Source organism: Leuresthes tenuis, unplaced genomic scaffold (assembly GCF_036924035.1).
Source record: "Leuresthes tenuis unplaced genomic scaffold, fLeuTen1.0.hap1 SCAF_4, whole genome shotgun sequence".
Classification (NCBI taxonomy): Eukaryota; Metazoa; Chordata; class Actinopteri; order Atheriniformes; family Atherinopsidae; genus Leuresthes; species Leuresthes tenuis.
Window position 1 is genome coordinate 26225806 of NW_027325358.1, and position 247961 is coordinate 26473766.

At 40.4% G+C, this 247961-nt stretch overlaps 7 protein-coding genes across 8 annotated transcripts in view; 2 read left to right on the top strand and 5 right to left on the bottom strand.

Annotated features, from left to right (window-relative positions):
• Positions 1 to 8815, bottom strand: part of gga3a (golgi associated, gamma adaptin ear containing, ARF binding protein 3a) — a 13214-nt gene extending 4399 nt beyond the window's left edge. The window contains exons 1-14 of the mRNA XM_072383455.1: positions 8749 to 8815; positions 8110 to 8194; positions 7895 to 7970; positions 7715 to 7813; positions 7462 to 7585; positions 7236 to 7339; positions 6001 to 6081; positions 5765 to 5902; positions 4362 to 4443; positions 4125 to 4250; positions 1545 to 1757; positions 1380 to 1450; positions 899 to 1290; positions 1 to 198 (exon numbers count right to left, since the gene is read on the bottom strand). The exon at positions 1 to 198 is cut by the window's left edge and continues 11 nt beyond it. Coding sequence (XP_072239556.1) covers positions 1 to 198; positions 899 to 1290; positions 1380 to 1450; positions 1545 to 1757; positions 4125 to 4250; positions 4362 to 4443; positions 5765 to 5902; positions 6001 to 6081; positions 7236 to 7339; positions 7462 to 7585; positions 7715 to 7813; positions 7895 to 7970; positions 8110 to 8194; positions 8749 to 8785 — 1826 coding nt within the window. The 5' untranslated portion in view covers positions 8786 to 8815. The remainder of the gene's footprint in view (positions 199 to 898; positions 1291 to 1379; positions 1451 to 1544; positions 1758 to 4124; positions 4251 to 4361; positions 4444 to 5764; positions 5903 to 6000; positions 6082 to 7235; positions 7340 to 7461; positions 7586 to 7714; positions 7814 to 7894; positions 7971 to 8109; positions 8195 to 8748) is intronic.
• A 21940-nt stretch (positions 8816 to 30755) lies between these two features.
• On the top strand, positions 30756 to 33086 carry mchr1a (melanin-concentrating hormone receptor 1a). Its single transcript, XM_072383871.1, has 2 exons — positions 30756 to 30949; positions 32060 to 33086. The coding sequence occupies exons 1-2, from the start codon at positions 30898 to 30900 to the stop codon at positions 33076 to 33078; spliced, it is 1071 nt and encodes a 356-aa protein (XP_072239972.1). The 5' UTR covers positions 30756 to 30897; the 3' UTR covers positions 33079 to 33086.
• Positions 33087 to 59088: 26002 nt separating this feature from the next.
• On the bottom strand, positions 59089 to 169394 carry usp43a (ubiquitin specific peptidase 43a). Its single transcript, XM_072383456.1, has 16 exons — positions 168324 to 169394; positions 156826 to 156981; positions 128898 to 129001; positions 120373 to 120465; positions 113239 to 113374; positions 110903 to 111047; positions 100356 to 100524; positions 97354 to 97465; positions 92959 to 93062; positions 89830 to 89907; positions 89555 to 89684; positions 84043 to 84162; positions 79048 to 79294; positions 75699 to 75857; positions 64686 to 64847; positions 59089 to 64588 (listed from the first exon to the last, which is right to left on the bottom strand). Exons 1-16 carry the CDS (start codon positions 168933 to 168935, stop codon positions 63459 to 63461), a joined length of 3657 nt encoding a protein of 1218 aa, XP_072239557.1. The 5' UTR covers positions 168936 to 169394; the 3' UTR covers positions 59089 to 63458.
• Positions 169395 to 171884: 2490 nt separating this feature from the next.
• Positions 171885 to 187202, bottom strand: cfap52 (cilia and flagella associated protein 52). 2 transcript variants are annotated; one of them, XM_072383873.1, is made up of 14 exons: positions 187083 to 187202; positions 186561 to 186760; positions 186314 to 186450; positions 186095 to 186223; positions 185783 to 185882; positions 184415 to 184531; positions 183684 to 183784; positions 183375 to 183545; positions 182353 to 182501; positions 182037 to 182182; positions 180271 to 180422; positions 178173 to 178275; positions 173319 to 173430; positions 171885 to 172248 (listed from the first exon to the last, which is right to left on the bottom strand). In XM_072383873.1, exons 1-14 carry the CDS (start codon positions 187141 to 187143, stop codon positions 172067 to 172069), a joined length of 1860 nt encoding a protein of 619 aa, XP_072239974.1. In that variant the 5' UTR covers positions 187144 to 187202; the 3' UTR covers positions 171885 to 172066. The 2 variants fall into 2 exon arrangements, with proteins under 2 accessions (XP_072239974.1, XP_072239973.1); XM_072383872.1 differs by lacking the exon at positions 187083 to 187202 and having other exon boundaries at positions 186561 to 186634.
• Positions 187203 to 188464: 1262 nt separating this feature from the next.
• On the bottom strand, positions 188465 to 192960 carry LOC140305107 (uncharacterized). The gene is made up of 3 exons (XM_072383874.1): positions 192793 to 192960; positions 190515 to 190572; positions 188465 to 190421 (listed from the first exon to the last, which is right to left on the bottom strand). Exons 2-3 carry the CDS (start codon positions 190561 to 190563, stop codon positions 189301 to 189303), a joined length of 1170 nt encoding a protein of 389 aa, XP_072239975.1. The 5' UTR covers positions 190564 to 190572; positions 192793 to 192960; the 3' UTR covers positions 188465 to 189300.
• A 1076-nt stretch (positions 192961 to 194036) lies between these two features.
• Positions 194037 to 199494, bottom strand: LOC140304720 (TBC1 domain family member 24-like). The gene is made up of 11 exons (XM_072383472.1): positions 199212 to 199494; positions 198834 to 199048; positions 198453 to 198714; positions 198189 to 198302; positions 196886 to 197302; positions 196531 to 196770; positions 196206 to 196361; positions 195318 to 195381; positions 195073 to 195171; positions 194607 to 194883; positions 194037 to 194408 (listed from the first exon to the last, which is right to left on the bottom strand). The coding sequence occupies exons 1-11, from the start codon at positions 199409 to 199411 to the stop codon at positions 194233 to 194235; spliced, it is 2220 nt and encodes a 739-aa protein (XP_072239573.1). The 5' UTR covers positions 199412 to 199494; the 3' UTR covers positions 194037 to 194232.
• Positions 199495 to 204334: 4840 nt separating this feature from the next.
• On the top strand, positions 204335 to 247057 carry stx8 (syntaxin 8). The gene is made up of 8 exons (XM_072383457.1): positions 204335 to 204431; positions 205144 to 205243; positions 205324 to 205418; positions 205677 to 205787; positions 208445 to 208578; positions 210088 to 210180; positions 235450 to 235551; positions 246316 to 247057. Exons 1-8 carry the CDS (start codon positions 204415 to 204417, stop codon positions 246378 to 246380), a joined length of 717 nt encoding a protein of 238 aa, XP_072239558.1. The 5' UTR covers positions 204335 to 204414; the 3' UTR covers positions 246381 to 247057.
• Positions 247058 to 247961: the final 904 nt, after the last annotated feature.

Here is a 247961-nt window from a genome sequence, read left to right on the forward strand (position 1 = left end):
GCCTCCAAAGGGACAAACACGTGAGTCAGGGACTCCTCTTTCCCTCTGCCTGGACTGGCTTGGCTCAGAGGGAGAATCGGGGACAGAGAGCGTAACAGAGCGCCGTCATCTACCTTGCTCTTGGTAGTTGAAGGAGTAGACAATCCTTGCATCCCTGTTGCGATCAGTGAGGCAGATGAGGTGGAGGTGCCAACAAGACTGGAAGAGAGTAGCAGGAGTATTCAGAACCTCACTTTTTTAAGACTGTATACAAGAATTGGAAGCAGCCACTGTGACATCATCAGCTGGTTTGTCAACTGCAGTTTTAACTCCTTGGCAGGCCTTGGACAAAAATATCCTTGAAGCTTATTATCTATTAATGGAATCCAAACTGATTAGAAGGAGTGAATCTGACTTGTGGGATAAATTCAATGGCTCATTTCACGAGAGGAGACGTTTTGGACACAGCTCTGAGCATCCTCCAGCAGTATTGCACTTGTAGGACACTTCTAGCTCTTCCACTAGTGTCTTAAAATGTGACTCCTGATAAAGATAACATGATCTACGCTGTATTGTGAAGTCTACTTTTACCACACGGCACAAATAATGTTGCTGAATGACAATGAACCAGACAGAGCTTTTAAAGAGACTGTAGGTTCACTCAAGCATCACTTTCTAATCAAGGGTTGAGGAAGATCTTCCACCATCTATTTAGAGAGTACTGCTTCACACGCACTTAAAATATCATACGGTGAAAGAAAGAAAAAAATCCCTGTTGAGCACCCGTAGAAGACAAAAACAGGCACCATTTACTGAGATTTGACCAAAATAGAGGCCAGAGAGCAATAATTTATACGTGACAGATATATGGAGGAGCCCAGTCTACTCACTTTTATCCCAGAGCACATGTATTACTCACTCATTACTGCCAAGGTCCAACATGGCAAGGTCTTGTAAAGTGTGACTGAGAGAGGATGATGGCGAGTGGAGTACTCCGAGTAAAGTGGGCACCTGCTGCGAGGTAGCTGAAGGAATCATGCTGAACGACTGAGGAAGAGCAGCCGGGGCCTTGGTGGTCGGGGCTGAACTGAGGGGTTGTGGGAATATGACTGACATTGTAGAACCAGATGCTGTAGACACTGGAGGCGTGGGAAAGACAGGGTCAGGGAAACTTAAGGCATTTGTAGAAGTTCTGGTGGGATCAACTGAGGCTATCGTTGTAGGGAGGGCATTAAGAAAGAGGGAAGGAGTTGAGAGGGTAGGAACTGTAGGCATACTGGAGTCAAAAACACCCAAATCTTGACTGGAACCCTGAAATGCATGGCCATAAAGTACACAGTTATTTTTCATTAAGATAGAACATCAACTGTATATGAATGTATTGGTATTAATTTCCACACCTGTAAATATGGAATATTCCTCTGGTTTCTTTGTGTTGAGTCACTAAGTGCAGGGCCAGGTTCATTGTGGCCTGTAAATGGACACAAATATGTCACAGAAACATAAAGAGATCTTCAAAAAAAATAAATAAATAAAAGGATTAAACTACATAACACGCCTTATACCTAAAGACAGCAGCTCTTCATCCAGCAGTGACATTGCTGCAGAGGGTGCGCTAACGCTCTCAGATAGAGTGTCGGAGGCTACCAAGCCACAAAGCAGGTCAGCTGGAAAAGGCAGAGAAGATGCTGGAGGTTCCGGCTTGGGTTGAGAGGGGCTCTGGATGTCAAGGCCCACCAGATCGATGAGAATCTCTGATTGGTTTGTGCTTCCAGCACCTATCAGACACAGAAAAACATCTGCACTTAACAAATAGGTGCCAAATGTACTCGTCTCCATCCACCTGTCATGCAAAGTTTAAAGACCTGCAGCAACGCATTCATTTTAGCTGACTGCTCAAAGCTAAGGGCAACAAGAGAGCAGATAACCCCGAAGTGAGTCTTAAAAAAAAAATAACACATTCACCAAACACAGGAAGCAATGAAACTGATAGGAGACCTAAACCGTGGAGAAAGACATGCAAGGGATCCATTTTTACAGTTTGTGTACGGATTGGCAGTGCACACTCTCAGTCCTGTCTCCTAGGACTCCTGTGGCGCAGTCATTAAAAACTCATGACAATCAAAAATCGGTGTTCACCGCAGAATCCAGAATAGTCAGATGGCGTCTCTTTCAGTTTCTGCACTCTGCAGTGCTGTGGTCAGGGAAAAGGAGTGATACCAGCACCCCAAGGATAACGCTGCCTCTGGCAGTGGGGGAAGGAGCGGATCACCTCATCCAACATTCAAAAATCCTGCTTATACACACCAATATGGTTGTTAAAGGGATACTAGAATATATTACTTTTGACTTTGTTTGGCTTTAAAGACAGGGCATATTAGAAAGGGAAACACGACAGAGGTGCAGCATTGGGATTCAACATTTCAATAGTTACTTAAAACCACTCCTAACACACCTTCCACAGAAATTGAACTCGACATCCTGTTTTTGATAAAGCATTATAATAAAAAGGATGTGCACAGTCAGTACTGTACAAATCCAACAATAAATTCAGATTCCAGAGGCAAAAGCATTTGTAGAGTGCAAATGAACCCGGGCATGATTCCACAGCTTGAGCATGCCATCTCAGGTCCAGATCTGGTTTACCCTTGTTTGGTATGAGTTAAATGCAACAGCAAATAGTACCAAAAGCAGATGAAGTGAACTGCTATCGAGGCCACAAGAACAATATTGCTTTTGTTTCCACAGGAACCTGCATACGCAGACAGATATCGTCACTCCTTTGCGTCATAGATGAGTGCATGCGAGTGTGTTAATTGTCCTTATTGTCTGTGCAGCACAAGTTAAAGCCCATCTGTCAACACACTGCGTTCTGTGGCGATGTCACCGGAGTTCTCCATTGCAGTCGTCTATTTCTAATTAATACATTCTTGCTTTTAGGACATAAGACTGATGAAAATATTCATTTTTCAGACACCTACATGGTTGCCACATCTGTTGTTTTATGACTACATGGACCTCAAACATACTGGAATATTACTGCATGTTATGTTTTTACAAGAAACAGGAGATTTTTAGTACCACTCTAAACATCAGGTGGAGTAAATGTACCATACAGTGGAATTTAAAATAAACCAAAATAGTTGATTCCTCATCTGAAGAACAATTTAAGTTTCCTTAATGATGGGAAAAATGGATTGTAAATATTTTCTGCAAAATCAATGATTCATTGATTCAAATTCAATGAGATTCATTTCTGAGCCTGTTTGGGAGGAGATCTTGCTGTTGTAAAAGCATTGAAAAAAGAAAAAGAAAACTGGTAAAGCACCAGAGAAGAAAAGCTACTGAGGGACAGGAGCTGGGATGTACTTGCATGAGGAAGGTATGAAAACTCATTTTGCTTGAAAATGAAGTGACGCAGGGCAGCTGCGCCCAGAGCGCCATCGTGTGGCCACCATCGTGTGGCCACCATCGTGTGGCCACCATCGCTGGCCACCATCGCTGGCCACCATCGTGTGGCCACCATTGTGTGGCCACCATCGTGTGGCCACCATCGTGTGGCCACCATCGCTGGCCACCATCGTGTGGCCACCATCGCTGGCCACCATCGTGTGGCCACCATCGCTGGCCACCATCGTGTGGCCACCATCGCTGGCCACCATCGTGTGGCCACCATCGTGTGGCCACCATCGTGTGGCCACCATCGCTGGCCACCATCGTGTGGCCACCATCGTGTGGCCACCATCGCTGGCCACCATCGTGTGGCCACCATCGTGTGGCCACCATCGCTGGCCACCATCGTGTGGCCACCATCGTGTGGCCACCATCGTGTGGCCACCATCGCTGGCCACCATCGTGTGGCCACCATCGCTGGCCACCATCGCTGGCGTGGTAATGATTGAAAATAATAGGGGCAGCTAATTTGATGCCAGTGTGATGTGTCCCTTCACCTGTTTGAGTTGTGATGCAGATCTTTACTCTGCAGAAAAATACTGCTTTAATAATGTCATAAGCAATGAAATGTGATCAAACATCAGGTGAGAAACTTTAATGACATGAGAATGAGGACCAGGCATTGGATTTGTACACATGTATCACCCATACCTGGAAGCACCCTAAGACTAACCAAGCCATTCTAACTTTACCTCGTGTGACTGGGCTCTGCGTTTCTGCTGCTACTTCAGCATCTCCGTTGATGGCGTGCCCTTCCACAATCTTCTTATAAGAATTGATGACATGGGAGAGGTCATCACTGGCCTGCAAGATGTCACCTAAAATGTGCATTTTTAAATCGAATTACATTTGAAATGCCTTTTTCATGAGGCAAAAACAGCAGGAGCAAGTAATCAGTGTGAACAGCATCGAACTACAGGTTTTCTTACCCAAGCTGCTGTCATCATCCTCAGTCTCAGTAGCCAGCTTAAACACCGTCTGCCTAAGCTTGTCACAATCACTGTACAATTCCTGAAATGAAAATTCTTCGTATAAATCTCAGAGAGAAACTGTTACATAACAGGACACAGAGAAATGTGGATCTCTGGCATGAATGCAGGATTTGAATTTATCAGGAGATCAATTTCAGCTTTTCACAGAAAATGTCTTCGAAATAGCTTTGATAAAAAGGAGTTGTTCTGAAACATATTTAACACAGACACCAGTTAAAACTCGGAGTTCTGGGAGGGGGGGGCGTCTTTAACCTAAAATAACTTTGGCGTGCCGCGCCAGAAAAATGATTGTTGTTTGTGTATTTCTGTCCAACTTTTCAGTCTCAGTCATATCACGTTGAATCTCCTCCACGGCTTCTAAAATCTGTTAACTTTAAGTAAAAAAGCTATAAGGAATGATTGAGAAAAGTTCGAATGGTCCGTAAATGATTTTCATTGTCAGACATTCGCCTGCTTCAAACAGCTGGGAGAACAGCGTGCACGTGGGGGAGAGAGCACTGTTCTTGAAAAGCCAGCAGTGATTCGGTGATGCATACGGGAATGTTAATTATTTCAGTTATACTCTAAATCACAAACAAAAACACCCACAACCAGTTAAAAAAAAAAAAGTGCAACTTAAACAAGATTTTGGGTTAATTCTGCTGCCCTGTGTAGGCAGCTGGCCCACACAGCAGCGATTAGATGTTTCACACTTCAACAGACTAATTAGCCTAATCTACCCTGGATCTTAGACCTCAGTTGAAATGCAAAAGACCCAGAGTTTAAAAGGGATCTTTTAGCTCCTTGAGAGTTTTGTACTGGATGCCTTTATAAAAAGAAAAGGACCAATTAGTCACGATGTACATTTTTTTTCCATTTCATTTAATCTAATTTCATTCCACTCTTTCACATGAAGCTAAATTAAACTGTACCGGGAAATGCTTTGGGATTGTATGCGTTTCCAGAAAGGTCAATGACCACGGAAAAAAATATGTCTATCAATGCAAAAAGGTCGTTTGAGTCTTATCAGTGGGTTTACATGATGAGATTAACTCGATTATAGCTATAGTTGGTTTATGCTCCTTATCTGAACAAGAGTAATTATCCTTGGATATATGGCGGAAAAAACCTTCGAGCATGTGCAGAACGCTCGATCCGATCCACTGTCGTCTTCAGGCACGTTCAGTGGGCATTTGGATCAAGTTATCTCGGGATCTTCATTCAATCGCAAGTAACCCGATCCGATTCAATTTCTTGTTAGATTAAGGTGTCTACATGAACTGAATAACTCAACCTTATTGTAATTTAGCCATTAATCTGATCCGATGGCCCGTATGTAACCACACTGAGAGAAAACGGACCTTAATGAGCTCCTTATCTTCTTCGGTGGAGTCATCTGGGCTGAAGTGAGCAAGCATCTCATTAAGGAGTTTGACGCTGTTGTTGACCGCCTCCAGTGTGCTTTGTTGCTTTGCAGCTCTCTGCACTCTCACCTCATCCTGAAACACATAAAACAAGGTGGCATTTTTTGACTGAACTCCAACCAAAGGCAGCGATTTGAAAACCTGGGAAATTTGTTCTGGCTTTACTGACACACCTCCTTGACCATGTTCTTGATGAGTCGATTCGCCTCCTGCAGATCTTCAGGCTTTTTGCTCTTCAAAAGCTCTGATAATCTCTTTAAAAAGAAGAGAGAAAAAAAGAAAAAACCTATTAGCGACCTAAAACCCCAATATATTTTCCTCAGACCAACAGTATTTTCAAACAGCCAGCAGTAAATCCATTCCAGCTCCCACGCTCATAAGAAACACAAACTTAATCCATTCATCAGATGTCGTCAACCCAAAGAAAACACCGGACCGTGACCTGTTTTCGTGTGCAGCAACCAATGAGTTTGTGAAACTGTATAACAGATGCACAGAAATTTAGCCGGAACTCAACCACATTTGACCTTTTAAAGTTTGAAACAAACTCCTCTGATCAAAACTTTTAAACTTTTAGAGCACAGAAAGTATCAGCTTCAGCTGAGTATTCATAAAGTTGGCCGAATTCAACGCACAATCAGCGTATAGATTGCACAAAATGGGCCTACATTACAACAGCTACAGTTCAGCTGTGTAAATGAAAAGTAGAAAAGAACCATTTATCTGTCCTCCACCAAAGCAAATCACCCCTTCTTAAATGCCTCAAAGGTCTGTGAGAGGACATTGCAGTTTGACCAAAGCCTGGGTGACGCTGACTGAATATCTCGCATGTTGAGGGCTGTGAATGAGATGCAATAAAAAATCTGATAAAGGTTGGTGTTGTAAGACGTTCTATCAGTTAGTCAATATAATAATAAAAGTGAATAGTTCATTTTCCAGCCAGCATTGTAAGTTATTACTCTGCACGCCGTTTGAAACAAAATAAACAACTATTTATAGGTTCTCCAGCTTAGACAGACTGTGTACGTATACAATTGATTTAAAGATCAGCCCGCAGCTTAAGAGTAATCAGCTCTGAAGTCTTGGTCGTTGCAAACCTCGCCTTGCCACCGTAAACTTTCTGTTAATCTTTTACTTAGTTCTATCTTAAATGAGGCCCGTTACTGATGTGTTGAACTATAAATAAATGAGTTATTGAATTTATATGAGCATCAAACTGAACTACACAGAATCCCCCTTTGTGTCGCACACTTCATTGCAATACAATATTCTCTCTAATGTTTATTTCAACGGACGCTCCGCCAATAAAACTGTTCATCTCAACATTTGTATCCATCCGTGATAGGACAAGTGCTACAAGTGAGCTCGAGGGTCCCCACAATAACATCACAAAGAATAGTTCCTTTACCTTGCTCTTTCTCTCGTCATCAAACACAGGATTCTTGGGCCGTGTAGAAGGTGATGGTATCAATGTGGCATCTACAGAGATTTCTGGGTCAACTGAGACAATACCTAAAAGGAAATAACAAAAAAAAAAGTAGCTGATACACAGTTTCAGGGCTTCATGGTAACAAAATGAGCAGAAATAGCAGAGATCACTTCACAGTGGTACCTGCGAGCACACTGTGACTCACCCTGTGATTTCAGCATCTGATACGCCTCACAAATCTTTGCTTCATCTGGAAGAGACACTGTCCATGTGTACAAAATCTCTATCACTTTCTTCTTCACTTTTTCTGACACTTTGTCTCCAAGGTACTGGAAAAACAAGAAAAGAAAAAGACAAAAAAAAAATAAGGAGTACAAGCCCAGCTCACAATAACTCAGTGAATCACTTCAGATAATAAGATCTTCGTTACACGGGCTTAGAATGTTTCTGTTACTTACTTTGGGTGAAACCACCTTAATTAACTCATTTAGGAATTTAAACTTCCCAACTTCGCTGTGAAACCTGCGCCCGCAGTTCTTCATACACGCCTCCAGAACCTTCCAAAGCAAAACAAACAATCATTTTCACGCCTCTGGACATCGGAATGAGAACCGCAGTGAAATGACTAAGCTACGGACCGTCAACGCTTGCATCGCCTCCCATTCCTGAGGGGACTGGATCTTGTGTGCCAACAGTCTGACGGATATTTGTGGACTGGAAAATATCAAAAGAAAGGACGCAATACAAATGTTCATCAACAGAGGCAACATGAAGCCCAGTGCATTTACCACAGCACATGATCGTTTTGATTTGAGGTTATAGGACATAGTGGGGTTGTTTAATGTGGACATACCCTTCTAGCTCCTTATTTATTTGATCACAGAATCCCATTATATACTCCCAGTCTTCCTGTCTGTTGGAGGGATTGGTGGCTTTGTCTGAAAGAGAGAAGATGCAACCTCAAATGAGCATTCGAGCGCAAATTTCACGTGAAAAGTCCTAATGTATGTCCTTGAAAATGTAACGAGGGGAGAAGCTTTGTGATTCACAAACGATAAAGATTTATGTGAACGCACTAATATCAGGCTTATTTCAGTGGCATTTTTCTCCTGCCGAACAACAAGAGCCAGTTTGTTATGAATGTTTGAACTTTGAGAGGTTTGGTGCTTGTACAACTACAACGGAAATGTTAAACCCTACAGCACGTCGCAATAAGAATGAGTCTATCGCTTATTTACACGCATGCGGAATATATGACCGAGACACGCGTAAATTGTATGTCAAAGTTGCTTTGGGTTTTTTAAATCCCCATGTTCCCTTTAGCTGTGTTAGCCTCCTCTAACAACACAGAACACTTAGCGCTCCAAAAATCATATATAGCAATGTCACGTAAGCCCAACAAAGATTGAAGATATATACAGCAACACAGCATTTACCAGCACACCTGTAACGTGAGTAAGTGACGTTAAATAAGTGTTGAGTATGTACTCACTAAGCCAAGACTCCAATGACTCTCCATCATCCGCCATATTTGTGCTCTCAAAGCGAAACAACGCGTGACTCGTGCTGCATTCACGTGCCTCCAGACAAATAGGAGGAAAAAAGCACACGAAACATTTTTTTTAATCAGAAACTGATGAGGAATAAACAAAGTTAAGATTTGCATTAGTCGGAATTTCTCATAACATAAGCATGGTATATTATTGCTTATATAATAATTGGAATAATTGGTGGAGGAAGGTGTTATATTTCTAGAAAAACATATTAAAAAAGAAATTAACATAAAAAATTTGATTGAATCAAAGTTTAATTAAATAATAGTTTATTCATCATGAAATGGGAAATTGCAAAAATACTGTTTTTAGCAATTCTAAAAAAAAAAAAAGTCACTGTGCAGTTATTGTCATTGGCTGAAATGCCCTCTTTTAACAGTCTTTGTCACAGTGAAGCTGAGGAAGCCTCTGTCTGAACTCACTGTATTGTTTGGTGATAAAGAAGCCAACCCTCTTTATCAGTCTTTCCTTTCCAGGTGTTAAACTCCAAACGAATTGCGTTTTTGGGATCCTGAACATGCCCCAAACATGACTTGTGAAATGTCATAGAACAGTCATAGAACATGTCAAGTCCAATATCAAATCCTTTTGGACCCATGATCTAAACCCAATAGGAATCCAGCCATTTTGGTTCAAACACTTAAAACCAAAATCATTTTTATGTTTAGCACATGTTACATTTGAACAAACTCATCCTACAGATATCATAAAGGTCTGAAAATTGCTCAGAATAGTCTTCAGACATGTGTGATTAAACATTACTAAAAGCTTGACTTTTCTTCAATGGGAATGAGTGTCATACTTAGATTTTTCACCCAGAAACCGGAAGTTGACATATCTCCTACATTTTACATGCACTCATGCAACAAATGTCCCACACAATCGCACTCAGCTCCTCAACATCCTGTCATTGCCATACGGCCACCCACTGGCAACAGAAAGTCACATGTTTTGATCTTGGACTTATTACTCTGACATTGTTCACCAGACCCACTACAAATGTAGTAAGAAGAGAAGTTAATGGCACTTCCTCTAAAAAACTGACATTTTACGAAAGGGTGTGTCCGTGGTGACATGGCAAATTTTGATGTCATAATGACCACAAAAATCATTACAAATATCTCATATATGATCTGACAGGCCCCAAATTCACAGGGTGTTATCTCAAACTTAAAGCTTAAGCCTTTCATGACAGTACTTCATTAACATTGAGAATTTTCACTGAACTAATACATGGAACGGAATACATGGCTCAACAGAGCTCGGACTCTTTGTCAGCCTGGCAACAGTGCTGAAAAGAAACCTGGGATTATTCTTATTCTCTTCTATCAATGATGAATAATAAGCAGTTCTAGCTTTACGAAGGGCTTTCTTATAGGTTATTAAACTATCTTTCCAGACTAATTGAGACTCTTCTAAATTAGAGGAACGCCACTGTCTCTCCAGCTTTCTTGCAGTCTGCTTTAACGCACGCAGCTGTGAATTATACCAAGGAGCCCACCTCTTCTGACCGATTACCTTCCTTTTCAGAGGGGCAACATTGTCCAGTGTTGTATGCATTGAAACTATAGTGCTGTCAACAAGAGAATCAAGTTCTACTGGAGTAAAATTTAGGTAGCCGTTCTCTGTCATATCTGCACCTGGCAGTGAAGAAAAGGATGATGAAATCAACTCTTTAAAACTGCTTACAGCATTCTCTGACAGATACCTTCTATATGTAAAATTCTTCTCAGAAGCTGTATAGTCAAGTAATGTAAATTCAAAAAATGGTCAGATAAGATTTTGAGGGAACACAGTGACATGTTCACTCTCAATGCCATAAGTCAGCACAAGATCAAGGGTATAATTAAAGCAGTGAGTAGGTCTGTGAACACTTATCCAAACAAAGCAATTTACTCAGAGTGCAGGCGTGGCTATTGTTCCAAATAGTTGGAGGATGAGTAAAGACAGCTTAATAGATGGTTCTGCAGACACACTTTCTGCTTTTAAAGTTAATTGAACAGTACTTTAGTCATGGCAATGAGGAAATTAAGACATTTATCACAAGACTGGGAATGAATTAAGGCTAAAAACCTTTCATTGTCACAAAATGTGATGCTATTTCTGACTGAACCCTGCCTTTTCTAATGTACAAGCTCTGGCAGCTGCCAACCCCCCCCCCCGATGTATTTTATACTTTCTTCATGTATTATAGCATTACAGCATGTCCCTTACTCTCAGGATCCCTCTTGTACCTCATGTCTTTTCTCCCTTTGTTGTGACTCTCACGCTGTTTTTCTTTCATCACTTCTTGTCACCTGCCTCCAAAAAGTCAAAGCCAGCAGCCAACCTCCCAGAATCTGACCCCTTTTTTTTCTTTTCATTTTTATCTTCACGCTGTTATCTGGCTCAAAAGGTTGGGGAAAAAGTTGACTGCTTTCTTCTTGTGTACTTGCTGTGAAGAAGTGCCCTACAAATAAAATTTACTTTAATGGAAAATGACAATTTGAAAGACTTAAGCCTGAAATCTAGATTCAAAGCATGTCATTTTCTTCTTAAAGGGTAAAACCATAGATAAAATATTACATCTTGAACTGCTTTCTAGTAACCAAAAGCAATGCTGTTATTTTTTTATCTGGCTACGTAAGTACAGATTTATCATTTTTGTTTGTGAGTTTGTCAGTTGAAACAAATCCAATGACAGTATGGGAGACTTAAGTTTCAAAAGAGTAAGCAAACTGCATACATTTTTTTCAATAAGCAAATCGGCCAAAAGAGAAAAAAAAAACAATGCAGGAGGCAGCTTTTGAAATTCATACAGTAAATGAAATCTTGATATTTCCATATATTGGTTTCTTATGATTTCTTTTTCCTGCTCTGTTATTACACCCACTGAGGAAACTGACTAAAAAGTCAAAGATTACTGATGAGGCTCTCAGCCTCAGACATGTTGCTTTAAAGGTGGCAGGTGAGAAAATGCTCTTTTCTCAGAATACAAAATGTATGGGGAGGGCAATTCAGTCACTGCTTTCTTGGCTGTCACTGTGTGGGGAATGTCTAAGAATCTTTTTTCACAGAGGTAATTATGACCATGACATGATCGAAGTCAGCCACAGAAAGCTTTATTAGATCTTGTCTGGTGGCACACATTGTTTTCTGTTTAGTTTTCAGAGGCAGACATTGATCCAAGTTGCCACGAGAGCCATGTTGACTGAAATGGGGATGAAACTGTGTAACAAAGGCATATGTACTTTGGGGCTCCACGTAATTTCATCCTGACTGGAGATCTTAAAGGCAGTGCAACTGGACACATTTTTATGTTGGTTGTCCTCTGTTAAGAGCACAGCCGACTGCAAAGTATTTCTCTCAAATTGTTGTGAGGTGATTGAGGTCAAATGTAGGCAATGCTGCGTTGGCATAAAGAGACCAGAGGGCCAGGCTGTATCTGTCACTAAAATGATCCACTAACTGAAGAGTTCTCTCAGATGCTTCTTGACTGTTATCTTCATATTGTTGTAAGAAGGACTATTCTATGGCCAGTCACAATGTTTTCCTTTCTGCAAACAATTAGCTTTTAAGAATCAGAATCAAAAGTCTTTATTGTCTTGTACAAGGATGCTTTGACGTTTTCAGAGCAGTGACTTCCTGCTTGTGGGAAAAACTAGTGGGCTTCTCTAGCTATTAAAGTATTGAGCTTTAAATGGTGAGTTACCCCATGATAAACTGCCGTATTTTGGCAAATATTTTTGTATTTTACAGCTGGTTTTCAGGGCTTTGTAGCAGTATTTACCTTTTTTTTTTTTTTTTTTTAATATTACACTGTACTAGTAAGCTGTTTTCATAATAAATTAGTCATTTTTTGCAATTGTTCCCTATTACATGTACTTCTCAAAATGACAGTTTTTGTAAATCTGACGTAAAATGTACAGTATATGTTAATTAAGGGACAACCGAGGAAACTCAGGGCCAGCCCTCGATTAGTCCGCGGCTGGTTGTTGTAGAAAATCTGACTACCACCTCAGGTCACCACCCTGGTCTCTGCCCCCTCTGCGACTGAGACTCCAGTAAGGACACAGTGGCCAAGTAGAAAAAGCCAGACTATGCTTGACTTTTTGAAACAGCAGGCTGAGAGAGGAACAGATGGAGAGAGAGAGGCACAAGAAACAAATAAACATTGTCAATAATAAACATTTTCAAATCAAACCTGTTCTTGATGTGAGCTTTGTTAACATCAAAAGTCACTTTTTTCTTCATTTTATTAACTTTATATGCATATATATGTTTGATCTATTATACTTAGTTAGAATACTTTTGTATTATCAATAACAAGTAAAGCAAAAGAAATGGGAGCTGAAATTAATAAAACTTGTGGTAGTAATAAAAAAAAAAAGAATAAAAAAAAAGTATTACATTCTTTTAACCCTACAGGAGAATGAAATTTGCCTTTTAGTAAACATGTTGGCCTGTATGTCTAAATGAACATGAGACATTTGGTGGGAGATTCTTTTCCTTTTCCGGCCCTACAGGAGCTTGCAGGGCAGCAAGCCTGGCACAGATGTGGTTGCCTGTGGTGTGGTGGCCAGTCCTCCACTTTACTCGGTCCATCATCTTTACTCGGTTCGGCCTCCTCCATCTCCTCTTCCTGCAGGATGTCATCTGCTGTCAAACAGATATTCCAGAGGATGTAGCGAGTTCCTGTTTCTCAACAAGTATCCTTTGAAAGGTGTTACAGTGTTTGTTGTCCCCTTTTCTGTCCACTCAAACCCCAGCTGGTCAAGGCAGATGGCCACCCTTCCTGAGTCTGGTTTCTTCCTGTTAAAAGGGAGACATTTCGTACAGTCGCCTCATGCACTCTCAGGACGGGAGATTGGATGAAAGAGAAGTTTCAGTTCAATCTGTTGGTTTCCTTAGCTAGGAAATAGTTTTTTGAATTGGTTCTGTATGTATGAATCAAACTAATTTAGAATTTAATCAACTGGATTTGATTGGATTATGATTACAGTGACTTGGACTCTAATTGGCTTGAATTGGACTGCATCACTGAAGTGCCTTGAGATGACATTCGCTGTAATTCGGCACTTTATAAATAAACTGAACTATGAAAAAAACTTTACACTTGAATAAAACAAAAACCTGACTGTGAAAAAAACACAAGGACAAACCTGACTTGACATCAGGAACTGTGGCATTGATGACGGTGAGGATCTGGCACTGAACATGAAGAAAAAAAAAAAACCCCTGGAAACTAAACACTGAGCGGAAGTGATTGGTGAGTGAGTGCAGCTGAGGGGAGAAACACAGGTGACGTGGATGAAGCTGATGGAAGGGCAAGAGAAACTAAGGAAAACATCGCAAAACTAAAGAATAAACAGAAACCCAAAACATGATAAACTTATAGACATGACATATGTAAGACAGAACTATATAGACTAAAATACAATCAAAAATGACCAATTAAAATGACGAGGTGAGTATTCAGTTGTATTTAAACAAAAATCTATCATCACTTCCAATATTCCTTCCCAGCTAGACTCTAAAATGAACTTAGTAGTCAACATTTATAGGAAGCTAGTGAAAGTTAGTTTCATGTATTAATCACAACTAATTCCGTATGATGATGAATCATACTGACCCACTTCTTTCTCCTCCCTTAGCATTGAGGGAAGCGTACCGAGACCGACAGATTAGCCATCAGTAAACAGCTCTCCTTCCTCTGCATCATTACTCTTCCATGATGATCCACCTCTGTGGTGCAGCTTCCTCCTTGACTTCATAGTAAAGAATACTGACAACTACGACCAGATTCATTTTAAATGTTTATTTCTTGTTTTTGCTATCACTTACTGAAAACAAACTATTAACATGAATAATTCCAATTTTTTTCCATTGTTTTTCCTGCCAATGGTCACTTTAAAAGCACTCATATCACTACAAGGGATATAGACATTATTAATATGAGTAGTAATGTGTCTAAAATGTAAACACAACCAGACAGAGCATTGCTGAATATTTTTTTTTTGACAATATCAAGATAGAGATAAAGGTGAAGTAGCATAACAGCCGAGTTTAGCTTTGACATAATCAAGCTGCTGTTTCAAATGCAGAATAACTGCACTGTGTCCTTGTGTCGTCGGGAGAACGTACTTCCAACCCCAACTTGCCAAGTACGGCTCTGAGAAATGGTCATGCATTCATACAATAGCCATTAGCCAATAACAAACAAAAACTAAAAGTTAATAATATTAACAGAAATATGTTTTGTCTGAATGTAGACTACTGATTCCCCAAGTGCCTTTGTGGGCTAAGCAACCCAGTTATTACTTTTTTATTTTAACCTTTATCATATTCTTTTTTTCTTTTTAAATTTTTGGTGGTCATGGAAAAACAACTAAAAACGGATAGATAAATAAGCATTTCTTGACCTTATTGAGGTGATGTTTTTACTTGGGGGGGCTTACAAATTGGCACTATCTTAAGCAATAAAAAAGTGACTAATTATACTTTATATAGTGAAAGTTACTAGCAGTCTTAAAATGTCTGTCAGTCCAGCGCACTTCAGAGCCAAAATACTGTGACATTTACATAAGGACCATAATCTTCATGAAAGCTTTTTACTGCATATTATAAAAAACGCACATTTCAAATAAACACACACATATCTGCATACTTATAGTATATAAGTACTTATAGAATATGCACAGTGGCAAAAACTTAAGTCTAACTAATTTTTCTGCTCTTTCAGAACTGCAGTTATGCATTCTGGAAGCAACCAGATGGCTCCCCACATCTAATCCACAAAACTCTGTAACTTAAAAGCCCATCTCTGTTAGCTCTCCTGATTTGTATTGGTGCCATCGCAAACCTATGATGTGTAGTCTTTGAACTTCACCTCCTGGTAGTTCCTCCCCGATACTTTCTTCCATGCTCCCGCCACCAATGTCTGTTTATAATTCCTGTCAGATTAAGTTTAAGATTTGATTTATCGTCATGCATACAGTCATACACATAAAATTTGTCCTCCGCTTCTAACCCATCCAGGTTGGCACCTGTTGACACACATGCACAGGGTCACACACTCATAGAGACAGATGCCATACACTGGACTGGTGGGCAGCCATTCACAGCACCCAGGGAGCATGGGGGTACGGTGCCTTGCACCCTGCAGGGAGCCTTGTTGAGCTGAAAGTCAGTTTTCAGTATAATGAAGGTAACTTTATTTCAACTTGGCAAGATCACCACGGTAACGGCCTATGTTCAGAGTTTAAGTCCCCTGAGAAAAGCATCAGAGTTTCACAGATTTTTGTCCTGATGGTATTCCATTAAGGAAAATCAGACTGAAACAGCATTTCAATCTCTTCAGAGAGAATGCTAAAAGTTTATGTCTGACATTGTCAAGATCGGTGGGAAAAGGTAGGACCCAGATGCAGTTCTCTTTAGTTCAAAAAGGTTTATTCCAAAACATGAACCGGGAGCAAAGTCAAAAGCAAAGCGCGGCAGAGCCGGATTTCAAAAATACTTAAACATGAAGCAAAACAAGGCTATGACTGCGAATAAACAAAGAAACAGGACTATGGATAAATACTATGATTTAAGACAAAACAAGACTATGAATAAACAAGACTGTGACAAGGCAAACTATGAGGCAGGTAACCAGACTTATCTTTAGTGTGAAGCATGGAGGGATAGTGAGGATTCTGCGATGACTGAAAGTAAACCAGGAAGCTAAATACTGTGAGGGGAGTGATCAGTGACATGAGGTGCAGCTGTGAACAATTAGACAGGTGACGTGAGTGAACTGAACGTGACAGGGGAAAAACATGACTAGAACATAACATGGTTAAACAAACTGTGACATAACAATACAAACTAATAGTGCAGACTGTGACAGACATAGTTACAAAATCACATTTAACACGTGTCAGATTGATATATAACTTAAGAGACAAAAAATGGACAATTCTGCCATCATTTTAAAGGTCAGTTAGTGTACCACATTTAGAAATTTAATCAGCTACATCTTTTCAGTGGTTGATCTATAAAATATTTAACTTAACATGGATTGTAATTTTCCCTTTTGACCAGAACTCAGTGTTGAATTGACAAATTTGCACTATAGATTCTTCTTCTTCTTTCTGTCCTCTCCCTTTTTCAGGGATCGCCACAGCGAGTCCATCTCACATCATTGATTTGGCACATGTCTTATACTGCATACATTTAAGTTTCACCAAGTGAACTCTAAGCTGTTGAAACAACTCAGATAGCAATTCCACAACAGCTGCCTTGAATTAAAATCACTACTGAAACTAAAGGTGTTAGTAAGCATGTCTTGAAGACAAGGGGCCAAATTGGAGCTGACACATTGGACTCTGTATGCTTGTCACAAAGCCTTTGCAGTCACAGTGGATTCATCTGAAATATGAAATCTGAGCCTCCATCCAGACAGAATATCTTTGTATATCTCTACGTCTGCAACTGTCACTATGAGACTGAAAGAGAAAAAAACAGAAGACAACTTTTTACAATAAATTAATGGAGTGACCGCAGGTTCAGGTCACTTTTACCTGCCAATACACAGCATAGAAATGTGAAGAATTTCATATTTTATAAAAATACACTAGGCTCTTCAGCGTGGGGGTATTTTCTGAAAGCCTCCACCTGAAAAACATCCTCAACTACTTATCTTGTTGAACTCGATACTGAATGTGCTGTGCTTGGAGACATCTAAAAGACTGCCTCTGCTGCTTCCAAAACCTGTATTTCATATGTTGTCATATGGGACATAACAGAGTCATATCTAATATAAACATAAACAGAATAGTTACTTGCAGCTATCCAAGTGCCATTGTCTCTGACATCACAAAATTACTACCTGAGGTACTGGCAAAACATGTGAACCTCTCCCAAACATCGACAGGAGGTCAAACAAATTCAGCCGGCTGCTTCAGTTGAACACATGGTTGTCCAAAGTTTGTGAGTCCAGAGGACTGCATTTCATTGAGAACTTTAATCTTTTCTGGCAGAGAGATGATCTGTTCAAAGGAAAAGGACCACACGTGAACAGAGGTGGAGTGAGACAACTGACAGATAATCTCCTCCACGCTCTGAGGCATCAGAATGGGTCAGGGCCAGAACCGGGTCCTGTGCTGCTGCCGAGAGAGAAGAGGAGCGAGAGAAGAGCTCCTGCCTCGCCACCTAAGGGCCCAGCAAAGGATTCAACCACTGCAGCCACAGCAGCACCTCCAGCATCCTGAACACAGGATTCAGCAGCTCCTCCATCGCCTTCACCACAGGCTCTCACCACAGGCCTGGGACCCACCTGCTGCATCTTCACCCTCCAGTGAAGTTTAACTATCGTTCTCTTCTCCACCGTCACTCATGAGACTTCCTGATCACCTTGAAAGCTTGGTGAAATCAGGGATTGAAATGGTTCCTCTCAAGCCAAACATGGCAAGATCAAGAATTCTATCCTCAAAGAAGCATCGAGCCCCTCTCCCTCCTCAGCCTAGTCCACCGACCAAAGCCCCCCCCAGCTTGGCCCTCACCATCGGTGCCCACAGCTGTTATTTCTAACAGCGTCAATGCCGATGTCTGGGACGCTAAGGGCCTCTGTGTTGGCAAACACCATCTCAACCAGAGGTCCGGGGAAGGAGTGAAGAGAGGGACAGACAGACTGTCCAATCAGAGAAATCTTATCCATATCCCTTGCAAAAACACAGCGTGCAGTTCAACTCTCACTAATCTCAAGCACGCAGTACTCAATATCAGATCTTTAAGTATCAAATCATTCTTAATCGATAGTTTTATTTCCTCTCATAATCTTGATTTTATGTTTTTAACTGAGACATGGCTCGATAAAAACACAGCTAATGCAGTCCTGATTTAGTCTAGTCCACCTCACTTTAATTTTGTGTCTGAAACACGAGAAAACCAGAGGGGTGGGGGTGTTCAGGGACAATATACCCACCCACAAATTGTCATTTGGGGTTTTTTCGTCATTTGAGTATGTGCCATTCAAAATGGGGATAAAAAAATCTTCCATACTTTATATCACCATGCCAGGGACACAGTTTATGCAAATGATTAGGTTTGAGAACACCCCGTGTTCTAATGTTGATGATCTGTTGAACTCTTACACATCAAGTCTCTTAAATGTTTTGGATATCACTGCTCCTGGCAAGGTTAGAATGGTTAAAGGGGAGATCCGGTATTTATTAAACCTGGACCTTTTTTCTGGCATTAAATACGTTTATCTACTCTGACCACTCTCATCACTGTGGATGAAGTGGTCCCAGTAGAGTGCCTGTGTAGAAATCCTACCGTTAGCTCTCCTATAGCCGCAAGTAGCCACATAACAACACCTATGAGCTAACAGAGCTATAGTACACGTTCGTTCATTCATTCGGCTTAAAGTATTGGTGAAATAAAGACAGATAATGCCTTATTTAGAGGCTGCATCGTCGAAGCCCGTTCTCTCCGTTATATATACGCTGATCGTAACAACTCTCGTGTCCTGTTTGCTACAGTAAACAGATTAACAAACCCTCCAGTTCCACTGCCTTTAGAACTGATTTTTACATCTAAGTGTAATGAGTTTGTGATATTCTTGAATTACAAAGTTCAAGGTATTAAAAATGCAATAATTTCCACAACACAAATACCTACTCTGCAGCCAGCCAGACACCTAGAGCTGACACATTTCTCACCTGTCACTGTCTATGTTTCTCACCTGTCACAGTCAAAGAGCTCATCTGCAGTCTGACTTCATCAATGTGCTGCCTTGATGAGTTGCCCACTAGATTTCTAAAGTCTGTGTTGAGCAGTTTGTTACCACAACGCGCTCATCTAGTCTCACTTCAGACTGGAACATTTCCAAAGGCCTTAAAAACTGCTGTCATTAAGCCTATTCTAAAGAAGAGCAATCTTGAGACTGCAGTACTGAACAACTACCGGCCCATATCAAATCTGCCATACTTAGGCAAAGTTCTAGAAAAAGTTGTATACCAACATCTTACTATCTCCTGTCTAACAATGCTTTTGATACTTTCCAATCAGGCTTTAGGCCCCACCACAGCTCTGATCAAGGTGACAAACGATATCCGCCTGAACACAGACGCAGGCAAAGTCTCAGTATTAGTTCTGCTGGACCTGAGTGCTGCCTTTGACACAGTTGACCATGCAATCTTATTACAGAGGTTAGAAGACTGGGTGGGAATCTCTGGTAGCGCTTTAAACTGGTTCAAGTCCTATCTCAAGGACAGGAAATATTTTATGGAAATTGGTAATTGTGTCTCTGATAAAATGGCTCTGACCTGTGGAGTTCCCCAGGGGTCCATCCCAGGACCCCTATTGTTCAATCTGTACATGCTTCCATTAGGCCAGCTAATACGCAGCTATACTGTATCCTACCACAACTATGCAAATGACACTCAGATCTACGGGTCACTGATGGCAGGAGAACATGGGCCTGTAGATACATTGTGTCACTGCATCAAACAGATCAGTGTGTGGGTGCAAAACAAATTTCTCCTGCTAAACTCAGACAAAACTGAAATGATTGTCAGTGGCCAACAGAAACAAAGACAAAGTGTTATCAGTCACCTTGAGACTCTCTCTCTAAAACCTAATAATCAAGTTAGAAATCTAGGGGTAATATTGGACTCAGACCTGAACTTTAACAGCCACATAAAATCAATAGCATCAGCAGATTTTTACCATCTAAAAAACATCGCAACAATCAAAGGAAGTGTCTAAACCAGACTTGGAAAGACTAATCCATGCATTTGTCTCCAGCAGGTTAGACTACTGGAACGGCCTGCTCACTGGGCTCTCTAAACGGGCTGTAACACAGCTGCAGTACATCCAGAATGCTGCTTCTCGAGTCCTGACAGGAACCAGGGAATATGACCACATTAGTCTCTGCACTGGCTTCCTGTTGCTCAGAGAACAGACTTTAAAACAGCTCTGCTTGTGTACAAGTCTCTTCATGGTCTAGTGCCAAAGTAGAGCCATATGAACCAACTCGGACTCTGAGAACCTCTGGGAGGGGTCTCCTGCTGTTGCCCAGAGTCAGGACTAAACAAGATGAGGCTGCGTTTCAGTTTTATGCCCCTAAAATCTTGAACAGTCTTCCAGAAGATGTGAGACCTACCTCAACTTTGACAATGTTTAAATCCAGGCTGAAAACAGTTCTATTTAGCTGTACAAATGAAAAGCTGAAAGTATTATCTGCACTCTTCGCTTTTAATTTAATTAGTTATTATTTTCTATGTTTTATGGAATTATTTTTACCAGATGATTTTTACCAGGAATGGAATGGAATTATTTGCCTTCTTGTGGTTTTATGTAGCTGTAAAGCAGTTTGAATTGCCTTGTGTACGAATCGGGCTCTTCAAATAAACTTGCCTTGCCTTGTCATACTTGCCATTTCTCAAAGTTTTTTTTGATTGTGTGTTGTCGAAGCATCCTCATTGCGACTGGAGTAGTGCACTTTCAGGTCCACCCACAGCTGGAAATATAGATATATCATGTAGTTTTTTGCTGGCCATAAAACAGGAAGAACTCTTTCAATAAGCAAGTTTCCTTCTCCACTGGACTACATGCAATGCAACACCTCAAGCAAAGCAAGCAGAACATAACCAGGCAACTAGGCAGTAGCAGCGGTCTGACAGCTACAGCTGCCCTAAAAAGGACGTGACCAGCTGCTGCTACTTATTGAGCCAGGTCATTTTATAGTCAAGCAGTGACAAAGATCTGTCATGGACTGTTAAAAACATTGCAAATTAACAATAATACATTACCTAAGTTTTTCTTTTGAATTTGATTTGAGTGGAAAAAAAACAAAAGTGGAATTTAAGGTAAAGGTGTAAAACTAAAAGCCAAAATATTTTGCAGATTTGCTGATTTTGCAAAAAAAAAAGAACTTGTAATTAAGCACAAAAACTTTCATCCCAGTGAGTTATCATAGATAATAGAATAGATAATAGATAATATTCTGTAATCAAAGATATACATTTTTAAAACATGCATTTAACACCCTCAAAGAGGCACTCAGGTTCGTTATACTCAAGAATACCGGAGACTTGTTTTATCCGTCAATATCATTTTATTAAAAAAAAAACAATCTAATAAACGAAAAATAAATAAATTAAAACTAAATAAGACAAACCACAAGGTACAAGACAACACAGTGCACTGTAAGAAGATGTTGCCACCAGAAGGGCCCAACCATCACAACAGCAAGTTCTCAGCTTCTAAATAGAATGAACATTAGATGTTAATAAAGTAGCCCTGTAATGAAGCCTTCCAAAAATCTAGCAGTGAGTAAGCTTTGGAGATGATGCTAGCTCTGATTGAATGCTGACTGACTGACAGTTAGCTTGATCACAAGCCAGAAAACATGAAAAAAATAAGCCAGAAACATGGAAAAGCACCTTTTAAGTTGTTAAGAGACCTAAACCATGTTGAGTTTTGTTACATTGCTAGCCCAAAAATCTTTTTTTTTCGCACTTTTTTTAATTTTTTCTCAGTAACAGTCAGCTGTTTGTAGCCAATTATCAAGTGCAAATGAAGGCAATACTTACTCACTTGATCCACAAGGATCCACTGAACAAACCACTTTAAAGCGGTTAAAAGTTCACTCATTAAAGTGTAATGATATTCTAATCATGTCTATGATATATTTTTTATGATTAGGCTGCTTTGTCACAAATCCCTCTTAGTATGGGCTTCATAATAAAAAAAATACACCTTGGAGGAGACATATTGCAACTTTCTTTGTAAAAGTTGGCAAAATTTCCTTTTTAAAATATGTGAGATGTGCTTTCATCAACATGTCACTTAGATTACGCACAACAGCTGTCTTCTTACCTAAATGAAAGGAGACTTCTCTGATCAACCTGTTCAAGGGGTGGAGAAGTAAGCATGCTCCAACTCCACTTCTTAATCTTGCCCCTTCTTCCTGGGGGTGAGCCTTTGTCAAAAAAATCCTCTTAAAATTAGGCTCAGAGTCGCTGGAGACAATTAACACAAAACGTTTATTCTTTGTCTCAAGGAGACAAGTCCGCACAACCTATCTGGAAGCTGACTCAGAGTTGTCTGAGTTAAAAGAAATTATACTATTGCTATAAATGTTTCTCACTAGCCACACAATGTTATGAGAACGAAAAGATAGGAGGAAGCCTCCGCCATCACATAGTACAGCTTTTTCTCATAGTATAGCTTCATGATTTTTCTAACAGCCTTTCTTTAGACCAAGGGCTTCTCCCTACCATGGAACCGAAGACCAAGAGTGGGCAAACATATCAGTTTAAACTGGAATCAGACTCTAAACAAGAAGGAACTTCAACCATCAAGGCTTCAAAGGGACAATGATGAATGGTTAGTTTTTGTTTTTTCGTAGGTGGGCTGAGGAGGTGCCGTCATGCTTCTATCGAACTGACTGCATGACCTGAGTTCATATCATACACAGTGTTTTAGCATGTTACCTTTCATCAAAACCTGGGCCTCTGCGGTATAATTTAATGGAACAAATGCAAACATAATGAAGCTAGTCCTCCAGTCACACAAATAACACTCAGGCTATATGGATGTAAAGATATAATTACACAATTTATCCCACTAGGGAGATTGTTTTTAACTCTAACACTGACTTATCAGTTCCAGCAAGCAGGACACAGCATGTATCATGCCTTGTATGAATGCATGTGGACAATTTATTTAATTTTTTAAACATTATCTTAATATCAATAAATAATTGCACTTGGAGACCTACATTTTCAAACTAAACTACACGTGCAAAAACAGCAGTATGGCATTCAATGCAACAGACAAGTGTGGCCAGAGGATTGCACACAGATAAAGTTGCACAGTGATGTCACTGTTCAGTTTAGAAAGCATTCATTTATCAAAGTAATGGTATAACAACAATGTCAACGTTTGAGAGGTTACATCATGTTCACTACCTAAGCTGTCAGCGTTTCAATTTGCCAGGGTAATTGAAAAAAAACTTTGCAAAATCATTTCTCAAATACTTACAATTGTCTTGAATTTGAGGCACAGTTTCTTCACCAGAGTCCAGTGTTGAACTGGTCGAAGTTGGTGAAAAATTTTGATGATGATGAGACACACACCTACACACACACATAGTCTTCTTGCTAGAATGTTATCTAGAAATAAACAGTTTATCTACTGGGATCCATCCTCTGAGACAGGGGTTGATGTGAGATGCATACCTATTCAATGGAGCTGAAAACAACATTTCTGTGAGAGGCTTCAGCGTTGAAGCAGGTGAAATGTGATTGGATGGGGTTCAGAGCTCGAGGTCAAACAGAGGAGGCAAAGTGAACTTGACAAGTGACATAAATTTCCACTGAAAATCTGAACGGGTTGCTCTTTGAGTTATTTCCAATCCTAGATGTTTACATCAGTTTTTCAGGTCATAGCACTATGGTACTGTGGCATATCGGGGATGGAAGCCTTCAAACAGCCTATGTGTAGATGACAGAGGTAGAACTCTGCTGACACAGACTTGGTCGAACACAGAAACTTTTATTTTCAATCAGGTCCATATTAGAATTACTGAATGATGCATGGAGTATGGAGAGATCTTTCAAGCCCGAATGCCTGTGTAAACTCTGCCTCACTGTGGGTGTGTTTTTCATTAAGTAGGGTAGAATCTTCCTGTTTATGGTGACCTTGAAGATGCTGCATGTTCCCAACAGGCACAAAGCCCGGATATAGTTTGTACTTATCTATTGATCCTCTTCTGAACACACTAACTGGCGAATGTGTGTTATTCTCAAGATGTTTTATTTTAGCCTGAAAGTCCCCTACACAGCTGGTAGTTATTGGACACTACACACTTATATGTGCTCTCAAGAACAGAAAGAAATATTTTTCATTGTGTCTTATTATTATGTTTTCATATGTCCCCTTTAACAAAGTAGCGCTTTGGACATGAAGGGCCAAATGGACAGATGCTGGCGTACTCTCAGCTCCCCTGTCTGCATGTGCTTTATGTGTGTAATTGTTAGAATTATTCTCCACATCGCCTGTGTTCGAGGCTATGGAACAAAACCTACATCACTGTAAAGAACATTCAGCAGAGATGTTTTCACAATTTTCACAGGGCAGTTGTTTCATTAATGCACAAAATAATGGAAAAGAAACCCACAGAGAAGAGATTAGTTATCGAAGAGCAATAATGGGGATTGTTCCAGTCCTTTTAATACCAGTACTATAATGTGAATAAATGTAGAGAGGCATTATTTCTAAATGTCACTCTAAATTAAAAGAGCTCTCAGCCCATCTCTCTATGTGGATTTTGTATTTCCCTCTCATGGTGCGGAGCATATGAGCTGAAAACCATAAAACACACTCTTTAGTTAAAAAAGTACAACAATTCAAGGATTAGACTTCAAAGTTCTCTGTCTGATTGAAAAATAGAGACTTGAGCCATTCAAAAGTCTCACTTTTGGTTTTGGCTGTGTTTCCTAAAGTTGCATATTAACGAGCCATTTTAATCAGTGATACGCAAACCTTATCAACAATCAGCTATTGAGTTGTACATAGTAAAAAGCACTTCTACTATAAAAGCTACCATAACTCTGAAAAATAATTGTAAAGAAGGTAAGAAAATTTGTGCAAGGGATGGCTGCCACAGAGCTGCATCACTGATACCGAAGTGTGGATTTACTGTAGCCAACACAGGCTGAATATAAAAAATGCCAGTATTCATAAAATAGTAACCTTCACATCAGGATTATGTGCACTACATACAAGCTTGCAGGTATTTGCTAACAATTGAATATTTGTATAGATCTGTAGTTACCATCCTTTTTCTTGAAGCCCATCTATCCATTAAAAAAAACTGATTCAACTGAAAATATTTCTATACTGAATAAGATAAATGGAGATGTGCTCTTTCGATAATTCTTTTACTTACTACAATTCCATGAACTTCACAAACACTTGGGCACATGACGACAACCTCTGTGTGTACTGGCATTATTTTTATCCACTTCCTCTACACATACTGTGGATAATTCTGTGAATGCCTTATATTTGTTCCTTTACTAATCTAATTTTGACAAAAAATGCAGTGCAAATGTGCATCACATGTGATAACCACATGTGACATCGATCATCGTTTAGTATTCTTACTTTAATGTTGTGCTGTTACTTGTGCACCAGTCTCTTGTCTTATGCATCACAAGGTCATGACAAAAACGTTTGCTTCTTTTCAGGCCTTACCGTTTCAGCTCTTTTCGATACGTGGGACTGCAAGATGAGGACTGAAATTCGGACAAAAGACAGCCAGGCACATGTAGAAACAGCAAGCTTTAAGTATCAGACTTCCAAAAGAACAAAAGACAACAAGCTGTAACGAATATCCTACCACAAGACTCCAGGAAAACAAGCGTGCTAAAGTCTAACAACAAAGTGTAAATTCAAAAGAATGAATGACAAAAACAGTTGGGGGCAAAACACATATATGATATATAAATATTTTTACACTTTCATAAATTAATAATAACATGTGTTGTATCAATTCACTTGATTTTTAAATTTTTTGTCCTGATACGTAAAGCCGTGTAAAATCAAAAGATTATATGTTGGGGTTTTTTCTAATTCACGTCTGTAACCATCAGCATCTGATGGTTACATCTGATGTGCATCACAAGCAGTGCTGCTTCAGAACCCACATTTTATTGTTAGCTCAAGCTGCTAACACATTTTTGAAGTTCGAGTTGTTTTAGATGGCTAAACTTTGCTCTTCTTCAGTCCCTATTCTTTGCATTTGTTAGCTTAGTTTCCCCATCAGAACTCTTCCCTGCTTCTCCAAACTGAGAGTAACTCTAACAGCTTTCTGCTGCAGATGATGCACTGAAGTACTTAAACAAACTCCACTTGAAAAAAGAAAGTGAATATACGTGTACAGAACATGTCAAAATTGTCACTGATTGCCATGTTCTGTGCTTGTCCCGACCTGATTCCTGCTCCACATGCCTTGATACTAATCATATCCATCTGTGCCTTGCCATAACTCTCATGCTTCTCGCCTGCCTCTCTCTGTATTTAAGCCTCCTCTTGTCATCCCGCCAGTGCCAGACTGTCTATTGCCGTTTGCTCAGCTTTGCCACAGCCTTTGAACGACACAGTGTTTTCACCTCATTACTCACATCCACTGCTCTGGTTTTACTACAGAGCCAGAGGACGAGACCCAGGAATCCAGCTTGCAAACTACCCGTTGTTGGAAATAAAATTGTTAAGACTTTTTATTCTGTGTGTGGTGTAACTCGAGGTCGAGGTCACAGGTTATTGAAGTGCTTTTATTACTGACAGAAGCGCTGCTATTGTACAATAGAGTAATAGGTTTGTATTTAATAGCATCTGTAGCTGTAACTTTACCAGAACATCTGTTCATCCCAGGTTGTGGGTTTACATCTACCACAGCTCCTGAGCATTACTTCTCAGTCTCTTTTTTTTTACAGTCAGTAAAACCAAAACCTCTATCCCTCTGAAAAATTACTGACTGACATCCCATCACTCAGACACTTACTTGTGCCTTTCATTAAATGAGTGCCCTAATTCCAAAGACGGAATTGGATGGATTCCAAGAAATTAAATGAAAATTAATGTTGTAAATATGCCGTGACTCATGTCCCTTTAGACTTTTTTAAAGCATGTAAACTAGAATTAATGAGTATTTCTCACTTAGTATGTGGGTAGGGTTTTGTGTGTTTGTGTTGTATGCATGTTCCCAGCTTTCCTTTAGGCATTTTCCAACTAAAATGAGTGCTGAGCTCCCTCGAATCCTCCAATAAGTCTTTGAAGCAAACAATAGCAATGACTCAAGCCTTTAGTTTTGCATATAGGGCTTCCAAAGAGTTGAATGGAGTCTTTGAATAGATGGTATGTAACATCAGATTGAGCGACCTTCATATGAGATGAAGAACAACTCTGTGCCAGCTTCCTGATAAGTTGTGTGGACTTGTCTCTTTCTTACAAGAAAAAAAAATGTTTTGTGTTAATCGTATCCAGCGACTTGAGCCAAACTGTCAAGTCAGGCAAAGAACAGACTTCTCCTCCTGGGGTCTAGTGTATAAACAGAAAATGTAATACACAACAAAAATAACAATATATTAATGATACCATAATAATTATTAAATAATCCTAATAACAAGTTTTGTGTTGCATAAACTGTAACGCACATGATAGTGCGTGTAAGGTGGTGCGACTGTGTTTAGCAGGGTTAAAACAATGGTAACAATTCACATTCTCACACCACGGTTCCATTCTAAATAGGGGTACAAAAAATATTTTGATCCAGAATCCAGTCTTAACATTAAAATCCGAATGCAATTCATATCTCTTGGTCAGATATATTGTGTCATAGACTTATCCACGGACAGATTCTACCAATATATTGGTTTGAATAGCGTTTTGCTGCGGATCCAACACAGAGTCAAAGCAAGATTCCTGCCTCAATGACAGTAAAATGATGGAGTTGGTACACCACAACACCTGGATGTGACAAAAGAGCAGAGTCTCACACCATTCTATCAGCATATCAGCTGTACTGCCTGCCTATCATTGTTGGTGAGGTAAACACAAACATGCCTCATAACCAATGATGACATGTTTTTTGCACCATGAGATCTAACATCTGGAAATCATTTAGATTTGACATAGATAGATATTTCATATCTTGACTGGTTTAGAAGCTGTGAAGAAGCTGAGTTCAGAACAACACTCAGCATTCTCAACAACTTCCCACACATAAGCACATACTGAGACTTTCTCTGCCCAATGTTCAAAGAACATAAATTGATAGACCTTCAGAAACTACATTAACCATGTCACTACTGAAACTGTGATTAGTCCATATTCATCTCCTCTCTGTGTGGAGGTGGAAGTGCATCTGGCCAGCCATTAAAACAGGAAGCCACATTAGCATTTTGGTTTGACAAATGCAGAGGGCAGTTTGTATCTTATCTTACCATTTTGTTTACTTAATACTAGTTTTCACGGAACAATGGCGAATATGTTGCTGCTTTAGCAGAGATAGGCTCACTCTGTGCTTAATGATCTGGCTGTGCTCTCCATGGAGACAAAGCTTGTAATAGACAATTCTGACTTTGAAAAGAGGTGAAAAAGATAAAGAGCAAAATTTTTGTACACAGCTGTTTTCTTGAATGAACACTTGAGATTTTCAAAAGAATGTGCAGACAGTTTGGTTCAGCCTTTTTCCACAATTACTCTCACAGCCAGAAAAGAAGACAGGGGGTGGGGCCACTGATGACAACACATGTATCTGAGCGTAATCACAATAGTGAGGAACGGGTGGAAAGCTGCAAATGGGTCAGCAGAAAGAAGAATTAGCTGCAGCTCTGATGCTCCAGAGATTTTTCGAGGGGATGGGATCTAGAGCGAATGTTGTGTTCACACATGCCACCACTCCTGAAAAATCTCTTGGACATTTTAGGACTCCAGAGCATTGAAAAACATTGCATTGAAAATGGCTCGAGTCAACAAAAGATGTTTGCAAGACATTTGATTTCTTTTGTCCTCAGCTGTGTTAGTTTAAGTTGTTCATAGAGGAATTAAAGTATGTATTTATTCATTAATTTATTTTTCATACACGCTTTCACTATATTTATTATATTATATATATATATATATTTCTATAGAATAGTTGCCAAAAGAATGTCAAAATCACAAAGCAGAGAACAGTCTTAAAATATCATTCAAAGAGGAACTGTAAAACAAGACCTTTTAAAGCATGAGCTGTGTGTACAATAACTTAATCTCTTTAATCGGTTCCTCGAATGCTTTTGCAGCCTTTAGGCAGCAAAGAACCCAGTCCTCTGCTGAGAATGACTATGAAACTGAAAATTAGTCATGAGGACTCTGACTGCTGAGAGGAGAGAAAGGAGACCAGTTTAAACTATATGTGGTTAAAACACAAACAAGGTGCACAGATGGATGATTGATGAAATTCATAAGCTTCTCATGTTTACACTAAAGATTCCAAAGACAATAGATTACTGTTATGTTCCCCAGAATACAGTAGTCAAACCCAATTAGTTTCATTAATTCATTTCATGTTAAAAATTTCAGTGCGCTTTAATATAATATTTAAATATCAGATCAAAAACCATAACATCTCAAACACCACACTTGAAAGTTAGCACCACCTCACAGCAAGAGGGTTCCAGGTTCAAATCCCAGCTGGGGCCTTTCTGAGTGGAGTTTGCATGTTCTCCCTGTGTATGCGTGGCTTATCTCTGGGTACTCCAGCTCCAGGTTAAATTCTGAGTCTGAGCTTGTGGTGGTCTCATTTGTCAGCCTGGCAACCTGTCCAGGGTGACCCCAATGACAGCTGGGATAGGCTCCAGCCCTCCTTGTGACCCTAACATTGATTAAGAGGGTATAGAAAACGGATGGATGGGGCAACAAGGCCATCTAGTGGTGAGGAGTCTATTGCCAGCTGTTTCTACATCCAGTCAGAACCTGTATTCCAACCTGCTGTTGCATTGCTGAATTTGACATAACCTTCTAATGCGATTTTTTTAAGTGCTAAAATAATTTTTAGCCCAAAAAAGGTATATAATACAATCTATGTCATTTTTTTGTGCACAACAAATAACTTAACATCACGCCACATAGTTCAACTGGAATGCTTTAAAGTTCAGCCTTTTTTATTTGCTTGATATTGGATGCAGTCTTTGCATATCACCCACATAACAAACATGCTCCGGGCGAACACCATAGAAACACATACTGAACTGCACACACGCGCTCGTGGGTCACCTGCAGGCTCTTCATAATTTCATCTGGATTTCCACCAGTTTGACTGACACCTCCAAGCCTCGGAGTGAAGATGTTGTCAGAAGCTGAGCCGCGCACAGATGGGCTGCTTCATTACTTCCGAGGACGCAGAGCGCGCCGAGGTGCTGTGTGGGTGTGTGTGATAGCACGAATTTAGTTCTCTGAGATAAAACACCTGGAATCAGAACAAGACGGGACTTCTGTAAGAGACTCTTTCACTTCAAGTTTACCTGGATATCAGACAGACTAAAAGTAGTAGTAACTTTGGACTATAACCCATGGATTTATTTACCGATGCGAATTTTTCCATTGCAGCTAATTCAACCACACGTAAGTTGAGCATCGCGGGACCGATCATAACATGCACACACGCATCCAACATTAATGTCACAAAGTCCTAAAGGGTGCAGCAACCACTGTCGTCATTATTTCTCCTGTTTCAATCGTTCTTCTGTATTGCACAAATGTAGGGATCTTTCAGCTGAGTCGGGTGCATATTTACTAATGCTGCTTATTTGAAAAATAATGATCTAAAATAATAATCTAAATAACTAACTAACTAAATAAATAAATAAGAATAATAATGAAAACACGAGAAAAGAAAGAAAAAAGAAAAGCGACTGAGATTTTTCAAGATATTCATGTTTTTGGTTGTGACTTTGCTTCATATTCAAAGCAAATTCTTAAAATCGCATGATTTTAGAAGTTTTTATAACCAGAATCTGCATTTTGCTTCATTAGAAGAGCCATGAACACAAACACATACCAATCAGTAATGACCACATTACAACTCACCGATATACAGCAAGTGAGATAAAAACATCTGCCTGTGTACTGCTACTACTGCTAATATTGATAATAATAACAGCAACAACAATCATAATAAAAACAATAATGAAAATAATAACAATAACGATGATAATAATAAATGACTTTATGTCAAGAAGAAGAGCAGTCGTCTGCCAATTGGAGGGCAGTAGGTTCAATTCCTGGCTTTTCTGAACCACAGGTTGAGGAGTCTTTGAGAAAAACACTGATCCCCACATTTTCTCAGATGTGTCCATCATTGTGTTAAAGTGTGGTATTGCTGTGTGGTATCTATAGATACCGCACATCAATGTCAATGTCAATGTCATCAATGTCAATTGATGACAGATTTACATCAATGTCAATGTCCATTGAGTGCTTTATATTATGACATCCTGTATTTCACCTACGTTTACATTGACTGTTTTGTGCTTGTATTCCCTTTTGATGCTGCCAATATCAAATGTAACATATATGAATAAAAATGTACTCCAATTAAACACGAAGATTTAATACAATGTACAACACATTGTGATATAATTAATTATTTTTTTCCTATAACGATTTAATAATGCAAGAATTACTTCTTGTATTTCTAGAACTGACTGCGACTTCCTCTTGTTTTTGTTGCAGCTGAAACTCGGGCCCTTCACTGCGGTGCCAGCCTCCCGGTGATCTTTGGCATTATCTGTTTTCTGGGTATCATAGGGAACTGTATAGTCATGTACACCATTCTGAAGAAGACCAAATGTCGCACCAAGCAAACGGTTCCAGACATCTTCATCTTAAATTTGTCAATTGTTGATCTCCTGTTTCTTCTTGGGATGCCATTCCTCATCCACCAGTTGCTGGGCAATGGTACCTGGCACTTTGGGGCTGCTATGTGTACGGTCATCACTGCGCTTGACTCCAATAGCCAAATTGTCAGTACTTACATCCTCACTGCAATGACCTTTGACCGTTACTTGGCTACAGTCCATCCTATCCGCTTCAACTATGTCCGTACACCCTATGTGGCTGCGGTGGCCATCGGACTGGTGTGGGGTCTGTCTTTACTCACCATCATCCCTGTGTGGATGTATGCAGGTCTGATGCCTCTCCCAGATGGACTGGTTGCCTGTGCTCTCCTTCTGCCTGATCCGGTCACTGATACATATTGGTTTACCCTTTACCAGTTTTTCTTGGCCTTTGCTATACCCTTAGCCATTATCTGCCTGGTATTCTTCAAGATCCTCCAACATATGTCCACCAGTGTGGCACCGCTGCCTCCACGAAGTCTGAGGGTACGCACTAAGAAGGTGACCCGGATGGCAGTGGCCATCTGTCTGGCTTTCTTCATCTGTTGGGCTCCTTACTACATCCTCCAACTTATCCACCTTGGGGTGCAAAATCCTAGTCGGGCTTTCTCCTACGCCTATAATGTTGCCATTAGCATGGGCTACGCCAACAGCTGCATCAATCCCTTCCTTTACATCATCCTCAGTGAAACCTTCAAGAGGCAGTTTCTTAGGGCTGTGCGCCCACTTAATCAAAAGTTCCGTGTGAACCCAAGCATGACGGACGGCGGCAGTGTGAGCGTGAGGATGATGCCTGAAGGAGCACATCAGGAGCCAACCTGCAGGGAGATGCTGCCATCCAATGTGGCCTCATAGTGAACCAATTCATAAGAATAAATGGATAACAATCCAAATTATTCTAACTTTCTACCAGAGATGCAGGCTAATGAGCATATACTCAAAAATGAACAGTTTCATTGTTTTACAATGTCTCTGATTTACAGCTTTAACCAGCTCCTTACTGGGCTCAGTCCACTCGTTTCAAAGCTGTAAAGCTTACCATGTATTGGGATCAACCTATTTACCATGAATGCTCAAATCATCACAAAGTGCTTAATTGATCTGAGTTTCCACTTAAATGGCCATTGCACCAATGTTTAAGGCTTAAAACCCCTTAAAACAGAATAAAATTAAAATCTTGCCTCATGGGCAGCAGATGGTCACGATCATTTGGACATAACTGCGACATAATAATTCACTGTACATTGAGTCCATGAATTTCAGGATTCAGGCTCCTTTAGTCTAAATCGTCTCTCCTGTGGTCTCTCTTGTAAGGTTGACCTAGTACTTACTACCAATCATATCTTCGCATGGACTCGGATGAGGCTGGGCACACTTTATTACAGCTGGAGAGATATATGTTCCTGGAAATTATGAATCTTGTTTGAGAAACAATCACTTATTGTATTTCAAGAATATGTGTGTGGAGCATTTTCCTCCAAATATTCTCATCATCAGATCAAGATGTTTTCAGTCGAGTGTCAGGAAGCTGCTTTTCAGCTATAGTTCATGTTTCCGCTGTCAACACAATCCTGTAAATAGCAGCTGGAGGGTGGAGATGATTTCTTTTCTTTTTCTTCTTGTGACGCGTGCAGAGTTATAAATGTTGAAAAAATAATGATGCAAACGTTCCGCCCACCAACACTATATGACTATAGATGGACAGCAGAATATGTGTTATTGTGCACAGTGTTAAAACTAAAAGGATCGCATTTACAAGTTTTTTCTTTTCAGCAGCTGCTCTTTGTTAATTTCTGTTTGTATATCTTGTTAATATGGATCGGCGTTTGTGTTTGCTTCTTTGTCAGTTTAAGGAAATTGTAAAACATTTGGGAATAAACAAGATTTGAAGGGATGTTAAGCCATATTTTTGTTGAGAAGCATCTTCTCTTCAACTATTGAAGAGGAGAAAAACAAGTGATTTACAATGCACTTATCAACATAATCTCGTTTCCCTTTGCAGGATTTTATTGATTCCCTTCTGAATGTCCTGGTAGTCCAGGAAAAATGCTTGTAGATATGAGGTACCTTACTGAGCAAGTGTAAAATAACAAAGCTGTGAATTTTACTTTTAAACATCTAACATCTAAAAATGATCACCTGGGCTTTTGAAAGAACACAGTGAATCGTTTAACAGTGAGATCTTAGACACTGTCAGTATCGAGTTATATGTCAGTCGTTGGAAGAGTTTCAAGTCATACCTCCAAATGAGTGTTATTTCCCATTGAGGTGCTGCTAATGTGTCTTATTTAATTATGTACTATTTTGAAGTTAGATAATTTATATGCTTGGTTAGGATTATTCCTATGAATACATGTTCAATAAAAATAAAACAGAGGGTTTTTTAGCCTTGTTCAGTCTGTCTCACTTGTCTGGATTTCAGCCACATGGTTTATATATGTTGTACAGTGAAGATTTATATTAAAATGTCAAAATGGACAATTCTTAGGGTGTTTTTGTGTTTCTTATGGTTTCACTGAAAGCACATGACAATGTTTATTAAGGCTCACGGTCTTGGTCTTTTCACGTTTTTCAGGAAATGAAAAATCTTAACGAGTCAACACAGGAATGGAATATAATACTTAACTCTCAGCTTTTTTATCATGATGGATTAATGAGGCATGAAGAAAGAAAAGAGACTTCACCACTCAGCTGGCCTTCTTTTCATGTTATTTCATCTCTCACTTTACTTTGTATGAGATAATTAAAACTCTAACATATGCGTTGAACTGAAGCTGATTTGTTGCACGGTGCCAGTCTGGTGTTCTACTCTGATACTGTGTTACTGCAGCAGGGAAGGTTGCAGCATCAAGACTGAAGTCCTAGAATCTAAAATAGAGCAATTAACATTACCATTTGAGGTACAAAACTTGTTTCCAAAAGTTGAGTTTTCTGAAAATGAAAAACACCTGTATTTTTGTATTATCATTAACTAAGTAAAATCTTTAATTCTCAGACCCAAGCACAAAGGAAATGATTTGTAGTCTCTTCACTGACCAGCTTCATTGTATTTAGATCATTTCAATAAAACTAAAAGTGGATGCCAACAACACTTTCAAAAAATTTTGGGAGAGGCAAAGAAAGACAGAAGGGTTGATAGAATACACCAGTAACACCATTCTGGAAGAGTCAAAAATAAGCAGATTAGTTTGTTATTTAAGTAAGGGTGTCAGGATTGGATATATAAAGAGCATCCAACAAAGCATCTGTCAAGCAAGGATGGGTTGTGTCTAACCACTTTGTGCCAAACTCTTTCAATCATTCATAAGTTTAAAAAAAACATATGTTGCAAAGACCGTTGGTCCATAGCAAAAAGGTCAAGGGAGAAAACCACTTAGCAGCTTGCAACAGGAGGGCTTCATCATCACAGTGTGTGTCTGCCTGCAGTCCAGATCTCTCCTCTTTTGAGAATTACGTAAACCATCACTGCAGCACAAACAAGAGGAAGCAACCCAGGATGGCTGCAGCCAATCCATACTGTTGTCAGGCAAGAGGCAGGGTACACACAGTCCATCACAAGGCCACACAGAGACAAATAAGACAAAGAACCACGGACACTTACACTCCTACGGTCAATTTAGAATAATCAATTAACCTAACATGCATGCGTTTGGATTAAGGGAGGAAGCTGGAGTACCTGGAGAGAACCCATGCATGCATGGGGAGAACATAGTCCACACAGAAAGGCCCCAGCTGTGATTATAACCAGGAACCTTCTCACCATGAAGCCAAGGCGCTATCCACCACACCACCAAACAGTCGTATGGACCGTCATGAAGAGGAGAACCAGACAACAACAATTACATACTACTGAGCAGATGGAATGTTGTACTGAGCAAGAATGAATACAGATTCCTCTGAGAAACTTCAAGAATTAGCATCCTCACTTCCTAAATCAATTGAATAGTGTAATTAAAAGAAAGTCTGACATAAGACAATAGTAATGCCTGTGTTCCAACTTTTTCTGTGAGTGTTTTTGCATCAAATTCTAGATTTTTAAAAAAATTTTTATTTCAGTTATGTTGGTTGATGAACCAATGAAAGTCGTACGTGGTGTGGTTAAGGTTCAAACAAAAAAACAATCAAGAGATTAGAGTTTTTGTTGCATTTTAGAAGATTTCCCACAAGTAGCAGCTTGCTATTTGACTAGGCTTGGAACAGGGACATACACCATCAAAAGGCTGAACTTACCTCGTAACACAGAACACGACAGATGAAAGGCATTTTGTCACTGAAGCTCAGATATGTTGGTGTTATGCTGACCTCAGATCAGCAACAAAGAGTCTTTTTGATGCTCAATTTCAAATTAGAAAAGCACTTTGAAAGTGTTTCAGCATTTTTGAGAATTGTTTGGTGGCTGTTGGTCTGAACACTTCTGACAGCCAAAATTCTTATAATTTAAATCCAAATTGTAATATTATTATTATTACAAAAAATATGAACATTCATCACTGAGCAGTGCAGCGAAGTTGTCATGTGCTGTCATTTTACTCACAGTGTGAGACAAAAGCCATTAGAAACTCTGAGCTTAGCTGTGACATAAAGATCCCACAGGTCCTACATGTCAAACACTTAAAGTGATGAAACAAGAAAAAAGAAGATAAGATTAGATGCATGAATATTAGCAAGATTATCAGATAATTCTTATATGAAGTGAAGATTATGAGAAATAACATTACATTTAGTATTCATGACCAGTCTCCTCACTCCACCTCTGATGATGAATACTAATTAGAATAAAAAGTTACTTTTCATTAACTTTGTTATTTATCATTTAAAGCGAGCATTTCTGGGGCACATAGGTTTGAAGCAGCTGCCTCATCCAGTCTTCATGTGTTAAAGAGTAATTTACTGATTAAGCCTGGGGAAGAGATGTTTTGGAGCACTGGCAGAGACAGATGTTGTCTTTTTAAAAAAGATAAATCGTAAAGTCAGGAAAAGTTCACAGATCCGAAAAAAGTACTGAGAAATACACAGAGATGTTGAGAAATAAAGCAACAGGGATGTTGCCAAAGGATGCAAGCAGAAGCTTTGGCAGCAGGGCCGAAAAACCAGCAAGAGTGTTTTTTAGGAAAATAGCAAGAATGTCATTTGCTCTAAATATGCTTCTGTATTCTGCTTGGCCACACACAGACTTATGCATTGTGTACTATGAGTGTAAAAAATGACAATCTCTCTAGAGAATGGATTCATGATTGACAATGATGGTCATGGATGAAGAGACAAAAAGAACGTAGATAGCAGGACAGGGAGTAAAGCTGAGGTTCAATGACTGGCTTGTTTACCAGTTCATGCAACAGTTACACCGTTAAACAGATTTCAGTCTGAGATGTAGCTGCATCCATCCTTAACAAAGCTAAACCATGAGGTGATATAATGGTAAGATTCTTTACTGGAATATTCACAGCTTATGTTGTAAAGTGTTTCACACAAGCAACAAAAAAAAGATCATAAAACACATAAAATAATTTGATAACATGACAATAAGCAAATAAAAGAAATACAAGAGTTCAGTATAAAACACCATGAGTCTCAGACAGAAGTAAAAAATAGATTTATTGAGATCAAGTGAAACCTGTTTTAGACAGAAGACTCAAGTGTGTGTTTAAGAGCTATGTATTTTCTCTGTTACTTGACAACAGACTTTCCTGCCAAGCTGTGCGATCAACAACTCTGCAGGACATCACAGGCAACCTTATATTTCCTGTATGGAATCAGTTATTAGAAAAGTGCGCTGGTTTGTTGAAACAGTCATTGTATTTTCATCATAGTCTGGAACACGTACATTTTGTGATTAGTGACCACTTTAGCTTTCCGTCTTTGGCTTTTGATAATTTGTCTGAAAGTGGAGCCCCTTAAACAGCTTTCAAATAGTTTTAAGTGCTAAGTATGCTGTGAATTCATGTATGCTGCAAATCCAACTTAAAAAAATATACAATATTTATCATGTCTATGAAACATCTGTCTCACAGGCTGACAGAACTGATGCATAGTCTGGAGGAAAATTAGAGAATTAATTTGGTTTTAAGGTGATTTAAAGTGTAATGTATGTAAAGTTATTCAACCCACTGTTTGTGGTAAATAAATGCCTAGAGGAGCTATCTGTACTGACAGATGACATGCTGGCTATAAAAACTGCAACAGAGGAAAGCGATGTAACATACAATAATCAAAAAAAAAAAATCTGTTACCAGGTGTTGAAATGAGGTAAATACAACCTCAGATATTCAATTCAATTCAATTCAATTCAATTCAATTCAATTCAATTCAATTCAATTCAATTCAATTCAATTCAGTTTTATTTATATTGCGCCAAATTACAACAATTGTCATCTCAAGGCACTTAAATAATATAGTCCAATTCAAGCCAATTGGAATTCAATTCATTCATTTAAAAATAATCCAATTCATTCATATAGAGCCAATTCAAAAACAATATCCTAGCTAAGGAAACCAACAGATTGCACCGAAACTTGTCTTCAGTCCAATCTCCCGTCCTGAGCGTGCCTGTGGCGACTGTGGAAAGGAACGACTCCCTTTTAACAGGAAGAAACCTCTGGCAAAACCAGACTCAGGAAGGGTGGCCATCCGCCTTGACCAGCTGGGGTTTGAGAAGACAGAAAAGAGGGGAAAAAACACCATAGCACCATTCAAAGGACACCTGCTGAGACAGGGAAACACAAGTTAGTGACCACAATAATGTCACATGTACATAAAATCATTTGAGAAATTAAACAGGGGGAAAAGAGAGCAAAGTGAGGAAAGGTGTGACAGATGAGGTCCCCCAGCAGTCTAAGCCTATAGCAGCTTAACTATGGGATGTTTCAGGATTACCTGAGCCATCCCTAACTATAAACTTTATCAAAAAGGAAAGTTTTAAGCCTAATCTTAAAAGTGGAAAGGGTGTCTGCTTCCTGGACATTTACTGGCAGCTTATTCCACAAGAGAGGGGCCTGATAACTGAAGGTTCTGCCTCCCATTTTACTTTTAGAAACTCTGGGAACAACAAGTAAACCTGCAGTTTGGGAGCGAAGTGCTCTGTTAGGAAAATACCTTACAATGAGATATTTAAGATATGATGGAGCTCGTTCATTAAGAGCTTTACTGGTATATGTGAGTAGAAGAATGTTAAATTCTATTCTGAATTTAACAGGAAGCCAATGAAGAGAAGCTAAAACTGGAGAAACATGATCTCTGCTGTTAGTTCTCATCAGAACTCTGGCTGCAGCGTTTTGGATAAGCTGGAGACTTTTCAGAGAATATGTGGGACAGCCCAATAATAAAGACATATACATCAGAGCATGACATATTACAGTGTGTCATTATTTGACATTATTACAGACCATCACTCTCACTGAGGTGGCACAAAAACTGATGTTGCATAGGTGGTTTTTCAGTGTGTTTTTTTTTTCAATTTATTTGAATTTATTCGCTTTTTATTCTGATTTACATTTACAGACATGTGGAAGTCATCCCCTCATATATAACCGCGAATAGGAGCAGTTTCTGATGCTCTGCCTCTGCTGGTGAGTAATGAGTGCAGAAAACTTGTGGTTATCAAGTTGATGGAGAACAAGAGGCAAGACAAAGGCAACACACAATGCTAACTAAACAGAAAATACAAGAAATAAGGTTCCACAAAATAAAACAAGAACTGTAGCAGGCACTGACTAATTGTACAACAGGAGCTGTAGAACGTCAAAGAACAAAAATAATCCAACACAATCAGATCATAATGAGATATTAACCCCAGACACCATAAAACAAAACACAAACCAAACCTCAACAAAACAAAAAAAGACCATGACAGAAAGAAATGCTGCTGATTTGGGCTTGTTTTGCCGCCACAGTGACCTGCACACCATGCAGTTACTGAGTCCACCATGAACTCCTCTGTATTCCAAAGTATCCTGGAGTCAAATGTGAGACCATCTGACCAACAGCTAAAGCTTGGATCAATCAACAGGACGATAATCCCAAGCACAGCAGCAAATCTACAACAGAATGACTGAGTTCCTACACACAAACTGGTATCCATAAAGGAAGAGCATGCAACGAGAATGTCCGTAGCTCAAGCATTCTTTAGGCTATGTGCGCTTGTTTTATTTTTTTACAGCAATATAACTCTCAAACAGAAAAAGGTTAAGGTTATGATATGTGGGTTTAGATATGTTCTTGGGGTTTTAGTTTATGGGGGTTTTGTATTCCAGTTTATTCGTTATCTATTACTTTCTTGGTTTCACAAGTTACATTCACTTAATCAATCATCATTGCTTTGGTTTTTGTTCTATGGTCTAGTTTAGTTATTCTTTGTGCTTTGGTTTTATCACTGTTCTGGTATTTTGATAGCGTTTTGTTCTTCGTGGATTCTGCTTTAGTTTTCAGTCCTCTTTGTTAGTTTATTTTCTGTCTGTGTGCTGTTTAGTTTCTAGCTTTCATATCTCACTCTGTAGTAATGTGTCATACAATGCTTTATTCTGTTCATGTTTCACATGAGTTTGTATTCCTTATGTGTCCTGTTTTGTTTAGATTTGTTTGCAGTATTTGCTTTGGCTTAGTTTCCTCTGCCAATGTTTCTGGATGTCCTCCATTGTCTTGGTCTTGTCCGTAGGTTTCTGTGCATCTTTTTTCTGTTAATCACTCACCTGTTGTCACTTTATTCATCAACTCTCACAGAATTTAGAGCTATCTGGTTCTGTCAGCCATTTACTCATTTATCATGGTCTCTTTTGGCCGGTTTTGTTGTGCTTACTCTTGGATTTCCACTTTTTCTACTTCTTGGTTCAACATTAAATCTGCCTCTGGCCAGTCTGCATTTGGATTCACCTCTCTCTCCCCTACCATGGATCACAGCATTTTCTTTAATCATCATGTGTCAAGGTTTGTTAGTGGAGGCGAGGAAGGAAGACCTAAGTGCAGACACAGAGCAGGAGCCAGGAGGCATAAATGATTTGAAAACTATTTATTGCGCAGCAAAGCCGGAAAAACAGCACAAATCAAACATGGAAAAAACGAAATCATAACGTTGAATTATTAACACTAACTGACTGACTGACTGACTGACAGACTGACAGACTGACTGACCAAAAACAGAGAAAAGAAAACTGGGAGTAATATGAGGGAGAGTGACGGTGAGAAACTGGCAAATGCTGAGGACAAACCTGGAGACTAAATACTGTGGGGCGAGTGATTAGTGAATGACTGCAGCTGAGGATAAATTAACACAGTTGAAGGAAGTGGAGTTGGTGACTAGACTGGAGAGAGACTGAGGAAGTAAGTGAGGAGGTGGCAAAACTGAAGAAACAGAATGGAAAAACATCAAAATGCACAGATCGTGACATCATGCCTTTTTAGTTGTGCTGGAAACTACATCTTGATTTCCAAATGACAACATAGGCGAGTGTCTCCACGCATTCAGGCCTAAAACTGGGAGTGCAATACAGGTTAGTTCATGTGTGTTTACTTTTAATATGATTTTTAAAAAAAGAGACCCATATCTTCCATGACTTCATAAATCTGGAGAAAAGAGTATATATATATATATATATATATATATATATATATATATATGCACATTTCTGCCTTTGTGTGGACACTGTTTTATGCATCTCAGCATGACTGAAATGTAATTGTGGGACTTTTAGAGCTTTGTATCAACAAATGTCCTCAAGCTTAATGAACTGTAGCAATGTTGTAAAGAGCACAGGACAAATCCCCCCCACAACTATGTGTGAGACTCATAACATCATACAGACAACAATTAATTGGTGCAAAAAGTGGTTCTACAGGCTATTGGAGCATGAGGTGTTTTTCACACATAGCTGCTTCTGCGTTCTGACTTAGTTATCATGAAGTAAATATAAACGTCACAAAATATCTCATGTGTTTTTACTCATCTGAGGTAGGTTTTACTTAATTCTAAGTCTTAGTAAAGACCAGATTTTATTTTTTCATGTTTTCTAATCCATTCTTTAGAAGTGAAATAGGGTGTTCTTACTTTATACCATGACTGTAACGAGTTAACAGCACATAGCATGCAGGTATGGTTAGGAAGCTGCTCTCTGCTCATTCATCTTTGGTATTCTGCCTCTTTATAATCATCATATGTAGACTTCTGAAATAAATCTTTCATTGTTGCACACTTATATATTTTTTGGTTCAGCCTCCTCAGTAACCCTTGGCTGCAGACCGCAGAATGTTGGTTAGTGGGCGGGGTCAGATGAAGGGGTCTATCATCTAGACAAATGCAAGAACGACAAAGGAAGCTTACATTTAAGAAACATGAAAAATATAAATGCAACAATTGAGCTTTTTATAAAAAATAAGAAAAACAGAGGACAGAATATGTTAAGTAAAAGCACACATTTAAAAAGAAGAAGCCAGCAACAAACACTGTAAGGCTTTGTAAACATTTAATTTTTCTGGCTTTGTAAACCATTTTCCTTCAAATCAAATATTTAATTTACTCAAAACGTGCACAAATTTGCAGGATCCCTTTTCCAACACATTCTACCATCAATATTTCCTAATCAGCTGGAAACTTGAATTTGAACATGAATGGTTCATAAACATCTTCCCTGCTGCCCATTCCCTGGGTAGCTTCTGTTGCTTTAGAATCTGTGTTAGCAAGACCGCTCCTTAAAAGTTGTACTGCAGCACCACTTAGTTGCCAGCAAAGGGGTGTTTCTCCCACAGAAAGATAAAAAAAAAAAAAAAACACTATGTTGCTCTACAGGTATACCAGGGGAAATATCTTAACTGATATTCTGTTTGACTCATTTCATCTACAAGTGAAATGTGTAATGACCAACATTAAGTGTAGTCCCCCTGTATTATCCACCCTGTGTCTACTTAATATGAATGCTTGTATCAGTCTCTTTGCACCACTGACCACAGCTTCTCTCCTTCTATCCGAGTGTCAATAATGAGTGCTGGAAACTTTTTAAAAGATATATATTAGCTACATACCAGTGTGAACAGGATACAAGCATGGAGCTTTAATGGACTCAACTTAAAGCTGGTGAAAACAGAAAGAAAATTAATCAAGACAACTGGGACTGGTTTAGAGGGTAAGAGAGACATTAATATAGCAAGCTCACCTGATTGGCCACTGATCTGGCAGCCTTAACCCAGTAGCCTTAACTAATTTGGTACTAACTGCCATGCAATTTACAAAAGGTGCGTTTAAGACTTCAGAACATCACAATGACGTTTCAAAGCAGCTTCATCCCACATTGTCCCTCAATAAACCAACACAGAAAAAAAAGAAAGAAAGAATAAGAGGAATTATATCATTACTCCTTACACTGGATGCACAAATCATAGATGCTTTCAGCTGTGAGGACAGGTTGCAGCTCTTGTTTCTCTGTGTTTGCTGTGTGACCTATTCATTGATATGCTGTTATTCCTGCCTTGCTACAAATCCTGGACTGATCTTTTCCACTAAGGGCCCTCCAAAAAGCTTTTCAAATAGACCTTTTGAGCAATCCTCTGGAGGATATTTACTAAAGAAATAATATGAAAACCCGGTCCTAAATGTCAGTTGTCACTTGGATTAATCCCGTATGTAATTAACACCTCATTGTATTCCATGAAAGCATTATTTTTCCGTAAATGCAGTGCTTTTCTCGGCCGCAATGCCAAAACACTCAGGGGCGGATGGGCCTGAAGTTTGGAACTGTGGCCACAAGCAGACGATTCAGATTTGATTGGCTGGTTTAACTAAGTTTAACTATTTTCTCTCCTCTGCAAGACACTATATAAAAAACTAGGCAAAGGACACATAATTCGAAGAGAAGAGAATCAGAAGTGAGACCGTTGACACCTGAAATGTGCACATGTGAGTCCTGCGTACGAGTTACGGTGAAAACACATTAGCCTAGGAAAACTGTGTTATCTGAGGAAAGTGTGCACCTTTAGTCAAATCCAGATGATAATTATCAGCGTATTTGAAACTCAAAATTAATCAAGAAAAAAAACAAATGTATTGGAAATAGTCATTTGAACGTGTACAATCACCTGATTAAAATGAATGATAAAAAATGTTGGTGGAGTGTTTTATATGGTCTATGGCTGAGGATACTAGTTTAAGGTAAGTTCAGGTTTTGCTGCCTTTTAATCTTGCTTTCCTTTAATTTCTGTCATTTTTTAAAGCTCCAGATTTATGTTGAGTCAGTATCTACTGATTTATGAGGAAATTGGTTTTCTTCAGGCTTCTCAGTTAATTCTAACTCTTGCCCGTGTTTTGGTTGCCTATTTGCTTCCCACCTGTGTGTCCTGGATATGTTACCCAAGCACTATTTAATCTTTTTGCTCTATGTCAGAGCATCGTATCCTCCCATGTTGTTCCATCTCTGTTTTCCGCTCACTTTAGATTTCTTGGTAAGCTTTTCAAAGCCCTGAATTTCCTCATCTGTCGGTTTCCTGTGATGTTGTGCATTTGGGTTCTCGCGATACATGGCTAAAAATAGGTATACATGGAGGGATGATCAATTAAATTCAAATTGCCCATGCTTTCTCTATATTCTTGGTAGCATCTTGAAAATCCAAAGATTAAGCATGAATGAGTAGGTGAGGATTTTGGTATTTATGATATCTACTCTGAAATTCCTCCACTGACTGAAGCTGTAAAATTCATATCCAAATGTCCAATCATTTGCATTTAGATGGCTCATTCAAAAGTAATTGCCAACAAGTATTCTTATTTCAATGCAATTCTACGTTAATGTAAACTGTATTGATTTATCTATTCATTTTTTTTTTTTGCAAATAGAAAGTGACCATCTCTGATAAAACTAAGCAACTATATCAGTTCGAACCAGAGTCAGACCCTGAACAAGATGGAGCTTCCAGAGAGGTTCAAACATCAAGACTTCAACAACACATTGATGAAGGGTTAGTGCATGTAATTAAATAATTAAATAATTGTAATTGGAGACCTACATCTTTATCAGAAGCATTCCAGCAATGTAATGTCAACTCACTGAGAGCAGTAGATGCCTTTCAACATAGCAATCAGAATGAAGAGAGGGGCGGTGTTGTGCTGAGGGCTCTCAGTTAAAACATTTGTATAACAATAATGGTAATCTTTCAAAAAGTAACAGCAATAACTGCTTAGAAATTGGTGTATGTCATCTTCATAATGTAAACCATTAGCCTTAGCTAATTGAACTGGCTCAAGTTGTTAAAACAGCTTTTAAAAAGTGGTTGCACATAAACAGTTTTTTTGCTAACTCTTGCAGGGACATTGAATCAAATAGTCTGGACTCTTATATAAAGTGAGGCTTGTGGTAGATATAGGAAGCATGCTCCTCAGTACAGCTGACAAACAGAACATTTCCAAACAAAGCTGGTTTCATCGGTCCAGCAGCGTGAGCAAGGTCAGAGGGTCAGAGGCCGAGGTTTAGCAGAGGAAGGGGTGTGAACATGAGGAGTTAAAAGTGATTTTTCCATAACATGTCTCATCAGCTGATGATGACTTGATAGTAATGTGGAGATGTTCACCGGGCTGAAAATCATTCAAGTTTTGGTGAATTTTAGCTACCCTCCTTGCTCCATTTCTATATTCTCTTAAAAACCAGTAGAAATTAATAATTGCATTATTACAATGAATTTATATAAAACTCATCCTTCCAACTTAGTTGTTTGACCATCCACCATTACAAATCTTTACTAAGACATTCTCATTTTTTCTATTATTATTCATCAGTGACACGGACACATGATCAGTAAGGTTATAATCGGTTTGGCTCCAGGTTACCAGCCTCTATATCTCAGTGCAGTAAGCAGGCTCTTAACTAGTAGAGAACTATGGAGTCATAAGTAAACTTGAACTAGTGTGTGGGTCCTCCCTTCTCTGATCATCACAGACACACACTCCGTGTGTAGCGAGAGTAGCACTGGATGCTCAGGAAACAACTCTGTTGGATATATGCGCTTATGATGTTAATATTGGAGGAGAACTGGCCGACTCTCATATATATTAAATATATATATATATATATATATATCAATATTAAAAATCTACCAACCTAGTGGATGGCAGTCATCTGAAGTGCCACACAAAGTTCCGTATTTAGCCAGAGCCAGAGCTCAACAATGATTGAGACAATGATTCTATGTCTCCACTTAGGCTTGAAATGTAATTATTGCGGACTCAAAAATTTCATGGATTAATTACAGACAACAAATGATGAGGAAAACAAGGCCATTGTCTTTAAGCTGCTTTATTGTGTCCACAGATTTTTCATGAGCTACACCTTTGGTACTTTGAATTAGCTGTGGATAACCATCCTATTCATTCGGCTTGTACAATGCATTTTTAGAATGGATTATTGCATTGGATCACGTTACCTTTCCAAGCAGAACAGCACATTAGTTACATTTCAATAATTTCACCTGTATTGACTCATGCAAGCACAGCTCAATTAGAATCCCTTATCTTCGAGAAACCTGTGACAGGAGATATTCAGAGGAACACAACCTTCAAACCCAAATGAAACAATAAGACATTTAGGAGAATTGTTCCGGTAATCACCAAAACATCATAAAGTTAATGTTGTAGATTAGGGACACCTGTATACATGCAAAAACACTCATAGAAACAAGCTCCTTAACCAGAAGTATACACATTTTGTAAATAATGTCCACAGGACACAGAATATCACCACAAAAGTATTCACACAACTTTGCTTTAATTTACTCATAAATGGATGCCTTTTTGACACTAAAGCCATCACTGTTATTGACCACTTAAACACTACATTACCCAGTCATCAGTTCACACAAATATGTACACATCACCTTCTCTGTGACCTAGCTAGATCACCATGTTTAACTAATTCCTAACATAAAACGTGTTGTAGAAGAGGTTATGTGCTAAATTTTATATTAACCTGAGCTGTTAACATTGCCAACATTTCTCTGACACTTTACTCTCAGCTCAGAGAAGACATTATTATTCAAGTTTTTTTAGCCTTATGCAAATAATGCCTAACATAACATATGAGGAGTTTAGTTTGGACGGACACTCATCCAGCTTTTGATGTAGCTTTTGACGTATGTTTTTATGTTTGGTTTGCTGCCAAGTTCTTTTCACACCGCAGGACTCTTACTGATCTTAGGCTCAAGGAGATGAACAAACCCAGCTGGAGCAGTATCAATCTCGGCTTTTTCGTGTCCATATAAATTGCTCTCATCATCTGCCCTGCAGGCAGATTTTGAGTTTGTTTCCACACTTTCTACTTGTGTTTTGCACATATGACACTGAAACGTGTTGAACTCTGATCCAAAACTAAAATCTTTAAATGTGCACTAAAAAGTGTCCACAGTTTCATCGTTTTCAGTTATTCTCGTCTCATTTCTGCTGACTTAGCCTGGCTACTCTTCTTTCTTCTCATCTCAGTACCTTTAGAGAGGCCTTACATCTCGGTCAATTGGTATGTCCAAAGGCTGCTCAACCAACCACAGTAAAAGATTTTATCAAAACAGAAAAGATACAGTTATATGTACAATTAGACTATAGACTCGCCTCATCTGACTCTCAACATTGAAAATTCAAGGGTAAAAATAAAGTAAAATAGTAGCATTTAATTACTGGAAGTATATCTGCACTTGTGATAATGAATTATATCTCTGCTGTTATTATTAGGGAGGTTGCCTGTCACCACATAGATCAGTGTGGTACTGCCAAGTGGTGGTCGCTCTCAGAGGATGAGGGCCTCATTACTGAAGAAGTCATGGTTCCACAATGTCCACTCTTATCAGCCTATACAATATGATTCACTGGTAAAGATTAAACTACCCAACAAGTATTTGTAGCAGTGAAAACTCTTCAAATTTAAACATCTACAAACATCTGTATGGTAGAGGAAAAGAGCCAAAATCAACAGGAATTAGAATTTTTGTGACATGTTTTACAAAGCCTGAACATTCAGTTGGGGCATGACATTTTTTTGTCATATTTGATTGTTTTTTTTAATTTATTTTTTCAATAAAATAAAGCAACCGATTGAACAGATCTGAAGGTAAGATTGAAGCAGACCAAGTATAGCCTTGTTAACATGGCATTGGTAATTCTAATGGTGGGATCAGCTGTTGAAGGCAAAGTTGTGTGACCCAGCGTAAATGATTTTAATGATTGTGGGTGAAGAGCTTGTTTCTATGAGTGATTTGCATCTAAATAGCTGTAAATTTGTGAGCCACGCTGCAGTAAACTGCAGTTAGACTAATTGATCTGATGCTTAATGACAACAAAAGCGGCCACATGAAATAACAGTGTTGGCTTGATTAATCAGAGACAGGCTAGCTAATGCCTGAAAGTGTAAAAAAAATATTGTAATTTCACCAATTTACTGGTAAGCATGCTTCGGATGACAGAGTTTAATATTAGATTTGCCTCTGTGTTCGCTTAGTAAGACTGAGGTTTGAAAAACACCTGCAAAAAATTTATATTTCTACTTTTTATCCTCAACAAACTGTAAATGGGAGAGTGATAACTATCTCATAACACTGTCTCTGTGTTTATTGACTCTGTTTAAATGATCCACTGCTGGTTCACCTAGCTTCTTGCAGAAGAAAATAAGCTCAGCAGTTGCTATATTAATTTTCCTCACAGTAGTATTAAAAAAAATCATTAACATTAAATAGGGGGTGGGGCGTTGTGATATACCAGTGTTAATGATAACTGTCATCACTAAAAGAATGAAATACCGCCATTGTATCGATAATACTCATATGATAACATAACTTGATCTGATAGAATAAAAATATTCTTAAAAGCAGATCATTTGTAAAATTTTTAAAGTTCCTTACATCCAAATTACTTTGTTAGAATGGAAATATACTTTTCTTAATTTAGCACTGCAGTAAATTTAAGTTTTTGTCTGATAATGTGATACCATCATCATGTGAATGCTGAATGCTGTCAACCTCTCCAAAGTACTTTTTTTTTTTTAAACAACAAATACAGCCAGTATAAGGAGATCCAGGAAAAACTAAGACCACAGTCTACCATAGCAGTTAAACTTGTGTCTACAACAAATTAAACATGTTGTCAGAGAACATTTTAATCAATATATATGTGCATCTTAGCAGAAATGTTCACATAACTTTCTCAAAGAATATAGATCAGTGAGCAAATGCCATTTCTCAGAAGCAGAACTTCTAAGAATTGTTGAAGTGCCTCTAGATATAATCATTTCAAGGTGACTTGACGTATTTCAAGCCTGCAATAGAGAAGGCTACATATTAAGAGGAGACAAGCGCATAAGATGAAAGTTGTGTAAGCCAAAACACTGATAGAGGTCTTAAGAGACAGAGTAAGCAAGAAATCTTGGCACAATATTAAAAAGGTTGTAAATAAAAAAAAGACTTCAGTTATTTCACGCTTTAAATATTTGTGGTGCAGCAGATGAAGAGTTGCATTTGGAAGAGAAGAACATCGTTATTCTTTGGAGCATATCTTCTACAAACTAAATGAATTATGAGTTCAGGACCTCTCGGTCTTTTGATTAAAAGCAGCTATGACGAGGCTTACTGCTTGTAGGTCGGGAAGTAATTCTTCTTTGATTTTTTTTTTTTTTATGCTGGAAACAAGCACATGTGTGTGTTAAAAATGCATATGGCTCGTTCGGGAACAATCAACAGGATTTGAATCAGCTTGCTTGAGCCTCAATTATTCAGTATGTTTTTCACGCAGCTGCAACATCCAGGTTCAGTCATCACAAAACGTTGAATTAAAATCAGGACAGAAATGGGAATCCTCACAGAATGAAAAAGATTCAGCGAATTCTTTTATTTCAAGATGGAGAATTGGACCCAGGCAGGACCCAGATTGGACAATGATGGCCACCCACTCCACATCAGAATAATAAAGCAGATGCTCAAAGGCAGGATGATGTCACAGAAGAGACTGAGTATAGAGACAATAATCCCCAGAGCCATTAGACACTTCAGCTCTTCGAGATGGGGACATTTAATTATTCCCCTGAAATTGTGCTCTCTGTGTTTGCTTTATTATACTGGCTGTATAAGCCCTGCGACATGTACAAACCATTTTACCTATTGTCACTGCAAAATCATCATTCATGGTACAAATATTTGTCTGCTTTAAGAAGCTCAAGGTTGAATGTTTTTATGTCTTATATTAATTTACAGTTCAGCCACTTTGTGCATACACATTTTTATTGTATGCAGGGGAGACTGGGGCAAGATGAGCTAGTAGGTAAGTTGACCCACCCTCTGTATCTTGGCAACCAAGCACTTTTATTGTCAAATGACCATTCAGTTTGCGAAGCACCCATATTTTCTGCCAGGCTATAAAAATGAGAAAGAAATACTTCAAGAAATCCTGTAAAAATATGTTTTAAAAATTTAACAATTTAAAATTTTGACATATCAGATGTAATGGGTGTTATATCAATGCCAGTTTTCCAGGTCTAGAAATATCTATGTTTCATCATGGTAATTTGTCAGCATATAAAGCCTGAACTGGTAAACAAACTTTTTTTTTTCAAAATATCTGCCATTAAGAAAAGTGAGACAAGCATTGTGGGGTAAACTGAGCCAGGCTGGTGTTTGGAAAAAGTGCAAAAGGAAGGAGCAGCAATCTTGATGATGAATGATAGATGGAGCACTAAAAAGTTACTTGCATTTGTTAAAGCACTGGCTGTGACTATGACAAAAAAACTTGGCAAATCAAAACCTGATTGTAGACAGCAAAAAACCTGAGAACAAACCTGACATAGACATGCATGACCATTGCAAGGACGACAGTGAGGATCTGGCCGTGTGCAACCTGGAAACTAAATACTGAGGGTGATTAGTGATGAAGTGCAGCTGAGGGGAAAAGCACAGGTGAATAAGATTTCAAGAACCAAATTATCTTTAAATTTTCTCATCTGCTTAATTTACATTCAGTTTTTTCACATTTATATAGAACTGTGTCTCATAGATCAGTTCTGATTATCTAAATTGATCATACACGTCCTGAAGTTTGGTTAGAGGCTCTCATTTCACTTCATTCATTTTCTCTTATGTTGGAGACCACAAATGTAAATATGGCTCCTCTTACACCACTCTCCTTTAGTGCTTACAGTACCACAATACATTAGGCTACCACATTCCTATCCTTCTTGTAGGTTTAATGATGTATCTGTCTAGCCTTCTGACTTCAGGATACAGTACATATACATGTCCTTTAATATGAGCATAAAAAATTAAGTCCTCCAGACCATAATTAAATGTATTGATGGAAACTTGATGAAGTGCTGCTCAAGATAATAGTTCTGGACATATCTACTGACCCATGGGTGTCGGATCAGCCTGAGGATGAATCTTCACTCAATTTTAGATGTGCATGTTCTGCTGAATGTGGGAGAGATGCTTTGCATGCATAACGTTGAACATTTGCCCTTCGTATTTTAATGCATTCACACACAACAAAACATCTGTGCATCTGGCAGCACAGAGTTATAATAGAACAGCCTGTGTAACTATGATAAGGTGCCAAAAGAAAAAACTAAATGTTTGCACATTATATGAATTTTAGTGGACTCCAAATTGATTTTTCCTCTGGGTAGACTTCATTTCTGTCTCTTTCATCAGTTGATAAAACTCATACTTGGACATAAAAAACCTTTGTCGTTACAAATTTACTTATTCAATACAGACAACGCCACCCAACCTTCTAACTGTCCTCATCTCATTTTTATTTGCATACCTTAGCAAAGTAGTGTTCAATGTCCCTTTCACTGAAAGTGCGAAGAAACAGTGACTATTATCAAAGCAGCAAACCGAACTAGCCCACTAGCTCTCCTTCTGTATTTAAATTTATCTTAAACAAAGCAAGTTCCAAGGAAAAAAACACTTCTTAACTAAATTTCCTTCATTTTGATTAATCTTTCGTTACTACTTTTAGCATTTAATCTCCTTATCATGGTGGAAAGAGCTACATATTAAGGAAAACTGAAATCTGAGTACCATGTGACAATTTCCGATTTGATAGAACAACCCACTCTTACAAGAAAACATGTTATTGTAACTGTGGTGAAATGATCATCCAAGCACTGTTAAGGTGAAAAACACTCAGGCGGGTTTATTGATCGGTTCATTTACAAGAGAGAGCAAGACTTCAACACAGAGCACCTGTGTCAGAGTGCAGCTCTGACTTATAGTTTCAGTTCATGTCATATTATACCAAAACAGTATCAGACTATGCAAGCTAACTTCTTCTCGTCTCTTGATGAGAGGGACAGCCTTGAGGAGTGCGCAAAACAGAAGGAACAACTAAATACAGAAATGTTTTATTGGAAAAATCTTATGTCTCTAAGTCTTAAGTGATGCCTGGGAAATGGAGACCAAGTTTCACAAGTAACAAAAGAAATATTTTATTGTAACATCTTGTGCATCTAATGCCTGGGAAAGAATATCAAGTGATTTAAGCATGATGAGACACAAGCATAAGGCTAAATAAAATTTTCCATTATACTTACGTTTCCCAACATCTCCAAAATATAGTATCACAGTCTATATAGTTTGTATGACTTGAGAGGAACACCGATCCATGAGGAGTAAAGTCCGTACTATTTGTGTGTGAGGACAAAGTTGAAAATTGAAAGGACTGCGATAAAAGTTGAGTCAGATGAGTCTCTAACATGGGAGTCATGTGAGTACGTCTTTGACCGCTCCCACTTACCCCTTGCAAGCAGTTGGGATCATGTCATGCATGTACATCGTCATAAAACATCAAAGTTGGACGTCAACGTCAAGAAAAAACGTCATATTGTAGCAAGAGGTCATTTTTGTTTGTAAAAATTAGTAAAGAATACTACCGGTAATCATTGTATAGGTTTCTTACCTTTATTGTAAGGTAAACTGCAACATTTTGCATTGGTGATCATCATTTTAATTCATTTTGCTTACTGAAACCTGGCTGCAGCAGGAGGGTCATATAAGCATGAATTACATTTCACATTTCCCTTAGCGGTCTAAATTTTCCCATTCTTCAAACCACAGGCAGTAGTGGCGGCTATCTTCCAATCAGGGTTCCTGATCAGTCCTGGACCAAAGATTAGTAATGGCTCTTTAAGACAGACTCTATGTTTCTCTGACCTAAAGTGTAATCAGTCTGATTTCCCAGATTTTTTGTCTTAGTGCTGAGTTAAGATAAAATCATTGAAATGGGTGACTAACATTCATTGAAGACGCTGAAAATTGCAGCCTGAATATCATTTTCAATTCCATATTTGAGTAATTTGTCTTTTCTTAAAATCTATATAGACTTATCTGTTATGGTTTGTGGATGTTTGTTTTGTTTTGTTCCTGCCACTTAATCATTAAGATTTTAGGTTTTCTGTGTGGTTCAGGTCATGTTTGATGTCTGTTCATGTCCTGCATTTCTTTTCCTCAGTTTGTTTTCTTGCTCTCTGCTTTCCTGAATTCAGTTAGTAAATTACCACCACCTGCCCTCGGTAAGGTTTTCTAGGTATAAATGTTCTCTGTTGGCTCCGTTGCAGATCCTTTTTATTTGTTTAGCCAGATAAAATACTTTTGTTCTCTTCATTGTTTCGTTCCTCAACCATGGATCTCTCTTCATCATTCCCTTGATCCTGTTCTGAAGTTAGGCACTGAAAGGGAACAATCAACAGCATTTCCAGACAACGCTGTCTTATCTGATCATTTTGTTTTTGAGTTTACATTCCCTGACTGGACAGTATCTTAAAAGAGATGTATTTAGTTGTCTATCAGACAAACCTAATTTAGAAATAAATTCCATTATTAGAGTCACCCAAACTTTCAGCCAACACAAGTTTATTATCTTGAACTACAGCTTTAATGCAGAAACACTAAGAAATGTTGCCCCTCTGAAAAAGAAGGGAACCAGTCACAGGAGCCTGGCTCTGTGGTCTCATTCCCATCTGCAGACTTTTAAAAAAAAAGCCTTAAGGAAAATGCTGTTACATTAATTTAGAAAAACTTCACTCAGACTAAAAAGATAGTTTAATAATATACAAAAGCCCTTCACAAAGCTAAAACTCCTTGCTATTGATCATTGATTGAAGAAAACAAGAATAACCCCAGGTTTCTTTTCAGCACTGTAGTCAGGCTGACTAAGAGTCATAGTCCTGTTGAGCCATGTATTCCTTTAACTTTCCGCATAGTGATGACTTCATTAACTTCTTCAATGATAAATGCCTTGGTAGGTTTCTGCTGCTGCTAATGTAGCTAGTATAGTAACTCTAGAATAATCTGCAATACCTGATTTGTGTTTATACTCCATCAAGCTCTCTGAGCATCTAAACCACCAAACTGCATTTTAGATCCAGTGCCAAGTGGACAGTTCAAGATGGTTTTTCCCTAAAAACTTCCATATTGGATATGATCGATCAGTGTAAGTTGATAGGCTATTTACAGCATGTTTTTAAGGTTACTGTAATGAAACCTTTGCTTATAAATCCTACTCTAGTACCAAAAGTGACCTCCCATGATGCAAATGGAACCTGTCCTCATTCTGCTCCCTATACTCTCCATGCATATATAGACATTATTGCTGTCTTTGATTTGTGTTTCTCCTTTTTCCCTCCCAGCAGCTATCTCTGGCCTGGTATCATGGTGCTTGTTGTCCCCTCTATCCTGTCCTCTAAAACTCCTGATTGCTCGAGGCGGATGGACGCACTTCCTGAGTCTATCATGAGCGGTTTGATTGATGTGGGGCTTCTTCCTCCGGCCAGCCTGTGTGTGGGTATGTGCGTGGACCTGTTTGTCTCTGTTCTCTGGCTGGTTCCCTGCATGCAGCTGAGGTCCTTCATCTCATCAATCCAACAGTTAATCTTTCATGGTTGATCCCTACCAGGTTGTCGTACACGTTAAGTAGTAACATTGAGCCAATCTAGACAATGTCTAGTCTGTAAACCTTTCAGTTGATCTTGTTAACATTTGTTTTCTGTTTTCTGTTCACATCACATTACATCATGCCACCCGTCCCCAGTCTGAGTAGCCGTCTGTACGGAGGACACGTCCAACGTCTTCGTATGTCTGTCCACTCGCCCCGCTACACCAGCTAAGTGAATCTCATCTGTCAGTCTGCTTCCGGGATTCCTTGTTCCCCAGTCTCTGTCTGGAAATACCAACAAGTCTGCCCGTGTCCTGGATTTATTCTTCAATGTGCAGCTTATACTTTTTGTCATGAGATCAGGTTGGAAATCATATAATGCAGTGATGTTTTCAGACATTCCATTTCTATTACTAAATCCAATTATCTCATTTCTAGGAGATAGAAAACTAAAAAGCAAGTCTCTGTAAAATAATGACTTCTATCTGAAGATTATTTTGCTCCTCTACAAGAAAAAATCATTTAATTCGTTTGGAGCGAAATAGTGACAAAACCTCCTCCTGTCAACTGCAGTGCTGACAAAAAACAGCTTTCAATTTTCCAAAGCATGAACTGTTCCAGGAATAGATGTTATTACTATAGATGAGAAGATACACTGCCGCCTGGTTAGAATGTAGGTTTATGCTAAGTAATTTGAAGAAAATGTCATTTCAATGACATAAACCCCATGTGGGTGGATTTTGTCAGCATAATATATACTAATAGTTTATTTAAGGTTGTCACTTTGTATTAAAAAGGTCATAAGCATGCAGTTATACAGGATTTGAAAAAGGGCACCTTGCTTGTCCTTACCTGTCCTTTTAATCTAAGGTTTAACTTGTCAGGACATTGAAATGATCTGATTCCTACTGGGTCTTAAACGTAGGTAAACACCATGTCATATATACATTTCACACATGAAATACAGTATAATATTGTTTTAACAAAACTGAACAGAAATTTAGAAGCCGTGGGTGGGTGAAAACCTAAATTTAATCCCATACATTAAAATAAATACCGGTACATATCTATCGCTTTCTATCTATATGTGTGTATGTATATATTTGTACATTAATTCTTGACCTAACCTTTTACTTTTAACTCCTAACCGTAATCTTTATTTAAGATTTAAGATTAAGATTAGATTAGATTTATTGTCATGCATACAGTCATGTACACAACATTTGTCCTCTGCTTTTAACCCATGTTGTTGTTGTTTGGTTTCTGAGTCTTAGGTGAGGGCGGGGCAGGTTTTCTGGGTTGGTGTTGTCTGGGGCGGAGGCTGGATCACTCCTGCCTGTTCTTCATCTACCCTCGTCAGAACACCCTTTTTAAGGATCTGCAGGCGCTCCAGTCGTCACCAGATTATCTCACTTTCTGAGTGGTAATACGGCTCCCTCTTATCTCTTCAGAGAGAACCTTTTGTCAGTGTGACATTTTGTCTTTGTCTCCCCCAGTCTTGCTCCCGTTGCCTGATCTCAGAGCTCAGGTTGCCCGTGCCGGAATCTGCTTCACAGTTGGATCGTTTACCGCCTTCCACTACCTGCCTGCTCGCCCCACCGTGGACTCAGAGCCTCAGCATTCAGCCAGCACCCCCCTCTCCTACTTGGATTCTCATCTAACACAGTAAGGACTACCTGCATCACCACTGGATTTATCATTCCTCTCAACCAGCCTAACCGTCTTTTCCTGTACTCAGCACATTTGAGTGGCGAGAGTGGGAATTGAACCACCAACCTTCCGGTGATTGGATGACTCATTCTAACCACTGAGCAAAGCAGAGAAGAAGGTAATCCCAGGAGTAGAAAAGTAAATGAATTTAGGAGAAGGTCAGGATTTGAAAGCAAGGCAAGTTTATTTGTAGAACACAATTCGTACACAAGGCAATTCAAACTGCTTTACAACTACATAAAATTACAAGAAGGCAAATAAAATCATTCCATAAAACATAAAGAATAATCAATAATTAATTCAAATAAAAGCAAAGCGTGCAGATAAATTACTTTCAGTTTTCATATGCACAACTAAATAGAGTCATTTCAGCCTGGATTTAAACATTGTCAGAGTTGAGGCCTGTCTCACATCTTCTGGAAGACTGTTCCAGATTTTAGGAGCATAAAACTGAAACACAGCCTCACCTTGTTTAGTCCTGACTCTGGGCACCAGCAGGAGCATAGTTGAGGTAGAACACATTATACCTGCATATTAGCTGGCCTAATGGAAACATGTACAGATTGAAAAATAGGGGTCCCGGGATGGAACCCTGTGGAACCCCACAGGTCATAGATATTTGGTCAGAGACACAGTTTCAACAAAATACTTTCTGTCCTCAAGATAGGACTTGAACCAGTTTAAAGCACTACCAGAGATTCCCACCCAGTCTTCAAGGCAGCATGTCGATGAACTCAGACTGCAGATGATCTCTTCGACTGTTTTGTCAGTGACAGGTGTGAATTGTGTCAGCTCTAGGTGTCTAGCTTGCTGCAGAGTATTTATTTGTGCTGTGGAAATTATTGCGTTTTTAATGCCTTGAACTTTGTCATTAAAGAATATTGCAAACTTATTACACTTAGATGTACAAATGAGTTCTAAAGGCAGTGAAACTGGAGGGTTTGTTAATCTGTTTACTGTAGCAAACAGGAGAGTTGTTACTGCAGTTTTTGATGATTTCAGAAAAATAACTCTCCTTTGTTCTACGAAAAGTCTGGTTGAACATGCATAGTTTGTCTTTGTAAACCTCGTGAATCTGGAGTTTTGACTTGCGCCATTTCCGTTCGGCGCTCCGGCACTCCCTTTTCTGTACCCTGACCGACTCTTCTCTTCTCCATGGCGCTGTTTGCCTAATTTTAACCATTCTAACCTTGACAAGAGCAATGGTATCCAAAACATTTAAGCAACTTGATGTGTAAGAATTCAACAGATTATCAACATTAGAACACTGGGTGTTCTCAAACCTAATCATTTTCATAAACTGTGTCCCTGTTCTGTCATTAATGAGTCTTCCTCAAACCACTGCAGTTGCAACTGCTGGTGAAGAATTTCTTTTTTTTTTTTTTTTCCACACCAAGTAAACCTCCATTAAGGCATTTTTAGGTACTAGTCATTTGCAAATGTCATCAGAAGCACAATGGGAGCTGTGCTGCAGTACAATTTTTGAGCCTTTGTCTATTCCCATGCATTTTTCCATGATCGGCCGTTAAATTGAGGAGTTTCCTCACCCTAGCCAAATCTCTTTGGTTCCTAAACCCTATCAAGTTTTTTTTCTAACACCTAAAAGGACACAAAAATTAAAGTAAAAGAATGTGCTTGTCTAATCACACAGTGACTGAAATAAATGTAATAAAGTACACAAATGGGAAATGTTTTCATTGAAGAACTTAAGCGTCTCTGAAGTCTCAATAATTATTCGATTAAGAGCTTCAATTTTGGCCACCACAACATTGAGTCACTTCCACTTTGAGAAATCTGCTAAATTACCATCCATTGGCATTTTTTTTTTCCACTGTCATCCTGTAATTTAAATACATTACATGTCACCACTCTCCCACTCAAACAGAATTTATTATAGATCTGTTTTATTTATTTTTTTGACTGTGCTGCTTCTGCTGGAGCTAAAAATATAATTTATCTGAAATGCGACAGATTTGGATGGCTTTTGGTCATGTGGGGCGGTCTTATTTTTTTCATTACTTTGGGCAAAAAAATGAACGCGGCTCAGACATACAGCACAGTTGGTTTGACTGGCTGGTGGTCTATTCACATGCAGTTTGATCTGTGCCCACTGATAATGCCCCTCAAAATGAACTCTCTCAACATATACATTAACGGCAGGTACACAAACTGTATTAAAACAGCAGGAGAACTAAGTGAAAGCTTAGTTTTTTGTTTTAACAATAAAGAGAAAGTTGTAAAGTGTAATTCTTATATCATTTAAGCAGTAAAATAGACAGTCATAATCATAAATAACATCTTTTTATTTGTTGTATTGAAAAAATATATCAAATACATAATATACCATCATGTACAGAAGAGAATTCAAACAAAAACAGCAGTATAAGCATTCTTATTACATTCTTATGCAAAACAGTGGAATATACTGAGTGTCAGTTAATTTCGATACAATGAGAAATTACTCCGAATTAATGCACCCTACCGGTTAAGTAGCTGTAATTATCCTTTCTCAGAAATACAGAGTTCTGCCTGTGCCTATTCACAGGTATATACATAAGTTCGTATCAGAGACAATAGAAAAATAGCATATAAAACCCATCTTCATACCAGAAAAAAACGTTAATGTGCAAGTGCTAAGTCAGGCCCAGTAAACACTGTGTAGATGTGGAAAAACGAAGCCAGGCAGAATTTATGACCCCGTTTAAATTCTTTGACTTTTACATGAAAACATTGATGTCTCTGAGAAATAACAAAGAAGAAGAATTATTGGAAGCAAAAATGATCTATTTCATATATAAAGTTTCTATATTGGCGAGTACATGTTACAAGTTTCCCCTTCTCTTTCAAATGCAGGCCTGGGCTCTCAGCTTGTCTGACAGGATAAAGATAACGAGGGTTGATGCTTTAAAGAAAGCAAGTTTATGAAATCGTCCTAATGTCTGCACTAATCATGTTAATTAAAAAGCCACAGTTCCCTGAATGGAGCAGGACTGCAAAAAGCACTATACTGGGGACTTGTCCTCATGTGTTTTTGACTTTTTGTGCCTTTGATTAAAAATGTTACTTTGAAAACCACTTTAAAGACAGGCAAATAGCAACTGTAGTAAAAAAAAAAGAAAAAAAACCCCACAGTCGATCCCTTTTGACATTTCAAAGAGAAAACAGTGCGCAATTGAACATTTTCAGTAAAGTTCTTGTTGCTTCAGTAGCATTTGCAACTCCCCCAACTTGATAATAGATGCAAAAATAGCTAACAAATGTATAATACATCAGTGTGTCACTGATCAAATCTATGATCAAGTACAGCAAGATAACCTAAAAACCAATCATAGTCACCCTTCTCTTTAGCCAAACACTGTTAAACAATGTTTTGTTTTCATTCAAGTTGTTATTAAGCTGACTAAGCAAAAATTATGAGGATTGGAGGTCTTTATAAAACACTGATAATGACACATGAAGCAAAAGTAGCTAAAAAATGAACGAGCTTTAAAAATGTATATTTTAGAGTTAAGCTGTTCTTTCATTTGACATCGCAGCTTAACACTCATCATAATGTGGACATTTTCAAAATAAAGTTGCAACTATTAAAACAAAGTCCTCGTGTACAAGGGTAGCGAGCTGGGTTAGGAAAGCTGAAGGAATCTTAGAAATTTAGTGGAGAAAGTAGAATACCCACAAAATGCTAAACACAAAATCCCAAAAATATATGTGTATCACAATTAGATGCAACCAAACCCTCTCCTCAGAAATAAAACACTTTAAGAAACCTAAACTCAGAACAACGGTGTGTTATTATAAGCTCAACAAGAAGTACAAAGAATTTTCACATACTGAAGGACAGTACCAAGTTTCTGACAACTGTACCAAAAGTAAAACAGCAGAGTCACAGAAAAACATGTAAGTCAAAATGAATGCCCACTGAGATGGTATTGACATTGTTTGATCTTTTTCACACACAGACTACAGCTCTATAGAAGCTCCACTTTATGAATCAAAAGAATATTTGGTTACCACTTTATTACACAGGCTGATTACAATTAACTTGTATAATTGAAGGTTTTTAAATATAACTCATAGTGCTGAGATTGAGGGTGAATATCTTAAGGGTCTCACAACAGGCCTACATTGACCATAATGACGCTATTAAAAGAATGACATACAGACACGGAATTAATACTTAATGATGACAAAGTTTCCAAACTTTGTCATCATTAAGTATTAATTCCGTGATCTAAGCAATAAAATCATATAATCAACTGAATAGAGATATGGGTTTCTGTACAAGTTATTATCTCTTATTTCAAGTTAGTAGCAAAAATAAAAGTAAACAAAAGAAAAAGTTTTCCATTGCTATCATGCTAACATTGTTACATTGCTTTTGGGAATTGTGTTTGGCCCCTAGAACCCTGAGGACATGATCCGATACCAAGAAGAGCTTACTGTTAAAGTTCTGCTGTAATGATTGCAGGGAATGAACAATAGTTTAAACATAATTTAAACTAATGTTTTTTTTCTTCCAGTAACTACCCAACACACGTGTCAAACAACCATACATGTAAAGCACGTGGATGTCCGCAAGGTAAAGAGAAGTCTTAAAGCAACTACTTTTAGGTCTCTTAACTCTGTAGGGCCCAGCTTGAGGGACATAAACTACACCACAAATGTAATTTTTCTTGCCCGTGAATATAATTATTTATTTATTTATTTTTTCATTTTACATTAAATCAACTACATCTGGTGTCTCGTTGGCTGAGTTAGGTTCTAATACTGCACAAACCACATTGTTCTGGATTTAAAAAGGAACCATTTCAAATTGTGCAAGTGAAACAAATCAAACAAGAAATACAGTCAAATACAATAATGTTTAATCATCCTTTTTTTATGTATTCATTTTACTGTAAAATAATTTCTTTATGTGACATGATTTATGCTCATCACAATGAAATTAAATCACTACACAGAAAGGCAAAAGAACTGGATATGAGTCAGTGCTGTCCAGATGTCAGCGTCGCCCACTGGCCGACAATAAAGACGAACGACTGTCATCAGTGTTCAGAGGTTCTTTCTTTCAAGACGAGCTAATATTTCCATGACATATTTAAATGTAATTTTCAACATTTGATATGTTTTCTAGGTTTGATCGTGAGATTTGCAAATCACTGCATCCTCTTTATTTCGCTTTACACAGCATCCCATCAAATTTGGAACTGCGGTTGCGTCTCGCATTAGATTAGATACGATTTATTGTTAATGTTAACTCACACAATGCAAGTACTTTGACTATGCTCAGTAGTTATGCATTTAGAGTGTCAAAATCAAGAAAAAAAATGTGTGGGGTTAAAGAAAACTCCCATGAAGTGCAAGAAGAGCAATGTGCTAAAAGATTCTGAACAAACACACTTTTCTTGGCATAGGCATCAATTAATGTTGACGACCAACAGCAGTTAGCTTGTATTAACATATAAAAAAGGTAAACAAAAGGCATAAATATTAAAATGTGCCAAGTGTTTATGTTCTATTAGATTATCTAAACTTCCAATTGTATCCATTTTGGAATATTCTCTTAGAACTGGCGAGATTTTACCTGTTTTATGTTTGAATACGTTTGTCTCTGCAACAGAGAAGCTTTTTTTCCCGTCTGATATATTCTAATCAAATCCCACACAACCAACCACCAGTCGTTTTCCATAGCAGCCATTTTTTTGGGGAGTATTCACATAAATGAGGCAAATGGGGACCCCTCCACCACCACCTACCCTGCCTTCCACAGAACAGATATGGATACAAAGGTTCACACATTTTTTTTTCCACCTTCGCCCACAGCTTAATGCATCTATTGACAGTTAATACATTCAGAAAACACTGCAACTCAATCAATAATCAGAGAGGCCACAAAAAAGCCGTAAAGAAAGAACATTTATGAAAATAATTATATGTGGTTAACTGATGTAAAAAAAATTATTGTCCTAATGTCCATACTGTATCAATATTACACTTCACAGAAGACAAATGCACTTTTTTAAATTCCTGAAAGTTAAAGCACTGGATAAACAACAACCTCCTTAATAATATGGAGATAACACAGTGCTTGATTAAAAACCCATCATAAACCTCAGACACGGGATTAAAGATGAATAACTGATGTTAATCATAAGCTGCGGCCTCAACGCACCATTTTAATCAATTGGACATAATACATTCTTATATATGAACACAATCAGAGCGTCTTGATTGTAAGCAACAACCATAAGAGTTCAAAATGGAGTGATGACTTTCAACACCCATAATACATGAATAAGACACAAATCCATATGGTAAGTCTGTATTTGTGCACTTTCAGTGCTTAACAGGCAAAACTCATTGGTCTACACTGCATTTAGGTTGCTCAGGCACTTCTTTTAAGTCATTAAAAACAGAATTGAGATGGGCTCCCCTCCCCTTAAAAGACAGGCCAAATCATTTCAAATTGTATTTATTTAAATGACCCTTTGCTTAATCTCTCAACTGTATAGTGCAAAGCACTCCAGTCAATTTTCTGGGAACAAAAAGGTGCATCTCTGTGAATGAAGCTCTATTGCTTTGATATAAGAGATGGGAATTAACGTCCTCCCCATCAGGTATAAGGCTTTATGTGGATGTGTATCATATCGCTGCATCAGAAGCTGGACTCAGGTACTACCCTTTTGTGCCCCAGCGATGATGTGCTATAACGAGTCCTCTGCAGGTTGCCATTCGACTGTTTATCTGCAGTTGCGCTCCGTGATGGTGCTGTAGACATCCCATTATGATGTAAGGATGCCGTTCTACGTATGCTGTTCTCTGCTTTGGTGGGTATGTTAGAGGAGCTCTGGGAGCGTTTGATGTCAGTGGCACGTTTCACCTTCCTGTTTGCCAGCTCATCAACGTCATGGCTCGAGCCATTAGACTTGCCTCCTTCTGCTCCTGTTCTGCCTCCTCCTGCTCCGTTAGACTGTATTGCCCTTGAAAAGGTCCTTCTGTCCCCCTCCTCATCTCCTCCTTTCCGTGACTCACCCTCCGTGGACTTTTTAAGGTCCTTATCCTTCTTTCGGAAGTTGCCTTTAATAAAAGAGAGCAGACCATCATTGGTCCTGGGTACCTCTTCTTTCTTGGTCTTTGAATGTTCTTCATGTGCACTGTGGTGATCCCCGCTAGCCTTGCCCCCCTTTTGCTTCCTCAAAGTCCCATCCTGAAGGCTAGGAGTACTGTAGCTGTGATGAACTCCACTGGAGCTCTGTTTTGTCTCAGTGTCCTGTGAGGATTTGGATGAGCTTTGCCTCCTGGCATCTTTCCTTCTGGTGAGCGTGTTGCTGCTAGAGCTAGAACTGATATTAGCTGTACTCTCCTCTCTTGAGTGGCTTCCCTTATTCCGTCTCAGACTGGATGTCTTCTCTGATGGTCTCCTCTGGCCCTCTGGGACCTGCGTTAAAGACGGTTCCTCTCCAGTCTTACCCACACAACTTATACTCCCACCACTGGAAGACCGCACATTTACTGCACGGCCCTCCTTTGTGCTACGTGGTTCATTCATCAGCGTTACTATTGAATCCTTTGTGCACCGGGGTCGCCGGCCAGATTCCAAGTACTGTACCAGGTCAGGATCCTGGACCTGGGGAGGCACTTGGTCAGGTTTTCGTCTGTCCTTGGAACCAAAAGACCAGCGCAGAGGAAACACTTTGCTCAAGGTTTCTTTGGTCTTGCTGGGGGCTCTCATGCTTACACTGCGCCCCTTGAGACCCCTGACAAATGGCTTGCTCTCAAAGCCCCCTGACAATTACAAAGAAAGGGCAAGATTTTAGCTTTTATACTCAATGAAAAATGTATAGCTAAATTGTTAAGATCAATATTAGGAGTGGTCACTTACCTCTGTCCTCTTTAAAGCCATTGTCATGGAAGACTGGGGACTCTGGAGAGTCAGGCATGGATGACGGGCAGGTGGTGGAGGAGCGAGACACCAGACTGCCTCTCTTGCTGTCCTCTGACAGCCTGATTAGCCAGTGGTCTGACACTGATGAACTTGTAGAGCCTGATATTAATGATATAAACAAATGAAAGTATGTATCAATGAACAGCTATAGCAACTGCTGTTGCTATAGTATAACAACTATAACAATGCACATTCAATTCAACTGTACCAGGCATACTTATGCCTTCATTTAAAAAAAAAAAAAAAGTTTCATACAAAGTTAACTAGGCCAGCAGTCTCTAGAACTACAGCAGACTTAATATATTTTGTCACAAATTCACCTACTAAGACCTGCAAATTCCATTTTACTGCTGGAGCAGTTACTATGAACAATGAACAAACATCTCTTCAATGTATTGTGATTAATTGATCTCCCTGTGCTACAAGATCATTTCTGCGAATGCAAAAATGTGTGCATCATTTCTAGGGAACATCTTATTGTAATTAAACAGATGTATAAACACCTACCCTAAACAAGGCCCAGTGCTTCTGAGATAAATTACAGGATTAGTTTGTAACTAATAACCACAGGTGATCAAAAACATGCTGAGATGAGAAACACATTTTAGTTGTCTAAAAAAAAAAAAAAAAAAGAATTGCAACCAGTTGAATTGGGCATTTTTTTCCTACAAATGTCAATAGATACTATAACAGATTTAATTGAGAGTACGCATACAGATGGGAAGAAAAATTAGGCAGTTACAGTTCAATTCACGAAGGCAATAAAGGACTGAAATCTGATACAGAACTTGCAACATTTCCTCTGAACTGGTAATAATAAAAAAGATGTTCTGTTAATGCTGTGGATGCAGTTTCTGTTGTAGCTAGAAATTTTCACTGTCCATAAGGGATTTGCTGATTCTGTGGGCAAACATTGATGTGGTGCTGTGTGTTGTTGTGTGTGAATTATCAAAGAGGAACAGTGGCGGTTAATGAGGAAGTGTCTTCATACAGCGAACTGTATAATGTCAACTGTAAATGAGTGAAGGTGGCAATGTTATCGTGACCAGCCCGCACATTAACAGTAGTAATTAGCATCTTTTACCAGTCTTAGTTAGGTCATGTGGCTATTTTCTTGTCATTATGATGATTATTTTCAGGTAACAGATAAAGACTATACCTTGTCTGATAAAACTCTGCGTTCTTGTGGCGATAATATTTGAAAACAAATTTACAAACTACACATTTAAAATCTTATTGATACATTTTGGGTAAACACTTTATTTATTTTTATTTTTTTTAAATGAGAATCCTGTTTAGAGGTCCTGGTTGATCCAACCACACGTGAACAGTGCTAAGCACTAGTGTGAAAAACCCAAATAAGACCATTCAGATCCAATCACTAAGTCCTAGTTTGGAGGTGGTCCGTGACCGTTTTGTCTGCTGAACAAGGAACTGGGATCTGATGAGTCGAGTCCGATTTATCTATAACACGGTTGACCTTTTTAATGTACATTTTTAAAGGATTTAAATGTGACAAATGGTGTGAATCGATGCATTTGCAACACAGTTTGCATTGTATATATGACAGTGTGATGAGTTGCAAGTTAACAGAGAATCCTTTGAAATGCTGCAGACTTTGGCGGGAAATTTATAAAAAGATGACCAACTAGTTTTACATAAGAATTGTTTGCAGGTGAGTCAGAAATGGGACTGAGGTGGCAAACTGAGGCTTTACCTGTAAGGCAGGGACGATAAAGAGAATATATATTGCTTTACAATCTCTAATAAATCAACATTACATTGATGAATGAGCTGCTGTTGAAATGTTGTGCATTTCCCAATAGCTCTCACACTGAGGTAAATGTTTGGAGTATAAAAACATTGAATTAGATTTCTAGAAATCCACCACAGCTTCAACCTCCCAGATTCACAGCCTACATAGAGCAGAGGGAGAGTGGATCATTATCAAAAGCAACAAGAAAGACAAGTCTGCATTCATTTATCATCATGTTTTTTTTCCTCAAACAGTAAAATCTTGTCTGGTTAATCTGTTCCTGTGTCTTGTTCCTGAACTTTATCTCGTTTTCCTCACTTATTCACTTACATTAACCGCTGTCGCCCCCAATTTTATCATAGTAAAAACACATTTTGAATTGTTCTTTTCTTTCAATTTTATTTATAATGGCAAAAGTGTTTTTGTTAATTAGGTGTTTGTACATGATGTGGTGCTACAACAGAGGAATAGTGATGGCAGGCTGGAAACCAAAGTTAATTATATCATCCCAGTCCTGAGCTTAGAAAACCTCAGGGACAGTTGCTGAGTGCTGGCACCAAAAAAAACGTATTGGTTCATTAAAAAAGCTTCTCTCATCACTTACCAAGCCGATAGAGAATGTCTACAATTTATTACCAATATCCCCATATTTTCAACACTGCCCCCTTGTGGCAGAAGGAAGCTAAAATACGTAGTTATGCATTAAGGGGCACCACTATGCATACAAAGATCTATGCCCGAGCCCTACAATAACCACTGTATGACTTAGGTTTAAATTTGTAGTGTTATGTCATTTTCTTCCCCAGTTATTCTCATATTTGGCACTCCCCTCAACAACAATCTAGCCTGTATAAGTGTTTTGTTTGTTATTCACTTACAACACACACCAAAGCAAACGCAGGATTGAGCTTTGATTTTCTACTCTTTAGTGTGACTTAAACAACCCACTGCAAATCTGTGCATTTCATAATCTTCCCCTGATGTTTTACACCTGAAGGTTACTTTGATTGTACCAAGCTGAAGAGGGCATAAAGCAGGTTTTACAGCAACACTTAACTGGTTGCAGTGCCTTGACAATATAAACAAACAGAACCAGGTTAAGTGCATTCTGTGAAGAAGAGAGCTCTTCCCGACTTTCACAGTTGCACATAACCTGGGTCCTTATTGGCTATTTGGACAAGTAACAAATCATCCTTAAGAGGATAAGCACAGGACAGATCACAAAGATAAAGGTTAATACCCTAATGATTTGAAACATTCTGACAATTCTGAGATCCATCTCTGCATGGCCTTCACTGAACAGCCATGGCTACAACTGGAGATATTTAACTTCAATTTAGTCTGACTTTTGAATCTTTACAAACTTGCTTCTTAGTTAAAAAAAAAAAAAAGTTTACAACTGTGTTGCTGCTTTTAACATGGAATGCAGCCAGTATACCGGACTGCGATGACAACCCAATTTCCATTCAGGGATAAATAAAATCATCTATCTATCTAAAATTTATGGCTTTGCCTTGCCTGAAATGGGGTTGAATGATGTTGCAGTCACCACTGAAGCAGGATGTCTAAATTTAAATGTCAAAGTAATATGAAATGAGAAGAGGAAGATTACTATAGTGTATCTGAATTTGATTACAGCTGATGGAGGACTACATTTAATGGTACAACACGACTGCAGTTTCAGTTTTTCCATTCACACCTCATGCAGTACAGGGCCGCAGGGGCTAAAGCGCATCCCAGCTGTCAAAGCACGAGAGGGGGGTACATCCTGAAGAGCTCACCGGTCCATCACAGACCCAAACAAGACCAACGACCATGCAAACTACTCACACTTTCGATCAATAAAGAATCTCCATTTGACCTTACATGCATTTTTTCAGCCTTTGTCAGCCTATGGGAGGAAGCGTACAGAGAGAACATGCAAACGCTAAAGTGACAGGCTCCAGCTGAGGTTTGAACCAGGAATATTCTTGCTGTGCTAACCACTGCACAACAGTGCTGCTCACAATCTAAATCAAAACCCCAAATCTGGAAAAAGCTGTTATATGAAGAATCATTTGGAAATAAATCAAAGAGTGCGTGTACATGCATGATGGAGACAGGATTGCCGATAGACAGCTGTTGATGATGCGCACCAGCGCTCTTTAAAAAAAAAAAAAAAAAGGTAATCAGATCAGATTCAAATCAGAAAAAGTTGTGACAGTATGGGAAAGAAAAAAAAAGATAATTTCTGTATTTACTTTGACTTTTATTTCAGAGCAGACAGTATGAACCCAAGATGGGTAACGGTTTGGTTTGTGAGCTTTATTCAAAACAAATGCATTTATGCATAAAAAGCCCACGGCAGAGTCCTAAAAAGTTGGGATGGGGGCAACTGTGATCTGGTAATGAGTGATTAGAATAGATATTTGCTATAAAAGCAGCATCCACGAAAGAGGTCTTTGAGGACCAATGAGCTGAAGAGCAACAGATCTTGAAGAAAGACTGGAAGGGACTTCCGTATTTATTCCTCTGCAGTGCATAACATTAAAACGATGCAAGAAATCTGGAGAAATTTCAATGGATAAAGGACAAGACAGCAAGTCTTAGCCAGAGATTCTTCATCTTTAACTCCTAAGACGACAGTGCATTAAGAACTAATTTACAATTCTATGATGGCAGCATTAATGCAACAAGAACATTGAGATTTTAGAGCATTTGCTGCATTCAAGGCGACATTTTTTTTCCAGGGACCTCCATGGACCAGTTTCAACTTGTTAGCCTGTCACAACATAACACAAAGACACAACATTAGTTCCGATTGTTTTAGTTGGATCTATAACAAATAATCAGTTTGCCGGAAATAAAACTTTTATGCTGAACCCAGATTGGAACTCTTTGCACCAGCCAAGTGATTATCATGGAGCTATTAGCTTAAAACTTGTCATTTTCTTCAAGGTTTGCAGTGCGTCATTCAGAAAATTGAGGAAACTGGACAATAAGTTAGAAGAAGATACAGACTTTAAAAACTCTACAGCAAATAAACAACAACAACAAAAAATTTTTTTCGTGAAACTCCACCCATGTTGAAGATTTTCACATATTCTGACGGTGATGTTAATGTGTGGACTGAAAATACAGAATATCGCTAACTGTGCGCCACCATCTGTGTGTACATACAGATTTAAAATGAGAAATTTGAAAATGAGAAAGTTTTTTCATAAAGAGCACACCTGCATCTGTTATTACCTGTGGCAACTTTTACCTCCTCACTGAAATATGTTCAGAGGGAAAACCCTCTCATGTAGTCTTGGACCACCTACAGAAAAAACATTTGCACTGTATTTGTGATATTTGGGATATACTTATCACAGACTTTTATGCTCTGCAACTCTGAACTATCAGTCTATGTCGGTTTGTTCCAACATGAAACATCAGAAAAGCCCAAGATTACTTCACGTGCACGTCTCCATTACAGGTTTAGTGCTCTCCCATGATTCCTGAGAAGGCCACACAATGCAAAGGTATCTATCGGATCTCTGTTTATACCAGATCTGGGGATGTCCAGGGACAGGTTACTGTGAAAGTGGGTTAAGTTTCTAGTGCTGCTTTTCAACTATCTCTCTTTTTTGTGGTTTGTTAGTGGATGACTTCGGTTGTATCTTATTGATAAGAGATTTTGTCTTCCCTTCACACATATGGCCAGAAATAGGTTTTCCTTTCCCCCTTTACAAAGTCATAGAACTGAAAAAGGACTATCTAGCATCTTTAAGGTCCATGGAAAGAAAGGGGACACATTCAATACTATAAGTGTGTTTCAGTAATATAACTGAAAGGATGCTGCTATTTTTCTTCTTCTTTTAAAGACTAATTTTATGTGGGTATCATAAACTGTATATAATTGAAAGGAAGAACTTTTTGTGATGTCATTCATTTACGCCAGGCACAAATAAGTGGCGTAAATGCTTTTTTTTCGAACAGTGCCTGTAACACAGTTGGTAAAAAAAAAAAAAAAAAGTTTACCAGGAAAAGTCTTTGATCGCCTTCTTCATCTTCTTCCTGCGCACTAAAACCATCAAAGTCATCTTTTTCAGTGTCTGAATTGAACAGCCTCAGAACGTTAATTTTATTGTCTGTTACGAGGCAAATGTTTTTGGTGGCATGAAAAAAAAGGAAAAAAACATATTAGCTGCAACGTATTATAAGCCGCGGTGCTCACAGCCTGAGAAAAAAGTAGCGGCTTATAGTCCGGAATTTACGGTACTCTTTCACCAGGTTGACATTCTTCTGAATGGGAGTAAATTGAAGCGATCGATGTTTTCGAGCTCGTGCCTGGTGGCTGTCTACAGTATTGCATTTAAAATCCATTTGCATTGGCTTCATGCCCGCCAGCAGATGGCTACGTCCATGATTTATACAGCATATGTTGAAAATGGAAAATGTATTTTCGTCATTAAGTTATTTTGAGAGATTATCTCCTAATTATTCAGTCATAAACTTGTTGAAAAACAGGAAGTGAAAACTGCATTTGCCTGAATGAGTCTTAAGAAATTGCAGAGAGTCTCTTTTATATCTGTGATTTCAAAAGACTTGTTAATTTATTTATTTTTAAACAAATTCATACTCTGTACACATGATCATAACAGCAGTTGCACTGAACTGTTTGACTGCAATCTCTGCCTGCTTCACAAAGACTGATATTATAAGGCTCTGGACCTGCTTCATTGACACTGGTCAGAGAAAATGCCAAACCAGCTGGTTGCTCCCGACCTGTGACCTGAAACCTGCAGCTTCCTGCAGAGAAGTCTTTGGATGAGCACTAGCCTTATGGCTTTCTTCTATACTAAAACACTTAAAAACAGAGCTAATTATAATTGCATTATTTCCTTAGTTGGTCTTTAAAAAAAAACAAAAAACTAATTAGTCAAACCACAACTTCCTTCCCACCGCAATATTAGAAACATTAGATTTTATGTTCAAGGTTAAACTAACTCAGCTGGTGACTGAATAACCAATAATCTTTTAATGCACTCTCATCCCTGTTGTATACAAAAAAAAACAAAAAAACAATTTATCACAGATTTCTGAGCTGGTGTGTTTTCTTTTCATGCAAAGAGGAAAATCAAATTGATCAAGAATCTTTGTTAGTTTTTTTTTTCTCTGAAAAATCTTTACAAAACAGCTTTCCCTTTTAATTAAAAGTGTTGTTATTGGTACAAGGACAATAGATTTGCTGCATACCCTGGAGTATGTTTGTGAAAACTGACAAGAGGGAAACTGTGGATTGTCCATTTCAATAAGCATTAATTCTGTGCCAGTTTCTATGGTTACATACAGCATGATCCTATTGTACTGCCTTGAAGATTTGTTTATTTATTATTTTTCTCAGAAACAAAAAAAAACAGTATCAAAGTTACTAAATTTCTGCCCGTGTTTTCTCAATTAGGGTACATCGAATAATATATATACAATTAGACTCTCATCGGTCAGGAGTGTGTTGCAGCTATTCAGGTGCCTAAAGCTAACGCACCTCTCCAGCGGTTACCTGTGGAGGCGTGGTTAAATTACGCTACCCACACACCAGAAGACTTTGAAAAGACTCTGAAAGACTATCAGCTCACATCTAAAGACTAGTGTTTAGAGTTTTTAGTCCCAGACTATCCTCAGACTAAAGATTTTCAAAGACTGTGAATCTTGTAGGGTCACTATTTATAAGACTACAACTAGATTTTTTAGATTTTTTTTCCCATCATGCAATTTTTTCCCCATCATGCTCAGCAGAAGTTTTACAAAAATGGAGCAGCAGTAGCTTTTAACTACAGCTGCACTTGTCTGTGCAGTGGTTTGTAGTGAAAAACCCAACAAAAAGAAGAGAAAACGCCACAGAATATGGGCATGGCCTTGGCTATATGGACGGCAAGGTCTGTCTGTCCTACAAAGGGAACTGGAGGTGACACCAGTTGTTCCTCCTTTTGGACAGTCTGCTTGTCTCTCGTTCTTCTACGTCTGCCAACATGTTTGTTACTGACTGTCTGCTTTCCTGTTTCCAATTTTGTCAGTGCTCATCTATTGGTTGTTGATTGTGTTACTTCACTGCGACCTGCGATAATATTAAACACGTTTGATATGATCCAAGCCCAAGACTAGGGAAAGACTGGTATGAAACGCGGTCGCAGACTGCAGATTACCATTTTAAACTTAACGATCGAGATGACGGGAGCGCACCGAGACTCCAGTTAGACTCCTAAAGACTGTCAGTTGGTGTAAGCCCAGCATTACAAATGTTTGCCATTGATTTTGTGTCTTATGTGAGAAAGCAAAGTAAAAGAAACAGAACTCTTTCTGTCTTCACTGAACAAATGACTCAAAAGCCTATAGGTCTGTATCTCGTATTGGATCGATTGCACCATCTACTGGATGAAAATGAAACGCAGAACAACTTTGCGACGCGTTCATGTACGCGGGCGGAGTGGTGCGCACGGTGCAGATCAACTTCTGGCCACGTAGGATCAGAATCTGTGACCGCACGTAAGTGTGAACGCTTTACAACATTTGTCAAACAGTGACAGACCGAGGTGCACACGCTGCTTCATACGTACGCAGCTTCTTGTCACGCGTGAAATACAATCTGCACGTAACAACGCACGCACCCATAACAAAATATTCATGTGTGCGTGAGTGTGCTGCTGCGCATCTCTATGGTTGCTTTGACATCGATATCACCTGATACACACATACACAGGTGCTGAACCCAGATTGGAACAGTTAAGGCATTTAACAAGGGCAGAAATTTGGCAAACACAGGATGTAAATCAGAACATTACACAAAAAGTGCTGTGTTCCAACTTCTTTCTGAAGTGAACTGTGCTAGGTTAAGGAAGATTCGAAACTGTAGGGAGCAAAACGCTCCCTTTAAAGACGACTGGGAAGGACTAATCAACTGTTTACCTCACATAGAGATGGACAAAAGGACAATAACAAGCAAAAGCAACCTTTGATTAGAGATGGTGTCACAAAAAGTCCAACAGAAGGTATACAGAAAGCGGCAGCCTCCAATTTAGGAGAAAAATACAAGAAAGCTGAAGCTCAAGTACAAGTGACATAGCAGGAAGTTACAGGGAGACGAAGATGAACACACGGACTTTCCCAGCTCATTCTCCTTTGATCCAAAAAGGGGAAAGTATTTTAGAACATAAAGAAGCAAGAACATGTGGTCACTACTGAAAAGTCATTGTGTAGAGTTACTGCTGTGGGCAGGAATGACTTCCTATACTTTACTTTTTGTGGCAGAGCTGAGGAAGCCTCTGATTGATCATAATTAGTTGTTTGATCACTGTTATGTATCAATGTGCAGTGTCGTTCATCCAAACAGGGGACACAAAGAGTAACTGAAACCCAAAACAGATCCAACACACAGGATGTCAAAGATTTTCTGAATCACTGGCTGATCAGTGTATTTACATGTATTTACAAATCTAATAATGGTATCGGGCTCTCATACTGACATCAATCACGGATCAGATATCAGACAGATGTTAACGACCCATGTCCCGATCCACATTTAGCTCCAGACTCCATGGTTTGATGTTGTTACTGACTGTGAAATGCCTGTATAATAAATAATATTAAGCTTACAGACAGAATATTGTTGCAGAATTTGTTGTTGATACAACAATTAAATCCATTAGGTGCACATCTGTGCCACTTACACGTGTCTTAAGACATGCTTGGACTTCATATCGTACTGGAGCTCATAGCTGTGTGTGCAGCGCACCAGCTTCACGTTTATCTCACAGTGGGAGGTCGGGTCGTACTGCAGCACTTCACATTGAAATATGTTCACAATATTCAGTTCCCTCATATGTTGATAATGGGAGGACAAAATATTAGGAGCACCTTTTAAAAATAATGCAGTCCAGCGTACCACAACCAGAGAAAACTAGAACCTCTGCCAAAAAAAATGAACCCCTCTGTGGCTGTGTCAATGAAAAATACACATCATTGTCTTTGTAAAGACAAATTCTACGGCAGAGCTGTTGCTCGGGATCACAAAAAATTAGGGCTGATTGCTAAAAGATGTTTTTTTTTTTCAGAGAAAAAAAAAGGAGAATAAAATATTAACAACAAAAAAAGCAATATCTATGATGTCACATAAAAAGCATCTATGTATTACATAGCAAAAACATCCAACTCAGATCCTCTGAGGACAGATCACATGTTACTGTTATAACTGCTATACTGTTATTGAAACCACAACATAACATGTGAGTCGAGTCTCCTTGAGAGTCTGTAAAAAGAAAAAAGGAAGGGGGAGCAGTAGCAAACATGAACAATATGAGCAAACTGGTTCTCCCGCAAATAAAACATCTTCAGCTGCAAGGATATAAAATGACGGGGGGGCAGAATAGAGTAAAATATAGTTGTTTTTCTGCCGGAGGCAGCTTTTGAACGGTATAAACTGAAATGTACTTTTCCCAGCTGATTCAGAGATGCTGTCTTCCCGCATAGAAGCGCACAATGTTTTTCTTTGTGCCAATGAGGTGGAAGCCCGTACGTTAAAAGTGCAATGCTGTTAATACGTCTGCGACTAAAGTTTGTGCTAAAACTGAGATAATTGTATCATGTAGCTCTGTTACTGTGACTGGCTCAGACATTATCAGTGTTAAGATCAAAATGAGGGAATGTTCGTCTTATTGCTAGTTTTTTTTCTTTCCCCTTGTTGTGACTCAGTAGTCTGGGGAAAAAAAGAAAAGAAAAACAATACAGACATAAATGAATAAAAAATTAATTAAAGGGAATAGAAACGCACACCTTGTCTGGTAAAACTCTGCCTCCCTCTTCATGCAGAGTTGAACAAACTACTTTTTGGGTTATTATTTATTATTGCATATTTCATCAATGAAAAGGTCTAACAAGAACAGGACCAGTAAGTTTGTGACTGCGAGGTACACGATTGGTGGATTAAAACAAGGGTGGGGAATGTTAAAATGATCTTGCCAGATTCATCCACAACTCCCACGTGCCTCAGCGAAAGGATCACAACTGTGTTCTTGTTACAGAGAAAGCAAAGGCAGGAGATGTAGAAGAGGCTGCAGCTTGTGTTTTAAGTTCACATATTATTTGCCTTTTAACATCTCTATGTTCTATGACATTTGCAAAAGCTTATCCATTACACTTTTCATGCCACACGGTTCGCTTGTCCTTTGATAACATACCTCTAACAGAGCTGCTGGCTGACCATGGAGGAATGGTGTTTCGTCTCTGGTAGAAAAGGATGTAAGCTCCTCTGGTACATACTTCCTCCTCTGGCACCAGGTCTACGCTACTGTCATCATAGCTGTACCACTGGCCATCCACTGAATTCCTACAGTAAGCTGAATCAAAAAGGGGAAAGGTATAAACAAGGGACACTTTAATAAGTGCAACTTAATGACATAGTTAAAAAATGCTGAAATGAAGTAAAACAATACAATGTCCACTGATACCATTAAGAAATTCCACGAGGAGACCAAGCAATTGATCATTTTCTCCAAAAATTGTCAGTGTGCCTCTGTAACACTGAGCTCAACTGTTGTGTTCAAACAAATACATAGAAGAACTGTACATAAAACACATGGCGCTCCCCTGCAGTAACTTTAAAATTAAAACTAAGGACACAGAAGGACAGTACAACAGTACAGTAAAACAGTACAGTAAACAGTAAAAGAGAAGTTGTTCAAACACTGGAAATATCTACTATCTACATCACACAGAGCACCAATCTAACATAAAATCTTTTTTTTTTTCTTTTCCCAGAGCAGAAAAATTGTAGCTTTCTGTTTATTTGCTCCCTGACAGATGACAGCAGGAGGCTATACTCAGTGTTTATTAAAGGTAAGCGACACAGCACACCACTGTGTTCATGTTATAGAGCACAATGCTCCCACTCCAGGCTACTAAAGATTGAAACAACAAGATGCAGTCATATACACCGCTGTTCCACTGTATGGAACTGTGCACAGAGGCTGTGATGGAGATGACTGCTGCCTCCTCTTCAGTTTTCCTTTATTCTAGCCTCACAGTTGCTTTATCTATTCCAGCAAACCCCTGCAGATACAGACAGATCATGCAATCCTATTGAACATTTTTGGACTAGCAAGTATCTCATGAAAGCTAGAAGGCTGCCATAGAGGTTATGAATAATTAATTAACATTATAGACGAAAAATATTCCCCCTCAGGCAATTGGGACAATTTAAAAAAAAAAAAAAAAACAAGACTTACAGCATATAGAAATGTAGGAGGTCATTTAGGTTTGACTTCTGTAGAAATGCTCTATTTGGATGGAATGTTTACTTCATCTCAGAACTCCCAACTCCCTTCATTTTTAATCTGTCTCTGTTATTGTTTTAGATTTATTATTATTTAGTGTAAAACCCCATTTCCAAAAAAGGCTGATACGCTGTATAAGATGTGAATAAAAACAGAACGCAAAGATTTTCAATTGAAAATTAGATTTTGCAGACCATTTCCAGATAAATATAGGCCCATTTTCAATTTGAAGGCTGTACAACTTCTGAAAAGCATTGGCATTGGAAAGGTAAGTGGTACCAAAGAGTAATATCCTTCAATGTAAAACAAGACTTTCATCTAAAATTAATAAAGAGGAGAGGGCTCATCTGGCTTGTTACAAGCAATCATTTCGAAAACCTTTAGATGTGATGGTATTGGGGAGCATTAGCGCTTATGGACCTGGCAGCTGGAAAGGCACCATCAACGCTGAGGTGTATATACAGGTTTAACAGCAACAACTGCTTCCATCCAGACGACATATTGCATTTTTGGATATTTCATCAAGACATTGCTAAACCACATACTGCAACAGCATGGTTTTGTAGTAAAAGAATTCAGGTGCTGGACTGACCTGCCATCATCCCAGACCTTTCACCAGCTGAAAACAATTGTGAAACAAAATACCACAAAGACGACTCAGGACTGTTGAGCAGCCAGAAACCTACATCAGACAGCATCCCTCTCCCAAAGTTTCAGAAACAGGTCTCCTAAGATCCCAGGTGTTTACAGACTGCTCTTATAAGGAGAAGGGATGGAGCTGTTTTGGGAGTTTTTGCTGACATCAAATCCAAGATGGGATAATATTCTCCATGAAACAGTAAAATGTCTCACTTTTAACAACTGATGTGTTTTCTATGTTCTGTTTTGAACAGAATATTGTCCTATGACAATAAAATCTATGAAATCTTCATAATACTGGTATTTTCAGTGGCTGCCTGGTCGCTGTTGCCAATCACTGTCAGATGGGGTTGACCAGATGTCCTCTTTTATCCAGATATGTCCTCTTTTTCAGAGGGAAAAATTGCGTCCGTGTGGAATTTCAAAATCGTCTTGGATTTTGCTCCAATCTCAGCCTCAAATATGTTTACATTGGATTTGTGTTGCATTTCAGTCTCCATACTCTGTTATTATTATACACTGGCTCTCCTCATAGCCCTACAGCACGGATCGAGTGGAAGTGAGTGGGGGAGAGGCGAAGACAAAGTACAAGTTTTGGACAGGATCTCTCTCTTTATGTCCCACCTTCTTGCACAGTCTCCGACTATAGAAAATCGCCATCATTGGTCGATCGCCTTCCATCTTCAAACATTCAGTTGATAAGCACCATGATGAGCAGCAGTGACTGCCCTCAGCTCGAGTTTCTCTGTTTAAACAGCACATGGTGCCGCCATCCACAGCGAAAAATGTAGAGAAATGTAAATTTAAATTCACGGACGAACTACAGAAAGAAAATACCCATGTTTTCATGTTTAAGTGATGCATGGGAAGCTGAGTGTGTGACATGCACAGCAATGACCAACTTATTATTGTCTTATTTTAATCTGTGGCCATATAAAAATCAGAGTTTTTTAAAAAAAAAATATTATTGTTACTGCTTTATAAAAGGGACAAACATTGAAAAGAAAGAATTAACACTTGGTCAAAATCTTCTTAGAATTCCTTCAAAGCACCACACTGAAAGTGGATTGAATGCCACACAGTTACACTTAATTGTTGTTTTGTGTTGTAGAAATTAGCCAATATAGATTCAGTGGAAAAGTTTGAAAGTTCAGAGTAAAGTAGGCCGATTGGCCACAATGTTCTTAAAGGCCAATAAAGCTTATTATCACTCTGTAAAACCCTCGACTGAGGACACATTTGTATGCATTCATGGTGCCACATGCGATACACTACATCTCTCTACCAAGCACCCGTCGCTGAGGTGTCCTGAATCTGGTCCCTCTATGTCAGAATGAGATATATGTATAGATATATATATATATATATATATATATATCTATACATATATGTTGGGAATTTTATAAAACTACTGACTAAATGCACAAGGATACAAGGAAATAAAATATGAAGGACAGACTTAGACTTAGCAAAAAATAACTAATGTTCTCTGTGGAATTATTCAGGGTATTATCATAAAGGACTGGTCTGATCAGCTTTCAGATATGTAGTGAATGGTACAATGTTGCAAAAATATATGATACAAAGTTTTAAAAATGTATACATAGTTCCGTACCAGTATAATGTCCTCCGTGCATTCCTCCGTGATGGTTGCACACAGCGTAGAGGTCATATAGATAATCGAGGGGCAGGTTCATGTCAGCAGGCTGGTGGTGCTGGCCTGAGGGTTGTTTCCGGGAATTTGATTGCCCCAGGTGAAGATTCTTCACACTCTGGCTTCTCTTCACAACATGGGGAGCCATATCCAAACCAGTCAGGGGAAATCGTACCAGAGTTGACAGCTTGTTTCTCCGTTCACCAACCTGTTTTACAGAGCATAGTGTAAAGTTGCTTCAAAAAGTATTCAGACCGCTTGGCATTCTGCTCATTCTAATGTTAGAAATGTGATTGTTAAAAACAGTTAAGCACAGATTTATTTGACTTATTTTCCCCAGTTGAAGCTATTTCTTATAGAAAGCAAACTGACAAGTTTTCCCACCAAACTAAACCCAAACCTAAAAGTATTGAGAACTGTTAGAGAGAGAAAGGTTTCAGCTGAAGGATGAATGTCCCTGCTGATTAATGAGTATCATTACTGCTTGCAATATTCTGTTTTGGTTGCCGCATTCCACTTTTCCCGTGTTGGTGATCGACATAGTCAGACGCAGTCTCTCTTACAACTTCTCTTCGTTTGTTGTTTCTTAGCGACTTTGTCTATGTGCTTTTTTCTAAAGAGTAAATCACGTTAAATTCAAGAGCGTCATCGACAAAGAGTGGCTTTGCTCTCATTTAATAGGAGTGCCAGTAAGATGCAAGAGTTTTTCCTCCAACGTCTTTAGAGCAGCTGCAGGCTGACCACGGCTAAGAATTGTGTCTATACACGTCCTCCAGAATCATTTTACAACACAATTTCCAAAAAAGTAGGGGTGCTGTGTAAAACTTTACAGGTTTCATAAACAAAAACTTTTGCAATAGAACATAACCGTATGGAATTTGATGGCAGCAACACATCTCAAAGAGGTTGAAATGGGGGCAACAAAAGCCTGGAAAACAGATGGAACAACATCTTGCATCTAAGAAAATTTACTGGCAACAGTTTACACATAATATGATCAACAGATTAAGATTTTGATAAAATTAGAGATTGTATCTTAAATTTAATATTGGATCCCAGTGATCTGTAGGCCCTCAGGCCTGTACTAAAAACAGACATGATTCCATCATACGTAGAAAACCCTGCATGGGCACACTTCCAGATATTCACACAAGCCTACACATGTCCCATATAAAGAAAATGCTGAAATATAGAACATGAAATATTTCATCTTAATGCTGAAATACATCAGGAGAATCGCCATTTTGTTGAAAAATACAGAGAGATCATATTTTTGGAAAAATTTCCAATCCCTAGTTCAGGTAAGATTTGCTAAATTGAATCTATTGTGTGGACCAAAGAGACCAAACCAAGAAGGACAGAAGAGGCAGCATCTTAAATCACTACAGTGAGGACATCTTGTGAGAAGGATACAAATAAGTAATATGAGGCAGATTGAGTATTTCTCAGAGAATGGGTGCATTGCCCAAATGTCAGCGTGTGGAGCTGTGCATCAGAGGGTATGATGGCACTAGATCTAAACTAAAGGGATTTAGAAAGTCAAGAGGAAGTGTAAGACAAGGAATTAGTATTCGATGTAAAACCTGAGTCGGGAAATGACTCACTGATGGCTTTATAGTAAAAACAAAACAAAACCTTTCTTTTGTCATTACGTAAGACCATTCCTGAAGTCTGACAGCTAATCAAATGTAACAAAAGCAAAGGAACATAAAAAAGAAATAAAGAAATATAAGGCGTTATTTTCTCAAGGTCTTTCTAAAGTTAACTCATTTTGCAGTTTGGAAACTATCTGAAAATAATTTTCAAAATGTTCAAAATCCCATTTTCCAAGCGTGAAAATGCAGGACAGTGAGTTAATGAAACTACAAATTACAGAAGATGGTGCAGGGATCATATTCTGTATCATTACAGCTGTGCCATAATGCCAGAAAAAAAAGTGAAAACATTTTGCAACTGGAAAAAGCAACAATACTGCAGTAATGACTTCCCTCTTTAAGTATTTCTGCTCTCTGGGAATAAGCTGTCACTGCCACCGACTGTCTCCACGTGGATGGAACGCTCCTTTTGAGTGGCAGTTCAGGTAATTTTGCTAATGGTATGTTAGCTTGTTCGCTTGCTGATTAGGTGGAGATTTACATGTATATTCTCCTACTTTACTTTTCTCTTGGGGGCCTGATGTTGTAGAATAAAGGTGCAGGATGTTAAAATACTCTAAAAGAACAGGTTGGTGTTTTCAAACTTTGGACTGGTACGGTAAATATGCCCAACCAGTCAATAGATTTGGAATAGTAAGCTGGCCGCAGGGAAGCCACAGAGGGAGGTTAAGTGCCACTGATGATAGGACATAAAAACTCACAATACAGCACCTACACCCCAAGGCTCTGTGTCACCCTGTGTCCCCCTATCCAAAACGAAAAACAAACACCATCCAAGAGTCCAACAGCAAGACGGCTCCCTCGGATGAATTAATGAGAGAGTGCCTCAGTCAGCTTAAGACGGAGGGTTAAGAGGAAGAGGAGGAAGCATGGAAGACTGAGCCCTTCTACATGATGGATCTTCACAATGGCTTCTCCTAGAGGAGGTGGCCGACATCCAGAAATCCAAAGAAGTGACCACAAAAGCTCTGTTTGAAGGGCAGCACAGAGGCTCTGATCACGGTAGTGCAAACTGAATATCGAAGAAAGATGAAATATTATATATCTTCCCAGGATATTTTTCTGTCAGAGCATTTCACTTGCATCAGTCGCTGGAGTCTTTTCTTTCGCTCTGATCTTTATAAAGATGCATTTTTGGCAACAACAGCGCTTTTTTAAAGGAGGTGAAATTTCACTTCAGTCCCGTTTCTTCTGCATTTCAACTAAAGTCTAAGTTCTGCTGAAGTGCATAGCTCAACCCCAACTTTCCTAAATGGAGTCTGAGCACTGCTGCACCCATCAAAGCTGCCTACAGTATAACCAGAAAGTCTGCTTCAGCCGTGTTGACTCAAAATCTGTTCATGTTACACATCTCTACGGGTAGCGGATATGTTTGGGATAGATTCTATTAGCGCCTTAGAACATAGCTGCAGTAAAACAATCAGAGAGGAACATTTTGTTACTCTGTCTTCTTGTCACTATGGAAGCCATTATTACTGGGTGGCTCAACCAGAATCAGAAAAACTTTAATGATCCCGGAATTGCCTGATCCAACTGCATGGACAAACAGATGTATAAATGAAGATTAAACACGATATATGATAAAGAATATAAATGTATAAACAAAACTACAATAAAACCTAAAATAAACCTAAAATAATGACTATGCAGCATGAAATGCCCTGTTCTATATCATTTATAGTACAACATGTAGGTGTAGTGGAACAAAAGGTTATATGAGTCATTGTGGATGTTACACTTGTATTAACTGGCTCCCCCTCACCGAGGACCAGGCAGTGTAGAGGATTTTAGACGGCACAGAGCGCAAAAAGGAGCGTGAGCGAAGGCGCAAAGAGCATGAGGAGGATGACAAGGAACCCTCACATGACAGAGACAGAAAGATGTAGTACAATGCTAAGAATTCTCGACCACTCAGAACCAATAACTAAGTCTCATTAAAAAGGCCCTGGTATGGAGGTAATGAAACTACTCTAAACATTTCTGTTTCAAGCTCGTCATTATTGTTGACAAGTATCAAACTCAAAACAAAGTTCAAAGAAACTCCTTCTTACAAGGCCAATGGACTCGCTTAAAACTGGTCACTCGCGAGATATCTATGGGAGTCTGAGGGTAGAGAACTTTAAAAGTAATATTTTTCTTGTACTGTTTGCACATAATTCTGCTTATGTGAAGAAATATACAGCATATGCCCCATTCAATACCTGCTGTTTTGAAAGCTAAATTTTTGCAGTGTGGCAGCAGAACAACAGGATCTAAGCACCAGAGCCACAGAGGCATATGACGTGGAGAGCTTCCAAGTCTCTGTGGGACACACCAACAAAAGTGGCAGAGAACAAATGCTTGAAGATTTAGGCCAAATACCACAGTCTTTATTCATTTATTTATTTAAAAAAAAAAAAAAACTGTCAGATGGGGTTGACATCACAAGGAGGCTCTCTGAGCCTTGTGGGCATTAGTGAATCTTCCTGGAGCGTTGTGCTCTCTTCAGAGAATTCATTGGGGGTATTATTGAGAGGTTCCTGCTCCAACCCCCTCTAATCTCAGCTCACCAACCTCTGCCTGCATTATTAAGCTTCCATGTTCTTTGGAAGCTATTCTGTTCCCCAACTTTACTTTTCAGTACTCCTCTGTTGAAAACTTACATGCTGCAAACAAGCAATCAGAAGTACAGTCTGAACTGTTTTCAGTTCAAAATCTACGGACAAACGGTAACAAAAGCAAAGCTGTGCCATTACCTAGAGGTACCTGAAACCCACAACTAAAAGTAATCATTCTGAATCTATGACATCTGATGCAAAAGACTTAGGACCTAAAGCTGTCCGACTGTTCATTTCGTGCCACTTCATTGGGTGACAGCCATTACTCCTATGAGCACCTCCAAACTCTTGTCTGCCTTTCACCATATGGTCCAGTTCTCTTTTTAGGCTCATTATCTGGTTTCTTTCTTTCACAGGAAATGTCCTCACTGAGAGATCTGTGGAATTCACAGGCTCTTTAAAAAAAAAAAATCATGCAATTACCCTTTTTCCGACAAATGTTTTCACTGCTGTCACATTAGTCCAACCTTTTTGTTTTGAATGTATTCTGTAACCACACCTCTTAATGTAATATAAAGGATTATTCCAGACTTTAAATAATCCAAAGGGATGTACTGCACTCATCTTTGTTGTACACTGGATCTTTGTTTGATCAACTCTTCATAAAGGATTATTGATCAGTGCATCTTTAAAATGTGGACGTTCAAGCGGAAGATTATTTAGCGCAGCTGCCTTCACCAACAGCCACTTCAACTGTCGCCCACCTGTCGGAAGCGCTTGAGGTGGAGGATGAGGATGTCGGGCAGTGTCCACAGACTCATCTTCAACATGCCCTGCTGAAGCTGCTTACAGTGGGGACACTTCCAGGCATCATCTGGATCTAGCTGCAATCGGTAAATTGAAAAGACAAACAAATGGTTACACAAACAGAACTTAAAGTCGACATTTAACATAAGTTCATTTTATAAGTGTTTTTTTTTTTTAATTAAATGTTTTCTGGTAGAATGGCACAAGTTCATTTGTACTTGTTTACAAGCCTGAGTCAGAAATAGAATAGGATGGAAAATGCAGATGAAATGTAAAAAAAGAGAGAACACACAGTGGCTGCTGCTTTCACTTTGACTTTTGTTTTAGCCAGTATCAACCCAAACTCTTTGTCTCATCAACTTTAAAATATGTGTCCATAAACATCCACTTTTGCTCAGAAGTGTTAATAACACTGATACTAATAATCCGAAGGTTCCTTGAAAGTATTTGAGGAGCAGAAGACATACAGTTCAACAACTGAAGCATCGGAAAATCATTAGATTGTTAAAAAGCAATTTTCCTCAGAGAAAGATTGGAATGCGTTTGCATATTTCTCCCTTGACAATACAAAGTATCATCAAAGGTTAAAAAAACTCTCAATTTATAAAGCCCTTTAAAAACAGCCATGGCTGAAACAAAGTGCTGTACATGAATAACAACACGAAGTATAAGACATAAAACATAAGAACAATATTAAAACAATAAAAACAAGGCAAAAACAGAAACAGCGTCTCATGCCGGGTTAAAAGCCAGGGAGTACAAATTAGTTTTGAGACGAGTTTTAAAAATGGACAGTGAAGGGGCTTGTGTAATGTACAATGGGAGGTCGTTCCATAGTTTAGTTCTCCTTTAAATCTCCTCTGAGCTTCCATTTAGCCCTCAGTACCTCCAGGAGCAGCTGATCACCTGAGCTGAGGCCCCGGGCAGGAGTGTAAGGATGGAGCAGCTCAGAGAGGCAAGGGGGGGCAAGCCCATTTAAAGATTTAAAAACAAATAAAAGAATCTTAAAATGGACTCTAAAATGCACAGGCAGCCAGTGGAGGGACGCGAAGATAGGAGTAATGTGCTCCCTCTTACGTGTTCCAGTTAGGAACATGTAACTGAAGACATGAAGGACAAGGGCGCAGCCTGAAGTTGGACACGTGAGACCTTCCATCCCTCAATAAGGGATATATTCCTCACTGCAAGAACAGTCATTTATAGGTCAAAAGCTTTTATAACCACACGGGAAACGGCTTATGGTGGGAAAGCGCCACAATACAGCGTTACATTGACAAAAAGGGGAAACAAGCCTTATGTTAACCTGATCCTGGGGTGGCATCAACTTCTCTGGACTTGGAGGAATCTAGGAAAGATACAGTGGAAATGTGTATCGTCAGAAGAACCCGTCCAGGTCTTTTTTGGGGGGAAAAATAGACGACTGAAGAGTCCAAACCAAAGAGGAGAAGGACCGTGCATACCTGAGCGATAAAAAGTTCAAAAGTCAGGCTTTGTGATGGTACGGGGTTTTAACGGTGTCCTTGGCAAAGCTGTTTCACACTTCACTCTTTAATGAAGATCTGTGCATTTTTAACAAGAAAATTAAAAACCACATTCTGCGCATACTACACAGGTATGGCTGTAAAAGAGGAGGCTCCAGTCTCTCTGCTTGCATCTTCTCTTGATACATTTTTAAACCATTTTTGAACAAGTGGAAATGTCTGCCAGCACTTTCACTAAGAAAGGAGAGTGTTGTGTGGGAGATGGTAGGTATAATTAGTAATCATGATTATGAGTTTGAATGTATGGCATTAAGAAAGAAATAATTCCACACATTACTTGTAAACAAACACACAGTCCAGTTAAAAGAGAGCAGAAGGGAGCAGGTCATTTATATTAACATATCTATTCATAGCCGAAGGTTCATGATTAACTGAATCTTCAGAGAGAGTTATTGCTTGGGGCATAAATGCTCAGTAATGAGTAGATACACACACCTTACAACTTAGCGGATAAGCCTATTGGTTATTCTTAGCTATTATTTCCTGTTCATGTTAGTAATAAAATGACAAAATGTGTCCCCGGATAAACAAAGGACAGTCATCTTCTCCAGCCCACAGCCACACAGTTCACGTTTACATTCTGGCTGTCTTATTTGTCTCCATGGATGTCATTAGTGCGTTTTTCTTTGCTTGTGGGCTCTACTGGCCTGTATTTCAAGTTGAGAGTGGTCATGCTGCCTGTTGGCAAAGCTTTTAACTTTTAACTAGACTAAATGAAGCTTCAAATGATAGTCATTATCTTCCTCTGTACACAAACTTCAAGGCTTCCTTTATATCAGTGCCTGATCGTTATTGCCGTTGCCCTTCCTGTTAGTTCATGCTTTTGGTCTTCCTGCACCAGCAGCATTTTTGGTGTTGTTACTTAAACTAAATAAATAAATAAAATTAGGTCCTTTCAAAATGTCTCACACCTGCAAATCTGCATTTGCGTGACAATAAATTTCTATTCAATCAGAAGAAAAAGAGAGAAAAAAAATTATGCAAAAAGTGAGTAGGTCTGGGAGGTGTCAGGACATTCTAATGAAATTCTCAGACCCCTTGTAGCTATGACCTCGACTGCACTCGTTTATGTTTCCGTCCATCATTTCTCATAAGCACTTATTGCCATTTACAATCTGATGCAATATTGCAGGTTGACTCCTTCCTCTCGTCAACCCCCTGTAAATCATTCAATGAGCCTTTAGAATCTATTTTTAAAATTGGGAACTCATGTCTCGCTCTTCTCAAGTAAAGTAACTGCCTCACCTGAGACCTTGAGCAGAATGAATAAAGTACAGAGCATATAGAGCCTAAGCCTGGCACCTATGGGGACCTTTCATCTGGGATTTAAATAGGTCAGACTCAATTAAATGTGTACCCAGCAATTTCCTGGAGTCTTCTACACATATGGAACAATACAGTAGCCACCAAGAGTTTTCTCACAGTGGACAGGTTGTCACAGTGTCAATTAGTGACAATAATAATGGCAGCGTAGTACATAGCTAATTTGCATGATATTAAAGATGCTGCTTACCACAGCCATTTTTTCAACTTCAGCTGCTAAACGCTATTATAACATTTTATCACAACATCATTTTCTCATTATATCTTTAATAGTGCACAACTCAAATATGTTGGGAATGCTGTTTAAAATCTAAATAAAAACTGAAATTACAACAATTGTCATCTCAAGGCACTTAAATAATATAGTCCAATTCAAGCCAATTGGAATTCAATTCATGAATTTTTTTCATGAAACATTCCATTTCATGAAAAAAAAAAAAAAGACACCAGTAAACACCAGCTAAACTGGAATTTAATGGAAGAAACTTTGAAATGTGGCCTTGGCCAAAAAAAGAAAAAAAAAGTCAGTGGGATGTCTAGTCAAGTATCTGGTTCTAAAAAAAAAAATTGTGCATAAAGAGAGCACCTGAGAGAGAGAGTCTCTCAGAAGTAAACATGGGCAGAGCTTTAGAAAAAAAAAAAAAACAATTTCAGAACTTTGAACATTCCATCATCTACAGGACTTAATATCAAAAGATTCTGAGATTCAGGAGACATCTCTGGGCACTCCAACTCATCTGAATATCAGTATGGGATACCTGTGATCTCTGGGCCCTTTGTTACTTTGAAATCAGGCATAATTCTGTCATTGAGATCACTGCATGGGCTCAGGAACAGTTCCAGTTGGTCATTGTGAGCACAGTTCACCGTGTCATCAACATACACAGGTTATAGATGAGCGCATATGTTGGCAAGACAATGCTAAACTGCAAACTACCTCTATTACAATAGTAAAAATTTTTTAAATCAAAGTAAAAATTCCAAAAACTCCTCATATCAGGACAAGCCCAGATGAGGTGTCACATCTGCCCCACCCCTCCACTTAACTTAAACCTATGGCATAAGCAGTGGGGAAAATTTCACCCAAATTCAGATTTAGAGTAAAGCATCCATGCTTACTTAATATAAAGAAAAATAGGAGTGCCACAAAGAAAAGGTTGACAAACTACAAGATCATAAGTTTGAAGGCTGGCTCACTAGTCCTGAAAGCCTAAACATTATGTTAATCAGGTATAGCACCAAAAAGAGAGAGGTTGCAAGGTAGAGTTTGTAATTTGCAAGTAACAAAAAAAAAAGCCTGTAGGGAGGTCATAGATTGCTTGTAATTGAGCAAAAGCAGAACCAGACAAACCCCCTTCTGACCAATACCAAAGAAAAACAAAAAGAACATGTCTCGTCCATCAACTCGGGCTAACTCAGCCACTTTCTTGCCACTCGTGGATTATGGTGATGTTGTTTATATGAATGCCTCTGCTCACTCCCTACATCTACTGGATGCTGCATATCACGGATCTTTGAGATTCATAACTGGTTGTAAACCCCTTACACATCACTGCACTTTGTACTCTCTCACTGACTGGTCTTCACTTTCCATGCGCAGAAACACCCACTGGTATCTATTTATCTACAAATCCATCATTGGACTACTCCCCTCCTATTTGTCCACATACTTGACACGGAAACAGTCTGACCATAGCCTCCGGTCCTTGGATTACATCACATTTGCCATCCCCTCAGTCCGTACTGAACTTGGCAAAAAGGCGTTCTCCTATGCTGCGCCTGTAACATGGAACAGGCTCCAACAGAAGCTGAAGCTGTCCACTTTTATTTCACTAGAGGACTTCAAATTACTTGTAGGAAGGCTGGTGAGACAGTCAGTGGGGGTCTGCACATGTACTGTACTTAACTAGTTCCTTTTTTCTTTAATTTTATTATTATTAATTATCATATGTTCCTGTTTTGTTTTTGTCTCTTGTACGTTCAGTTAATCTGTAACTTTGTGTTTTGCTGCTGCCTACCTAAAACAGGTCTCTCTTGCAAATGAGACCCTGGGTCTCAACAAGATTTTACCTGTATAAATAAAGGTTAATAAAAAAAAAAAAGAAAGGATTTTGGTATACGAGAGAACAGACAGATGTTTCTCAGACACCCAGCACAGTATTTATCCGCCTTAAAATCTTGGGTAATGTTACATAGCATTAAGTCCATTTCAAGGTGACTGGCAGGTTTTTTAGCTTGCTCCCATGAGATTGTTATGGGTTTGTCTGTTCCTGCATACATGCCTTTCAGCAAATGAACCCTGAAAATGAATTTTTCTGTCATTATTGCCTCCAACAACAATAGTTGTTTAATTCGTGCAACATTTAAATAAATATTACGAGCAGCTCTTAAGGTTACCATGAATGGAAAAATATACATATATATAAATAAATCTTTTTATAATGCACAATAAAGAGATGAAAATTGTAAACAACCAATTGAGAATCAGTGAGTCACAAGGCAAACTAATTGTATAAAAGTCTAGCTCTAATTGTAATTCTAATGGCACTGGCTCCATGAGACCCCCTTTTTTCCTCTGATCCAACCCTGTTGCCTTCCGTCTCACCTGTTCTTCTTTGGTATATAGCTGGAAGCACTCGTCCAAGGTGCAGCTGTGCTGCTGAAGGTGCTGTTGCTGCTGGTTCCTCACACTCTCTGCATCCTTCACCACCTCCTCCTGGATGCTGCCAAACAAACTGAACCAAGCACAATGTGTATGGTTCTCATTCAGGTGCAAATCAAATTTTGTTTACACTGTTCAAATCAGAGCATGTTTGTGTCACCTGATGACTTCAGACTGGGACAAACTCTACTGGGAGAACAAGTGGGCACCATACTCACCATTCTTTAGAGCTGTGTTCCCACTCGATAACAAGTTTCACATGGGGAGGTCCCCCCGGGCCACAGAAATTCAACGCTCTATGATACAAGGAAGAGAAGAACCTTAATATTACTTTACAGATTCACACACTGTCATGTTGTCACAGCTGACTCAAAAACCCAAAACCAGAAAAGACAGCTGGAATTAGTTTTGCAGCACCTAATAGAGTTAGTCTGGTGACAATGAGCTTTGGATTGTGTGTGCGCGCTTCTATTTCATTCTACAATGACACACACACACACTGGCAGCAGGAATATCCAGACTGACGCTGTCCACTAATGAGATCTGGTCAAAGCACATATCTGCATGCAAACAGGAGAATACCCAATGCGATGAGGTTTCTCAGAGAGGGGGGTGTTGGCAGATTTATATCCTTGATGAGGAGAAATTTTAGATGCATTATATTCTCCTGTGTAAACACACATTACTCCCTACCTTCTAGTTCCTGCTCAGACAATGTCAGTTAAGTGCACTGTCACTGAGGGTTTTATTACCTGTGTAACGTTAAAACCTTAGATACAACTTATTGCTGTTGAGAAACTTTGAAAGACAGTTACAGCTAATATTTACATTTGTTGGTCCCTCTTTACTCTGTACGCAGTCTCCGTCTGTACAAATATTGTGACAGCTGGGTATAGAGGAACAGGAGTCATGTTCATGCTGCCATATCTAGGTGGAATAGATAATGCTGCATTCCCAATATGCCTGCTGTGTCACTGTCAGCGAACAAGGCCTGTGTTTTTTGTTGGTGATCTCCACAATGATCAAAGCAAGAAATGGTTTAAATTTCCTTCTTTTTGCATTTTGCTCCTTCCCTACGTCTTAAATTGAGTGTCCTGGTTTGGAGATGGCAGCGTGCTTTGTCCTTTGGAAAAACTTTATTCATTGTTATCAGCTGAAGTGATTAGTTGGATTTTTTTCTCCTCTTCATATCATCTGGATTTGGGGTCTTAGTCCAGTTATTACTTGCACTTTGGAAAGCTCAATCAGATGCTCCCACCCTACAGCGTGGTTGCTGGTCTTAACAGATGTTAAAAAAAGAGAACAAGATCGCGAATACAAGCGGCCGAAATGGGTTTCCTCTGCAGGGTGTCTGGGCTCTCCCTTAGAGATAGGGTGAGAAGCTCAGTCAGGGAGGGGCTCGGAGTAGAACCGCTGCTCCTCCGCATTGAGAGGAGTCAGATGAGGTGGCTCGGGCATCTGGTTAGGATGCCCCCTGGGCGCCTCCCTGGGGAGGTGTTCCGGGCACGTCCCACTGGGAGGAGACCCCGGGGGAGACCCAGGACACGTTGGAGAGACTATGTCTTTCGGCTGGCCTGGGAACGCCTCGGGGTCCCCCCGGAAGAGCTGGAGGAAGTGGCCGGGGACAGAGACGTCTGGGTTTCTCTGCTCCAGCTGCTGCCCCCGCGACCCGACCCCCGGATAAGCGGCAGATGATGGATGGATGGATGGATGGATGTATAGTATTAAAATAAGTGTGGAAGCATGTTTCAAAGGTCTATTTTTTAACAGCTAAAAGATCAGTAGAAAATTTCAAGATGGTCAAAAAGGAGAGGAAGACTAGGGCTACTGCAACAAGATACAGTGAGGTGGGGGTGGTGAAAAAGGAGGAGAAAAAGGAAAGAAGGATTTTGCTTGTCCCTTGAAGTAATGATTCACTGTTCCCTCTATAGGTCACCACTCCATTTAACAAGACAAGTCTTATAGGCTTTTACTTAGCATGGCTGAATATATCTCGTACATTGCACTTCATAGGGAACAAGTTTCACTAACTCTTCAAAGCGAGTACAGAGCATAGCCACTAGGTGTCAGGCTTACGTAGCAACACAAATCAAGGACCTCGATGATATCAATATGGCAACATATGTCAAAGGACTACGACAAACACTGAAGTTTGATAAATAATTTATGTTACTCCCTCAAACTTCCACTTTTTGTTGTTTTATTTGTCTGCGAAACATATTAAGGCTCACAGTTTATCTTGTGATCCATTTGTTTATCTCTATTAAAATGCAGCCCAGAGCAGTTGTTGGAGAGCTGCAAACCAAAATGACGTGCACCTCTTGTGTATAATAAAGGGACTTGTCAAATAAAAGCACTACCAGCCACAAACAAAGATAGTAAAGACCTGTTGGGTTGGTTTCAGGGTTTCCAACAAAGGACAAGCCTGTATGGAATTTGCCAGGTACCCTTTTGTGAATCCTAAAGTGGGACATCCAGCGCTCCTTGATCTTACCTTAAAAAACAAACAAGTCATAATCCGCGACTAAGGAACATAAAATGTATCACAGCTGACATTCTGAACTCAAAACAAAAAGGGATCTGTCCTAAATGATTGAGCTCTTCCAGCTACACTCCAATTTCAGTTGTGTGATGTCATCCTTCTGTTGCTCAGGAAGGACTTTCATGTTGAATTTTGCCTTTTAAAAAGTCCAAGAGCACAAATGCTGTAAATCAGAAGAATTTCATGTAGGCACTGATCTGTAACAGGCACACAGATTCAGATGCTGATGCGAAAGCATCAAACACAGGCTTATTGAGACAAAGAAACGCACATGAAATATACTGTCTGGTCTGAAGGACTAGGACGGTATATTTTGGAGGTCCTGACCCTCACCTCAGCTCTGGAGAGCAATATCAGTGAGCTCCTCTGCTGGACGATAACTTCATGATTCTTTTAAATCACACAGGCTTTATTTTCACACTGTCAAACAGAGCAGTCGTTCCCTCTCTTTTCATCCGTTACGTGCCTGCTGATTTCTGAAAAGACTTGCTGCTACAACACCTGTTCACCAAGGTTAAATTTGAATCAATGTCATTTCTATTGCTGCTTTCAGTTGTTTATACCATTTTTGTACATTTATGGCAGTTTGTTGCTCTTTTCACCTGAAGTTTATCATTTAAGTGACATCTTTTTCTATACCGATAGGATTTATTTCAACATCACTGCCAAACAATGTACATACCAGTTATTCAGTGTGGGCGTCTGTCAAAGATGAACTTTCTACTGCATATGTGATAAAATGTCTTTCTTACTACAGAGCTGCATGTATGTGTTTTATTGGTGTGAGTGCACGTGTGAGGCCCACCTTTCAACTGCTGGGTGGTACAGTGGCCTGCTGTCCTTTGGGGTCAGGTAGCTACAGGCTGCCGATCCTCCCACCACTCTGATCTTAAACAGGGGACCAGCATTCTGCAGGGGGACATACACACGTCAACATTCTTGTGTCCTTAAATGCTGCCGTCACTTCTCAAAGCAGCTTGTGCAGTTAAGGGTGAGTACAACCTTTACATGACATTTAACTATGTCATGAAAAATGAGGCCAGTTGCTGGACCTTTTTAAAAGAGTGAATGTTGTACCACTCCTGTTGTATTTTAGCATTTTATAATGTGCCAAATGTTTGAAGTTGGTGAGAGGTCCGAACTGCAGGCAGGTCAGCACTCGGCCTCTTCCACTATGAATGCTGTTGTAATAGATGCAGTATGTAGTTTAGCATCGTCTGGAAGAAGTGTGATTTTCAAAAAGAATTTCAAACTTTGATCCATCTGACCACAGAACAGCTTTTCCCTCAGTCCAATTTAAATGAGCTTTGGCCCACAGAAGACAGTCGTGTATCTGGGTGGTGTTCATATATGGCTTCTGTTTAACTGTGCTCACAGAGGGCAAATCCTGGAAGCGTTCCTGAGCCCACACACTCATTTCCATGCTCATTTTAATGCTCAACGGGCCAAAGTTCACAGGCGTCCAATATCGACTTTTATTGATGTTTCCTGTGCACAGAGGTTTCCAGATGTTCTGAGCGTTTAGACGGTATTAAGTGCTGCTGATAAAGGAATATTCAACCATAATTTCATGTTGAGGAACATTGTTCTGAAATCGGTCCATTATTTGTTGATTATTCGCAGTTTTTTTGCCTATTTTTAAACCTCTGTCTATTTTCCATTCTGACAGTCTCTGCTCCTCTGAGGTGCTCTTTTTCATGTCATTTACCCGTTGCTAATTACCTCAATTAGGTGCATCATGTTCCTTCAGCTGTTAATGTTAAGTTCCACTTCCTGTTCCAGCCTATTGTGGCCCTGTCCAAATCTTTTTGAGACGTGCTGCTGCCATCAAACTAATATTTTTTTTTAAATGTCTTACTTTCGGTGTTTAAAATGTTTTATTGTAATAAAACTTTAGTTTATGAGATTTGCATTTCATTGCACTTTGTTCATATTTACATTTTACACATGGACAACTTTTTTTTTTTCTTTTTCAAATTGGGGTTGTATAACAGGCCATTTTCTGGAGCTGAAAATATACAGACCTTCTCTAAAAGAATCACACACACAGTCACTCCTTGTTAATTAAACATACTGGAGCTGTTTAGCAATAAAGTAGACACTGAATGCCTACCTTACATGTGCCTTTCCACGGTTAGACCTTCCAGAACAAGGTTCATTTTGATAATTTAGAATCAATCATTCATGTGCAAAAACCAAATGATCATGTTACATATATCCAAAATCGTACAAGGAGGGATAATAAGTAAGAGCTCGGCTGACAGTAAATTCTAATACAGAAACCAGAGTCAGCATTTGGCGGAACACAACTGTTAACCTGTAACACTTTGACCATTCTGACTATTTAGGCCACTGACATTCAACTGCCGGAAGATGTGTGGCCGATGAAAATCAATACAAAAATAAATACTGAAACCATATAATTTCCATGCTCAGTAATTTGTTCAAGCAGTTAAAACTTTGAGCAACACAGAAAGGCAACGACATATGTGTCCAAAGTGGGAAAAAAATAAACAGGTTCAACCTTATAATAATAAAAAGTCTGACTGTTGCTTCGTCTCTGGAGTGAATAAGAAGATAAAATAAGTTGAAACCAGATTTTCCTTGTACCCGTGTTTTTTCACTCTGACCATGAAAAAGAAGATGAATGCAGACGTAAAGGTACAGTTTGATTTATCTACACAGAAAAGAAATGTCATTCTTCTTTTTTTTCGTTGTCATTTGGTTGTCTGGGCTTGGTACAATCATGACTAGATTTTTTCTTTGGGACATTGTAAAATAAGGAAGAATTCTGCCTTGAAGAATTCAATTATTCATGTGATTTTCTTTCTTTCTTTTTTTTATTTATTTATTTATTTTTTTAAGAAAACTGTCCGCGACGTTTGAAATGACGTCATAACCTTAGAACTTTTTCTTTGTAATGCATCATAAAGAGGTTATTTATAAGAATAATAATCAGAAACAGTAATTACATGTCAGCAAAGTGAGCATTTTAGATGATATAGTGCGCCAATTCTGCTTGGTTAGATAAAAACCATGTCGAAATGCAGAGAAACATCACGTAGAGTGTGCTCTGTGTGCTAAAAATGCTAAATAAAGCAGAATTAAGCTCACAGCGGGTCAACTGCAATCCAGCGGGCAGCGAAATAATTTAGCACAAGTTTGAGAAGTCAAAATATGTCCATGAGGTGAAAAACCAAGTAACGTATAAACCCTACGGTTCTTTAACGTGGGTTGAAAGTATCTACGGGCTATTACAAATGCCTAAAAGAAACCTCACTATAAGTGAAAGGAATAAATTTACGGAAGAATTCCATTTATCCTGTTGCAAAGACTAAGGGTGTGATTTATAAGCAAAGTTATGGAGAGTGGAGAGCAACATGAGGTTGCTAGTTTGCTTAGGGTGTGTGGCCTGCAACATTATTTGAGAATAAAAACTGTGGTTGGGGATAAAGAGAGAGACATTTGTTGGTTAATAGGAGCCCGAAGTGGCTAATTAAACAGGCATACCCTCTCGTTGTGGTTTTATGGGCTTGAATGAGCGTACACATCGAGAGCAGCCACTTGTCGCTGATGAGTAGTAGAATGGGGGGGGCTTGGTGGAGATTTTGAATGAACTGATGAGTTAAGCATCCAATTTCCCCCTCAGCTTGAAAGCGCCACCATCAATGATTTTCTACTGCTACCCTCCATGCAAAAGGAATCATTAAAAAAGTAAAAATGGTCTCATCAGAAGGCCTCACTGTTAGCTGTAAAAAAATAGGATTCATAAGAGGAAGTTGTTTTTTAATACGGCGCAAAATCAAACACTTTTTTGCACAATTTTTCTGCTCATTAATTGCCAAGCGATTTTTTTTTTTTTTTAATCTTCTGTTGAAGGTAACCGGAACCCCTCAAAAATCTCTCCTGGGTCCCAACCCTGCTCTATGGACACTAACTGCACGCTGATAAGATCTCATTATGTTTAGGTCAAAGGCAACATGTTTTAAAATACACTTCCGTACCACCATTTAGCAAACATGATACATTTTTTATCGAAATTTGTTATCGAAAGTCAAATGTTTTTCCATCTTTTCAGATTCTGAGCTGCGCCTCACCAAACAAACCTGTATGTGGCACCGTGACAACATCTGATGATAAAGCAGGAACCAAAGGAATGAAGCAAAGGAAAAAAACTAATAAATAAATAAAAAGAGAGGTGGATTTTTAAAAGACCTCTAGGTGGCACCATAACACTGAAAGTAAAGGTAAGGGAAAAGGCCCATTCGGTGAACTGAAGTTCTCACACCTGCTGCTTGTCTAAAGACCTGAAAACACATAGGCTGAATGAGAAAAAGAATGAGCTGTTGAAAATGACATTTTACTTACCAAAAGCTTCCAAAGCACCCATTTTCCAGGTCTTTCATTTTTCAGCGGAGCAGTTTTTCATAGTTTGATTTTCATAGACATTAAACTGAAACCAAGCAGCCTTGAGATAAAGCTGATCTTCTCTGCATAAAATATATAAGCAAATCAACCAAAGGGCCCTGCTGATTGCTTTTTACCATGAAGAAAAGAAAGATCAGAGCAAAGAAACATTCAACCACTTTAAAAGGTGGCCAGACGGGTTTGAGGCTCTAACTATGAAACTCAGATAGCGATCAGTAAACAACAGACTGATACTCCTCTTTCTTCTAGTCTTTGCTGCCGGATAAGGCTGCCTCAAATATTGTCTGTCACCATTGTGTTGCCCATGGCAACAGTGTGTGTAAATGTGCATGGGTGCCTATATGCGGCTGTGTACTCAGGAGTGACGAGCAGTGGTTAAGAGCTTACAATATACAGATCACTTGAATTCACTTTGAGTAACAGATGAAGCTGAGGAAGGTAGGGGAGAATTTTAACATGCAAGACTGACATCATAAAACAAGCACATCAGAGGCAGAGCAGGCACTGTATAAATACTAACTAAGGAATAACAGGAGTTCTCTGTGCACTAAGAAGTAATGACATAAATGATCCATTTAGAAATTATCCAAACAAAGATTTTTCTTGTTTTTTTTTTTCACAACAATCCTCTGCTTTGCACAGCTATTTTAATCTTCTCCGTCCAAGTCCACTGTCAGAGGCCTCAGAGTCCAAACGCCCCTGCGCTGTAAAGGTCGAGGACACAGAACAGAGTGGGTGACATGTTATTGGTTAGTGAGGGTGCTGGAAATACCTGAGCCTGAGATTCATTCTGCATTAGATAATAGAGCTTGCTGAGGATGCTCTGATGCAACTGGTCCCAGGAGATATTCCTGTCTTCAAGCATGAGAAAAGGAGGCCCAAATCTGAGGGGAGAGGACAGTATTTTGGTCTGTAACACTAAATAAAAACTATAAAATAGAATTCAACTTTGACAAGTTTGGTTAGAAAAATAATAGAAAAAAAGACAACTCAAAAATGCTCTTTTTTAAAACAAACCTCATTCTTAAAACAGTACATATTCTAAGATACAATCAAAGCTTAAACCTGAAAGTTAAATCACTGATCCATTTCAAATACGATCAACTTCAAATTTTAGCAAAACTTGATATCACTGACTTGCTCAAAAAGACTGAGAAAGGCAGAAAACAAAATTAGCAAAGTTTATCAATTATTTATGAAACACAGTTCTGGAAGACTCAAAATAAAGCAGAGCATTTGGCGGCAGGTGAGGGTGTCAGGATTGGGTATAAAAGGAGCATCCATCAAAGATGTTCCAAGCGAAGATGGGTTGTGGCTCACTAATGATCAAAAAAGAAAACATTTCTGAATATAAAACTGGAAAACACTTTCTTACACTCCCTGAATCTTTTCAGAATATTTTGCTTTGTAGGTGCTGGAAGACCAGAGTGTGTAAAGGCCAAGGAAGGAAAGCCATGTTGGATGTGCGGGATCTTTGATCTTTGATCGGCATCTTATGCAAACTATCATGGCATCATCATCAGTATAGTCGCACAAGCTCAGGAGTACCTCCGAAAACCCTTTTCATAACCTGAAGCTGTATTATCCAAAGAGGAAGCCATATGTAAACTCTATGCAGAAACGCTGCAGAGTTCTCTCAAAATGAGCTCATCTCAGATGGACAGAAACAGAGTGGACACATGGCGTGAGCTCAAATGAGGCTGCATTTAAGCTGCTTTTTTTTGGAAAATAAGTCGTTTTTCCCTGTCAAAGATGAGCAAGACCATCTGGGGCTGTTATAAGGGAAGGGTGCAAAGACCCAGCATCTGTGATGGTGTTGGGGTGTATCTGCATCTATGGCATGAATGACTTGAATGTGTGAAGGTAAAATTGATACAGACAAATGTACTGGGATTTGGCAGAGACGCGCTTCCATCAAGGCAACGTCTTTTCCCAGCAGGCTTGTGGTTATTTCAGCTGAAAAACGGCAGAGCTCATGCTGCACGAGTCTCAGAGTGTGTATGTTTGGCTGCTGAAAACGTATGGAGCATCATGAGGAGGAGAATCAGACGATGACAACCGCCGGACTGTCAGAGCAAGAATCAACACAAATTACTCCAATTTACTTCAGTTCCCAACTGATGAAAAAGCCTAATTGAAAGAAAGATGTCTGTCTTCTATGTCATCGGGTTGGTTTAGTGTGTTTGGTTGTTAAGCGTTCTGCAGCCTGATCCTCTGACAGGATTCAGCACCTGAGCAGACACGCAGCATTTCTGATGGTGTGATTACTGAGGAAAAACTGTATTTTCACTTTACTAGTTCTCAATGGACTTCTCAGACTATGGACCAAATTCTTTAGTGTAATTGGTCAATATTTGAAGTTGGACAACTTAATGAGCTGAGAGTTTGTTCGTTTTTTTTTGGTTCGTTTGTTTCGTTGTGCGATGAAGGAACGGGTCAAACGGCCGAAGTCGCTGCAGCATGCATTGTCTGCAAATTCACTGACAGCATTTTGTTCAGTAAATAAAAAAAAATTAAAAAGATGGGTACATCAGCTATCGTGCTATCCTTTTCCCGAGATCATCTTCTGCAGATAAATAGCTCCATAGACAGTGATATTAACTAAAGTAATACAAGTGAGTCCTGAAGCTTGTGAAGTGATGACGTTTCAAATGTCAGATCGTGACATTATCCAGCCTTTAGAAACGTCTGCAATCTGTTCCTGTCCAACCACCATCCACACATGGAAGTGTGTGCGAGTGCGAATACTGTGTTCACGCTTGAACACTTGGAAGTGACACTACAATATCAAGTCCCAAAGGGCACGCGATGACTGAGACCGGATCGTAGAGGAGACAAATAAATCTGTCTGCCCTTCTGTCGGTAGTAACTTTCCTTTGGTGTCAAACAATTACTGTGAGACTGCCGCCGAGACCCTGACCAGCTGCCGTCACGGACAAAGCTGAGTCAAGACCACCAGAATAACACTGCGTTTCTAAAAGTCGATATTTTTTTCATCATTAGTTTGCGAACAATGCGACAACTTCGTTTTATGACAATTAAATGGCGACAGCGGGACACCCAATAAGGCTCTGCAGGGATGAGCAACGCCATGAATATTCCTAAAAATAAAGAAAGAAAAAAACTAAAAACCAAGCAGGAACTGACAGATATGTTGCCACAACAGTTAAAACCAGTTCTTAGAATTTAGATTTAAAAAAGATAAATAGAATAATTCATCATCAACATAATCATCGTGGAAGATGTCATCATTCTGGCACCTGTGGAATGTTTTGTCCCTAAACAGCTCGACACAGTTTCCACTGCGGTGCTCAGACATGTTCTGCTGGCTGAGCAACATAACAATGCAGCTTCTCTTTGTCAGAGTAACATGGCAACCAAGAAAAGCTCATTTTGGAAGGTTAAGGGCTGTAATTTGACCACATTGCTCAACATGATCCAAGGTTTCAGAGCTTCAACAAGCCCAATAAAACCAACCTGTCTGGGAGAATTTGTACTCATGGTGTATAAACTGGTCAAAGTGAATCTATAGTTAGGTGTTGATACTAAGATAGCATTAAAGGATGGGGGGGTACAAGTATCATATCTAAGGTTGCAGACGCAGAGCATTAAAGGCAAGCTGTGTCTGAAAATGCACTCAAACAGGCTCTAAATAAAGACCTTGAAGTTAAAGTCTCTCTGCTACTGCAAACTCTCTTAAGTCCCAAGATGCTTCAGTCAACAAGATGCAAACGGAACCCATGCTAAATCTAACATTCCACACCCAAAGCTCACCTGGCAGCTTTCTGGCCAGATCCCGCTGTGTTGCACATGAGGAGGAGGACTCTCGTGGAGCTGCTCTGATTCAGGTACTCGGAGGAGAGGCGGCCAGACGGAGGTAACCTCTGAACGTCAGGCCCAGCAGTGGAGGTGTAGGGAGAGGAGGGGAGGCTGTGGTGATACCCTGAGCGGAGCAGAAGCAGCAGGGAGAGACATTTCATGAACGCTGACATTCAGACTGATGCAGTGCGTTAAAGGGTTTTACAACAATTATCAAAATGTTTCCGCTTGCCAACATGATGTTAACAGGTTTTGTGAGGAAAATACCTGCAAAGCCACTCTTTTAATGAATTGAGTGCAGTTTTTCTTTTTCATTGCAGACTAAGATTGCGAGTTGTATTTGATATAAGCAGTTAAGACGCATGAACTTCAGATTTATCCAACCTTCTATTGCAAACTGCAGCTTTGGACAGAACAGAACAGAGCAGGTGAATTAAAAAAAAAAAGTAAAATGTAAATATAAAAACTGCTGTAATCTATCCAAAAAGATCCCTTTCTTCCACCAGCCCGTCTATAAAAGCGTTGATCATTCTAAAAAATAAGTGTGTCGGGCTGATAAGTTGGACTGAAATGGACCACAGTTATGAAGCAGCTTTGGGGGCCACAGTGAAGAATGGCTACGAAATACTGACCTCTATGGTGACATGTTTACACAGTGATATGGAAAACATTTATAGAAAAATGCCCACTATGGTAAAGTTGCCCTTTGATTCTCCCGAGAGGCTGTAAAACAAAAAAAAGGGAATCTGCTACAACACAAGAAAAACTTGCCGCTGTGATTAATAATGGGTAATAGCTGGAGGGGCTACAGAAGGCACAACCCCTCGTCTCCAAGGAAACACAAACTTTGACATTATCAGAGGATTTAATTAAGCGCTGCTTGTTTGATCCCCAACATGCAATTAATCACTGCCAACTTCCAACATCTTTCCCTCTCCCTTTTTTTCCTTACACACTCACACAAAAGAAACCTGAACGCACGGATGAAAGCGAGCATGAATAGATGTAGAGCTTAAATGCAATGCCTCCACAAAAGCAAGCACACAGACTATTAAGGAACTCACACGAAAGGCCTGCGTGAAAGAAATCCTTCTTGCAAACAAAAATTCTCACTGAATTGGAATTCCAGGAAGCGAGCACATTTGGATTGGAAATGATATCTACGAAGAACCAAAATGCTGAGCAGGTTTGACCAAACTGCTACTAAATTGCAAAGAATAATCTGTCACTGTGAGGATTCAGTTCGGATCACTGTGCAGAACACTGTTGGACTGTGGTTCTGTACATCTCAGAGAGCTGTACAAAAATCTAATCACCAGGTGCTCTGAGCACTTCAAGGTCTGATTGAGTTCCAGTCTCAAACAAGACTTCCAGTAGGACGGCGAGACATACAGTTCGGAGCAAAAGTCTTCAGCCTTCCCTCGTTTCTTTAAATCTTGCCAGGATAACTGGAAATATATAGAGAATATAAGACAAAAGCAGTTCGCAGTTCTAACAAACTGAAAAGTTAATATTTAATATGAGCACCTTCATTCTTCAACACAGCCTGAACCCTCTTCGACAAGCTTTCTGTCATTCCTTCAAGTAGTCTTCAGGAATAGTTCTCTTCAGGAATAGTTCTGGATGTTGGCTGCCTTTTGTTCCGTTCTATTACGATGATCCCACACTGCTTCAATAATGTTGAGGTCTAAGCTCTTGGGAGCGATACTGTCCAATCATGTTTTTCTATCCAGGTTTGGTTTTACTGCATTGGTCGTATGTTTGGGATCACCACCAAGCTGAAAAATTATGTTGTTGCCAATCAAGCACTTTCCAGATGACATTGCATGGGGAAAAAAAAAAAAATCTAACTGTCCATTTTTTTTTTACGTGTAGTTGTAGATGCATACTGATGATAATTTGGATAAAATTTCCAATTTTTGTTCCATCCCTCCATAAGACCCATTGCCACTGATTTCTAGTCCACTTCTTGTGCCATTTGGCATAGCTCAGCCTTTTCTCCCCATTTCCCTTCCTTAAGAATGGCTTCTTGACAGCCACCCTTCCATGGAGACCATTTCTGATGAGGCTTGGGCCAACAGCAGAAGGATCAGCTGAAGGTCCAAATGCATCTCTCAAGAAAAACTCAGCAAGGCCTCCAGAAAGCCTGTAGAACTATTGGTACACAGACCTCTTTCAAAGGTTACATGAAGGTCTGGCTCCATAGAAGTAAAATATAAAACAAAGCTGTATAATTACTGCACTTATGAACTGAGACAGTGCTTCATTGTAAGCATCACAAACCAATACTGTTTGGATCCGTGGATGTAGTAAACAGCAGAAAAAGCAAAACCTCTTCAGATGGGAATGCTGTTTATTTAGTCAACCCACGTTTTCTTTACATTTGGTACTTTAACTAGTCATTTTGAAACCAGAAAGTGACATGTAGTGCATGACAAGCAGCATCACTTCACCCACAGGTCCCCAATGTGCCTGGAGAACCTCCTGCCAGACCTTCAATCTCACACCACCTACTGCCCTCAGTGAGACGGACAGATGAGAACCACAGCCTGAGGGAGGTGTTAGAGGGGTGAAAATAGGGACGAGTAAAAGAGTGTTGGGGGCAAAGGGAAAGAGCAGGGCTGTCTAATTCTAAAAAGTGATTACCACAGTGAGATATCAGGAAAACACAGATTTAGTGATCCCCCAGCATGATATTAGTATTTGTCGTTATTATCACAATGTCATGGTTTGTACGATCCTCTATGTAATCTCCTATCCCATCTCCTATGTCTGCCAAATGCATAAACATCTGTAATTAAAAGATAAAAACTGAGCCTGAAGTGACCCGAGGGAGAATGAAACAGACAGAGAGTGAGAGCATTTTGAAGAACAGGAAACCAAAGGGAGAAATATGAATATGGCCACAGACTGGAGCTGGAGTGATTAATTAAACAGCTCAGTCCTGCACAAGACACGACGCCCCCTCTGGCACTCACACTCCCCTTCCGACGCCATCCTCCATTTCTTCATTTTGTTTTTCTACTTACACCCTCCTCCCACCCTGGGACTCCACACATAATTGCCTTTTTCACTGACTGTTAGGGGGGGAACCAGCTCTTAGCTTCAACGGCAGGTAATGGGAGGGAAAAAAAAGATTGAAGTAATAATTGCCACGAGAAGAGAAGACTTCTGAGCGTCACATATCTGAAGGTTGGGTGAATGAGAGATTTTTTTTGTTGGAAGGGACGCTGTTACAACTTCTTACTGTGCATCTTATCTGTCACGACTGCAGTGTGGCTTCATGTAGACATGAAATGTTCTCTCTTTTGTAGGAACAAATCCAAATCAAAAGATCTCACGTTGAACATTTTTTTTTTTTTAAATCAGTGAAGACAGTATGTGATTACTCAATGTAGCGGTTCAGCTATTACACAAGAACATCTTAAAGATGACTGTGTTGGAAAAAGCCCCACGTTGTCTGTCACGTCTTCAGATGATGAGTGTTAAAAAGAAAAGGACTCTTGATGGGCCTCCGCAGGGATCACTTCAAGCACAAAAAGTTGAAGGAGTTGTAGTTTACACAGGGTCAATGCACATTTTCCATTTCAAAATCCTGAACTTTTCAGACGAGACAGTGTACATTTCAGGCCATTTTAGACATCCCAGTGCAAACATGTAGATATTCATCAAGTGGATTTAAAGTTTAATGGTAAACATGCGTGTTACAGTCATTCTGCTGCCAAATATTTGACAGAAGATTGTAATTCTGCGTACTGTAGCTCGTAAAAATGAATTACCACCAAAGCAGTGAGCGACACGGAAGAGCAACAACATCTTTATGGGTGCGGCCTCTCGATCTGAAAAGTGAACCAAAAGTGAAAGTGCTTTTCACCTGCATTCTTTTGAGCTGTCATGTGGGGAGCGACTGCTCTGCTGACAAAAAGATTTGATTTGTTGCCAGTTTCCTTGATGGTATTTTTGGCTGAGCGCAGCTGCCATGCAAGGTGCTGCCATCGGGGGCAACTTGGGGCAAAATTTCTTGTCCAAAGATACTTTGAAATGTGGAGAAGCCATGGCCTGAACTGCAAATCTTCAATTAGGGAGCAGTTCGTTCTACCACCTGAGGCCCAACGCTCGGTGGTGCAGATAAAGACACATGGGCACAGGTGACATCCGTGGGTTCTTGTTTAGCAAGTTAACCAAGCTCGAGGCTCCATGGTGTATGAACCAGGCGATGACACCAAGGTGGCATTCATCTTTTAAATATCTATGAAAAACACTTTTTTTCCCCATCAATTCATTCTTACAAATTCCCGATGATAGAAAACTAGTCTGGAGCACAAATGCTTCTTGATAATTTCTTTTTTTCCACCGCCAATCTCATCTATACCAGCAAAATGGGAAAAGTTCCACTTTTTTCAAGACTGAGTAGGAATTCTGCTGCAGAAGAGGCAAAAGTCTGAGGAAAGTGAGGTCTAATTTTCAAACACCTCAGTGAGTTTCATTACTGAGGTGTGAAACTGCAACAAAAACTAATTAGAACGAACACTCAGAAGGGGATAACACCTGCACAAATCCGAGGTCCTGGCGGCTGACAGCGATCTGACCGCACAATGGCCTTGATGACGACTGAACACCTGAGCTTTTTGCCAACAGCAACATTTCAGACAAAGAACTGAATACACCCGATTCTAGCCTCATCTTTCCTCTCTTCCTTTGACTTTTATCTTCCACCATCCCTCAATGACATGCCATTCAACTCCAGTCCCCTGTTTGATCTATAATAAGAAGGCACAATATTGCATCACCAGCTGCCACAACATCCGAGCTGAATCCTCATATTAAAAGAAAACAACACAAGTGAGCCACAGCGCTGCAGTAATTCCAATAAGATTTTGCACTTAGTTACATCATGTCTCAAATATTTGTCCAGCATGGGGAAATTTAGACTGCTTGTGAGGCACAACGCTGACCCTGCACTAGAACTGCACGATATCAGGAGAACATGCAGCACAGACTATCAATGATATGAGGTGCAAAGATTATCTCATAAGAATCAGCCCAATTTCAACATTAAAAGATGTAATTACAATGGTGCCCTGGACTGAATCAAATGTGTAATAAACCTCTTTGATGACCAGACCCTACCATTGTAATCCCGCTGAATTGGACGGTTTTATTGAGTCACAGCAAGTTGTCCATATCAAAGCAAAAGTAAATGTAAAAGCCGAGATCAGATTTTTTTCTAGGCTGGCACACGCCGACTGAGCAGAGTCTGCACTCGGATCTGACTGTGAAAGACGTGTGCCATTGCCTGCAGTTGCTTGTGAGGTATAAACAGATAAAATTTATCTGACAAGCAAAGTTGACACAGTTTACAATGCCCTGTGATATGACACGTTTGGATGATGTTCGAATTTTACAATAAGGAAGAGATATCGGGCAAAGGTCTGTGGAGCCTTGACTGGGAACAGCAGTAGCACAGCAGATCTGAACTCTCACGTCACGGTGAATCCCTGAATGCCAATAAAGCTAGTGCAAATCACAACAACTCAGAAGATACAACAATGGAGGCTTACTATACAACTGTAAAATATCATAAAAACCTGCAGCTTGAGTGGCAGCTGTATTGTCGTGACAGTAAAGTTGAGAAAAAAAAAAATTCTATTAATATCTGATTGAAAGGAGCTAACCAATGCCACATTTATAGAAAGGACTTGTTCTCAATGCAATCAAACCAAACACATCTTACCCCCACTGCACCATCTTACAGGTGAGAGACACACACTCCTAATAACTGCAGGTAATCAGTGGTTTTGACAGTCTGTTGATGAAATTTAACTAGTTTTCACCCATAGACAACGTGGCCTCGCACTCCCAAAAGTGTCCAGCGAAACAACGATCAATACATGCTACTGTGAACAGGCTGTTTTTATAATGCTGAAGACTCAGAGGACGCTTTTGATGCTGAAAACTAAAAAGAACTACAAACAAAGTGCAGATACAGAACAATTTGCACTTTTTTTAGGTTGAATTTCTGTTTGGTCTCTCTGTAGCATTCTTGTCTTTAATGACAGAAAAACCTCCCGTTGTTACAGTTACTGTCGTCCCGCAGAAAATCATATTCATTTCATGATCTTGCTGATGGCCTGATATTCTCATAAGATTTGCGGGAGTAAAAATACACTAAAATATTCATACCGGTTTGGGGGGGAACTGATTAACCTGCGGAGCTGAGCAGATAAATGAGAGCAGAGTGTCAGTCGTGAAATGTAGAATCCCTCTGGGCCAACAGAACAACACAGCGGCTTCAGCTCGACTCAGAACAGTAAATGTGTGTTGAGATTTGTCTCTTTCAAGTTGCAGGGGCTTGTTTGTGAAGGGAATTTTGTGCCCTCTTTCTTTCCAACACCGTGGCCTGGTCCGCATATCCTTTCTGTTTATAAGCAACCCCCACAATCCACTCAGCTCAAATTCCGGTGAAGACTCGGTCTTTACTTTTCAATTTCAAGAGGAACGAGTGAACATCACATAACTCCAGTGGGCTAAGCTTTCCCAGGCTTCAGAGTCCTGTGTGGGTCTATTTATTTGCAAATCGCCTGGTTTGTTGAAGGTGAAATAGAACGCGATCGTGGCACTTTGGACCTAATTGATATTTCAGTGTGTTTTCCATCATGAGACCTCCTGCTGCCATTTCCTCTGAATGCAGAAACTCATTACGGTACCGGGGAGCAGTGTTGATTCAGTATCCCCCAAACATTTGCAGACAAAGACCGCTACTTATAACAACTGAGGAATTCTCAGCATAGGCTGAAACGTCTCCAGCGTCACTTTAACACGCTTGCTTTAACAAAATGTTAACATTCTCTGCTCTTTTTGAAGATCCATTGATTATTCATTTTTCTGCTGTATACATATATCTGCTGATCATCTCCCTCAAGATTGAAAATGGGACTCCATTTGCCAAAACCAACAGTGAAAACCAAACACCCACGGATAGAATTCACAATGCCAAGTGTGGTGAGTCAAAAAAAGAAGCCCGGGCTAAAATATCACAAGCAGCAGATGGATCGTTTTAAAATCTTGAGTACACATTCGTGCTGGGATGCTCACACAGCTGTAGAGTCTTGTCTAACTTCCATGTTGTTCAAATCTGTTTGTTTTACAGCAGGACAGAATTTCACATCCCATCAAATAAAAATTCAGGCCAAAAGGGAAGTTGTAATGCGAGTCGGTTATTCATTACATCGCGGGACCTTGAGGCTTTCTGCACAGGCATCCATCACGGGCGGCATGTGGCTTTACTTTACACGCAAGCAGCAAAACAAACAACTTGATGGACAGCAGGAAGACTGTAGTTCTGCCTGATTCAGGTGTGCTGGAACGAATTCAAACAACGTGTTTCCACAACATACAGAAACACCTGTAAAGCCCGCGTGGGGAGATGTAAAAAGTTGCACTCAGAGTATCATTTTGTCCACATAAAAACAAGACATCTAAAAAGTTTAAGTGTTCTTTTTCAACAGTCATTTCAAGCAGTTGAGGAAATGTTCGCATTTAACCTGGAATTTGCTGGGATTGACAGTATAAAGAGAGACGGCACATCATTTGGAACTTTCATGTTCCACCCCCGCAGGCTTATATTAACAATGTTCCATTGAAAATCTTGCAAAACCAAAGGTTTTGCCACTTGGAGAACCCCTGTGTTATCTTTTAGAATGACTAATGTGTTTATTATACTAATACTGTCCACAGTGTTGGTAAGGATAGTAAAAAAAAACAACTATCCATAAAAACGACTGGAGAGGCTGGACTTTACGCAGAATCTGAGGCCCCTTCAAGGCTCCAAGTAATTGCAGCTTTACATAACCTTAGTAACATTTCAGCTCCTGCAAAGCTACTACTTTCAGTAGTCAGTAATTCAGTTGCGACATTGGTAGTTTGACCTCTGACAAAGATGTTTAACATTCTGCGTCGCAGATCAGAAGCCCTCATGAAATCAGGAAGGCTAATTCTTTCAGGTATTACCTTCCATTTCAAGCAGACCATTGTGCGCTCTCTGCAGTAATATGTGTGTGAATTCACAAGCTGTATTTTTAATTGAGAAAAGACAAAAAAATGCCATCCTAAGGACCCTCTACATGATATTGAGGTATAGCTATTGGATGGACGGATGGATGGATAATCCCACTGAATGGAGTTTAGATTTCTTTCAGCTTTTGTGATCCTGTGATTTATTCTGAGCAATTACTATTCATGATATCACATAAATCATGCGCTCACGATAATGGAAGTCACATCTACATTTACCAGAGTACACTTCAGTGTGTTTCTGCATATGTGTGTGTGTGTTCTCTCTATGGGGACTTCCTTTTTATTTATGAGGCTCAATAGTGTAATTCCAATGGATTCATTACCTACATGACATAGAAAGTCACTGAACGCACTCACATTGGGGGGACCTGCCTTCCCTTTAGGGACAGATTACCATCCAACAGCTATTAGATTTTAGAGTCAGGACTTGGTTAGCCTCAGTTTGGAGGGGAGGTCTCCAACAAATCATTGTAAGCCAAGGTAATGTCCTCTCAAATGCCTGAAACTCTCTGACGGGAGTGACGCCGCTCGCTCTCCTGATATTGTTTTCATTCTGTGAAGTGACAACAGAAATGCCTCTTTTCAAGAAAGTAAAGAGGGTTAATTTTTCATCAGCACTCGAGCACAGAATTTAATTATCATCATTCTTCTTCACAGGTAACAAAACTGCCCTCAAAAAAACTGGATGAGCAGGCCAATATTAATCACAGCTCGATACAGACTGCTACAAAAACCACTGTGATTGTTATCCACCTCAATTAAGCACCATTCAGAAATGGTCACAGAACTCATTAGAAAATGTATTCACACTGACTGCCATTATTATGTGGCATGGTGCTTCAGAGCCCAAGATACATTGTCTAAGCCCCTGTAACCTTCCTGAACCTTTCAGAAATGTCATAATTCATCAGCAAGAGATGAGCACGCATGCATATTTACCCTTTGTACAGCCACAGATCTCTGTTTGTTTTATACAACATCTTTTCAACCCCTTGTAAACAGTGTTGAAGGCCAGGTAGTCGGTGACTGCACTACAATGCAGCTGAAGCTCTTAGCAGCTGGCTGGGAGACAAACCAGCCTGTTTGTTTTTAGTCTAAGCACAGACCTCCACTCCCTTGCTGCACATCCACTATTCTATATATACACTTACAACATCCCCTCCCCTGGCCAAAGTTCAGCTGATAACATTAACAGCATAACTTATACCCATCTTGACTCAACGATCTTCTATCGTATACCATCAGCGTTACGTTGAGAAACAGGTTATCTTATCAACAATGTGGGTTCATTTGACCTGCAAGTAGTAACTTAACAACTTCTGGCAGTATATTGGCAGTTTTTTCATCTGTTTTTTCATCCATAAATATTGCAATCTAAAACACCAGAGACACTGAAAACCATGTTCTTTTGACTCATTTTTAAGTACTTTGCAATGCACATTCCCAGGCCTGAAACTGCCCTGGAGCGCCTGGAGCTCTGAGATACCCCACTTTAGAGCCTGGTTTTCTGCCCAGCTCGACACCGTTTTGCTTGACGGTACCACATCAACACTTTTGCCATGACGAATAATGTAAAAAAATAAAAGGAAAACGTCAATTTCACCATTACGAATAAAGTCAGAGGGAAAAGAAAGACACTTGTCGTTAAAGATGCAGCAGCTAGAAAAGCAACAACACTACTGAAGGAAGTGGGGAAGAAGAGAAAGTGTACGAGCAGGACATGGGACAACAAGAACCATAAGATTGGATTTTACTGCTCAGAGAAAAGCAGGATGTAGAATAAGCTTAATTTTTGATATCAGTAAGTAATAACTTAGCTTTCTTGTTCTGTCAGTGAAGTTGCCGACATGCAGCTTCAAATTCACTGAAAGAGTTTGTCTTTTTCTTTTTTTTAAATCTCCTCTTTTCTGTTACTCTTACATGCAACCCTTACACTTACATGCAACCCTACTCCCCATCTTCACCTCTTCCAGATACAAGAGGAGCCCCATCAGAAGTTGTAGCCACCTCCCCTCTCTGCTCATCCACCTCAGATACCTTTCTACGTTCACCTTTCCACTTCATCGAGATGATGCTTTGGAGTCTAATCGCCAGACAAAATTGCTGCAAATTCAACTTTTGTTACATCTTTTAATTCAATCTCACCTTATTGCACTTCATTGTGCTTCCATGCATACAGAAGCACAATGAAGTGCTGCATACAGTAGACCTCTGCTCTCAAAAGTACTACGTCTGCCTTTAGAAACATACTAATGAAACATATGGGACTGAATGAGAGTGAAACTGGTAACAAGTGTAAGTGTGAATCACTGCGAATTAAAGTTAATGGAGGAGGCCGATAAGAGACAGCTGGAAGTGAGTGATGAGTGGTCAATGGAGTGCAGAAAGTGAGTGTCTGCAGAGTTACGGCCCGTTGCCATAGTTACCTGAGTGTGGTGCAGAGCCGCCGCGACTGCAGTGAGGAGGAGCCTGGAAAGCGTAGACGACGTCGCTGTCAGCAATCGCGGTCAAGTCGTCGCTATCTGAGAAAGAACGCTGGAAACCAGTGGAGTACAGCTCTGCCAGGATGACCTGTGCACAGAGAGGAAAACATTGTTTGTTTCTCCAGTTTCAAATGATCCTCATCTCAGGTCAGTACAACTTAAGATGAATTTTCAACTTTCTGCCAGCCAAAATACTCAAAGAGGACATTCCGACATCAAAAATACATCAAAGCATCTGCTAAAATGGGTATTGTGACGTCAACAGCTAGCTTTTTCTTTCATTATTCACTATTTATTTGCTTTGTTTGTTTATCGCCCCTACCAGCATTGAAATAGAATATTTAACCTCAAGATACAGTGCATTTGTTCAAATACACTCCAGTACTAATTAATGGCCTACTAAAAAAGTAAAACTTCTAAATCTTTCAGATGCTGCTCTCTCTCTCCTCAATCGCCCCAAAAAATACAGATTAGTGTTGAGCCTTTTTACTCATCTACGAGCAATCGATGCGAGGGTAGGGCCCTGCGCCAGGCAGTAACGGTTCACTGAGCCAGAAGAGGGCATTTTTCACTCCTTCTACAATCAAATTACTCACAGTACAGTCACTTACTTACAATAAAGTACAATTCTCTCACAGTCCAAATGAATATATCATTATTTACACAAACAGGTGGACAGTTATAAATGTAACAAATAACCCTGTGTGTTTCGCAGTTTTCTGAGGTGATGTCTTATTATGTGCATGGAGATCGTCTTTTTGGATTCTCGAATGGCAGGGAGGAAACTGTCATATGGCTTCAGTTTGGTACACCCTGTACATAAAAAGCTGTGAACTCTTTGCACTCGACTCTGCCAGTTCTAGTGTACACTGGAGGGACATAAAAGTAGAACCAAACTAAGCAATAACTTTAAGTTTCCTAATCCAAACTAATGAAGTTGTTAATATCAACCAAGTCTCTCACATTACCATTTAAAAAAATTATGAGATGACTTCAGATTACTGACATCACTTAACCCAACTTTTCTTCTGCTCATAAGCAGGCAGATTTAAAAACATGTTTTCCTATCATCCAATGCAGAAATTAGAGAGTTAAGAACATCCTTGGAACAATGAGTGGCACTGATGTTATTAAGGGTGACCCGACATCCCTTTGTTCTGGGGGCAGTCCCAGTTTTTAGTGGCCCACTCCAAGAAATATCTTCCAGTTTATGGGGTGCATTAACGGTGTTGTTAAACAGATAACTGCTCTCTGTCTCTGTCTCTCACTGCTCAAACAAATCTGAAGCCTATTATGAGGACCCTCCAAGCCATTACTCTATGGTAAAATAGGTTTAAAGAACTTTTACACCCCCCCCCCAACAGGATTAAGTCTGAGCACAATGTTTTTCCCTTATAGCTTCATCTCCACAATGAAGGAAATATCTGATGCAACTTAAATTCTGACAAAGTCAACGATAGACTTCCGACCCACAGAAAAAAAAAACATTTTTCATTTCTTGGGTCATTTGATAGCCTTTTCTGCTCTACTGCTGATGTGAACCAGGCTTAGAGAACCCAGCAGCATTTATCATCTGTGTGAGGACAGGTTATGGTCACGCGCCTCTGGAACTTTTTCATTTAGCCTTTTTCCTCAAAGGTGACAGACACTCTGCTCTCTCATCCAAGTTTGTAAGTCTATGTTTCTATCAAGTCAAAGTCCTCTCATTATAAGTAATTATCTGGATTGGGAATTTAAAAACCTTCCATATGACAAAACACAAAGAGAGTCTTAATGATGATTTGTCAGCGAGTTGCCTCAGTGTTGTAACCTTGGTTTGTTACACCCACCGCATCGTAAAATGCTGTCCATGAACATTTCCTGTAAAACCACTTACACACTGTGCGTGCGTGTACAAACTGAACTCACCAAACTGAGGTGATTAACACACTTTTTGTTCCAGGGTTTTTTGTTTGCAATAAACCTTTTTGTATGATTGTCAGACCTAAAATGAGTTTGCCCAGAAAACCTTCTTATATTCAATAACAATGGCTCCATCGACGGTCACTGCGGGAAGAAAAACTCAGGCTTTTTGTTATTTTTGACGTGTTGTTTTGATCTGGAGTCCTTTGTCACCACCAACAGTCCAAATCAAAGCTACCAAACTGCATCATTTTAAGAATTTCACAATTACCATGTGTGGGGTTCAATTTTTTAAACCACTCTGTATTCACCAAACGCTCGTCATCCAACAAAACAGACACAAACAATTAACTGCAGTGTGTGTTTCCTTAATGTACCTGCTCAGGGGAGATGTTACCCTCCGTTGCTACCATAGCTCTTAGGGAGGAAATGGGACCAAAAAGAGGCACGGCGAGCCCCACCCGCAGATACCTCTGGCTCTTTGAGCTGAACACCAACGTCACACACATCGGCCTGTGGAGCAGAACAGACGGAGGAAGACATTGAGCAGAAAGCAAGTGTGTGTGTGTATGTGTGCTTGTGTGTGACGGTAAGGAGGGGCAGAAAGATTGGGAGAGTAAGACAAATGGAGAGCCAGAGCAAATTGTTCAGCAAGTCGGATTTTCCATCTGGACTTTACTACACATCCTAAACCAAACCTGGCAAACTGAGTTAGTTACACATTTGTATGCAGACACACACACACACTGTCCAGAGATGTACAAACGCAGCAGCTGTGAACTGTCAAAAGACCAAAAAGAGATTAATGTATCTGTGCAGAATTCTGGGAAACCGAAAAAAAAAACAAAAAAAACAATTTGCTGAAAAGGTGTGTTTGAGCTAAGCTGACTTCAGCTCCTGAGCATTAAAACAAAACACTTGATAGTATAGAACTGAAATCTGCCGTTTGAGCCGGTCAATGTTGCCTGTCAGGTTCACAGAAACAATTTCCTTCATAATCCGTCCATTTGTTTCCGATTCAAACCATGCAGTAATTTAACATTTTCAGATGTTCCCTTGGTGGGGTCTTCATGTCTTTTCGTGTGTTTTGATTTATGCCAGACTGGACATGTAGAACAAAACCGGTTTAAACAACAATCTGAGCACCGTCTGTGGAAGATGCAGGGATGGAAATAATTGGGCAGACAAGTTGACAAAGGGTGGAGGCATAGCAGGGAGATCCCATTTGATCAGACAGAACAGGAGGAGGATGAAGAAAAAACAGAGCAGGGAGGGGGAAAAAAAGCAAGGTCATGCCATTTAATTTGGGATGAATGTGGTGCAGTCACCGACACCTCCACTTCCTGTTTCCAATCATGCATTATTCAGGTGACTAACATGTTAGCAATCTGGAGGCTGACAAGGCAGACGGTGGAGGATCTGAGCAGCTGTTTTGTCTATGTTACTCCAAGATGAGACGCAGGAATGTGACATGAAATGGGACGAGAAGGAGCTCGGAAGGAGCAGGAAATAAAGATGTCACCCGACAAAGCAGCAGACTTTATGCTGCTTCTTAGCTCCCTGCAGTTTCAAAGCCTGATTGTCTCCATTAAACAACAACCTCTCAGCTTAAAAAAAAAACAAAAAACTCAGACACACGGAGCAGTTCAGTTGGAAAGAGCTGAAAACTGTCTTTAGAAACCATGTTGAAACTACAAGAAGCACAGAAGTGTTTCTTCATGTTGTAGCTCCAGTTCTTTGAGTGTTCATATTAGAAGTGAACATGCCATTTCATTTGTTGAAATTCATAGCCTCAGCATGAGCTAGTATGTGCATGAGAATACTTTCATGACATTGTTAAGTCGTGTAAGTGAGCATTGTTTTGTCTACCGACGAGCTGAATTTGGATTGCAGAGTGTCTGGAACGGGAGCTCCAACTTGTGAGGATTGCTCTCCTGCTACCTCTGCTTACTGCCATTGTTAGCTGGTTGGCTTTTGTTTTGACAAAAATAACGTTAAATTCTAGTGTAGTAGTGAAGAGCTGGAGGGAAGGAAAAGGAGAAAATATGAGCCTTAACTGCGACGCCGAATGAAAGCCGAAATCGACAGGGTGGTAATGTGCCAAACTTTGATCCTCCCAAAATGTTTTTTTTTTTTTTTTTTTTTTTTTTTAAATAATGTATTGAAGTAAATTCATTCTAAAACCACATATTATAAAATTAATTATGTAGTATATTCACCTTATAGTCACATATGCAGTGGATTGTGTGAGTCATATTGATAAAGATGTTTTGACTATTAAATCCATTTGTTTTGCAGTGAACAGACATTTTCAGCATTTGGTTGTTAGGAGTACAAATAGAATTATGAATCAATCTGAAAGGTTGATCCCACAGTTTTAATTTTGAAGTGAGAATTCAGGGTCTGTGCGTATAAAAGACAACTTCGGACGAAGTACAAATACAACATGGCGTCCAACAAACCGCGACAGACGTCCACTCCACAGACATCCGCTTTGGTTTCTGAGCAAATTAATCTTTCAGGCAAAAATGAACACAGTTTACTTTTTGTTCAATGTACTAAAACTGTTGCCGTGAGCCCATTTAAACCAACATTTGAAAGAGTTAGCAACTCAGCATCATACTCCATATTCATTTAGACACGATTTGTTCCAAACATGTATCATTTATATTGCACATAGAGTTTCGTATGGGAATTACTCTCGTTTCCCTTGGTATTTGTATTTTGTACCACATTATATATACTTTTGTTTTTATTATTGTGACAATGAACATAATTTGACATTCAGCAGTCATCTTTTACAGGCCCACAGGTGCTCGAACACCAGCACGAGCAAATGTGTCGTGTGTGTGCTTCATATTTTCAAGCAGGGATTTTTTTAAAATTCAAATATCAACAGGACCTTAAAGGTTTACAAGATTAGAAATTAGCCCTCCTAATACCTTAGACAAACTAAAAATAATTTCTAATTACAAATTGCAAAACTGACTTATCACTGTCAAAGTGGTCATGACTTCATTCTTAACATGACTTAATAAATAATTGAATTTTTTTTCCAAACCAGGGTTCTCTTCCACACCCTTAACTAGAGATGGGAATTGTTAAGAATTTAGCAATTCCGGTTCCATTATCGATATCGCTTATCAATTCGGTTCCTTATCGATTCTATTATCGATTCTCATACAGTTATGTCTAGTACAAATGGCTTTGGTTGCAGTAACACTTTAATTTCAAGTATGTTTTAACATTTTATCTATTTGCGCCTCATGTCATTTTTTTTCCCCCTGCCTCGATGAAAAGGGTAGCTACAGGTATGCAGGAGCCTGTCTCTGAGCTTGCCTCACTCTTGCAGTCATCGTCATCTAAATGTTAATATCAGATGGAAATTATTGATTCAATATGTCACTAACTAATTAATTCTAATTATTACAATCAACAGGACAGAAGACGCTGTGCCACAAGCCCCCCCGGGAGAGTTGCCGCCATCGCTGAGTAGCGTGTCAAAGATTTTACATTCGTGCAAAGTAATTGCATGTTGTGTGGTCAAATGGTTCAGCATGTTGAAAGTATTTCTCCCATTTGATGTGACCAAAGCCCTGCATGTGTTGCAACTGGCCCTAGTGTTGTCCTTTTTGGTGAAATATAACCAAACTTTGGAGCGCCTCGACGCTATTTAGCTTTAGCTTTTAGCTAAGGCATTTAGCTTTTTGCAGTTTCTAAACTATGCCCTACTGTCAGTTTCCTGGCCCTCCTCTGAGTGTTTGTTAGGTTTTTCTATATAGGAAGTGACTGAATAGTTCTACATCATGTTGTTGTTCATGATTATGCAAACAAGAATGTCTGACAACATACTGAAATTAAATATTAGCTTTAATAAGAAGGCTGGTGGAAAACACTTGGATACTGACATTATCTGCAGTACCCATGCCCAGATGCCATGCTGGCAGCCAAACTCTGCTGCCTCTCAGGGGTCCTCAAACTTATCAGGCATTCAGCTGGGATACTGCTGCAGCAGGACAGTGCGATGAGGCCTCTGTGTGTGTCAGTGTGGGGCCACCACAATGAATCTAACTGAATTTTCCTCTGTGCTGGGCTCAGGCAACTGCAGGGACCGACCTCTTGCTGTCAGAGAGCTCAAGCTGCAAAACAGAGTTTTGGGTTAGCTCGATGGAAGCCATGCAGAGAGGATGCAGCGCAGTGACATCTGCATGCTTGAAGATAGGAAGATTCATTACGCACTGAATGCAGAAATGTTGTGGAACTGGATGTGGCGGGCATTGCTCTGACATTGTTTTAATGCATTTCTTCACCATCTTTTTATTTGTTCATTGTTTGACTGGATGAATGGGCAGAGAGAGAAAGGACATAACGTCTGAAAAAAATCTTCACAGTTCATGGTTACCAAGACACCCCGCATCCAGCTCATGTTGAACACCAGTACAATTATTCTTGCTGGTTAGACCTCTGCTACAGCTGAAGGTGAACCGGGGCTCTGATGGGAATCACTGGGGACAAAGGGCTCCACCCATTAAGAAGAATGATGCACCGACTCAAGGGCTCTCAGAAGTGCATTACCGATTAGAGCACATGCTTTTTATGTGCCAATAAACATCTGGCAGAAGTCTGTTCATTTGAGATGAGAAAGGGGGGCCTGTTCATTAAGTTTGGGTCGCTCTCCAACATGAGAGATGCCATAGCTTTTGTGGCTTAATCTTTCAGTAAGGTCACAACAGCAGTGTTCCTGTACTCCTATACATATATCCTCTCTTCATACATGGTTTTATTACGGTACTGTTACCATGGTTACTTCACTGAGTGACATATCGTCTCAGCAACTTCGGACAGTTTTTGTCTTTTCTATCGACAGGCAGAGTAGGAGGATGCCACAGGCAGAAGCAGGGGATCGCTTGCCCTCTGAAAGAAGCCTCACACTGCCTCCACTGACTCAGCTTCATTCCACAGCACATCCTGATGCAATCACTTCCACATGTAACATACAACACACGCATACGTCCATCTGACATCAGGTAAACGTGAGTGTAGTCGCTATTTTTGTACAACCTGAATTCAATTTATGAAATTTGTGCTCCAGCAGCTTGTCTGACCAGGCAGACCAACTCCATTCATATCTTGAAGACCCATGAACCCATTTCTGGCTAACCTTTAGCACAATGTGAATAATGAAAAGTCCATCTTGAAAATACTTTGTCCTTTGGCCAACTTGGCTTTTGTCAAATAAATCCTGAACTTTTAGGAAAATGGCGGCACACAGCCGCTTCTAGTGCTCCAACTCAACACACTCGGACTAAGATCCACCCTTTGCAACTGGGTCCTGGACTTCTTAACAGACAGACGGTCTCCTCTTCCCCCCATCACCCTCAGAACCAACTCCCTCCAGGGCTGTGTGTTGAGTCCCCTCCTGTTCACCCTGCTCACACACGAGTGCTCAGCGAAACATCCGAGCTGTCTGATTATGACGTTTGCGGACAACACGGCTGTGGTTGGATGCATCATGAACAATAATGAGTCTGACTACAGGCAGGAGGTGGAACGCCTGGAGGGTTGGTGCAGAGAGAACAACCTCTGCATCAACATGAAGAAGACCAAGGAGATGATCGTGGGAGCAGACATCGGAGAGACAGCGGTGGAAGTGGTCTCCAGCTATAGGTACCTGGGTGTACACATCACTGACGACCTCGCCTGGGGACACAACACTTCCTGCCTGATTAGGAAGGCACACCACCTCTACTTCCTCAGGAGGTTGAGACACGCTGGACTTGGAAGCTCAGTCCTGACATCGTTCTATAGATGTGTGGTGGAGAGCGTCCTCTGCTCCTGCATCACCGTGTGGCACGGCAGCTGCTCTGCGGCAGAGAAGAAGGCGCTGCAGAGGGTGGTGAAAGCTGCACATAGGACTGTGGGACACAGCCTATCCACCACCAGACATTTACACCTACAGATGCAGGAAACAGGACTCCAGCATCATGAGGGACCCCACTCACCCCGCACACACACTGTTTGTCCCCCTCCCCTCAGGCAGAAGCCTGCTGAGCATTAAGAGCAGGACCAGCAGACTGGAGCATGTGGCCCCTTAGGCCCGTTTGAATTTAGTTGAGTTTCCATCCAAGCGTTATCAAACCCACCCCACCCACATTATCTTATATTATAAATATATAATAATTCTTCTTTTTTTTTTCCTAATATAATGTTAACATGTTTGAATATTCACTTGCTCACAGGTGCCATTCAAACAAGAGTATCTTTGTTACTCAGTTCACTTAGTGTTTTTTTTTTTTTATTTTTTTTTTTTGTTTTGTTTTTTTTTAAATGGCACTTCACTGCATATAAAACTTGAAAGCTATCAAATTATGTCCATATGAAGCTCAGGAGGATGAAAATAGAGAAAAATAACTACATATTAGTTGAGTTTCTACAGTCAATGGTGCCGTCTCCCCTCTGGTGGCTCAGCTGCTTCATTTAGAAGGCAAAGAAACCCCCCAAAAAACGGATAATTACTCAGATTTGTTGTTTAGAGGTTTTTACTCTCTCTGTTTGTATCTTTATCGTCAGAATATAAATATCATCTTCCTCTCTTGCTCCATGTTAGTCCCTTTCTTCATATGTCAAAGTCATACAGCCTTACAGCAGTACCTTGCTGACACGCAGCTTCTGGAACTGTTAAAAAAATGGAAACCACACTAAAAGTGTCCGGTCAGGGACTTTTGACAACCAACATTTATCACTTTGTAATGACCGCGGCTAAAAGCTGTCCGTGTTCACAGCCAGCCTGCGCAGGTGTGTGGTCAAATGTCCTCCTAAAATGTGTGCAGTTTGAGCTCTGAGGATTTATATAGCATTAGAACGTCTAGATCTATTCTATTTCACTGAGATCCGGATCTTATGTCCACAATTTCAACTGACAAGCAGAGAGACAAGTAAGGTCTCTGATCTACTGGGTAATTTGATATAATATTAAAAAAAAAATCATTATATACTGATAGTTTAACAAGTTATTACCTTAAAATAGTCCTAACACAGAGAAAAGTGTGAGCCAGCTTCTTAAAAGAGACGGATCAGAAAAATAAAATGTCCTGATTGATAAACCAGCAGTTTAGTTAACCAACATAGTATTAATGCCTCCATACCACTGACATAGAAACACGTCACATATACAGTACCAGCCAACGTTTGGACACACGCTCCCATTAGAAACTAACAGCTAGGTGTGTCCAGACTTCTGAAAAGTTAACCACAGAACAACAGCGCGTTTCTCTGGAAGAACACTAAAAAAAGGTTCTCACTGTTCTCACTTTCCAAAACGATGCAACATTGCATGAATGCAAGAAAATGTGAGCGGGAATATATAATACAGAAACAAAATGTTCGGGCGAAAGAGTCAAAATGAATCAAGGTGAGAGTACAAATATGTGCGAGTGTGCCAGAATGAATTATGGCTGGCACAGCCCCTCATGCTTTACACTGTACCACTTGTCATGTGTGTTATACATCACCTGGTGTGTCGAAGGGGAATGGGCAGAGAGATGCATAAAAATGGGTCAAAGGTGTTGCTCTGTTTAAGGCAGTGAGGGCACGTCAGTGAAGACCTGGAGAGAGGCACAGAGAGACAGAGATTTTTTTAAGTAATTACATTTCTTGTGTACAGTGGTGACTCAGCACATTAAGAAGCCAATCTGGGCTCTGGTGTGCTGCTGAGAAAAAGGGCAGCAAAGCAAGAGAAGGGTTAAAAACATGAGGTCAGTCAGTTGATACACAGTAACATAAGTAAGGTACAGGCAGCACAAAACTGATGGGTGGAGAAACGAAGGAGGGGGATAGATATTCAAAGGCACAGACAGGGGTTAAGAAAAATAGGAAAGAGAGCAAACTTGAGACTAAAATGATGGGAAGCAGACACATTTTCAGGATTGAGAGCAAACAAAGAGCTTGAGAGACAACAAAGACAGGAGAGATGAAAATGAACAGAAGGTCAGCAGCAGGAGAGTTGAATTGACAAACAATAAAAGGCAAAGCTGAAAGAGAAAATGACAGACAAGTTCTGTCAATATATTTAGCAAAACGAAGAGGAGCTGGTCAGAGTGGAGGACTGACATGAGGATAGAAACCCATCCTTTGGGCTGCTATCAGAAGAAAAAAAAATCTGTATCCAGACAAAGTTTTCAAAGGCAGATGATGACTTTCTAAAGATGTGGAGAAAGACTATGTTAAAAGCTCCAATATCTGAGAAACCGAAAACAAAACCATTGGGTTTTGATGGTTAGATTAATAAAACCAAAAGAAAAAAAACTAACTTAGAGCCCATGAAGCTGTTCTTTCAGTCTGTAATGAACAGCAGGGAGTCATACGATGCCCATCACCATCGGACAGGCTGCCACAATACAGAACACACAAGCTTGGATTGAAGGATATACAAAAGGAGAGAGGCCATGCTCTCTGTTAAGAATGGCAACACACAACTATATCTTCACAAAGTAACAAGCCGTTTACTGCTGTACTCAAGGAGAAATATTCAAAACTACATGCATCTTTCCCCTCACGGGTTCATGGTTTTCTAAAGTGTATCAAGAATGTCTCTGTGAGGAATAACACAAGGGTTGTAACAAGTGTTGTTTCAAGAAATTACAAAAAATGGAATAAAACTAATTCTAATGTTTAAGAAAAAGGGGATCAAATCTGAGGGAAATGCAGGGAAAAGTTGTATATACGGGTATATCTTCTAAAGTGGACATGGCGGGATCATTTCCAGTCATTTCATTCTCAATCATGGATACTTCTAAATAAGCTCTACACACTTCATTACTCCATATAGTGCAGTGTAATTGGCTCAGAACGAGGGAGAGCCTTCTCTTCTCTCTGAGATCGAGAGGATCTTCTGATTTGTCAAATTCTTGGAGGTTTGCCGAGGGGGCAGGCGGAGGGGATTATGGTGAATTGTGAACGCACACTAATCCAGTTGCTGGCTAGGAAGCTCAGACAACACAACCGGCAAAATCCTTTGAAAAACAAGCTACGTTTTCAAGCATGACAGAACATGGGATCAAGGGGTACGTTTCTGAGGCAGAATCAGATCCCAAACATCTAAGTGAGCAGCACGACAAACCACCACAACGAAGAATGTGGTGCAGGACAAAATCAGAAATTTTTCATTGTCTTTCTGTCTGGTCCTTCTGCAAAAATTAGTAGACTCTTTATTTAAAAAAAAAATAATTTAAAAAAATTAGCTGTCACGTGTCATGTGTATAAACGTATTAACCCAAAGTGCCGTTAGCCCACTTTAACCTTGATGTTTGTACAAATATCCATTTATATGTCTAATGCCAACACAGCACAGACATCTGAAACGGTTTCACTCACAGCTTGCATTTAAGACTTGTGCCCTTTGAGTGCTGGAACAGCTTCAACTTTGAGCTTCAGTCTTCCAATAAAGCTCGCGTCCAACTAGCTCTTGTTCCAAGATGTCGGGGTCTTAGGGGAAACTGTAATGGGTCAACACAATCAAAAACACCTTTTCTTTAAGACGAGCAAAAACAAAGCACAAGTAGATCACTTTGGCTATTAAAGTGCTTGCGATTGATGACGTGTACGCTCTCGCGCTTCTGGGTGCGCGCTCTCGCCCCTCTGGGTACGCAATGCCTTGAGAATTTTACCATAATAGGAAATACAGTGTGACTTGAGTTAAAAAAAAAAAGGGAGCTTCCATAATAATCAGTTCAGTTCTCCTGATTAAAGTTTGTACTGTGAGGCCACTGTAAGTGTACCCACTCCACGTTACAATAGGACTTTTGTTTTTGAACAGTAAAAAGGATAAAAGTAAATACAAAATGGTATTCACTTGATCACGTTGTGCACTAACTGGCCAGCACCCACTTCAAAGTAAGGTTCAAGGGAGTTTAGGGGGTGTCAGCGGGAGGGAAAGTGCTGTGTGAGGCCGAGCTGAAGGAAGCGCTGCGGGCGGCAAAGCATCAAAAGTAAAGAAGGTCAATGTTCGGCCATATTTGCAGCCACTCGGCTGTGCAGTGTGGAATGTCCAGACTAATGCCTCGGAGAGAGGTCAACATGAGCACATCCCAATTTAGCCTATTTTTTTTTTTTTTTTTCTTTAGGAAAAAGTGAAGCCCCTGCAGACATCATCTTTGAAGATCAGAAAACGTTAACAGTCCTTTATGGGGTGTCACGTCTTCAAAGGACACGCTATAAAAGTAGAGAACTTCTCAAACTGGATAATTATCAAGTTCTTGTACAGTATATGCATCACGTCCAGAAACATTAACAGAGTTAACACAAAAAAAAAAGTAGAGAGGGACAGTCTTGTCTCGTGAAATAGTGTTTTTAAATCACACAGGAAGTCATCTAGCATTTCATTAATATGCATTCTAGGTGCCACTGCATTCCGTGTCTTGTGAAGGGATGACGCCTTGCCTTGTCCTGTCCAATTGACCCAAAATATTTTTGTGTGACAATTTACAGCAAAAGAAAACTCACGAAAGGCTTAAAATGTGTAGCAATGATGTCGTGGCTGTGAAATAATGTTGAAAAGTAGAAAGCTTTGCCAGTAATAACACATTTAAACGTCATTCATTTGGGTAAAAATCTTAATCAGCTTGCAGTTAAATCAGAATTGACTACGCAGAGTCATGCAATTGAACATCTGAATAACTTGACAGCCTTAAAAAGCATTTTTAAAGATACTGACTTTGCTTTGTTAGATATTTATTGAAAAAGGGCCGTTAGGTCAGCTTCAGCAACGAAGAAAAAAAACATTAGCTGGCTTTTATGTGTTTTTCATTTGAACATCTACATCTAAATAAAAGCCAGACCAATAGGTAAAAACCTTTTCCAGCTATGTTGTTTGTCTAGATAGAGATAAAGACTGAGGCTTTCTGCGCATCTCCCAGGTCATTAAAAAATAGATGGCTCAAACTGAGAGTGACAGACGGAGGAGGGAGGCAGGTTTTGACAAAGACTCATTTAAACACTACCGCACTACAGAGTGACTCGAGCAAAAAACTCCCACATAGGCAGCTCAAACCGCAAGACAGTCCCAGCTCTAATCACAAACATTTATTCAGATCAGACAGCTCCAGTGAAATCCTCTGAGGAACATCTCCGAGAAATAAAAGGAATCGAGAGGGAAGAATGTGAGACCGAGAAAGTGATATAGACAGAAAGAGGGGAAGGCCAGAGAGCAGCACAGAAATAGACACAGACGAATGAGGAAGAAGAAGAAGAAGAATAGAGGAAGAAGAAAACAACAAATAATATAAGTCACAGCAAGCTTGCAATGGAGTGATGGCTCCTTTGTTATCCTGCATTTTGAGGCAAAGTGACTCCAAGTGGTCCCCAGTGATAAGATGGTGCAAAGGGCAGAAGAGAAAAAGAGGACAAAAAAAGGAAAAGATAAGGAGGACTCTGGACTCAGGAGACTGAAACAAGCTCACACTTAGGCCAACTATTGAGATAAGAACACATGAATATGCATATTTACACTTGAGGTGGTCCGATAAAATCCAGTGAACTGAACAAAGATCAAATTCTCTAGTGCTGGTTAACCGAGAGGGAGTCACTGGCCGTATCCTGTACGGTACTAAGCCAGTGCTAAAGAGAAATACACACAAAAGCACTTTGCTAACCTTTATTATCCTAATAAAAACACATGGATATAGTATACAATATGTAATATCTAATTTAATGGCTAACTGAAGTTTAATAACTGGGGCAACCCTAATCATCATCACTCCACCACCGTGCTTAAGAGTTGGTTTTGAAGAGTTATGCGATTTGGTTTTCACCAAATGTGATGCTCAACTCTGGTCTTGTCTGTCCAAAAGACATAACACTTCAGTTGTTTCAAGAGAAAAGAGGTTCTCATACAGTATTCATGTGCATTAGGGGTGTACAATGCTTAGTCAGTAAAATACTAAACAAATACAACTCAAGACATGAATCTGTGCCGCGTTGAACAGCTAACAGATGTTCATCTCTAGGGTCTTTAGTGGCCTCAAAGTGCTTCTCTTACAGAAAAAAATAAGTGCAAGGATACAACGGCATGTTGGCTAATAGCATCCAATATGAGACTGAACAAACGCATCATAAATGTCAGTTAATGTGTCCTTACATGCATTCTAAATGTGTGTGAGTGTCATACACATATAGTGAACTGGATCACACTCGGCTGTGCTTAGAGTATGTCTTTGTGAGGGCGTGTGTGGAGGAAGTCTTACCCTGCTCGCACTCCCAGAAAACCTAAAGACGTATGGAGAGACGGTCCTCTAGATATGGCTGGAATTGTTCACAGTGGAGGGGAGCAAAAAAAAGAGGAGGAGAGGGGACGCATCTGTGGGAGTTTGTGTGAGGTGGGAGATGGAAAAAGAAAAGTCTAAGGAGTTTTGTTTGGAATGATTTGTGTGTATGTGTATAGGGAAAGTTGTTCTGTGAAGATGCAAGAAATTCATGTGAAAACAAATCTGCAGCCACGAGTTTGGAAATGTCGCGCTAACACTCAGGTTTGCATGCAAAATATGGTGTGAAGACAGTCAGGGGAGAAGAGACAGAGGAAGAAAACAAAAGCAACATTAATTTCCATTTCTCTTCCAGAAAAATGGCTCAGTGGAAAGACTTGCTACAAGTCATTTCAGTTAGTCAGTTTGAGGGCCCCGCGGCATCACTAAGCATTAAGTCCATCATCCACGAGACAGGGAAAGGGATAATCCCATGAAAGAAAGGCTAGTTAACCCCACAGAGCAGTGGTCAATACTGTACATGTGTCAGAGCTTGACCTTTTTATCGACTGGCTAACACCCCATCCCGCTGCAAGTCAACTGTGGGCCTCTATAAAGTGGCAGACTGTGAGCAACATAATCACTTTCACCCACGGATTTTCAACACAGTTAAACACATTTATAGACTGCCAAATGAACTAAATATACAGTTTACATCACCCACAAGATTAACTTGGTTCAGTAACACCATCTACCTTACTTGTGCTTATTCTTGATGGCGAATGTTTGATAGTCTGACTTGCGCTGTTCACAATGAACAATCAATATTTAATCTGACCATATAACAATGTTACCGTGTAAGGTGGGTGACAATCAGAAAAAGTGAGAACCAATGTTAAGTTCCGTAAACTTTCGAGACTGCAGCTTCTAGTAATAGTCATGCGTCTTAATTGAAGCCTGGTTTGTAGCTTAGCTGATAACTTGTTGTTACTGTTAGGGCCAACTGCGGTGAAGATCAAGCATAGACAACATCAGTCAACCCCAGCGTGAGACTGGAGAAGCTGAGAGCAGCTCCCTCAGCAACAGGCTGATCCATCCACAGTGTCAGAAGGAGCGCCATAGAAGATTATTCATCCCCACAGCAGTCAGATTTTCCAACAATGAGACAATGTAACTGCTGTTAATTCAATCAGATATGGTTGTCTGGTCAATTGTCTACATAGTGCTCATTTCTAGCCGTCTCTCAATGATACCCTCCATCACATACCAGGTGTTTCATGTTCTACGTATAGACCATGACAGACAAGTAGACAGGTTTTATCTTGGTCTCCATTGCTTCAGTTTCACTACTCCAAGCATTTATTTTATCAATATGTTGTGTATATTGATAGGCTACCAAATATCAGTTGTTTTCTGACCACACAGCACATAATATCACTGTCATACTTCTACATATTATACATGTAAAGGGATGATGCAGGTAGTCCACCAGTTTATGTCAGCAGGTGCCATACTTATAGAAGGAGGTAGGATTTAACATGGACTTTTTATAATAATAATCATTTTTAACAAAAATAGTTTGTATAATAAAATTAAAATTATGTGTCAGAAAGCTTTTTTTGTCCGATGTGGATACACACTACTTAAACTGGTTGGCTTGTAGCTCCAAACCAAGCCATTTGAAATGGGACAATGCTGCTATCAAAGCATATATATAAAACCTGCTAAAGCACCATAAAACAAGCGCTGCTATGACACAGGAGCTAGGATGCCCTTGCATGGAGCTGGCATAATTAGAAATTTATTTATTTTTTTGTCCAGGTGCGGCGACGCTTGACAATATGACAACGTCAAGGACTTACACCAGGCGGTGGAGCGTAGGGCCCTGTTGCACAGCCAGTTGCTTCAGGTGTGGGGGAAATAAAAAGATCTGTTTGGAGTGTGTCAACTGGCACCGGTGTATTCAGGCCTTAAGGCTCTCTGCTCGGGCAGCACCTTCAGTTTTGCGGTTAAAATTTTCTTCCCTTTATGGCACAAAAACATGAAAAAAGGAAAATATGGAAACGCTGCATCCTTTTCTGGGAGTGAGCTCATTTAAAATGGACTGAAGGACACAGCATCCTCCAGGCTAAAGATGAGAGGGACGATCAAACTTGTCACGAATCAACAGCTCAGAAAACAGCGTCCATGATGGCACTGGGGTGCATGAATACATGCACATGACATGCACGACTTACACACCTGCAGAGGCTCCGTTGATGCGGAACGATAAATACGAGATTAGTTACAACATACAACGCCTTTTTCAGGGAAGGCATTACTTACGTATTTAAGCAAGACAATGCATATATAAGACAAACACAGTAACAAACCACAGTAAAGCTGTAGGGCTTACAAGGGTGCCGTATTTAAGAAGGTGATACGCATTTAGTGATCAGTTATTACCAAAATATTGTAAGTGAGTGCTGGCTGGAGCCTTGATGCAAATCTAAAGCAAACAAATCTCTGTTGCTACAGATCACTGACCAAGAGACTTAAATTTGGTCTCTTGCATTCCACTCAGTCCATACGAATAAAAAAAAAAAAGTCAATTCAACACAACACGGTACAAATTGAATTCATAACTAGTCACCCAGGCAGTCCTTTGATATATTGTGTATCATGCATTAGTGACCTCTGTTGCTCAGCAGTTGGTGTAGTCATGTTAGATCCATTAGGAAACAGTCTGAGTCTCCAGGGCTGCAGGTTATTACAAGAGTTACAAGGTTATTATAAGAGTCTGCAATGACAGATTCTCTCTCATATACTCCTTGATTATTTCACTTACATAAGCGGCTGTATCTGGATTAGATGGCTTTATTCTGTCATGTCCAAGAGTCAGTGGTCAGTAAGTCTGGGCCGAAACGATGCCAGGTTACAACTGAGGTAAAATATTTCCTACCAAGAAACAACTTACCTGCACAGCCAGTACTGATGTTTTGAAACCTATAGAAACACTGTATTTGTCAAAGTGCAGATGACAGCCTACCTCACATGATGCATAAAAGATGCACACAAACTTTAATCAGACCGTGTAGCAAAGAGATAAAATGATTCTCATCACAGCTGAATTCTGTCTCATCTACCAGTCAACATGTTTAGGCTAAGAGGCAAAAATGGTGTTTTTCTCCTCATCCCAAATTACTCATTTCAAATCATCCAACTGTGCAATCACAATATTAAAGCCTGAACAGATAAAAGCTTGCCATTTTCATCAGTATATCTCACATAACATCTAACATCACGTGTACACCATTAAGGAACCGTGTGAAGAGTGCCTTGAGTCAGTTCCATTAGAGGCTCTATTAAACTACAAAACCTGAGACTGACTTTCCACTGTGAGCGAAGCAAAGAGAGCCAGTACTAAAGGTAAATCCCCTAACCCTTCACAGGTCCGTCTGACCTATTTTTTTAAGAGTTGCAGATTCTTCTCCTCAGGGGGAGAAAATATATTCTCACCAGGGTGGAGTGGATATCCTCTTTAATGGTGTGTATTGCACTGCATTTATTCAAACGCAGCCCCAGGACATTATTTATAGTGCACAGTAAATCATTTATGTGAGATTTGGGTAGTTCTCCTGTTTTGTTTTTTTTTTGTTTTTTTTTTTTAAACCAAGACCTGTAAAAATTTATGCTTTTGGACAAGAAATCTTCAAGGCTGCATTTGAGTCGTTGTTATCCTTCACATAAATATCAAGACAGAGAATTGTGCAAAAAAGATACTTTTTCCAATATCTGACTGTTACATCTCCCCCTCTCACCTGTATTGAGCCTGGAAGTGTTCTTGGACAAAACTGTGTCGACTTCGAGGATGCTGTGTGCTGGCTGAAATGGGACTGGAAGGATTCTCCGATGAACTGGAGCCCTGCAGACAGGTGCACACACAGTAAATTAGCACTTCTGTGGACATAGTGTTGATTTGGAGAACTCAAAAATGGCAAGAAAATGCTTTTATAGACAAATGCACAAACAAAAGCAGGAATAATCTCATTAAAGAAGCGCAGCTCATCTGTGTTTGCAGTGTCTTCTGAAAATCAATGTTCGTGTCAGACAGGATTTGCGGGAAAGAAAAAAATTGGTTGTACAGTAGAACAAAATGTTAAAAAAAAACAAAAAAAAAAACACCTGCAGCTGCTGCAAATTGCCACTTTAATCACATTTAAAGCTTGCTGCTTTATAGACAGAGGATATAAAAGAGACTCAACCGCTTGTACTTTGTGTTCTATGTGCATCGGTTTAATTAAAACAATGAGATGTCTCCAAAAAGAAGGAAAAAGAATGAACAGATGCATTTACATTCGCTAAAATTAACTTCAAAATGCGATAACATGCTACGGTATGACACAGAGTTGCAGTCGTGGAGAGATGGAGGGAGAAAGAGCGGGACAGTACAGAACTTTAGCCCATCTTGCGTTGATGCCACTGAGTCAACACGGCTTATAGAACCTGCTGCATAATGTCAGAAACAAGTTCATTTATAACATTTTAGACCAAGCAGGAGGCCAGAAGGACTTCAAATAAAAGAATAAAAGGATGATGGCAATGATCTAAAAGACAGATGAGTAGAAGACGAGTGGAAGGCACCTCGACAGACTGCTGCATCTTTATCTTACACAGCTGATAAAGATGTCAGCAAAAACACAAGGCAGAAACAACAGATCTACAGGGGACATGTGATGGAGAAATAACTTGTGCTCAAGAGCAGAAATGCTCAAGAGCAGAAATGCAGCTCGGAAACTCAGGGAAAAACAAACAAACAGGCCCATTTTGCTGCGGGCCTCATATCTCTACCTGGCTTCATTTTAGATGATGCCACAGTCTCTGTTCCTTTGAAGTGGGAAGCCGAGAGTCTTTTGTTCTTGCTTTTAGCTTTGCTGTAAACATCAGATCCTACTGTTAGCTACATAGCTCACTTCAGAAATAAATTAGCTTTACTTTGTTCCACGTTTCATATCTCTTCTATCAGAGTTCTAAGTGGCGAGTCAGATGTCAAAATCCGATTTCCCATTTGTCACTGAAGGCACCATCAGTACACCTGCAGTAACGGCAGTAGCGATATCTAAAAGAAATGTGACACTACAGAGGAGTTTACCCCATTATGGAAAACTTAGGTTTACTGTAGGAAAAAGTGAATTTGATCAAAACAAAACTGAGAGTGTGATCTTCACCTTTTTTTCTGCCAATTTGTCTCAATTTCAGTCTAATCCACATCCTTTCTTTGTGCCAGATAATAAATCCTGTACTGCAGATTTGCTGAAAGAGCCAAGACACCTAACACAGGTGTGTTCAATAGTGCTGCCAACACAAACTGATCTGGACTATTAGCTGAAACAAAGAAAACGAAACAAAAACAAAAAAATGGAAGCAATGAAGTTTATGTAAACCAAAAAAGGAGGCTGAAACGGAGACCTTTAACTGTTCTCCAGATACCCCAACTGTTTACAGTCAGAGTTCTCTGGTTTTAATCGAAATGTCATATCCGTCCATCACCTGGCTGAAGAGCAGCGCTCTCCCTCGCAGAAAAAGCAACGACCAGTTCTGTTTGCCACTTTGGGATGGAAACAGAGAAACTTGTTCCGTTTATTCAGGCGACGCTTTCAAATGTTCTGGTCTGAGAAGTAATTGTGTGACGCATGCGAATTTGAATAAATTATGATCCAAGTTCAAACCCTTATGTGACATTCTCTGGGGAACCGTGTCCACAGAAATAATGACTATCCAACTTTGATGAGCCTTTTCTTTTGTTCAAACTAAATCCAATCACTGCTGCATTCACTCCGAACAATAACGCTGCTTTTGGCATCTTTGAAGACTTCTCCAAAGATGGTTCTTTCCTGAATACGCAATGAAGCAAAAGCAGAAATCCCAACAAGCTTCAAACTTCACCTGGGCCCATTCTCAGACTCGCTTCAACAACTTTGTCTATGAAGCAGATTAACACGCAACCTTAAAGTCAACTCTTTGGTCTACTGACTCATCCACAGAGTTTAAGATTCCCAGATATGACCAATGCATAATGTGAATATGGTTGCACATTATTCTGGGATACCGTTACAGCTCATACACATAATCTCACAGTGAAGTCTAATATACCATCTAATCTGTGATTAAATACTAAGTGGGACAATTCCTTTTTTTCTCGAAGTAATGACAATACACCGATGACACGCTGAACAGTTTTTCATTTCTGCTACTAGAGGATAGTGTCGGGCAACTCTGGGCACCTAAGAACTGTAATTACAATTCAGCACATGACTCGTGATGAGACGGAACCTAAAAGAGGAGTCAGTATCCTACCAGCTATTTATGGGCGAGCTGCTGACGAGGGAAAAGTAATGATGCAGTTTGGACTTTATATTCATACAGAATGTAAAATCTGTCTCTTGAAAATCTATGATTTTGGTCATGCAACTACAACCCCGCAACCCGTTTTAACCCCTACCTAAACGTCTGTGACCTATAGCAACACAGCCAGTCTGACTAATCAGTCAAGAATTGATGAGGCGTCGTCAACTCAGACTCAGAGAGGGAAGAGAAACAGCTCATCTGAGGCAGCTTTCAGAGAAAAGGATCTGCTCGTTCGTTTTTCCAGCCGTTCTTGGATCTGTGGTGTGAGCAGACTGTTTCCTACAGCCAACTTAAAGTCCAGGTAATGGATTCCATGAACCAAGCTAATCGAATAGACACTGTATGAGATTTGTGAACCTCAGAGCCATCTGGCTTGTATGTCTTGAAACTATTTAAGACAGTTGTCAAATTTTTGGAGGAGCAAAAAAAAGTTGAATTTAAACTGATATGCTTGTTTTTTTTTTCATGAACACGTAGCTATGTAGCAGTTCTAGTAATGTAAAAGTGTAAGACACTGAAATTGACTTGAACTGAAAACTTTTTAAACCCAAAGTGGAAAAAGATTCCCAGGTGTAACCCTTTCTGTTGGACCTGATGAGCAAAACAGCGACATAAAACGGTTTTGATCTTTAGTGTTGACCCCATTTTCTGTTTTTCCTCAGGAGGCCTGCTTAGCCAAAGAATGGGCTTCTTTAAGGAGGATCTGAACGAATAATGTTTATGTTTATGTTTTTAGCAGACGCTTTTATCCAAAGCGACTTACAGATAAGCAGATAGGGTAAGGGGGTCTTGCCTACTGGAGGTAATACCTTTCATGCAGGGGATTTGAACTCAGGATCTCCCACATGGAAGGTGGCAATCATACCACTACACTATCCAGCCCCAGAATAAGTAAGCTGAACGCTTCCAGCCGCAACATTTACTCCACTATGTCTTATAGAAAAAAAACTTGCTTGCGGCTACATTTAAATTCAAAATCTTGTGAGTGAAAACCAAGTTTTATTGTAATTATAAACTGCGCACCAATATTAATATGACTTGTCATTAGATACAGCATTCACAATGATTGATATGAAAAGCATTAAGTTGCCGAATGTATTCGCCTGCTGGTTGGCATGAGGCACCTATCACACAACATAGTAAGTTAGGTCAGCTCTGGCTGTTACCAAGTATGATATGCACCAGAATTTCCTAGTTTGAACACTGCTGGAAACCTTTTGGATGTGTCAAATACACAAGTCAACAAAATGCAAAAGCTGTTGTCTGGCTGGTTTCGAACATTTCAATCCTTAATCATTTTAGCAACAAAATACCTCTTTCAAAAGGGGCTGCGCCCAAACAGACTTTCTTCAATTTGTCTGGCACAAGCAACTGATGTTCACGTGCGTTATCTCGATGCTTTCCAGCCTAGACGTCATCTTGCAGTGAACCCGAGTAACAGTCAGCAGGATAAACCACATGTTTACTGCAGGGACCAGGCTTCCAGTCTTTAATATTACCAAAAGCCTGCAGCCGTGCGATGGGGCATCGTAAGTGGTGGAAAAGTCCGCTGACGTGGGGCAAGAGACACAAAGCTCTCGCCAGCACTGGCTTTCTACTCAAATCTCATCTCATATCGTTGATGCCAGCAGTTTGACCCATGTTTACTGTTTCATCAGACTACCCGTATATAAGGGCCTCACTGTCTCATCTTAAAGTCCATAGCAGTGTAAAGGTCAAAGCCAGCTGGTCAGCATGCTCCATTCAGCAGATATCTCAGCTGTAGAAATAACAGACATCTAAGAACTTAAAACAGATGTCTCCACTGCCGAGAATAAGAGTAAAAAAAGAGTAAAGAAATATAAAAGTGCAATAGCATGTTACTATCCCACACTTGGAAGACTTACAATGTACAGGGGTAAGAAAGATACAGTATACACAGCAGATATGCACAATGGGACAGACCAAGGGGAAGAGCGTTGGGTGTACTGAGCCTCCAGCATTGACGGAGTAATGAATACTACCCTAACATTGTTCCAGCTCTGCTAACATGTGCCAAAAATAGATGAGGGGGCCTGCCACTGGAATAACAAGTTAACACTATATTCAGAAGCACTAAGCTTTTCTATTGTCACATTGAGTATTATCCAAAAAACCTTCAATGCCAACAGATCTAAGCCCCATTAAGCAGCCTCCTGTTGCTGGCTGACAAAAATGAGTCGCAGCATCTCAATGCTCGTGGTGAAGTCATTTCTAAGAATGATCCTTGTTCCGCATGTTGTAGTTTACAGCACGTACCTGCATTGTTCTCTAAGTAAGCACCGTGCATGCTGAACTGCTTCGATGGAAAAAGCCAGATGACCAAGTAAAGGCAGGGTAACAAGAAATGGCACCAAACAAATCCTAAAAACTTCAAAAGTCGTGCATCCATTTTATTGTTTGAACACATTTTTGGTCTAAGAGAGCTCAGATTTCTGCTTTCTTTTTCTTTTTTTTTGGGCACATTCAACGTAGGGCCCGAGGACAACTGTTGCACACTTGCTCAGGCCAACTAAACCTCTTTTTAATAATTACATCAATGCTCTTAAATAAACTACCTTTACGCGTTGGCTGCAAGGTCATACCCACCACACTGAGCAAGTTCTTTGGGGTGTGAAAAGAACAGTGTGTTCCTCCCTTCCTCTCCGTTCAACTCTGCTTCGAATGATGAGAGGTCATACATCGCAAGCATGAGCCCAGATTGCATCACAGGAGCAGCAAACCCACATGAACTCACTGATACGAGATGTGGAAAGTGCGTTTTCTGCACACGCTCGCATGCAGAAAACCGTGAAACAGGTGTACGTGCACACTGAAAACCTGGAGGAGGCACAGTGAGAGTGGCCATTCCTGAGTTTCGATCAGCTCCTTAAATATTTGCTTTTGTCATTAGATTTTACTGCTGCAAAATGTGTGCATTTATTAGCTATAATACGTGCTATTGATAGGTCCTATTGGTATTATTTCTGGGACATAAAACAGAGCAAAATTAACAATTTATAAAAATGCCCATATCTTTCTAACAAGCACACGATCGATGTCAGTCATTGTCGGTGGCAGTGTGTGTGTGTCTGTGTTGGAGTGGGCTCACATCTAAGCTTCAGAACAAAAGCAGAAGGCCTGACAGGTTGAAGTCGCAGGGCTGCTTATTCTCACCCAGTCTAACTGATGCCTGGCATTACAACCATCACCTGTCATCACCAAGGAGCCACATGACTTTGAACTTCGCCATGGTTTGGGGCTCAGGTCTGTGTGATCAGCGAGACATTTCTCGAGTATAACCACTGGAAATCTCTTCGCCCCTGCGCCCCCTTTGTCTGCTGGTAGAAGCACAGCTTCCCTCTGGAGATCTTCACACTTCAATCCCTACATGAAAACATATGTTGGTATCAAAGCCCTGCTGATTCCCAGTAGCACGCAGTCATGCGCAATGTTTCTGAGGCACTCTGCAGAGCACTGGGGAGTGAGTGGGAGTTCGGCTCAATGTGTGAGGCTGTATAGTTGAAGGTGTGTGTGCGCGAGCACATATGTGTGTGTGGAAGGAGAGGGACTTGCAGTTTCAAAGCAAGTAAAAGTCTGAAATCGATGTAACAATGAGAAAGAAAAAGTTTTGAGCTTTAGTATACGGGCAAGTTAAGAGTGGCTTCAAAAACATGAAACAGTTGGCCTGGAGGTAAAGAGACTGAATTATAACTAAAGAGCAGATTTCAGCCAAGCCGCCACTCTGAAAAAACAATATTTATTTTTTTCTATACATTGTTTATTCAACCGTACAAGCAGAGCTGCAGAAAAACTAAAAAAATCAGAGTCTTCAGAAGCAAATAAGCAATACGGGAATAATTCAAACAAAATGGGTTAATAAAACACCTGAAGATGATACAGATTCAACGTGGACAGCAACATTTATCCACAACATGCTTGAAATGGAGAGGACTTCATTGGGATTTTTTGGTTCATTCCTCTTTTATGCCACACAGTAAAAGTGAGGAGTCATAGCTTACGTCACTCACGTAATAACCTCTGGATTTCCCCAAAATTCAGACATCTTAGAGGAAAATATTGAGCTTTGGAAAAGATTGGGTGCAAGTCCTGTAGAGCTGTCACATGACGTTCAGAGACTGAAAGATCTGCTCAAATGTGAGGAATCTTTGAATGTTTTGAACGGTTTGGTTTTATTAAACTACAGTCTGTAAATGACCACATGGAGGGATGGAGGACAGAGTTTGGCTTTGGTTTGTTCTGGTATCCAGCAGAGGGAGCTCTAGTGACAGCTTGACCTAACCCATGCCCTGGTAACCTCAGTAAAATAAGTTTACATTACAACTAAAATGGAGGACACTGGCAAGCAATGCCTTTCATAACGTTCATCACACCGACTAATCCGAGTGGCGGGAAAGTATTGTAGCTCAGCATGTGATTTGACTCCGCCCACATTATCTGTGTTTGTTGGTCTGATTGTGAGAAGCTCGCTATCAAATGATTTCCTTTGAGCCAACATGTTGACATGCATGAGTTTGCTCAGACTAACAGTAATTGTTTTTTTCCCTTGTGTCACGCAAACACGCTTTTTACTGAACAATAAAGAACTTCTGACACAACATGTGCTTCTCTTACTTTGCAGAAAATGTTTAAAATGAAAAAACAATCTAATGACATTTAACTGATGGAACGACCTATAGGCTCTTTTCTATAGAAAATGACAATGAGGGTCATTTTTCCACCATACTACTGGGACATTTTGCTGAATGTCTCTACTGGGTTTGGGGAAAAAAACACACCTGATGTTGGGAGCAAAAATAGCTGTAAAAAACTAAATTGCGCCAGGGACAGATTCACTTATCATCCCGAACCACATTTCCAATCAACTGGCTGGCTCAAGAGGCTTAACACATTCACCTTTGCTGCCAGCACCAGCTCTGAGTCATCCTTACACATTCAGAAGACAGCCTCCTCACACATGCCCAAGCATTCACACACAGGCACTCACACAATACTAAATAAGAACTCGCATACAACGACCCCGTTTCCTTTTCTTTGTGCGAATATTAACGGTTGATGACACTGCATGCTTGTACTTCCAGTCTTCTTCACTTTCTGTGTTCAGGCAGGGTCAGAATCGACTTCAGACCCAACAAAAATCACCCTCAGTTTGAGCCACAAAGCAAGAGAGACAACACTCTCTATGTTGGCAAACGAAAAGTCTGACAGCAGAATTTGACCGACACTGAAAGAAGAATGGTGAAGCATGATCCAGAAGTGGCAAATCCAGCCGGGGAATGATCTCACGCATCAATTCCGTTGGCTCAACTCATGAAGTTGTGAGGTCATTCCTGTGATGAAGCCAGGCAAACTGAGCCTTGATGGGAGCCCCAGGCAGCCTGCGGCTGCGTGCAACATCTTTGATGCAACTAACTTTTCCAAGTTAGCATGAGCAACCTTTGCATATCAACACCTCACATAAGATAAGACAACGAATCACTTAAACCTGGACATCTTAAAAGATCTAATTGTCTCCATTGGAGTTGATGTGTATGTGTATTCTATGTTTGTTTCCTGCAGCAAGATGAAGCTGATCACACTCATCCACTCAACACAACAGGAACTTGCCCAGTGTGGCCAGCGTCCAGCAACTCCCACAGTACCAAGCATCTCTGATGATTTATCTGTGCAGGGAACTTATCTGCCTGCTGTGAGTGCACAACATTTTGACATAAAGTTGCAAGCTCAGAAACTTAGCTCCAGTATCTGATGAGTGCTGCATTTCCAGCAATAATATAACAAGGAAACATAGATGTCATGAAGGCCAGTGTGGGTGTCGCAGCTTCTTCTAAAATAGAATTTTTTTTCCTTCATTCATTCCAAGTTATCACTAAAACTGTTGTTTTTCTTGTGTTTGCAGCTACCATCTTAACAGGTGCACCTTTTTATGTCTGTGTGCGTTTGTGCTCAGAAAGTTCCAAAGCTCTTGGGAATATCCATGTTGAGTCGAGGCTGCCAAACTTAAAGCTTGACGTTTTCCGTGTGCTGCAGGAAAAAGATGAAGTCTCCCGCTGTGCGTGTGAACTCGGTGAGCCACCGCTGACAAAGGTGTCGGATGCATCTCACCAAGCCAGATCCATCCGTACAGTAAATCGCATCACGTCACTTCAGTGCAGGCCAGGTTTGAACTGAACCTGAACGCTTTGTCAACAGCTGGACTGGACGTTTGTCGGAGTCTGCTCACATTCCTAATTAAGCAGCTTCTACTAGAAAATCAAGCTGCGATGTAGCAGTTTTACTGCGACGCTCAACTGACATAAATGCGTTCGTTGGCCCATGTCTGCAAAGATCTGTGTGGATGTCTGACAGTAGCCCAGACAGTAAGTCTGCGGCTGTCTGTGGACATGAATGCAGTAACCATGAACTGGAGTCAAACTCTTGTAAACTTCAACAGAGAAGCAATAAAGAACATTCTAAAAGTACAACGCATTGCATTGGGCGATTGAAATCAGTTTTTTTTTTTTAACCTCAACTAAGTAGCTTCTTATTCCTTTATCATCCATAACAGAAGACACATCCCGTATTCCTTCTGTGTCAGAGGGGTCAAAGGATTGTTTTGTGTCAAACAAATAAAACATATGAAATGATCAGAATTAGGTTAAGAACTGCCCAAAACTTGATCAGTCTCAATTGTGAACGATAGTGATCGGTGATCACTAAAATGTTTGGTGTAATCAAATCAGCTCTCAGCAATGTTTTTGACAGTGAAATTAAGAGAAACAGCAGAGTGAGTGAGACACGGACAGCGAGAAGTACAGACTAACTCACAGAGACAAAGAAAGGGAAGCATTTCGGAGCAGGGGAGGAATGAAAGAAATGCTGTCTGTGCATTAAACCAGCTGAGTCACCTCGATTCTTTCAGCTCTGGGCAGCTGCTAATTCGGCCCATTCAAAGGTGGCTTATGGTAACAAGACAAGCTGGGAAATAACGGCTGGAGCCACAGGCATTTTTTAACCCCTCTTCCTAATCTCGTCTTCTGCTCTCGTTCAGCAATCATACCCCCTTCTTCTCCTCTTTTTCTCTCTCCGTTTTACATTAATTCTCAATTCTCCAAAGTTTAAAAAAAAAAAAAAAAAAAAAAGACAGAAAAACCTGTGTCCAAGTTGTGATCTGTTTTTTTCTTGACAAAATAGTCATCCTTTGCTAAATGTTTTTTATTTTTGCGACAGATGCCAAAACCGAGTACATACAAAGTATCCCTCTCTGATCTGAGACCTGTCCCCCGAGGGTGTTGCATGCACCCACTTCATTTTATACAATGCCAAGTGCAGGCTGCCAGGCTTGCCACTCTCTGGCTGTTACTATGGTGATGTCAGCAGTGCCAAAACATAGACAGGACAGAAAAATAAGCAGCCTCAGACAAGAGGCAGCGGCAGAGCTCTGACAGCCAAATCCTGCTTGGCAGCACAGACCAGAGCCATCTCATGGTGTGTGTGTGTGTCTAATCCGCTCACTAGAAGGATTCATTCCCCAGAAAATATTGATTCAGTAAAATAAAGGAATTGATGTCACGCAGATAAAGGGAGGAGAGTTCATTAGCTTCTAAAGAGGAGGATCCCTGTAAGGGTGTTTAGTAGTTCTGTGGGCAACAGAGCTTTGTAATGGCCACTGCCAGAGCCTCTGGTGCCATCAGAGGAAAAGCAGCACAGCTGACCGGCGGCCAGCCGTCCTGGGAAAGATCACCTGCAAAAAGAACAAGCTGAGAAAATTTCAGCTGAAACATAACAAAACGGAGTAATGACACAGAATCACCAGACAAATCTCTTCAGTGGAGGAATGAGGTCTGGCTCTGGCTGATTTAAAAAGACACGTTTTCAACGATTGGTTACAAAAACTTGGAACCAATCTGGCAAATCCATTATTATCCTTCCTTGACCCGTACCTGATGGGATTTCAAACTCGATGTGGATACAAAGCAAAATCTTCAACAATTGAAAATGATGTATTGGACATAAACAGAAAGGACACGATTAAAATAAGGGATTTAAAACATTTTTGGGCCCCTGTATTAAAGGGGAACTCGGGTATTTTTAAACCTAGACCTTATTTCTATTCACCGAGAACAGTTTGGCGAAAGTTGGCGTCCTTCGGAAGCTATTTAGATAACTCGCAATCCATATAACGGTGTGAACAAGGCAAAGACGATGCAGCCTCTAAATAAGGCATCATCTGTCTTTATTTCACCAATACTTTCAGACGAATGAATGAACGAACGCGTACTATAGCTCTGTCAGCACAGGAGGGAATTCTACACAGGCACTCTACTGGGACGACTTCATCCACACACATGCCTGCAGCTGGATGTTTTTTGCCTTTGTAAACTATTCTGTGACCTTTTCCTTTAAAACGCAACATAAATTTGTTCATTTCCACTCATCTGTCAGACAGTGGTGATGGAATAAATATTAACGTGTTGAGCTGCATCTTGTCCAAAGTGATTTGGCTGCTCTTCCATCACTCTGCGGTTGAATGCAATGATTCTTATTGTCATTTCATTCTCTTCTGCAGACTGATTAGTTGCTTCAGGCTTTGAAAACATGCTGCTGCCAGACCAGCTACGGTGTAGTTTACACATCATGCTGCTGTTGTGCTTCCAGGGTGCCTTGTGCTAAATGTTTGTGGTGAAGTCAGAAGACTTGTAAACCACTCAAGTGTTTGGCCAAAGCAATAGCAGGACGTGAAATACTCCCATTGATGACTTCACCTTAGAAACTGAGCACTTTTATGTCAGAGTGAGACCTCCGCTTGCTGTTTCCACATCTCATCCTCATCATTAACTCTGGATCGTCATGTCACAGGGGCTCCTTTGACAAACGAACCGATGGCTCAAAGTGTGGCGCAGAGACAGAGGACTACAAGCTGCTCACCAGACGGACACAGACAGAAGTCTAGCCGCAGTTTTAATTGCTCCCACCTGTATTGTTATGATGACAGACCGACGTTAACTCTACAGTCTCTCACTCGCAGCACACACAGATTTCATAAGAAGTATAAAAATCTCTGGCCACATTTCCAAATCGCCCCTGGTGCGCCGCTGTAAAGTACCGTTGCACAGTCTCCAAAAACGAAAAAAAATCAGACATCCTGAAGACTTTCGAACAACGAATACATTGTTAAGTTATTTTTATGCCGTTGACAGCAGCCGCTCTGTGCTGCGTGTCCCTGTTTCAGCTGCTGGTGAGGAGAGGAGCCGTGGGTCTGTCAGCAGGGTCGGCCAAGATGGCAAAACAGATACCGAATGCAAATTAATATCAAATTAGATAAATATAATATACTAAATATTAGTATCAATCGATCACATGGATTTCTTTTTGAAAACCCTACTTGATAATGTCTTTTTTTAAACAATAGATTGACTGAACATCCATCCTCAAATGACAAATGGAGATATTTCTCATTTCAAATTAAACTGCAACAACAAATTTCAGAAAAAACGTATACAGAATAAAGAAGGTGAAAAATGGAATCACACAGTCCCAGTCCTTTAACCTTAAATTTTGAGATCTTCAACCAAAATGATCCAAAATTAACAAGAAATGAAAGGGGGGTGTTTAATTTCTTTCTCAATGAATCTCAAAAAAGGACACAGGATTAAGCCTTAGCTGGTCAACTGGATTTTTAATAACCACTTAAAATGTCCTCTGTGGATTGTTATCAGCCACTTCTTTGTGCATTTACCTTGCATGAGACGTTCCAGTTGGATTCTGGTGAATTCTGCTGCTACTGTCTGAAAGGCTCCTGGTTTGAGTCAGGAAAGGTCTGCGTCTGTCTTTTCTAAACCCTTTATCCCTCTGTGAAATCTGCCACTCTGGCACATTAGCAGTTAATCTGCAGTAAAGCCAAGAAAAAACACCAACACCCACACAGAGCCAACCTCAAAATAAAGTGTCCCACAGCCAATGCAGTAACTATCTATCTATATCTTCTGCATCTTCTTTGTGAAGACTCAAATAAATTAGCTTGATTTTTTTTTCCTGCTGTCCATTTGAGTTATACAATAACACTACAAGATTTGGACTTAAATGTTTTAGAAGTTTTTTTTCTTTTAATGATGAGGAACAATAGAAAAAAAAAGAAGAAAAACGTGACAGGAACAGGTCAGACTGCATAGCAGTGACGAGTCCTGTTCAACAGGCCTGTGGGCACCAGCAGGACACAACCACATAAGGAATAAAAGCCTGTGAAGGTGGAGGAGATGGAAATAACAATGAACAAGGAGCCTGAGTGCGAGTCTTGTTTGCTTGAGTAAGACTAACAAAAAGCATGTCCACATGTCGTTTGAGTTTCCACCAGAAAGACCAGTTCTCAATACCAAACACTGAAGACAATACATGACGATGACTGTTAAATGCCACATAAATCCCTGTGAGAATTTCAAACAGATTATCGCTGCCTTCTTGCCAGTGTCTGTGACAATATAGGCAAACAACAGCCACAAGATAACCGGATCTTTATATGAATTAATACAGAAATCCACGGGTGCTCGGGACAAATTCCACAGAGCTTATTTAACACTTTCACTCCAAACAAACGTCATTATTAAACCCGCTGTGATTTTTCAACAACCAAAGGGGATTCGCACAACAGAATGAAGGTATGCCAGTACTTGCAGAGTGCGACAACTGGGCCATCTGTACAGTGCTGAGGCTGGTCGACCAGTCAGCGAGCACATCCAGTCATAAATGTACTTATGTGTATACATCAATAACATGACCAACAACATGATTTAGATTCGTGTCTTCTTAATTTTGTTACAAATATCTATACTTTTTAGATTTAACACTTCCTTGATTAAAGTAAAATCTCAAAGAAACAAAGCCAGCCAGTCACAAAACATTTTCTCGTAAATGTAAGATTGTATTTCCTTAAATATAAAGCAGGAACCACTAATTAAAAGCCAGGGCTCTCACTATGGCCATGGGTGGAGCTGATGCGAACAAATAGAAAAGCCTTTTCAGTTTGAATTCCACTGCTAAATTCTGGGAAAATGTTCTGAAGTGGGACTTCTAAATGAGCAAAGTCATCACTTAATCATTCATGCATGGTGGGATGGACAATCACCTCCTAAATGTGCTCAAAACACCTTGTGCCTCATGTTTAAACACTACAAATACAGCGGCAAATGATAGAGCCACTAGCCGAGATGAGGCTGTGGTCGCCAGGGTAGATTTACGTTGACCAGGCAGTCAGCAGCCAGCAAAGCCGCCTCCATGTAGGCAGAGCCAGTAGGCTGCATATCCGGACATTTGGAGTGTACTTCTTAAGGTGTGTGCTTTTAATTAGAACAGTGCTTTGGCTGCAATTGAAGCCATTTTACAAATAAACATGAATACAAGTATCCAGATAGGAAAACATATGGAGAGACAAACACAGGTAGGATGACCGGGAAGATGCCACGCTGAGGTGAACTGCTGTGTCCTACACTTTATAGGTGTGGGAAATGTCTACTTCTGAACCATGACTGAGAATACGGATTAATATGGCAACATGTATCACTCTTACACTGCGATTTGTGTCGAATGTTACCCCAAACAACTTAAATAAATCAAACTTTGCCAGTGCCATGTTATGTTATGTTCACTAGCACTAGCACTCACGTTAATACCACATACAAAAGGTTGGAAACAGTTGCCAGTTCCCACGTGCCCTGAAGGCCAGATGAAAGAGTGATCCCTTCAGCTAGCTGTCACTCAGCTCCACACCCCTGTCATATGAAGCCCTGCCCCTCACGTCAGAAAAGGTTTGAGGAGTATTAAAAAAAGAAAAGAAAAAAATCTCAAACTGAATTAAAAACGTTTTGAACTGAAAACAGATTTTTTTCAAATTCAGATATTTGTTTCAAATGAACAAACATTATGACCCTGAAATGGCTCCATACCTCTATTTACTGCTTTGGAGCCCTGAAATAATGACAAAATTAGGTTAAATTTCCCTGATGCAGCAGAGCGCCAAAAGTCCAGAGCATGACTAAACCACCCAGAAACTTACAGAATATCTAAAATCTTTAGCTAGAACGATTATGTCAGAGATAAATAATAAGACAAGGTTGGGTGTGAAAGCACTCATGTTGAAACCAAACTGTGCAAAAATTATGTATTGATTAAAAATGATAAAAATTGCTTATTTTTCTTCTGAATTTTAACATCAGTGTCACATGAAATTTGTTATAGTCATTGGTAACTTTTGAAATACACATTTGCATGAAATAGTACGGATATACTTTGTAACAACCTGCAGCCTTGCATTTAAAAAGGAACCCACAGTTGCTCTGAAGGAGGCCTCTTTCATTTATGTTGGTTCATCCCCACTCAACAGTGAACAAAATGTACAGCTGAATAAAAAAAAAATTAAAAAAGAATAATAAAAAAAAAAATGTTGCAAATATATCTTTTGGGGCACCATTTACACTAAAACTGTTCAGGAGCTTATGGAGCCATTTTTCTTAATGAAAGTACATGTTGCTGCCCTACTTTTAAAGATTTATATCCTCAGGGCTTATGGGCCTGAAACTGTGGGACACAGGCAGGGTAAAGAAGTGGCAAATTGTTTAGAGACTGCTGCCCCCCCCCCCTTGCTTTAGTGAAGCATTCCTGATTTTATCACAGCTTTTGTGTGAAGTTTATTCAGAGGGGTCAAACCCAGTGTGCGATTGTGTCTTTCCTGATTTTTGGCTCATACAAAGATATCAAAATGCTAATAAGCAGAGAGCAAGTGTGTAACAAGGATGCAGGAAGTAGTAAAAAACAATGCAATGACCACGCTGCCAAAATATTAAATACCCTGTATGGTCTGTGGCTGCATACACATCATACCCTTAGGAGCTTGGCTGCTCTCCCTTGCTGAAAGTGGGACAAATCCAACAAATTCCAGCTGACAGAAACAAATAAATAGCTCCTAAAACATGAATTCAGGTTGATTTATTAAGCACCGTCAGCATTCTGTGCGTTTCCAGGGCCTTGATATCCTATCAAAGACACAGTTTTGTAATCCACAGGCAGACTTTGACTTCAGCTCCTTAAATCCATTCTCGGAAGAAAGGATTTAAATCTAAACAGAACGAAAAAGTCATCATCTGTGTATTTATTCAGCAATCTTTTGGAAAAAGCTTTTTAATGCTGAATTTTTCAGGATTAATAATGAAAGTCTTCCAGCTGTCTCACCTTTGCTAGTCTATTTGACTTTCATTCCATCCCTCTCAGTAATGTCAGAGGTTTTCCTAGCACATGTTTTTAGCCCATTTAACAAAGAGAATTCACATATTAGAAGCATATTAGAAGAAACATCCCTGTGCAGGTTGTTGCACGGCTCAGACAACAGAAGATTTCAAAAATATACCACAAGCTGTAATATTTATCAACATTAACTAACGTTAGCCTTAAGGCATAGAACATTTCTGGCAGCTTGGCAACTGCCCATGCTCAGCTCCCCTGAATCCTGGCCATCCACATCTGAACTCCAAAATATCAAAATATATCAAAATATATGATTTTTGTTACAGGAGCACCCACCAAACAATTCAGACAGTTGAAGATTAGATCTGTAAAGCCATTAGCAACATCCCATCCTATGGGCCAAACATACTAACACTGAACTGATGTTTAAGACCAGATTTCTCTCCAGAAAGGACGATAAAGCTGGTGTAGTCGGAGCCCAGCGTAATCTGAGCATGCAAGGACATTTCCGTCTTACACGTCTACTGGTGCAAAACATGTGAAGGATGGTTTTAAAATGTTCTCAAAACTCTTCCTGCTCTCACAACACCACACACTAAGAGAACCCCCCTGACAGAAGGCCAGAGGACGCAAGGTGGTTGGGGAGGATATAGAGTACCTGCTGCAGTCTCATGGGCATCAATCAATCACTTGGTTAATGTCCCTGCCACTTATGGATCTCCTCTGTGTGCCTGTCATTCACTGTGACTGTTTTACCCCCTAAGGGGACATATTGAATTTTTCATCACAACATTTCAGTCACAGCATCCCTCTTTAGGGCTGCTCGGTGGACAGTAGGGAGCCGCATCAGATCCCTCGGCTCACAAACTCTGCCCAGTCTGATTTCTACTAGCCTCCGTGTTGCTAAGTTCTCCACTCAAAAATACCTTGTAAGAGTGCTGTGAACCGGTCTTTTTCTTTTCCTCTTTTTTTGTGCGATTCATTCGTTTACCAAAACCCATGAGAAGAACTGAGATTCAGATAGGGGAGTTCAGCTCTCATCATATGTTCTCTGGAGTCAGATTATCCACCCCAATAGCTCAGAATCTTCTTTGACTGAGATGAAACCTACAGTAGTTTTTCTTTCCAGTGTAGCAACACCCGTGAAAACTAATCTTTTGCTTCATACGGGCTGTAAATATCTACTTCAAAACTACAATTGTGACTCCCTGCTGTTCTGCAAATGGCATCTCTGTCCACACACACAGATAAGAAGATGCTCAAATACAGATGTTTTCTGGCTTCAAGTCTATATTTATATCTCTATATCTAGATCTTTATTCTCATTTGTCTAAAAACCCCAACCTCTTCCTCTTTACTACTCTCAAAAACTAATGAGTAATTGTGTCAGCTGCCCTTTCCTTACTTTCTTTCTTTCTGGGCACTTCTGACTTCTCCTCACAGATCTGTGCTGACATTCTGAGAGACGCCCAACTCTCCCCACTCTCTTATAACACGTCACTTAATATCTTACACTTTTCTACTTTATTGACTCAAACAAATGTCTAAGGAGTAATGCAGCAAGGCAGAGGAAAAATCTGAAGAACAACATCAAAGGTAAATAGTGAAAATGTGCTTTCATTTTCAAGTGAGCGCATGCTGTGTTACGAGCACCACAGCAGAGGTAGGCTCTAGACTCCATCAATCCAAAGGAGAAGCAAAGAAAAACAAAAGAGCTGTCAGAGCTGGTTTCGTCGCAATAACACACAGCAGCCACAAAAGAGTTCACATTATGTCTCTACGGGAGAAGACTGTTTTAGAGAGCAGGTCAGAGTAGGACTAGAAGGAAATAACCCAAAGATATTTCATAAGGAACCGAGCTTGGGATGGACACCATTGTGGGGAAAAGTGAACTATTTAATTATCGTGAAAAAGAGAAGGTAAAATATGTACATTGAGGAGTACTTTAGAAAGCAGAGGCACACACACACACACACACACACACACACACACACTAATCCTATTAAATTGGTAGCATGGGGGGGATTAGCCAACACCGAAAAAATATAGAAACTCTCAGAAACACTATTATATAGCATGTTTTTCATGCAGAAAGAGGTTATAGCTCATGTAAGGAAGGCCACAACGGACTTTTTCTCTTTTGCAATATTAAACACCTTCTACTGCTCCTTTAACGATGACCCTCTTCAAAACAAAGACTAAGAACAAGAATTGTGAATTTCTCAAGATTTCTTGTTCCCGCCCACCGTCTGGTGAAATTTGTGGCATCTCGAAAATGACACGCACGCTTAAAATCAGGTTGCTGGGTCGAGTATGGGGTCGCAGCTGTGGCAGGGGTTGCACTGCTTTGATGTAACCTGTGTGAGAAGAGAGATGGGTGCAGAGCAGTGTAGGGGGAGAGCGACCAGATGGCAACTGAAGGTTTCATGACAGAAGAGCTTCAGCTGGATGATACATCAACTCCACCAGGGGGAAGGCAGGGAGGGAAGGAAGAGTGACCAACATTCCCCTTCAGTCCCTAAAGAATAATAGGATAACTCAGATATAAAGAAAAAAAATGGAATGCAAGAGTCACCACCCAAAAACAAAAGCTGTACTTCCTTGACACCAGTTTAGGCTACCAATCACACACAAAGTTCATCATGTGACCTCAACTATACACATGTTGTCTGGGTGAGTCAACAACCCAAATGAGACCTCAGCAACTCAAGTCACAGATGACCCCACAAAGAGGTTAAATACCTTAGATGCCCCACCAGTTAGTTAGAACTCAACAAGCATGAGCGCTCCTAAATAATCTACATTTATTTACCACATAAGACTTTTATAAGAATGGAAGCTGTGATCCGTCAAGACAAGAATTCACGTTCGCCAAAAGCTTCAGATACATCTGTAGATTAGCATAAGTTCCAAATAAAATCAGTTTTACCTGGGTAAACATTGGGTAGTTGTGTTAATCTACTAGCAAAATGATTGGCAAAAATTGGATGTTTTTATGGTAGGCAACACTACTAATCTATAAAGTTAAATGACTACTGGAAAACTGTAATATAATGATACGAGTCCTTCTTTTGCCACTGCATCACTTCGCCAAGTTTTATGAAAGTCAGATCACTGTTGCATCATTTTGGTGACAAACAGAAAAACTCCAATGATCATATCATGTGAAAAGCACATGGACGATTATAATTAATACTAATATGTAACAAGTGCAAAAGAATGAGGCCGATTTCCCATAAAGCTGTTAATTTACCGGAATGTAACTGATTGCCAATATGATTCTCAAATATCACATGTTGGATTGTTGGAGCTCAACAGTTAAAGTCAGAGCAAAAAAACTGCAGAAATTTGTATATATAATTGATAATTGTTACATGTTTGAAACTAGTTGCTTAAAACATGTTAAAAGTGTGCCTGTGTATCTGACAACGAGCTAGCCGACTTCTCTGCCCTCATCCCTGGAAGACATGTTCTCTGCATATCTAATTGTGCAGAACATGGGTCTCTTATAACAGCTGAAAAGTAAACTTGAGATGACGAAATAGATTCACTTTGTGAAGAGCAGAGCTGAAACACATCACCACACTAGGTATGGCAACGCATCAGCTCAGGAAGTCAGATTTATGCTGGGAATTCAAAGGCCTTGTTAATCATTTCATACTGCTGCTGTTATAAGACTGCCTTTCTACACGGATACTGGAGTTACACACCATGAAGAACCAGCAGCACACTGCAGTAGTCAGTGCTTTACATCCTCTTTGAGAACATAAGTAAGAAAAGTTACGAAAGTAAGTGGACATTCGGTGGATTGATTTTGTTCAGAGCCACAGTAATACAGAGTTGAGGATCATCACCAACACCAGCCTAAGTTTTTAACCTGAAAGTTTTCCAAACTTTTAATCAGAGACACAAGTACACCAATAAAATCACTGCCACAGCCAGTGAGTCTCTCCCTCCCCCCTCCTGCTGTGCCAATGCTTTTGCAGGACATGAGAATGGAAGTTCCACAATTTAACAAAGACAATAAATCAGCCCATACCTGGAAAGGGATGAAAATATCTAATATCTACAGAGTGCATTTGTGATTTCACACATAAGATGGTTGGTTCATTAAGAAATATTCCCTTTTGTTTGTTCTGTTGTGTGATTTATTTGAGCTGATCAGACCTCTTTACCACCATCTTCAAAAGAATATGGTCCAGTGTCTCAGAGGGGAGAGCACTGCTGCTTTTCCTATGGAGAAAATTATGGAGCAGTTTGATAACTCTCTCATGGTGACACTGAACCCAGTGTTGCCTCCATCAGTGTGTGATAGAGGAAAAGATGTACTGTGTGAGTGTGTGTGGATGGGTGGATGCGGCTAGTAGTGTAACAGTGCTTTGAGTGGTCAGCTAGGCAAAAACAGCCCATTTCTAAATAATGATTTTGAAACCTAATTCTAATTGGCCACCGTTTTAAATCATTCACTTTTGGCTGGGCGGTTAACACATCTGTGATGTGAAACTCATGCATATTTCTTTCTGCTTTAATCAGATTTTAGGATTAGAGTCCTCTCATGTCAGATAGTTTGTCAGATGATTTTTTTCGCCTACTGTCAAAATCAGCTTACCCTGACTGAAACCGCAGCGACTTTAGTTGGTCTGTTTAGTCGCACCCAAATATTCATAAATGAATGCAGTCGATATGTGTCACCCAAACTTAAATCTGACTAAATGTTATCAGACCCTGGAATTAGATAATCAAGGCAATTAATCACAGAACATAATAAGAGTTGGCTTGGTTGAAAGTGGTTTAAAGTTGTTTGGAATTCTCAATCAATTCAAAGCCATTCTTAATATCTGATAAATATTTCTTTTAAAAATGTAAAATATTGACAGCCTCTTCTTCTCCATCCCTAAACAACAGTACATGGTTATTTAATTACATATGACCCTTGAAATATTAGTCTTTTTGTTTATTAACACTTAATATTTTCCCATCCAAAATAGTAGTCTCTACCAACAACAATGTAGGGAGGCATGTACGACATCAGAGCATCAATGTTCTGTCGATGGACACTGATGAAGAACACACCAGCTCAAAGGTCCCATCTGCCTCCGCCTGTCACCCCACCTGTCAGCAAATTCATCTCTTTCACTGACATTTGCTTTCCACTCTCGGATGAACTTGAGTCAAAAGCTCATGGAGTGCTATCAAACTCACTATTTCTGTCCCTGTTGATAAGAGGACTTGCTCACTTTACTATAGAAACTGGCCCAACTTCAAAGCCTATGAAGTTGCCAGCAGGGCCAAGAGGTTTCTCTTTTCCTCTCTCTGCAGTAAATCCACTTGGGACAGAAAGGCCGACCACTATCGACATTTAAAATCGAACAGCGCATACATAATTCTTTGGAACTGGTGTTGCACTGGCAATCCTCCGATGACTGTCCTTAGGGGAAGACACCAGTTTTATTTAAATGTGCCTGCTCTGAATCCTACTCATGGAAAGGCCTGAGGTAAAAACTAACTGTGCGCCATGTGCTCGCTCGGTGAACAGTGACTTAGTTTGCTGGACGGTCCGCCAGTGATATCAGAGTAGTTTAGTAATTGCCTCCACATTTTGAGAACTGCTGAAGCCTGAGGGAATAATCTAATGCGCCAGTTATGAGACACCGAATATCATGTAATCAATTCCTGCATCGAGCAGGTCAAGAAATGAAAGGGAAAAAGGAAAAACTCACTTGGGGCCAAAACAATTCTTCCCTCTTGCTTTTCACTGCGCTTTTTTTTTCTTTTCTATTCAAACAACTCTTGCTCCACACAAGAGTAATAATCTAAGACGTTATTGTGTGCTAAGCCATGACTTCACTGTGGTCTTCTGTTAGCTGGTCAGAATCCTGCTGATATGGAGCCAGTGGGGCAAAAGGGAAACCAAGCCAGTTTAGCAAGGACCCATTCGAGGGAGGATTAACATTATTGAGCTGCCTTCCTGTGCATTCAGTCTTGTGTTATATAATGCTATTTAGGTAAAGCCGGTGGATTGGTCACACCATATATATGTAGCAGGTATACTGCACAAAGTCTGTGACATCAGCGGATCCCTCTGTATGCCACACCGCAAACAAATCTGTTTCTTTGCAAAGCTTTGTATCGTAATGCAAACCAGGATCAATATGTAGGCTTGCTTGTGACATCCAAGTTATCCTAGAACGCTAACTTTTTTTATTAACAAAAGACTTAAAAGGGGAATAAATTTACTAACACAACTTGTGGAAATAGTAGAATCTGATAGTCAAGAAAAGTCCATTTCTTTCAACACTCAGCACTGTCATCAATACATGTTCCACGGCTGAGCAGACAGTGATGCAGAGTCAAACCCTATTGACGACATCTAAGGGCCGAGTTACATTTTGTAATTAGCGTTTTTATATTTAACCTCCGGAAACATGTTGAAATTCTCAAGAGTAATGGGCTCCTGTTGAAACAAGAACATATTGATGCTTGTTTTCTACCGTTTATATATATTGTGTGTATGAATAGCTGCACAAGATAATACCCTTAGATTAAAACCAAATATGAGCGAGCAACTGGAGTCAGATCAATTTGTAGCTTCGGTCATGTCAGTGACACATTTATCTCTGAAGTACAAATCTATTTTATCTCCATTTTGACATAATGTGGTAACATCTAGATGTTTATCTATTGATATGGGACTCATGGTTGTGCAGGTGCTGCGACTTCCTTGCACATTCCGAAGATATACTTGGCTTCTGTGCTGTGACGAACATGTGGCCCGTCTGTTCTGTACCCTGCCTCTCACTTAATGCATGCTAGGATAGATTTTAACCCCCTTTCAAGCTTGGACATGATAAGCGGTTTACAGAATGGATGGGTGGATTTATTGATTTATTTGGATTCCCATCAGTTAGAATCAAAGCGGCAGTCCGTCTTAGTGAGTCCCTTTGCACAGACTAATACATGAGCCAACGGAGGCAGACAAAACATTAGAGCACAAGACAAGTTGCAGCCTCCGGAATGACCACACAGTTGAACCTAACTAACATGGTGTCAGATGAGCATGACATTAGGATTTACTGGAAGCTCTTTTTTTTTTAGTCAGTTATATTTGTGTGTATTTAGTAAAGCAATGAATTACTGTGTTGTCTACACATCTGTCCATGATGAATTTCATGTCCTCAGCAGAGGAAGGATGTAAAACATTTTGTTTATTTCAGTCTGTTGCAGCTTTGCAGACGTTTTAAGTGACAAAATATCATCTTGCTTGAATCATACAAAATATACGACATAAACAAGGGCTGTTTGTCTAAAAAAAAAAGTCAAAACAGTAAATCTGCAGAGAATTTTCTTTTTTTTTTTGCAAAATTAACATTTTTTGGTATTCACTGTTGAGATTCAGTCCTAATGTAAATTCTGTGAGCTGCATCATCCTTGACACTAGGCTGAAAGACCAGAAAAAACATTCAAAGTCACAGGTGCTACCTCACTCTCCCACTGTTAAACTCACCCACCACCTGCCTCCTGCACAGCTAAAAAGACTTCCATCATCTTGTAGTTGCAGTTAAAAAGGCATCTAAAGACACATCATTCTAATACCCAAATGATTTTTTGTTATTAGAACTGAATGAGAGTGTAGTCTTTGTCCACATGACTGTACACTATTCACTCTAAAGTTATTAAAACACAACAATTCTTATTCAGTAAGAGTAATGAAAACAATAAATATGATACTGAAGTTCTATCAATGGATCTCCCCAAATGTAACATGCTGGAATGTTAACACATGAAAATTCTAGATGATAACCGACTCATAGATAACTGATCCAAGTCAGTTTTGCTATCATCTGATTGATAAGATGATGAAAATAGGATTAAAAAAGGATATAAAAGGTTTTTTTCCTATTGAAAAAAAAAAAGCATACGACCAATAGAGAGAAGGCAGAGATTAATTTGGAGATTGCAATGACAGAGGAATTTTGACTCTTTAGAGATATTTAAGCTGTCCCAAGATATTTGTGAAAATATAAAATAGATTATTACAACATAATCTTTCTCTTGGATCTGTTGGAACCGTATAACTGTAGGGAGAAGAAACGCCGAGTTCAAATAGAACAGTAAACCTAGTAGTACAGAGCTGAACAATTTTTCATTTCACATTTAGTTGAATACTAAGATTACCCATCCGCCATTGCAGCTTACTTGAGCTAAAAGGAAAAAATGAGAGGCTGCTGATTGCACGTGTTGTCATGATAATTAATAGTTATTATCAATGTTTTTTTGTTTTTTTTTTGTAAGAGGTTATCACGACCTTAAAAAAAATAAAAAAATTCTCCCAATGTCTTGAGGAAAAACCCCTGCCGACACGAGCGCTAGCCTATTAGCAGGCTAACCTAACGTTAATTTGGTTAACTTAGCTGTGGAACTGTTAACATTAGTTTTGTTTACTAAAATTACAGCAGCAGAAGTAATAGATAACTTTGATGATTGGGAGAACACGTTAATGCTGTCCGCAGTGGTGACACTGTAGGCATTTCCAAACAGAGAAATTTTTGTTTAGAGAACTTTAACCCCATGTCAGCATAGCACTTTACTGCGGCAGAAAAGTGCTAGCAGGGTGCTCGAGAGTGCTTCCCACTTGCCTTCTTATTGTCAACGGATGAGCTTGTCATGACTCACTCCGACAATGCAAAGAAGTGAAAAAAATTTTAGGCGGGAAATGTAATGGAAGATTTATAACTAAAGCAATAGGGCTCCTGAAGCATCGCCGTTTGCATTATGGGGATAAAGCAGTCTTAATGAGTCCCAATCCTATGCCGTTTACTACACGTTACATAAAGTGTGCCTTTATTAGCACTGCTGTCAAAGTAATGAACCTCGGTACTGGGCAGCACAGTCGCAGTGACAGTTAAGTCTGTAACAATATTCACTTTCTAGGACTGCTTGTCCTCAGTGGGCAGAGTGGAAGCAGAGTGGAAGCAGAATAAGCAGCGCTGCCAGTAAACTCGAAGCAAACTGAGAGGAACAGGCTGATATTAACAAATGTAGTCCAACACTGGGGTTTGTCACAGTGGGGGCCGATCACAGCAGGTCGTCATATTCAGTATGCTATACTGTAAAGACCAAACAACATACAAACACACAAAATTATAAAAGACTAATTAGAAAGGTCTCAAAAAAAATCCAGGCCATTCTATGACTACGGCAACACAATAATCAGAGTTAACACAACTAGGGAACATTTCCGATTCATTCTAAAGTCATGATCTGAGACCAAGAGATCGTTCTCGTACTCATCTACCAACACATCAGAAGTAATGTGAGAAATTTAATCAAAACAAAAACTTCTTGCCAAAAGCACGAGAAAATGACACAAACAGCCTTATTGCCGATGGAAACAAAGTCCATTTGTATCAATCTATTCGAAACCGAGCATGATCAAGAGACAGGAGAAGAACAGAAAAAACACTAAAGTGCACTCCTGTCCAGTCCAGTAAATATATCTACCAAGGACAATTTTTACTTTAGTCAAGTCAAATTTATTTGTAAAGCACATTTCATGTACAAAACAATTCAAATTGCTGACATAAAATAAAAGCATTGCAGCAGGGAGTGGAAGAAGCATTAAAAATACATAAAAGAATATAAAAAGAAAGAAAAAAAATAATTAAAATGAAATTAAAATAATCAAAAACAAGCAACAGTCTAGATAAGTTAAAATATACCATGCAGATTTCATGCATAGACACATGAGAAAAGAAATGTTTTTAACCCGAATTTAAAAATGTCTACATTTGATGAAAGTTTAATCTCCACTGGCAGTTTGTTTCACTTGTTTGCAGCATAACAGCTAAATATTGCTCCTCCATGTTTAGTCTGGACTCTGGACTGGACTAGCTGAACTGAGTCCTTGGAGGAGGGGGGATGGGACGGGGAGCCCTGCGTTTCTTGGTAGATGGTGGTTGCTGGAGTCCAGGCTGGGATAGAGACATCCTTTGGAGACCTTGGGTGATGTGGAATAAAGGGTCTAGTGAGGGGGGGGGGGGGCTGGGGCTTGTTTGCCTCGCTGCTGTGTCCTTCACTCTTATCTGTACAGTCATGTTTGGGTTTGCCGTCCCAACAGCATAACGTAAGTGTGCACCAAGTAATCTGCATCCAGTTTGATTCGGATACACGCAATCAGGTCTGAAACTCTCCTTACATTTCCAAAAGATATTAAAGTTATCAATGAACTTAATCCCATGGGCGATGCATGCATTTGACAACCATGTGTTCAGGCCAAGAAGTCTGCTAAAAAGTTCAGTTTCTTTACCCACAGTAGGAATGGGGCCTGAAATGGAGACACGATGTGCTCCATAGTGACAGTCTCTCCAACAGCAGAGAAAAGTCTTTCTTCAGGATCTCAGAGCCAGTCTTCCTTCCCAGAATATCTAAAGACCCTGTGTGGACAATGATCCTCATGCCATCTGGATATGTAGACAGAATGGTCGGCAAGATATCTTATCAGTTCCCTGACTGATGTATCAGAGAAAGTTATATTTTCCGTCTTTGTCATTCTGACATACTGTGTTATAGAGTCCCCAATCAGAATGGTGTCTATTCCATTTTGTGTGGCTGGTTGTGGCATTTGGGCTTCTCCTAATATTCTGGTTAGTCCTTGGCAGAGTTTTGGGGACATTTCACTTGTTTTTCTATCACATTCATTGTCACACATTCTATTTGGAGTCAACGGATCCTATTTATTATGCAATGGGACTTCAGGTGGTGGAGTGAATGCTGGAGGTTTAGGTTTCATGCTGGGTTTCATGTTTACCTCCGTGACGGACAACATGAGACCAGGTCCTGGCTGAGGTTGATGACTTTGGTTTTGGCACCAACACTGTTCCAGTGGGAGATGTCAGTCGGACCGTCCGGTTTGGGAGCTTCACCAGATATTCCAGTGTCATTTGGACACATCCAGGGAAGTGTGTCAGCCAGGTCTGCAGCGTGAGACTCCACATCAGCTGTTATCCCGCGTAGAAAGGTCTGAGTTAGTCCTTTGGCACATGAAGGCTCCACAGCCTGCACAGGAGCTACAATAGAGTTGATACATTCCTCGTTCGCACAAATGTCTTGCAGTGTTTCAATCCTCTTCTCTCACAGAGAGTCGCTCACACTCTGTGCAGCTCACTGATATTGTAGGGTTAGGGGACATTGTTCTGTCCGATTCTCCTTGCAAACAGGAGGGCCAATACCGTTTACAAGCATACACTTAAAAGAAAAGGAATAAGAGAATAAAATTATATCCAAGACTTGTGGACAGAAGAATTATTTAAAAGCAAATAAGGCAGTAAGCAGCAGGAGGAAGCAGAGACACATCTGCACTCTTCAGAAGCAGGAAAGACTCTAGGAGGACTCTTTAGGCTCTAGGAGACTTTAAACATCAGATTTTAGATCGGACATAAAAGTAATAAACTCCACCATGATGTGTACGCGTTTCATTCCTTCTAAACATATCGCGTCTAGTCCTGGCTACGTTCCAAGTGCGAGGTTGCAAGCATGTGAGCATCCGAGCAGCATCAGAGACAAAGACGCAGGAAGGTGGCGCGGAAGTCAGCCACTTCAATGGCTTCAACGGCTGCTCACAAAGAGGGTTCAACTCTACTGCAGGTGAAAAAAACCACACTCAAGGAACTGCAACTATTCAGCATCTGATCAATTTTCAGCTCCACTTTGGGGGAATCTGTGGTTTGCAATGGAAAACAGACTCATTAACCCTTTCCTTTTCTGCACGTGTTAAAGTGATTACTTTGACTAAAATGAAAACAAGAATGCTGTCCATCAGTATTCCATGAACAAAAGAATTTCCACAGAGATCACCTCTAGTCAGATCTGCCATGGTCAACTTAACTTAATAGGATTGGTTTGGTGTAACGTGGCCGGGTGAAGGTACAGTATATTGGAAAGTATTCCAGTTTCCTCTAATAACACTACCAAATAGTTTGAGGAGACGAGAATATAGATAGAAGACTTTGTGCGTATTTGTGTTCCTTATGATGCAATTAATCTGTAAGCCAAAACGCAGATTTGATTCATAATTTTACATCAGGCAAAGAATCCACAGGAATGCAGACTCACCTTGGTGCTGGCTTTGGTCTTACTACTGCTGCTGTTGTTGTTGTCAGGGCTGGGATGGAAATCTTCGTGAACTCTGTCCAAAAGCCAGAGGAGGAACTCGAGGGCATCGTGCTGAGAGTTTCCCCGAAACTGAGAGCTGTATTTGGCCACGATGCTCTGAGGAGAGAGAAGAGGTCACAATCAGTGTCACTTTGAATGAATTAGAGGTACCTTTTCTGGCAAAAAACTTTTCAGCAATCTTTATTGTGAATGCGAATAAATACTCAAAACTACAGTCACAGTTGCTTTCATTACAGTCAGCTGACAGTTTTTCAAGGCTCAGAGACAAATCTTCAAAAAAAAAAAAAAAAAAAGATCAGTTGAACCATAAGTCTAACAAAGACATTCAACTTAATGCCATGGATGGCAAAGCCAAGTATCCAAATCTCACATTAAAAAGCTGTTGCCAGTTGATTTTCATGTGTAGCAAAACTTGCTGCAACAACAAAGAGCACAGAGGCTCGGACAACAACACACAGCACAGAGGCTCGGACAACAACACAAACAGCTGGAGAGTGACTGCGCTCCCTACTAAGAATACAATACACATCTTGCCATTTCAAGATATTACCGCATCGTTTTTTTGCCAGTTGACATTCAGTATCATATAGGATTAGATTAGGCTCGGTCATGTTTATTCATGCAATTCACAATTTAACAAGGTCCAACTTTTGGCTGCCGTGCATGACTTAACACAGGAGGACTCATATGTGAGACATGAATGAAGGATGTAATGATAGATTGTACAAACGACCAAATCTAATTATTAGAAAGCACTAATTTAGAATATAGTCAGCTCTCTTTTAAAAATGACATTTTCACTTCAATGTTATGTCCCCACATACTCAAAGCACAAACACAATTAACAACAGACTGCACAAGTGAAATTAGGACTTACTATTAATTTCTTTTCATTTTCAGAGGTGCAAAGTGCTAGTAGCCAACAACATTTTGAGAAAATTACACCATTCAAAACCTACCAGGTATTACGAGAAGAAACAGCCATGCTGTACAATTCAACCTTGAGGAACGGGGTAGAGAGTGTACCATCAGACAGAAAATGACATTAACACTACAGTAGGTGGCTACTGCTCCGTCTCTCCTTCACTCTGTGTGTGACTGATGGGATCCAGTATCTGCTCCGAACCTCATTAAAAATCACCACATTATACCTGCAGTATCCCGGGATCTAAATATAAACACAGGAGGGAGGCACCCCTCCTGCTCCATTCTATCTGACAGAGACAGGCCGCTAATGAGCTTCATCACTATGAGCGAGCGCTGACAGGGGATGAAGGGATGTGGGACAGATGGAGAGAGGGAGCTGCAGAGTAAGGGATGGGATGCTGGCGAAGTTTCAACGGGCCGCTGCTTGTTCGCCCGTCTCTCTGTCAAATCTACGCCAGAGTTGTGACAGGCCCAGAAATATGAAGTGGCAAACCACAGGCAGCAGGGTCTCACAAAGTTATCAGCTAAATTGGAGAGGTCAAGCTGCAAAGGGTGAGACAAAAGGACAATTCTCTAGAAAACAGTGACTAGACTGAGTCTAATTACAGGCGACATCAAAAGGCTTGGACTTCACGGAGCAGATCTCTCTCTCTCTCCATTTTGTGTGTCACAGCTGGTACCGTTAGTTTTGCTCATCTCTTTGATATCTGTTTTTGCGACTGTCTCTCGTGAAGTGTGCCGCACGGCCTCAAAGACGCTTTGCCGAAGCAGAGAAGTTGTAATCCCATGCATCATGTCTTTTTTATAATTGATTTCTTGCAAAGAGAGGAATGAAAGGAAGAAATCAAGGCTTTTTTCCATCTCAGCACAGACTCTTCAGCGTGTGCACGGTGAATAAGGAGTTACCATGACACACTGTGTCAGATGGGACTAATGAACACACCACATCGTGCTTCAGAAGGAAAAAAGAACAACTCTTAAAACTCACGAATCATCTACAAGAGAACTTTGATGCGGCATAATTCACTCTGATTTTTGGGATCATGGTACATTCTTAAACTTCATTTACAAAACGAGCAGTTTGCTGCTGGCGAGTGGCAGGCAGCCTCTGCATGCACACAAACACCAGAAAGAAGGATTTGATTGTCAGTTTTAATAAGAGGCACAGCAGAGGAGAGCTACTTTATTTGATAGAAGTGGCAACAGAGGTTTCTATCAAACGAGACTCTCTCTGACCGGGAGAAATGCTTAGCTGGTCACGCAGGAGTCCTCCCGGCCCCTCTTCGTGGAGGTTGGGTTGAGAACATCTTTCCTCTGTGCAGCAGTCTCTTAGCAGGGAGGGTGGGGTGTCTCTACAGCTGTCTTCTTCTTTGAGTATGGAGAAAGGCTTTCAGAAAGGGTCGTTTTGCCACGAGGCTCCATTCTCAGCCATATACCATTCACGAGGGGAATGAGTCCAACTCCAGAGGGCTGCGGGACCCTTAGCCAGAGGCAAACTGTAACCGTAGCATTTCAGTTTTTTTACTGATTGTATTTAATGTCTTTGGAGGTACACTTCCATTCAAAGGCCCCTGAATCAGTCTCGAACAATCATTTCCAAATAAATGTGTTCAAGTGACAGAGAGAGAAGATATTACATAGACACACAGCCATAACAGTGGGAAATGCCAGTGAGTGAAACAGGTTGAAATGTCAAGTTCCTCTGCACACAGCTACAGTCCTCAAATCTGTCCTGCAAACGGCTCTGGTGGGAACTTAAGTGTTTGTTGAGTAAACACTTCAGAAGTAGCCAAGGAGAGGATAAAGGTGGGAGGAAGGCTCAGCTTGAGAGAGCACAGAGATTACTTGAAGAACTATTGATCAGTCTAGGCCGATAATCTGATTCTCAGCCCACACCTTTGTTTCTTATAGTTAATGTATTCATCTAATCAGAGAATCTGCAACAATGGTATGTTGCATATGAACATTTTGAATATCAGCCATTTACTTAAGTCATAAGCAACACAATTGGTCTGAGCTGGTTTCTTTTTCTGCTTTAGCGCTGCTGTCGAACTCTTGACCTCAGGTATAACAGAAAGCATTTCACCAAAACACAATGTCATGATAGAAAGATGTGAGCATGGGCACTTTAAAGGACCCAAGTTTGTTTTTTTAACCAAGGCCTGTGTGATAGAACTGTTGAGGCTTAGCCCTAAGAATTACTCTGTTAGAGCTGGGAATAGATAATGGTTCACTGAAAAATACCATCCTTTCATGAACTCCACTAAACCTCCCGACGAAAAGAGGTTCTTATGGTTGGGGAACGACAATAATCACGATAATCACGACACGGTTTCAAGGAACTTTAAATGGTAATGTTAAAATAGTCATTCTCCAGTAACATTATGTGGAAAATCATCTTAAAATGAACTGACCAACTCAATTTGAACCAAGGACACAAGGCCTCGTTAGTCAGACGAACGACACTACAGCGTGGACGAGGGTGAGTTTTTCCACAAACTAAACACAAGATAATAAAATGACAAAAGACAGACGTGCGTCTGGGGGAGGACCCCTCAGTGGTCAGCAGAGGCAGAGCAAAATCCCCCGCACCCACACCCAGATGTCTGCTGTAGTGTTTTATCTTTCAACCTTCACTTCACCTCACACCTTCAGCACGCCCTCCCCACATCCATCCTCCCACTGTGTAAACAATGACGGATCAGAGTGCTGGCAGGGCAGGAATTTACTATAAACTTACATCCAGCAAATGACCCCCTCCTCCCAACCAAAAAAACTCACCCCGCTGTGCATCAGCCTGACAAACAGGCCTGGATGGATTCCAAAGTGAAACACAGAGAGTGACACTGACATATTATGGAGCATAACCTTAAGAGGAAGTGTTCACACTTGTTTTCCACGCACAGGTGTGGCTGGAATTGGTCTGGATACATCATCTTATTACTGGCAGCTCGCTCCATTTGCCGTGCCATTTTTCTGCAGCCTTGTGTTGCCAGATCGCTTACAGCCTCCACTTCCACCACCTCGCTCATCAATCCGTTTCTCTCCAACACACATCTTGTTCCGTCTGTTATTTTTTTCTATTCTTCTCTATCACACCAGAACCATTCCCTCCACTAATCAGTGGCACCTGAGCTCCCGTCTGCCCAGCTCCACCTGGTTAACACACACACACGTCCCTCTCAGCAGTGCAGCACCTTCCCTCACACAATCATTCTTCCACCTCAAAACACAAGCAGCCTGTGACATGTACCTGTATCAACTAGCAGACCAGATTAAACTCAAACAGTGGGAAACATGCAAGGATTTCACGACAAACATTAGTACAACCCAAGTTGAAATCAGACACATCTCTTGGCGACTCCAACAAATGCTGAAAGAAATCCTCCAATAAAGGCCGAAGCGAGCAAAGATTGCCTGTCCACAGATGTGGGATGAGAGGGGGCTGAGATACGATGGACATAATCACCTCTGAATGGTTTACAGGCCCTGGAAGGCTCCCGGGGCTCTACTGAAACTGAGAAATTGATTCTTTGAGGATTCACAGCAGAGACTGTAAATTCGCTCCCAGGTGCACAACCGACAGAGCAGAAAGCTGCAACTGTCACACCATCAAAAGCCGTGTGAGCACTCCATAAGAAGCTCCGAGACTGAGGTGAAGCCGAGTCTTTGTATGACGAAGCGATTATGGTCTCATACAGCAGAAAAGGACTGATTGAGTTCCATACATAAATCACTGGAGGGATAAGAGCCTGGTGGAGCATGGTCTCATTTTGTGGTGCCTAGTGAAATAGTGCAAACGCACTTCTCCTTGTGTTTCTTTATTGTGTGCCATCACAGCCGTGTAGCTATAGAGAACGGTTCACTGAGTCGTAAGAAAGCAGCATATGGAGAGTGTTACTGTACCAGCGAGGGGTCTCGTTTCTCTTTAAGAAGCAGGACGTATGTGGTAAAGTAAGCAATTGCTGCTTTCTGATAAGAAAAGAAAGAGAGGCTCAAAATTCTTCAAGCCTCACTTGATTGTTGCTAAACCAACAAAAAACAAAAATCTCCCATCTGCCCAACTGAAAAAGTGCAGCAGTCAGACTGAAACGAGAGGCAGACCTGCGGAGCATTTCTGAGCTGCTCAGCACTGAAGGTCCAGGTGGCGTATGTCCCCACTGCTTTACGAGCGTGCAAAGTATAAGTGGTCAGCACCGAGAGCCAGAACGGTCCTCAAAGGAGAACGGAGACAAGACAAACGAAGCATCCGCCTCTCTCGCCGTCAGACTCCTGCAGTCCGAAAACAAACATCATCTTTCTGACACAGCGAAGGCTCTGTACGTTTGTTAAAAATACAAACAAATACAAACTTAAGAAAATAGATTCACATCAATTCTGAAGCGGAATTGCAATAGCAAAATTGGAAATTCAGACTTTTAAACAGAACACCATCATTTGAAAATATCCTGCAGGTGCACATTGATAGAAGTTTAACATGTGGCTATGTGAGCCTGAAGAGGTGGAGAAGCTTACAGCGGAGCATACAGGTCATTCATAACATGATGGTTATCATAACCTGAAAGTCTGATGACAGGAAGTTGGCACGTGGAGAGCATGGCCTAAATGCACATGCACTGCGGAGGCAGCCGATGATGAATGAACAGCAAGGATTTAAGAACTTGCTGAAGAAAACCAAAAGCGCTGCTTGAGCTCTGCTCGCTGAGGAGAAACTGTAATGTAATAAAAGAAAAAAAAGGAAAAAAAGAAGTCAGTGACACAGTGATCCGGCACTGGAGAAGAGTAGAATAAATACTCTGAGGGAGGTGATGAGAAACGCTCACAGGTGTGCAGGGGAACAGAGCAGCGTGGTCATCATATGAAACAAACACAGGAAGCCAAACAAAAGGATTTCAAAATAATACAGGAAGTGAACATAAAGGGGCTTTAACACAGGATACAGTGGATGCTGTGCTCCACCTCCATACTCATTCATGATTTATGGGATGCACAACCCAACAACGGACCCGAGCCAAGCTGGGGTTTGGGCGTGCCGTCTGTTCACTCTGCGCTGAAGTTAAAACAAGTTCAACTCGGGCACGGCGCTCTCTGACTACACGTCTGGGCGTCCAGTCTGAGGTAATCTCTCTAGGATTGTAATCCTGTGGCTCTCTGCATGAGCGCTGCAATAAAAACAGATATGATGTAGCAAAGACAGAAAGAAATCCCTGCATGGCCTCAGAAGCACAACTGAAAACCACCATCGGGGAACTCTGTCCATCCCCAAGTCCACAAATCAAAGTTTTTCCATTCAAAGGAAAAAAATATATCCAGGACCAGCCAAAAACTAGCGTGTGTGTCCAAGGAGTTTTGATATGAACTGTATGACCAACATCCGCAGAGGCGATCATCTTCTCCGAGCTTAAAAAGGCCTGGAGGTGGAAAGCTGTCCTGTGGTCTTTGGAAATCGTGAAGAAACCGCGTCCTCCGTGTGAAAGATGAAAGAGTCCATCCAGTTTGTTGTCAGGGCCGCGGGGTTATGGCGAGTGATGCAGGTTTTCAAGCACATGCTGCCATCAAGGAGACTTCTGAGACTGATTCAAGTTTAAAAAAACTAAAAATTTTCATTTCAATACTCCATGTTTTCTTTACACCATTTTCACTCAAATGATACTGCGGTCTGTGGCCAGCCTTTGTGGAAACAGATGCATTATGGGTGGAAGTTAGACTGCTATGGCATGCTATATTCATATATCATATCAAACTTTGAGTGTCTGTAAGTGTCTTTAGAGGTAGAAAATACACCGCTGCAGACCTTTCTTTGTATTCATCGGGGAGTTTTATTCTGTGAAGCAAATAAGGAATGGGAGGTCATTCCATGTTCCCTCTATCTTACTGCGGCTCCTCTCTGTATCTTGTTTCGTCTTCGGTACTGTCTGAAACCATGGAAACCAGTCACAAGGCAGAGGGTTGTTCAGAGAGTCGAAATTACTGTGTCTTTATCATTTTAGCTTTTCCCAAACTGTTGAGCGCCGTGGCCACAAAACGCTCCCTGACAGAAAATATGGAGTAGCCAATCTTTGAGGACGTTCAGCTATTTCATAGGAAAACAGCCCAGAAAATATCAAATGTTGCACAAAATACCCCCCCCACACACACACACTTTTATTAGGATCATGAGGAAAAATTGATTTAATAAAAAAAAAGAAAAAAAAAACCTTTATCAAGTCTAAATAAAGAAGTCAGTTTTCAGTTCAAGACGAGTGCTCCCAGAGCTTAATGAGCTGTTATAACTGGCTGACCAAGGAAAAGGTCAAAATGATAGTGACGGTAAGGTCAAAGCAGTGTGCCTTGAAGATAGAAAACACACAACAGAGGAAATGAGAAAAATGGGCAGAAACAGGAGTCATTGTTTGTGATTAAACCCAGAAAGCAGTTGAAGGCTTTTCTGGATGTAAACCCAGCTCTAACTCCTAAACAGAGCCAAACGAGTTCACAGAGTTTACACTGAAGAGAAGCAGCCGTGGACTGAAGATTGGATAAAAGTGATGAATCCCCAATCTGCACTGGATAAGGAGATGGTGCCAGAGCTTTTGTTCGATGCAGGTCCAATGAAACATAAAGAGGACTGCCTGAGGACACAAGGTGAGCGAGGCTAATGGTCATTTTTCTGACATAATCCCCATGATATGGCGCTGATGTCAGGTAAAGAACCAGGGGAGATGGCAGTCATTACGGCTACAGGGCTTCTGAATACATTTCTCATTCCAGTAATCGAAAGAGAGTTTTGGTGATGCCGAAGTCATTTTTCAAGGTGACCGTTCGTCTCGCTGCCGAACAAGCAGCATTCAAACTATTCTTCAGAAAGGACACAACTCAATGACCCGGCCAGCCGACTGTCCGGATCTCAATCTGACTGAAAGTTCATGGTGGGAAGAGAAGGTCACACATGACGAGGCTCCATGCTGCAAAGCTGATCTGTCTGCTGCTACACGAGACCCGACTGATGAAGAATATTGTTTTTCCTTTGTGTAGTCAGTGTTTTTCATTAGTGCAGCTACAAAGAATCCAAGCTGTCATACAAGTCAGAGGAGGTGCAACAACATACCTACTGTTTTCATCATATCTGGTTTTCTTTTTCCCTACAAAATAAAAACGGCTGAGCATCTGCCGGTAGAATCAATTCCATATTTTTAGTTTCCATGACTTCTCATTTCTCCGGCTAAAGCGAACTCTGAATGAAGAAAGAGGTTCTACATATTTCAGTGCCGGCTGAAGTTGCTGCAGTGTCGTTCTGCATCTACTGCCGAGACACCGACTTCTACTGCCAGGATTCAGGACTGCGTCTCATTCCCTAAACTCCTGAACTTCATCTCAAACAGCAACAACATCAAGCCAGAGAGCGGGAAAGAAAGCAGGCCACTAACTCAACATGCACAGAACCAGCACCGATGACCAGTTTGCTTCCAGAATACAGAGATGGGCGCTGGTGTTCATCCGAGGACCGCAAGAAGTACTTTATTTTGGTAACAAGCAATGTCATCCTTCCACTCTCCATCTCTCACTCCCACCCTCTGAGTGCACACCATTACTGGCTTCTCGGCAGGGGGGATCTCCCTTTCTGAGCCAAATGCACTCGCCACAGTAAACATCCTTTCTCCCATTTCACAGAGGAGCAGGCAGACAGACATAAATCACTGTGTCCATGCAATGGGGCGTTTGGAGAAAAGGTGAACGAAGGACATGTTTTCTTTTTGTTGTTTTTTAAACTGCAGCCAGGCAATATTAGATCGCCAAGGATACAGATTTAAAGAGTTAATTAGTATTTGGGTATAACGGCTGCTCATCATGCCGTCTAAACTGCGATAAGAGTCAATTCAACCAAAGTGAATATATAAATAGTTTTCTCTGATTTCTTCATTCAAGTCCTATTTTCCATAAAACGGTTGCAAGGTTATATGAAACCTTTTTTAATTAAAACATAAATAAATACATTTTCTTTTAAAAAAAGGTCACTGAAGTGAACACTCATAGAATGTGGTCCGACCATACAGAAAAGCTCACTGACTGAAAGGACAAAAAAAAAAAACTGTTCTGCTATTCATGATTTTATGAAAAACACCGAGAAATAATTTAAAGTACAGGCTAGAAAAGTTTGTGAAAGCCTGGATTTCAAATAGCAGCAACTAACTCCATTAATGTTTGTTGCAGCCACTTCTGACAAACGAACAGAAGTCAGGAGGAATTTTGGGCTCTTCCTCCATATAAAACCAATCATCATCTTTTCTACATTAACCTAAGAGCAGTCTTTAAATTTCTCTGTTTTTACTTTCGCTTAAGGTTTTTTTTTTGTTTTTTTTTATTATTATCATTATGAATGTACTGTTCCATCAATGAGCCTTTTCCCACTTATTTTACACAAGCAAACATGATACGTCTTCTAAGCCAGCAAGGGAGGTAAGTGACAGAGGCAAGAAGAGCTATGGGCATAAGCGTGAGCCAACTCTGCAATGTGCACAAGAACAAAACGATGTGGCGCTGAGCAGGCTCTGTCAGCGTGAATTACCGAGGAGGAATGGCGACGCATTGACGACGACCAACATATGAAAATGGCTAATGATTACAGGGCACCAAGACCCCAAGGTAGCATAATACTATAGATTTTTGGTGTTTGTGTGAGATGCTTTATTTCCTAAAAATGTTTTTTTTTTTAAATAAACTGCATTATACCTAAAAGTTGTAGGTTTTGTCTCATCTGGCATCTCAGCTTTGGCAGATGCTTTAGGTTCCCTGAATATTTTTCCATTAACATTCTTTTTCAGATTTTTCGCATCATTTAAGACACATAAGTTCTGCAACTGAATAATCTCTTAGAATTTGGCATTGTGCTCTTGAAGAAGCCTTTGCAGTACTCACTCAAAGAAAGAGTCACCCAGAATACAGCATTTTGTTGTGAACTGATGCCATATTTACACATATCAGAGCTGTCACTCCAAGATCCTCTGAAAGTCAACAAATCTTACTAGGAAGAAGCCGAATTTAAAAAAAAAATTTTCTCCAGAAATCAGATTTTGACTTACAGTATGTTTTTATTAAAAGTGAGAGTGACCTCACAGTTACAATCTAATCTCCTTAAGTGGAACGCCTCCCTTTAAGTATCTTTCGAGAAAGCTGCAAATAGAGAAAACTTCAGGCCTGCACAGTGAGTAATAGTTCTCCATGTGCTTGTTCAGAGACAAGAAGAGTGCAACTGTTTGTCATGTATCCTCCTCAGCTTGTCTCCAGAATGCCTGTTTTTCTTTTGTGCACATGTTGCCGGCTCCATCAATCCAACATCACACCAGATGCAGCAAGCAGTGACTCCTCAGAAAGCCTGCGAGTTGACTGTGAGTCACTAAAACCAGATGACTACTGAGGGCCCACAAACTCTGCCTCATGACAGGCAGGAAGAATGAAGCCCTTTTTTTGTGCTAAAGGTTTTACACTTGTTGATTCAACGTTGTGACATTGACCAGGTAAAAAGGTACAGCTCCAGTTAATTCTCTACCATCGTGTGCATTTTATTGTTTGCAAATAGAGGGACGCCCGTTTCCTCTTACACCATGTAAGACAACCAGGGAATGCAGACAAACCACCTGAAGCTGAGGAACAGGTAAATCAAACTGAGATACTGCAGTTTGAGCCTAATCAGTAACCAGAAGGCATGCACACACGAAACTACCACCAAGTCATTACAACAACAAGTTAAGGCCAGAAGCAAAAGTGGAGAAAAGCTTTTATTGCCTCACATGACTAATGTTTTTATGTTCCCGTAAACTACTCCCAGGTAAGCTTTTATTGACAGAAGTACACAGGTTGAACACTGCCATAGAAACCACAGACAAGTTCACACCTTATATGTGCCAAAGTTTCATGTGAGATGTGTTAATTCTGTTAACATGTTTGCATAGCAGCACACTGGCCGCACAGGTTTCACTAAGACCACAAAAAGCCACGTTCTCTTAACCCGAACTGGACAGATTCACGTGGGAAGTATGTGTAATGACTAAACCGGAGGATGAATGGTGGCATCTCTTAATCTTGTAACGTGCTTGAGGTTAAACAGAGCCAATGGCCTCTAGTTCCTACTGGTCCTGATTCCTCTGGATAGCTGCTAAATGTAATTCACACAACGCAGCTCAAAAACAACCTAAATGCGTTTTTCTGGAGAAACTGAGAGCCAGCAGACTTATGTGCTGAGCCTTGCTACAGGCTTAGTGTGTGAATGAAATTAAATTAATGATACTTTATTCATCCCTGGAGAGATGGGGGGGGACGCACTCCTTCTACTCTACTGCCCCAAAGCTGAAGAAGCCTCTGGCTGAACACTCCATTGTTGCAGTTTGTCAAGTAATGAGATTTAAAATGCTGGTCCGTCGGCTTTTGTTTTATTGGGCTTCAAAACAGCAAGCTCTCAGGCAACTCATAATTACAACCTATGTAAATGCACACCAGTAACTTTTTTTACGTAAAAAAAAAAAAAGTGCGCTCACCTTGAACTCCACAGACAGCTGCGGCGTGTACTCCAGCGTCCACAGCGCTCGAACCAGCGACGCCAGCTGCTCCGTCACTTCTCCTCTGGCACCCTGCGGCTCTCCTGCTTTCACTTCGCCGTTCACCCTCCTGTGGCACAGATCCGACTTGTACTGCTCCAGCCCGAGGTACTCGGCCAGCAGGTCGGTGTTGCTGAGGCACTGGACCACCGCGTTCATGAAGCAGGTGTTGCCGTGGTTCTTCAGTCCCTGCACTCCGGGGGTCTTGTCGCCGTAACACCACGACAGTCTGGCTTTCACCGAGCCGTGAGAGGAGACCGTGGAGCACTTCTTCGCGGTTCCCTCTCTGAACGTGTGCGAAAAGTCGTTCTTGAAGCCACCTGACGCGCTTTGTGAGAAGCCGCCGTCGTCGTCCTCCGCGTCCGGCGGTTCCGCGTCGCCAAAGTGCGCCAAAGTCCCCAAAGTTTTGAGGATCCTTCCCATGAAATTCCCAAAAGACCGCAGCGATTTCCTCCTCGTAAACGTCCCACCTTTGTATTTCTGCTCCTTTCGCTTTTTCGTTTTGGGCTTCATCGGCTGTTTCCTTGCCTTGCTTTCCTTGCGGCCGTCCATGGCTCAAACCTCTTCACAGGAGCGAGAGGAAAATGAAATAGACTGAGCAGTGCACCTGTCTGCCAAGCCGTCTACCCCTCCTCCTCCGCTTTACTTCCCTCGATAAACCTTAACGCCGAGGAGACGCCGACTGAGTGCCATGACTGAGGCACATTATTACTGAGATTATTCCGCTGACATCTCCCAATTTTTTTGCCACCCGTCTTCGTGTTTTTGATGAGCGACTTTCCACAGGAACTACAGAGACGGAGCAGGTTCGGTAGGCTGCGCTTCCTCATCGATGGCTCTGGGCGCTGGATCTTGCGCCAGGCGGTCTGACTCTCCCAACACCGCCGTTCCTCCCTCCCTCCTCCCCCGTCTGTGGCGCTACAATCAGGTACTTGGAGGATCCCGTCTCATGCCCGTTCATCTGACAGGAATTTAATAAACCCGGATTAGATTACTGAAATTAATCACAACAGAAACGGGTGCGCGGTGAACAGTGGGGTTATTCACACTTGCTGAGGGAGCGCTCAACTTCGCACGTCTGGTTGGAAACACCGGGAAAAAGGAAGTTGTCTTTAATGAGTGTCAGCTTTAAACTGCCCCCTATAGGGCCAATTACAACATCACCTGTCTTGGTTCTTTTTTCAGAGGGTGTGAAGAATACCTCGTTGGCATTTGCCTTACGATTGTAACATCCACAAGTCTCTTTTTTTTTCTATCAACGCTCCTAAAGATCAATAGAGTGGCGGTGTGATAATGACTCTAAAGCTGCTCATCAACTTCCTACAGAACATGTACCCAATGTACTGAAACACTTGTTCACATACAGCTTTTCTAAGAAAATGTGAAAAAGGAGATTTTGCATATCAGGACAAAATAACAAATGATTCCACCGGTCCTCAGCAGGTCTTGAAAATGATGCAAACACCACCTCAGATGAGTAACAACACATGACATGTTACACTGTGGTAACGTTTAAATCAGAACCAAGCCAAAATGCAGAATCTGTGTTTGCACTTTGCTGGTCTGGAGCGTTCAGGTGGGAGTTAACACAATGCCAAGGAGGAAAGACAGCAGCAGCCATCTTAGAGGAGTAATTTTTATCTGCCCATCAATCTGGAAGAGTTATACAACCATTTCTGAAGAGTTTTGAGTCCTGCAGTCATTCTACAGTGAGACGATATTATTCACAAGCGGACAACGTTCCAGACAGTTGCAATTCTTCCCTGGAGTGGACGTCACAGCAAGTTCACTCCGAGGTCAGGCTGTGCAGTGCTCAGAGAAATGGCAAAAAAACCCCAGAGCTACTGTGCATCTCTGACTCTACGGCCTCGGTTAGCGTGAGACCTAAGTTGAGATGTTTGAAGGTAATTCACGTGACCATGTAAACTGAAAACCAAACGCAGCACATCAGCACAAACCCCTCCGACCACCTGTCAAGCACGGTGGTGGAGGGCTGATGATTTGGGCTGGTTTTGCAGCCACGGCACCTTGCCACCTTGCCATCATGATGTTAACAATCCAATGTCCAAAGTCAAATGTGAGGCCATCTGTCCGAGAGCTACAGCTTGGCCAAAGTCATGCAACGGGGCAAGAATCCCAAACATGGCAGGAAATCTACAGCAGAAGATTGTTTCACTGGAGTGGTGTGGAGGAACCTTTTTTTTTTTTGGTGGTTGGTTTATGCTTGCATATCTGTGTGTGCTTGTATGTATATACAGTAAGTGAAGCTATGGCTGTGCATGTTTATGTGCTGTATAGAATGTTGCCGGCTTTCTCCATCTCTGGAGATTGGTTTACATGTTATGAAAAGTGTTGCATGAAGGAAGGTGCCATTAAGAGAGCTGTGGATAAGGTCAATGAACTGAGGCAACGTTTTAAAGAGTGGGACTAAATTCCTCCACAAAGATGTGAGAATGATGTGCAAAAAATGATTACTTAAAGGTGCTTCTACAAGCTGTTCAATCATGGGGTGCACTTAGTTTCTGGCACTGCTCTTGGCTTAGATTCTCTGAAATAAATAATCAAAAGGTGTAACATGTCACGTGATGCTGTTAATCTGAGGTTGTATTTCTCTCATAAAGGCACTTTGGGGGAGACCAGAGGATTTTTCTTCATTACATGAACCCGACATGAAAAACCTTCAAAAGAAACAAGGTGTAGCTTCTTTTTCATTTGACTGCATATGGCTTTCATGTGCGAACGTTTGTGGATGTCATGCATAAGATCTCATCTTGCTCTAAATGGATAGAACTGAGAGGAACTATTCACATGTACCGCACACAGTGTCCACTTGTTTCGTCACACTGGACAAAATATCTCGTCTGTAACGCACCATCATTTACAGCACATCATTTCTCCTGCTGAGAAGAGGGCCAGTCCACCGTCTACATGCACATAAATGCAGCTCCTGCTGCTGCTTCACAGGAAACCCTGCAAAGCTGGTCAAATGAATCCCAATGTGCAGCTCTGCCTTTCAACAGGGTTCAAGCATATTTTGTGCAGTGTTCAATATTCTAATCATCTGAGGCTTAATTTCACAGCTCAGCAGTGCTAAAGATTGAATTTAGTGGACCAGATGTGTGGATTTATTAAAACAGATAGTGAGGTAGCCATTCAATATTTCTCTAATTTTCCTGAGGCTTTTATTCCAGCACTGTTATGGGAAAATGTTCCAGCAGCATACCAGATAAAAGCATTCTGAAGCTAATGTGATACTACGATGTGAATGCAGATACTGTGATGTTCCATGCCGTGGAGTGAAGGTTTAAACGACATAAGCTTTCCCTTTCAAAACAAAAGTGGAAAGGTATTAGCACTATACATTTTTGTTTTGAATTAAATCGATATACATGTCCAATAACTCATGGCTGGTTTAATGAAAGCCATTTGGCCATAGTTGAAGCTTAAATCCTCGTGTAAATCATTAAAATGTAAATATTGTCTGAATCCAACATAGCCAGTGTTGCTTAATCAAGTCAATTTATTATCTTTCAAATGTCGATCCATTCTGCACTAATGATGTAAAGCTGTCGAATTCAGCTAGTTCAAAGAAAATGTAAAGGAAGAAACTTTCCCAAAACAAAATAAATCAGAGAAGGAGTAAAGATCTCAGTTTCTTCCAGCCTGCAGGACCCCACACTACATCAGGAGGGGGAGGGATGAGGGAACTTCCACCGCAGAATGGCCCCGTCGGCGCTGGTGCTGACCAGGATGCGGCTGTTGGAGCAGATCTTCATGCTGGTGATGCTGCTGCCATGAGCTACGCCTACGTGGGTTACCTCACCTTCCATGAAGTCCCACACCTTAACCATCTTGTCGTCTCCGCCTGGCAGAGAAGGTGAAAAGAAATGTATATATATATTAGGGCCGGGACTTTAACACATTAATTAAGATTAATTAATTAGGCAAAATTAACGCATTTAAAAAAAATTAACGCATTTCAATCGCACTTATTTTTGCACCACGGAACATGACTCCCTGGATGAGTTTCAGGCGTGCCGATTATACTGGAGCACCAACTAACGTTCATGACTTCAGACAACAACAAACCACAGCGAACAAACATGAACGAAGAAGCTGTTGAGACCGCTTTGGTTGGTCCCGTGGAAGGGAAATTTTTAAAAAACAGACGGATGAGGTGGTCAGTAGCATAGCAGTGGGCTGTGCAGGGGCCCCATGTATAGAGGGTAGCCTCTAGTCCTCGCTGCTGTCGGCCCCGGTTCGAATCCCGCATCGAACGGCCTTTTACTGCGTGTCATTTCCCCTCTCTCTGCTTTCTGTCTCTTTTTATCTGTCCTGGTCATTAAAAGACATAAAAAAATTTTTTAAAACGGACGGATGGATGGATGGAAGCGTCGATAAAACATCGAGGACAGTTGGTTAAGTACCACCTTGAAAAAACAAACAAACAATGTTTTGTTGATTAAGCTTATGTATTCAGTTATTATTCAATGGTATACTAAAATCCATGTGAAAAAAAATTGCTTCTCGCTGTTCTCAGGTCAAATATTTTTATGCGATTAAAATGCGATTAATTAATTACAAAGCCTCTAATTAATTAGATTAATTTTTTTAATCGAGTCCTAGCTCTAATATATATACTGATGATCTGAAAGAAAACTGTGAAAATAACAACCTATAGTGTCATTAGGAGAGCGGAAAACAAAGGCTTTGAATTGATGAAACGGTTCTGAAAACTAAAAGTCACTATGAAACTATGCCTACAATTCCCAGCCTTTGCAGGAGCACAATGTCAAATGATTACTATCCGTATCATGAGCCGTGCACCAAAGAGAATTAATAGATTCGGTATGTATCTTTGCTTGGAATTTAACCCCAACGTAAAGCTGTCCAAACAGAGCACAGAAGCATCACAACAAGCAGCAGATGTGTAACCTGTCACAAAGTGTTTGCCGTCCTGTGTGATGTGCATGCCGTTGATAGCCCCAGACTGGGAACCCTCCAGCTCTCTGATGATCGAGCCATCGTAAACGTCCCAGTAAGCAACCTGAGAATCAAATGAACACAGAGATAGCCTGAAATGCAGTTGCAGGTGTCCCACGTGTATCACAGGCTTTGTTTATGGAACAAAATGAGATGTTGAAACAAACGTATGTGAAAAAATTCTGCGGAACCAAATCATACCACCCCAGATGTTCACATATGGAATCTGCATTTGTGCGTGTCATGGTGAACTGTGTTGACAGTCAATGATTTCTGGAAGCCCATGCAGTCATTTCAGTGACAGAATAATGCCCGTTTTAAATGCAGTGCCCGTAGATTTCGGGCACCCGGTATTGATTTTCAGCTGTGGGCCTTGCACACAGAGACGTCTTCAGATTCTCTAAATATTTGGATGATATTGTGCACTGTAGATGACTGAAAAGTGGTTGGTCTCTATCAACCTGTCACACCCAACTTTTCAAACCTTGCTTGCTGATCTAAATGAGATTTAATCTTCCCTACTGAACAGCTGCCATAGTACCAAGTATCACAAAAGGCAGTTGTTGGCTGAGCTTATTTACAGCAGCAGGCCTGATGGCCTAAAAGCGATCCTTCCTTGTTATTTACACAAATAAGCTGGTTAAATTTTATAAGTAAGCTGTTGTAAACAAGGGCACAGGTGGGCTTGATCATTAAAATCAGCCTCCTGAGCCATCCTGCAGAAACGAGTCTCCCGTGGAAGACTTAGTAGCTCATCTCAACAATGATATCAGAGTGTTAAAGTCTAGGGGCCATTTCACAGTTAGTAAAACCCGTGCCAAGCAGATTGCACTTCAAATCAATTAAGTTTTCTCTGACAAGAAAAGAAAAGAGTTGGTGCATCGTATCATTTGGCTGTTGGAAAAGCTCAGGTCACACGGAGCTGCTCAGAAAGAGCCCAACATTTCTGGGACTTGCTAACACCATTTCCTGTATTGCCAATAAAGCATTACAGGTTGGAACGTGTCATTCAGCAGATCGGAACAGATATTGTTGGATCAAAAGGGGAAATAAATAAATAAAGAATCTTATTTATAGCTTCAGCTTCGGCACATTGACTCTCAGAGCAATAATCTTCCATTAAAAAGAGCAGGAGCGTTGATGTGGGGAGTCTGAGTGTACAGTATTCTTCTGCCTGGAATGGCTTGCTCTTATTATTACATCCATGAATTGCTTGATTTAGAGGAACACAGTCACGGTCATTATGAACACCAAATAAAAAGTTCTACAATCATTTCCATTTCACTATGTGTGAAACCGGAGTGGTTGTTTTTTGTTGTTGTTATTCTTCTTCTTTTTTGCACATTCACTCAGTTCTGACAGGTGTTGCTGATGCCTCCGGCAGCAGTGTGCTATCCAAGCCTTCTATCAACACTAATGCACAGACATCTGTTTTTGCCAGAATGATGAAAGCTACTGTATATGTTCTCCTCCTTCCTCCTGCATTTTCTCTCTCTTCCTCATTGCCTGCGTCACAACCCCTCTCTTCTGTCTCATGTAATTTTTCTAGCTTATCAGAGACCCCCACCTGCGTGAGTTGTCTTGGCCCATCTGTGTTTCCTCCATCTCAGCCTGGGAAACTGGCCCACAGCCACCACACATGCCACCAGATAATTAATTACAAGCAGATATCAGACCTATTGTTGGCTCACCTTAAATATGGGACAAACAGTTCACAACTACACAGGGTATACCAAGCACAAAGAGGAAAGTTAACTACAGGGAGAAATTAAATGCAGAGTTACGAGGAAACCCATTATTCTCCATCCATGCATTCTGTTTGCCCTGCTTATCTTTAAAAGGTTCTGAGGGGCGTGGGAGCCCGTCCCAGCCTGACATTCAGTGAGAGATGGGGTACACCCAGGACAGTCTGTCACGTGGCATTCCCAGCAGGTCGTCACCACTGCGCTATGGTGCTACCCTCTATCATCCTGCTGTGCTACTGCAATCCAGAACAGCAACCAATGCAAGGTGTCGAGCTCAGGGACGTGGGCAAGGTAAACAACGCCATCAAAGACAGATCAAACAGGCACGAACAGAGAGAGATGCTCGGTGAAGCAGATGGACAGAGGCATGCCGCAACACTAATGCACAAAACGTCAAGTCAGCTGACCTTGGAAAGCAATGATCTTTATGAAGGACACTATGACCTTTGACCTCAGTTAAATCCTATAAAAACTTGTGGGTCCGTCGCAAACATGAGATTTGCAGCGAGGCAGGATGACACATCTTTTTAGACATGTGGTTGCAGTTTCAGAAAAATCACACCCACATCAAGAAGCTGTCCACGAATGGAAGGATCATTTCAGTGAGCGAAGAGAAGGGAGGCAGTACTGACTACCGAATACTTTCAAAGGGCAAAAAAAAATCCAATTCAATGGTCATTTTACTTATTTGTTATATTTCTTCTAAACATGGAGAATCAACGAGCTTGTTGGACCATGAAAGACTTTCCCTTTTGAAAATCATTCAGGTTTGATTCTTGGATTGACTGAGTGAGCTGTATTTGTTCACTGACACGATGAGTTCTGATGAACATGATTTGAGCAAGAATTGTGCACAGACTGTAAGCATGAACTCCAGAGAGGGTTTAACTTTAAAGCAATATCTCATCTTTTCCATTTTTTTCCCTTTAACTTAATTTATATGAAGTCGCTGCAGTGCTGTGGACCTTCAGGACACTCTCTGCCCTGTGGGAAATCATCATGCATATTCAGCCAAATTCACTGCACAGTTGTAGCCTTTCATTTTCTCGAATGGTGATTTTCTCAGACAACACATTGGTTATAAAATTAGGATTTTATTAGAGCAGAGCAACGGTCTGGAAATGCTGTAGGCAACCCCAAATTCACACTTTATGCATCGGAAATTTGGATTTTAAAAAATCAGCCCATTGAGACGAAGTGTCAACTCACACTTGTGTATTTCAAGCACTTCCAGACTGTCGCTCTTTTCTAATAAAATCCTGATTTTATAACTGCAACGTCATCCAACAAAATCATCATTCATGGAACATAAAGACGTCTCTACAGTCAATTTGGTTACATTCACATATGATGAACAACCACGAAGAAGGTTCCAAGCGGCTCACACAGCGTTGGACATGCTTCAGTCAAAAACTCGATTCTGCTCCCCCACATGGTCAGTGTCATGGTCAGTTTAGGGAAGTCTCAGTTGGAGCTAACGCTTGACTGTTGATTTTTACACCACATCCCTTTTGCATCAGACAGCTATTTTACTTTGTCGCTGGGTTTCTTAACCGCACAACATCCATGATGTAACACGGTCTGTTTAACACAGTCCATGTGGCACAGGTCATCTCCATGTAACCGTCTAATGTAAATGTGAGATACAAAAATCGACTTTTGCCCCAAAATTTTGAATTGTGAGGTTTTTTTGCTCTTTCGTAGCCCCGTTCTCAGTCTGAGTCGCTGTTAGCTCTCGAGCTAGACCCAGAGAGCCAACTGAGAGCACTCTGATCGCTGTCTGCTGCAGGTAAGATGCTCACCTAAAAAAAAAAAAGATATCCCCTTAAGCTTTAGATGATGTATTGTTCAAGAGTATGCTTGCTAGCAGCCTAACAACCATTTCCTTGTAGAAAATCAAAAATCTCCATTTTAATTGGAAAAAAATCAGTCCACATGCTTTCAGCTACCATTCCAGTTCTCCAATACGGCATAACTTGGAAAGGGTGAGTCAGTACTGTATCTCCACTTATTGCATTATCATTATTAGCAACAGCATCATCATCACTATCTCATTAAATACAACCTCAACCTCACCCTACATCCCACTCTATTTAGTTCTCCTGGCCGCCTTTCTTCTTTTCCTCTCAGTTCTGTCGGTGTGAATTTCCCCAGAGGCATGCTGGGAGATGAGGAAAGCTTAGAGTGTGAAGAGGAGAGAGAGCGCGTTGCTATTTGTTGTCTCAGACAGAGCGCCTGTGTCCTGGGATGAGCAGATGGTGGATCTGGCTTGCACTTGGGTGGCACAGGCACATCCGCAGGAAGGCACGAACACCACAGCACTCCTCTCCATCCCTCCTCTCCCTCACCTTCTCTGAATACCTCCCTTTCACTCCTCCTCCGCTCACATCCACAGGGCTGTGTTAATCAGCACAACTTGTCCTCGGCTCTCAGCACGCAGGGACGGCAGCAATATGGGTCTAGCGTGTGGCCGGGTTCAAGGGGTGTGGGTAAAGCGCACAATCAAGGGAACAAGCGTCTCATTCTGCCACGGTGAACTTCCGACCTTATGCAAATTAGCTTTGCTCAGCTAATCAAAATGAGTCACTAAATGAAGGGCGTGTTTTTGCCCCAGTCACTAGCAGCCGGCACAATGGCTTAATTATACTGTGTCGAGAAACAAACCCTAATCTATTCCGAACTAATGCGTGGACGTGTGGGTGTATGACTGTGCAAGGTTTTCACTGCGCTCCTCTGGGCTGCTCTTACCAGAGAAACAGACTTTTCTCCCATAGTCTCCGAGTGGACATTATAATGAAAATAATGAGGCATTTGAATTTCGAGCGATAAGTGCCAGTCTCTTTGAACCTTGAGGGATTTTCAGTAATTACGAGCATTACATTTTGGCCTTGAGGCGTGCCAGCTGAGTTATGAAACAACCGATTGAAAAAAAAAGCTCACGAGATCACTCTGATGGGTCATACTGGGCAGGATAAGAAACAGGCAACAAATATAGTTTTTTATCACTTAAAATTAGATTAGATGAAAATGTACTGAAGGAATATTAACAACCACAACAGACCTTTCTGTCAGTGCCACTGGTGATGATCTGGTATTCCTCTGGATGGTAGCACAAGGTCCGGAACAGTGTGTTGGCGATCATCATTTGAAGGCTTACAAATCGACTAAAGGAGGCAAAACAGAGGAGCCAATAGACAAGATAGAAGAAATGAGACAGAATGAGTTTCACAGGTGTAGCAGTGTTCATGAAAAAAAAATCCTAACTGGCAGACGTGCTCTCACTCTGTTTGTAATAATTCTGAACTAAATACAGCACTGTGCAAAAGTCTTATGCCGCTCCTCATTTCTTTACATTTTGCTTCCAGACTTTGTTGTAATCGTTTTAAAGTGGTCTCGATCAATAGTTCTCAAGGCTTTCTAAAGGGCTTTCCAAGGTTTTCTTTGGACATTTGCTGCTCCTTCAGTCTTTTATTATTTTCATGATCTTTTTTCAGTCCATGTGTCCGACCATTTACTGAGGAAAAAAAACATCAAACTCAAAAGAGCGTTGTGTTGTGCCTGCACATAACAGACAACTTAGCAAAGAACCCATTTTAACTTGTATATTTAGGCACTCTGATACGAGTCATTTACAAAGACGGTTAGAAAGGTTAGTTGCTTCCAGAATAAAAGGTTTGTACCGACAGGGCGAATCCCGAAGAACTACTAAATGAAAAGCTTAGCATATCTCAGCATAATGTTAAAGTGTGACTTTAAACAATTTGAGATAATGAAAACTTTGAGGACTAAAGAAGGACCGAAAAACTATCTGCAGCAGATGAACAGCATCAGAAAGTGATGTTCTTAAGAATTAGAACAAGATCCAGCAATAACCTGACACGGGACCTGAGAGATGCATCTGGCCCTTCAGTTAATCTATCTTCACACACGTCTCATCAGAAACGGTCTCCATGGAAGTGTGGCTGTCAAGAAGCCATTGTTAAGGAAGGGAAACAGGGAGAAAAGGCAGATATATGCCAAATGACACAACAAGTGGACTGAAAATCAGTGGCAACAGGTCTTATGGAGGGATGAATCATCAACATTATAGAAGGTGGTCATGTCCATAGTAAACTGTAAAAACTCCCTTTTGACTTATATATTGTCTGTCCGTTTCTATTTACACGTGTTGCAATAAATCACTGCACCTAATTCTGCACAGCAGCCGTTCTGTTGTCACCGGGACCAAGAGTCAGAGTACATGAGACTAGAAGAGTCTTTAGTGGAGAATATTCTTTATTACTGTGAACACGGGTCATACAGCTCGCATGCATCAGAGGTAAGATCTCGATAAAAAGAAAACGTGTCCTATTTATTCTCTAAGGTACGTGCAAAACAACACGTCACCTGGCAACAAACTTGGATCAGGACATGAGGGGTGGCTCAAAACCTTTGCACAGTACTGTAAGCCAAGAAAACCCACTAAATGAAGATGTTGACTTGCAAAAGTTCTAAAACGAGCAAGCGATTGTGTCTGACTGGATTCACTTAGACACTGATCTTAATCCTTTTCAGGAGTCATTAATCATCGTAAATGGGAAATCCATGCTGCTCTTGATGAAAACAGCCTAAAAAGCCTTTAATCCACAGGCTTGTTCAGAGAAAAGATAGACGGTGAAAAAATATGAGCACAGTCAGAGTTTTCGATGGTTTTACTCTCCTTACAGTAGAAGCCCATGGCTTAACAGATTTAAGCTTTCTTCATACAGAAGGCACTTTATTCAATTTAATTCGTACTGTACAAGCCAGACACCAAAGAACAGCCTCAGTATTTCTCCTCTATTACAGCTGTGTTTCTCACTGGAACTTTTTTCTCAGCTATGGCTATGCATGTTTTAGGAATCAGTGCACAAAACTTTAAATAATTTAACTACTATGATTAATTCATTTTTGACACCTTTCCTGATCTTAGTAAAATAAACCTAGTTGTAGTCTGAAATTAATTTACTGCTGTTACAACTTAATGGAGTGGCTTTCCGAACTGATGATATTCTGTGATTTATGACTTTTCATACTGTTTCTAATAGATATGATACAAGATTAAAGATTCAGAGGGGCTACGAGTAAATGTGAGGTGTGTGTTTCTACAGTTTGATATGATCTGTGGATGGACCACTCACACTATATCCCAGACGATGCAGGCACCATCAGAGCTGGCAGTGATACACTCTTTGTCGTTACTTTTGATTTTGACACAGGAGACTGTGGCTTTGTGCTCCTTCATGATCTCCAGTAACCGATGGCCATGCGGCAGCAGCTCCCAAACACGCACCTGCAGAGAACGAGCACAAACTCACAGGAAAAACCTTTATACATCCCATTTTATTAACCCATTAAAACCTCTTAACCTCTGAGAAGTTGGGTTATAAAAGAATGACATCTCTGAATACCTGTTGAAGAGCCATCTAATATATCATGAGAAAATAGAAAGAATATGGTACAACAAGTGAGCTGCTAACTTTTTTGGAGTGTTTGTGGAAAAGCTTCCATTTCTTCCAGTTCAGAGAAATACTTCCCAAACATAGGGACAAGAGTCCCCTGGTCAGATGAGACTAAAATGAAACATTCTGACCAACAAAAAAAATGCCACAACTGACCCAAACCCAACCATCTCAACTGCACACACAGTTGTAATGGACCTCAGATCAGCAGGTATTTTGTTCCAGAGATCTAGACCACAGTAACTGGAAGAAGCCTCGGCAGATTTGCATCTAATTCTGGGAACAGCTGAAAGACCTCCATCTGATGATGGGATAGAGATCTGACTGGGCTATATGTGGTGAGAAAGTAAGACTGTTAAATGCTTTATGGACTAGTCGGAGGATTTCAAAGGAGATTCTGTAATGAACAGCTAGACAGTGGAGGGTCTTTAACATTGTAGTGATGTGCTTTTTTTATAGCTTGTTATATCTTAATTTGTAAGTCGCTTTGGATAAAAGCGTCTGCTAAATACATAAACATAAACATAAACATGTGTTCAAATTTCCATGTTTGTGGAAGAACTCTGGCAGCTGTATTCTGAATGAGTTGAAGCCATCCCACGGATTGTTTGGATAATCCTTAAAATAAGCATTAAAGTAATCCAACCTGCTTGATATGAATGCATGAATAAATTTCTCAGAGTCAGTTGGAGATAAAAGCTTTCTAACTTTAGATCCAGCTGGTAGAAAGCAGCTCGAGTAACATTGATAATATGATTATCAAAACTGGGCTCAGTTTACAAGATAATGCCACGGTCTCTGCATGCATGGTGCTCCTGGTGTCATGGTGTGGTAATAGTTATCATCAGCTGGAGAAGGAGATTCAGAGCAAAGTCAGAATGAAAGAATGAGCGATTGTGTTATGTAAAGGTAAAATCCAGAAGAAAAGCTGGTTCAGTCTTCCTGAGAACTATCTGGTTTGTCTGGCTGTACGAGTCACACCACATGGTGCTGCACACCACTGCAGGCCATTCAGATTTAAAGAACTGGAGCAGTTGAGGAATGAGCAAACATTTCATTGTCTAAACGTGCCAAACTTATAGAGACATAACCCAAAAGACTTGCGCTATGAAGTAGTGACTTTATGGTGATGTCTATATCCTGAACATGCAGTATAACATAATGGATTCAATTTAGTGTGTGCAGGTGTTCTCAATAACTTACTGCGTGTCTCAGAGAAAATTCTAATTGAAAGGCCACACAGTAATGCACAGAAAAGTACATCAGACAAATCTACCTGTGCAAAAAAAGGAGTCAAGCAGGAGAATATTCAAAATAACAGGTGACCTCTCGAAGAATTACAGGGTGCCATGATGATAAAATGGAACCTGTTCATGATACTCGTAGGAGTTTGAACATGATATGAAAACAGAAATATCTGCTGTGTCCGTATTACGTCTACCGACCTGTCCATCTCCCCCTCCACTGACGATCCTTTTGCAGTCCCTGGTGCCAGCGATGGCTGTCACACCCCTTTTGTGTGCATTGTTAATGGTGAGCATCAGGCGTCCACTTTCGGGTGCAAATACACGAATCTTATTATCATTCCAGGCTAGAAAAGAGAGTGAAATCCATTTTTACTACCAAGACGATTAGTTTGACTCACTACTTGAGAAAAAAATCATGTCAGATATAAGTAAACTGCAGATTTCTGCACGGTTGAGACTGATTTAAAGACAGAAAATGTATTGTTGTGGGTGGATATCTCTCCCTGATTCTTACCACTGATGATGCTATGTCCATCAGTCATGAAGTCCAGGGAATTGCAGGTCACATTAGGAACTGTGATACGCAGCAGCTCTTTGGGCCTGTCTTTGTGCCACAGTCTGATGTCTTGATCCGAGCAGGTTGCAAACAGTTCAGATGTTCCACTAGTCCATGAAATACAAAGAGAAATGTGGAATTAGTCATGTGAATGTGGGTCGCTGACCTCACTTAAGGTTAAGTTGGGTTAAGCTGAGCAAAAGGCATTCATCTTTAGGTAATCAAAGTTCCATTGAGAAAAATTGTCATAAAGAAAGAGGTTTTAGAAAAAACAAACTATTGACATTTTTCTCAGAACACAATGGATGAGGCATGCATGTGTCACCCTCTAGTGAGCTCAGCGGGGAATTGAAGTGAGGCGTGAGAAATGTTGGAGGAAGTTGTGGGACTTGAGTTGCTGTTATATGAAAATAAAACTGTGATTGTGGGAGTAAAAAGCTGCAGACATTACAATATCCTGTCTGGATGTTTAAGAAATGCTGTTACTGAAATAAAGAAGGAGGTACTTCTCTCTTTAAGTGTAAATGTAAGGCCAACCAGCAGATGAAGTGAAGGAGAGATATGTTGTGCTTGACAAAAGTAAAACCCGATGGCTTATGTTTACAGAACTTAAAACAGTTGTATAGGGGGCTGATAGTTGCGCTCTTTGGTCCTTGTTGAAAGCTGCAAAGGCATCGACACACTACTGATCTCGTCCAAACATTTATCTTGTTCATAACTGAGTAAATACAGGCTTAGAAATATCTCTCTTTCTGCTTCAGGGCGGGCAGGGAGCTACTTTAACAGCAGTGCTTTAACAGAGTTTCATTTTTCTGTACGTCATTTAGTCAATTTATGGCCAACTGTACAGCCCTCACCAATTCAAAAAGCTGAAACAAGGCAATTTTATTCCCCCTGGTGGAGCTTAGATTAGAAATGTTTTGTTATCTCTGACTGACACCTTTGACTCTCCAATCCTGAATTGTCTGCCGGCCACTTACAAAGGGATGGCTACGTCCTTGACAGCACTGCTGTGGCTGGTGGACACGAGTTCAGCTTTGAAGCTCTCACAACTGAGGCAATACATCTGTGCAGCCTCTGTTCCAACAAAGAACTGTTGCTCATCTGCACTTCCGGCGATTGAAGTCACCCCCTTTTCCAGCTGGGCTATCCTAATGTGGTGAGCGAGGGCGCAAAAAGAGAAGCACAATGAACACAGAAATACTGGTCCTTTTACATCTTTAAGTGTTTTAAAATGCAAGTATGAGGAAGTGTGAGGAACATAGAAATGATACAAGTCTGAGACTCACTTAAGAGTTTTGAAGTTAGCTTTGGAGCACAAAGTCAAGGCGCCAGATCCAGAACCCACCAGCAGGTCCCCAGACTGCAGCAGCCTGAGGACACTGACGCCCTGCACAGAGAAGACTAATCATCCATCCATCCATCCATTTTTTATACCCGCTTAATCCAATGTAGGGTCGTGGGGGGGGCTGGAGCTTATCCCAGCTGTCATTGGGCAAGAGGCAGGACAGGTCGCCAGTCCATCACAGGGCCACAAACGAGACAAACGACCACACACGCTCACACTCACTCCTAAGGACAATTTTAGAGTCGCCAATTAACCTAATATGTATGTTTTTGGACGGTGGGAGGAAGACGGAGGACCTGGACAGAACCCACGCATACACAGGAGAACATGCAAACTCCACACAGAAAGGCCCCAGCTGGGAACTGAACCTGGAACCCTCTTGCTGGAACCCTCTGGTGCTAACCACCACACTGCCTGACTCTAATCATATGATACTAAAAAAAAAATTGAAATCCATTTGAATGAAAAATAGAACTTTGCAAATGCTGTTAACAATTCAATTTAGTTGAATCTGTCTTAAAAAATAATTCTATGAAGTATGAGCAAAAGCTGACACATCTTACACATAAATGACTCAGTAAATTACAAAAAATAAAAAAACTCAAAAGGAGACAGACAAGTTCAATTCTGTGTCCAAATATGAAAACAATGAGCACTGCTGGGATGGCTTACCTGGCAGTATTTCACTTTAACTGGACCATAGTCACTCAGAATCCCCATCTTCAGGTTAATTTTCATTATGTCTCCACTGGTGGTTCCACAGAAAATAAACTGATCATCCTCAGATACCTGTGCGATAACAGCAAATGAACATGAGCAGCCCACTTTTTTCTGCATATCTGGTGTAATATACTTTTTGGAATGATGAGAAATGATAGTATCCCTGTCATACATGTCATGTCATGTCATATAGCACATTTTGCTACCAAGGAATCAGACTTGTAATCTTCTAAAGTGGTCTAGAGAAAAAGTATTAGTTCTCCAGGCTTTCTGAAGGTCTTTCAAAGTTTTACTTTGGAGATAAGCTGTTTTTTTTTTGTCTCATTTTCAGTTCAGTCCTTGTACCTGATGATTTTCAAAGGAATGTGGGTTTTTTTTCTTCGCTAAGCCACTTAACACCAACTTATAAATCAGTCAATCATAACCAAGCAACCGAACCCAAGGGATGAATCGGAAACAACTTAGCAAAGAATCAATTTTACTAGCAGCTTGTGTTAAAGACATAATTTGTTCCCATTTCTTTAGTTGGATCTACACAAAATGTCAAAACAGCACCGTGGTGTGCAATGTGTCTTTAAAACAAATTAAGAATACAGAAGCAGATGAACAGCATCTGAAAGCAAAGTCATTCTTAAAGGGAAACAGGGAGCCTATCATCAGTGTGAGGTACGCCAAATAAAATAAGAACTGGACTCAAAATCAGTGGCAACGGGTCTAATGGAGGGATGAAGCCTCCCCAGAGCCCTTACTTCAACATTATCAAAGCAGTGTGGGATCATCTTGACAGAGAACTGAACAAGAGGGCAGTCAACATCCAGAGAAGAGCTTTGGAACATCCTTCAACATGCCTGGAGAACTATTCCTGAAGAGCACTTCAAATCTGATATTACAAAAAGAGCTTGTCTCAGAGGGTCTGTGTTGAAAAATTAAAAAGGTGCTCATGCTTAAGTCGACACTGACTTTGAAGCTCTGTAGAATTGTACAAACCCTGTTTTTGCTTTTTAAAAACGGCATTTTTGCCATAAATCACTGCACCCATTTCCAGATTTCCTGGCAATGTAAAAAAAAAGTCAGTGATGATTCATGATTTTTGCACAGAACAGCATGTCAAGAAGGATCCATTTCAATATGCCACTGTGTGATATCATTTCTCTGCAAGCCTTTCTGCAAATGTATTCATTTTCAATCAAGTCATTCACGTTTTTTTCACTTTTTTTGGAATAAGGCCACACTGGCGACGTTGTGCAGAACTCATGTGGACCTCAAATCTGCAAACTAGTTGAACAACCTGAGTGAACAACTGATCTCATGGCCTCGTACCTCGATGCATTTCACAATCCTCTTCAGCTTGCCTGTGTTACAGTCTGTGGGCCTTATTTTTCTGTTGGGGAGATCCAGTTCCCAGACTCGCAACGTTTGGCTGCCCAAAAAAAGACCAGTGGTAATGAAACAGAAAGGTAGTGGAATGCTAATCAAAGTGATCAGGATAAGATGCACTTTGAGAGAAAAAAAACAAACTTTGATGACAAGGAAATCTCATAAGCAAGTATACTGATATTGATTTCATAACACCGCAGATAATGTATAAACTGTGCCCACGTCTAACAGAATTCTAGCTGATAATTCACTCACCTCCCGCCAGAAACAAAAATGTTGTCATCTGTGTTTGAGTACTGCACAGTGAGGCTGTGACCGGCGGTGCGACCTGAAGCCGGGCTCCCACAGATGGCCTGCTTGGTCTCAATATTCCAGACGACTATTCTGAGAACACACAACCAACACCTCGCGCACTACATTCTGAATTTCCATCCTGCATTTTATGTTCCCGCGTGCTGCTGTACGGCGCCCTACCTGTCATCGTCCTGACCCCCAAGAGACACCAGATACTTGTCGTTGGGAGAGAACGCGAGTGCCTCCACCTTAGCCTTGTGGAGTAGCAGCTGGGCATGAATTGCTCTCTGTGCAAAGTTCCAGATAATCACTGCTGCCTAGAAAAATGTGGATTTAAACAAAATGTTAAATTACAACATGCAGTGGCTGGCCATGGTTTGAGTACCTTAATCAGACTTTATATAAAACATATCCTGAGTAGGGCTACCTGAAAGCCCATGAAGTTGACTTGTCCAGAGGCAATGTATGATCCACTTTTGGACACTGAAATACAGGATACATTGTTTGTGTGCCCATGCAGGAACTCCTGCTTGTCATCTGTGATTCTCTTCAGAATAACTGTGCATCCGAGAGGATAGATCAGGTGTTCTCTGTCTGGATGGACTCTAAGGCCAGAAGGCACGTGCCCTGATGAAATAAAGCATACCAATCCATGCCATGAGAACAATCGCACAAAGACAACCCGTTTATGATCACAATGGACAGTGTTTTTTTAAGGTGTATGAGCAGAGACTAGTCAGAATGTGCAATCTCTGCCAGTTCAAACTTGCAACATGTCATTGAACAGTATAGGCTCTTTGCAAGGCCGTTATCCCACCAACTCCTTCTAAAATAATAGCAATACACACACCAATTAGCAAAGAGAAAATAAAAATAAAAATTGTACGTAAATTAGCACACGAGTCTTTACAATATTTCGGAGTCGATGAGGAAGTTAGCAGGAACTTACCGTTGAAACCGATAATAGCGTCTAACTCGAGTTGAGCGATGCCCTGTGTTTCTTGAGCCATGGTTTAAAAACGGCAACGACAGTGACTATGTACTTCACCTGTGGGACGTTAAAACAGGCTTACTTCCGTCAATAAATTTAAAATTAACAAGCGTTTTTTGTTGTTGTTTGTTCCTCCAACAAGGCCAAAAGGTGCTCACCGTGCCCCAATACAAACGGTCGCCTAGCAACAACAGCAGCTGCAGTTGGGAGGGGGGACGTTCAATGACGACAGCTCGTCGCTGTATTTACGTGGTTTCAAATTCCCAATTTTAGAACAAAAACCATTAAAAACGGAGAAATTTAGAATAAACGACAAGTCCCCCAATCACATAGGTGGAATTTACCGTTAAATACATTTATTTAGTCCTTACACATGAGCCTTCTCTTTCCATGCCACTTTCTGTTTCAATACATTTGTCTGACACTTTCAGTTACTTTTGCACTAAAACAAAAAACATGGAGACCACGTAAAACACCATGGTATACATTTTCTAAATTTAAATAAACTGAACTACCTAAATAAAAAAATTGAACTATGTAATAGTTCAAAATAACTGTCAACTGACAGAATCCATCATGAAAATGAACGATGGCTGCGGCTGAGCACAAAACAGCTCATAATTAGCAATATTTCAAGCTGCAACTGTAAAATCCTGCTTTGACATTGAAGTAGTTGTAACATAAAAATGATGTAATAATACATACTGTAGAAGTGTATATATACACTTCTACAGTATGTATTATCTGTATAGGACATTTTTCGGCATTTCCTTTACTTTCTAAGTAAGTTTCATGACGACATACTTTTTCTCCAACAGTGCTAAATACGTGAGTTTTATTTGATGCAAAGCATTGTTGTATTAGTACTGCATTAACCTTGGGATGTGGATATCTTCCCCATGTAGGACAGCTAAGCTTAGACATATTTATTGTGTTGAAACATTTCCCCTATCTAAAATGTCTTCTGTACTTGCGTTACACGAGAAACCTGAAAAGTTAAGAGGCTAAAAGTATATAAAAAGACTAATTCTAAAAAGCTGGTAAAGCAGCCTGAAATTTAGATAAAAGTAAAAGTCAGTGTGCATAATATATGCCTTGTTGAATATGTGCAGATTTGTTGAACATGTATTTTAAGTGTAACTGACTTTTGTTATTCCACATTTCCAGGCCTGAAACTGCCCTAGAGGACCAGAGTCCACAGCTTTGGTTTCCATCTCACCGTTTTCTTTAAGTGAGTTGTATTTACCTCATCTTTAAGACGTGGTATGGACTAGAACTGTGATGAAATAAATCCTTCACTGTAACAGAAAATCGGGAGCCATGTGTGTGGTTTTGCAGTACAGTCAACACAGAACAGTTGTTCCCTTTATTGGCAGTAAGTTCTTTTGCATGTAGACAATACCACAAATAAAACGAGAGGATTACACTATTACACTGTAAACGTGCTGTACATCTCATAAAGTGAACTTGGAATAGAAGTGGTAAAAGACGTATGTTCATTTGAATTCGACTCAATCTGTAACAGTTAGAAACCCTTCTTGCATCCTACAGCCCAACCACTGCTCACATTTTAAAGCTTCGAAGCGCTCGTATTTCTGACCACGCAATAAGCAGCAACATAATCTGAAATAAACCGATAAACCATCTGAATAAAGAGCAGTACTTTGTTGTCCTCTTATTTGGCATTGCATTAAGTATTCTTAATTCTTCAGTGTTAGTAATAATGTTTGCATTTGACTAATACTCGCTATTTTTGGTACGTGACACTCTTATCGCTGGCGAGGAGCTAACTATTATTGACACAAGAAAATCACTGAGCAACTTCTTGCATGGACAACACCATGCAGGAATGTGTAATGATACTGGTGTAAACCATTACAAATTCCCTTTTTGGTTGTGAGAAAAACCTATAATGAATAAACATAATATAAACAAGATGTGAATATACGTGGCGCTACACGAATTTACACTTGCATGTCCCAATAAACACAGATGCCATGTTATTTACCCCGTCTTTGATCAATGAATGTTATCGGGACAGAACAGCACACCGGCGTCCTGTTCTTTGAATTTCTAACTGGTATTTTGTGGATAAGTCGAGCATGCACAAGGTTAAACATCGCAGAAGTTGAAATTTCCTTTTGCTTGGCTGTCTCTCTGGATTTTGCTCCTGTTTTCAGCAGCTGGGATTCACAGCTGGTCCTTCAAAGCTCGATACGTCTTTTGATGAGTCCAAAGACATCTGTCTATGAGCGTGTGTCCTTCTGTGTCTACTGAGAGAATGGCTCCATGAAAACCTGCGACCGCAGATGAGGCACAGATAAGGTCTTTCCCCCGTGTGCGTCCGCTGATGCTTTGTCATGGACTTGTACCGTGTGAAAGTTGCGCCACACTCATTGCAGATGTATTTCTCTGACTTAATGTGGACATTTTGCTCATGCTCCTTCATGTTGCCCAGCTGTGAGAAGCCTTTGCCGCACACGGGGCAAAGATGCGGCTTCTCTCCCGAGTGAATCAATCCGTGAGTATTCAAATCCTGACGAGAGTAAAATCCTTTGCCGCAGATGATGCATTTGTACGGCCTCTCCCCTGTGTGGCTCCTCATGTGTCTTTTGAGTCCCTCTGAGCGGGAGAAGCAGCTCTCGCACAACGTGCACCGAAACGGTTTCTCTCCTGTGTGCGAACGGAAGTGCCGGCGGAGCTCGGAGGCCTTAAAGAAACGCATCCCGCAGTCCGGACAGCAGTGAGGCTTTTCTGGCTGCTCCTCGTGGGTCTTTTCGTGTGCTTTGCAGTGACCCAGCTCTGAGAACCCCTTTCCACAGACGGGGCAGGTGAAAGGCTTCTCACCCGTGTGCGTTCGCTTGTGGCGGACCAGTTTGTTCAGTTTACTGAACGTCTTCATGCAATATGAGCACTGATGAGGAACCCTGGGTTTCTTCGAGTGCGTGGGTCTGTGCCTCTCTAACTTTGACGGCCTGTTGAACACTTTTCCACAGTCAGGGCAGGGATGCTTGTTAGTTCTGTTGTGGCAATTCTGGTGTCGGAAGAGCTTGTCCTGCTGAGTGAAACTCTTCTCACAGTGCTGACACTGATGAAGCATCTTGGGCTTCCTGGTGTGGACAGGTTTATGCCTCTCGAGCTTCGATGGTCGGTCAAACATCTTGCTGCAGACGGTGCAGGGGTAACACTTGTCTGACGCGTCGCTCGCTGGTCGTTTGGGGTTCTCGGGCTCAGCGGCGGCTGAAGCGTCACTGGAATCCGACTCGGAGACCTTCTTTAACTTGACATTTCCGGGACCTGTTGAAGAACCACAGGTTGTTGTGAAGTTTTGACCTCAGGAAAAAAATAAATAACTAAAAAAATAACCCACAACCAACCATCAATACATACTTTCCTCTGAAGATTCTGTTTTAGGGTCCGTTACACTGTCTGGGCCCATGGCTGCAGCCTATAAACACACACAGAGATAAATTATATCGTGAACTCATTTTGTAGAGCGGAGGTCGAAAAAAATATGGGGAATTTAAGACATATTGATAATTGTGGGTAAAAAATAAATTAATTAAAAATCAGATGTGAATACGAGTGATGGCAAGGAAGGATGAAAACTTTGCTATCTCAAAGGAATAAACATGGTATAGTTTGGTCATCTGTTGGGGACATATATGGAGTCAGGGAATTGTTGCTTTACTGAGTTTTTCATCTGGAAGAAACAACTGAGGTGGTGCTATTTAGAAGACGAACAAAAAATACAGACAACACTGTTGCTGTGCCACGATTTAAATGCCAGGTCTGCATTTGAAGTTTAAAGATAAGACTTTTAATATACGGAGTCGGTAAGAAAGGGACGTTCAAAGCCTCTCCTGAACTGTCTGTAAGGAATTTATGGATTAACTCAACTAAATAAACACATCGTGTTGATAACTGCTGGAAGATTCAGCAGCTGAGTTGTTGTCCAACGGCTTTTCTAAAGTCATGTTTGGAGGCTGAACGAGGCCACAGCAGAGAGCTGCATTGAGGCTGCTAATGTCTGCGAGCAGTTGGACTCTTCAGTTACAAATTTAGGGAAACCTGATATTAATGTGTCTCACTGCAGAATGATGGGGCTCCACATTGTTGGGAAAGGGTTCTTACAACTCTTCCCAAATTGATGGGACACAACAATTTCTCATTACTGAGGTCTCTCCTCTGAGTTAACACACACCTGAATGCTCCACAAACTGCCAAAACCTGAGCTTTCGTAGAGGCGCTCACATCTGCTGATGACCAGTTAATCAGGTGCGTTTGACTGGCAGCACCTGACTTAACCTTTGTTATTATGTATGTATCAGTTCTTGTTCATCTGAGGTTATATTTACATCTAATTCTAAGAATTGGTAAGGACCAGATGATTGAAAAAAATAAATGCATTATGTCCCGGTATGCAAAAACCTTAAAACTAAAAGAGAATATACGTGCTTTTTCACACGACTGTGAATAAAATTGTTAAGAAAAAAATTATTCGGAGGCTCCGTTGACTCTGTACAGTCAAAACTTGCAAAACCCAAAATAGATGAAACATCAGAAGAAGATAAGCTACCGAGGAGTGGGCTTGGTTAAAAGTGTCCACAGCAGGGCCAAGTTAAATGCTGTAGACTTTTGGATTCTCACATGAAAGCCCTGGGAACGCCTTAGAAAAATGTCAGGGCTGCGATGCACATGTGAGAAAGACTTTGCCAAGAAATGGTGAAAAGAAGATTTTTCAAAGGCTTTAGGGACGTTTGAAATGAGTGATTCTTGATGGAGGAGATGGATTAGCTTTCGCTGGATAATGGCCTACTCGGTGAGTTCTTCTGAGCCCCTGTGAGTCCTCCTCTAACATGAGATTTACAATGTGAGGACACTTCAAAAAGGTCATTGCCAAGTGATTGCTGCTCAGCTGAAAGTGCAATTATCCAGATACAGTAAAAGTACTGCAAAAGAGGGGTGGGTATCTTCAAACTCCACACACTTAACATTTTCTACAAGATAAAATGTCATTTTGTGCCACTTGTTTGTTATTCCAGACCTAATAACCTAATAAAAAACAAGGTGGTTGGTGATTTATTTATTATCTTTTGTAATTGGGTTGCTATATAGGTCTTTTGCCTGAGAAAGAAATCGCTCGATTCTCCTCTGAAAGTCATTCAGGGTTATAGTTCATGGATATTTTGGACTGACAAGAGAAAACAGCTTTTGTTAAACACTCAAATTAATCCTAAAGAGCAGACTTTCTCCAGCGTTGCCTGCCCATATTTGACCAGTTAATAACGCTTACTTTCGTGAGATCGAACAGTACATGCACAAAATAAAACGGGTGAACGGTGCATGCTTAAGCTAGCCTTGGAACTGTAAATTTGTCAGTAGAAATACAGAAAGCTCACGTGTTGTTCGGACATCAGCAGGGCAACTACTGTGTGCTAAAATGTTTTTGAAGTCAGTTTAGCATGACTCCACACTTTGGAGAAAGACAAGCCGCACTATTGATAACGTTTGTCGTTTTATCGCTAAGGGGTAGGGTTAAAAATACGATTTATGAGACACAAAAAGGTAAAACTAGACTACTACTACTAGCTACCTTAGCTAATGCTAACGTTGACGTGTAAGCTAACAACACAGTGAAAGTGTGGCACATTTAATTAGGTCAGACCTCTCTCTAATAATCCTTAAAAGGAGGGTGTCACATCTCCTGTCGTCATCGGTTTCAGTCAAATCTCGTACACATGAAAGGAAGCAGCAAGATGAAAATCTCAGCAGTTCACCAAATAAGCCACAGCAGCTCTGCTTTGATGCGCGCTCCCTTGCGCGCTCCCCACTTATTTTCGACACTGTGTACATTGTTGTACGAGATATATTATCCAGCTTTCCGACGAAATATATCATAAGGTAGCGACTGGCTTTTGGACGCGGTATAAACGCTGAAAAAGTGCGGAGAGCAACGTTTTGTTTTCAACGTAAAATACCTCTTATTAAACTTTTACTTTCAAAGTAACAACTCCCAAGCCGTAAGCTGATTATTCACAGAACCCAGATACGCTTAATTGTCCTCCAGTCTTTTTTCATCATACTTCAAGTGTGTTATTTATTGTCACTCAAGAAAATTAAATGAATTTCCCAGTTGCCACTCCTAATACTCATTTTGTCAAACGGTCCTAGAACGCAGCATGGAATGGGTTGGGACTGTAGAGAGCTTTTGGTTCGTAATTTATGACCCAATACATTAGATTAGAATAATATAGCTCTGTTTAAATCTATCAGGAACTAACATGAAATATTTCAAAATTACATTTAGTTAAAAATGATGCAGCAATAAAATTAAAGTTCCAGATTTGTTTCCTCTTCAAACGAAACTATTTACCATATTGCAGTTAAAACGACCGCTCAGTTTTTACAGTCGGTGAATTGTAAATGCTGCGTGTGTTCTCAGTATGTATTTTACAATGTGTGGGTTTCTGTTTTGTGTAAAAAAAAAAATAGGAAGCAAATGTCTTTAAACAAAGGAATGGAAGACTTTGCTCCTGCAACATACCAGGAGCCCTTTTTCAAAATGTCAACTTTCCATTTAAATAAAACTATTATCGATAAATCATCATTTATGTTGAATGTTCGTGTTCAATAGTTTGGAATTCAGAGTTAAGTGAAAAATGTGTCTTTGTATCATCTACATAATAAGGCACATATGTAAGCAAGTTACAAACAAAAAGACAAAAAACAGAATGTAAAAGCATTATATCATGGAAGATTGTGCACAAAATGCAGAAAAATGGTAGTTTTAACCACACATCCTAAACAGGTACACAGGACAGTAAAACCAGTGAACTTTATGGGAGCTGAAAACCAGACAGAGCTGTAATACTTTGATGCTTCCGTTCCTGGTTACAAGAGCCCAGACAGTGACGATTCATTCTTTATTTATTTATTTTACTCTTCCATAGTGTAAGTAAATTAATTTCATATCATGTATAAATTTACATTTCACAATATAAATATCTGCAATCTAGATAGAAATCGGGTTCACTTAAATAGCATCAACAACAAAAAAAATGGCCCGGTGTCGAATAAAAACAATTATGAAGCTGTTCTTCTCATTCTACTGAGTGGGAAAACACTGAGATAAGTAAATAGAGTTCTGGATGCCCCATACTTCCAGGGACTGGATCTGGAAATGTCCCCTGCAGAGAGGGCTGCTTCCGAATGTGTCACAAGGCTCTGTGTATCCTCCTTCTAAGTCCTCCCGCAAACAAAGAGCGTGGCCTCCATCCCCACCTGAAAAGATGACATGAATGTCAGCACTGCTTATTTGCTTCTTAGAGTCCCCATGTCTACTGAGAAAACTGTTGAGATAATTGTTCTTTCTAAAGAGATTTTTTCATTTTTTGCATGTGCTTATAACTCCATACAAGCCCAGTTAAAAGAAAAAAATCTTTGAAGAACCATCTATTAAAATATTTTAAGCTGACTTACCAATAATCAGCTGACTGTCATCTCCTGCTATGAACATTGAAGACTCTTGCTCCTTTGGTCTCTTGGGGTCTTTGGCAGTCACGGGATCTTCTGATGGCACAGTGAAGGGGATCGTCAGGTAGCTCGGGTTCTGCGGGGTCCCAGTGGGACAGGTCAGCATTTGACCATTTGAGACCTGTGAGGAGGCTCCGATGCTGGCTTGAACCTGCTGAGGAGAAGCTCTTCGGCTCATAATGGTGACCATTGCCCGTTGGTAGCGCTCCATGTCAGGACGGAGCTGAAAAAGCAGTTGTGTTTTTTGTTTAACCTTCACTGCAGTTTGGGAGGCAATGCAGGGTATGATGACATTTGTACAAAGCATATTTACATCTAAAAATCTTTCCTTTGTCTAGGTATCCAAGACTTATGTTAGAGGTAATGTGAACATGAAAGTTAAATTCTCAAGGAAGGTAGGACAGCAGCTCACCTTAAAAACAAAACACTCCCCAGTCCCAAAATATGTAAGTTCCTCAGAGTCGTGATTTTTTCTTTCTATCACATCTGTTGACAGAAAAGCTCCAAAAACCTGAGAAATGAAAAAGTATTTTTATTTTAGTAGTACTAAACTTATTCCATGGACTAATTCTGATCACTATGAACAGTTTTTCACCATATTTAGATTGCATCATAAAATTAAAGCAAAAGAAGAAGCACACACAGTGTTGATGTTACCTCATCGTCCATTGATTTGATAATCAGGACCGCTGGTTCGTGTCCCTCCACGTGTGAATAAAACCTAAATGATAGAGAGATAAAGGAAGAATGCGTTGGATGTTTTTTTTAATTTCCCAAAACTTTAGGTTTTAAAAGTTTTTAAACCATATTTCCCTTTGAAACTCATATGTAAAACCTTTTAATTTTTTAAGGGCATTACTTTCCAAAAAGCTACGTTGGTTGGTGCTGCGGTTGCAGAATGCTTACATTGTCAAAGCTCCAAAAACGCTAAATGATGGTTATCTTTTGAAAAATTGGAGGCACAACTGTGTCGTGTCCAAAAACACTGAGAAGGAGGTAAGGAAGGAGGGTGGATAGTGGTGTTACATAGCAGACTGTCACACCATTTAATCCAATTCAGTCCCTATCCCACTGAGTATTGTCCTTAGGCTTTTCAATTTAGTTAGGGTTAGGCATAAAAAAATATTTGGACTAGATATAATCAAATAGTTGTGAAAAAAAACTATTTAGACTTGAACATTATTGAACACATGGTTAAATTGGCTTCATTGTGACATTACAACAAAATGAAGCTGTAACACATTGTCTTGAAAGACTGAACATTTGTCACCTCTGAACTGCTCATGACTTGACTTTTACATTGAAGGTAAACATGTTTATGGTGCAAATATAGCACCCGCCGCTGGATTATGGATCAGTACGCTTGCGTGTACTGATCCAAAATGACGCTGTTTTTATTAAATACATCAAGTGAACTAATAACATAAATGCAATGATAACTATTACTATACGACTCAAGACTCAAGCTGCTAAAGAAGCAAATGATTAAACTTATTTTTAGGTAGTTTCTTGGATGTATCTAGGTGCTGAGTAAAGGTTACTTACGAAGTAAGACCTCCTTCCTGTTCAGCTGTACTAAACAACCTAATTGGACTGAACAGAGCAAAGCGCTCAGGAATCCAGGCCCACACGACTCTCATCTCAGTTTCTGTCACAACACTGGAGCTGAAGTTCTTGAAGTCCACTGTGCTCACCATCTGCCTTTAAGTGCATTTGAAACAGAGATATGAGGACATTGAAATCAATTGAGTGCAGTTTAGAAACTTTTAATTTACATAGTCAGTTAGTTTGCATATCTGCCATCCCTGACATATACTTTGTTTCAGTGATACTTTTTACATGCCTGCCTTTAATCTGTTGGAAAGCCTACCTCGCCTGGTATGTGCTGACACCTTTTTGCATCAGGGAGTCCTTATTGGCGGTGAACAGAAAGTGGAGCTCCCTCCGCGTGGCAATCGGAACCTTAAAGGCTCTTTCCAGAAGCTTCTCGGCTGTGCAGTGGCGAGCTACATTCTGCACGAAACTTTTCATGTCGGCCCTAAAGTCCTCCACATCTGCCACGCGAGATGACACAGATACCTTATAGAGATCGAGCAAAGCCAGTGCCACCCTGCAAAGAGAATCAGTGAAATTTAGTAACTGTCTTATTTTTTATCTTAAGTTGAAGTTGCATGCCGTGAGAAATCAAAAAAGCTCTGATTTCCAGGAGTGCAATTGCAAATTACCTGTAGAGAACCTTGTAGCCCTCCAGTAGGTAGACATCCAAAACTCTGATGGCATATGTGAATGGAAGGTCAGCAAAAATCCACATGATCCAGTCAGAGTAAAACTCAAAAAGGTTCTGGTGAGAGCTGGCGATCAGCTTCCGGATGCCTCGGCAACACCTGTTGGCAAGGTCCCCGAATGTCATACAGGAAGCTCGGTAGGTGAGAAAAGTCTGGTCACTGTAACGCTTGTTATCGTCTTTGTAGCAGATGAGTCGGGACACACTGTAGAAACATTCAGCTTCGTCCTCGCTGAAGTGCAGGATGAGAGAGACCAAGGCAGGAAGGATGGGGCAGAAGCTCATGTCTGGGAAATATTCACCAAGGCAAAGAAGGATCTTCTTAACGGAGTTCAGACCCACTTTGTTGAGACAATACCTGGAAAGGAAAAGAGCAAGCTCAGACTCACAAATGGAAACACAAAGAGCACGTCACGGGCACATGTTACGTGTTACTGTGGATCATGTGGAAACTGTACACAAAACAAGGTGTACATGTGGGACTGTCAAACAGACAGATTCAGAATCAAATAACTCCGCTCCTGGAGTTGATCTTTCACCCACTATTCAGAGTTAAAATAGAACTCTTTTGCTGTAACATTCGATATATGGGTAGAAAATGTTGAGTAGCAACAAGACACAGGAATGAGGTGTTACTGCGTTTTCCAGATAATAATGTGGGAGAGCAGAGCCTCTGTACCGTTGAGTTATTATCATGAATGAAGCACGACTAAATTTGATTTAATCTAATTTTCTTTTAATCTTGGGATCAGTTACAATGATGTCCCACAGTCTCTCGCAGTTGAACACAGTATCATAATTAGTAAAAGACGGTTTCAACAGTCTGATTTTATGAAACAGGTAATATATGTATATATGAATAGGTCTCATTCTTTACTAATGTATGGCCATGTCATAGCAATGCACTGATACAGCTTAGGCCTAAGTTTCACATTCACACATATTAATAACCTTTGGCCTTGCAAAAATATTTCAGTTCTAACCTTTGTGTCATGGCCATACAACATCATATTTTCTACTGATGTCACCTGATGCGTTTCGCACATGGACTGGACAGGGTAAAATACAAACCAAAAGTGTTTTGTAGGAAGCCTCAAGAGTGGAAAAACCATGTAGCAGCGAACTAATATCGAACTCCAGGAGTGGAGTTAAAACACGCTCCTGAGCCACAAGCTCAATAAACTGAACCGTTATTCGACCACAGAATTTTCAATTGTTGTGCAAGTATCATCGAATAAAAGTACCTTGGTATTTCTCCATCCTCCATGTACTCCGGGACTGGATGGCTGCTGAGTTTCTGCTCTCCAAAAAGCCTCTTGGCCAGCTCATAGTAGACATCTCTGTCTGGAGCAACAGCCCTGCAGCAGATAACATCATTTTGCTGTTACAAATTCATGCTATCTGAGATCAAATGAACAGGTACAAAGACATATCCATTACCCCCAAATGCATGCTTCATGACAGATGATACTCTTAGAATTTTCTATATTCACTGTAATGGCTCTAACCTGGAATTGATGCTGTGGATGATGTGATAATAAGCTTTGGCTCTTAGAGTGTGCGGCATGGCCCAGAATCCCTCTCGGCCCATTGTTTTCAGTTGCTGATGGCCGCTCTTTAAGATCTGTAGATATCGTTCTGCTGCTTCGGGATCAATCTTCTCCCAGTCCACAAACTGTCCATACTTCATCCCAGAGCTGGAGCATATCTCCCAGTTGTCTGACTCAGAGATGGTCATCATGGACACCGACTTGACATTGCCTCTACTGCCTGAGAATAACAAGCACAAATACCATTAGTGTAGGTTTGTAACAGTTGAAAACCCTTTTATTTTTTGCCAAATTTTGAAAATATAATGTCCATTCTTTTGTAATGTATTATCAAAGTACCATTGAGTGTTCTTGAGAGTGAATGCTTGCTTGGTTTAAACTTGGACTTCTTAGGGCTGACTTGAACACCAGACCCACCCCGGTTTCTGTTCTCCTTTCTGGACACTTGATCCTTAAATTGTGAGCTTGCCCTCTCTGTTAGTGGACCGGACCTTGAATACTTTCCTGTGTCGTAGTCAGCGCATAGCTCTGATGTCTCATAACTGTAAAATGACCTAAACAAGTGTAGATTCAACATAGATTATTTAGTCATTGATGTTCTTCATTTGTCATGCTCTGTCAGAATAAAACCAAAAGGTTATTGACTCATAATCTGGATGATTATAAGTCAATACACATTTCTGATTACAAATCTAATCATGAAACATGAAAGCATACCTGGATCGTGGTCTTAGGATGGTTTCCTCTGTCTGTGTCTGCAAGTCATAGTTCTTACTGTCCTCTGGGCTGTGGTAAGAGTGGGACCTTTGCCTTCTGCCTGTCGCCACAGAACTCAGGTCTTGGTCAGAGGATGTATGTGAAGTTGAATTCATGTTTCCAAAATTGAAGAAATCCGGTGTCCTTGAAACTTGAATCATTTCAAGTCCTGTTGTTCGAAAATATCAACGCTGGAAAGTAACACAGGAACGCACAGTCTCTTGTTACTAGACGTGCTCTCAGAGAGCTCAGGCTTTATATCAGCCTCAGGGCTGCAGTCATGTGGGTTAGGCATTGTTTGTGTGTGGTGGTTTGGATACTGAAAGGAAAAGTTCCACTGACTTTCCTGTTTTATCACTGGTATCTGTTTCTGAGAAGTCTCTGTACAACATCCACAGAGCCACCCTCATCCAATAGAGCTAAAGAACAGGATATCAAAGCATCTGACAATTAAAATCAAAATGCAGCTTTTTTTTCACTATCAGCTGTGCCCCAAAAAACACTCAACTTCAGCCTTAAGTATAATCCATACATACACTCATGCTCCACAATCACTTCTTCTTTGCTTTTGAATTAACCAAATGGCTGAAGTTTTAAGGTTACATCTGGATATGAATCAGTGCGGAGAAAATAATTTTCTGGAAAAGGAGGGCAACCAAGTGGTAAATACACCTTTTTCTCTGAAACTGCCTTGTGACTTGCAAAATATCAAAGGGGTGTATTCCAAGAAGTCCTCACAGGTCTATTATTTTGAACAACATGTGTATGTTTTTATTCAAACACAATCATTGCTTGGTTACAAAACATAAAACCTCTACAACCACATACCTCACATGTGGGACCTACGTAGTAATGGAGCTCAAAAGCAGTCTTTGCTCATTGGTGAAGACAGAGTTGTGCTGCCAAAGGCAAACTCCTACACCTGAAGAAAGAGAGAGGAAAACATGCCACGCGCATGGAATCTTGATCTATTTACTGCGTTTGAGTCATGTGAGGGATAAGTCATAGTTTGATTGCAGAATTTCAGATGGTGGATTGATAAGTTTCAATAATCAACACAAAGTTGAGCCTGTTGCTTATCTATTTTTTAGTTAGTTTGTTTTGTTCCACTTTACTTTTTATTTCTTTGTAATGCTGTTTTTTTAAAAATCATTTTGAGACAACAAAGCATGTGTTCGGCCTTGCGATATCCTGAGATGAGATGATCATCTTGGTATTTTTTTATGTTTTTATTGACATTTTTGCATTTAATATACACAGGCAACAGAACGATAGACACATACTGACTCAGTCATACTTACACATTCACACATACCTTGCATCAATTTAAGTTGCTTTAGCAAATAAAGACATCTATGTAAAAGCAAATAGGATTCAAACATTCTTAGTATGAGTGACTTTTCAAGCAAAGTTTCTCTACGATGTTCAGATATGGTACCCAGAGATTACAGAAGTCCTTTCGCTTGCCCTTAGTGATGTATGTTAGTCTTTCCAAGCCAATACAATTTTCCAGGTCTCGAATCCACATTAGTAATGAAGGTGCATCCATACATTTCCAACACAGAGCTATCACTCTCCTGGCCTGGACAAGTCCAAAGTCCAGGAGTTTTGTTGTTTCTAATGTACATGCAAATTCCTGTGGATATATTCCCAGCAAACAGAATTTGGCATTAAATGGTAAACTAGCTTTAAACATGTCTGACAGACATTTAACAACATCCTTCCAGAAGATTTGGATATTAGAGCATTCCTACAGACAATGAATCAGACTTCCTTTTTCATTCTAACATTTTATGCATATATCTGGGATATTAGGTGACATATGGGGGAGTTTTTCAGGTGTTGCATACATTCTCATTTACCATTTGTACTGAAATATGTTAAGTCTTGTGTTAATAGTTTGTTTTTGAGCTTTAAGACAAGTGTTATTCCATTCTATCTCATCTATGTCCTCTTGAATATCTATTTTCCAAGCATTTAATTTCTTCACTGTAGTCATCAACCAGCAAATTATAATATTTAGAGAAGTCCCTTACTTTCTAAATTTGAAAGTGTGATTTCCTCTAGTTTTAACAAAGGTGGTACATATATCATTTATTTGTATCTGGAGGACATTAAGCTTTTTAGCTGTAAGTATTTAAAGAAATGCTTTCTTTGTATATCATACTGCAGAGACAGCTGGTCAAAGGTAAGTAAAACTCCATCAACATATAGATCCATTATTTTTCCAACTCCATTTGTACTCCAAAGCTTGAATCCACCATCTGTTCATTTCCCCAGACAGGAGTGTACTGGGATAGTGAAAGTGTATCACCTAAATGTTTATATGCAGCATATCATGCTCTAATTGTGTTTTCAAGAAATGGGTTATTTGTGTGTCTTTGAAGCGTCTTAATAGTTTCTGAATATAAATATAGTTTTATTGGTAAGTCAGGATGGGGGTGTTTCACAGCCATGTAATACCATCTAAGGTTGGGTAGTTGAAGTCCACCTCTGTAATATGGCAAATATAGAAGTTTAAGACTAAGCCTGGCTTTTCTATTGTTCCAAATGAATTGGCCAATTAGTTTATCAAGTTTAGCTTAGAATGAATTTGGAAGCAGTAGGGGAATTGTTTGGAGGTAATACAGGAATATTGGTAGGATGGAAATTTTTAATATATTTCATTCGTCCAATCATAGGTAATGTATACCATCGGTTTAGTAATTTAGTTTAGTAGTTTAGTAATTCGCTAACCTCATCCACCAAGGGATCATAATTTTGAGGTTGTTAGCCCAATCCTTTCATTGGAAGCCCAAGAACAAGCTGGAGAAATCTTCTTTTAAACAAAGTATTTATTAGTGGTCACAAGTAGAGTACATGGCAGCGCTGGACTCGAAGTGACAGAGTTTTCGCAGGAAACCCAGCCTCGATATCCGGAAGCATTCCATATTTATATTCAGCTTTATCTCATAGAGGTTGTACTTACACTTCATATAATAATTGGCCAGTTTGTAGAAGCCTGAACAGGCCAACCGCTTTCTTTGTTGTGTTCTTTGGCTGTGATAAACAATGTGTGTGTGTGAGTGCTGTTTTAGGTGTGTATCTAATGTACCAGACCGATCTACTCCAATAGAGATGTTTTGTCTGACCCAGTTGTTTCGTCGTGTTATGTCTTGCTAGGTCTTGGACCATTTAAGGTCATCTATTGTGCAGTTTGAGCAGAGTGGAAAAGTACCAGCTAGGAACATAGGTTATTTAGTAAAATACAGAATATGAATACATAATGTCTAAGAACAAAGACAATTATAACAAGGTCAGGGGTGATTTTAATGACCAGTTACTTAAAACTTCCCTTTGATATCATAAATGGGCTGTTAACTGTAGAGGTGCATCTCTCATCTTTATTGAGAGGTGTTAACACGGATTTAGAGTTGTTAACTTTGTAGTGATTATCTTGGTATTTTGACAAAAAAAAAAAGCTGAATTATAATGAAACATGGGAAAAGGTGCCTGCAGTTTGATCACACCTGAACACACTAACACGAAGGGAAGCTGTTAATATAGTCTTGTTTACTGCAGGTCATTTACGAGAGCAGAGAAAATCTTTTTGAACACATGATTAGATGAGATTAAGATCATGCCGTTAAAGAATAAATAATGGCCATTATCAGTTATATGTCCATAAATAAAAGTTAAAATGTTCTTTTCCAAAGTTTATAGTTTGGATGTGAAAAAAGACATAGAGCAAGGTTTTCTCATTTTAGGTGACTAAGAATGCAAATGTTTAGAGGAAAATTTAGATGCAGACATCCTCTTCAAGACCCACATTCAAAGGGTTTGTAATAGAGCAATGTTTACTTTGTCAAATTTCAGATATATTAAATTAATTCCATGTGGGGGGGCCGCACCATGCCTCACAGCAATAAGACTACTAGATCGAATCTCGGCTGAGCCCTTTGTGTGGTTTGCATGATCTCCCTCCATGAATGAGCTCTACGGCTTTCTCCCACAGCCCAAAAACGTACCAGTTAACTTTACTGGTGAAAATCTAAATTGATTTCAGGGGGTGAGTGTGAGCAGGCTTTTGACACTGAATAAGATAAAGTAGATATTGATAATAAATGAACAAATAGAATTCTACAAGGAAGTTGCATCCATGTGAGTTTCAAGAAGCAAGCTTTTCCAGTAGAACATTTCTGCAACAAGGCAATCAGTATCACTGCAAGACAAACAATACAAAGGGCTGGAAGAGGATATAGAAAAGATGTGGAAAGCGAAGGCAACAGTGGTGCCTGTGGCTATGGTAGCACTCCCAAAGTGGGAGTGTGGCTCCAGCAGATCTTCTGAGAACTTTGTCCAGAAGAGCTAAGTCTGAGGAAACAGCTTCGATACTCCTTAAAACCCTCAGGCACCCAGACCTCTGGTGAAGGAGCTGCATCTCAGCTTCTTTTTCTTCTTCTCATTGTTATTATTATTACTGCACGTCACATCTAGGGACTTGTTACCTTTTTATAGTTTCTGAAATTAGAATTGCTTTACCAAATCTGTCTATAGTATAATTCTGTTAGAAGGTAGAGTTAATTTTTATTTGCTGTACTAATCGCCTGTGTTATATTCAGATGCTATTTGCATGTTTTTGTTGTTTTTTGTAATTCTGGTTAAATTACAGTTAGTCTGTAGAATGTCGTTAATTGAAGTATTACTTTTATCAAATAAATACATCTAAAATCTTTTTAAAAATTTTGTTTTGACTGCTTTTGCTCTGTGTGTTTTAGTTCTACACATAACCTACCAAAGGCTGCCATGTTTAGACAGATATCGATGTTGCTGGTTATGTTTTCCTCTTTGACTAAAATGGCTCAATTTGATGATTAGTTTTCAGCACAAAATGATGTCTGTTTACAACAAAGCCACCATCATAACTGAAGTTCATGTATATTATATGTAAATATATACATTTATTTATTATATTTTTGACGCTAATCAGTATAAAAGTTCATTTTAGAAGCTTTTTATCGTTGCTTTTCTGACGAAAACTAATTAACGCGGCCCCGGAGTGGAATGGTCTTCGGAGTATTCCGTAATGACGTCACATTCAAAACAAACGACAGCTTGGTGGTGATTACTGCCGTACCGGTTCAAACTGCGTGCAATTTTCGTTCCATAGTTCATTTTTATCACAATGTCTCAGGATCCCTGGTAGGTAATGTTTTTGAGGGCTTCAATAAACCGTCTCAGGCGTTTCCTGAACAACAAAAAATATCGTTTCTACGACTAATTGATAGCTGCTCTGTTCCCAGTTAGCTGGTAGCTAGTTCCTTATTAAGATTAGCCAAACACAACAACATGTTCTTTAAGAAGGTAATTACTCTCTTAATTGTATGTTGGTACATATAGTTTGGTAGGGTTTGCGTTTATTCTTCGGATAAGCAAATTAACAAAATAGATTAATAATGTTAAATGATTAATGCTTACTTTCTACTTAAAAAATAGCTAAACCATACCGATACCATATAATAGCGCAGCATTAAATACTACTGAAGGACAGTTGTAGCGTTTGGTTTCTAGAATCCGTCCCCTGTTATCGTGCTAGTAGTTCTTAATCGTGTTAGTAGTGTTTTTGCGTCATTGGTTACATCGTTTATTAAACTCTAGCATAAAAAAAGGCCCATGGGGTACATAACCCCCTCCACAAGTATGAATGCACTGGCATTAATTGATAAACTTTTCATTTATTTATCTAATTTGAAACGAGATAATTTGATCTACAAACGTTCCACAAGATTTGGATCGTCATTATTGAAATATTTCCTAATACTATTTTCTTTCCAGATTTGCATTTGGCTGCTATATGTATGTGTGACAGTAATGTCAGTTTACTTAACATTTTATCCCATTCATTCATCTCAAGGTTGCAGAACTATGATGCTACTTGCCGCCTGGCACAGGAAGTGGCGGAAAACATCCATGAAAGGAACAAGCAGCAGAGAACAGGGGGGAACACTGCGAAGGTAACGTGTTAAACTCCCTTTTAAAGTGACAAACAAGGTAGTGTTGAGTTCACAGATGTGCATGCGCTCTGTTTTTCCAGATAAACATGACACTACGGGCGTCACTGCAGAAGCTGAAGCAGAACATTTCTCAGCTCAAAGAGGGCTTGCTGCGAACCTCTTCCTCTAGGCGCATGTATCCTTTCCTCTGGTGATTGTTCTCGCAGAGTCATAAGACTGAGATTATAATCTGGGCAGGAGTGATTTCTTGTGCATTAATAGTAGTTTTCCTGTAGAGGGCATTAGAGTTTTATAAAAAAGGAACCTATGCACCCATACACACTGTGACAAGCTGTGCTCAGGATTCTGAACCAAAACAAATATATCAAAAACCAAACTAGTCTTCTTTGAAGGTTATTAAAGGAGTGTATGGACCTTAATGTGGTTTTATCAGAATACAGTCTGAAGCCGACAGGAGGCAGAACCTTATCGATGACCTTCTGACCAGAGAGAAGCAGCTCAATGCCACTTTCAAAGGAGATTTCTCGGAGCCTGAACCCACCAGGTATTAACAGCCAGAGAAATAAGTTCATCCTCGCTTTAACAAATAGAAAGTCAGTAGTTTTAAATCTCATCAAATGTGGGATAACACAGTTTGACAATTTCTACAGTTTAATACATTATATTAGCACAAGTGTTGTATTTCCTTTAAATCCAGTTATTTCCCCCCTGTCTGTGTCCTCAGTGGAAATTTTTCACCCTGACTGTCTGTCGGGGGTGGGTGGGTGGTTGGGGGCTTCTTCTTGGAACATGTCACCTTTCATTTTGTGGTTTTCATCTCTAAAGTCTTTTTAAATTATTATTATTATCATCATATCCAACTGTATGGCTGCCTAATTAAAAATAATGAATCCTCCTTCTCTTGTCTATGTTCCTGACCAGACGGGTCATAGACTCCGTTCTTTGCTTTGATGGTACGTTACCGGTCACTAAGTTTCCGCGGAAGTCTTTGTGCATCCGATATGACCCGCATGCTGTGGAAGGAAGTCTCTATTTCCTTCACGGCCAATTCTTTTTCATTAGATTTGCTCGCTATGCACTGTTGATCACACATTCCCCCGAAGTAGACGCACACATTGAACGAGTGCATCCTGGTGAACCAGGATGAAAGAAATGAGTTCATTGGTCATAACGTAGCCTATGCTCTGCAGGTAGTGGAGATGAGCGAAGAGCTGCGAAAAACAATCAATGTCTTTATCATCATCTGATGTGATTGTAATTGTTTAAAGCTGCAGGTAGTCATTAGGCTGAGGTTTGACCGAGTGTGGCACAGGTGATATTTGTGTGGACAGGAAGAGGAAATGATGTCGTCTGAATAGTTGGTGCCACCTTATTGTTGTAACACTGCAGAGGATCAGCATGTGCTGAGAAATCTTGCGCAGCAACCGACGTCTTTGCGGTTCTAGATGTTTGTTAGTATAAATTTAAAGCAGAATCAGTTTCATCACATCAGTCGGATGTAAAAAAAAACCAAAAGAAAACCACTTACTGATGCCTTGAGACGAGAGCGCTTTTCTCTGATATCCCTCACAAACCTTTGGTTTTGGGATTGATCTGCTTAGTGGTGCTTTGCACGGGCTTTCATCTAATTTTTACAGACCACACACCCTATTACATGAAAGACTTTGTTAGAAGGGGAAAAAAAATCTCAAGCGACATTTGCTAATAAATTAGCTTGGCAAACGGGAATCATGTGGTCGTATGTTTCTTAGTTTGCTCAGTGAGACCTGCATTTAATAGTGATATGTGGTGGGTAATTTGGATTTAAGCGAGGGCGTCGGACCCATTCCCACTGTGTGGTCTCTGTGGGAGGGGATAGATTGGCCATGCTTGGATGATCTAAGCCACCTCTTTTTTTTTGGTGAGAACTTTGGGTAGAAAGAATGGCATGAAAGTTTCTCGAGGGACTTTAATTTATCCCTAAAACAATGAATTCTAAGCATCTTCATTTCAGTCTAAGGAAAAGAAGGACGTGGCGCCTATTTTTGAAGGCTGAGTTCACCCTCTTGCCCCTTGGACCCACCTTTACTCTGTTATGCTCTAACCTTTCCTTCATATGTGATTGCATAGGAAATTGTTATAATTAGTTAAATCTGGCCTGTCTAAGTCACTCTGTCAGGACCTGGATGCGCAGGCCTCAGTGGTGACAGTCAAGTGCTTAGTGGGTGCCAAGAGATGTGCCTGACTGGTTTTGGCGCTTCCCACTGACTGCCTAATTGGATCTTTACACAGTGGGCGCTAGTATGGAGGAAGTGCAGGTCTGGCACATAGTAAGCACACATCTTAGAAAGATTAGGCTGAATGCCTTGTCTCATCCGCTCCTCTGCTGTTGTCAACCTCAGCTTGCTTTATTGTGAGTAGTCTCGCATTACTTTAAGAGGCTTCCTCAGAAGCAGTAACACAGTAACTTCTCCATAAAAGTGTTATGCCTTGCAATTCAAAAATAGCATAAAATCTATTGAAAGATTTAGTTTGATTGCACTAACAATAGCCTGATTAATACCAAGTTAATACTCAGTTAGAGGACTTTAGCACATATAAGTAAAGTAGAATTACATTTCTTACATTACGTTACGCTACATTTGGTTCAGGCCACTTTTGCAGACACCTGGTGCTCAGCAGAGACAGTTGAATCCAGAAATGCTGAAGTTGTCGCAGAAAGAAAAAAACCCAGCTTTCAACTATTAGAATAATATATTTTTCACCACACAGCAGAAGGTAGCACTGCACAGGACAGTGCAGAAAGCTCTCTGGTGTCTCACTTAGTCTCAGTCCTGATGTTCATTCACTGTTCAGGAGCCAACTTGGTCAATTTTAATTGTTGGGGAGGAAAAAAAGACAATGAGTAAATTAATTTGTTTTTCTATGAGATGGTTGTGGTGTCGTGATGGTTAGAAAAAGCACATGGAAGACAAAAGTGAAGATGAATTTTTCAGGTGTTTCCAAGAGCAGTTGTACTATGTGCATTGTGCTTCCATCCCATCCAGGCATGTTGACCGTATTGTGTGCTAAAAAGTGATGAACAGACTAAACAAGCACATATCCATAGACGATGTGTCTTTCAGTTGTGCACGACTACGTTTTTGTTCGGAGGTAACGGTAATTTGATTTTCCAAGTCAAAGTTTTTAGAATTGTGTAACTGTTATGTTCATGAACCACAGATCCACATTGATGACCGGAGGGGCAGCAGCCGGTGGAAGCTCTTCAACCAATCCTTGGCTGATCAACGAATCAGAGGAGACCAAGGGCCTGACCTTCGGGGAAATTAAACAGCAGCAACAAAGAATTATTGAGGGTAATTCAATGCAATAGTATTACACTCAGGATTGATTAAATTCAGTTTTAATTAATTATGTCAGTTCATAATGAAAGTTATCTCGGGGTCCTTTACAGGGACAGTGGGTAGGTTCAATACAAGTCCAATCCAGTTATAATGCAATTCAGTCCAATTTATTCTAGTTCAGTTCATTGTAATGATGGGCATATAATGCCAGTTGATTAAAAATTAGCCTAGTTAAAGAAACCAACAGATTGAGTTGAATCTTCAGTTTGCTTCAGTCTCCCATCCTGAGCAAGCTGAACTGCAGGTGACAGTGGGGAGAAAAAAATCCCTTGTAACCGGAATAGACCTCCAGCAGAATCTGACTTAGGGAGGGTTTCAACCTGATGGCAGTCGGGAGAACAGGACATGTGTTCACCAGGCTAATGGGATGTACTACAAAGTGAGACTCACACCTTTGTAAGGTATGCTAAGCTCAGAATCAGAGTTTTCATGTCATTAAAGGTGGCTCTGTTTTAACCTGGCTTTATCACCATGGTAACTTAAGTTGAATGCATAACCTACTCTGGAGCAGTTTTAGTTGAGAGTTCAGGATTGAATCGTATCCCACACATCAGCTGATATTGAATCAGCACACACAGAACCTGAAGAGGAAAGTCTTAGTTGACAGGATAGATTCTGATCTCTGTCAGAGTGCCAGTTATCTCTAAGAGGAGTTTTTCATTGTTTAACGGGTTTCGTTATCAACGGCTCTGGGATACCTGCTATGGAACCCAAAGTTACTGACACCAATGATAGATAAAGATCATCTTTTTGGGAGCAAACAAAAGTGTTTTCAGGAAAGTTTGTTTATGAACAAAGAAAATAAATGCACTCTCACTATAATGCAAGACGACTACGGAAGAAGCTTCGCACTAGAAAAGCATTTTATGAGTGGTTCAAGCGAAGATTAATTTTAGTCAACAAATGTACTTTTTCGACTCGGCTCCACTGTTCTTATGGTGAACACACGGGCACGTTACAAAAGGCAGAAGTTCGATAGAGATATTGTGTTGGCTGGAGAGTCTGATCACTGGATGGAAACAATTTGCACTGAAGTAGTTCTGGCCCAGCTGATGCTAACATATAGGGTGTGATCCCTTTTACAAGGCATATTGTAATCCAGATCCTGCCCCTATGAGACATTTTACTGCGGTGTCTTCATTTAGGCTTTTGTCAATCAGATGAATGAGATCAGAGTATGGTGTAAAGACAGAGAAAACAAACCACATGGCGGTTTCTGGACCGCTGTGAGATTCCTGGTGGAGTTGGGTGACTGTTGGTGCCTGAACATGTGGGAGAAAATCAAATTCCTGTGGTAGGGAACATCCCAAACTTAGAAACCTACAGAGTCCAATTGTTTTTTTTTCTTTTCTAGAATGTTTTTCCTCCCCGTCACACTGATGTTGTTCTAATGTTATATTTGTATTTGTATCGATTGGCCAAGGTTGTAGAAATTTTCTTTTCTTTCTCCTTTCTTTTCAGCGCAGGACGCAGGCTTGGATGCATTAGCAGCCGTCATCAGCCGACAGAAGATAATGGGCCAGGACATTGGCAACGAGCTGGAAGAACAGAACGGTAAAGTTAAATGTGCCGCAGCGTCTGCGTATATTTGTCACACAAATTCCAGGAACATTACATACGCGCGGCGTGGAAGCAGTCAGACAGACTTTGCTCTGCTGTGGAACAACTTGCCTCATGCACCTACACCCTCACAACACGATGCGGTGTCGAGCACACATTAACACGCACGTGAGAAGTGTGAGAGCTCCTGACCTTACCGTCAGGGCATCACCGTGTCATCCACCCCACAGAGAAATGTGACCTCACCGTTCATGCAACTTGGATAAATAGAATGGGGAGAAAACCAAAATAAGCTGAGTTTGGTGCTCTGGAATAAGATCTGCTCGGAGCTAATGGTGCTTTTGAGTTATTCCTGGCAAAACGCCGCTGCTCAGGCCATAAATAGCTGCCATCGCAGGTAGAACTTGCTGCTCAGGATGGAGTGTGTGGCCCGTGGCCGTTTTTAGACATTTTTAGACGGGAGGTACTGGAAACATAAGATTTAGAGATGATCATCTGTCAACCATTGAACTATTAGATACTTTAATGCATCACCGCCGGAAGGCTGAAGCAGTTGAGAGGCCAAGACTTGAGAGTGTTGCCTTACTTAGATGTGGTACACATGTATTCTTATCATTATCATTTTCTTTTTTCTGTCTCTGATGTTTACACTGACCCAGAACCTGCATTAGCCTGTCTGTGTCTCCACTAACAGCAAGCAGGACATTAATGTCTCTGTTCAGAAAGTCATTAAAAGAGCAGATCATTTAACCCATTCTGACACACAGGAGTGCTGAGACACTACAGGTCGGACTCTTTGTCGCACACTTCGGAGCAGCGTAAACTTAAGGCTTTATATTTCGTTCTCCATGGTTAGCCAAAAGTGAAAAACACAGTCTTGAGGCTGCAGTAATTAGTGGGGCCTGTTGAATGCTCCTCTGAGATGTGCAGTTAGACAGAAAGAAGGTGATAAAGCCGACATCTCCGCCGAGAGACTGTTTGCTTTATAAATCCAGCTGCTCGTCTGGAGCGTCTCATACGGTCAGTACGGGTATTTTCTGTTTCCGCTTTGATGACCACTTTCCAGTCAGGAGGTGAAGGCTTTGGACCCTGCTGCCATATCCTGTCTGAGCGTTTGTGCCAAAACATTTCCAGAGGTAGAACGACCACGTGAACTTGGTGTGGAAATGCATGCCCTGTGATGGTGATTTTCTTTTTTTTTTTCATTTCTCTCTGTTAGTTGCATTAGTCCAAATGAAGCTGGACTGTTAAAATGCATGCAAACACGTGAGTCTGAATGAAAGTACACAAAAAACACCATTCAAGTAAATGAAAGACAAGATCTGTGCTTTGAATTCAACTACATTTACATGCAATGATCTCCCACAGAGGAAGCTGGAACTGGCTAAATGTATTGGAACATTTCCTCACACAGTCCACAGCATCTGACCTACTTCAGTCAATAACTCGATTGCCCACCCGTGAAAGATTCCATTGTTCTTCTGGGGGACTTCAATGCCCATGTCGGCAATGATAAAGCGACCTTGAGAGGCATGATAAGGAGGAACAGCCTCCCTGATTTGAACCCGAGCGGCCTTTTGATTTTAGACTACGGCGCTAGTCATAGATCGTCCATTGTGAGCAACGTGTTTGAACATAACGAGGTGCATAAGTGTACCTGGTATCAGCCTACCTCTGGCCAAAGGTTCAACGATTTACTAAGTCATGTCATCAGACCTCAGACGAGATTTGCCCTGTGCTGCTAAAGGATCTGGACATGGCGGGGCTGTCTTGGCTGTCATGCCTCTTAACTGTCGCACGGAGGTCTGGGACAACACCAGTGGAGTGGCAGACCGCTTTTTTTTTTAAAGGGGACCGGAGAGCGTGTTCAAACTGCAGAGGGATCACTCTATTCAGCCCCTCTGGGAAAGTTTACTTCAGGGTTGGAGGGGAAGCTCTGACCAATTGTCGAACCTTAGATTCAGGAGAAGAAACAGCGTGATCTTCGCCCAGGTCGTGCGCAGTGGACCATGACTTTAAGCTCACTGAGGTACTGAGGGGATCATGGGAGTTTGACCATCCAGTCTACGTGTGTTTTGTTGACTTGGAGAAAGCCTATGACCGTGGTCGCAGAGGGATTCTGTGGGAGTACGGGGTACCAGAAGTTAAGCTATGCCAGCTATTCGGTCCCTGTATAACCAAAGCAAGAGCTGTGTGCGCACTCTTGGAACCAGGTCCAACGCGTTGGAACCGCCCCTTCTCACTGATCCTATTTGTGATTTTCATGGACAGGATCTCAGAGAGGTGGGGTGTCTGGTTTGGGAACCTCAGGGTCAGACTGTACAAGAATTGCACAAATACTTATTTAGTAGATGTAGTCAGATGTAGTGGCTGACGTAGTCATTTGAGTAATACAAAAGTTTTCATATAACTGAGTAAATGAATTACCTGCATAAAAAAGTTATAGGGTTTGTTTCTGTGTGATTATCTGAGTTAAAAGTGAGTCTTCTATTTGAAATGTGCTAATTGATAAGTTACACACAGACCAAATGAACCCCCCCCAGCAGTGTATGAAATGTTAAAACCAATCTCTGAATTGGCTTTACAAAGACCTAACAGTGAGCTACTTGGCTTAATTCTGTCCAGATCTTTCAACAAACCATCAAGAGTTTATCTTTGTTAAATGTCAAAGTTGAGACTGCAAAACGTAAGAGGAAAGTTCATTGTTCTTCGGAGTTACATGACAAATAGATTTAAGTTGTGAAGCAGAGGAACGGCGAGACTTTTTGTTGATCTTGACAATTGGCGCGTATCCTTGGCGTCCGACTGTCTTTCCGTCTTCCGAGTTCCTTTTCCCCCCTGATCACTGTACTGTAGCAGTGTTTTCCTATAAATAGATTAAGCTCTTTGTAGTCGGGCTGCTCGAGTCCAGCTCATGACCGAAGTGCAGTGAAGGTTGCAGTCATGTCCTTTTTGGGAAATGATTCCGGTTGAGGTCAGCAAGGAAGATGACCCGTTTTTAGAGGTTTAAGAGTGAACCCAAAGCCCTCAGTGACTCCCCTTCCCAGTCCCAGCTGGATTTGAATAGACTTGAATGTAAATATGAGGAGGGAGACCAGTTATCTAAATTTCAGTCGCCGCTTTGTGGCACATCCATTGCAAACAGTAAATTTCCACCTTACTTGCCAATCTTAGCAAAAGAGGAAATTGAATCCTTATTGGAAGTTTTTTTTTTTTTTTTAAATTAGTTCAATTATATGTCGTCATCATAGTTTCTTTTTTCTGTGTTTCTTACGTGATACTACCGCAGATTAGTGTTTTCATTTCCACAGTAAATGGTGCTGAAAACAGTCTGACACATACCAGTTGAAATGATTTGCAATAGCAGCAGCTTCCCTTACCAACAAGAAAGATCAGCACTAATTATACTTTATTAGTGTTGATATTTCTCATATTGTGGCTTGGAACAGTGACATCAGTCCATGTCAGGGTCTGATATTTCTAAGTGACAGACAGTGGCTGGCTCATTAAATTTACTTCCTTTGAAAAGGGCAGCAGAAATTGGAAGCTGTCTCATTTGTCGGGTTTGAATGTTTTTTTTTCCAAATTGGATTTGACTGCTGGTGAAAAACTGCTGCAGTGACACAAACTATGTACTGTAAAAGTCTCTCCTCTTATAATTCTGTGGCGTATAAATATATATATAAAGTATATATTCACGCTAAACCTTAAAACTCTCACTCACCACTGTACATCGTGTTGTCGTGTTTAATTGTCTGCCTTGTCTTCCCGTATACTCGGGACACACTGGCATATTCTCATTTGTAAAGCTATTCTTGGCTATTCATCCTACCTACAGACCTATATCCTCCAGAAAAGTAGGGGGAAGTTATTCTCTCACCTTCAAAGATTTGCCGAAAGCCTGTACTGGGAAGGGAAAAAAGGCTTTTGATTATGCTGCCCCCCTAAATTTGGAATCCGCTCCAAAACTGCCTGAATCTTAAACAGCTGGTCTCACTAAATTAATTTAAACACATTTCAAACATTCAAGATGTGGGAACATCTGGCTGTAAATATTATGATTGATATCACTGCCCCTGTTTATGTCGACTGTTGTGATGACTTGACGAGTAAATAGTTTGATGCCTTTTCTTTTGTTTGGGATGTTTTGATGGCTTGTCGTTAATTTCTTGTGATGGGCACTTGCAATCCTTTCGTATGTGTCTATATTGTTGTAACTATTGCTGCTCTGAGCTGCCTTGACCGGAACACTATTGGAAAAAAAACCTTTTAATCTCAGCAGTCTTTTTTACTCTGATTAAATAAAGTCCTGATAATGATAATAGCATGCATAAGGTGTAACTGAAAACCTGAAAAATAACTTCTGCTCAGTTTAGTTATAAAATTAATAGTCTGGTGGGTTTTTGCTCTTTGGTTTCACCTGCAGATGTTGGATATAACACTATTGTCTTCACCTGAGCCCTGCACATGCACAGCCATGCACATGCACAGCCATACACATGATGTTTCATGCTTCAGAGGCTGACATAAGACACCTCCAGAAGCCACCAAAAATGTCTAGCAACAAGGTGAGGAAATAAGACTGCAGCATATTTGTAGATACTGTCATACTGTATATGTGATGAACAATTGTTCTAGTTTATCTGTGATACAGTTTGACTTTTCTGCTTGACATTTTAGAAGGATATGAATTTTGTTTATGTGTGAAATCAATACATGTGCAACGTAATCTGCATTGTATAGATTAAAGTACCATCATTTTCAAGATGGCAGAAAACATTTTGAAAGCCTGCAAACCTCTGAGACTTTGGTATGGGAACGGCAAAAAGTGTCCAAACGGTTTTATGAAAGAAGAGCTCATTTACATGTTAGTCTGAAACGGAGCGAAGGTGCGAACTGAGGCTTCATGTGTCAGGCAGGGACGATATCAGTAAGATTATAGTTTACATTTTAATCTCAGATAAGAAACAAACTAACTTATGGGTAAGCTGTGGCAAAGCTTTCCACGCATGGGTATGCAATGGTCTCCATTAGTGTGGCTAATGCCCATTCTCAAAACAAGCATCCATGCCGTTGTTCTCCTCATCTTTTTCTATCTGATGTATGTTTTTTTTTTCCCTAATGGAAGATTAAACAAGATGCATGGGTAGTCTGGGCGCTTGGTTTGTGTGGTTACAAATATTTAGTTTCTGTACAGTTGGCTGCAAATGGACCCTGGCTGACTGGTGAAGATGATGAAATTCTGAGTGGAAGTGGAAACCATTAATTACCTTTAAGCCAGCAGATGATAGCAGATGAATTATTTACATATTAATTACGAATTTACGAGACAACTTTTGTAACTTTGATTTTAGCTTTTCCTTCCATGTTCTGCCATCATTTTAGGATTTTGTGTATCATTCAAAAACCATTAAATAAAACAAATGGCCGTTGTAAACATGGCTCAGTTTGTAAGCTAAAGTTAATGAGGAGCAGCCAGCCTTAATATAGTTCCTCAGTTTTAGGCCTGTAAAAATCCAGATAGACGTCGTTTCTGCCTAATAATTAAACCAGTGAATTGAGCCTGCGTTGGTAGAGCATGTACACAGTCGATATGGGCAGCACTAATAACTTCCAAATAAACTCCCGTGGAGGTAGAGGAGTGACGCTGGCTGCTCCAGCAGTGACATCAGCAGCAACCCCAGAGAACAGACCTCTGCTTGCTTCTGCTTTTAGAAACAGCTCGGTGAGCAAATAAACCATGCTAATGATGGCACTCGGCAGAAAGTCAATGCGGTTAGAGTTGTAGATTGATTTATTGTTTGTTTGATTGGCTCCACTTGGAAGTGAGGTTGCTGGTAGTGAGCTGTGTTTTCCAGACGGCGTGGAAATGCAGAGAGTCATTATGTGATGTTCAGAAGGGTGTTGTCATCAAAAGAATGTCAAGCTTGCACTGAGCCGCAAAAGAAAGCATATTGTGTGTTTGCCTGTGCTGTGTTTGACTTTGAATCACTGAGAGCTACAGATGACGGAGGAATAACGCTGGACACTCTCTGTAATGGTTTTTGTTTGGATTGCTCATAAGAAAATGTTAACTTTAGACTACCCCTGAAATGGTTGAGGATGGTTCTGGGTTTGAAGAGAATTCAAGCTTTCTCTGATCATTTACATAAAATGCAAATGAAAGCGATAGATGTGTGCTGGAAAGACAAATAGCCAAATGAATAATGATGATGATGATGATGATGCTGCACTGGCTGGTCAAATTTCTGTGGCAGCTTAACCATCACACAATCAATCATTAGCCCCTTTGGCTTTGATCCTCTATTAATCCATCTCAGCATTCATCTATGTCTGAAGGCTTTTGGTGTCACACTGATAGATATGTGGTGGAGAAGGGGCCAACAATGACTTGAGGGACTCCGGTCACATCAACCAACGGCAAGTGATGAATAATCCAGTTTAGGCACAGTAAGAAAACTTCACTTTTTGGGACAATAAAGAAAAACATCTCAAGACATTTCATCAATCAGGTCTACTTTAGTCTTGCTTGGTGGACTGAGGTCACTCCTCTTGGTCAGAGAATGAGAATTTATTTTGATGTGCAACATGTTCCATATTTCACTTTTATTTTTCATTTATTTCTCAGGAAACTATAGTTTCATGTTAAACAGCACCACCTTGTTTTCTTTCGATTAAAGAAGTCTATACAGCTGATGATGAAAGGCTATTATATAAATAGTTATTGACCTGGTCTGTTAGCACGGTTGAATTTGCTTCCAACTTTGAGATAAGAGATTTTTGATATTTTCATTAAGCCTTTCCTTAAGTCCAGTATACAGAACAGAATGATGGATGAGTTAGGTGGGGTCAGTCCCACTCAGCTCATCTGCAGATCCGGATCTTTTCCAGATGTCCACCAACAGGCCTGTGGAGAGACTGGGTGAGGTTTTTCTCCTCCACTCCCTGCCCCATCCATCCTCAACAACTTTCACAGCCAGCGAAGCTGCCAGTGGCAGGCTATTAAAGAAAATGACTTGGGAAGAAGTTTATGAAGATGTATATTTTAATGAGAAAGGAAAGAAATAATCCTGGCTGATTTCACTTGTCTTTTCCACAACTGTCTTAAAAGTAGAAGATGAGAAAATAGTTGGTTTTCCATTCAATAGCGAAGAAAATCGAAGCAATTTTTTAAAATCTCCCCCAAAAAAAGAAACAAGACGTTGCCATTACCATAGCTTGAGGGAAATAAACTAGGCTGCTTCAGGTCACCACAGAGTGGCAGTATAAGCAAGATTGTTTGTTGTTGGGATGCAGTAGAAGTAGTTCTAACAGTAAATAAACCCTGAGGAAGTAAAAACCAACAACAACTGGAGTGGACATCCATGCAAGGAAAGTAATTCTTCAAGAAATACTTTCACGTCAGTCACATGCGTTTATTAGTTGCCCTCTCAAACAAAAATGAGCTGGTTAATTTGATCTTTCCCTGGTCAAACACGATTGGAAAAGGTGTTTGTAGTCCCCCTAATATGCATGGAGTCCTCTTCTAAACAGACTTACGGAATTTACAGGGTTTAACATGTCTTTGAATCTCGAGCTGTCTCAGTCTGTTACTATCTGTTCGATGGATTACTACCTTTTAACCATCCAAACGCTGGTTACCTTTTAACCATCCAAACGCTGGTTACCTTTTAACCATCCAAACGCTGGTTACCTTTTAACCATCCAAACGCTGGTTACCTTTTAACCATCATAGACAGCTGAAGTTCACAAACGTATCTGGAAGTTGCACACAATATTTGTTAAACTTAATAGTCTTAGATATAGTAAAGCTGTACAAGTTACTCACTTGTTCAGTCATCCAGGTCAAAGAATATAGATACAAAGAGTGTCGATGCGGTCTAATTTTCATGTCTGCCTTTATGTGTGAAACATCCTCACTGCAGTAATCTTTCTTTACCATTTCGCCGTTAGGCAAAGTACTTTGCAAGGAGTCGTTAAAACATACAACACAAGAACATAAAGAAAGTCAAACACAAATGATAAATTTAAAAAAAGCTGCATAATACTTTGACTATTTGTAACATTTCTGTAGTCCTGCAGTGCAACAAATGAATGGAACCCAACTCAATGCAGTGGAGCATTTAGAACATTTAGGCTCACTGAATTCGTTTTGTTTGGTCCGTACACCTTTAAAGCGATCATAAAGCTTCATATGGGAGTTTTGTGTTTCTTTTGTTTGTAGTTAAACGCAGCTTTAACACGATAAAGTGATTTCTATCCCAGACAGATGTTTTATGCATAGTTTTCTTTGGCCTTTCTTTCTTCTGTTGTCTGTACTGGAAGAACATGGAAAACTCTCCAGTATAGCAGGGAGTGATAAAGGGAGCAGGGCCTTTGGTCCAGGAAACTGGACATCTGTTTGTAACGTGGGGTGTATGCAGCATTTAGGGGTGTCAACATTTAGGGGAATATTACAGCGTCCACCTGTGTTTCAATGGATCGCTCGCTCTAAACAAATTTCTTGTCATTTGACGGCACAGCTAAGTGAAGTTGCGGCTTTTTGCTGGGAGAAGTTCCTGGAGCGTGTGGTATGTGCACATTTAACAGCAAGCTAATGTCGGTACTGCGCTGTAACATTTCCCTGGAGAGCATTTGGGGGCTGATTGTTCAGGGGAGTCACATTAACCAAATGTGTTCGTAGTTGTGGTGTTTGGGAACCTCTGCTGTTTCGGCTGCCAGCTCTGTTGGCTCAGGGCAAAGGATTCCCTGCCATTTAATGGTACCTTAGACTGACTCAGCCTTGGCCCGGCAGGTTCCTTTTGGCTAACACAAGTGACAGCGGGAACAAATCTCCCGCTCTGTTTATTTAATTACTAACTGCTCCGGTTTGGAGGCTGTGTTCAAAGGGCCGAGGCGCAGAGAGCTGATTTGCGCTCTCCTCCGTCTCCGAGAAGCATGGGTCATCCCACATAATGAGTGGAAGGACTTACTTTACTAAGTCGGCCTGAACCCATAGCACGTGGTTCCCATTTAAGCACAGGGGAAAGATTTTACCTTCATCTGCTGGGCATTTCCATGTGTTTATGTGTTAGTGTGTGCAAGTTAACATATATACAGCACATCTGCTTTTTAGCAGTCTAATTCTGTGTGTGTGTGTGTGTGTGTGTGTGTGTGTGTGTGTGTGTGTGTGTGCGCACAGAGATTAGTATGGAAGTGTCCCGCCTGTGTGAGATCTTTTTCTTTTTCTTTTGCTTTTCTTCTAAAAACTTAGTACACGCACCACATGTCCAGCATATGTAGTCAGGTTGTGATTGGCACACAGGTTTTATTTATTAGAGGCTATTGGCCAGTCAGAGATGAGACTGAGTGTGAGGCAGACATTAGTACAGGACCTCACACGCAAGCTGACAAAAACACAGGCGCAGTGTGCGACAGAGCATGGTGGGCTCTGTAGAGAGATTTAGAAGAATATGAGGGAACGTAATGATAAAAGAAAAAATAAGATGGCTGAGCATCGGCACGATGAGGTCAAATCTTTTATCAAAAGCTTTTGAAAAAGATAAAAAGATGGCAAAGAAAAGAACCATTTTTTTCTGAAGACTTTTACATTTGAGGAAATGATATTAATAGAGCATCTTGCAAGGCCAAAATGACAAAGTGCTTCATGTGAAGCTGTGTAAGAATTTGTTCAGAACAGTTCAGGTCATTTTAAGCTACGGTTTTCAATAACTGTTTGCAACTTCACACTCAGCTTTGGACCCTCCTCCCCAACGAAGCCTCCAAGAGACAAGTGGAAGCAGCAATGTTCAAGCAAGCTGCAGACGGTGGATGTCGGGCCAGCTTTACTCTGTGTGTGTGTGTGTTGTGAATGCTTTGCTGAACTGCTGCGTCACTTCTGTTTACCACCTGAGCAGTAACGTGGAACTGCTGGAATTAGCTAAAGATCATTGATGATCAGCATCAGAGCAGGGAAACTGTATTTGTAACATCTGTGATGTCGCCTGCACTCTGGGGCTAGGCTGAAAAGTGTAAAGGTGCTGATTTAAAGCTAGTATGAACAACAAATGTTTTTACTGTGTAAAAAAAAATATATGATTAAATAGATAATCCCTTAAAAAGAAATTGAAGCCAATTCAGTGATTGTTGACACTTTTCTCAGGAGAAAGGTGAGTTTCCTGATTTTTACGTTTTTCTGTCATTTTGAAAACATCTGAAACTGGATCCAGGAGCTTTTTATGCAGCCTTGATGGAACTGCTGGTATTTGCTTTGAGCCCTCATAAATGCTGAGTCTACTCTAGCCAATTAGTCTTACCAATGAGTTGGATTTTGTGACTATTTTAGCGGCATTGTGACTAATGTTGCAATTAGGTGCAGTAGGGCCAAATGAACATCTCCATTTTGTTTTTCATTATACGTCTTATAAAAAAAATCAGGAGGGACCTAAAATTCGTGTGTGTGTATGTGTGTGCCCTCGCATGACATTGATGTGTCAACCATATATATCTATTCCATCTTAAAAGGTTTGACGATAAATATGTTTGTTAAAAAGCTAAAAAGTGACAGTTTCGCTTAGTCAAACATCAAACTGTGGTTTTATTTAAAAGGAAGGTAAGAATATTAAGAGATTTATTTATTTCTGTCATTTTATTGAAGATATGCTATTGTTATAAAAAGACAACAAAGTAAAATGAAATAAAAGTTCAAGTGTTGTAGAGAGGTGTGGTGGAAGTCTTCATAGATTACCATGAATGGTTTGGGGTTTTGTTTTTGTAGCTTGGCAACAAGATAGCTGATGATGTCACATGCAGCGTCGGCAGGCCTCAGTAGACAACATGCACAGGGACTCATCTTCAACATCTGGGATGCAGAGTGACACTTATTTTGTTGTTAACAAGTACTGCCGTTCTTTCTCCTTTACCGTTACCACTCTGTCTGCAGTCTCTGTCTCCATAAAGCTGAGTAGAGAGGTGTTTGACTTGTTCTTGTGGTCATGCCTTTGTGGAGGAAAAAAAAAAGAAGATCTTCCTGATATTCCCGTTGCAGGGGTCCAAGCTGGCCCATTTGATCTGCCAGTGCTCTCACACTTCCCATGATGATCAAGGGAAGAAATGCTTTGAACTTCCTCCTCCTTTTTCTCTGTTTTGTCCCTGTTCTACATCCTAGGGGCCTCCTCTTCAAGTCTGGATTTTAAGTCTTATTCAAGGCATTACTTTAGTTTTTTGGAAAGCTCAATGAACTGTTCCCAGATGCAAACAACTTTCTCATTGTCATGGTAATGCATCATAAATTTGCCATATGTGTTTGAAAAAAATAACAATTTAACTCAACGATCATATTAAAAAAAGTATATATATATATATATTTGATATTCTGCTTACTCTGGTGTAAGCTGTTGTATATTTGGGATTTTCTTTCTTGGGATACTTGGGTCTTTTTGCACTGAATTGTGTGTACAAGGCTATTGTAGACATAACATTGGCTATATATTGTTATTGTACTGGAGATTTTTAAACAGGATCAAGTGGGTCTTAAAGCGATTACAATCTCTTAGCCTTCTAACTGGTTCATGGCTAACCTATGATAAATACTCTTTCATCATGTTGCAAAAAGTGTCACTATTATGTCACCTTGAAAAAAAGCAAAAACCTTTCATGTGGCGTTTGGTCTGTATCCGTCTCATCTGTTATCTGATCACCCTGCATGTGAACAGTCAAAAAAAAAAAACAATCATAGGAACCTCTAACAAAAAAAAAATGAATAAATCAAAATGTTGGTTTGCAGCACACATAAAACAAGAAGCCCTTTATCAGCCTCTTTTTATGGTGTAAATGGTTGACATCTGTTTTATGTGTCATGAGCACCACACAGGCTGCTTGAACCAACATGTCCCCATCAAAAGGCTTTTCATCTGTTATCTAATCACTCTCATCAGTTCCACTTTGGGCTTAATCCCAGCCTCCCCTCATTCTTTCCAAGTGGCTATTGTGACACATTTGACACAAGCAGGGCTGAAACTGCTACATTTTGCAAAGACACACACTCTCACTATATACAACCTTAAGATTGATGTATTTTACTGACTTTATATGATTTTTTTGGGGCAAATTTGTGACTATATTTGTGACTTTTCATTTTGTGACCAACCCAAAGTGTCTAACATTACTTAAGTGTTTTTTATGATGAGCTGAGACTTTATGACCATAGATGAAGTTAACATCATGTTTCCATCCAAACGTTATTCGAATCATTGGGAAATGCGCATTAGAATAAATTTAAATCATGTGTGTTTCCATCAAAAGTACAGACTTTGGTGAAAACCCGTGAGTTTTCCGCAGGTTGGCATGACAACCAGCCTGTAAACATTTTACCGGCTTTCTGACCCGCAGTTTTTGATATATGCTGGCATTTCTCTGCTGTTTACTCTCAAGGATAGCGGTTATTGGTTTCTCCTTAATTAAAGTTAAAAACGCCACAACTTCTTCCTCTGTCCACAAACCTTCCGTTGTCCGCCATGTTTGTTGTCTTGTGTGACCAACAACAAATTAAAGCAGGGCCTGGTAATAATTATTTTATTAGTGTATTCAAAGTTTGGTCGGCCTCTGATCATCCCTTGAGGATTAAAGAATCTCTGATTGTGGTTGTTTTTTTTCTTTCTGTAAACTCTGCACGGCAGAAGTCTAATATCCATTTTTCACTGTAGTCAGACACACACACTGGAACGTCCTTTAAAAGATTTTTTTATTAGATGCCTTTTTCACACCAAAATTTCTGCCGTTTCTCTCGCATTTATCTAGAAGCAAAAACCCAGAGGCGTCTATCTGGATTTCAGCTCTCACGTTGTAGCTCACGCATGAGCCCACTGGTGGGCAGTATAGGCAGTTGCAGCATAACATTTACAGTCCTCAGTAAGAACTCCAGTGGAGACTTTCAAACGGCGGTGATTCAAGGCTGTGTGCTTCCTTCATGCTGTGGTGCAATCCAAGTTAAGAGCGATGAAGAGAGAGTCGTAAGACCTAGCACAGGATTTGTTCATTTATTCAAATTCACCCCGTGGAATTTTAACCCCATCTCTTTCTTTTCCGTGCATCAGTGGAAGGAACTGTGTAAATCACACAACAGAAGTAGGCGCAGTGTCAGGGAGAGCAGAGTGTGCAGCTTCTTGGGCTGTAATCAAATGTTCAGACTGATTTGTGTGTGTGCAGCTGTGTGTGTGTGTGGTTTTTTTATGGTGTGTAATTGCGCATCCAGCACTGTTTTTCAGTGCAAACAGCCTGCAGTGCAACATGTGGTCTTATTGCCTTTTTTTTTGCTGTTTGCAGAGCAGCCGCCACCACTTGTAGCTGCCCACAGTTATGTTGGTGGCTCTTAGGATGAGAAGTCGTTCCAGGCGCTTTGGTGGCTTTTTAGGCTTTTTTTTCTCAGTAACATTCTCAGTTCATCTCATGTACCAACCCAGTATTGTAGGATCTTCTTTTAAACAATTTGAATATTTAAGTATGTTTTATTGGCATGAATTTATTGCATCTAAGTGCAGTGTTTTGTATCAGGTTGTAAAGTTCCCAACGTAGGTGCCAAAAAGGAAAACAATGGCAGTAACAAGCAGAGGGAAAGAAATTGAAGCAAAATAGATTGGTGCCTGTCGGTCTGTATGACCTTACCTTAGAGTAGGGCGGATGCTCTCATGTGACTGTGTTATTCAGCCACGGCCCACGCTTGGAGCACTTGAATTAACGGCCTCTGAGTGGAAAAAATTCAACATGCTGCTGCTACACGTGGAATTGGGGATATTACAGATAAGTATCGCCTTAAATTAAGGCTTTTGGTCTCAGCTGGAACGTTCGAGTGGGATTTGTCAGTGAAAGTAAGATGATGAGGTACTAAATGGACATTCTGGTTGAATATGGACAAGTTTGTACTTACATCTTTTATTTTTTTCAAACTTTTGTAGCAAAAAAACTAAACATGGATGAAATAATTGTACAGAACCCTCGTAAGGCCATTGAAATGTTTTTAGGAGGCGCCTTTTTGTTACTTTACAATCTTTTTCCCGTTACTCCCTTTATTTATATGAGTGGTAAAACATTTGACTTGTGAACCAGGTGATCAGGGTTACGATGGAAGGTTACAAGTGTGATTTAACAAATCATCAAAACTTTGATAATAAACTCAGTTTGGTCATACTTGGAGCAAGTCACTCTCTGTTCACATTTCACTTGCAGAATAAACCAGTTATTGCTCCTTTAAGGACGTGTCAGCTGGCTTACGTCTAACCCTCATCCACATTGCAAACCAAAAGGAGCGTTGTTGCACACTCCTGTTCCATCTTATGCAAAAACTTTGCTAAGTAGCTCATCATGTCTATGGTTTGTCATAATATTGTACAATAAGATTTGTTTTAGCCAGAAATCTAACATACACAAAGTATTCACTGTATTCAGGCACGTTTCTGCTCCTGGATTCCAGTTTTCTCTGTGAATGGCAGAAATACATTTGGCCTTCTGCTCTATTCATTTTTAGAATTTTGTAAAAAAAAAAAAAATAAATAAATATGCGACTTTGTTCCCATCCTGTTGGCACAATTGATTGCACAACAGCTCTTCACCATTTAAGGTGTGTTTTCTGTGTTTTTCTAGTTAGTCAAATAGCCTGCTGCCATTAAGCCAGCTGATTTTACTATTGTAGCAAAAAAAAAAAAAAAAAAAAAAGGCTCAAGTCTGATGTCATCTCCTCTTTTAGTTAAAAAAAAATAAAATAAATAAAATTAAACTTATTTTTTGAAGCACACATCATTTTCACTTGCCATTAGTGAAAGTACCTGCAGCAGACCCTTATTACTCACAACGTGGCAGAACCAAAGCTCTTAAGCATTAAGTAATGAAGAGGGCCCAGAGAAGAGTTTAACGTGAGTCAGCTTTAATCCGTAGCTCTGCCCAGCATTTTACAGACTAATGTCTCATCACACGTGGATGAGATGGGGACTCGACAATGGGAAATCAGAGACTGTTTGTGGACGTATCTGGAGGACTGGTCCCATCAGAACTTGATGGGCGGATCGTGTTCTGTGCAGCATGGGACTCCGGTAAGATGAGGAGAGGAGGGACTGCGTGTTGAAATCAATGGCATCATTTGAACTGGAGAAACCTTTTCCAGGAGTCTTGTAGTAAGGGGGTCCTTTTCGGCCCAGGAACCGTGGGCTAAACAGAGTTTATGGGTAACACTTTCACTGTTGGTTGCCGAGCGCCGATTATGACAAGAATGTGGTGAAATAGGAGGAAAATGACATTAATCTTCGATTTTTTTTTTCTTTTTTTTTCCACTGCAGTTATGTTCTACATCGAACATCCGCAGCCTGTTGGATGTGTAACATCAACTGATTGGGTCAATACAACTGAAGCAGTCTTTGTTGTTTAACTGTGGCTGCTCTGATTTGAGAGGCACCAACAATGCCAACAGTTTGGTCCTCTGGGCCATATTTTTCCATCTCTGAGGTGTTTTTTTTAATAGTTTTCTTATAGCTCAGGTTATGTTACGATGAATAAACCAAATCTTGAATCTTGAACTCAACTGGTTGACCCAACCTCTCATTCGCTGGGGTTCACTGCGGTTTTTGTCAAGTTGATTTAAAGATGAAATTGTCTTGAATTGTTGTTTGAACAAAACAACATTGGAGGACTGACAGCATCTGCCCCAGATCTGAAAATGCCTCCTCCTACTCCCAGCGTGCATGTTCACCTGGGGCCTCTTTCCCTGATGCAGTGAGTCACATACAGTTGCTTATGCTTTTATTTTCCAGAAGCTGCTTCGTTCCTTCATTTGCCTTCTCAGATTATTTATGGCCGTCTTTGTCACAAAGGGAGCGGGCATTAGAAATGTACTCACCCAAAGTATCGCTCACTTCTTTCAGGCGGTCTTGGGAGGTTTTCAAACTGCCGTTAATGTGTCTAAGTGAATGTGATGAAAAGAACTATGTTGAAAGCCTGTCACGGATAGATTATATGCCAACTCCTTACCAAGTATAAGCCTGAGTAGGCTCCAGTGGCCCACAGCCCTGAACAGAGTAAAGCTTACAGAGATGATGGATGGATGACAGACATGGAGAACTCGCAAATCAGATGCTCATACAGAGTGTACAAAGAAAAGTCCAAACCTGCTGTCATCATATGTGAGAGTTTCCCTGGCTGAACAACACCTCTGCGATGCTTCCCGTCTATCAGGGACGATGTCGCTCTTTCTCGCTTCATGCTCCTCTTTCCCCTTGAGCAGCAGTATGAGTTAGCACTGTAAACGAGGATTCTTCCCGTGGGATACAGATACTTGTTGGAATCTTGTCACTTCCAGGAAGTGTGTGGGCCTTCTTCTATTTGTTTGCCAGATCGGGGTGTGTTGCTCATAGACCAGAATGCGTGTATACGTGTTTTCTTGTCTGTGCATCAGAGCACATGTGTCTTAATGCGTGTGAGTGCATTATGAGCAGGACGGCGTCTGGCACGAGGATCAAAGTCTCGCCATAACTCCTCAGTCAGCCAGCGTGTTGCTGGGAAGCTCCACTCACCACAGGGGTTGTTGAGTTATTACACTCAGCTCATTTCAATTAGAACACAGTTGTTCAGTTGGTGAGAAACTCTTGGACGGCTTTTTTTTTTTACATTTTTTTTATGAATTTGTTTATTACTCCACAACAACTGAGGGAAGCAATATTTGGCCGTGTTGAAATATGCTGTTAGTTGCTGCTGAGCTGAGACAGATTTGAACATTATTTCTGTGATTTTTGTTTTGAGGCAGTGCTACATTATCATTTTTATTTATTAATTTTAACAAACACATTTCTGTGCTGAATGGTTTGAAAGTCTTTAGCCAGCCATATTTTTTTTTTTATTCTACTGTACTTTAGTCTTTGTTGCCTGGAAAGGGAAGCAGAGGAGCTTTCTAAAGCCAAATTGGAGTTGGTACAATTCTAAGGAGCCTTAAAGTCAGTATTTAGTAACAACTACTGCTTTGGATAGTTTTGGACCTGCCAGTTCTTCTTTTGTCCTCGGGCACATGCTGAAGAATACTAAGTTTTGGCTCATGTCTCTTTGGGATTCACTGCCTTGGTGTAAAAATACAGTTTCATGTCCGTCAGACTGTGCTGTCTTTGGTATGTTTTGTTGACGCAACTAAAGAAATGGGAACAAATAATATGTCTTTGCAACAGGCTGGTAGTAACAAAGTGCTGAAAGTCGCAATATAAAGCTGGTTCTTTTCTGAGTGATTTGGTGTGAGGAAGTCATTGCAGAAGGTATAAAATATATTGTAATCAGTGAAGTTTCTCAACTATAAAACTAGTCTGTAAATAGCAGATGTTGAATGAAAATGCAGTGCTAATTGTTTCTAAATCAGTTCTCAATGAGCCTTTGTAAACTTTGTATGGATCCAAAAGTGTAGAATGATCATTAAATGGAGCCACAGTGACAGGATGGTACAGCGGAAGATGAGCTGATCACTGTTCAATAATCTACCTATTTTCAGATCTCATGTCCAATCAAATCTGCTCACTTTTTTTCTCATTAGTTCCCAGTGCCTTGATTGCTCCCCCTCCCTGGTGTCCTTGTTAATGAAGTGCGATGGTAGTGATGAAGTGCAACCACGACTGGTTTGGAGCTGCAGTGCCAGTGACAGGGTGGTCTCTGCCTCCCGCTGCTGCTGCTGCCGCTGCCGCTGCTGCTGCCGCTGCTGCTGCTGCCGCTGTTGCTGCCGCTGCCGCCGTTGCTGCTGCTGCTGCCGCTGCTGCTGCCGCCGCTGCTGCTGCTGCTGCTCCCGCTGCTGCTGCTGCTGCTGCTGCCGCTGCCGCTGCCGCTGCTGCTGCTGCTGCCGCTGCCGCTGCTGCTGCTGCCGCTGCTGCTGCCGCTGCCGCTGCTGCTGCTGCTGCCGCTGCCGCCGCCGCTGCAGCTGCCGCCGTTGCTGCTGCTGCTGCCGCTGCCGCTGCTGCTACTGCTGCTGCTGGTACCCTCATGCTCATCACGCACACATTGTTCAGTGGCACCAGGCCATAAGAGTGGTGATGGTAGAAAGCCTGGTAATGATTAGACTTCATGCCTGTTGGTCTTGTACTTTTTGTCAGAATTCTAAACCTTTTTTTCCCCTTAAAGTCTACAGTGACAGAGTGGATCACTTGGTATTAATTGTATGTAACGCACCGCTAACTTCAACCAGTGTGCTCAGTGTTGAGTGATGCCTGGTCTTAATGGGATGAGGGATGCTGGTGAATCTGGCAGCCATATTCAGATGCATTCAGTCTAGTAAATAAAAGCTGTGCAAGCTTTCTTCATTCCTCTTACTTCTATCCTCTTTCAAAGCTTTGTTTTTATTTTTTTCCTGTGATTGATGAACTTGAAGCTGAAGGAATCTTTTCCTCAGATTTCTTCTGTTCACTTACATACTTATTTATTTGACAAATATCCATGTCCTCTGACCATAACAAAGCACGTCCAACGCGACATACAAATGTTTGCGTATGTGGGAATATCCAGGCGTGCATGTCCTGCACAACCTCGGCGATCTGGATTCCCACATTTTGGGAGGATGCCTGTGTCTAGTGTCTGGGTGGTTGTACGTGATAGAACGCGACTTGTATGGAGGTCTTTCTTAATTTATGCGTCTGTCTTTGAGGGGCCTTTTTGTCAAACTTTGAGAAAGTCATTTATCAGCTGGTCATTCTTTTTTCTGTCCATCATGTGCAGTGATGGATCTTTTGGTGGGTGCGGTAGGGTTACGGAGGTGAGACTGTCTGTGGGACACACAGCAGGTTTCAATTTCACATTGGCACACAGATGGCCAGCATTAAGGCTGGACATGTGACAGCCAGGTTGTCAAAAATGGCTGGTGACCACTTTTCCAGGTATTGTTGTTATTCTACCTATAGATAAATATGTTTGATTATTCTTTTGCTATTTGTCAGTGTTTGGGATTGTGTGAGTCACATAGTTTGTGCTCACACCGATCTTCTCAGGCTCTTTTGTTTATATGCTTACAGTTGCGTTCATGTCTCGTTTGTTCTATTTGTTCTATTTTTCCTGTGGCCCTGTGATGGACTGGCGATCTGTCCAGGGTGTACTCCGCATCTCGCCCAATGACCGCTGGGACAGGCTCCAGGCCCCCCCGCGACCTGACCGACGGATTAAGCTGGTATAGAAAATGGATGGATGGACCTGTAGTCAGACATATTTGGAGGACTTGTGTTGTATTATGTTGTGTTAAGAAAGTGCCAATGCAAAGTTTTTAGTGTGCAAACATTTTGTCCCCAAGTCTGAGCTAATCTTACTATGTTATAGTCACTAGTAGGTACGAACATCCATCATCACACTGTCGGCTCTCCTTTGGAGAGGGAAAATGTCTAATGATGCAATAAATGGTATCGTGCCCCCATCATGTTGAGTAGATGAGCCGGTCACTACTTTTGGAAGGACGTGAGATTCATTGATGATGTCCAGCAGTGAGACTAATTTGTACACATGTGGCTGAGCGCCTCAGAATGCCAGATGTTGGGAAGGTTAATTGAGAGAATGGGGATGCCCTAACAAAGCATATCTGCACACATTTGATCAGGAAGACATCTTTTATTGGGCTGAATTTCTTTAACTTGGGTTGTAAATAATTTTTCAGGTTTAATCTGTATACATATATATTTATTTATATTTATAATGTTATTAGGTCTTCTTATAAAGTTGATACATAACATAATAAAGGTCTTCCATGCGCCCATATGAGATTTTTTCTCTAATTCTTTGCATCAAGAAAAAGCAAAATATATCTAACATTATTTTTGTTTTTTTGTACATGTTAAGTTTGATCCTGTATACATTATTTTCCACTATTATGTCCTCAGACTCATTCCTTGCTAGTTTAAAGACGAGCTCTGTTTGTTTTGGACGTCACAGCTGAAACCATCTTATTGACCATCTATCACCAGTGTGATTATTTAGAAATGCTACAAAGTGATTAACACATTAATGAAGACATTTTTGTTGGCTTCCAAGAAGTTTACAAACTGGTCAAATTTTCCTTTCCTCCCTGTGACTCCCAGGTTGATTTTTTTGTAGAATTAAGCCTCTAAGAAAGGAACAAACAAGTTGAAAGAAGATTTTCCGACATTCTCCAACTTTCTAAATACCGTAATTGTTTCATCAGAGTAAGTGCCTCAGTATGTGTGCCAAGTGAAGCTCCAATTACACCCAGAGACGTGTGTGTTTTGGTTGGCAGCAGAGCTCTGACCTCCATGCACAGGCAGACATACCAGGGCCACAAGTGGTAACAGTTGTGGCCAGACCCCCCCCCCCATGCATTAAAACAGGAAATATAAAAGAAAGGTGGTATGGGTCCTCATATGCTCAGGAATAAATCCTTACCCAATTTCTTTTTTTATTTTTTTTGCTAATTGGCCTTTGCAGTACGATGCGATGATTGGCTTTGAAGTTAATTATCTAACTTACTGGGTAAGTTATCTTTTGTCCATATTGGCACGTGTTTTGCATGAAAACTCTTCCTTTTCTGTTATATTAGTTTCTTGCCTGCCTTTAGGTCTGCATTTTTTTGTCATTCCTTTGGCTATGTGAACCAAACAGTTACTCAGTGTGTTTACATGAGTGCCATTGGATCGGATTAATGGCTAAATTACAATAAGATTGAGTTATTCAGTTCATGTAGACAGCTTAATCTGACAAAAAAACGGATCGGATCGGGTTACTTGCGATTCAATTAAGGCACCGAGATAACTTGATCCAAATGTACACTGACATGGCGTGCATGGAGACGACAGTGGGTCGGATTGAGTGTTCTGCGCATGCTTGAGATTTTTTCCCGGGATCGTCACCCGGAAGTTGAAGGAGACGATATTACTGTTGTTGTTGCCGCTGTCAGAAAGATAGAAACAGCACGATGGAGAATGCGCTGTTGTGCATCACGTTTGTGCCATAACCAGCTCATCCCAAATGTAGAGGGATGTAGCTTAATTTTGCTCTTCGTTCGCCATCTTTCTCAAATGCCTTAGCTTTGTTGTTGTTGGTGGTGAAGACGTCAACCGGAAGTGGCTCTATTAGTGATAATTGAAATGGGTACAGCCCTACCTATCGTACCGGGGTATGACATGCTTTGTGCCAGTGATTTGATTCATTCACCGCCATATATCCAAGGATAATTACCCTTGCTCAGATAAGGAGCATAACCCTATAACTATAGCTATAATCGAGTTAATCTCATCATGTAAACCCACTGACTGATGGAACACTGGAGTCTGACGACATGCAGTTGTGATGTAGTTTGTTGACCTGGAATGTCTTGTGGTATCTTCCAGTAGCTGCTGAGTGTAGAGTTTGGCACCCCCCCGTCACACCGCAGTACTTTATGTGGCAGGGCTGCTACGAGTGTGAAGCCACAGACCAAAGCTAAGGAACAGAGTGCTGCTGATATTTGTACCGTTTACAGTTTTTGTCAACACTGAACGTGGTGCTAACTTCACTGGAATGAAAATGTCAGGAGCACAATTTGAACATCTTTGCATGGCGGGAAAACTTAATATCTGTGGGGTACCTGCTCTGTCCTCATTCCATCAGTCACACTACGTACCTCCATCAAGTCCACCGACACCTTCTGAACTCCCGCTATAAGGTGTCAGTAGCCCTGCTAACATACAAAGAAATAAACAAAGCACATATCCTCATTGCCAGCAGCAAATAAAAGGCTTTTTTTTTTTTTTACAACAGCTCGCTGAATAAAAGATTTTCAGACCTAGAGGACCCCACTCGACGTCATGGTTGTGCTCTTTCAGTGTTTCGAGGTGTTGGTGACTTCAGTCGCCTAAATATATTCTCTAAAACACAGAAAAAGTTGTACATGTTTTATAAATAATTTCCTTTTAGGTCTAACTTTGAGGCTGATAAGTGAGTTCGCTCAAAACTTATCGTCTTGTGTAAACCTTCAACTTGTGCTGTACCTGAACATGAAATTTTCCGACCTCGATAGTCGTTCATTGTTGTCTTTTACTTTGTAACTCTGGCTGGGTTGTAATCCTTGCGTCTGGACCAGCAGCAGTCAACCCTGGCGACAGATATCTGTCCAAGGTCTTCGATTATGCTGATGGCAAAGATGGAAACAGACCCGTTAATTGATTAGCTCCCATAGAGCACGCTGACCACAGGAACAGGAAGTTTATACAAAAGCTGCAGAATATTCGAACAGAGATGAAATGGTGTTGAGATGACTCAGAGAGGCACGAGACTGAGGTAGAAGGTGATGTCATGTGAGAGCAACATCTGTCTCCCATTGATGCGTGTGCGCTTCGGGGCTCTCATGCCTCCACTTAAAAAGACCAATTTTTTTACCTTTTTGTTTTTTGTCTCTGTGAAAAGGCACCGTAGGTAGCAGAGAACCAGAACAGGGACCTAACGTCCCTGCTCTTGTAGCACTACCTCAGTATTTTAAATGCACAAAGAAAGCAGCACATAATGACCATTAAATGTCTCCTTTGTTGTCCATGTTTTACATGAACCAGAATGTAGCGGCAGATTCTTACATTTACAGTTTAATTCACCTGCTCGCATCACTTTTTGGTGTTTTTCTTTAAATTGTTAAATGACAGCTGGCAATGGCATCACTGAGTCGAGAAAAAAAGTGTTTCATGCACAGTAATTATTCTGCTGAGCGCCAGTTGCTGTGTGCTAAAGGATTTATATTCCATTCCAAGACTTGGGGCTCTGGCCATGTTTTCATATTGACTGATGATGAATGACAGACTGATCTCCAAAGGGAGAAACTGTCTTCCGGAAAGCACATGAAACAAACTTGTTATTGGCTGTAATAAGGGGTTTTCTGCCACTATATCTTTATTTCATATTGATAGCTCTGCTTCTTGGCTGCACAAAAAAAAACATTTTATGACAAATACTTTTTCAAAAACCACTGGCAAATATTCGGTTGTTTTTTGCCGTTAAAAGAACACAACAACATTCTCAGTAACAAGTCCCTCGGCTCAAAGACAGCTTGCAAATGGCCTTGTGTTGCACATGCAGTAGATGTAATTAGGAAAGGCGCAGTTGAGTTTTTCCACAACAAAAAAAAAAAAGAAGAAAAAAATCGGCTTATTAGTTTTTGAATTTCTATTCAGTCACTGTGCTCAGTGGAAAGTTCTGAGGAGTCTGAACTCATCTACAAATTCTATAACGTTGTGGCATGGATTTTTTTCCCATTTTAACAGTAAAAAAATCATTTGGATTTGTTCATTACCGTAGTTTATTAGGATTGACTTTATCTGACTCTCATCACTTTCATCACTGCATAATCTGTATCTTTAGGAAAACGTGAAAATGAATCACTGCGATTTCAGAGGTTCATTCACTCTAAAAACATTTTAGAAGAAGAAACGTAGCCTGAACCATGCTTCTCCTTATGGTGTGATGGGTCCCAGGCTGGGCCAGAGGCTGTCAGGCATGGAGGCAAACGCTATGGGACATTGGGAATCATTGGCCACATAGATTGAAGCCAATACCTTGTAGGGCAACCATTTGAAAAATTTAATTAGGCATTGCACTGCAGCTGTAGTTAAAGATCGTGTCATAGCTCAGGTGCTTTTTATCCTGGTCATGATGGTCCTCATCAATAGATTGAGACGTTACGACCTTAATCAAGAAACTTTGCACCGGCTGACTAACAACACTCTTTATGACTAGTTGGAGTGGCATGCGGGACAAATGGCTCAGTGTCTACACCCCTTCCCCTGACTGTAAAGGAAGAGTTTTTTCCCTCTAAATTGTTGCCTGATGCGTAGATGATGATGTGGGCGTCTCCGGGGATCGTGCACATACGGCAGCCTCACGTCTCCAATCTCCTCGTACTCGCCCTTTCACATCCTGGCCTTCCTGCCTGGAATTTGTGCATCTTAATGACCTGATGTCAGCCGAAACGCAAACTCTTTTAGTTGGAGAAACGTGTTCTCTCACCAGCTGACCAGCTAAAAGACAAATACCGCTGACAGCCCTGAGCGCGCACGAGCAGGAATATAGTCCTGTAGCAAAAAAAAAACAAAAAAACCTTCAATCCTACTGCTGAATATCATTTTAACATACAGCTGCAGCGAAATGCTGCTCCTTATCGAGACATGAATGTCTGCTTTAATTGGCACTCCGCTCCGGTTTGTGGATGAGTTAATTTCCCCACTGCTGTAAAACATTCTGCTTTACTGCCTTCTTTATAATTCAGAAATTGTTGTGGCTACTGGACAGTACCTGTCATCAGCGCTGGAGCAAAGCTAAAAAACAGGCCACCGATATGCAGCTCCAGACACACACATCGTGGTTGAAATGGCCAATTTGACTTGTGTTTTGTAATATATCTCCTGATTTACAGCAAGAGTAATGAGGCATGTTGTTTTGAATGTTATTACTCATGTGTTTCTTCGTCTGTTTAGTCATAGTTTTCTGTCGGTGTGAAATTTTGAATCATGCACGAGGCCGATTGATGGCGTTTGCAAGAGAAGTTGCATTGAGTAAATTTAGCTCTTTAGCTCTGTCTTCAGATTACTGAACAGTTTTTTTTTTTAATAATTTGTTATAGCCACTTTCTAAGTCAGGCATGGGTTCAATGATTTAATGAGATCTCCCACCAATATCATGTTTTCATACCTAACCAAAACAAATCCAGAATTTGGCAGTCTTCCAGCACTTATCTGTTTTTGTTATTGGGCCAGACCTCTGGAGATGCCATGTCAACACAGCGGCTAGCTCTAACAAATCACACAGACTTCCATCTGGACGACCTTCAAGTCAGGAAGTCCCATTTGAAAGACCCAAACCACGGCACCAAACACACATGCATATACAAAATAACATGAGCACACATACGTGGAAAAAAAGCCTCTTTTTGTTTCGATGCCGCTGCATCATCCCTGAAGCCTGAGCTTACGCCTTCAAACCTCACGAACAAAAGATCCTGATTAAATCCACGATGGATTCAGGGAGTAGTTAAAGCCTTGGAAGGGTGCGGAGTGCTTTTCGCATGACCTGCTCCCTCCTCCACCACTTCTAAATGTTCATTCACAGCTTCTGCCTTTTGAATTTGCTGACTGCTCCGATGGCATGTCCTGCACAAACTCCCACTTTGTCATTCGGGGTAATTTCCTTAATTACACAAAATATGGGAAGACAGCCTTTTGTGTAAGAAATGAAACAAAACATCGGACATCGTGATTACTCAAGGATTGCACATAATGAGGAGATATTAACTTGGACTTGTCTCCCCCTCTTTTCTTTCAGAAATCATCGACGACCTTTCACATCTTATTGACAAGACGGATGGCAGAATTCGTGATGAGACACGGAGGGTGAGGCTGGTGGAAACAAAGTCAGCCTCATGTGGTGAGCCCTCCTTTGTTGACTCGCGAGGCACTAAAAAGCATCTCAGCCTTGTATCAGAGAGCACAGCAACCACGATAAACAGGTTTCTTTCCATAAAGGAGAAAACGTGTATTTATATTACAGCATTTCTGCAGCTCTTTGTCTGCAGACCTATGCTGTGTCAGAGATCCCGTGCTCACCCACTAATCTTGACTGACCTCTTTAAGAGTTGTATATGAGGACTTAAGAATGGCTTAAGAATGCTTTCTTACTCTACTTGGGTCACTTTTCTGGGGTCCATCTATGGCAAGCCCTATTTCAAGCACCGGGCCAGTACAGCTATTCATTCCTGTGACATATTGAGTGTATTTCACTGAAAGACCAAAGGACTTGAGCCCTATTGTGTTTAAATTTTCCACTCTGCGCACATTAATCATATTAAATTGAGCACATTATTTTCATGCCACAACTTTAGTATTTGTGTTATTTTTATTTTTTTTCCCTGAGATACTTCTTACTTCTGTAATAGAGATATTCTTCTGATTTATATTGCTAATGAACTGGGAAAAAAGATCACTTATGTTTGTTGTTTTTGGAGCTGCTGCAGGTCTGATTGATCATAGCATTTTTCCTCTATTTATTATGGTTTATATTTGCTGGATTAGGGCCTGAATACTTCCACGGAGGTATCCATCTACGTCGCTCTCAGCCCTACTCAGACTGGGATCTTTCAATTCAGATGAACAGATGTGCAGTCCTCAAAAAAGCTAACATCATTCACTTTAGAGATGACGCTACATTTTGATTGAATATTCATTGGCTACAACAAATATCAAAAAGCACAGGCAACAGCTGCCCTGAACGATTTTTATCATGTAACACTCACTGCATCGCAAAGCATGTCTTTGTCCGCTTTGACCTCACTCAGGCCTTTTCCAAACAGGGCAAAGCTAAAGCACCAACAAAAGCATCAACACAACCATGAAGAAGTCACAGCTCAGATTGTTTACCATAGCCGAAGTGGCTGCAAAAAAAGACTAGTTTGTAGACTATAAATTAGTAGTGAGTGATTTGGACACAGCTTTGAATTTGGGGAAAAAAAAACCATACTTCCCTTCCTCGCTTAGTGTGCGATTTAAAAGCTACACTGTTTGACAGTTAATAGCAGTCCTTTAGCTACACGGTCCTTTTAGAAACTGAGCAGTGTTGGTGCTCTTGCTGACTTGGAAATCTTTTCCAGAAAGAATGGCACTTAATGAAGCAGAAAAAATGATGCTGATGAGGACAAGCCTCGTCGGTATAGAGCATTATGAGGCTGAGTGGTGGGTGGACAACTCTGTCATGCCTGCTAACATGTCCCAGGCTTTGAAGGCGGTAACTTTAGAAATCTTGAAATGCCTTTTGAGAGTTGCAGATCAGACAATTTCATCAACTTGTTTTGTCTCAACTTTGTTAAGGCATCGCGCGGCTAAGTCGTTACCACATACCTTATTTGGTTTGTTTAACATCTGGTTTATCATTTACACTGAATCTCTGCTCCTCTTTTTTTTCGGAGGAGGAAATGGCTGCCATGAAAGGTGTGTTAGCTGACTAAAGCCAACCAACAGAATGAGCCACACTCATTTTGCCCTGTGAAATGTTAAGTCCCTGTTTCCATGGCAGAGGCTGCATTGTGTGCCAGCTAACAGGCGGTCTGAGACAGAAACAGAGCATGCAATAGGAAGGTCAGCCTCCAGAATGCTTCACTCTGTTGGTTGTGTCCCCATGGCGCCCGAGCGTGAGTTTGTTTGAAGATCCCAGAGCTCATATTGTGTTAGAATCACGACTCTTTCTATCCTTTTGTTGAGCTTGTTCTTTTGCTTGCCCCATCTTCTTCTGTCTTCCTCCTCATTTTCAGACTGAAGAACATTTGTGGACCCTGTGTGATTGTGTTTTTGAATGCGTGTGTGTGTAATACTCTGCATTTCTACAGTGAGCACATGTGTGCATGTGGCTTTTTTATTTTATCTTTTATTTGCACGGGACCAAACAATCTATTTTGATTCTAAAGTGTGAACTTGTGCATGCATGGCTGTACTGAAATGTATGCCTGTTAGTCTCAGACCCTCTTGGTGAATGGAAAATTCCCCTATGGTCTTCTTCGCTCTCACCTCTATGCTTTTTCTTTTTTTTCCATTCCTCTCTGTCATCCCCCTGTTCGCCGTCTGAGTTGTTTGACACTCTTCTTTGTATCAAGCAGAGAAAGAACTGAAAATACTACATGCCACAAATTGTTTGGAGGGCTTTCCTTCTTTCTCCATGGCAGTGTGTTTATAATTCCTTGGCTTTAGGGCTTTATTTATTTTTTGAAGCTCTGCTCATCCAAAGCCGGTGTTTAGTGTTATGTCTCAGCCGTGTCCTTGTAAAGTTAGGATCGTCTGGCTTTGACAGCACAGAGTATACTTAACATAACTATTGGTAGCTGCCGCATTGTAAAGGACAAAGCGAAGCTCTTAAAAGCGAGAAACATTTTGAGAAATTTGAAAAATGTTTTTCACTGTAGGATATTCATTATTAATCATCAGGCATTTGCACTCTTAAGTTAGGGGCTATAGCAGATAGTGTGCATGCACGCATCAGGGATCTCCAAAAGAGCAGTTTAATGCTGCAGAAGCAAAACGATGGAACGGGTCATCTCACCTGAAGGAAAGCACCCACATGTTGCTAAACCCTGGTTCCTGCGGTATACTTTGCATGACTGTTGGCTACAACGCTGGGAAACACTTTTGAATATACTGTGTTCTTGTGCAGCACAGGCATGTGGAGACAGCTTTCCACTAAACCTACACCAGATTTAGACTTGTGTTCATAGTTTAATATATTTGGACATGTCCACAATATAGATGAGAAATGCAACATGCAGGTGAGCAGAAAAAGAATTTGAAGCAGCAGTTCTGCGCAGCGGTTTCTGACTGGGATTTCTTCATAATATTTACATCTGTATTCACACATTAGTCTCCGCGGGCTAGAAGCCATGTTCAAGCCAGCACATACCTGAAGCTCTAAGCCAGAATCCGTTTTGCTTTTCAGTTGTCCAAAATACTACGTCGCTGTGATTATTATTGTGATTATTACACAGCAGAGTACAGTAAGGGGGTGGGTGGGGGTGGGGGGTGCTTGGGGCACATCCAGTGCAGCACAGCACAGCACAGCACCAGAGCCATGTAATCTCAAGCAGTCTCTTTACTGATTGCAGGTAATCTCCAATAAAACTGTTCATTATGCTTTACGGTTGGAGTTTCTTCCTTTGGACGCCACTCTGGGATGTTTGGTGGCCTTGTATTTGCTTTTAACTTTTTCAATTTCTGAGAAACTCTGCAATTATGTGCTCTATCACCTCCTTATTGGGCCAGACTCTGTCAATCTGTCTTTGGACATTTCAAACGTCATAGTAGCAGAAAGAAAAATTACTTGATTAGCTGCCAAACGTCCTTGTTCTCATGTTCATGCATTTAGCAGACACTTTTATCCAAAGCGACTTACGTATGAGGATATAATATTACAGCTAACATCAAAGCTAACAGTAAGCTAAATAGAAGGAAAACCACTCGTCAGGCTCTGTCAGAGGTGACAGGGATGACAGTGTAGAAATAGAGGGAAGTGCAGTAGAGGGGGTAGGGAAGTACAGGGTAAGTGCTAGGATAGGAGATGCTCTCTGAAGAGCTGGGTCTTCAAGAGTTTAAGATAGACAGGGACGCCCCTGTTCTTGTAGCGCTCCGTAGGTCATTCCACCATCGTGGAACAACACATGAAAATGTCTTGTGCGTGGTATAGGCACTGCTAGACAACAATCCTTTGAGTGACAGAGTCGTGATGTTAGCCTTTGCAAGAGCATTCAAGTTGATGAATAAGATATTTTCTCTCAATTCCCCAGTAAAACCTGCCTTTGTCTCAAACCAAAGTAGCTCAAGGGTATTTGCCAGGCTAAAAGTTCTAGCTCCAAGGGAACCCCAATCAAGCTCTGATCAAGCTGTAAAACTGACAGTGGAGATTCTTTTGGCCATAGCATGCACTCACTCAGCCACTTTTGGTCTGATGCTTCTGACATGTTATTTGGTTATTTGCTTTGACTCTTACTTAGTAGCAGCCCGTTAATCTCTGCAACAAGTCAGGAGTGAATATTACCACGTCTGCGTTCTCACATTCCACCCCTCCTGAACACATCTGGGTAATTTTAGGGCTGAAATGCATGTTTCCCATTCTGCAGCATGAGGAGGGAAAAAATCATGCAGCCAGGACCATATCGAACTATCTTCAGCCAAAAAGAAGAAAATGGAAATAGAACTTTACCTTATCTAAACAGAGGAACGGGAATTTTTAGTAAGTTTAAAAAGAAACTTTGATGCGTCCAGCCTTGAATACGTTTTTTTTTACTTTTGAACCTCTAATCGACTGCTGTCACCGCAGCAGGACTGGATGAACCAGATTTACTGCTCGCCTTAGCTGATGTTGTCAGAAACTGAGGAGTGGCTTTGAGTTTGGTTGGATTAGTGTGACAGATTAGTCTTCAGGGCCAAGTGATCTCTTGGAGTGTTATGTGAGTTGGAGCATCACCATCTGACAGCATCAGTACATGAGTATCATGCTCATCAAAGTTAATCCTCAGCTTCTAGAGGGCCACTTCTTGAGCACTATAAATCCCAGAGGTGGCTTGTATCTCAAGTAGGGGTTCACTGTTTGGACTAGAGTGGGCATCCAAAGAGACTGGATGAGTCTTGGACAAAGAGTAGGATTAGTTTACTGAGTTACTAATTGTAATTTAGAGGTTGCTATGGCTATACTAATCCCGCTCAGTAAGGAAGTGTAACTTTTAAACTTTTGTCGACTCTGATTAGTGACATTGTTCCTTCTGCTTCTTGTTCCTCTTGTTGCCCTATCATGTTGCCCTTTTGGAAACCAGAAATGGCAAAGGAATATGTTTGATGCAGGTGCTTCAAGTTACTCCTCTTACTCATGATGTTTCCACATCTCGCGTCTGTCTGTGAGTGACAAGTTTCAGTAAATTTGCCTCAAGATATCTATAAATATTCAAACTGTTTTCATATCTCATTTCTGCCAGGGCTTTGGGGAGAACAGTTTACTTCTTGTTAATATATTGAGATTACCAATTTACATTGTCATGCATCTGGTTAGCGAGTTAAACTAACAGCTGATTATTGGACCCTTAGATCTTGGTAATATTTTCTCAACAGAGCAATTCGAACTGCACACTTGTAAGAGAGTGTTCTAAAGAAATGACAGACTTCATAAAAAAAACGGATGTCTACATTGCTCAGTCGATGGCAAGTTACAATAGGCCATGACTGCTGGATGGATTGCCCTGAAATTTCATACAGATTATCACTTTGAAATATTTTGAGGTATCCTGGAAGGACTGCCTCTAAATTTGGTGCAGTGCATCGGCCATTCATTGACTCTCACTTTGTCTGATAATCCCTTGACTTTCCTTCTAGCACCACCTTCAGGAGCTCCACACAGTGAATTGAAATCAGTTTATCATCATCTGTTCAAAATCAATAATAATATTGTTTTCTGTATACACAGTCTACACACCGCCTACCATGAGGAATTTTTCCTGTGTACTCTGAGGAAGCGTATGAATGGAAGTAGCCAAAATGACACACATTGTAGATCCTTTATGCCTCACTCCATTAGCTTCATTCATTTGAAAACATGTTCACATCTAAAGTCACCTTTTTTTTCTTATGGAAGCTCAAGAATTCTATTTTATGTTTGTGCTGTTTTGTGCGTTGAATCAGAAAGGGTCTTTGGGGAAATATTCGAACAGGAATAGGGAAAGGGCACGTGACATCACACCGGAGGTTAGGAGTTTTGTTCATTCCACAGTTTATTCATGGTAGAAGTCAGGTGGATGTTGCTAATTTGCCCCATTTTTCTGTTAGCGTTTCGTTTATTTGGACATGTAATTATGGTGAGATGTTGTTTGACAAAGTTCATCGGCGCTTCACATGAGCATAATTGAGAAAACGTAGGAACAGAATAACATTTCATCTTTCTCCTGCAGTGTGGAGGAAACTGAAAAGATAGCTCGCATCCAAACCCTTTTTTTTGGCATTTGTCATTAATTTTTTAGTGCAAAATTTGAGGAAATGTTTGTCTTGTGTTTATTTGATGGTGGCCCACATTTATACAAAACCATAGTGATCCATCACAGCCTTGGTGTGGAGCTTCCTACATGTAGCCTAACAGATGCTGATCTGAGAGCTGCATCCATCTGTATCAGTCTATTTATCTAAATGAACTGATCGTTCTCTGTAGCCTTGCTGAGCTAGACTACACAAATGGTGTGTTTAGTATCTTTTTTCAACAATATTTCACATTCGCTGTGTAAGACAGACTGCCTGACAGGTTTGGCTCTGCATACATTTGTTCATATGACTGACAGTATGAAGATTTGTTAGCCCTGTACCCATCCATCTGTAAAACATGAGAGCAAACAGATTTGTATTGCCTGAAATATTGACTGTATAGGCTCTAACAGCACACATACAAAAACGGGTGGTTTTGAGTGGGGAGGCAGCAGGTCAGGATCACTGGCCATCGCTATTAGGAGTCCAAACTCCCAGGGTTAGCTTGACAACGTCCATCCATCCAGCCATCCATCCATCCATTTTCTATACCCGCTTAATCCAACTGTCGTGTCGATGGGTTGCTGGGGCCTATCCCAGCAGTCATTGGGCGAGAGGCAGGGTACACCCTGGACAGGTACCTTGGCAACTTGTCACGGTAAATCTTTGTCTCTTTCTCACCTTTTATTCCCGTAACGCTTGCTACAACTTTTCCTCTTATAACTTATTTGTTTACTACCAGAGCTTGTTGCCGTAGTTACCAAAATGGTGACCACTACCCAAACTTTGTGACACCGGTTCCTTTTTTCATGTTGCTTGTTTTTGTCTCCGCTGGATAGTTGGCAGGTTGCTGAGTGCTGGCGTGACACGGCGGATAGCAAAAGATAACACACTTGGAAGTACACGCGAATTTAGCGTAGCTGTGTTGCTAAGCCTCAAAACTGATGCGATCCCTCACCTTTTCTGCGTTAAATACTTGTTTGATGGTTTCACTCAACAAACGGAAGTGTAGAAAGTTTGTTAGTTGTTTTAGGAGGAGAAGGACCATTAATAGAGACGGCTGTTCGTGGTTTGTGGCTCTTTACTTTTGCTCAGAGTAACGACTGGACACCTACACGGATTTAGCATAACATGCGTAACTTTATGAAAATAGTGCAAATAAAACTGGAGGGACGCCATTCTGTGATTGATAAATGTATGTGAATTTCCATGTGCTAACAAAGATGCCATATGATCTGAGTTAACTGTTCAAATGGCGCATTTATTAAACCCATTTATTGAACTCATACTCTTAAGAAAGAAAAAGAAAAGCCAACAACCTTCCAACAGTTTTATCCCCTTCTTCTCTTCTTTGTGAGAAAAGAACAGCGTCACATTAATCTTGTTAACATAAAATTTGTCCTCTTCCTTCAGAGGTCATCCTCACCCTTTGTGGTCCAAAAGGTCTTTGAACTTTAAGCAGGGGGCCCGACGGGAGAACCGAGGGACGCTCAGGGGTCGTCTCTGTCTGTTCGGGGGTCTCACCAATTATTGGTTCTCTCTGTGATTTGTCTTACTGATGTGTCTGAAAATTGCTAAGATGGGATGAACCCAGACTAGGGGCCACCAAAACTCCTGGGTGGTCAGTTGTCAGCACACACCAACTACCTCCCTCAGCATCACTGTCACAGCAGAGCACCAAATCTATCTGGGAAGCAAGCGCCGTTATTGTCGTTGGCCTCTAGAGGCCCTCTGAGGGTCACGAGCAGCTTGTTTGGTTACTGGGGCAGACGGGGACGGTCCAAGGAGAGCAGGAGGGTGCGGGTCAAAGTGGGTGTCAGCTGAGACTTCATGACTCACTCATATTTTATGTTGAAGAGTGTGAGAGCCTTGCTCCCTCATAGTGCATGCATGTGTTAGCCTTTAATGCTGTTGTTGCTATGGTGCATTGATTGAGGTGCTGACAGATGTTGGATCGGAATCAGTGAAATTCTGATCCGTTACAGATTGGGTTTTGCTTAGGTATCGTTTACACCCAAACAAAGATAATTGCTATACATTTGTATGTGTATTTGCTTTAAGCTAGAGGCTTTTAAAGAGTCATCACAAGTACTTGAGCGTGTCTTTCTCCTTTGACATTTACATTATGCTCACATGTGTAAGCTATTTGGGGGAGAGGTCCTGTTTTATCCAGTGATGACACCAAACATGCATCTTCTGTGTGAACATAAAAGCACCTTCCCATCACATAAGATAAAAACACACTTTCTTCAAAATATGAACTACATTTAGACAGAGATATTATTGTTTGATACAAGGAGCTAAAGAGATGGCTCGGAGATGAGTGGAAAAATGAGACGTGGACATCTGGGCACCTTACAGTCGAGCGCCGTGTGTTATCTTGGCAAAGAAATAGGCACGTATGGGATTGAGCATGGCTTAAATGTTGCCTTCACTCTTTACCTGTGGGAAAACTGGTGAATCAAGAATGTAAAAAATGTAAACACAAAGCAAAAAAGACGGTGAAAATACCAACCACATGCTAGCTAACACAGACCAGTTGGAGAAGGAGAAGAGTGGAAATACTGGGTGGCTGTGACCTCGGCCAAAGTTTTCCACGTCTTATTTGTGTGTGGCATAGTTTGTGCTGCAAGTTGGAGTTATAAAGAATAATATGCAGGGCGAAAGATCAGTGTTAACGGCATGCATGGTATAAGCAATGAGGTTTTACTGCGTGGGGTTACTCAGGCTCAAGCATCGTGGCCCGGCATAGTTTGTTTGGTTTATACTCGCCGTTCTCCCAGTAGTGAGTGGTGGCGTGCACCAAAATGACCGTGACAATAGCTGTTGCTTCAGGCTCTTTGGTCTCATTTAAAAAAAAAGTGTGGCCCATTTTAGCAGGTCAGGTTAGATGGAGCAGCAGCTTTTAAGTCAACCATGACCACCTCTCTCTTAAGTCCCAGATAAGCTGGGCAGGAACAGGGTTGAGCTACTCTTACAGGAACTTGGAATGTTATTAGCATGATTGAGTTGAGTTGTGCTGCTGCTTCTGCTTTGTGGCCCAAACAGTACCGGATTTGTTAGCCCAAGCATTATCTTGATGAAGTGTGTTTACAATTTATCAACAGATTGATTCAATGGAGTTATTCATAAATATTTCATCTGAAAAACCTTTTTCAGAAACAAATGTTATTTTTTATGATCATGAAAGCACTAAAAGAAAAAAAACTCCTGAGGGCACTCTGGGCATTTTTGTTTCAATATGTCTCCAATTAGCTGATATCATAATGTATACGGTTAACAAACCGGCCCGGCGCTGTGAGCCTTTCTGCACAATGCTAGGATTCTGAAACAGCTCAATATAATGTAACCATGAAGTGCGTTCTTTTATTATTCTTTATACCTGAGCTTTTTCTTCTGTCTTGTAAAAGATTCCTCCATAAAAGAGCACTTTGAGAGTGCTTTCTGTGCCAGTGAACTGTTAGGGGTTTTCATAAAATGACAGGGATGCTGCCAACATTCTTCTTTTGCCCTTGCTTTATATGAATACATCTTCCTCAGCCTTGGCCTCGGTGCAGTGCAGGAGAACGATTTGGCAAAATGTCAGCATCAAATAAAGTTACAAATGACAATGATAATAAATTAAACATTTGGTGTCTGGCAAACTTTTAAGCGAGATTATTTAAGCTTTAACGTAACTAGATTAATTTAAGCAGTCAGAATTATTTTGGTTTAATAGTTCAAAGCCTGGAGGTGATCTACATCTTTTCTAAAGGTTGTAAACTCTACCTGTGCTTTGCTGAAGTCAACTGCAGAACCTTTTTCTTTTCTTTTTTTTCCAGGGTGGTGGCTGTAATAAAAAACTGCAATACTTTCAGGTCCTGAGGGTAAAGCACTTTGATGAAGTGCGAGTGAGCATTTGCACATTTTTCTCCGCTGCCATAGTATCAGTGAAAAACAATGATTATCCTCTCAAGGCAGAATTGGAAACATATGCATATTGCATTGGTGCAATCTATGGCAGCAAAGCTTTTTTGTGACCATTGAACACGTGCAACTTGAGTTGAGTCATCGAGAGAAGGCTGGTGGTGTCCCGCAAGGCCACCACCGGGCTTATGTCAGATCAAGGCCTTTAAAAGTTAGTAGTGAGGTATGCCGGCTTCTTGCCTCTTCCAAATGTGTATTGCCTGGTGTCTGATGAACTCCCCTCCTTCCCTCTGAGCCTGTCTCAAATCAAGGTTGGAGTTTCTCAGTTGCCTGACATTTAACATTTCAAACAAAAAACGATATTGATGCTGTAAAGGTTACATCACAGAGATTTATTTTAATAATTGGGATTGTGCCGAAATGAGATGCTGACTTCATCTTAGAACATCAATTAGTATGAGTTTTCCTCCTTTTTAGAGTTCATTTATGTACTGTGACTCCTTATCTGATGCGATACGCATATTCTATTGTTTGATCTGTCCCCTCTCTGTGCAGTAACTTAAAACTGACCAAACCCTACCAATAAACAGGGTATCTCACAACATTCGGCATCATCCAATGCCATTTTCATAACTTTAATAGTCTCTGGCCAAGTAGAAACATTAGGTCATGTTTGATATTAATGTGGCTTAATAAAGTTTGAAGTTGATGTAACTGGTTTTCTTTCTCCTCTCTCTGAATTTCGCCGCAGGGATGCTGGTGGTGATCGTGCTGCTGCTCATTGCCATCATAGTGATCGCCGTGTGGCCCGTGTAGCCGCCGAAGACTTGTGTTGGACCGCTACGACGGCAGTTTGGTGACTTAAAAACAACACACGGACATCTATGAGCCGTCTCTCATTATATTTCCCACTCTGGTCACTGGATTGGACTGTCCCACCACGGATGTGAAATGAAGACTTGTTCCTTTTTTTTTTTTTTTTTTTTTTTACAGTAGGTCATAAGTTTGGCTGAAGGATGCTGATGACATTTGTCTTTTCTTTTTATAAATATTATGTCGGTGTGAATCGTTGTCTTTAATGGTTTTTCAAACGTCTGCCTCATTAAATCGACTATTAATTGAACTGTTAAGTTATCTGACGGTTTGTAAGCAATCTGTAACATATTTTTAGCCCGGCGTGCGGGGAGTGTTGACCCAACAGTAGGACCTCCCGCAGGCAGCTGAAGCTTTCCTCTCGTAAGTCTGTCTGTGGTCGGCGTGAGGTTTACATTGGGTACAGTAACTCTGCAAGCTTTGCAATATTCGCACTCTCTTATATTTACCCATGCATCACTGTAGCAGCTGTAACGTTATAATTTTGTTTGGGTTTTATGATGTTTATTGAACAGCTCGTAGCCAAAACAAATAGCTCGGCTGTGTTACTAACATGGCTCTTTTCCTTCCTTGTAAATCAGTTCAGCTTGTAATTTCTTATAAATGACATTTCCAGTTAATAGCCCCTGGATTCCTGTCTGCCTGCGTTTATACAATAGGCTACTGGCTCCTCTCTCCGGAGTGTTTTTAACACGATATTTAGCCGGGGTGGACCTTTGACAAAGTTTCAGCACTCGAGTGCTGCTTTCATACTTTCCATTCTGAAATCCTCATAACATTTTTCCTGCTGGACTTGAATCTGAAATGAGTAAATTGAGAGAAACTGTCTATATGCCATAGCTAAACTAATAAACACAACACAATTCAAGGCAACGAAGACAAGTGATTTTTCAATGTAACAAGAGTTTATTTCAACTGAAAATCTGAATTTAGTTCTACCAAGATGGTGTGTTCAGTAGTTATTTTTTCTCTCTTTAATGTCAATCGTCTAAACAACCACAAACAAGTAAAAAAAAAATTGCTGAAAAGACAATAAAATCCACAATGTCTTGTGTCATTAAATATATTCATATATAATAACCGTAATATATTAGTAGGCATTGTAAAACATTGCTAAAAGTCTTTGCAATGGTGACAACAACATTTACAATTCATAGTATGAACACAAAGCAATGCTTTGACGTATGTTTATGGCGTTTCATCTGGAAGCTTGTCGAACCATTGCTCCGAAGACGGAGGGAGAAATTTACAGCATGAGGCTACAGAGACGAGAGACGTGTGATTACAGGTTACAAATGTGCCAAATGAAAACAAAAGTAAGATGTCGACATGGAGTGCTTTGTTGTAGGTTTAACAATGAAAGGCAGGAACGCATGGGTCAGTGTTGAAGAAGCCACCAGCACGTAGCGTCATGTTGGGATGAAATCACAATAATCCATTTCCAAATCAAACCCTTCATGTAAATGGAGAGGTACAACAGCAGAGCAGGCATCTGTTTGAGCCCGGGTGATGTTTGTGTCGCAC

Bases quoted from the DNA above. Each gene is read 5' to 3' on its own strand.
- mchr1a (XM_072383871.1), top strand. From the start codon at position 30,898: ATGGATTTATTTACCGATGCGAATTTTTCCATTGCAGCTAATTCAACC. The intron at 30,950-32,059 runs GTAAGTTGAGCA...TTTTTGTTGCAG, and splicing joins TGCAGCTAATTCAACCACAC to CTGAAACTCGGGCCCTTCAC.
- usp43a (XM_072383456.1), bottom strand. From the start codon at position 168,935: ATGGACGGCCGCAAGGAAAGCAAGGCAAGGAAACAGCCGATGAAGCCC. The intron at 120,466-128,897 runs GTGAGAGGGGGA...GCCTCTCTCCAG, and splicing joins CACTTCCAGGCTCAATACAG to GTCTTCACTGACGTGCCCTC. The intron at 64,848-75,698 runs GTATGTTATCAA...CATTAATATCAG, and splicing joins AGCCAGCAGCTCTGTTAGAG to GCTCTACAAGTTCATCAGTG.
- cfap52 (XM_072383873.1), bottom strand. From the start codon at position 187,143: ATGGCTCAAGAAACACAGGGCATCGCTCAACTCGAGTTAGACGCTATT. The intron at 186,451-186,560 runs GTAGCCCTACTC...ACATTTTTCTAG, and splicing joins TCAACTTCATGGGCTTTCAG to GCAGCAGTGATTATCTGGAA. The intron at 178,276-180,270 runs GTGAGTGGTCCA...TGCCTCCTTTAG, and splicing joins TGCATCGTCTGGGATATAGT to TCGATTTGTAAGCCTTCAAA.
- LOC140305107 (XM_072383874.1), bottom strand. From the start codon at position 190,563: ATGGGCCCAGACAGTGTAACGGACCCTAAAACAGAATCTTCAGAGGAA. The intron at 190,422-190,514 runs GTATGTATTGAT...GTTCTTCAACAG, and splicing joins AACAGAATCTTCAGAGGAAA to GTCCCGGAAATGTCAAGTTA.
- LOC140304720 (XM_072383472.1), bottom strand. From the start codon at position 199,411: ATGATTCAAGTTTCAAGGACACCGGATTTCTTCAATTTTGGAAACATG. The intron at 196,362-196,530 runs GTAGGCTTTCCA...ATGCACTTAAAG, and splicing joins GTCAGCACATACCAGGCGAG to GCAGATGGTGAGCACAGTGG. The intron at 194,884-195,072 runs GTGAGCTGCTGT...CTGCTTTTTCAG, and splicing joins GGGAGTGTTTTGTTTTTAAG to CTCCGTCCTGACATGGAGCG.
- stx8 (XM_072383457.1), top strand. The intron at 205,244-205,323 runs GTAACGTGTTAA...CTGTTTTTCCAG, and splicing joins CAGGGGGGAACACTGCGAAG to ATAAACATGACACTACGGGC. The intron at 208,579-210,087 runs GTAATTCAATGC...CTTTCTTTTCAG, and splicing joins GCAACAAAGAATTATTGAGG to CGCAGGACGCAGGCTTGGAT.